The sequence below is a fragment of the Tauraco erythrolophus genome, chromosome 1 (assembly GCF_009769465.1).
Source record: "Tauraco erythrolophus isolate bTauEry1 chromosome 1, bTauEry1.pri, whole genome shotgun sequence".
In the NCBI taxonomy this organism is placed as follows: Eukaryota; Metazoa; Chordata; class Aves; order Musophagiformes; family Musophagidae; genus Tauraco; species Tauraco erythrolophus.
The window spans coordinates 49,694,978-49,983,335 of NC_141465.1; the positions used below are offsets into that span (position 1 = coordinate 49,694,978).

Here is a 288,358-nt window from a genome sequence, read left to right on the forward strand (position 1 = left end):
AAAGAAAATATTTCCTAATTGTACAGCAGTGTTGTGAGACACAGGCAATCTATCTCTTGTGAGATACAGGCAATTGGGCATTCAGATGCTCTGGAAGCGTGAGGGGGCAAATAAACTCAGTGTAGGACTAGCAATAAGGAGACTCTTCCTGACTGACTGTGGAGCAACATCAGGTGTAATGACAGCGACTAATAGGAAATAAGTTGGTGAAATGCAGGATTTGATTACATGGTTCAGAAGTTATTTCAGTTTTCTGTGCAGACAACCAGGCTCCACAATACAGTTAAGTTCAGCGATTTCATGCGGGAACCAGACCAGCTAGCTTGCAAATCAAAGTGATACAGTTGTCCATGCCTAAGCTGGCAAGGTCAGATGAAGGCTGAGGGCAAAGTTAAGTGTCTGGAGCCCAAAGGACCATCTATGAATGGCACTGGGCTGGGCTGTGGTGATATACCAGCTCTTTGGTGCTAGCTACGGGATTCCCAGTGTTGCTCAGCAGTGTCACGTAGACGTGCATCAGGAACAGTTTGCACATGGGAGAAGCTTTGCATGGAGCTTCCCATGGACAAGCATGGAAACACACCACCTACAAGAAGAGATCTAGGTGGAAGAATTATCATCGGCACAGTAAAAAGGAGAGATCAGGTTTTAGAAGCATCTTTCAAATAAAAGAAGTAAAGAGCGTCTCTAAAGCTGCCTGTGTCCTATTTCATCTCCCTCCTTTCAGTGATCCCACTCTTCCCTACCCCGGCTGTGGATGACCCGGGACCTTTCCTATAATCCCTCTCTCATCCTCCTTGTCAGTGACTTACTGTCAGTATCCCCTATCTTCCCTTGCTGGACCTCTCCCCACAAGGTACCTTCCCTCCTCTTCCCTCTCTTGGCAAGTGCTAGAGGACTCTCTTCACTCCACTTCTATCACAGGATAGAGCCCCTTAGATTAGAAAATCCTGCTTCAGTGCCTAAGAGCATCATTTGGAATCTATAGCTGATGCCACCTTTGAATATTCAGTTTTAAATTGCAGCAAATTTGTAACACTGGAGATGAGAAAGGAAAGAAGGAAAGAGAGAGAGAAAGAAAGTGAGAAAGCAAGCAAGCAAGGTCTGCCTGAAAGGATGTATATGCACAGAGGTGCAGGCAGTTTAAGCTCTCTGCCTTTCCTCAGGCCAACTGGACAGGAGGTAGTTGTGAGCAGGAAGCTGCCTAGGTGCACTGATGCAACCATCCTCTTGTCTGCTGTCTCAGCCAGCTCTGAGGACAGCACTGAAGAGCTCACGTCTGCCTGCATGGATCCGCCTGGACATATCCTGTGTCTTCCCTTGGCACGCACCGCTGCAGCACAAAGCCATAGATGCAGCCTTTCCTGTTTACTCCTCTGGGTGTGGTACATCCACCGCTGCTGACCCTAACATTAGAAAAACAATTAAAGCTGGGCCACAGGATGTGTAGCTACTCTCTTGCTCTTGGTCAGTTAGATGTTTTGCAAGTATTTCCTACAACAATGTGCTGATTCTGCTCACAATCGATATTGCAATCCCCGCTGTTCGGGTGCAAGGACACTGCAGTGAAACTCGGAATTAGTGTCTCCTGAAAAAGCAGAGCTAAGAGACAAAAGGTTTTACAAAATATGGCCACTCTAAATTAAAACTCCTAGGGATGTCTGGTGGTTTTGCTTTAACATATGAAGCGACTAAACAGTGTCTGTCTTCTAGCCTTGCGGAAGCAGCAAAGGGATAGCGAAGCCAGAATCCTGGGGTTCCTAGTGAACACATACCCTCTTTTTTTAGCAAGCAGGCAAGCATTTTTGAACAGTTGCACTTCTGAACACTGTAGTTCTTTCCACATAGTTTAAATAATACACATTTGGCAAGTCTTGGCTTCTCTAAAACTATGGGTAGTTTAAGGGAGGAACATTTCCAGTGTGTCTCTTACAATTTAATGAGTGTTCTCACTCAAACTTTAATTGATTTGAAGGAGTAAGAATTGCTCAGGGATGTCCTAGGTTTTTTTTCCTTTCTTTTGTTGCTAATTTATTTTTCTTTTGCTCATTCAGAGTAAGCAAGTAAATTTTTATGAAGTCTGTATCCTAATATAGTTACAGAGGAATGTATTAATTTCTAGAAAAGCTTATCCTATTGGTGTCATATTTATTAACTTGCAATATTGGAATAAAACAGTATGAAAAAGTTCGTAAAGTACGAACATCTACAGTCAAAATCAGAGTATGGCTATAGTGAGTTTTGAGGGTAATTTTACTATGCTTTGTAGCGTAATTGATTCTTTCTTGTGCTAACTCTTGCTACATAAAGACAGTCAGGTAATCCCATACCCTGAGGGCCCAATCTCTTTGTACATGCTTAACTTTAAAATCCATGAACGAATACTGAATCTACACAGGGCTACACACAGTTAAAAAGTCAAGTGTGTGCAGGATAACAGCCTAAAAATTTACTGCAAGATAGATAGCACTGTAAAGATTTTCAATATACGAGCATGCCAGATGAGGCCTGATTTCAAACATTAAAATAAAATTTTCTATTTTAGTGAATTGTCATTGAAGCTTTAATGTAAGAGTGCATCCTGGGCAAGGATCTAAATGAAAGGTCATCACCTAAAAAGTCAAACAACTTTTCCAGTTACAAAAAATGCCATGGAAAGAAAATTAAATACAAAGAAAAGCAAAAGCTAAAAAGAATAGCTAAGCAAGATGAGTGGGTATGAGTTTTGCAAAATCCTTCAAGATTTAAAAAATATGTAGGAATTTAAAAATACGTAGGTATTTTTAAAAAATGTCGGAATTTATCAGCTTTCAGACAAATATATTTCTTCTAAGTTATCCACATTAAAAATATTTCATCAAGGGGAGCAAAGATGCCAGTATTGCATGGTGATATTAGAGATGCTTGAAATTTTCAGTGCAAAACCAATCTCTCTGGGACATTCAGTGAACAGATGTTCAGAGGCAGTCTGCTGCTTGGAGTACTTACAAATCGAAACGGTATGAGAAATGTCATAGCTGCTGATGTTCGGAAGAAGGACAGATTGTCTTTTCTGGATTTTTTTAATGTCAGCTTTAGTAATCCTTGATGATTGTATAGATACAGAAAAATCCTAATAACTTATTCTGAGAAAACTCAGAACAGATATGCAGATGGAAAGTAATTTAGTTTATCAGTAATAATAAATTGAGAGCAGCAGGGTTTCTGAAGTGTGGTTTTCCCACAATTCTCTCTTGTCCAGGTACTTGAAGGCCACAAGGGTGGTGAAGGAACAGGACAGACTGTCCCCAGTGAGAGCACTATTTTGGTCTGTCTCTACCTTCACAACACTGACAGAAAGCCTTAGTCAGAAAGCTTCTTCTCTCCTGGAGGCTTGAAGGCATTGGTGTTACCTTTTACTTGGTGCCGTCACTCAAGCCATCACACAGCAATCTCAAAACATCATTACTGATTTTTTTTTTTCTTCCTTGGTATATCCATCAGTTTCCTCTTGCTTTCTGCAGTCCAGATGAATACTGATGGCCTGTTGATTTCTCTTTCCTTTGCTGAAGTTCTGTCTACAAGCTGGGCAGATGGGTATTGCCCAAATTCAACAAGGATTTTCGTGTAGCTTTTCCTGATAATCTCTGAAATCTAGCGTCATATGTAACGGGGAGAAAAAGCACTATAGCTGCCATAGCTATTAGCAAAATCCTATGTTATCAGCTAAATTAAACCTAAGAATAAACTTCAAGCTCAGGAGAAAGAAATTAGCATCCAATTGGCAAGGCAGCTATATTAAACAAGATACCAATCTCAGCAGCACCAGAATTAATTAGGAGTAATTGCAATCTACTTCTGCACTGAAGAGCATATTTTTTTTTATGATTATGTATTTTCCTATCTTTATGTTGGAATCTTTAAGATTATAATCACATTTTAAAATGTTACTTTGGTTTGATAACTGAAGATGGTATCTGAGGATAGATGCCATTGTATTAGGACTGTTCTAGATAAAGCTTCCTACACAAAAATAGATATTGAGATTAAAAAATTAAGCACCCTAAAATGAGGAGATATCACAAGTAAGATAGCCTACAAAATGTTATTTCTATCCTGTTATGAGCACAAAGGCTGATCAATTAAAGGTAAAAAGGAATTCTTTAACATTCAGTTACATTTGCTAAATAGTGATGGCATGTAGCAGATTACCTGCTATTTAGTAGATGCAACCTTACTCTGTAAAAATACATGTAGGCACAGAGGTGCAGTTTCTTTATGATTAAATGATTATGAGAAAATACTTAGCAATGAAATTGTAAAGAAGAAGAGGTGAACATATAAATCATGGTAATTTGTCTTTTAAACCAGAATTCTCTCCACAAGGTTGAAGAACGTAGTTGGTGAAATAAAGGGCAAAATCTTGCAGTGTGCCTGCTCTCACAAACCTCTAGAGTGCTAAAATAAGTTTAGCAAGCTGCTTACGTGCAGTCTGGTCTGACTTCTAAAGGTATGGTGGTTTTTTAACCATATTTCTAAATATAGATTACTTGTACTTGCACAATAGTGAAGTACCAGCAATTAAATTTTTTTTTTTGCAACACTTTTGCACATCTGTGCAAATTTAAATAACTATGGAGCCAATGAAGCAAGAATAAGGCCCACAGTCGCTGCAGTGAATTACACTCCGTAATTGAATCAGCATATGTGTATCTCGACCCTGAAATTAGATGAAATGCAAAGGCTGTTGTCTTCATGTATAGCCGTGCTGACCATATTGGATTCCTCGTGAGTAAAGATACTGTGCTAATGACGGGGCTGCTCTGTAATGAAAGACGTCACAGCAAAAAAAAAGTCATATGCTAAAGAAAGAGGAATATATAGGGAGAAAATGCTCAGCTGCTCCATGTTTTCAGCAATGCTCAAGACATCAATTGCAGAAAATGAGGCACCTAAAAATATCTGAATATAGATTTCCTCACAGTGCCGATGTTATCAGCTATGCTCGTTTCTCTCCAGCGTATCTGTTTGCCCAGTTCTGTTGGTCTTTCACTTCTGCTGCTCAACAGCAGAAGCTGCGGATGTTACTGTCTCCCAGTGTTAGTTGGTAAACAGATGCTTTTCAAAGCAACAGCTGCACTTTGACAAGAAACTTTAATTTTCTTTTACCATTTGACAATGAGATATAGCAGCTGGAACACTTTGGAGATAAAGGAGCTCATGAATAATTCACTTGACACCTTTATACTGAAGTATGGCTGTCTTCATTAAACAAAATTGCTTCCTGTCAAGGCCAGTGAGAGGCTTTGGGGAAGAAGGCAAAGTTGTTTCCACTTGAGACCCCAGATAATGACAGTTGGTGCCAAAGTGGATAATAATGTCAGTATCATTTTGCAATTTTTTGTTTACCATTATCTTTTAGATCATTTCACAATAAAAATCACTTGGGTTCAATACTTTGGAAAGTGATGCACAGGAAAAAAACTTCAGCAGGTATGTGGATTACAAATGCTTCTGGCCAGTGAAAAAGAACAGACGATGTGTGTTTACACAGATGGCTAAAATCACGTAGTGCAGCGTATGAGGTATTTTATCCATTTTTTAGTACGAAGTGGTGCTGGACACCCTCCCAAGTGCTACTGCAGGATGCCAGAGGAGGCTTTGTGAGTAGCCTGGGGTACCCTCGCCCTGAGCTGGCTTAGCAAGGACAATGCCCTGGGTGGTGCAGCTCCTGAGCTCTGGGTTCCGAGCACCTGCTTGGGCAGGGCTTTGGTAGGATGCAGCCAGATCCTGGGCCTTCCTGTTCCACCCAACTGCAAGTGTTTATTCTCCTTGCTGCTGTCTCACTGGCAGCATTACGAGAGATGCCACTTCGGTTAATTAGTGCAGAGCAGGAGTGCTGATCTGGCCCTTGCTAGCACAGGACGAGGATGGATGGTGTGGAGTCTTTCTCTGGAGGTGGACAAGGCTGCAGGGATCTGAACTGAGACAAGATTCTGCTGCTCTCCTCTGAAATATCTGCCTGGTTTTAGAGCCAGAAACATGTTTCAACTCTTGAGCAAGACCCTAAAGCTCCTATAACGCAGAAAGGTTACTGCTGGCAGGTGTGATAGAACAGGCAAACGTCTTAATCGGATAGCCAATGATGTATTCATTAAATTGCACAGACAGAAAAGCTAAGACAGGGCCTACAGCAAAGAATGGTCCTGAATTTCCAGCAAAAGCAGCACAGCCCTTCAGCCGGGGTCTGCCAAGAGGGAGATACATAGAGGAAGCTATATCAAGGTATTTATGAAGAAATGAAAATTTTTGGGGGGCTGGTTGAGAAGTAACACTGACCTACCTCCCTCCAACCAGGGAATGTGCAAACAAGTCTGGATTAAAACAGGGTGACAATCTGTAAAAGATAAATTAAAGTTTCTTGTCAAAGTGCAGCTGTTGCTTTGAAAAGCATCTGTTTACCAACTAACACTGGGAGACAGTAACATCCGCAGCTTCTGCTGTTGAGCAGCAGAAGTGAAAGACCAACAGAACTGGGCAAACAGATACGCTGGAGAGAAACGAGCATAGCTGATAACATCGGCACTGTGAGGAAATCTATATTCAGATATTTTTAGGTGCCTCATTTTCTGCAATTGATGTCTTGAGCATTGCTGAAAACCAAGTGCAGACTGGTTCTTCAGAAGAACTCCATGTGTGGACAATGACTACTACAGAATTACGAATGCCTTGCTAATGTTATATTCCTCACCAACAGAGTTGAATATATTAATGCAGAAAAAGGCACTCTTATTCCACACATCATTTCAGAATAATCCTCTGTCAATAGAGCCCCCTGGACAGCGCATATAAAATCCTCATTAACAAATAGTTTCTGATTTCCAGTCAACTCTGATGAACGGATGGAGAGCTTGACCACTAAAAGTACGGAGTAAACTAGACTAAGCACCCATACTGCAATCAGTGTGTGACTGCAGCTTGCAGGGACAGTCTGGAATTAAATTCTGGGCAGATGATTTGGAGAAAGATGTTGTAGCAACTTGGCATGGCTGGCTATGGAAACAGTGGTGTTCCTCAGGGGTCAATACTGGGGCCAGTGCTATTTAACATCTTTGTTGGTGACATGGACAGTGGGATTGAGTGCACCCTCAGCAAGTTTGCAGATGACACCAAGTTGTGTGGTGTTGTGGACACACTGGAGGGAAGGGATGCCATCCAGAGGGACCTTGACAGGCTGGAGAGGTGGGCCTGTGAGAACCTCATGCAGTTCAACAAGGCCAAGTGCAAGGGCCTGCACATGGGTCGGAGCAATCCCAAGCACAAGTACAGGCTGGGCAGAGAATGGATTGAGAGCAGCCCTGAGGAAAAGGACTTGGGAGTGCTGGTGGATGAGAAGCTCAACGTGAGCTGGCAATGTGCACTGGCAGCCCAGAAATCCAACCGTATCCTGGGCTGCATCAAAAGAAGCGTGGCCAGTAGGACGAGGGAGGTGATTCTGCCCCTCTACTCAGCTCTTGTGAGACCCCACCTAGAATACTGTGTTCAGCTCTGGAGTCCCCAACATAAGAAGGACATGGAGCTACTGGAACGAGTCCAGAGGAGGGCCACGAAGATGATCAGAGGGCTGGAGCACCTCTGCTATCAAGATAGGCTGAGAGAATTGGGGCTGTTCAGCCTGGAGAAGAGAAGGCTCCAGGGTGATTTTATAGCAGCCTTCCAGTACTTAAAGGGGGCCTACAGGAAAGCTGGAGAGGGAGTTTTTACAAGAGTGTGTAGTGATAGGACAAGGGGCAATAGATTTAAACTGAAAGAGGGCAGATTTAGATTAGATATAAGGAAGAAATTTTTCACTCAGAGGCTGGTGAGGCACTGGAACAGGTTGCCCAGAAAAGTTGTAGATGTCCCATCCCTGGAAGTGTTCAAGGCCAGGTTGGATGAGGCTTTGGGCAACCTGGTGTAGTGGAGGGTTTCCCTGCCCATGGCAGGTGCGTTGGAACTAGATGATCTTTGAGGTCCCTTCCAACTCTAACCGTTCTATGATTCTATGATTCATAAATGAGCTTTGCAGCCTCTACTGACCTATGTGGCAACACCTTCTACAGTCTAACTAGCCTCAAGCTAGCTGCAGTATATCTGCTTAAGTTATGCTTATGTCTTTACCTTCAGGGTAGACACGCCATGAGCTATGTGACCTGATCACGCTCCCACAGATGGTGAAGGAAAGGTGAATACTGTGACTATAGCACCACTAAAAATCTCCCACTGAATATTTTTTCCCATTTGTTTCTTTGTACTTGTGCATATTGCAAATAACTGCAGCCTTCTAGACAAAGCTACTGTGTTGAAAAGAGAACTCTACCCCAGCTAGATACAAGAAGCATAGCTGTTCACACTGGGCAGCTTTTGGCCAGCTTTAATGATATCTCTTCTACTCAGACACTTTTTGATGACAGTGCATCACTGCTATTTTGAGTCCTCTTGAGCGTCTGTAAAGAATTTTGCTCACAGTGATTCAGCTGCACTGTTGGCAGCTTTAGCACGGACAGTGCTGCCAGCAGAAACCTCAGGAGCAAGGATAACTGACACAATGCCGAGAGCAATGCAAAGCTGTTGACAAATACAGCTCTTAGTACCACTGACTGCACTAAGCGAGGATGGAAAACCCTGAAGCTCCCTTGATAGATGCAAAGTCATTCCTTGGGTTTTTAGATTGTCTAGTTGAAGCAAAGAACACTATGGGAGGCTACTGAGCGATGCTCTCTGGAAATGTTCCCATGCTAAAAATACAGTGGAAGGTAACTGCTATTTTTTTTCAGGAGAGTTTTCCTTCACAGTTTTCTGTGGATTTTATGCTGTGCATATATAGTGGTGAATGGGAAGTATAATGCCTCTTTTTCACTCAAGCTCGAAACTTCTCCGGTCTTCTGCTCCTCTTTGTTGGTGAATGTTTTTGCTCCTAGCTACATTTCTGTGAAGGTGTTTTGTGGCCCTAGCATGCTGTGAATTACAATTTATTAAATCTGAGATTCATAGATTCATAGATTCATAGATTTCTAGGTTGGAAAAGACCTTAGAGATCATCCAGTCCAACCGTCCCTAATCCCTCATTAAACCATATCCCTAAGTAGTTCATCCACCCTTTTCTTAAACACATCCAGGGATGGGGACTCAACCACCTCCCTGGGCACCCTATTCCAGTGGCTGACAACCCTTTCAGAGAAGAAATACTTTCTAACATCCAACCTGAATCTCCTCTGACTAAGCTTATACCCATTTCTTCTTGTTCTATCACCCATCACTAATGTAAAGAGCCCTTCCCCCACCTCCCCACCATCCCTTCTCAAGTATTTGTAGGCTGTAATCAGGTCTCCCCTCAGCCTCCTCTTCTCCAGGCTAAACAGCCCCAACTCCCTCAGCCGCTCCCCATAAGTTTTATTTTCCAGCCCCTTGACCAGTTTAGTCGCCCTTCTTGGGACTCGCTCCAGGAGCTCAATATCTCTCTTAAAGCGAGGGACCCAAAACTGGACACAATATTCCAGGTGCGGCCTCACCAGTGCCGAGTACAGGGGCAGGATCACTTCCCTGTTCCTGCTGGTTGCACTATTCTTGATACACGCCAGTATCCCATTGGCCTTTTTGGCCACCTGGGCACACTGCTGGCTCATATCAAGCCAGTAGTCAACCAACACCTCCAGGTCCTTCTCCGCCAGGCAGCTCTCCAGCCACTCTTCCCCGAGCCTATAGCGATGCTTGGGGTTTTTATACCCCAAGTGAAGGACTCTGCACTTGGCCTTATTAAAGCTCATGCCATTGGCCTCAGCCCAACGATCCAGTCTGTTCAAATCCCTCTGAAGGGAGAGGCCTTTACATGTTCTTCTACCTCTCATTGAGAACAATTGACAATTTTGGGGAGAAAAAAATAGCACCTGTTAAATTTTGGAATCAATGAACTTCTAGCCTTGTACTCTTCACACAGACTAACTCAACATTTGAAAAGCTGCATTTCAACCCCAAAATCAAATAGTATCTCCTTTCTGATACAGTGGAAAAGCCAAACTTTTTCTTAAACCATCTCCTGAGTGACTAATGGCCATACTTCTGGAATGAACCTAAGTGAGCAGCCTGTCTATCCTGAACACTCTTATCAGCACTTCCAAGTGATTTGTAAAGGATGACAATTACTGTAATGGCAGACTAGAATTCCAAGGCTTGTGTGCTTTTCCACTTAAGAAACAGTTACAGTGATTTAAGATGTTGCCAAGCCTTACTCCTCTCCCTGCCCACCCCCAGTTATCTTTTCTAAACCTCTTGCAAGTAATGTTTAAGTGTTCCTAAGCCAACATCATACAAAATCTGCAAGGTCAGCATCAACTGTTTCTCACAGTAATTTCAGCTTTCAGAAATCTAAACTAGCAGATTTCACCCCAAACTGGCTGAAGGGCCATTTTCCTTTACTGATTCAAGAGGGGAGGATGTGGAAAATGTGGTTGTGTTCACCTACGGCAGAAAGAGAACAACAAAGAGTTAGTCAATAACAGTTCATATTGTTGCAGCTATTTCTTTACTTCTAAGACCTAAACTACAATTTTGCCATACCAAAGGGAATAAATCCAGAGTTAAACTCTGCCGCTGATCAGCGAGTTAGTTACTGCATCAACATTTTTTTGAGTGCTGTGTAATTTTGATGACTACTAACTGGTTGAAAGCCACTCTGATAAACCTAATCAAATAAACCAATCATTTGTAAAAGTCATAAAAGAAAAACTATTTCCTTTGGCTCCACAGTCCTCCATTACTTGGGTAGATGCATTTGCTGAAGACAGAGCTCTTCTAGACTCATTTAAGCCAGGATGACATATTCCATATTCCAGATGACAAAATATTTTCCGTTAGGCAAAGTACTTTTTTTTTTTTAAAAAGAATTATTATCTTCTATTTACAAAAGATAGATTTCTTCCATATTGGTGAATCTTGTCTTGTGACTGCAATTTGTTGAAATATGAACTGAATATTCTTTATTTTTAGAGTGTTGGTTTAAGCTTGTCAATAACCTGTAATAACTGAAAAAGTGTCAAAAGCTAATGTGCTTAATGTTAGGAGAAAATAATAAAGGATAGATTTTAGAAGGTCATTATCAAAATTTCTTCACGTGTACTATAATTGGACAACTTGGAAAAAGCTATGAAAAGTTTCATTTTATTCTGCAGCCGACCCGACAGTACATCTGCACCTCTGAATATATGCAGCAATGAGAAATAGCTTAGAATACCAAGTACTTGCAAGACTTATGTCAATCATCGTTAAAATGGTTTTGTACCTTGAGTGACCTGCTGAAAGAACTTTGAGCTTGAATTCTTGTCTTCTTTTTTTTTCTTGTTAGCTAATAAAAAGTATTACTTTTTCATATAAGCTTTGTAGCTTCATATAAGCTGTGAGGCATTCTCTTAATTTCTTCTTTGTGATACTGTGAGGAATACTGGTTGGAAAATAGGACTAGTGGCTTTGGGTCAAAGGAAAGTATCCAGGCACATGAAATGATGTTCAGCTGACTTCATTGCAGATTGGTAATTACTTACGCTCAAACTATGTCCTTTGAGGTAACGCACTCGAGAGCATCACTTGCATGCAGCACCAAGATTTCTGGGGCCATACCCCCAGATTCTCAGTACTCTTGTAAGCTGAAATGCACTGTGAGTTTCTTTACAGTGAATGATGAAAAAACTTGTTTGCCATTACAGAGTGTAAAGATATGTAACAAAAATCCTAGAATTGGTCTGGATGGAAATGTGCGTGTGAAAGCATCAGAAGAAAAAATGAAGCAAAGTTGGAAAGCTACATCATGCTCAAAGTGCCGTTCCTTTTCCTGCTATCTCAGCATTAAGACACACCATAATCATAAAGCTATGTGAAATGAAGGAGCAAACAGAACAGGCAGCAACCTCATTGAAGATTCATGGAGGATAAAATAAACAAGGTTCTGAGGCAAAAATATCACTCCATAATAACTGTTGACTCCTAAAGAGTATAAAAAACTGTCGAAACCCAATTTATTGTCACCAGTGAAAAGGAACCCAAGAGATGTAGTGAGGACCTGAAAGCTATTTGCTGTTGCCATCCATATCACATCCAGGTGATCATGGCAAAATTGCTCAGGCATGCACATGTCTTAGTGCTTGCAAGTATGGGGGCATTAGAGTGTGAATGGGTAGAATCAACTTACTTAGTGGATTGTAAACTAAAATCATATTCTGCCTCCCTAAGGTCTTGTATTGTCTTTTGCTGCACTGACAACCTACAAAGATGGTGTATCTCCCAATGTGGAATACTATGTTATGGACTTACTTAATGGGTTTGCCACTTTCTTGAGCAGAATTCATCAGAAGTTCTCATTGTGTTCTCACAATGCTTCATCCAGCAATTTCAAATTTGGATAATTGTGGGAGAATGGAGGTTTTCCGATATATATATAGCAAGACAAACTCAGTTAATGGTTTTGAAAGTGAGATCGGATAAATTTGGATGGAAATGTATGACATGATTGCTTAGGCAAAGTAAGAGCTGGCTCTGGTAACTCGGTTAGTCCCTCGCAAACTCAGTTGGTCCCTCGCAAATCAATATCCTAAATTGCCATGACCAGTTTGGACGATACTATCATATAGCTGTGTATGGCAAAATGGCTGTATGAATAGCTGAGGACAAGAATTCCTGTGAGCTTTATGCTTTGCTTTCTGCTAGGTCAGACCACTTGAGTTAAAAGTTTCAGTACAACTAGAGATAACCACTCTTGTGTGGACAGGGACTTGAAGGCAATATTCAGTAAAGTAAAACGCAGGAGCATCTAGTTAGAGGGGGTACAGCCACTTTGTGTCACTCAGTGGTCCAGAATGGACAGAGCTGACACTGTGACAGTAGTGATTCTGGTGATACTGTTACTGACAAAAGCCATTATAGTCTATATTTAAAAGTTTGCATCTGATTTAGCTCATGGGAAGTATGAATTTCACATTTTTAAGCTAATTCTTCATTTCATTTCTCTTTGCTTTCTCAAAGCAAGGAGTAATTTCATCTGTGTGTCCCTAAGTAAAAGAACACTCCTTAACCTTTAATGAAAGGTGCTGAAGGATAGAGAGTCTCTGGACGTACCTGAAACCCTCTGACAAAATCAGAGAGGGAAGGGTCCTTACTGAAAGGGATGTAGAGAAGAACAAGAGCATGAGACCAAGAGAAAATGAACTAACTGCATCAATTGTTGACAACCCGACAGACAGCATCTGCAGTGGATATCATTTGCTTTAACATCAGACTCCCAGTACTGTTAGTCCCTGTTGCAGGATCAATCACAAAGAAGATAACCTTTGCTGGCCTAAAAGGTACCAGACAAGACACTTGGGACAGCTGTTACATCAGCATCTTGCCCTATTTTTCTGCTACGCTGCTTTCCTCCCTCTGTTTGCTAATCTAAATGTCTAAATGTTGATAGGAAGCATTGCTGTCTTTCATTGTGCAATATTGTGTTATGGACTTACTTAATAGGTTTGTCTTTTTCTTGAGCAAAATGGCACAGAAATTCTCTCACAGTTCACCCTTCAGCAAACAAACAGTAACTTGGCACATCACAAGAGGCGCCATCTTTTAGCTACAGGAACTGTGTTTCTTCCACTCTTGCTTGTTCTTTCCACATCTGCCTCTTTGTGGAGAAATGGACAATTTTGGTGGAAAGCAATGCACACACACACATGCACACAATATTTCATATCCTAAAGCATTCTAGAAATACAGCCAATTGCCCTCTTCCACAGAACTGCACAGCACTTGCTGGTGTAAAGCTTAGTTAGGTATGTCTCCACCCAGTTGCAGGTACAGATATATATATACTCTGAGTGCTCCGAGCCTTTTCTTTCCCATGAGAAAATTAGTTTGCAGCATGCTGTAATCCCTACGTGTATTTCAGCATTATTCTATGCAATAAACAAAACATTAGTTGCTATGAAGCGTATTCACTAACATTTGTAAGGGGTCTCCTCCTCTTCTTCCTTTCTCTTAGCACAGCAGCAACAACTATGCCAAAAAGGGTTTAGATTTTTTCTCTTTTCTTTTACAATAAATTCTTTTTGCGGGTTAGAATTTCTGAAGCAACGGAACATGACCCTGTTAGCCCAAGTCTGTTCCAAGGCTCATTGGAAGCCTGTGCCTTATGCAGAAAGATCACCTAGTAGGCATTACCAAGGTCCTGCTGCATTCCGGACACAAAAATTTAGATTCTGAATAGTATTGCGTCTTCCTGTACAGCAACAACTCCCAAACCAGCTTGCTGCCCAGCACTTGCAAGACTTCAGTGGCAGCAGCTGATTGTTTGCTTTCCTTTGCGACAGTAGCTACTATGGCACTTCTTTGGGCTTCCTGCAAGCTGCTGTTATCCGCGAAAAAAACAGGCAAGGTGATGTCTGAAAAAAAATGGCATCATGGCATACTGCCACATGATGCCCTAACCCACTCAGAACAAGTCTTTAAGCAGACTTAATTTTGTATTGTTGTGTGAACAACACACTTAATGCCATTATCAGTTGCTTAGAAAAATGCTACTCAAATATAATGCATTTTGAGTATTCTAGTCTATTAAAATAGTGTTATTGTCTTCATAGCACATTTCTGAAGTCCCTTTGAGAATAAATCAAGTGTGACCTGACACTTGTAACATATGGTTTAGTATTCCTTTATCCTTTCTTAGGAGGAAGGTTCTGTGCTTTTAATTTTAGCACGACTTTTTTTCCCCCTTGCTATTAAGTGCCTATGTTGCTACTTATTTATGTTGTATTACAAAAGCTTTGCTGAATAAGTGTGCCTGGGATTTGTGGTGACAGGTAGTGAAATTTATTGTCCTTAATTCTTGTAGGAGCTCAGTCTCAATGAAACTGAGATTCTTCCATGACCACCCTCTCTGACCACCATCTCATACATATATAAGCCCTAAGACACAGCACCACGGGAGAGGCTGTGAGTAGCTGTACCAGTCCAAATAAGGTCTGAGGGAAAAAACAGGTTTCACCTCTCTGAGACTCTCCTTTTCCCTGTGGTTGGTTGTAAAAGTGCTACATTACCCCTTAACAACTTGCAGTAAATTCTTCCCTTCCTTCTCCCTGAGTGTATGGAGACAGGGGAATGTTTCCACATTTCTGCTCACCACTTTCTCTCTTTGTGTTCCACATGTTACCAAAATATTTCTCTTCTGAACTCTTCTGTAGGATGTGAAAATGTGCTAGGCCTTAATAAAACACATACCAGATCAACAGTATAGTGCCCCTAGATATTTCCATTGTGGAGCCAAGTAAGTGGGGAGGAGAGACTGATGAATGACTCTATGGCCACACATGGGAAAGAGGGAAAAGTGTTTCCAAATGTTCTGTTAAAACCTGTAGCACGTTTTTTAAAAGTCTCACATTTCAAGTCAAAATCCCCTGAGACAGAATTTCTGACCTTCACTATCTTTAACTGTTTGTTTCCATACATGCCACTGCCAAAATGCTGAGTAGGCATTTGAGATTTACCTTCAATACACCATTTTAGCTTAAAAATGCTTACTGTGAATCTAGAAACTTTGTCCTGAAATAGGTGTGATTTCACTGCAAATACGAAGTATATCATGCTACCTAAGCAAAAGCCACTGAGGCATTACAGATGATAGGATATCAGCATACTTAAGAAATATAAGTAAAAAGCTTACAATTTATGTCCACACTAGCAAGTAGTACCATGCAATAGGATTGATCCGTAGAGTAAAGCAATCGGTTTTGAGAACCTTGACTCCATGCTAAATATATTATTTTTTCTTTTTAAATTATTTTTGATTATCTCTTGTCTGGTTCTGTACGTCTGACCCCCTCATTGGCAGATGGAACATACTTCTGATTTAGTTTCACTCAAAAAGAATCCAATTCATGTGCTCTGTGACCAGTCTGTGGTGTAAACCAATATGCACTAAGTGGGGACAATGAGAAGGTTTGCTTTGAAAGTTCACTCCTGGTCCAAACCAACATGCTGATGTTAACCCCAGAAGATTTACAATCAGAGTTCTGGAGCAACTCTTTTGGGAGGTAACTTAAATTTAAGAAAAAAAAAGCATTATCTGAAAAGTTATCTGTCCCTTTTTTTTCCTACTTGCTTGTTTCACCTGGACACAGCTCTCCCATAAGCATTCACAAAGCCACTTTGTGTCTCTTTCAAATTCATGAATTTGCAAATTCAATTGCAACCATTTCGAGCAGCCATGAGAGCTGCTTATTTTGCCCAATAATTGTCACCTTGCACGGTCTCATCTTCCTGCATCCAACTGTCTTACTCTCAAAATCTAAGAGTAAGACAGATTTTCAGGCCAATAACCGATGTCTTCCTATGGTGTCTGTAGAGCACTGACAGAATCAGGTGCTGACCCGTGACCTGTGCTACGCATATGTAACGATAACATAACTAATACCAAAGCCATCCTGGCATCCAACGTATCACATCTGTGTCACTCTTCCAAAAAAGAAACCAGGTTATTCACATCCTCCTTAACCTCACTTGTGCAATGTGTTTTAAAGTGAGAGAGAGCCAAAAATGACTTCTCACACAGAAATATGCTATCATGTAGTCTGTACTTGTCTCCCTAAGCTTTAGCAAAACACAGGTCTTTCTTAAGAAAGAGGACAGAGGTGTTATGTTAAGTCGTCACCACTCTACTGTTCCCTCAATATACCCCAGAGCAGAGACTAAAGGAAATACACAAAACAATAAAGCCAAACGTTAGCATTCTGGGCATGTGGCTAGAAACTTGAGCTAGGATTAGCAGTCAGCAGTTCTGATTCCCTAAATTACTTTGGCCAAGTTGCTTAGGCTCTGTTTACATTAGATTTCCAGCTGTATGGAGAAATAGCTCAAATATGAAAGCTTAGATTTTTCTAAAGCCCCTAGTGTTAGGGATTTCCTTAGTTGATGGATGCTAAGTCTCAGACACCTTTTAAAGAAGCTCTCTGCAGTATCTGAAATCACAAGATGCTTTTAAAATTCAGGGTTTATTTTAATTTGATCCAGTTGTGCTGCCTTTCAGCAAAGCAGCAATTTTGTTAAAACCTTTTTCCTTTAAAAAAATCTCTTTGAAGAATATTTTAAATGCATGTCAAATAAGGTCTCAATGGTGTCCCACAATACTGGGAGTCCCTGTATTCATATTTAGCTCAGTTGTCTCCCACTGAAGTCCTAGTTATACATCCCATTTACACCAGTAACTAAGTAGAAACTTTAAAGCTATCCTCCCATGCCAGCAAATGAAAGTATGGGAATGGAGTTTTCACCTTCCTTCCCAGTTTCCTCATCTGCAGAAGACAGACAAGTGGCAGAGAGGCAATATTACTAGCTGGCTGTTCAGGGAACTGAACACTCCAGAAACAGCAGTAAACTAGCAATAAAGTGCTAACACTATTGACTCGTGTGGTCTGTGGTGCAATCTCACAGTTGGTGCAAACTGATCTGAAATCAGAGCCTGCATGGAGCCATCCCTGTCCTTGTCCTTGGTCATGTACTGCCCATCACGGCAGGTTTAAGACCAGGAAGACATACAGTCAGTATGCTCAGCTTGATCATCTGGCTGAAAACCAACAATGATAAAAAAAATAAATCACCTAAACTGGGGACCTGATTCAGCTCCTCATCGACCGCGTGAACATTAGTGCTGACACAACGGCAGGGGCAGAAGAGTGGCTACCAAGAGGGGAGATCAGATTTACTCCTTTTAGCATTATTACGGTCTTAGATTGGCTCAAGCTGTTCATAAAAACATACTCTGAAACTTATTGCAAAATGGCATTAACAGCGTGGTGAACTTTGAACTGGCCCACTGGGAATGTAAGACAGATGGCCCATTGCAGAACATGTTCAAGCACAGTTCTGACCTGACAGGGCAGTGCGGCTATCTTTCTTTTCTCCCATTTCTGAACACGTGGCTATGCCCCTTTAGCTGCAAACACCACTAAGAGTGACCAGCATAAAGAGCAGCAAAGTTTATTTGCTGGATACTCCTAAGACGCTTCGTTACCCACCAGTTTTAGAAATGACTGCAGAAATGTGAACAGAGACCAACCTGGTCACAGCAGATCTTCTGCATGCCTGTTCCTTCTTCCCTTATGCGATGTCCCTAACACACTGTGAATCCACAGTTAATCTGGCCCCAGACTGTGCGTTCCAAAGTAAAACACTGTACGGCCATCTGGCATAACACCTACCCATTACTACATACTCTGTGCAGTACTGTGGTTCTCAGTACTCAAAACACTTGGAAAGAAGAGAGGATACAAAATTCAAGATCTCTAGAGCTTCTGAAGACTGCACCTGAGGGTGATCCGCCAGAATGACTAAGCAAATCAAACAGAACCAACAAAACTCTTCATTACCACAGAAACTGATCAGTGAGCTAAAACTGCTTGGCATGGTTCCTCTCTCAGTGGATTCACCTCTGAGATATCCAGAACTGTGAAGATAATGCTGTTATTAATTGCTTCAAGTCTCAAAAGAGTAAGAGTGAAGAACAAAGAAAGAAACCATATGGTGACCTTGGAGAAGTCTCTGAAAAAGAAGGCCAGGCAGCTCAGGTCGGGAGGGACATTTCCAAAGATTAGAAGGCAAGAGCAGAGATCACTTTCCTTCACTGAATACTTGTAGAGGCTTTTAAGCCCTAAAGTGGAAGATGAAGAGGAAGTGAATTATAATAAACATCTCCCTTTTACCTTCCTTGGCACAGAATGCTTAGACTTTCCTGTGCTTCATGATGCTTCAGCACATCGTTGAGAGCAGCAGTTTGCTTCAACTCCTTTCCATATAACTGAAAACAGCAGCTTCTGGATTACAGTCTCCTCTGATTCCTGTGACCTAGACATAGACTTGGAACTACCCCATTCCTCCTCCCCTAGTTCCTCCGAGATCACAAGGAGGAAAGCCAGGGCAATAAGCAATGAGGAACTTCACTGAGCCAAATCCTGGAAGCTTCAGAAGTCAGATGTCTCCTTCCATTTTACTAAAAATTCCCATCAGCACTCATTTAAGCATTTATACTTTTAGGAAAATAGATTGTTTGTTGTACAAGTTTGCACGTCTGTTACTTCTACCAAAAAGCCTAAGTATTTTCTGCCGAGTAAAATATTCTCTGCCATTTCTTTTAATATTCCTACACGTCTGCAAACTCCACATACGGGCCATAATCTGTCTACACCAGTAGCGTGCAGAACTACAGCAGACTATACAGTGAAGGCACATCTGACATCCTCTTGGAGATGTATAGCATGCAAACCAGCACATATTGCAGCACCATTTCATACGACGACCTGTTAAAAACTATTCACATATTCCCCTGCTCCTCAGTAATTCCACCAGTTCCACTACTCAGTGCAAAATTAATAAAAGCATACCAAGCCAGTTAACGTAAATGTTAATATCTACGTCTCAAATAATTTACCTACCATTCTATATGGAATTATTTAAAAAATGCATAGAAAATGTCAAGCAAATGCTGCAGAGCACAGAAATAGCCCAGCAAGCCTGGGTGTTGAGGGAATGCTGCCATGTCCGTGGCAAGCAACAAAAACATGTTCAGCAAGGTTGGATTTATTAGTCTGGGCTTAGTGCAGTGTAAACGTTATTTCGGTAGGGGAAGGAAGGGCTTGTTATATGAGAACAAGCTTAGTTTGTACATTCCAAAGGTAAAAGGACTTATGTACATCAAAGGTAAAACACTGTATATTCCTGAATACTGAAGGAATGCATGAGACTGCTGTAGGATTGCTTCTCATTTGTAGCATGATTCCAATGCAATCTACAGTGGTTAGCAGAAATTGTGACAAACAGTGCTACTTATCCAAAACATGGAGATCATGAGTTCCCACTACAGCATCCCAATAGTGGGAACAATCCCACCTAGAAGGTGCAAAAGGTGTATTTGTCTACAATGCTGGATAGAATCGAAGCGAGTCATGCCTTCCCCTAAGTACTGACATTCCTATAAATGTACTTTATTCGCTGCAAAGCAAAAGCTATCATTTGCACATGGCTATGCAGCATACACATGCTGCATATCGGGATAAAACACAGCCAAGCCTATTTAGAAGTGAACTGCCGGAGACATGCTGTCATTAGGCAAACCCCAAACTGCACGTCACAGAGAACAAGAAAGTACAAAACATTGCTACACTGCTACAGCTCAAGATTTTCTGTGACAGCAGGGTATTGGTCAGGTGTGATTTATACCGGGGAGATAATAATCACCGGGTAAATACAAAGAAATATTGGATGAGCAGTGGGGAAAATAAACACAGTCACATTTCAGGAAATTCTAAATCTATGTTTGCATCAATTAAACTGAGGCGAGCTTTTCTGATCTGCATGTTAGATGAAAATGATGCTTTATTCCAAACAGGTCACTGAGACTATGCAATGACAGAGAATTCTCTATTATTAGAGAATAATAAACGCTGAGGCTGCTACTTTGTTTTTCCAATGGGCAATTCTGAGGTTTTGTGCAAACTTGATTTTCTTTAAACAGTTTTCTGACTGAGATGGTCATTCAGAGGAATACCTACACCCACTTGCTGAGTTGTGCTACTAGCATCCATGAGCTCTGCATAATGTATGAGACACAAGCATCAGCAAGCCAGCTAATTCTTTGCAGAGTAATAAATCAGCATACATGTCTTAACGTTGAAAATTAATAAGTGCATATAATTATTCATAAGTATATCTGGCGATTTGAAGCACGATGCAGCACATACAATTGAGGACGCAGGAGACAGCTTTTTTTTTTTACCGAAATGAAAATGCAATATTTCATGCTTAGGTTTGAAAGAAGTATAGCTTAATAAGATAAAGCTTATGATTCAAGTCACTCTTTTACTTCAAAACTAATTTATTGTACATTTTACCCATGCTGCAAGTGATGAACAATGGCCTTGGATAATTACTTTCCTTACAAAGCGTGGGAATCAAAGGATATGTTTTAGATGTGTGGTCACAGATACGACCATGCTGATGAATTGCAAATAACCAACCTAAGAGCCAATGACGCACCTTCTTTGATAGCTGTACTGTTTATAAATTGTCTCTTCCATGATAATTGCTATGGGAGAAAAGCACTTAATAATGGGATTTTTGGTGCATGGATTTAAATTAAAAGAAAATGTGGCTGTGTGCAAGTATAATTGCTAACAAGAAGAGAACTGTGCTGGTCACTTACCAACTATTTTAAAATACAGGTGTGACAGGTTTTGTTCACCAAAGCTAGTACTGGTCCTGGCAGCCCATTAGAATCCAACTCGATTTGCAGATCCTAAATAGAGTCCACAAAAATCTGCAGAGGGTTGGGGAGCAATTCCTCTCTTCACTTGCAGTTCAGCCAAGTCCTACACGATATCATTGAAGGACAATTTTTACCGTTTTCCAAAACAAATTCACATTTTGCCCATTATATTCCAGGTAAGCTGTGGCAACAAATACTGCTGTTCACAGCAAAAGGCACAAAACAGCATCTTACCCAAATGCTCATACAGGCCTGATCTTTTAAGAGGCCATGTAATCACCCTTCAGAGAGAACTAACGGAGGTCACTTAAAGCCAGGAAGCCTGACAGAGATTTCTTTTATCCAGTACCTGAAGTTTAAGCTATCAATGCTCTGTAACAGACTCTAAAAGGTTCAGTCTTCACTCTTCAAGGTTTCAGGAAGGCCTCAGCACTTTGTAGGAGTAGACACACACATAGCAGGAAACACCAAAATGACTAGTAAGCATTGCCAAAGGCAAGCTGGTAACACATCTTGTATGACCAAGGGTCTGTGTGTGTGTTAACACACTCACTCGTGCACTCCTACGTAGCAGAGTATTTTACAGCTTCCAGTTAATTTAAGAAGATTCCTGTTTTGAATAAGTAAGCCATGCATAGCTTGAATTCTAATTTGCGCAGTTTTGCGGGGAAGATTAATATAGAATTATTTAACCTCTTCACCAAAAGATTTCTATTTTTCAACACTCTGGCCAAAAAAGCAACGGTTCATTAGGGAAGGCTTCCTGTTTGAGGAGCTGGCTGCCTACCTCAGCCTTCTTCCCAGCTTCCTATGCTACAACCTTCAGCTGCTGTTACCAGCCTCTGACTCTCCAGTCTCTCCTAAACATAAACATTTTCCATAACTGGATTCCTTGTCTGAAAAACTGGAGTCCAGGCCATAGAAGGCTCAGCCCGTGAGGAGTGTCCTCACAGAGGCAAATTAAAAAACGCTGGCTCTGATTTGGCCTTGTGTTCCTCTCCCTCCTGCCACTATCTGTAGCTGAGCGCAGTGAAATTCACTACAGAGCTCATTTCTCCCCTTCTGGGACTCAACACATATCAGCCTTAGTGATACAGGATTCATCTCCCTGAGTTTAAGACTGAAGCAAGAATTCATCTTAAGACTCTAAGTCACAACATAGTAAGAAAGCCCATTTGCCATTTGGAGGCAAAAAGTTCCTTCGAATGTTTAGGGGGATTTAGGAAAATCTAACTGCCTCATTTCCATTATTCCCCTGGAAAGTGTTACCAGCTGCCACAAAAATCTACCCTGGTGAAGGATGCTACCTGTGAAAAGCACTGCTTATTCAAGCTGAATAGAAAGCAGTTAAATTAAACGGCCTTTTGGTTAGCGATAGATGAAACACGGAACAAAAAGGCTGGGTGGGCATGGTGACAAAGCCCCGTGTTTGATTTGTATGTGACTGCTTAAACGAAGCTGTGGCACTCGCCACAGCAGTCAGGGATAACAACTGACCCTATCAGACAACAACAGAATTCAAAAGTCTTGTAAGACTGGCTGACATTATGTGACTGAGGATTCAATAATGCAGTTCAGTGTCTTCCATGCCCTAATCGCAAATAGCAAATAGTTCAAACATGCATTTCTTCTAGAAAACTAAGCAACATTCCATTATCTTCAGCACCATTGCTGAAAAATAGTTAACTATTCAGCTGTGGCCTCTGCAACCATTTTTTCTCACAAATGTCTAGTCGTAAAGTGGGATCAGTATCTAAGTTTTTAATATAATTTAGGGCTTATTAGTTAAGACATACTAAATACAGGTCAACTGCCATTCTTTGCTGCTAAAAGTAAGCTTGTTTCAAATACAGACAGGTCGCCCGGTAGCTGTTGGATCTCCAAGAGATCTCTATTTTATGGCCGAAGCCTCAAACCTCCGCGTATCGCGGAGCGTGGATCAGAGAAACACGCCGCCGCGGCAAGAGCCTGCGCAGCCCCTGCGCCGGAGGCCGAGCACGGCCCTGTCCTGTGCGGCTTGTCTGGCAGCCTGGGGCTGGCTGCCCAGCACCGCAGCAGCCCTGCATGGCCGGCTGCAGCACCGTGCATCCCCGCTCCCCCTGCCTCCCTCCGGCCCCTCCGGGTTCCCCAGAGTCTCCTGGATGTAGCTGCCTCTGCTGGTTTCCACAAGGCTACTCTCTAGTGTTCATTTGTGTCAGGATCTTTTTTTAACTCATGTTGAAGATGTGAGCTGTTCTTTCCTCTTTTAATGGCTAAATTCCTGTGATTTCTGACTGGTGAAAAGCGGTATCTTGACTTTTGTATTTTGGATGCTTCTGTAGAAAAAAGTAATTTTGTTCTCATTTCCTTCTCGTTGACTGCACTGTTCTTCCTTTCTGAATGTACCCAGGGTTCTGTTCATTAACACTAATGAATGAATGAAGTAATAATAGAACTACTCCTGTTTCCCAGTTTCTACTTCCAACGTGCAATGATTGATACTGTATTTGGTAAATCTGCCTTAGAGCAGCAGTAACAAGTACAATAGTTTAAAGAGGAGGGCCAGAACATTCTTGTTTTTCACCCACTCCTGGGTGTTTTGAGGATTTAACAACTCTAGAATTCTGAATTATTTTTTTTCCTCTGCAAGGAAGATGAGTGTAAATGATACTCGTGGATAGTGTTTTGCTATTCTGATCTTCCACAGCAGTACTGACGGGAGTGCTTCCCAGTTTGACTCGTGGCTGCACCGTGTTCATGGCATCACTGTCCACGTCATTACCGGGGGGAACGCGGGTGCTCTCTGTGGTGAGCGTGCCCACCCCTGGGGCACCGTGTGACCTGGGGGTACCGTCCCAGCAGAGAAACTAATTCACCCTGCTGTGGTGCCCGTGGCTCCGTACAGCTCACATAGCGGCCTCTCAGCAGCACTGATGCTCTCCCGCTAAACTGCGGTTTTGCAGGAACAGCAAAACTCTGGCGAGCAGATGCCGCTCATTAAACCCACACGTCTAAAGCGTACGCCACGCCTGAGCCTCTGCGGTAGGAGCTGATCTTGCTCCTGGTGCCATGAGGAACTTTCTGGAACGGACGGGCAGGTCGCTGGGCAGCGCCCTCGAACCGGGGTGAAGCAGCACGAAGCCGCTCGCCGGCTCCGCGGCGGCGCCTCGGCGGAGCCGCTTTTCCTACAGCCCCACCTCGCGGCAGCAGCGCGGCCCGCCTGACAACTGCCCGCGGCCGCCCGGCTCCTCTTCGCCCGCCCCGCCCCGCCCCGCCCCGCCCCACGCAGTGATCCCGTGGCGCCCGGCCGTCGCGCCAGCCCCCCCGGGGCCGAGTCTGTCAGGAAAGACGCCGCAGCACCGCCACCAGGGCCCCTCTCCCCCCGCGCCCGCCAGCGCGTTCGGGAGGCTCCTGCGCGCTCCCGGCCGTGAGGGCTGCACCGCCCCGCCCCGCCCCGCCCCGCCCCGCCCCGCGTGGGCTCAGCGCGCGCCAGCGCCTGATTGGAGGGCGCTGGCCGCCCCTCGCGCGGGCGCGCGCGCGCCGTCGCGGCTCTCTCGCCCGCCCCATTGGCTGCCGCTGTGGGCGGTGGTGCCGCGGGCTGGCTGGCGGCGCATGCGCGGTGGGGCGAGGCGCGGGTTGGAAGGCGGCGAGCCCGCGCGCGTGGCGGGGCGGTGGCGGCGCCGCTCGGGCCCTCACCGGCGGCCGTCGCTCCTTCCTTCCCTCCCTCCTTCCCCCCTCCTTCCCCCTCCGGCGCTGTTAGCCGTTGCTTCCCGTTTTGCGTTTCGCCTGTGCGCGGGCATACCCAAATGGCGAGCAAGGAAGGTAGGAGACCCCCCCCCACACACACTTCTCCCCGGCTGGGCGGTGGGGTGAGGACGCGTGTGCCCGGAGAGTGGGAGGCCGCGGGTGGCGTGGAGGAGCTGGGGCGCTCCGGGCTTCCTTTCTAAAGAGCTTCCGACGGCGTGGTGGCAGGGGTGGGGCGGTTGCAGTTGTCCTCCCGCCCGCTGCCCCTGAGGGAGCTTCGAGACCCTCTCTCTTACCTCACTCCCTCCCTGGTGTAGCCCCGGCCCGTGACGGTGCCCCCGCCTCAGTTCAGTGGCGGCAGGCGCCGAGCCCCTGGCTTATCTCTCTCCCATACCGCAGTGCTGGAAGACACGGTGGAGGAGCGCGTCATCAGCGAGGAGTACAAGATCTGGAAAAAAAAACACCCCCTTCTTGTACGACCTGGTGATGACACACGCTCTGGAGTGGCCCAGCCTCACCGTGCAGTGGTTGCCTGATGTGACCAGGTAAGAGAAGGGGAGAGAGGCCTGGAAGGTACCAGGGAGACACAGGGCTCAGCTGCTGATTTGCTTAGTTTGCAAAATTGGAGCCGAGACTGTGTGTGATTGCTTGTTCCGCTGCTCTTTTGATCTCTGTTAACCATGTCTGCTAATTAACTTGAGGACAGAAACCGTGCAAGATGAGAATAATTTCTGTTAGACTCCTCTTTGTGAGCTTGTAAAACTTTATTTTGCTTACAACATTAAAACTCCTTTGGGTATGCGGAAGCTTGAGGAAAAAGTCACAAGTTGATACTTTACAGAATTCTAGCTTAGCCTAGCAGAAGGTGTCATGAGGTGTGAGGAGAGAAATCTCTCTCAATTTATTGATACATAAGAGACCTAACACTTTTTTATAGCTAAATCTGAAATTCTGGTCAGAGACATCTGTGTACTAAATTAGTTTTTTCTTGAAGACTGTTTTTCCTCATGTATGCTACAGATTACTGTTCTGTAGAAGCCATAGTATCTCTCTGATTTGTTTTGGTTTAAGTCTGGATTTATTTAAGAGGATGTTTTTCTAAGACTGGTATTTCACATCCTAGCTTGCTGTTGACTTCACATATTTTAATTTTCCTGTTCTTCCACCTTCTCCTGAAAAATTGTGGTCTCACTAGTTAGTTTCTTAAAGAATTTTGAAGATGGGGATAGATTCTGGTCATCTGCCAGCTACTGTGGAACTTAAATTGTCGCAGTAACCACTCAGGGCTCATTGAGATAGTGGACAAGGACTAGGTCCCTCATGTTGTCTTAAACTGGATATAGCTAGGTTTTAAAATATCATATGTGTAAAGCTCAGTAATCAGAGGGTGGTCTCTTTCATCTTTAAAATTCCGCCCTACATATGTGATGTTATACTTGATGGTTAGATGATCACTTAATTTTGCATACCAGAGTGTTTGGGGAAGATGTTGAGAGGTGTGAGCTAACTAGTCATGGCATGGAGAAGATGAAGTGGGGATTTGAGGGTGTGGAGCCCTTATGAGGAACACTTCTGCTTGCCTCGTATTTTGCAGATTGACTTAATATTCATTTTAAAACCTGGTATTTCCAATTATCCAGTGTCAAAATATATAAGCCATTTAAGGCAAGGACTGTCTCTTTGTATGGCACCTGACATGATGGGACACCTGTTCCTGACGCAAGTAAGTGCGTGTGCATTGTGTGTTTGTTTTGTTTTGTGTTTTTTCTTTCACCCTCAAAATGTATGATGATGCCTTGGAAGTGGTGTGTTAATACCTGTGGTGGTTTATGATTACCCAAATGGTCCTGGTTTGCTTCGATTCAGACAGCGTGATTAGTTTCTTGCTTTCAAGAGTGCAGAAGTTGCTTGATTTCGACTGTCCGAATTTTTCCTTTCAGAGATAAATTGCACTGTCCATCCAGCCTTTCACTTATTGCTAAACGTTGCGATTAACCGCCAGAAGAGAAATTTGATTCTAGTTAGCTAGGATTTGTGCAGTGTTTAAAAACGAGCTTCTGAAATAAAATAATAACTGGTAAAATCTTGTAAGAGAAGTAACTAAAATACGTGACCGCTTGTCCTCAGTATTTGTGTTTTATAGAAAGTAGTACTGATTGTTTACTAAATCGATATTGTGCAATTGTTAGAGGAATGAAAAGACAGAAGTAGGTATTAATGGCACCTTTAACTATTGTGCAAATTGTAATTGTCCCTTTCAGCCCATAGTGGCAATGTTCACTGACTGGAATTGTCACTCTAGCCTTGCTGTCTTTGGTTTACTTATGTCAGACTCTAGTTCACTTTATTGTGTAAGTCTCTTGCAACAAAGGAAAGGATCTCTTACGCGAGTCTCTCTTTTCTAGCTCCCTGAAGAAGTTTGGATCTTGAGTGTTATAGATTCTAGCTATGAAACCTCTGGAACTGAGCACATAATTTTATTCCATGCGTTTGTTGTTCTAAACAGGCCAGAAGGAAAAGATTACGCTCTACACTGGCTGGTTTTGGGAACACACACGTCTGATGAACAGAACCACCTGGTTGTTGCAAGAGTCCAGATTCCCAATGATGATCAGTTTGATGCTTCGCAATATGACAGTGAGAAAGGAGGTGAGCACGCATGCATTCTTAGATTATGTTTTAGCAGCAGCATTACTAAGTGTTCTGTCTAATGGTATTCTAACTTTCTGTTAAATACTAAAGCTGACATATACTTATCAGTTCACACTAATTCTAGATCATTAATTGTGACTTAAAAGAGGAAACTTCTTATTTCGGAAGAACCTAGGTAACATTATTGTATACAATCCTTACTAGCATTTCTACCAGCTCTGTCAGTTGTGGTGAAAACTGATGCTCATCTGCATCGAATAGAGACTAAAGATCTGAAAGAGTTTGTATCATAGAGGATTCAAAATATCTGAAGTGTTCGTGCTATTGTGTCACATGGTGCTAGTCTTTCATAGGCTTTACTGTATTATGACAAGATGCTTACTGTTGTTTCTTGGAGTGGGGGAGATGGCATGAAATGCTGTTTCACCTGTTTAAAATAGTTGATGTGATAAACTGACCTTTTTCTGACAAATGTAGAGTTCGGTGGCTTTGGATCTGTGACTGGCAAAATTGAAACGGAGATTAAAATTAACCATGAAGGTGAAGTAAACCGTGCTCGTTACATGCCGCAGAATCCCTGCATCATTGCTACGAAAACACCGTCTGCTGATGTGTTGGTATTTGACTACACTAAACATCCTTCAAAACCAGGTGGGTCAGACTCCTTGGAAGTTAAGTAAAATGCCTCTTGTCCTTGAGGGGTAAACTTGTGTTTAACTGTAATTGGGAGGAGAGGTGGTGGGCTCTGGAACCTGAATAAGAAGACCCATATGTTCAGTGACTTTTAACTGCCTGGTTATGCTCAACATCGTAAGAGAATCTTGATAAAAGCAGCACTCTCCTAAGAGGCTGATATATAAAATATGCTTATTGCAACAGGAACAAAGCTCTTAGTTGATAATGATGCTCTTATGGATTGATGTGCAATATGAAGCTAAACGGAAGGAATTTCTTCTCTTTCAGACCCAAGTGGAGAGTGTAATCCTGACCTTAGATTAAGAGGGCACCAGAAAGAAGGCTATGGCTTATCATGGAACTCAAATTTGAGTGGACATCTTCTCAGTGCATCAGATGATCATGTAAAAACTACATCTTCTCCCCTATTTAAAAAAAGACAACCAAACAACCCCTCCTAATTTAAGATGTATTAGATAATTTGAGAAAAACTGGGTTAATGTAGCTGTATATTGGTGTGTGGGGAAGCTCTCACATATTGTAATTATGTTTCTAAAGGCTGTGAGTTGATTTTAGGCTGTAATCAACAACCAGTTCTTTGTAACATTCATGATGAATTAGAATGTTTTTATAGTTGTTTGCTGGAAGAAATTGTTGTATTACAACCCTTTCAACTGGCTTGGGTCTGAGACCATAAATTAGTAAGACTATCAAAGATCAGTTGAACTAATAGCTTATAAATGTCTTTCTGGGCTTTAAAAATGTAAATTACTTCTGTGACCTTATAAATAATCCTTGGGCCTTGAATTTGCAGAAAACTGACAACTTAGCTCACTTCTCACTGTGTGTTGAGTGTTCCTTTTCAAAACCAGAACTGTTTCAGGAGTGTCATCTCTCTCTTTATAGGTAGAATGTGATTATTTATTTATTTGAAAGAGAATACAATCAGAGTTTGCATAACAATAGAATATGAGTCTTATTTACAGACGGTGTGTTTATGGGATGTAAGTGCTGGACCAAAAGAAGGCAAAATTGTTGATGCAAAAGCAATCTTCACCGGGCACTCTGCTGTAGTAGAAGATGTAGCATGGCATCTGCTCCATGAATCTCTGTTTGGATCTGTGGCTGATGATCAGAAGCTTATGATGTAAGTTCAGATAAAACAGTGTCTGGATAGTGCCTGCTGTGTGCTGTCAGTGAACCAGTCCAGAGCACTTGGATAAAAAAATCTGAATTCTGGAATTATGTAGCTCTTTAGTGTAATCAACTATAGTAATGCTGCAGAATCACTGAAATCTGCATGTCATTTAATGTGTTCACATCACTCGAAAATAAGATGTAATTAATATGTATGTCAGCTTCTTGGTGTGAACTGCTCATGTGTAACAGACACACAATGCTGAAACGTTATGGAATATAAACTGTAGCTTCAATCTTAGGTTTAGTAATAACGTAGTCTCTTGAACGAACATGTAGTGTAGTGAAAAAGAACCTCCTGTGAAAACTTATGTTTGTGCACTGTTGCTCTCTCCTCCCTGCCCCCGAACCCTTCATTGCGACAGTTGGGACACAAGATCTAATACCACATCCAAGCCAAGTCATTCTGTGGATGCTCATACAGCCGAGGTCAACTGTCTGTCCTTCAATCCATACAGCGAGTTCATTCTGGCAACTGGTTCTGCTGACAAGGTTTTTACCTGTGTATACTTTAAATTCATAAGTGTTCTGGATGATAGTTCTATAGCCATTACAGTAAAATCAATTTCTTGTCACTTCTCCCAGACGGTGGCTCTATGGGATCTTCGAAACTTAAAATTGAAACTCCATTCTTTTGAGTCTCATAAAGATGAAATTTTTCAGGTGGGTAAAGTTTTCTCGCAAGCTGTAGAAAAAAAAAAACCCAAACTAGAAGAGTACTGACTTGGACAAGAACATGTAGATTTTCATATGGTGACCAACCACAATAAATAAGTCTATTAAACATGAAATAGTGAATTTTGGTTCAACAAATACAGACAGTACTATATAGTTTGTTTCTGCCTTTTCCCACTTGACTCTGAAGCAAGTAAACAACTTACTGCTAAAAAGATACTGGAAGCTTGCCAGTACCTTCCATACAGATGGAAGGTTTGTCTAAAATGTCCTGCTGTAGAGAGGACTTGAGCTCAAATCTAATATTGAGAGCTCTGCCCATTTAGTAGGTGCAGGTAACAATGAATTTTAGACAAATTTGATGATATGGTAAATCTGTAAGAGTGAAATAATGTTGGCTGTTCCATTTGAGAAATCTTAAGACTTTAAAGCACTCTGTTTAAGCTATAGGGTGTCCTTTGTGCTGGAAGAAACTGATTTATTGAGTATAGTTGTTAAAATCAGTGGCCAGATGCTGTTGATTCAGGATATGCTTTAGAAATCGGTAACTGCTCCAGTCAAGTTGTTTTCTTTCAATAGGTTCACTGGTCTCCTCATAATGAAACAATTCTTGCTTCGAGTGGTACTGATCGTCGGCTTAATGTATGGGATTTAAGGTGAAGAGCAATTCTTTTCTTTCAGTATATATGAACAGATGGTAAAAGAAAAAAAAAAAGGCTACAGACCCACTTTATTTGGCTGACTTCATTTGTGCTGTTCTCTGGCCTTCCGTTCTTGCTTAACTCGGACCTGGTCTTTCAGGTATACAGTAGAAGCAGCACAGTACTTCTAATGTTACTTCTTCATGAGGGTTTCTTGTTGATAGAACTGCTTTCTGTTGCCTTTGGTAATAAGCAAGTTCCGCCTCTGTGTGCTTCACAAGTGAGATTCTATTTCAGTAATGGTAACGCCAAACAGTTGGTGTTTTATACCTGAGGCTTATAGTTATTTGACAGTGAGAAAAACCAATAGCAAAAGCAAATACTGGAAACAAAGGCTAGGAACTGTTCAGTTGAGACAGGATGCGATTTTCATTATTAATAAGACGTATAAACTACTTTCTTACAGTAAAATTGGAGAAGAGCAGTCTGCAGAGGATGCAGAAGATGGGCCTCCTGAGCTGCTGGTATGCTTTTGTTCAGGTTTCAGTCTGCTGACATGCTGTATGGCAGCACGATGCCCTATGACTGTGCTACTAAAACTGCAGCAGTTCCTAAACCTTTTCAGCTCCCCAGTTTTCAATCCATTGCTCTAACTTGCAGTAGGCTCCCTCTATTCAGTTCTGAAGGTAGTAACTTTTTTCAAAGCTGTCCTGGACATGATTTACACATCTTTGTTGAACGTATTTACAGTTGGGCCGTACACTTGTTGGTACTCTTTTTATAAATGCATGTAAAGCCAAGGCCTGAAAATGTTTATCTTGCATTAGACCAGTTAGGTCCCAGATAGCTACCCTTACTGATGTAGAAAGTACAAAGGCTTGTGATTTGTTTTGCTTCCTTAGGAAACAAACAATTAGAAATGCTTACACTTTGGTTTCCCCATTTCCTGTGTAACCGTGTAAGTGCTCATATAATTAGATGAGGTGATGGATAGAAAATATGTCTGGATTTCACAGCCCAACCTTGCGTAAAGTAGCACTGTTTTGAGGATGGCAGCTGATTGTTGCTATAATAATATATTAATAATGTCATCTTAAATGCTGTCTCAGCAATTGTGTCTGTAAGCAATGAATGGAATGTGCTGTTTCACACACACCTTCTTTATGTCTGTACTGTGAATCTTTAGCAGTGAGTTTTTCTTCTTTATGTAGTCATCAGCATGATGAATTTAACTTCTGAATCTTGGGTCTTAACGGATTTCTCTCTAGAGATGAAATGGCTTACTGAAGCTTGTGGTTTTTTTAACAGTTTATTCATGGAGGACACACTGCCAAAATTTCAGACTTCAGTTGGAATCCTAATGAGCCTTGGGTAATCTGTTCTGTGTCGGAGGACAACATAATGCAGATATGGCAAATGGTGAGTGTCACAACAGCTCTTGAGTTGCTCTGAAGCTTGTTGCATAGATAAAACTGAAATGCTTGTTCTTAGGGCAGCTTGTGCCTTCAGTGACTGAAAGTAGTCTATCCCGTGTACTTCTTTCACTGTTAGATTGAAGAATAAGACTTTCAAAAGAAAACAAAGACTAAAACAACCTCAATAAATGCAGCTGCTAGCTAATTCTTGACTCCAAGTCTTAGGTACTAGTGAAGAATAAATGTGGCAATTGCAAACTTAAATCCAATACTAGCCAAGATTTACTCTTCCCCACCTTCCCTGCGTGTTAACTGCAAAGCGAGATGCCTTTTAACTCACTGGTTAGTTCATAGTATTTTACATTAGAGGAATTTGATCAATTATCTTATAAATGCAGAATAAAATGACTTAGGAATAATTTATTTTAACAGACCGAAATGTGTGTCACAAGTCAGGCTGTTCTTCTTTAACTTGTCTTGTGTGTTCAGATTGAGGTTGAAATAAGTCCAAATAAAAGGTTCATGGTAAGGCTAATGCTTAAATGGCTAACGCTTACGCTGCTGAAACAAAATAATGTGAGAAGACAACTATTGAAGTCTAGCCACTGTGTGCACATTCCTAAATTTGGCTGCCCTTTAAGAAAAGGCAGGGAGAAGGTCCCTTTAAGGAGGGGATGATACCTGTGCCGCCTTGGTATTATCGTGTTTTTTCTATATAAAGTGTAGAAGATTGTTAAAAAACAACTATGTCTACCACTTGTAATGTACTATCTTGTGTCTCCAGGCAGAAAACATTTACAATGATGAAGAACCAGATATAGCAGCCGCCGAACTGGAGGGTCAAGGAACATAAATTTTCTACCTTAAGAAAATCCTGGGTGTGACATAGTAATATAATTTGACTACTGTATACATTAAAAAAAAAAACCAAAAACAAAACGCCCAAAAAACTCCAAAAGACAAGCACTGGGCAGAAGCATTACATCAAAAGGAGAATATTCTTAATAGGGCACGAAGAGCTTGTGTAGTCAAGTTATCATGGGATACCTTTGGTTATTTGGGCACTTTGAGCTATTGTATACTGTACAGCAATTAGCTTTTAGGGAAAATAAGAATGACTTAATACCTATGTCTATATTTTTAAGCAAACTTAGTGGTTTCCTGTAAATAGAAGTCCAATCCTCACACTTCCCACACAGAAAGTGCACGCACACAAAGTAAGTTTTTATTAATATGTAAAAAGAGCTTTTCACTTTTACACAACACTTTTGGATTGGCTTTGCATAAATAAAATTTATTATTAAATAAAACGTTTGGTGTGTTTAATGTCCGTTGGCGTAAGGTGAGTGCCTTCTTGCCTAAATATAATTTAATTGCTGTGTGGTAATAAAGATGTGTAGTTCTTTATAATTTACCCCACAATTAATGGTCTGAGGAGATGAGAGTTGTCTTGGTGTGAAACACTTGCAATAGGTAACTGCAATCCTTCACAAACAGAATGGGTGCAGAAAGAGGGGATGAACATAGGGATGACCAGTCAGACTCCTGTGAAGTTCAAGTATAAATCTCGAGCAGACTTAAGTAACTGTTGAGTTGGGTTTTGGTTTGGGGTGAGTTTTTTTTTGTGTCAGGTTTTTTTGAGTGGTGGTGGAAGCACTGACCTTTTAACATTTTCTTGTTTTAGGTGCTGAGATGACAACATGGTCTCAGTGAATTGGTATTGCCTGCGTTTAGTTAGAGCCCTCCTGTAGCATCTTCTGAGTAAAATGATGTGAGGCAATCGGGCAGGTGTCTAAAATACCTTCCTATCTGAAGAAATACAAGACAAGCACACAGTTTGCTTCTAAACCTCTGGCTGACTGAAAAGCTGGAGAATTTGGACCCTGCAGAAGCAGAGTATCCCCATGTGTATCTTGGTTCTACAGACAGGTTATGGATCACCTTGAGAGCTGTCAGACAAAGCTGTGTGTCTAATTTGAGTTTAAATTAAAGCTTTTAGTTACCTAAGACAGGCCTCAAATGAACTGTTGGCCTGATCTCTCAGCTAAAACTGAAAAAAATAGATGACTGGTGACTGATACAGAATTATTTTTTTTTTTTTACATTGCAAATGTTACTTCCCTTGATACGTATCTTACTTTTGTCTCTTTGAATTTTGTGTTTTGAATTTTAACAAGTTTGTAGGCTACTGGGCTCGAGCTGTGTATCTTAAGGTACCTATACTGGCTCTGGCTGGGATGGGCTTCACTTCAAGAAGTGGATATGGTGCAGTGTTTTGGATTTATGGCTGGAACATTGATAACGTACAAATATTTTGGCTATTGCTGGGCAGTGCTTGCACACCACATTGGCTGGAGGTAGGCATGAGGCAGGGATGGGGACACAGTCAGGAGAGCTGACCTGAATTGGCCAAAGGGGAATATTCCTTATCACGTCATGCTTGGCAATAGAAAATGAGGTAGAGGAAGAAGGGGGCCTTCCATTGTGGCTGTTGCTTGGAGGCTGGCAGGGCATCAGCCTGCTTCTGGGAGAGGGCAAGTGATTTCAGTCTTCCCCCACCCCCTTCTCTCACCCACCTATTAAACTGTCTTTCATCTCTACACACAAGATTCGCTTCCTATTCTCCCTGTCTTGCTGTGGGGAAGTGTGAGCAAGCAGCTGTGTGGGTGTTTAGCTGCTGGCCATGGTCAACCCACGACTTCACCATTCATGAAAGGAAAGCTGCTATTTGAGGTAAGTATTTCAATTTTTTAGGAGTGAGAGTTGAATGAGTAAGAGTTTTAATTAGTTCCTTTTGTGTTCTGTGTGGGAATTCAGTAGGCTGGATGCTCCCTAGGTCTAATAGACCAGCGGAATGTTACATCCCATTCTTAAAAGTGTCGATGCTTGGGAGCGGGGTGGGAACAAACAAAAGATGGCTTTGGCAAGGGCGCTAATTCACTCCCATGAAACTAGTACCATGTGCTAGTTCTGCAGTACGGATTAATGTTCAGGCAAATACAGCCCTTTCCAGCACAGAGGTGGCAGGTGGTAGCTAGAACTTGACTCTAGACATCTATGGTTCAGCTTTTTGTTCCTCAGGAATGTGCTTGCCTGTATGTCACTGAGAGGACCAGCTTCCTTCCAGCATGTTCCTGCTGGTCATCGTCTACAGCAGATTAGCTCTAGGCTGGTGCTGGGGGGAGACGGCAATGAAACTGTAGAGCAAAGGTGCTGCTGACTTGACTGTTTGGCCAATGGTCATTCTGCTAAAAGTCAACATCTGCTGACAAAGTCTTGGTGGGTGTAAGCAGGCCAGCACTTTCCCCTCCTTTGCCTCCTCACAGGAAGGGCTCCACAATGATATCTAAGGGGAACTCTGGCTGCTAATTTATTTCGCAATTGACAGCAACAATAAGCATTAAACATACTGAACTCGGAGGTGGTTTTTGGTCAGGTCCTACTTCCTTTCAACATTCGTTCTGACATACGCAGCTCTTGAAAAGCAGGAAATGAAGAGGTCAATGGCCTGACTTACTGGAAATACAAAAGCACTTCCTGGAGCACGGTGGTGGCTCTTCCATATACTGATATGGCTGTGGGCTATTTACATGACCCTTCTTGTTGTGGGTTTGTTTCAGCCCTGCTTCAAGGAGACCGACTGGCTGCTTTGCACCATATGTACGGTGCACTTCATCCCTATAATTAGCGATTTCAGCTTTGTGCACCTGTGTCAGTCACTGGTGGATACCTTCAATGTCCCTCAAAGTCCTGCCACTTCCCTGTAGAGCATCAAAGAGGCAGCTAGCTGGGGCTTAGGGATGCAGGTAGCACCTGCTCTCATGCAGCTAAAAAGCAGCAGGATGAGATAACTTACCATGGAACAAAACAAAAGCAAAATTTCTTTAGTATACCTGTAGTTCAAAGTCCTGCTGTAAATACAGCCTCTACACTGATTCCTCCCCTCCCCCCCCCCCCCCCCCCCCCCCCCCGCCAAGTCTGAATTGTCTTTCGCAATATATGCCTGCCTTCAACAGTGGCCACCTTGCACAAGCCCTATGTAGGTGGCTGTAGGAGAGCTTGGTCCCACAGCCAGGTCACAGGCTCAGTACTCAATTTAATTAAGTAATTGAAGAGTTAGCCTGTATCTTGTTGACTAAAACATTTTCATTACCAAGTGAGAATGTGCTGCTAAGACCACTATGGTTTTTAATTTGCAAGTCCTGTATGTTTTTTTTTATTATTGCCCAAGTACAATGTTTGGGAAACGGGGAAAGGTCATAACTTTTAAGCCTATTTGTCTATTGATAGAGTACCTCAGTAATTTGATTTTAAAAACTAGTTACCTCCACAGTAAGTAGATCTATCTGCACTGCAGTTAGTAAAAATAATAGAATTTGAAGCTAAAAAAAAAAGTCATAGTCAACCTGAACAAGAGCTACAGCAATATATTTATTTATTTATTTCATTAGACAAGTTACTTTAGTTATACTTGCACAGTACTTATGGAGCATACTCAATTCAGTGTGTTACTCCTGCAGGTTGGTACATGCTGGGGAGAGGAAAAAACAGCATGCTTTCCCTCCCCTGGCCTTGCTTTTCAAGAGAACTGTGTAGAGTTGAGACCTACCTTTTTTGAATTAGTTACTATTTCCAGAAGTGCAGGCTAACAAAAACTACAGAAGATAATTTAAAGTGAAAAATTGCCAGTATAGGGCGACTTCCTCACTTGTTCTTAACACCTATACATTTTATGCAGTTTTTCAGCACAAAGCGTGTCTTCTCCAAAGTTTTTCAGCCTGCACACCAAGGAAAGCTAAATTCTTTCACCTTTGTACTGAAACGAAACATAAACAACAGTGGAACTATAACCAGTGGAACTTTTAACAGACCTGTTTCCATAAATTGAACGATAAAATCTTCAGCCACACTATCTCATCAGACCACCTGAGCACTTCAGCAGAGCACTCGGTAGCCAGAGAGCAGCACTCTTGCACGCCTTCAGCACCACAGAAGCCTTACTAGTAAGGCCAACGCACTTTGCTGGTGCACATCACAGATTTTTGTTCCACTGTTTTCTTCTCTAAGAACCTGATGGTTTGCATGATCATCATCATCTCCTCTGAACAAAAACTTGAAAAACAACTATCTCTGTGAGGAGCTGCAAGTGGTTACAAGTATCTGATACTGAAATGTTTTAGAAGACTGGTACCTATAAAACAGCAGAACTGAAACTGTGTAATTCCTGCATTTTGCCTCACTGAGACAAGAAAGCAATTTCAGGGTTTTTCCTTTACTGGTATGAAGACCTGCATTTGCTTTTATTGTAGCATGCAAGACTCTTAAGAGTGTCAACTGTTGATCCCAGGCAACTTTTGATACATAGCCATGTGTTTTATGCCCCTATCCATACTATACTTTATTATTATTGGTGTGCACACTGTACCTTTTCACTTCAGCACTGAAATAGTTGAACAAAGTGCACATGTTGGCTGTGTAAACTCTCTACAGAGAATGAGAATCACTTAGTCAACACCCACTTTGACCTTTTGCTTTCCAGCCACTAGAAAGTCCAATGTGGAAGATTCTTCTTAATTCTCTCAACATCAGCTCCTGTCCTGTGAATTTCAAACCCAGAGCTTCCCACAGTTCAGGCACTGCCAAACATGCGTAACAAATAGCAACCTGGTGTTTGAGAGCTGTGTAACTACTCTTCCCCTTTAAAAGGCAATTGATTCTCTGCTTTAACCATCAAGCCTGCATAAAAAACCATATCCTGGATAAAAAGGTTAGGAGAAGAGTCAGTAACCTTCCTGGCAGGAAACAGCAGAAGCACAGTCAAAGCCAGCCAAAGCTTTGATGAGCAGGATTTATTAAACAGGCAACACAACCAAGATCAAATGGTTTTATATGGATACTGGCGGTGGGGAGAAAAAGCCCCAACCAAACAACTCCAACCAATTACATGGACTAAATACCAGTAACATACTTGGACTTGGCAGAACTGAGGTAGTTATTCTGACTCTTAACACCAGGACACAAATTCAGTGGAAGTGACAGTGAACTACATCAGTATGGAATACTTATTACTACAGCTGTAGTTAAATTAAGGTTACAAATGAGAGACTTCAATTTATTTTGTCAGCTTGAGCAAGTATCACAAAATGTGACAGTATTTGAGTTTTCAGATGCTGTAAGTGATGACTTTCTTGAAGTAGAGCTTTAGGAGCAGTATTCTCAGCAGTCTTGAATGATGCACAAGACCTGCTTCAAGACTCAACTGTCTCTGTCCATAAGGTAGACATACCCCGGATCCTCGTCTGAACAAGAAATCCAAAATAATCAACTTCAAACCCAGAAGATATCAAACAGTTTAAAAAGAAATTAAAATAAAGTCTTTGCAGGTAGCATAATATTCTTAAATTACTTAAGTTCAGGCTAGATAGGTGCCAGAGTCAGAAAGGTCAATAAAAGCTAGCATAGTTAAATGAGACCGTTAGGCTGCTAGAAGAAAATACATTCTTCTTTCAAGAAGACATGTCTAAACAAGAGGAAGACGACAGATAATCAAAATTTATATTAAAAAAAATAATAATTCAGAAAGGTGCAAGAAGTACTTGTGAGGAATAACTTAGTAAAGGGATAAAACTAAGTATCTTTTTCAAGTACATCAAACACTTCTAGTCTGCCAGGGAGAGATGAAGCCCCAGCAGCTGGACCGAAGGGCTCAGAATGCAGCTGGTGAAAGAGGTTCTCACATCAGAGCTACTCTTCACAAGAAAAGTAGAGTACGGCTCAAATGTACATGTATGTGCGTGCATGCACGTTAACAGAAGAGACTTAGCACCTAACAAAAAAAAGGGCAAAATTCCTCAGCTATTAACTGTGACACATAACCAAATTTATCTCCAGCAAAAGCTTGCAAATTTGACCAGTTTTTATAAGGAATGTAGGAAGACTGCTAACAGTAGATTAGACTTCTCTATCAGTACGCACCATAAGAAAGGGTAGAAATAGTAGAGATGCTTATATAGGGGCAGAGGCAGCACCCTTTGTGGAGACAAGTCTCACCTGTGAGGGAACACTTCGAAGGAGCAAACAAGTACAGCAAAGACAGCAACTGAGACCAGGCAATGTACTCAGATTTCCAAAATACTTGGCACAGCTCCAGAAAAGGCTCAGGAGTAGGACCAACACTGCTCAGTTTTTGTAAAATGGTTATCTTCAAAAAAGTTAACAATTTTTTTTTAAATAAAAAAATTAATAATATCTTTGGAGTCACAGAGCATATCAGAGTATATTGTTGTAAAAAAAAGAATTAAAATCTATGTGCTACCTAGAAAAAAGTATACCTCAAGGAAAACCAAACTCTAATTCTCATAAATTTAGGGAAGTTTCTAAATGTTAGGGAATACGCCAAAGAAAGGCAAACAGAACACTTAACATTATTAGGAAAGAGGGACAGAACCGTATATTAATAATGAATGACTTCGTATCATATGATGGAATGGGGAGCACTCGATGAAGTTACTAGACAACCTGATTTTTAAGAGAAAACTCCACGTTTTTCACACTAAATTTTTGGAGCCAAAAGGCACAAGCAGAATTCAAAGCAGGCACCCACAGGTTCACTGAGAGCTTCTGCTCTCTGTGGCCCGACACGGCCTCCACCTTACGACGCTCCCAATCTGAAGCCTCCTGGGCGAGCGCAGCAGGTACGGCGCTTTCCTTACCGTACTCTGCCTGCGTGGCTGGTACTGGCCACCACCAGTAACATGCAAGTCACCAACATGAGCCTGTAACAGCATCCTCCTTAGGGCATTTCACTTGAACAATACGCTTGAACTCAAATTTCACATCTTTTAATTTTCATTCTTGAGTTTTCAAACAAATACAATGAGCTCAGTAGATCCAGTTAGAAGACAGGAATATGTTAAAGAAAAACTCAGAGTCCAATATATTAAGCATACTTATTTACTTAATCTATACAGAATCGAGTAGATAAAATTTCAGATTCACATTAGTGAAAAATCTCTACAAAATGTTTTTGAAAAGCAAAACAAAGACTGCCTGTTCATTATCATTTTTCCTCATGAAAGCAGACATGGGTTGTAAAAATAAAGCAGTGTGTTTAGCACAAACTAGATTTCTGCATCACTTTTTTCACAGTTATTTCCATCTACAGTCCAAAGAGGTAGATTTTCTGCAACACCTGAGAGTTGAACTGTAACGTAACCAGGTGTAATGAAAGGAAGGACGAAACATTAGAGATACAGCCCTAACTTACTTCTGTACATAGACACATACTTGGGTCTTGCGTCACATGTAATTTAGCTTTTTGCAGCTTAATCATGGTGAAACTGTCAATCAGGCCCCAGAGTTTTGACACTTAGACATACCTGTTTCAGGCTACATCAGCTTACAGCCCAGGTTAAGCAGTTTATGGTAGTGGGACAAAGGCAATCAATGCCTTTAAGTTTACTTAAAAACACTACTGGAGCCGGTTTGGCTGCAGACTGGCAGTGCAATAGCCTGCTGTATGGCAGATCAGTTAGAGTGCTGAGCTTATCCCTTATATGAATTTGTATGTTTGTTTTGGTTTTTGTTTGGTTTTGTTTTTTTGTTTTTAAACACGCTTAAAGCAATGCACGAAACTGTATTGACTGGTTTCAGGAAGCAAAGTGTAGCTCACCTCAGCCAGATAAGTTGATATGATATGAGTATGTTAAGGGTAGGAAAGAGAAAAGATATCCCCATTTTAAAAGCCTTTCAACTTGGGCCCTTCTGCTTCATTTACATAACAAGTCAGTAACAAATATATTTGTATTGCTGTTCCATACATCTGTCATGTCTCTAAAAGCCCTTTAAAATACTCTTACACAGCAGGGTCCAAAAATTCACTCTTGCCTCCATATAGAACAAGCACTATAGAAAGAATTGTTAAAGATACAAATGTCCAAATAATTAATTGTAAAAATAGAAAACTGCATGTCCTTACCTTGCCAAGGGTATGATGCATCAGATACAGAGGTTTTCACTTTTCCTCAGGAAAATTACTTCACGCTTAGTGTTAGCTGAAAACCAGGTCTCGCAACAACTATTTTTTAAACAGTTTGATTCTACAAAGCAAGTCATTTGAAAAGCAAGTCTGAAATACTTCTTTCCAGTATATTTTATACCGTATGGTTAGTATGATTTACATTTCGAAGCTCTGAGTCTAACTTGACTGACTGCTCATCGCTACCTTCTTTTCATTCCTGCATTGTGCTTGGACCAGAAACACAACACACACACAAATCTAGGAGAAAGATGGCCAGCTTCCTACTTGCTCTACCATTTAAGAAATGTCAGTTTTGCACAGTTCTTCTCAGTGGTATGAGCTAAAAACACATTTATCAGGCCTTACAAAACGTTACTCTCTTTCAGAGACAGCTACATTATTTCAATGTACGTTACTACAGGAAAAGAATCAGGAGCTCAGTGCAGCCTGAACATTCAAGTAATTTAGCCACTAAACTGTCAAGGGCAATTAGGGTGGGAAGCTCATTGAGATGTGCTTGATTCAGAAATCCCCTCCCAAATAAGTGCAAAGAACTTTAAGTACCAGAAAAGGCTACACACGTTCATATTTCTTCAAATGACAGCAACGAAAACTAGAAAGTAAATACATGGGAACTAAAGTTAAGGGTAGCTTGCAGTTATTTCATACATCGTCTCGCCAAGAAAAAGAAACATTGGTCCTAGTTTTTCCTCAGGAAAAGAAGTCAAACTGTGGATATCAAATTTTCTAGGAAAAGCTACATGGCTTAAGGTTAACAAGGGAGCTTTGCTTGTGGTATGTTAGTGTAAGAATTTGAAGTACCATCTTTATCAGACAACGTAGCTGGGAAGGCACTCTGCCAACTGCTACAGCTTTGAGGTCGAGTGTCCAAGAAATTCCACGCGGTACTTCAGGAAAAGTATCGGAACATACATGTTCAATTATAACCAGTATACACTTCACTAACACTTAAATACATTGCATACAAAGCCATTAAGGAAAGCCTATATGCCACAGACTCATGTCTTCCACACCTCTAGCAGTAAACGTCTATTTTCCAGCCCTTCAGATAATCCAGAGATTATTGTCTAGACAGTAACGGATTTCTCTAGTCAGGATAACCATGTGATGGACACACTGCAGCTAAGAGGGAAGAACGTGACCAACACCTGTGCAATATGCTACACAACTGCAAAATTCCACTCGGTAACGTTGCTGTACATTTTCTCACACATTTATATTTAACTTGTTCAAAGGTAGGGCAAATAGTCCAAACTAACCTTTACAACACAACCCTGAGAAGTCTGCAAAAAGTTGTACACCCTGTTTCACCAGCTGCAAATTAATGTATTTCAAAGCTGTTTTTTCATACCACAAAGTACATAAAACCCTTTAAACATATCTTTTACTATATTCTGGACCTTTACTTTTTCATTCATTTATAAGAAAACATACTAGAGGGGAAAGCTGACATTTTTTACTGGCCATTAGACATCCTTAATTAGATAAATTTACTGGAAAAATTGGTAATCTTTAGTATACTGAATGGCAAATCAATGAACAAAACCAGAACGCTGTTCTTCAAACCAAAAAAAGTGACATGCTGTCACTATCTTCCCCTGAATGATGTTATGTCTGTACACAGTCTTCCATGACAGTGATTTGTGTTGTGGGGAGGAAACGCACATGCATCCTTTTATGGAAAAATATTTTCTTTTAAAAAATGAGGCAGATGTGCAACACAGTTGTGGAAAATTTATAGTTTAAGCTATTTAAAGCTGCTATGCAGCTTCCTGTACCACGTAAGTCCAGTAGTTCTAAGAAAATACAGATATGGTAGAAAAAGTAAGAAAATTTTCACCACAAAACCAAATAGTTACCACCAACAGAGAAAGTTATACACAAAATATATCTCTCAATACAGTGTTTACACTTCATTTTAGTCTACAGATTCAGTGCCACGAACAGGACTTACTGAAACAGTCTTTTCAGAACTATTTGCCACACATGATTCCACATTGGGTTGGATTCCTGGTTCCATATCAGTGGGAGTTCCCAGCTCCTCATGGGAATTGAGTGTGCAGGACTGCAACACCTGCACAGCTAGATCCACATCTGCTTCTCTGAGAGAAACCTGCTCCTTAAGGACTTCCACCTTCTCATTCAGCTCGTTCCTTTCTGTCTGAAGGGCCCTGCATAGCTTCTCCAAACGCTCCAGTTTAATTTGAAAGCCCTTGTATTCTTTATCTCTTACTGTTTTCTGAAGGAAAAAAGAAAATAAAAGGTTTGTGATCAAACTGATTTTTTTTTCTTAAATTAATAAAAAGAATTACCACTACTTAATCCTGACTATTAAGTCTTAATCTAGTAGGTCAAATTTCAGCTGCACTAGAGCAAATTTGCTCAGCATACTTGACCACTGAACTTCAGATGGTTTGTCTACACTGGAGTGGCAACAGACATCTTTAGAAACAAGCAATGAGAATTATATAACTACAGAATGCTAACTGTAAGTGAGGGCTGAGCATAAGTGAAGATCTTGATATGCAGTTCCATAAAGCGGTCAGTTACAACCCAAACAACAGTAACTATTAGGGAGCGGGAAAGCATACAAGTGGGCAATCTGCAATCCAGCAGCAGAATCCAGGTCAGAAGGTACCATACTCATGGCTCTCCTAACTAGCTCCTTAAAAGAACAGAGAAACACAAGCAGTGCTATAGCAGAACCTATATGACCTAGCATGCTTTAGCAATCATATCTAATATACTTGAACTAGACATTAGACAGCGTAGGCAGAACTGTATGCCTATGGCCCGTGTGAAAACTGCTTTAGCTCCTCTCTTGCTTAATTACAATTAAGTAATGGCACCTTATGACCTCAAAAGCAGCAGAACACAGGAAAGCAGCTGATCCTTTATGCACAGGTTTATCTCCTTCATGTCAGTCTTGTGTATTTAAAATAGACTTCTATTCTGATTGAACTTTGCTCAGCATATTAAAATACAGTCAATTAATTTAGCTTGTATGATTTCATACACGTTATCCCACCAATTAAACAGTAAGCAAGGAAAGATGAGGCTGAATTTTTTTTGCATCACCAGTTTAGACTTAGAGCAGCTTTTTATTTCCCATGTCTGAGAACAGCACCATTTACACAACAGAAAACATAAGGCAGACAATCCAAACAGAGGCTACTGTGTATTATTTCCAACTCTCCAAAACTGAAAAAATGTATGAAGTTCTCTAGTTCATCCATACTGCTGCTTAAACAATAATTACCTCTTCAGCCATTTGCAGAAGAGCCTTGTTGTTGTTTTCCCATTTTGTACGCCACACTATCGTTTCCTTTTCCAGTTTCTTAATCTTCTTCGTCATCTACAAAAGATAAATAAAAGACTTAATTTTGTAGCTTGCATTGCAACGTAAGTAGGTTTACATAAATAATTTCACTACTTAGTGTTACTTTCCAAGTGCGGTTTGAACAAGTTATTTTAGAGATGTCTTTCTGCACAAAATCAACCCCACAAATACAGATTCTGCGCTTAAAGAAAACAAGATTGATTCTTAAAAGAAATAGACCAGCAAGCTTCAAGTACAACTAATAAAAAGCTCCAGGAAAATAAGTTTTGAAACATAAGCACAGCCAAAAAGGCCGAGAAGCACTGTACGTCTTTGATAAAACACTTAAACTGGAATTTAGATGTTATGCACATATGTAAAAACCAAACAAAAAAGCACATTTCTTTCCATAATATGACAAATCCTTATGTCCTATCTTACGATCCAAATTAAATGTCAAAATGCTCCATGTATTTTCAGAACACACATACTGTTATAAAATCTAAAATGCATCCTATTAATAACATGCATTTTTATATTACTTTTTATGAAACTAAGTCACTCTACAAGTACCTTCTCCATTTCTTGCCTGAAGGTTGTAAAGAGTTCATTACTTTTTGCCATGGTGGTCTGGAATTCTTCAAACTTATCCATGTAAAGAGAGAGCTGTTGGGAAAGAGGCAAGAACGTTAGTCTGAACAGCTGTTTACAAATACAAAAATATTAAGGTACAGGGAAACTAAGCTCTAAATAAAAAGAAGTTCATCTTCTATCTTTTTTTACACTATCCTACAATTTCCATTTGAGGAGTGTGCAGAACTTGTCAAAAAACATGCTATTCAAATTATATATGAGAGTTCTGTGTTTATAGAACAGTAATATATAGTAAAGAAAAAGGATATTATTTAATAAAATGTTGGAAGGTATCACAGTTCATCACTACCTCATTTTTCCTTTCTCACTAAAAAAGAAAAAGAAAAAAAGCCTGTAGACTTTAATATACAGGAAATTCAGCACATGGAGACTTACCTTTCACCTTAACCAGCCAAAGCTAACAAACAAGGCTGGGACAAAATAAACATGATTGAATCCAGAAATCAAAATACACATTCGCAACCTATGAAATCTGCCCAGTGAGCAAAAATCATGGAAAGTGAATATTGACAAGGAATTCATTTCATAGTGAAAAACATTGCATTTTAACAAGTGAAGAGCATTAACATTCGATGACAGAAAATTTTCTTGCCCTGCACCACAAGGTCAATCATCAAGAAGGAAATGCATATACGTTAATTAGCGTTTTTTCACAAAAAAAAAGTAGGTTATGTTTCTTATTAAAACAACTCATACTATCAGTGTCACAATTTGATGTTCCGAGAATATATGACCATTTAATAATAACTTCTTACTCCATCTGAAGAGTCATCAGTTCTCTCAGTTCTTACATTGGGGTTTGTCAGACAACACAATTCAAGCACAGAAATAGTGTATTTTCCTCTAATAGTAGAGGAAGTTTCATAACAGGAATTAGCCTACCTTGTCAACAGTAGATCATGACTCTCTGCCATTATTGTCACCAAATTTTCTAGCTCATCTTATTCTACAATAAATCTGTTGGCCCCAGGAAACCACAAACTATACCCATTGTTACTATTAAAACGCATAACAAAAAGGCAATGGGATTTTAAATAAAGGGTAACCAAGCTGAAAAAAACAAAAAACAACAAAACATAAAAGACTGAGTGCAGCAAAAAACTATTGGAGAGAATCTGGATATTAATGAGCCCAAGTCATTAAGCACCCTAAGGAGGAGGGGGCGGTGCGTGTATACGCAGTTACATTCAACTACGAACACCCAGTAAACGTTAACTGCTGGAAAGCCTGGAAAACAATTAGGTACCGTAAGAGTGAAAAAAGGGCGTGAAACAGAGCTTGCAAGGAGACTTAATACAAAACCTCACAAAACTGAAGCAGCCAGGCAGACAACAAAAGGAACAGCTACTGCTGCTCAGATGCTATGAAGTTAGCTGAACCTACCACGGCCCTTCACCTTAACGCTGGGCTCACGTATGGCCAATGACTGCGGGTGATCCAGAAACGCAGCACAAAAACCAGAGACCATCTCTCCACTCTGAGAGGATTTTGCTGTAGCATTTACAGCAAGAAAATAATTTGAAGATAGTCATGGTTTAGTGGACAGAGACATTCAGTTTTAGGTTACTCAACCTAAATAACTGCAAGGATAAACATGACATTGCTTACTCCCAATCTTCCACAACAGGATGGGATGGAAACAGTAAGGAACAAAATGTAAAACCAGTATAGGTAAAAATCCCTACCCAACTCTTTATAGTCACAAGGGCCTCTCTGGTCCTGAACAGCTACAAAAAAAGATTAAAATACCTTTGGAAGAGAGTGTAACAGTTTCAGAAGCCAAGGAATGGTAAAGAAGTAGCCACAATGAATATATCTAGTCCTTGTAATATTAACACTATTATTTTAAACGATACTAACTCCAGCAATTCAACATTTAGCACCTTCCAGTAACAGTACTCTCCAGATGTACTAAACAGCAAGTACAAAGTGTCAAGTCTTTACAATTTATACTTCACACTTCACTATTAAGAGTTGCCTACAGAAAACTAAATTTGAGACTTAATTAAGAAAATATCAAGCACTTCTCACAAGTAGTACGTTGTATCTCATGAATCATAACATGTAGGGTTTTTTTTCATATGTTATGTTCACCACCATCACAAACCTCTTGTTTTTGTTTTTTTTTTTTTCCCAGAACAACTGTTATCAAAGAGCACTCCATTAAAAAAATACCTGCTGCTTCAGCTGAGCTTCCTGTTGCTTCATCTGTTCACATTTGTGTCTGGACTCTGTAGCTTCTTTTAGCAGCTAAAAAAAAAACGCAGAAAGCCACAAAATGAACAAAGTACTCCAAAGACTAGCTTAAAGAACTTGATCTATGATGAAAAATGAACAAAGGTTAACATCACCTAAGGGCCTCTCAACCATGTTTTCTCACATGAGTTTTCGTTACCGTACTATACTTTCATATGCATGATTTAAAGCATATGCTGGCATACAGAAATTATTTTTATTGAGACATTTTTCTAATTGGTAGCATGAGTCAATGTTACTATTTCTGTAGGAAGTTTGAACTGCTAAATTTATGTGAGTAGTCAGTTAGTGAACTGTATGTAATTTGTAATTGTTTTGTAACCGCTCATTTATTTTCCACCTCCATTTCTTCAGTCAGTAATATTACCTTCACAGACTAGTTCAATTCTACTTCAACTCGATGCCATTTTGTAGATTCATCTTTGAAGATATTTTCCTCAGCTTATGATTCCAAAATTATTTTTTAATACTATAGAACAATCCAACACTGGATGATCATTTTAAGATTATACATGAAAAACATGGCTTTTGCCTAGAAGTTACATTAAAAAAAATCTTCACCTAAGTATTATTTTTTTTAATTGGAAGCTAACTTCTTGGGAAGACTGAAAGTAAATTGCTGATTATCAACATACAAATAAAACATCAGGCATAGTTCTGGGGACAGACAGTTCAGAAGAGCATACACGCTTTGTTGGGTGTTTGTTATGTCTTACAGCATAAAACCAGAAATTAAAACTACAAGACAGCAAGAAAGTACCTTTGGCATTTCAGCTCAAGGCGCTTCTCAGTCTAAGAAAAGTCTACATGATACCCAGCACATTTGCTGAGAAAACGCAAACAGTAACATTACTTGTCTGTGAATATGGACATTAATACTGTAGGCATCACACGCAAAATTTAAATCTCAGTCTTGATGTTGAAATCTATCCTAATTTTCAAAAGACAGTCCCCTCAGTTTCCTGTATTTGTTTTAAAGCATGAAAAAAATGGTTTGGTAGGTTTTGCTATTTCTATTAACATAGGTATAGAATTCACTTACAAACTCCCTTTCTCGCTGATGTTTTTCCTCTGCTTCTTTAATAAGTTGGGTAGTTTGCTGAAGTTTGGCATCCACAAGTTGCTGCTGCAGTTCTTTATGTTTGAACACTTTATCGATATGCTAAAGGAAGAAAGAAAATCATATTAGTCAAATACAAACAGCGCTCTGGTGAATTAAGGTAAGTGTACGTGTATGGGGAGATGCATGTTGTTTAAAAGTTTCACGCAAAAGAAAAAGTGGCAAAAGACTGTTCTACATGCTTTTTTCCTCCTGGCCCTGCCATACATTATAGCTACATGTTTTTTGTCTTTCACAGATGCATATTTTATTCAATTGGCATAATATTATCAGTCACTTCACACTAAGTGTTTCAAAAATCCTGTAACAAGTAGTCTACATCCTTTCTTCTAAAGTTGGTGTATCTACCTCTAATCTCAATTGTATTTTGTTGCATTTAAAAGCTCTAGTCTACGTAGTCAAAAAAGCTCAAAATAAGCAAGGTTTGCAACAGTAATTTATTTGGCTGATGAAATGCCACAAATCATTGAATTTTGCAGTCTTACTTCCATCCATAAAGTAGCACATGGCAGCTTCCTAGCTTTTCTCTTTCCCAAATTACCTCACAGTAGATACGAATACTCCACGAGCGCAAGAGGCAGGGAACTAGAGTCTACAGAGAGCTTTCTAACTGATCCAGATTATATAATAAAAAGAATACGAACAGTTGAGAAATTATATTCCAAACCTCCTATTCCAACTAAGAACTAACTAATCTTAGCTGTAGAACTCCTTGAAGCTTAGTTCTCTCTTTGACAAGAAGAATTGGCTGTATTCCATTACTGTGGTTTAGACTGGCTAGCTCACATACTGGTGCCAATTAAAGCTAGCTCCGTTAGCCCTAAAATACAGTCATTTCCATGACACCAGTCCAAATATATTCTTAAAGCATGATAGCTTATTTTGATTCTATGCCAACAAGAGCTACATACACAAAGGAGCTTGCCAAAACCCCCCAACCTTAATGAAACACAACAAGTAAGGAAAGTAATTCTTAGCTTCCCCTCCCATTACAACGTGAAATTATAATTTAGAAGAGTTTCAAATATTAATACATATTTATATTGGAAATAACTTGTGGAAGTCATTTAGTCCACTCAAACCAGAGTCAACTTCAAAGTCTGAACTGGGCAAGGTGTGAGCAACCTGCTAAGTTCTGAATACTTCTAAAGACAGAGATTCCACAATTTCTGGACAACTTATTTCTATTTGACTACTTCCACTGTGAAAGTTTTTCCACTGCAGCTTGAATTTAGATATGCAAAACCAGACAGCAAAAGCACATAGTGGGCCAAACACCTACTTAATTTTTCACAGTAGTGAAGCAAAAAGGTTAATTTAAAATATATATACAATGGCTGTAAAGTATTACTCTTTTTCTCCCCTTTAAATAATTATCTGATCCTTATAGTCAAGCAACTAAGAGAATCCCATGAGAAGCATACTATAAGCACCTCTTCTCGCAATGCATACTGCTCAATGAGTTTCTTCAGTTTTTCCCCCAATTCAATATTTTCCTGACGGAGCTTGGCATTGTGTATATCATGCTGTTCCAGTTGAGCCTGAATTTCATTCAGCGTAATCTGGAAGTGTGCAGTTGCTTCTTTCCGTCTTTCTTCTTCTTCACGCGCTTGCTGCATGTTTTCTTCCTTTTATGAGAGAACATTAACGTGTTCAAGCCAAATCATGCACCTTTTTCACATTTTTTGAGTCAGAAACAATGGTAGTAATTCACTTCTGGACAGTTTCGAGTTCTAGGGTGCTACAGTTAATATAAACCACACTCATAATATGCTATGCTGACTACCTACACGAAGTGCATGGAATGAAGAAACTAGAAATTCCAAAAATTTTAGAGAATCTTGTCCTTACCGCTACTGACATTACTTAGAGGCTGGTATTACAAGATGCTACATGAATACCTTTGCAAGCATAAGAATTACTCAGAGGTTAAAAACAGCATTGATACTATAATGAAGTTTCCTACAGTGATCACAGATCACTATCATCCATTATATTCTGACAGAACTAAGCCTTTTTTGATATCCTGGCATTTCGTGCTGCTGCTATTTCACTTGTGCTATTTTTTCCAGCAGTCATCAGCACTGCTCCCAGAAACAAATATGGCAAGATAACATACTGAAAGTATTATGAGGGGAAAAAAAAAAATCAGCCAGCTGAACTATCTCCATATTCTTTACCTTAAAATCAGGTACACTTACGTCACATGCCATTCACCTTCTACAGGAACAAGCAATGGGCAAAGTGGTAAGTAAAACGCAGCATTTATTCTGAATTTAAGCAGTAATCACTAAGAAAGACTTCCACCACCGCTGGCACTGTAATTTATGTAAATAAACTAACCTTCAAAGTCTTGTTATGACGCTGAAGCTCCCGACAGAGAGATTCCAGTTTGCTACGTGCCAAAATGGCCTTGCTATGCTCACTCTGCAAGTGGACTTTCTCCTTCACCACTTGTGCTTGCTTCTTCTGCAGTATCTTCATCTGCTTTTGAACATTCCGGCTCTCCTCCAACTAACATTAGAGAGCATATTTATCAAATAAACATAGGTGAAACTATTTTTGTGTATCTAGATGAGCAGACTGAACAAACTTTTAAACGTTTCAGATGAAAGAAAGGAAGTCAAATAGTTTCATTAAGACCCCCAAGTTGATCTTAAAGAGAGAAACTCCCATCATCCTACAGAATTCTAAATATTTAAGGACAGAAGACAAAAATATACAAATTCTAACTTAAATATTTGCCTTTGAGGAACAGGGACCACAAACCTGTTCACCATAGGCTATCAGCTTGCATTCAGCCACAGGGGCAGGACTAGCCCTGAGGAAGAAAGATTTTTTTCACTCTCTTATCTGTAAGGTACACATAGCTGTTTATCCAACAGGTCTTGTTTTTACTATCAAAAAGAAAACCCCATTGAACTGCGTAGAGAGTTCTTTCTTGTCGGCAGGAGCTTCTACCAAAGGAAGCAGTAACTGATACAAGTTTGTAAAACACTAAGGTATTTCAGAAATGAGCAGATACAATCAGCAGCCCTGACAAATCAAGTAAAATACTATTAAAGCTGCACAGCCCAGGCAAGAAATCTGTAGTCTCAATTATTTGAAACAAAATTTTTATTATATTCCTTTAGGCTGTTTAGACGGTAGATGACAGCGTTAAACTTTGTATACAGTGCTGACTTCAAAATCTATTCTATGAACACCCAGTGAATGGAAGTTTTTTGTGTTGTCTAGTTGAGAGTAAATTCCATTACACATGACTTTTGGGCTCCCCAAGAAACCATATTATTCAAGGTCTGTTCTATTGCAAAGAAGGTAACAATGTTAAGTGTAACATCCTTATTAGACAGTGCCTCAGCCTCAGGAAGCCACAGGAAAAGAAGGCTGGCAATGAGAAACATCACCATGACAGAGAAGAATACAATGCTGGTTTTCTGAAAGAGCTCAAAATAACACTGAAGCATAGAAGAAAGAATAAAGTCAAGGACCTCCATGACAACTGTACATTAAACATATATTTAATCTAATTTAGAGAAAACGAATGTTAAGGAAACGTTTGGATATCCAAACATAAAAAGCTCTTTCCTTGGGTGGCCAGAAAAAAACACTCTAAGTGGCTGTGCTGTTTGCATACCTATGAAACTTCAGGCCTGTAAAATTATGCCAGTGTGAGACATATCACCAAGGATGGAAACCTTCCTGCATCACAAATTGATCTCCTGATAGATTCCAAATTAGGAAAAAAAAAAAATTGTGGAAGATCTTTTGCCAGGAGAGAGGCATTCCTACCTTTATTGTACAGTCCTTTTCATGAGACACCACTGAAAAACCTGACAGTGAGCTTTAAAGATGATGAATCTTTAAAAAAAGAAAAAAAGCATTGTAGGTGCACTGTCATAAACAGTTCAAACCTCTGCTGGCATTAAAGCTGACACCTATGCCAGTGGTTCACCACCACTATCATGAAGAAAAAAAATGCATCTTAAAAGGAACAGAACCAGATCCAACCCAAACTTTCTGAGGGGAACTGAGTACCTTTAAGACTCATTCAGCTAAAATGGAGCTAATGTTACACCCAGACAAGCTCCCACCCAACTTCCCAGCAGTTCTGAGCATCACAGGGAAAGCAACTCGTTTTCTAGGGTGGTGATTATCTATGGACTGTGAATGCTTATTCTACCTATAGACTACGGATCCTCTCCTGGGAGGGGGGAAAAAAAGTAATGTGAACACGTCTCTCCTGATTGCCAAGCTTCTTGAAGGAAATTACAATTAATTTGGTCTAGTTGTTCCCTAACTGTTTTGAGATCTTTCCTTCAATGAGAAAACTCAAAGTGACGATGGTGCAGACTGTCTTCTTCCTGCAGAAGCGAGGAACTTATGCCAACCTAGCTCCTCATGCAGGCCATCAACATCACCGCTGTAATTTGACATGGGAACTCTTCACTCAAACAGAAAAGGCATCACATGCACAAGCAATTGCTTAAAATAACTACCTCATTTACTGCATTTTTCTCTCACAATATCAAAGCTCAGTTTTAGGTGAGCTTCCCATCCTTGAGTGTCACTATGGAAGTATTATAGTTTCTCGTTTAAATGGAAGTGACTTCTCTAAGAAGCTGCTGGTTTTGAAGGAAATTCACTCATGAGAACAAGAGCGTGCACGTGACAGAGAGCAAGGAAACCAAAGCAAAAGCAAAACCATAACAGACCTCCAAGGAGGACTCAGGATTTCCTAAACAGAACTCATCTAAGTCTATTCTTAAGTAATTACTATTGTCTCTGTGAGTAAAAATACTACCTGCTAGTTCATTCTCAAAGCTCTGGAGACATTATTTATCTCAAAGGAAAAATAACTTTATTTCAGAACAGTAACGTAATGTTGTGCAGCCATTTCAGAGACATTTTCATACATAATACACTTGACATCTACAGAAGGTAAGTCTTACACTTTTTTCAAGCTATCAAGTTCTCAAGTTTTGCATTCATTTGTATCTACAAGTACAGTGGGAAAACATACACACGCGATATTTTCAGTCTTTCCTTCTTGTCTGTCCCTGTCTCAAGATGAACAAGTGAAACATTTTTTCTCTCCAGGCACATTGTGAAAAGTCAATTTATGAGCCTTTTTCCCCCCCAATTTTGCCATCAATTAATTTAGAAAATAAATTATCATTTCTGTTACTTAGAGTGGGAATGCACTTTACAATCAATTACTGCTAAAATTTTGTCTTTTTGGTTTGTTACTGAAGAAATGCGTACTTTTCCATCCATTCCTTCGCATGATCAGAAAGCACAAAGCAAAATTGAATCTAGATCTTTCCAACTTCCTCTAAAAATAATTAGTCCCAAAAGAAACTCTTAGCTTTTCTGTTAATCCTAATGTTATGCTTCCACATTGTTACCAAAAAGTTATCATAACCTATTTTTTCTGTGGATTTAGGCAGTCATGTAGAAGTGAAATGACTACATGCAAGTTTGGCTGAAGCAATACTTGTAATAAGCCTGAGCACGTTTTTTTTTTTTGTTTCCCTATCAACACTGTGAAACATTCAAAATTGTTAACTGTCCTGTATTAGAAGTTCCTGCATTCCACAGTTAATATTATTAATGAATAACTCCCGTTATCTTTACAAATTACTTACCAGATCAGCATACTTCTTGCACAAAGCTGCCAGCTTTTCCTCTGGAGTAGAAAGTGTGTTCAAGGCTTGCATTAATAATAGCACTTCTTTTCCTATGAATTGGATGAAAGGCAAAAAAAGAAAATATTGAGAAAAAAAAGAAAATATTGAGAAAAAAAAGAAAATATTGAGAAAAAAAAGAAAATATTGAGAAAAAAAAGAAAATATTGAGAAAAAAAAGAAAATATTGAGAAAAAAAGAAAATATTGAGAAAAAAAAGAAAATATTGAGAAAAAAAAGAAAATATTGAGAAAAAAAGAAAATATTGAGAAAAAAAGAAAATATTGAGAAAAAAAAGAAAATATTGAGAAAAAAAAGAAAATATTGAGAAAAAAAGAAAATATTGAGAAAAAAGAAAATATTGAGAAAAAAAGAAAATATTGAGAAAAAAAAGAAAATATTGAGAAAAAAAAGAAAATATTGAGAAAAAAAAGAAAATATTGAGAAAAAAAGAAAATATTGAGAAAAAAAGAAAATATTGAGAAAAAAAGAAAATATTGAGAAAAAAAGAAAATATTGAGAAAAAAAGAAAATATTGAGAAAAAAAGAAAATATTGAGAAAAAAAAGAAAATATTGAGAAAAAAAGAAAATATTGAGAAAAAAAGAAAATATTGACAAAAAAAAGAAAATATTGAGAAAAAAAAGAAAATATTGAGAAAAAAAAGAAAATATTGAGAAAAAAAGAAAATATTGAGAAAAAAAAGAAAATATTGAGAAAAAAAAGAAAATATTGAGAAAAAAAGAAAATATTGAGAAAAAAAAGAAAATATTGAGAAAAAAAAAAGAAAATATTGAGAAAAAAACATACCAGAAGAGCAGCCTGTCTTTAGAAGTAAAATACAGAACCATGAGAGATTAGTGTGAGTTAAGTTGCTCTCTGGTTTGATAACTGCATAATCCGAATGGATAACAAATCGGAAGTCATCACACTAAGAATAAATTTGTCTTGCCTATGTGCCTTTACACAACTTGGATAGCAAAAGTTACTTTAAGCTTAAAACCACAAAATATATATTTCTTAATAATTTATAATAGCACAGATAAACAGAGAAATCTGAAAGAGTGAAATATAAAGGGTTAAGTTTTGCTAATAAAGGATATTCACACAAGTGTTTTTAATACGCCTTTGGAATTTAAATATCAGCAGTGCTTTGGTAGCATCAAACACCGCAATCCCAAATTTTAAAAGTTAATCCAACAACCAGAAATTTAAAAAAGCTGATTAGTGACTATCGCATTATTATTGTTATTAAAGTTCCTGTAAAAATAGCATTACCAGTGGAAGGATTCTTACATATGCATTAAGAATTGTCTTTTCCTAAGCAGAAGCACACATATTCTTAGAATATCCTGTTAAAGATGACAAGCTTTGGCTACAAAGTAAACTTGAGACAAAGAGAAAACATATAGCTATTTTACAAAAATATTAAAACCATTTAAAAATCGAAATGCCAAAGAGAACATACCCAAAGTTTTCTCTTTGTGTTTTTCGCTCTCTGGATCTTGTTGGCCATCGGGTGGATCAGTACGGGCTTCTTCTCTCCCAGGAGTCTCCTCACGAGACTCTTGAGAGCAGCACGTGGACCCTGGGTGCTTTCTGTTCTTTGCGATATACTCAGCTTCTTCCAACATGCCCGCGTTTTCCAGGACACAACAGTTGGACTGCGAGTGCTGCAACGCCATATCAGACAATTCACTGCACTTGCTGTTCACCAGCTGAGCCTGGTTACTCATTCCCATCTCCTGAGATCCAGCTTCTTCCATTGCACCACCAACCAACTTCAGAAGGGAAAGGAAGAAGCAGAAGTGAACAGGTTAAGCAACTGTGTTTAAAACGAAAAGTTCCACCTTTCTTTTGCATGGACAAGTAAGAGTAAAATTCCACGGCTATTCAAGTTGACACTCACTGTGGTTAAGACAGGTATACAAATAACTGTACACAGAATGAGTCTAAAGACTGATGAAGAAAACAGCACATACACAGCCCAAAACGCTAATTACTCTTATGAAACAACTTTCATACCTTGTCATTGCAAAAATGTTTATATTCTAGAAATTAAAAGTTCACATGGAAAACTGTTCTTAAAGCTCCAAAAATAACTGGCTATCATCTCAGCTATGAAAACACATAATCTTAAATGAAAACATTTCTCTCTCGTAGTTCTTAAAAACTTATCTCAAATCAACGTAAGTACACTAAACACTCAGCAAGAGTTTATAACTAGCTTTACTTACTGTTATTTCAAGAATAAGGTAAAGAAATTGAGAAAGGAGGACATCATTATTACAAACAATTTTATTATACATTATTTTCTGAAAACTGAAAGATACAAGTTTAAAAATAATTCAAGAGATACACTGCAAGAAAGACGGGGAAAAATTGACCTGCTAAGAAGTCTGAAGAAATCCACAGAAATGTAGAGTTTCAATAACATAGATATGGTAAGAGTTTAAACTACTTCAATCACAATGCCAAATACGATTGTCAGCTCCTGACTGGAGAAAATCTGTTGTTGTTATAACAAGAATGATGAACAGGATCAGGAGCCCATCCGTTTTTGAAATGTTAAAATTCGCATCTACGAAATCATCAAAAAAGTGAGTATAAACTGGCTTTGGATTTGGAGTTCTACTATCAATGATTTTTAACAATACATTCTTTCTGCTCAATTAAGCAGAACTTTCTTGAAAGATTTCTTATACTCCAAAACGTTTAATCATTTAACCAAAAAGTTAAACATCACCAGTTGTATTAACATGCAGTGATATGTCCACGTTTTGGAGCAGAACACCTGACGATACCACTCAATAGTTTATTAAGCAGCTACCAGACTCCCCTCTCAATCGCCAGAACATCATCCTCAGTCTCTAGAAATGTTTAAGGCTGATGAGAACTACAAGGGTGGTTGGGTGGGTGGGTGTTTGTTTTGTTACACTACAGAGGCTGGGACTCAGGACAATACTTGGAGGTGATCTGGTATTTTTTTGCTGTCCATTTGCAATCCTACTATATAACAGGCATACATAGTTAAAAGTACGATAAACGGAGTTGAACTCACTTTACTGCCAAAGTAAAGTGATCACTCTCATTAATTTATTTTAAGTGAAGTATAAGTACATTTCCGTAAAGTGACAAGGAATTAAAAACCCAGGGCTTGTTTAGATGCAGAGTTATGCTGTTTAAGCACAAATTAATTTCAGATTATCTTATGTTTTAACATTAAAAACGTGCGAATTCTTAAAGCCAGGAGTTTGCTCTGGGTTTTATATTCTGCACAGATGGACCATTTTCCTCTTTGAAAGGAATTAGCCAACGTCTAAGGAATGCAGCCAAAACTAATAATATATTGTGAGATATATTTCAACTCCCAATTTATCTAAAAAATCATTAAACAAATATGCATTAATATTGAAAAAAAAAAACGGCTTCGTTGTTGTCTATTCTTAAATCAAGTCTCTTGCTTTAGACCTTATCTCAAGGAAGATAAATTATTGAGAAGATGGAATTCATACAGTATCTTTCACAACGGACAATAAGATTGTTTAACTGCGAAAAATCTGCACGGACATTAAGGAGTGACTTTTGACTTATCAAGGAAGATTCACTTTGTACTGCTCTTTACACATGTGGAAATGATGCACCTGCTTTATGAACAGATACAAACAAACACACTGCAGTTTTATCATTCTCCAATCACATCAGACAACATACTTGATTAATGCCTGCAAAGGTAAAGCAGTAATTGCTACAACAAAAAAACAAACCCAACATTTAACAGTTGATTTTTGTAGGCTGTAAAATGCGTTATTTTCTTCCTTAGTCTTAAACTCTGAGGCTTCCATTGGCACGAGAAAGGCTTATCCCTCCAAATTTAGGGTCAGTTAAACAAACAAGAGATGCTTCTTAAAAAAGGAGAAGAGATGTGAAAACAGCAGAGATCAGCTAACATTTTTGTAGGTACCAATAATGGTTGAAACCACGGCACAGTTCTCTAAAAAACATGATTCCCCCAGAAGCGGAAGATACTGTGTCACATCACATTGACAAGACAGGAAAGATCGGAGGTATCTGAACACAACGTGATACCAGAGTAGAACTGCAGCACCAGCAAAACAGCTGAAAACCGCAGTTTTTTCATCACATAGAACGTGAATTTCTGATTCGGATACTTGTGCCTAAAAAGGCTGGCAAAAGGTAGGGAAAGTCTGCTCTAAACTCAAAGGTTCCGGTTTGACACAGTATTTCCAGACTTTCTGAAATCCATAAACATACTCAAAATTTACGTTTTGAAAGCAGAGCACAAAAGAGCCAGCAACTCCATCCGACAAGCAGCTGAGGCGGCCTGACTGGCTCCAGCTGTGGCTACACACTAAACAGCAGCAGGGCCCAAACGGCTCTCCTGCTATTGTTTCATTCCCCTTTTTTGTACCTGCCTGCTGTGCTGGCAACGATGCTCATGCAACTTGTTCTAACACAGTTTGTAGCCAGATCGGTACCTCAGCCCAGTTCACTGCACAGCAACAGGCAACCCTGCCAGCCAGAAGTGCTAGCACGATGGCTGGAAAGAAGCCAAAGCACAACAGTCACTAAAAAAAAAAAAGTCAGCCTAATCACAGCCAGAGTACAAGGAACTAAATAAAAAATACCTTATCTTAACCACAGGTACGTAGTGAACATTGACTACTGAGGCTCTGCAACATCGTCAGCAAGACAACATCATGAGAAGCACTGCTTCAAAGTTAGACAACCCAGAGATTTTTCACTGGTTTTCATCTGAGAAAATTCTGCCATTTCTGGGGAAAAAAAAATAACAACTACTGGCAGGGGCATATATATAACTTGCAAAATGCCCACCTCTACTGGTGAACCAGCACAGTAAACTAAACATTTGTCAATTCAGAACTGGCAATTAACATGCGTGTTCCAAAGCATCTGGAAGATTCAGGGAGTGAATACCACCACTTCATTAATTCAGCAGAGCTTTTTGTAGAAGTCAAATTAGGTGTCAGTCCAATTCTTTACTGACAATAATAATTTCTCAACTCTGAGTATTCTCTATCCTCCATCAAAAAACCCACAAGGATTTTCAGAACTTCAGACTCATTCTGCAAAGTGGAACAGAGAATGTAGAAATAACCTATCAGAATATTGAACTGAACGAAAAGGTTTGTGTACAAGCATCTTGTACATCTCAAATATATTTGAAAATAATAGCAACTGCAAAAAAAAACCCACAAAACTTGTCAACCTTCTTTTGGTTTCCCAGTGAACATGGAACAAATCCAAGCTCACTGACAAGCAACCATGTTCCCTGAAAAACCAAAGCTCAGTGTGGCAGCAGACAGTTTTTGTAATAATATCCAATTTTCTTAGCTTAAATACAACTAAAAATTGATGACCACAGGCTAGAATGCTGTATTTAAAGAAATGGTTCTACCAGCAGCTAAACCAACCTGATAACATACAAAAAACCCTAAAAATACCCTAGTTAAATTCTATCAAGTTGTAGTCCATAAATCCCAGTAAAACTGACAGCAGTGGCACGACATACTAAAATTCTAATGTATTTAACCTAGATTAGAAAGTGTTTGTTTTTCATTTTAAACAGCAAAGTCTGTTATTGCCTGACAGAGGCCACAGACACTAAGAGCTAGATTAGTTAATCTTGATTATGACTAACAAAGAATTTTCTACATCAGCTGTCACTTTAGATATTAAAAACATAACCAGAAGTTTAAACAGCCTTCTTACACTCTATTTTATTTTATTTCATTTTAACTACAGTTTCAAATTTGATCTGCATCAAGCTTCAAGTTGGAGTACAGCAGTAATAAATGTCACATTGAGAAGGTTTAGTACTAAACTATATTAGTATCACTGAAACTGCCCTCCTTACTGAGACAATGGTCAGAACAACCCCAACTATTACCTCTATCTTTTCAAACGCATGCTCATCAGACGAGTGAACTTCTCAGTTTAACATTCCAGCCAGAACAGAGCATTCCCAACAGCACATTGTATAATAGTGCTGATTCAGTACTGACTGAGTAAAAACAAAACAAAACCACCACACCAAAGACCTTCTACTGAAATCACCACTACCTTTCTAGCTGCTACCATGCTCTCTCAGCTTCCAGCTGGCTTCCAGCCTCCAGGTTCTAACCAGCTTTCATGATAGGTGGCTTATAATCTGACAGATCAGAATTAGATTGTTTCATACCTAGAAAGATTTTCAGAGGCAGACAAAAAGAGTATTGTTGCACAGGTAATGTGCCACTTCATAAGATCACAAAATTATTTATCAAAATTCAAAACCCTACCGTTAAAAAATAAGATACTTGTCACCTACCTACCTAGCTGTGAAACCAGCTATTACAAGATGCTGACATTTCTGAATCAGCATATAATCCTCAAGCTACTTAAGATAAGAGTTACAAGCCAAGCAACTTGAGGATGCTGGCAGGAAAATTACTGGCAACATCGCTCTTGCTCACCCCAAAGTTTTCATTCAGTCTTCTGCTCTGTTCTCTCAACTTGTACCTTGATCAAAAAAGGCACACATCAGGAAGACCCTACCTTACTTCATACCTATGAGAGTACAAGATAGGTGTCCTATTTATGAAATTGGCTATGATCACAAGAGCCTAAGCCAACTTTACTTCAAACAGTACTGTTCCAGCAACATGTGCTGCGCATCAGAACGAAACAGACACCTAGGCAGAACTTATCCTGCCATGCCAAAACGTATCATGAATGGACTTACTTTTTTGATCTAGTACCTACAAGAGTCTGTAGTATACAGCGCTACATAAAGTGTACTGTGCTTGTTATTAGTACTATGTGTTCTAAAGTTCTTGTATTTTACACTCCTGTGCATACACATACTTAATCTTTCCCTAAGACACCTGAAAACACCTCTCTAACTCTTATTAAAAGAAATCATAACTAGTAACTGCATGAACTTCCTTTTCCTCCTATATGTTAGCAAATTACTCTATAAAAATAAGCACTAGCATTATCTACCAAAACATCTTCTACATTCCTCATAGCAGCAGTTGGCCTGTACTGTGCAAAGATCCTCACAATCTTAGCCTTCAGAATTGCCAATACTTTCAAAAAAATATCCTGGAAGCTGTAGAACAAACATATGTACACAAAACAGATTTTCACAACTGTAAGACAACCTAAATATACAAGCAAATACACAACCAGTTGCTCAGCATCAGGCTCCAGAAAAGACCATTTGAGTAACACTGTTTGGCTGACTACATTTTCAAATTCACCGCACTTGCAACTGGACAGAAAAGCCTAATACTCCTTATCCTGACCAATCACACACACAAAAAAATCTCGTGGCAAAAAGTATGTCATATTTATCTTAAGTGTTTATGGTCTATAGCAAATTTTAGGCTTCCTCCATCCCAACAATTTACTTTTACCTGCTAACACAGGAAAAGTTACTTTGAAAACATGTATGTAGTCTAGTTTTCCTCAGCACGGATACTCAAGGAGACCTCATTTAATGTAACTGTATCGTGCTGAAAACCAGTAAATCATTCTTGGTACTAATTTTATTCATGACTCCTCCATAAAAACTAGTATTTTGGGATGTCACAAAATTTGAGTTTGAATTTTACAGCAGGTGCACCTTCATTCACTGGCCTAGACACAGTAATTCAGGTTCTTATTAAGGTTATTTCTCCATGCAATGCTTCTCTATACTGTGCTCACTGACCTAAATGATCATGCAGTCTAATTATACCTTTCTGAAAACTTGATGGCCTCTGAGGTGGCTTCCCCACTGAAGTAAGATCTTTGTTGCGAGATCAGAAACTCATTTCAAACAAACATTTCACTCTGCTCTGTCATTACGTTAAAAATTATGTTCTATGCACCGATTTACCTACTTTCAAAATACTGGACTGAGGCACCTGCAATATTAGTTTCATGGCATTGCAAGGCTAGAAGTCCCAACACAGTAGGAGAACGATTAAGAAATACCTACTTTGGAAATCTGTATTTTGTCTTTACAAAAGTCAATACAGAGTCTACGCTACTAGAATTCCACTATTAATACCGCTGGCCTTACATTCAAGATATGGTCTTCGATATTGGTTCAGACACTTACATTCTCACATGACCCCTATTTATGGTCTTTACTTTTTTCTGTTACCCTTTCCATGCTTCTTGTTCTTTCAGTGGCCTCATGACATGGAAGACATTCCTGCTTTTAAAAATTGTTTTTTATTGACCTCAAACAAACTCAAGGTGGGGGGGGAAGAGTTTGGGTTTGTTTCCTTTTTTCAGAGCACAGAGAAGAAAAATATTAGAAAGATCTCTTCCCTGTTTTAGCTTAAAACATTAAAAATCAATTCTTGTAATTCTAACAAAAATTTCACTGGAGTAACTCAAAGCTTAAACGGAAGCTTTCAGTGCATTTACATGCAGGGCAAAATCCTGCACATTTCACCAGCCCTTTTTTAACACAAGCATCTGAGACAGGTGCTAATTAAGAAAGCATTTAATATAGCATGAATCACTTCGGCCAATGAGGTTTCACTTCCTCTACTATAAACCTAATAGTTTTCTAGTCATCCACAGCACATTTCTGGAAAAAGCAGGGTAGACAAGTTCTGAATTCCCAATGCAAACAGGTCACAAGGAACCTAAAAATAAAGCTCGTGTGTACCCAGGCAGGAGGGGGGAAATCTGCAAGACACTGCTCAAGGATTTTTAACTCACAAAAAGAGTTCAAAGTAAAATTTGCTTAATATTCTCCCACCACATTTCAGCTTCTTAAAAAAATAAATTCCATTTGACTGTGTGTTTATGAAATAACATGGAGATGCTGGTCTGTTTGGTGGGGTTTTTTAAACATCATCATCTGCTTTCACAGTGGACACTGAAGTTAGTTACAAGCCACTTCCTAGTAAAGAACTTCAGAAAACACGTGGCAGAAGAGATGCTTTTTCATCGAGGAAAACTAGCTCCATAGCCTCCTACATCTCTTTGTAACAGCCAAAATAAAAAACCATCACCACAAAGGTACTATTTTTGGGATGTTATTATATTTCATATCACAGAAAAAAGTTACTGCAAAAAAGCCACTTAAATTTATGCAAGGACATAGGATGAGATACTAAAGCAGCACATGCGATTAGATTACCAAGACAGTCCTGCCACATAAAACACCGTATTGGTGATATCACATACAGCAGCTGAATTGCAGCACGTTTTGGGTCTTTGCTGCTTGGTGCCCAAGTGCACGTATTTTAGGCTTTTCCTACATGGACTTGCAAGCAGAATTTACTGTAAAGCCACCGAGGACGCAGCGTTGCTTTCAGCGCCATTTCAGCAGAGGAAGGGAAAAAGAGGAAAAAAAAGGCCGTTTTTACCTATTTCGGAGAATAGGGCAACGCTCCCGCCGCCCCCGCACCTCCGCCGCGCCGCAGGCACGGCAAAGCCTCCGCTCCCGCCAGGCGCGCCTCGCACCTCAGCCACACCGCTCGCACCAAGTGCCGCCCCACGCTGCCGGGCCGCGGCCCCTCCGCCGGGCGGGGATCGCGCGGGGCCGCCCGGCGGAGCCCCGGGGGAAGCCCAGACCCCGGCCCTGGCAGTGGCGGGCGCGGAGATGCCCCCTCCCCGCCCCCCACGCCCTGTTCCGTGCCTCGCCACGTGCCACCGCCCCCAACGGCCCGCCGCGCGCGCGAGGCCAGGACCGCCCCTCGACCCTCGGTGGAGGCGGAGGGAGCCACCCCCGGGCCCCGCCAGGCGGGCACAGCCCCCCGGGGACGACGCCGAGACCCGCTCTGACACACACTCGCGGCTACAGCGAGGGGTCCGGTCCCGGGGGAAGCGGAGCGCAGCCTGGCTTGCCCCACGCGAGCTCCCGAAAGCGCGGGAGGCGGCGGGGGCACTGCCTGCCCCAGCCCCGGGCGCCCGGGCCAGCCGGCCGCGGAGCGCGGAGGCCGCATGGGGACGGGAGAGGCGGGGAACGAGGCGCCACAAGCCGGCGGGGCGGGCAGGGGGAGCGCCCTCCCCTCGGCCCCGGCTGCACGCTGCCTCACCTCCGGGCTGCTGCTCGGGGCCGCCGCCGCCGCCTCCTCCTCCTCCTCGCCGCTTTGGCTCTGGCGCCGGCTCCGTCCCGCCGCCACCGCGCCGCCGCTGCTGCCTCCTCCGCGCGCTGCCTCCGCACCGCGCGTCGCCATGATGTGACGGCAGCATCCAAACAAGCTGCCGAACCGAGGGACACCGGAAGCTCTCTTTCGGCCCCGCCCCTTCTCCGGGCGGCAGCCAGTGGCCGCGCAGCTCCCCGCCCCACGTGAGCGATCTGTGCCCTCCCTGCCCGCCGCTCCCCCGGGCCCCGTCGAGGCGGCGGGGTCGCCCGTGGGCTTCCCGGAGAGTGGCGGACTGCGCTTCCCAGCGTGCTCTGCGCGGGGACACAGCCGCTCGGTCCCAGCATGCACTGCGCGGCACCCCTTGCGTTCAAGCCCGCGCAGGGCGTGCCGGGAGCGGTAGTCGGCTCTGCCGCGGGGTGTGCCGGGAGATGTAGTCCCGCCGGCTCGGGCCCAGGGGCGTGGGGCACGGCGGGCGGTGCAGGAACGGCCACGGGCGTACCGTGCTACCAGCGGCCGGTGACCGAAGGGAGCTTTGTCCTCTCCCTGCCTCCAGCGGTATTCCGCCTCCCTTGTAGCTATTAGCTGCATTTGTCGTCGCTGTGAAGACGCGGCCAGCTCAGCGGCGTGGCCGTGACGGGAGGCCGAGCACGCGGTGGTTCCTGCGGGCCGTCCCGGGCGGCGGCTGCACTCGGCGGAGCGGCTTCTCCTGCCGACAGAGTAGGACGTCTGTCGGTAGACTGCCTTGCGCGAGGCAGATCTGCCACGAATGGCTCTTCCCGCGCAGCCGAGGCCGGGAGTGTGGGTACAGCGTCTGCTTAGGCCGGCGCGGCGGGAGAAGGCGCCGTGAGCCCTTCCTGGGAACGTGGCGGTGCGCTACAGCCCTCGCCTCAGCCGAGCCCTTCTGCTCTTCACGTGGCTCCTGCTGGTGGGAAGGCTGCTATGGGTTTACGGAGTGCTCCTCGAAAGAAAGGATGACGACGTGTGCAGAAGGAAGGAATGAGGCTGCTGAGGCACACGTGCAGTCCTTGGAAGCCACGTGTGGGCCTTGCTCACCTGGTGGGCCGCTGTAGAGTGCTTAAAACTGATGCAGGCACACATCTTGGAAATACATATGTTCCTGGTTTCCAGGGAAATGAACTTAACCTCTTTGTAATATGAGGGCAAGCTCTATATTCTTTTATGTAGTTACCGAATAAAAGTATTACTCTCAACCTTGCTAAACACTTAATACTTCAGGGAATAGGTAGAGTGGATATTTGTGTTGAATAAAGTAGCTTCTGTAAGGCAGTACTTGCTTAAGTTATTTTGTCCTTGCATCCTAAATCTATACTTACCAGAACTATTCAATTGCTGATTTCAAGATGAAAAATAATTTTACGTTTTGGTATATCATCCTGATCTTTACGTCAAGTTTTTCTCCCTCAAAATAATAGTAGTTCTTTTACAAACATGCAAAATACTGGTACAATTCTTGCAAAAAGAAAAAAGGGCCCCTCCTCTCCCCAGCAGAATTTTGATGCTTTAGCATTTCTCCCACACATCCCTTCCATTTGAGAGTAGCAACAGATCCATGCAAATACCCTCTGGTTTATTCCAGAATGGCTCATGCAATCGTTAAATAGGGCTTTAAGATTACTTTTAATTACTCCCAAGCATTATTTGAAAGAAAATATATGGAGCAAAACATAAATTACTCTTGGTCCCTCCTTCCCTTCCCCCAGTTACACACTTTTTGAAATAGAAGGAAGATTAATTACAAGGATGAGCTCTTTGAGAGAGAACTGAATAAAGAACCACAGAGTTGTTCTTGGCTGTAAGCCTTTACTGTAATAAACTTCATTGTAAAGCCTGTTTTGGTCAACTTAGCTGCCAGAGAGGTTGCCGTGCATCATGCAGCAGAAGCAGACATGAAGCCGTTCTGTCAAGGAGGACAAAGTTTTCTTTAAAAAAAAGTATTTGTTACAGAATATATTTGCAGCAGTAATTCTTTTCACAGTTGAGCTGGCAGGTTTTTTTTTTTTTTCTGCTGATACATGACACAGATCAATTATAATCATTTGCAAAGAAAAATACTGCTTCCTAGTGAGTCAGTTTTTACAGAAGTTTAGGGTTTTTTGAGGATAGCTGATGCAGGCGTAGTGAGAGAGGTATCGTCGGCTTCCAAACTCAATCACAGATCTCCAGTGCACGCGTTGCTCGCTGTGCTATTGTCCTCTGAAAAACACAAATGTGAAATTGAACAAAACAACTACTTTTAGTACTTTCAGTTACATTTCTGGTTCTCTCCCTGTGTCTCTATGTGCTTTTGTGAACTGTATTCCTTCAAAAATGCACTTACCAGCAAAGTGCATATCAACAGTACTAGAAATTCATATTCCACTCCTGTAAGTAAATACGTGTACTGACAGGAAGATGATAACGTTATCTGCAGTTGTGCCCTGTTAATGACCCTGCTGGAGATTGCTTCTGCGAGGGAGGAACAGTCGTAGGCTAAATAACTAGGAGCAGCCGAGTAGATGTTCCACCCAAATGGCCATTTCCACGAAGCTGCTTGATTATTTGACACTGAAAGTAGTGGTCTCATGTTTTGACGTGCAGGAAGCTGAAATTTTAGGATAATTAGTTCTTTTTTATTATTATTATTATTTAGGATATAACTAAGGATCCATTGGTAAAAATCATTCCTCATCAACTTTTTATAAGTTTTTAGGGTAATCTGTTTTTACAGACTACATTCAAGTTATGTAGCTATTACCATACTTAAAAGTAGTCTAACTTCATGAACCCTGTACACACAAGTGGTCAGTTTGACACCTCCCTTGCGTACTTTGGTGCCTTCTGTGGGATGGAGACTCCTAGGCAACTTGGTGAAAAATAAGTTACTTCACTAGTTTTTAAAACACATCAGTAGGGTGACAACTAGGACAAGATATTTAAAACTCTAAAAAATGGCAATTGAGAAACTATGAAATAAAGATAGTATTTCTTTTCCTACGTCATTGTTACAACAACTTTAGCTTTGTTCTTTTCATCATAATTACTGTCATGATTGCTTTCAGCAAAATTTTCAAGAAGCTCTGGACTACCAGAATTTTTCCTGGAACGCTTTCCGTCTGCTGCTCATAGAATCATAGAATGGTTCAGGTTGGAAAGGACCTTTAAAGGCCATCTAGTTCAACCCCCTTGCAATGAGCAGGGACATCTTCCACTAGATCAGGTCGTTCAGAGCCCCGTCCAACCTGACTTTGTATGTTTCTAGGGATAGGGCACCCACAGCTCCTCTGGGCGACCTGCTCCAGTGTTTCACCACCCTCATCATAAAAATTTTCCTCCTTATATCTAGTTTGAATTTACCCTCTTTTAGTTTTAAACCATCACCTATTGTCCTATCGCAACAGGCCCTGCTAAAATGCGTGTCCCCATCTTTCCAGTAGGCCTCCTTTAAGTACTGGAAGGCTGCAATAAGATCACCCTGGAGCCTTCTCTTCTCCAGGCTAAACAGCCCCAACTCTCTCAGCCTGTCTTCATAGGAGAGGTGCTCCAGCCCTCGGATCATCTTCGTGGCCCTCCTCCGGACTTGCTCCAGCAGCTCCATGTCCTTCTTGTGTTGAGGTCCCCAGAGCTGAACGCAGTACTGCAGATGGAGTCTCACTAGAGCTGGGTAGAAGGGGAGAATCACCTCCCTTGACCTGCTGGCCATGCTTCTTTGGATGCAGCTCAGGACACATGTGGCTTTCTGGGCTGCAAGTGCACATTGCCGGCTCATGTCCGGCTGTTCACCTATCAGCACCCCCAAGTCCTTCTCTGCAGGGCTGCTCTCAATCCATTCATCCTCCACCCAATATTGATACTGGGGATTGCCCCAACCCATGTGCAGGCCCTTGCACTTGGCCTTGTTGAACCTCATGAGGTTCATGTGGGCCCACTTCTCAAGCTTGTCCAGGTCCCTCTGGATGGTATCCCATCCTTCAGGTGTATCAACTGCACTAGACAGCTGAGTAGGAACTGGAATTCTTCCAATGTTACTTTTCACAGGATGACCGATCAAAACCAAAAATGAAGGCAGGAGGGAAACAGAAAAATACAGACCAACTAAATGAAACAGCCCAAATGGCTACCCTTCTACTTCACAGGATCCTAAAATTAAACGATGGCTACTAGAGAAATAGCCTGGGGCCCAGCGTGGACAATATTGCAAACACGTACTGGCTGAACATACAGCTAAAAAAACCCCAAACCCCAAGATGTCGGAGTACACAAGACACAGGATGAGGAGTAATGCCGAAAATGAAACCAGCATGTGTCAGCTGGGTGGTGCGTTCTCCTGTGTGCTTGTTGCACATGTCACACCTCCCTCCCTGAAAATGAGCTCTGAAGTAAATGAGCTTTAAGGAAAGCTGTCACAAACTATTGGGGTCATGGAAAAACGCTTGTATGACAAGTTTGAAATTGCTCGCTTGGCTCAGGAAAATAACAAGTGAGACATGATGAAAAGAAGGCAGAGTCAGAATCTTCTATTTTCGTGTGTCACACAGAGATAAATGAAATTGAAAAGTGGCACATTTAAAGCTAATGAAAAGATTTTCTCCCTTGACACATTGAGAAATAAATTACCCCACAATACCAACAAAATAATGAACTAGATTAAAAAAGGAACTGGGCATTTGTATCGATAAGAATGATAGCCAGTTACAGGTTTGTGCAAACATACTCTGAAAGGGAATTCAGATGCCAGCCACCAGGATCTGAAGGAGAGCCTTGGCTCACCGTGACGAGGCAGGTGGTGGGTCCGGGGATCTGGTGAACCCGGCACTGCGTGCCCTAACACTGCTCGTGTCCTTGTTTACGTGAGCCAGGACTGGAGGCAGGACACCCAAGCCAGAAGCTATGCTTGCGGTCATGAGTTAAATCTGATGATTGTTCTCTGGCACCCAGACCAAGGGGATGCAGACCATTCCCTACCGTACCCCTTGGCATAGGGCCTCTGAAGCTGGCTTGCTCACCACCTCCACTGGGAATAACCAAGTAGCCAGGAGCGAATGGAGAGATTGCTAGTTGGCTCAGGGTAAACATTTTGTGGAAGTCTTTCTGTTTATAGGCATTCAGTTTTCAACACATGCTCAGACACGTCAGTTGACCAGTATATCCACAGCCAGAAGGACCTGAAGTGCGTCCAATACAATATTCCTCCTCTCGAATGATCCAATGCACCAGTATTTTTGCCTGCTTAGGCAATGGTTTCAGCTCTTTCATTCACATGCCCCTAATTCTTCGTCACCACATCCCACTGAGAGAGATTGTTTTTTCCACATCCACACTAAATGTCTGTGGAGGCTCTGCTCCACCCCAGTAATGCTCTTACAGCAGCCCTTTTCATCCACCCAACACACGATGGGCTGGAAAGTCTCGTTACACATGATACAGGATGCAAGGCGGTGATGATGCAGCAGAAGCAAATCCGTTTGATGTTTAAATGGCAGGCATCAAAGTCACAAAAGGGCACATGGCCAGCATTACAACATTTCTCAAGTAAGTGGGACAAGAAGCTGGGTATAATCAATCTATTCGGTGGCCACGGTGGTAAATTACCGTGAAGTGTAAATTTACTGTGAGGTAAATTGGGCTCATTTCTCTTCAGGAAGGGTAGGAAATGCAGAGAAACAGTAGCTTTATCTGGCCCTGAAACCTTCCCATTTAAGTACGGAAACCATAGCTTAAGAGAAGAAGTAAATAAAAGCAACTGCAGAATTAAGGTTTTGTGCATACATACAATTAAAAAACTCCATACTAAACATGGTTTTCTTTAGAACATCATATATCAAAGCAGGGATCGAATCTTTATTCTTCTAATTTTATATATAACCCTTAACTAACCACATTTTTCTTCTGTCTTTCCCTGCTTTGTCAGGATCACACTGAGATTAAATAACCTTTATGCCCATATAGTTTTGGATTAAACATACCTCCCAAGTGTATCTGGAGAGGTTTGTCATAGCTTCATGAATCCCTGAACTAGCAAAGGAAAACGTTCCTAATCTGTGCCATAATGAAAATCAGGCTTTTATGAAATGAAGCAAGTGATTCATTCTTCAAGATAATGTCTGCAGAGCGCTGTCTCATTAAAAATGACAGAGTGACAAACTAATGATAATTATTTTGGTTGCTTCTCCTCTCTCAATGGTATCTAGTTAAAAGTAACAGCTGAAAAGTACATTGTGGATTTTTGCATATATTTAGACACGCTAATAGATGTGGGCTTGCATTTATATACGTGCACGGTCTTCATATGTATATATAGAGTCAGTGCTGGGCTATACTGAGAAGAAAACAAAGTTGTGCATGTCTTCTGCTGTTTCTGTAGGGATTGTTGTTTTCCAAAATAATTAACCTCAAAATAATACAAAGAAAATACAGGAAGAAATTAAATCCCTGTTGCCATTTTGTTTAAAAAAATTGGAACGCTGATCTAAAAAAATCCCCAAACCCCCTGATGTTCAAAACAAAAGAGAAAAGCATCGAAAATGAGTAGTTTGGAACAAAAATCTACTAATGGATAACATTATTTAAGGCTAGGCTACTGTACTGTTGTTGCTATAGATACGCCGGTCAGCACTGACTAAACATACAGTATCAGGCCAGACGATACATCTCACTTCTAAACTTCTGCTGAATCGAGACCCAGACCATTACCAGCGTGGTTCTCGACACTGCAATTGCACAGCTGGACTAGGCACACGGACCGAGGGCCCAACGTGGCTGCTGCTGCTTGGCCGTGCAGTAACCAAACACACTTTTATGTAATAGCTGTTGCAAAGCAAAAGTCAATAATATCTGAGTGGCCAAGAGTTCAAGGATGCCTCTCACGGTCAGGTGATCTGCTTCTGTACATAGCGTTATTCCTGTAATGCATGAGGTTAAAATTGACATCCTGTGCTTCACTGCTACATACATAACCCCACCAAACAAACACCAAGATAACCAAACAGCAAGGAGAAAAGAAAAATAGTTTCATGACCCAAATGAAGTGAGGAACTAAAGAAATTCCAAGTTTACTGAAATAATTTAGGAATTTAGGAAATTGAAAGCGTTGGTTAACTTTGTTTGGAGGACAGCTGTAAAGGATCTAATAAAAATATAGGAGAACATTTTACTACACTTGTTGTTTATTCCAGGATTTTACAATCTTTCCTCTTCCTCCTCCTCCAAACAAATGACTGAGTCAAAAAATCCCATATGCCTATTAATAGCAACAGGACTAGTAAACTAATAGTTCAGAAGGATGCTTCAATGCACAGAATAACTGGAGATGATGTTGTCTCAGAAGCAACCTGTATCAGTGTTCTAAGCTAATCTAAATGGATCCTGGGCAATCTTTTCCCTGTTTCTCAAAGGTTAGTTTCAAAATCTGCAAGTTTAGCTTCATCTAAAAAAACTCATTAACAATCTTTTTGTTTGTTTCGTTTTCCTCAAGGTTTTAAACTGCAATTTCTGTTATATTGTCTCCACAGGTTGGTATTATTTAGATCCTTTCTTGGTTTCTTTTGTTTTTGTCCTTAATTTCATGCTGCTGCTGCTTTGCCGGATTTTAACATCTGCACCATCCCAGTGCTTGGAATGATGTTGATAAGAAAACGCAGTATACTTTCTTATGAAGTATATTATTAAAACACATTTGGGCTAAAAAGACCTACAAAATTCACTGTGAACATGAAGAGGTCTATCTATGATCATCTTGTGTGACAAGTGGAACTCAGACACTTTCCCTTTTACCATGTACAATAAAAACCACTAAGCTCTTGTAACACTAACCTAAATAAAAGGCATGGGCCAGTCCTGAAAACTCTGCAAGATTACACAAAACTTATTTCAGTCTTCCAGATTAAACCCGGATACGCAGATTTGAAAACCTCAAGATGACTTTTGATAAGAGACTTTAAATATCAGAGCTCAGTCAGATTAAGCCTTGCTACATTATTGCCTTTTTAAGTGCAAACTTAAATAGTGGTTGGTTTTGTGTGTTTTTCTTGTTTTTTTTCCTAGACATACTTGCTTTTCATGAGACATGGAAGGTTTTATATAAGATGGAGTTTTATACCTATAACCAGTATATAGGTTATGCTTACATGAAAAGAAAGATGAGGCTTGATGTACAAACCTCGTGCAAATAAGCCTGTCATATACCTGAAAACATTAGGAATCATCGGGCTGGTTTTTAATAAAGGGGACATTTGGAGCAGTGATTTTGAGCTCTGAGTCATCCAGGGAAGATTTGCCACTGTCAGAATAGAACTACCTGCCTTTTTAGAAGGTGGTGTGTCAAACTGTACAGTAGACAGATCCTAACGTGTCCAGCTTAAATCTGTGAGCAGTTTTATTTGTCAAGAGTAAACATGAAGCTTTGAATAGTCTGATTTTTGTGAGCGGAACAGATTTAACTTTCATGGCCTTTAATTAATCCCAGATATAAAAAGCTCCTAAAGTACCTCTTATTTACCTCTACTTATCTTTCATCTCTTAACTAAAAGTGAAAAACACTAAAAATACAAGTCGTGCTTAAAATGATTAGTACTTGAGAAAATATAAGGAAATAAAGAAACTCCTTTGAGAAGTCAAATGTATGCAGGCTGAAAACAATCCATCTTCCACGAGAAATACAAGAGGGCTTTCTGTCCAAGTTGCTAATAGAGACAATTTTAAATAGTCCTTTCTTACAGTTAACAGCAGTTAAAACTACTTAGCTCTCTTCAGTTCCCATGGATGAATATTGACTGAATAATTACAGTTATGATCTTTTCAGTCTCTTTACAAAAGTTTTCTGCAGAATTATGTTGTTAAGACAGAGCTTACTGTATGTAACATGCTTATAATTCAGTTGTGCTTAATGGCTCCTACCTACTTCATTTTACCATTTTTCCTTCATATTTGGAATTTTATTAATGTTTTGCCGCAGGATTTTACAAAACACATGACAAACAGAACATCAAATTTTCATTTATATACATAAAGATACTGACTTAATGGTAAAGCTACAGGAAACATCCAGATGTCTAAGAAGAATCAAAAATCTTTTAAAGAAAACTATTTTTTATTTAAATTCCATGTCTTAATCACTGTGACAAAGTATATTTTGAAATCTGTATAAGTCTGAAATATGTTTGTCCCTCATTCTGCCCTCCCTCCAAATAAACGAGCCAATTTTATAATATCTACAGTATTTAATAAAGATGTCCAAACCAGCCAAAGTTTTTACAGAAATGTTTCAGCACTTAAAAGAGAAACATTTAATTTTCTCTCACTCAGACAGAAAAATTAAAAGGAAACATAACAGTCTTCTGAAGAAAGAATGCATTAAACCATTTCTCTCTGTGGGGAAAAGCAGTATCTTAATACGATGATTTAACAAAAACAACAGTTTAATTAAAGCAGTTAATAACTCTGTTCTTATTTAAATGCTTAAATGTTTGCCAGTTAATTACATCTGATGAATAATTAATCAGTACTTCTTTTGGAGTCTGAATTAGCATTTTTTAATAACAAATTATTGGAAGTTATTCAATATGGTTTTCTATAAATTCTTTGGCTACATACATGAAGGAAGTTAAATACACATGAAAGTTATAGCTACAAGTATCTTAAAAATAGTACACATTTACAGATTATACAGGGATCAGAGTGCAAATGTGATGAGAGAGTTATTTTCAAGGACTAAGTTACTTACAACATCCATTTTTACATCCCAAACAGAAGGCTGTAGACAAACTGAGATTTTCTTAGATTTAGAAGTCTCTTTGCAGAGCTTCTTGACCACCCAAAAATGCCTCAAACTAAATTGTTGCTTCATGTAATAATGTTATCACTTCTAATTATGGCATATAACCTGCAGTGTCTGTCCTCCTCCTTTTTTTTTTTTCTTTTGAAGAATGCAGAAGTTCAGAAACTGCTCATATAAAGAACAGAAATAATGGTTCTATCCCCATACGGAATTATAATGATTTTAGATTCTTTTATGTCCTTTGAAGATCTTTTGTAAGCAAAATATGAAAGCAGAAATCCATGTCAGTCCTCAGAAAAAGCTTAGGGTTATAGTGATTTGTGAAAATGCTTAATTTTCTTCTTGCAGCATTTCTTCTATTTCTTTATCCCAGTTTTCATCACGCTTTTCTGATTCTGTCACCACCTCATACTCTTGAAGCTCTTGTTGTAATTCCTTTTCCCAATCAGCAGTTTCTTCTACAAGAGATAAATGATGTGTAGGAATTAATTTAATAATAAAGATTGTTCTTATTTACATAAAACTGGATGAATTTGCACTGAATCTCTCATGTCCCCTAAACTTTATGGATAATTCTCCTTAAAAACTACAGAAACTTCAAGATCAGAAATTTAATTTTCTTATTGACCACAGATAGGAATTAGTTAATATACAAGTCTATATTCCTATGTGCATACTATAATAAAGATATAAAAAACAAATACACAGCTTAGTTGTAACAACCATTCCTTTGCAAGCTCATTTCCTACAGTCTTTCAGCCTACTATCAACTGAATCTCCCTTTGTACTTTTAAATCTCCAGAACAAAATGAATGAAGTTCAGAAGTTTGTTGAATATACTGTTATGAGGGAAAAAAAAAAGTAAAAATCAAGATCAAATACTGTGGATAATTTAAAAAAGAAGCAGGTATTCTCCTCACTGACATTTGTAGCTAGGCAAGTTCATTTAATCAGGGTTAAAGGTATTCATATTTCATACTTCAGGGCAAAAAGTGAGTCAGAAGGCATTCCTGTGTTATTAATCTGTTTTAATTAGCTCTACCTGTCATATGCAAGAGTATGGGGGAGGAGATGGGCGTTTGATGTGTTACATGGTGGTTAGTACTTCAGCCTAGATACGAAGGCATGCAATTCCACAGTCCAAGTCAGTAAGGCCAGCTGAGATTTCTCTGAATAAATTACAGATTAAAGGCTTATTGAAACACTTTCATCAAAAAACTAGATGCAAGGAACTGATATTACTTTTAAGAATTCCCCAAGTTTGGCTGTGTATTGGAAAATATAGCAATTTCAGAAAACAAGGATTCAGCAACATCCAAAATACACTGTAAGATGAATTCTGAAAACTGTATTAATAATAAGTGTCTACACATGCAAGTGTCCTCATAGTAAATAGTTCATTGTGTATGGCCAGAGTCACATCATCACGGATTGTTTTAATGCATTTCATACTGATATTAGTCCTGCTGAATTAAGTATAAGCCCCATGTTATTTCTTCTCATCATTCTCAAAGCTATTTGTTGAATTTTAACTGTTCCAAATGCATGTAAACCTTTTACAGCAGAGGCTCACTGTGTGGTGCAAATACTGCATTTTTAGCTGGTATCAGAAGAAGAAAACAGCCTGATTTCCAAACACTGTACTTTACCTGCAAGGATGTAAATTAATACCAGAAAAATTCATACACATAAGAACCTATGAAAGAGAAAGGAGAAAGTAGACAGAAAAAAAATACTCCACTGTCACTTTCATAAAAGAACCACCTAAAAATTGTTAGGTTCTTTGGATTTGAAACTCCTTACAGCTAACATTCTGTATAAGACGTGGTTCAACTATGGTAAGAATTATCATCAATTTCTGCAATATTTCATTGCAGGTCGTTTCATACGCTTTGAAAAATGGTCACAAATCTACTTTCCTAAATTGAATTACAATTTGGTTTTAAATCAACCTGTCTTAGAATTACTGTATTTAAGACACAGAAGGTAGTAATAGCTTTACCTTCTACTACTGAAGTCTCTTCTCTCTTTTTGTCTAGCACCAGTTGTTCCATTTCTTTTCTCAGGTCTTCCTGATTCAGATTACAGGCATCAAAAGCATCACTCACAAATTCTGATACACCTGGACTTGTGGAAATCTCTTCCTCATCCTGCAGTAAGATAGTTTTGTATAAGCTTATCCAGAAAGCAGAAAAAAAATGTAACCAATACATACTTCCACCTGTGTGACTGAGTGCCTTTTAGATAGAGTCAGCGAAAAAACAAACCAAATGCATTACTCTGACAACTATGTTTCTTTATGGGCTATTTTTCTTTAAGAGTATTTTTGTATAGACAAAAATGTTAGATAGTGATACTGAAAATTATCTGCTTTTCATCCTAGGCTCCTTTTTGTGTTCTCTTAACAACTTTAATTCTGTTTTTGTAATCTTCAGAAACAATAATAAACTCATAAGAGGTTTAGAACAGTAGCTAAGACTAATATTAAATTTTGACCACAATTCAGTAACAGTTTTCTACACACAAATAAGATTAAGAGAAGACTGTTCTTTGGAAATCTTTCTAGCTTAATTTAGTTCACTGCATATTATTGGCAAGCGAATACACAGCTCTGCTTCTGCCAAGAGCGTTCTCTGGCACTGATTTTACAACCTAGAAATGAACAAAGGTCATTACGTGTCTAAGTTAAAGGTTCTTCTTGCCATTGCAATAAAGTAATGTTGCTATTGCAATGCATCATTTAGATTTCTGATACGTAAGCCTGACAACTGCTGAAGAGTTGGACATAACAGCACGTGAACTTATTTTTATGAAGGTATCCCTCGTGCCTAAATACAATGCAAACCTTCTACTCTGAACATTTTAAAAATGTCACTCTTCAGAGTAAAAACATGTTCTATTACAACGTGCAGGATACTAATGAAAGTGTTCTTCAGATAAACAACTGTTTTTCCTACTGAAAATTAGTTTAAAGTGTATGCATTAAAAATTAGTATCACAGCAGAACAGCAGCAGGTAGGATTGTCAGATATTATATTCTTATGGTTTCATAGCACAACTTATTCAAAAGGATGCATAATTACCCATAAGTAACAGTTTCACATACTAAATAAAATTACCAGATAAAATACAATAGCATTTTACCTCTTGAGATTTTATTTGAGGCTTTATTGTAACTGGCGGTGTTTTTGGCCGTACTGTTTCTATCAAGAGGGGAAAAAAAAAAGGTAGATTACTTTTAAATATACAAATATTTCATTTAATCTGCATAGCTATTAAATGTACAAAGAAATATGTCTTTTAAGGATTCCTGGTGGTTAAAGGCTGAATTCAGCCACAGGTGAAGCATTTGCAACAACAAAATGGAATAGAAGCAGTTTTCTGTTTTTAATTAAGGCAAACTTAGGAAACCATTTCCTCATTAAGACTCCAAAGTTAAATCACAGGAACTCCTTTGCCCCTTAACACGATCTAAAGAACTATGTAAATAAGAAGGGTTGGGAATCTGAAATAATGTCTTCTATAAAACACTTACAGATTGCACCACATGTCACAAGATCTTTAAAGTTACAAAGGTGTAGACTTGGTCATGAAATCCAGCTACTGCCTATCACGGAAGTTCCCAAACTCCCCTGTTTGGGTACTACTACCGACATAGGCACTAGTTAGCTCTTAGGGATACTGGAGTATATCTGTAAGCACACGAGAAGAGTGCTCCATAGCCTTATCTTCTTTCACACAGGCAAAGGAAGTCACTGGAAAACACAAACCCCAGCAGCTGTTCCAAATTTTCTATGAAAACTCACTGTGCATTCTGTACTTAGTAGCATGGTACTAGAAGGCAATGATTGTTTACAAGAAAGGACAGATCTTTTTTCTTGGCAGGTAAAGGAACACCCCAGATTTCCTCCTCATGCAACTAGCAGGGTAGAGGAGTCACAATAACCAGTCAGGTGGCTGCAAGACCAATTAACATAATGGGCAGGTTGTGGCAGTGATGGAGTGCTTGCTTAGCAGTTCTATTTGTTTAAACACGCAAAGAAGCTTTAAGCTTGTTGCTCTGCTTACTGCAGTGTGTGCAGGTAAACTCTTCCTGCTTACTCAGCAATTTCTGAAGGGGGGATTTTTTCAGGTTTAATTTATAAAATTAAGATCAAGTCTAATTAAAATAATTCCCTAATTGGTAGTTCTCACTGCTTATGCAGCTTATCGACTCAATGCCCACTGCTTTGTCCCATCCTCCCTCTTCCTTCCCCTTCCCAGGCTTCAGAGGATCTGTTACTGCACCCAACGCCACAGCCAAAGAGGCTCCAGCACTTCCTCCTCGGGAGGTTGCAGAACACGCAGTAACTCTGCTGTGTGCCCAAAGCACCGCGGGAGAGAGGTGCCTCAAGCTCCATCTGCTGCTCTCATGCAGAAATGGCACAGCAGCTCTGCACTGGGCCGTGCACCAGTCTGATGTGACTAACACACTGTCAGCGCTGTTCTGGATATACCGGCCTGGCATCATCTCCTCCACGGCTGCTATGTTCTCTGCCCACGAGGCAACTTCATTCCCAAGCAAATAGTTACTAGTACCTGGAGAAGGACTGGAACTTGGCATTTTGTCACAAATCTTACACACTCTCTACACTAGAACGTGGAATGTCTTCCATTTGTCCCTTCTTTTTTCCTGCACATGGATCATGCTAATTTAGCTTTGTGAAAACAGCAGGTGAGGAGGAGACAGGCAATGATAAAAATGGAAGGCAATTAATTCTATTTTACAGACATCAGTCAGCTTTAAGAAGAAACTCTGAACGTTACGAAGAGCTACCAACAGGCAATTACTTCCAGTTTTAGCCTCCAATTAGGGAATCCAACCTTTAAAAAGGTTATTTAAATCAAAAATAACACAGATGATTCAGAGCTTCCCAAACTATGTGATTTTTGAATCAAACAAAACATGTATTTACTATGGTGTGGTAAATGTGTCTTTGCCATTACAGAATATACAGTCATTAGGACAGTAAAACAATCTGCTGATCCAATACTGGTCTTCTGAAACCTGTGAGATCCCCAACAGGCCAAAAGACAGCTTTTTTTTTTTTTTTAATGTTTTGTTTTCAGTCACAATGGTAATTTTACTGGAATAACTCTTTAGGTATTATCCAATGACTTTCTCTTTGACTGGCAATTTCCAAGTGTTTGGATGACTCAAAGATAACAGTTTTGTTGTTCAACAGGGTCAGTTGTCCTGCAGAGCTGAGACATCTCAATTACAACAGCCATAGTTTGGCAAACGTAAGTACTGTAAAAATAAAAAGGAAGTTATGCTGCCCCAGGAACTTACAGTTTAAGACTGCCATTTTAACTACATATTTAGCTTGTATAAAGGAAACTTTCAGCACTGAAATTAACAATAGAGTAACTTCTATTTGACTAGCCAATCAGCCACAACACTAGCAGCTTTCTGTTTTTCTGAAATTGGTTTTACTGAAGCAATTATATGCAGAAACAGAAATCAAATAAAAGCTCAGGGGAAAGGGGAAGCATACTGATAGTAAACAGGCTTCACAGAGAACATGCTTATAAACAACAGCGAAGAAAATATTTTTTGGCAGACATTTATGTTTCTAATCTTTCCAAATGCAACTTTTTCCTCTCTATGAAGGACTAAATGCAGTAGCAAACGAAAGGATCCAATACTCAAAGATCTATTGTGAGGCACTACAGAAGCCAGAGAAGACAGTCACTACTCTTAATAGTCTATAATATAATCCTATCAGTTGGTGTAATACAAAATCCAGAGGAATAGAAATCCAAAATAGAAAAAAAAATAATCACAAGAGTAAAAAAATCCAAGAAAGAAAGAAAGAAAAACGCATTGAGATGTCAGGTGTAAAGGTTTACAAAATCATGAGAATCCCAGTGATTTCCTGAGTTGATGGCACGTGCACAGGGTAACAGTAAGCACAGTTTGCTTATCAAAAGTGACAAAAATGGGAGCTGAATATGGTAGGAGTGTAGATGTGATATGACATGAACAGGTAAGTAGGAAACAGGTCTAAATACAGTCTGTGCTGAAAGGTAAAACCAAAAGCTTTCTGTTATGATGAAAAGAGTTAGTGCAGGACATTTAAGAACAGTTTTTTCACACGAGGAAAAAAAAAATTAAGTCTCAACTTCCACAAAACTGATCAATTGTTTCTCCATATAATCATATTTCCTCTATTGCTCTTCTGTTTCTACGGAGAGAAAAGAACATGCTTACAAAACTATGAAAACAATAGGAAGATTCACTATCATGTAATTCTCAACTTCATTCCTCACCCTGCACATATTTTAAATTAAAGGTACAGAAAAAAACAAACCGAAACACATGTTCTGTACTTCATTGCTTAAAGCAGTCTTTTGAACTATCCTGAGCCAAAGAATTACATCATTATAGTAAAGATGTAGATCATGTTGGGTTATTTCTATACCGTCTTTGTGAATTTTCCCAGGGAGGGAACCCTGGTCCCTACAGCCCGCTGGGGTATGCTGGCAATAGTTACTCTCCTCAAAGGCTAGCATCCTCTGGAGTGCTCATGGCCTGTGGGCACTTTGCATAGATTTGACCTAGATCTCCTCTGTGCTCCATGGAACACGCTCAAGTGTGGCCATGATTTTTATCAAAATTACCAAGCCCAAAATAGCATGAGTAGTGTTTCTGTGATTGACAACATGCTGTTCAACATGGTGACACGCTGCAACGTTTGATTGTACATAGCCCATTGGGGCAACAGATAACTGTCCTGGATAAAAGAAGTCAGAATTGGTGCCTCCTGGTCTAGAGTAGATTCTGAAGTGACCTGTCCTGTCAGCATTGCCTGGATTTTAACTCAGAGAAAACTAGTTTGTTCACTCTAAATGGGGACCTTGCCTATGCTAACATGTGCGCACTCAGAACAGAATCTCTGAGAAACACAATGAGAGAAGCTTGACAGCAAAGGTATACACAAAAAAAATAGCTTGAGGAAACTACTACAGTCCTTTTTGAAACAGTATCTTCTATGCAACATGCAAGCCCAGCTCTGTAATTCCACTTGTAACCTCCCAAGGTTTGGCTGCCCGTGTCCAAGGCGTCAAGGCCTAGCTGAGTAACCTTAGCTCGGACTGCACAAAAAATTACCAAGTTGTGCAAAAGAGCTGTGAGAAAGTCTGTTAAAGATAAGAAAGGTGAAATTAGAAACTCAGGTAAGATTAGAAAGATGAGATCATTAGCAGAGCAAGAACTCATGAGGAAAAAATACCAGTATGAAAAGACACTGCCTCCAAAAGGGAGGAAAAAAGAAGACAACTTGACAGCATCAACAGGATATCAGCATTAATGGATTTCGTGGATGATGACAATTTATTGATGTTGGGGATATGAGAATCTGTTCCAGAGTGCAGCGAAGGCTTTCTCCTTCTGCCTAATGCCTACCCAGCCTGCCAAGATTCTTCAGGTGTCTTACCAGGGGTGGTGAGCGCACGTAGCTCAAGCTAAGATTTGATGAGCTACTAGTTATCTTTTGTGTCTTAGCCAGTAGCTGGTTTATACTCTTCAAGCTGCATATGCTCCTGCTTGCAGAATTTGTTTGCATGCAGATAAAGACAGCCAATGGTTCATAAGAGGGTCAGTAAAAATAATCTGTATAAACTGATCAGTGTAACTGAAGACACCAGCGCTGAAGTGGCTTTTTCATCTCAAGGTTGAATCCCAGGTAGTTTCCTAGTCCCCATCTTCTCCCATTTCTGTAACATATCGTGTGCCTTTCCACATCCTGCACATGTGTCTGCCTCCACCACCACAGTAATTCTACCCCAATATCACTAACTTTGTTTGGCCTGAGGCCTAAGCGAGAGCAAACAATACGCAACCTGGCTGGATTGGCTAGTACCTCTTGTCTTATTGGGTGAGCCAAATGTACCTCCTACACTTCTTTGTGACAAGTCAGAAAAAGCACACCAGAGACCATTAGTGGTCTTGAGCTGTTAGAAGCCAAGTACAGAATTTCATCTCATTAAGATTTTCACTTTTCTGACAGAGTTGGCTGAAATTCGAAAATGGCTTAACAGCACTAGAAGCCCCTTCTTCCCTCATCTGAACAGATCAAGTATGATGAGAGAAGCTCTGATTTCATAGGAAATTCAGGATATAAATTTGATGGCACCTGATACATACAGTCTGTATGCGTGACATTAACTTAACGAGCTGTGCTAAAACTAATCCTTTCCGTACCTTGCAGTTGACAATCCTCTTCTCTGCCTTTGTTCTCTTCTTTTCCTACTGCTTGCTGTTGAGCTGCAAGTGCGGTGAGTTGTGCAGACTGTTTAATTAGGGACACTCTGTAGAAATAATTTCTCCAGAACACTTCCTCCTTTACGCTAGAGAGAACAAACAGATTTTGATTACTACATTTGGAAACATGGTTCCTTTTAGAATCTAGATATGAAATAAAATTAAATATGCAGAGGGAAGGAGCAGATATGACTGCCTTTTAATTAAAACCTTGGAAATTTGTGATATTATCACAATGTAAAAAAAAAAAATTCATCACTGTAGAAGTTCTTGATCTCTTACAAGACAGTTACAATGGACTTGAACATCCAATAACAATGCTGTTTCTTTAGAAAATGCTTAACAGCATGCAGCAATACATAATGTGGAAAAATATGCTTTTCCATCTCTCTTGCCAAATTCTATAAAAAAATTCAACAATAACCCTGTTCTCTTCACTTACTCTCTAAAACCAACATTCTATCATTGTCAAACTGTATTCATCTACATCTTCTCTAGACCTTGGGTGGAACTGGAATATCTTTGATCTATAGGCAGAAGCCATTCCTAGATTGCAGAACTATTTCACTGTCTTCACCTATTTCAGCATGTCCACAGGACCTTCAATAACTAGAAACTATCATCTCGGAAACAACCAGCTCTGATAAGTGGGAGACTATCCCATTTCTTAGGTACTATGTCCCTTTGATAATCCTCCAGCAAGCAAGAAAAGACCCAACTTTAACCCAGAGGAAACAGAAGTCAAAAATGGCAAGGCTTGCGAAGAGGAAGGTGTGTAGGTCAAGAAAGAAAGAGAGAGAATGAAGTTACCTTCTCCCCATTCAGACAAACAGTGACTATGGAGACTAAGAACAGGGAAAAAAAAATAACTATTAAGCAATGGGGTAGGATAGGCAAGGATAGCACGACCAGAGGCTGAGGACAGAGCATCACAGACAGATCTGATGAAGACCTAGAACATGGGTAGAGCTTTAGGACTGACAGTGGCAAAAATGGCAGGGAACGGAGTAAATAAAATAAGGAGCTGGGAAGGCATATAAAAGGAGGTGATTTAAGATAGAAAAGCAGACAACAAAAGGTATTTTCTTTCCTGTTTCAATCCTCAGACAAGAGACTAATGTTGAGAAGTCCTACTTAAGAACGTTGACCTATGAAACAAGCTTAAGGAGGAGAGTTTGGGACTGGGCAAAGAAGGAAACCAGCACTGGAACAAAGCTGAAATCAAGAAGCCATACTGGAACTGCTGGGACAAAGACCTTACAGATCTTTCAGTTAAGTCCACTAGAAGGAAGTCAACAACACAGAGGTCCTCCTATTGCCTATTCAAAACCATTTTTTCTTGCTTGCATTGTTGCTGTCTTGCGATGCATTCTTTTACCATTTCTCCAGGGGGCCTCTGACTATCTCTAATAACCTTTTTGGAGTGTCAGTTACACCAATAGACCTGAATGTTTTCGTTGCTGCATTTACCTTTGTTTGGGAAAGAGATTTTCAATTAGCACACTGGACATGGAAAAATTTAAGGCCTCTCCCATACTTAAATCAACAGGTCCTTATTACTTCTGAATTTCTAACAGATCTACTTCTGTTCTTTCCACTAAGTGGAACCACAAGCCACATGCCATATTCAGTTCATTTGAAATTAGCAGATAGAAAATATATACAGAGGAACTACACAAAGAACGAACTGAAGGAAGTCAGAAGAAAAATGAGTAATTAACAAATATTTACAGACACATTAAAAGTACAACCATATATCGTTACCAGCAGAAATTACTTACTGTTTGGGAACAAGATCAAACCTCATCCTATTGAGAAGTTCATCTTCTTGTAACATCACCATTGCAACAGGGTACATTTGATCAAAGTCAAAATTAAACTGCACACCTGCTGGAGGATCCCGCAGAAAATTTCGTTTATCCTTTGAAGAACATATTTACGGTCATTAACTGATACCAGAAAAAAGATATCATAGATATCACACACAAGATCAGCAACGCAATCCCACTTCCCACATAATTCTACGATACCACAAAGCTGTAAAGCCTTCATAAAAATAAAAAATTACATTGGGGATCTACAAGTTGATATTGAAAGAACTATTTACTCTTGCAGATGATCAGTGCAGTGACAGACACATTAAAACAAGTATATTGAAAACACATAACTCAATATTGCCAGACAAACTTACTTTGATAAAAAAAAAAAACAAACAAGTTTTAACCTGTCCAACAGAAAAATTTCAGATCTTACAGGAAATGAAATACTTACTGCTGATAAGGCCAGTATTTGTTGTTGAATTGTCTCTTCTTCATTGCTGTCTACCCAGGGAGGCACTGCTGCTTCTGTTATTGAAAGGAGGAAAATAATTGCACATGTATTACTTTTTTAAAAAAAAAAATAAAACATCTTACATAAAGTAACATATAATGTCACAAAAATAAGCAGACTTACATCAGTAAGCCAAATCATTGTTCCTTTTTCCTAAACTATGCTCATGGCATAAGAGAGAAACTCTAGGAATGGATCTTTGCCTATCAGAGGTTTAAAAAAAAAAAAATTAAATAGTTGCTGATTTCTGTTATTGTAAAATTAAAACTGTGGGGATTTATTTGCAGTGTGTTCAGTCAGAACTTGTGCCTCTTAATTTAGTTACTGAATTAGTGCTGTATAACTGGTTATGTTGCCTGCAAATAGAAGTTTCTAGATTCCCTTTAAACACGTGAACTTTGTCTAAACTAAGTTTTCAAAATCATTTACTATTGTATTGATTTTCTAACGGTCTAAGATACCAATTTTTCATGATGGAGAAAAATAAGTTACAAATATCTTATAAATTACAACACGTTATACACTGAATAAGCATACTTGAGTTCAGTTGATTTATATTTACACAGATACTTGTAAAATAGTGCTGTAGGCTGTACACAGAGGAAAATAAACTATTTTAGATGTATAGAAGTCTATTAATCTCTTCATTGTCCATGCAAATTCAGCCTATAGAGATAATATGATTCATAGACTCATAGAATGGTTAGAATTGGAAGGGACCTCAAAGGTCATCTAGTTCCAACCCCCCTGCCATGGGCAGGAAAACGCTCCACTACACCAGGTTGCTCAAAGTCTCATCCAACCTGGCCTTGAACACTTCATCTGTAACAGCTAACAAATAATTCTTGTGCACTTAACACTAACAACACTTATTTGCCTATGCACCTGACATAAACAAGATCTTTCACCCACATGGATTCACATCTGATGCTAATGCATCTGTCAGGCCATCTGTCTCTCTCCTTCTTTTGCCAAGCTAGATACCTATTTTCATGAAACTTGTAGAACTATATCAACAGAAATCGAAGTTTACTAACATAAACAAAAAGATAGAAATACAGACAACATGATCACATAAGCAGTCTTGCAAGAAGAAACCAGACTGACATACTAACTACAGACAGTATGAAAATTTTTATCATGATCCATTTAAAACAGCTCATTTTTAAGATTAACAATAGAACCACCAATTATTCAAATTGCCAAAAATTACTGCATTCAGGTAATATATTAAAAGACATAAAAGTCAATGATGAAATGCAATGTAAAAAAAAATTGTCCTTATTTTAAAGTATTTTAAATAGATCCACTGATGTCAATAGTATATGGGTGGATAACTCAAAGGATTTAGGTCACAAATAATTATAAAGCAAATGACTTATGGGAAAGCAAAAGAACAATTATGCCTTTAGTGTAAGCAGAGCAACTCCGACAGCAAAGCTAATTAAATACTATAGTACAAACCCTAACTTAGGTCTTTCATTTCATTATGAAAATGTAACATGATCACTAAAGCTCAAAAGAAAGGTAATCAGCACACCTGTTTTCAATAAATGCACAGGCTTATGATTCAAAACAACAATAAGAGATCAGCTTGCTAGTACAGTGATCTTTTAGTTAATTTCATAAAGCTGAATTTGGTTAAAAAAGCAAATCTAAACCAACTGGACAATGTAACACTAATCTCACTTAAAAACGTCATCTTCCTGTTCCACAATATATGTTAACTTCTGCCATAATGTGTTTCATTAAATAGAGTTTTGATAGATTGGAATCACAGAATGGTTTGGATCGGAAGGGATCTCAAAGATCATCTAGTTCCAACCCCTTTGCCACAGGCAGGGACACTAGGTTGCTCAAAGCCTCACCCAGCCCACCCTTGAACCTCCAGGGGACGGGGGTATCCACAACTACTCTGGACAACCTGTTCCAGTGTTTCACCACTCTCATTGTAAAAAATTTCCTTATATCTAATTTAAATCTGCCCTCTTTCAATTTAAAGCCATTGCCCCTTGTCCTATCATTCCATGCCCTTGTCAGAAGTCCCTCTCCAGCTTTCTGTAGGCCCCCTTTAGGTACTGGAAAGCTGTCTTAAGGCGTCCCTGGAGCTTCCTCTTCTCCAGGCTGAACAATCCCAACTCTCTCAGCCTGTCTTCACAGAAGAGCTGTATCTTCATGGCCTTCCTCTGGACCTGCTCCAACAAGTCCCTGTCCTTCTGTTGGGGGCCCCACAGCTGATTAGGTTTAGATATACTGAATTATCCAGCTTCCAGCAAGTTTTATCTTATGCAATGTTATTCATTATCAAAAAAAGCATACATTACCTGATTTTTTTGTTTGCTGCTCTTGAACAAATTTTTTCTGTTCCTTCTGGAAATCTCCAATAATTGTCTAAAATAAAAATTAGGGAATTACAATAAAAAATATAATTCACTCTTCTTGTTTTGTGTTCACTCAGGAAGTGCTTTCAAATATACTGCAGGATCATATTCTTAGATCCCTGGTGGCCCTTTTGGTAAGTTAACTCAAGATGGTTCATGTAAATCATACATCCCCCTTTACTATAACGTTTGATTTTGCCTTTAAAAGTTTAAACTACTGTGTACGCTTTCAAATTATATTTATAGTTTTATCAATCAAGTTCAGGGGATGAAAAAAAAAGAAAGATGGAAAATCTTAGCTGGGAATTTGAACATCTGCATACCATGCATACACACTTTCTGCCTTACCATATCAAATACAGACAACAGACTGTTTAGACCTATTTAAACATGTTTTTAAACCATTTAACACCTAAAGATACCACTGGCCTTACAATAAGTTTCAAGAGTTGCTTAAGAAATATATGCATTGCAATAAACTGCACTTGTAAAATTCTTAAGTATGATTTTCAGAATGTCCGTTTAGCTGAAATAAAATTATTTCTCCATTTATGTTGTTGACAAATTTTCATCAACAAATTATGTTCTGAAATATGCTATATTGAATTTAGAACTATAATATGGAGAATGGTCTCAGAAGTTGGCATGCCATAATCTAGAAGTAACAATGTGTACATTGTTCTGTAGTTGAAAGCAAAGGCAAAAAATCATGAAGCTAGAAATGAATACTTACCTAAACCACTCACAAAATACAAATTTTATGCGGTGAGGTCTGTGGCTTAAAAAGGTGTCAAAAGCATGCAAGTCTTCAAGCTAAATCCTGATAAATTCCTGTAATTTTTTTTCCTTCAACAACTCAGCATCTCAGTTTAAGATTAACAGCAGTGAGAGAACTACTGTAATGCCTATTATACAAATAGCTCATTGTGGTTCCTCCTGGTTGTAAGTTATGTTAATTTTTGGTATTTATGGAATAAAATAATTTATATAATGTAAGAAAAAAACTTTAGGATGATATAGCTATAATCCTGTTTCTCCCATACGTAAACTTCTTAGTCAAAATAGGGAATTCATATTATTTGAAGGCATTCACAGAAAAAAGAAAATGGTATTTTAGGCATAAAATATGCTGTAGGTACTTAGCTACAGGTTTTTTTTATGAGCATTAATTATTTGTGTAATAAATTACCAAATAACCTTTGTACTCAATTTTTCCTTTTTGATGTGGATCAAAATTATGTTAGACTAATATACTGTAGTAGGAAATATAATTCTACTATTACACATAGACTGTTGTCACTAAAAAGTCAATGAAATCTGGAGACAAAATTCGATCACAAAAGAAATTTAGAAGTGTCACCTGATGAATAATTTGGAAGACAACATGAATGCTAAGTATATAATGAAACTGAATTTCGTTTTATTAGGAAAAAAAAGTTCCCGAGAGGGTGTCTGAGAGACTGGAGCCTGAGGAGGGGTCTGGCTGCATCGTTGACACACGTGAACGCACGGTCCCACTACAGCTATGTTGGTTTTGGCCAGTTCCCTTTCCCTTCCGCTTCCAAGCTGCCCTCGCTAACAAACACAGAACACTACACAGCACTCATTGCTGCTGTTTTTTTCCCCCCCCTCCATTTTCTTGACTTAAAGCAATGGAAGACCACTTGCTGGCAGAAGTTAAGCAACTGGAGCTGGCAGTCAGAAACATGGAGGGCAAGAGATAAGTGGTAGGGTCAGGGTAGGGAAAAGAATAGGACTATAGTAAGCTGTTTCTTTACCTCACTGGGTCTTACGAAACCATATCTGTATAGATGTAGGGTCTTAGTATACAAAATCCACAAAGCTGACCTAATTCTGAATCTTGCTTCAGTGATGCATTTAAGATGCAAGCTATAGCATCACTCTTTCCACCTAAATAAACTGGGGGTAAAAACTCAACCCACGCATCTTCCAAACATCCGCCAACTGCCTGTCTGTGCTAATTCCTCCAGCCTTTCCTCCTATGTCTGCATTTTTCCTATTTTCTTCATGTCTTTCTCCAGTGCATTTATATCCTGAAGGAATGAAACACAGGTGCAGTGCTGAGTAAAGCAGACTGACCATTTTTTGGCATGTCTACCTTGAATAAATATTTCAGTCACATCATTTATGATGACAGGAGATAACCTGCTCTTGAAACACGTAATTCCTAAAACCAGCTTAAAGAAATGTTATCACATGCCAGATTTGTCATATGTCACGAAAACCGTAAGCAAACAGATCTTTCAGATCAAGTATTGAGAAATAAAATACCTTATCAATGATACTGTCGATTTTTCCTTCTTCTACAGACTTCTTTATCGTCTGTGCTGTTTCGGCAACAGATTCTGATATCTTTTTTGTAGCAGCAGTGGCAAAATTGAAGAGGTAACCTTTCACAGATGAGAAGAGAAAGACCTGAAAAAAGATATCTTTACATCCAGTTCTCTTACTAGATTTATTTTTCTTTCTCTTTAGACATTTGGATACCTACTTGAAAGTTTTTTTCAAAATAATTTAACTTGGCTTCTGGCCTACAAAGAACTCCTAAAATCGTATTTATCCCTTTCTAGTTCATACTCTTTAGTGATGATGATCAAACTTCTATACATGAACCTTATCTACGAAATCAAACATTCCTAATGGTCCTTGAAATACTGCTTTCCATGGAATATTCTGAAGCAATGTGTGTTTCTTAATTTCATTTAAATATTTTGGAGACATTAAGCAATAAAGTAACTTCAACAACATCATTAAAAAAGAATTTTTTCTTTTTTTTTAGAAAAAAAATCAACACACACATAAAGTCTCATAAAGTAAGACAGCAAATGCATGAAAAATTTCAGGCAAGTAACACTTGAGATTCCTTCAAAGGTCTTAAGAGAGAAGCTTGCTCCTGATGTTTGCCCCTTTTCAATTTTGCATTGTATTCTTCTTTTTAGCTCCATGAGAAGCACCGTGGCCCTGTTTGGTTATTTTTCTGAATATGTTCAGTGTCACAACAGCAGTAACAAATATTTCCAAAGACTGCTAGCATTTTTCATAGTAGCAGTGCTGAAGTGAAGAAAGGTGGCAGGGAAAGAACGATGCAGCATGGGCAGTTGCCTTTTATAGTTCGTTTCTAACTAAGGAAAACAAACTTGCTAGCAGCAAGATGCATAACACAGACCTTCAGAAACATTAAATATCAGTTTATTGACAAATCAACATTTATCTTAAAACAACATTGGAATTGTTTATTTTTCAGATAGTGACATGATGTTACAAGCACTTCATTATATTTGAACAGTTGTATTATGACTGTCAGTTACAGTGTATACAATGATACCATGTCAGTAGGTACCACAGTAAATGTAATAATATAATAATTGCAGAGGGATCTACATAAATTGGACCATCGGGCAATCATCAACAGCATGAAATTTAACAAGAATAAATGCTGGATTCTGCACCTAGGACAGACTAATGCTGGGCACAAGTATAAATTGTGAGAGGGGTGGCTGGAGAGCAGCCCTGCAGAAAGGGATCTGGGGTGCTGGTTGGCAGCAGGCTCACAGGAGTCAGCAGTGTGTCCTGGCAGCCAAGAGGGCAAACTGCACCCTGGGGTGCATCGAACACAGCACAACCAGCCAGTCAAAAGAGGCGATTATCCCACTGTATTCAGCACCGGTGTGGCCTCACCTCAAGTATTGTGTGCAGTTCTGGGCCTCACGCTTTAAGAAGGATGTGAAGGTACTCGAATGTGTCCATAGGAGGGCAACAAAGCTGGTGCAAGGTCTGGCAGGCATGTCCTGTGAGGAGCAGCTAAGGACTTTGGGCTTGTCTAGATTGGAGAGAAGGAGGCTGAGGGGCGACCCCATTGCTCTCTGCAGCTTCATGAGGAAGGGAAGTGGAGAGGGAGGTGCTGAGCACTTCTCCCTCCCTTCTCACTGATAAGACACATGGGAATGGTTCAAAGCTGCACCAGGGGAAGTACAGACTGGAAATTAAGAAGCATTTCTTTACTGAGAGGGTGGTCAAAGACTGGAACAGGCTTCCCAGAATGCTGGTTGATGCCCCAAGCCTGCTGTCAGTGTTTAAGAGGCATTTGTACAATGTTCTTAACTTAATAACATGCTTTAAATTTTGGTCAGCCCTGAAGAGGTCAGGCAGTTGGACTAGATGATTGTTGTGGGTCCCTTCCAACTGAAATAGTCCATTCTATTCTAATTCTAGGGTTAGAAGTAGCAATGGTGGATCTAAACTGTATAGTACTATCAAAGATATATTTGAGGCATTAGTAAGAATGCAAAGCATGTGGGATGGTAAGAATATTTTAGTTATTCCAGAAGACGATCTCTGAGGTCCCTTCCAACTCCAACCATTCTATGATTCTATGAAAATCAACTTTTACTTTTATACAGAGGACTTTCAAAAAAACCCCAGCACTTCTGTTTAAAACAAACAAAAAACCACCTTCCTTCTCAAGATCTCACAAAAATTCCAGTTTCCTTGTGGGTTAGAAATGTAAGAAACAACCTCACCATACAAAAAAAATGTGAGTTGTTTTAACATACAGTTATTAGCCACTGACTAAGTTATGTTGGAACAGTCACATCACCTTTTGGAAAGCTGACTGTTCTTTGTGACGTATAAAACATTCTCTCTTTATGATATCACCAAATCAATCCTGAAATATGCAGAGGTCCTAGCCAGACCTCAAGCAAGCCAGTTCTTTATATGTAACTTCCATTTATAACCCATAGAACGGTGACAACCAAACTTCCTCCAAGTACTCACAAGCATCTTTTCTATCTGTTATCGGGCTTTGCAACATATCACATGCTTCGCATTGTATAAAAAAAAAGCCTATCTTCTACACTTTAAATATAGTCACATATACTGTCCCCCTTATGACAGCAGAGGAAGCAGTAGCCTACTGGATTGTTTCCTCCCTACCAGTTTTTATCGGTTGTTTTATGTATCCCTGGAAACTTCCTCGCATGCAATTGTTTTAAGTGCAAAAGGTGCCAAAACATTTGCTGTCCAGCAATGTTTTGGTATTGTTGGGCAAAGTAGTTTCGGCCAGTTCTGGAACTAGTCTGAAGAGCAAAATGCTTTTTATGTCCATTAAGGGCAAATATTTTTCTGAAGCAAGATACTTATAAACCCCAGTAAGAGGTGGTACTTAGCCTTAGAAAAATAGAATCAGCAGTGGAAAAGCAACATTTCCAGTTTCAAATAATCAAGAAACTTTCCCTCCCTCTTACAAATCTACGCCTGTACTAAGACTATGTATCTAGCAATATTTCTATCATTAGTTCACATTGACAAACTCTCCTAACCTTTGCAATGATGTGGTAACGAGCAAAAAATACTGTATTTAAGGCTTCAGTTTTACCAGTAAAATTCTTTATGTGTTAGGGCAGTCTTTCCACACAGATACCCTGGTTGTTAGTCATGCAGACGTTTCTAGAGTAATTATGTGTAAAAACAGTGATGTCCAAATCCTTACAAAAAAAAAACCCTTCCACCACAACCTTCTCTGGTGTCACAGAAAATGAATCCATGCATCACCAAAACAAATTATCACTTCTAGAGCAAATTATATCTGTAACTAACTTCCTCTGAAAATTCAAATTCTTTCCTTCCTGAACAGTAATTACCAGATTAGGATCAATTTACAACATCCTGACAAGTGTCTGACCAAACTACACAGACAATCTGCTGCAGCTCAGATAGCCCAGGACAAAGCACAGTAACAAACGCTCTCAGACTAACCTTTCAACTGATACTGATCCAGCATTTCAGAGCACCAGGAAGAAAACACTTTAGCAAGGAGTATGGAGTTGCACTTTGGATTAATTTTATGTAAGAATCTACTACAGTTAAGCAGAATTCTTACCTATTGCAAATTACAGTCTTGCCTCATTACAGATGTGTTCAACAAAATAATCAAAACCCATCACTTTCCTATGGAAAATCACAGAAACTCCACACCAATTCCTGAAGTAAGTTATTCTCTATGTATACATCACTTCTCCCACAGTGACAACAGAATAGATACTTAAAGAAATGCCATTCATTTAGTAACAATTCTGAAGAAGATGACAACAGAAAGGAACATTTGCAGCCATTTTCTTGGTTCGCATTTTAAATAGTCAAGTATTTTAAAATGTGGGGGTTTTTTTTATGTCCAGTGAGGCAACATCCTTAACAGTGCACAGAATTGTTAGCAACTTAATCAAATATTCCTCACTGTCAGTAACTGCTATTTAAAAAGAATCTCAGAAATGCAGAAAAACAAAGATGAAATTAGAGAATTAGGTTTCTTCCAAACTTCCAGCTTTATCAATTGTATAGGATTGTTTTAGAAGCGTGGAAGAGACCAGGTGAGCTGCATGAAAAATCACATGGTAGTGATGCATGCTATAGACTGCAGTTAACAAACATAATTTAAAAGATATGCAGAACAAAGATATGTGAAAACATAAAAATAAAAAAATGTAGGGAAGAATGTCTTAGTATTTCTTTGCTGAGATCATTTTCCATACTAGCTAAACCGACCTGAATTACCATTTACATCTGGAAAGATATGCTTTGGAGCTGTTTTGTTTTTTCAAGAGTATTCCTGTCACCTCAAACTTGTGTTCCCCATTTTGCATCACTATGCAAGCTACATTGGATTTGTCGCTATCTAGATGAAAAGTGATTCATCAGTTGTTGAGCTGAGAATAAACATGCTTAACTCATCTTAAAACCTATCTATAACTGTTTAGTTCAACTGAAGCTTTGGTTCACGTGTCAACGATAACTACTGGTAACTCCTAAACGTGCATTAAACCGGTCTACCTTCACCTCTCCAGTTGCTACCCTGTTCTCACCACACTACGGGAATTTTGCTGCTAAGACTACCAGTTTATTTTTTTTACAACAGGCCTATAGCAACACTCCCTGCGTGAAGATGCCCGAACACGACACACCCCTCCAAGATGTGAAGCTATCCTTTTTCTCGAGCCTTTTCCTGGCACGAAAGCCCCCAGCAGCGACGTGTGCGGGAGAGGGAGGAGCCCCACACCCCTCCGCTGCGGCCCGGGGTACCGCAGGGGAGCGGAGCGGAGGCGGCGGGGGCGCTTCGGCCGCGGGGAGCCGCCGGCGCAGCGCCAGGGGCCCTATCTGGCCGAGCGCGGGTGCGCCCCGGAGCTGGCGGTGCCGGCCCGCCCGCGCCCCGCTCTCCCCGGCAGCCCCGGCGTGCGAGAGGAGGACACTCACTGCCGAGTCCCTTGGCCTGGCCGAGGAGCGCCTCCGAGTCCACCGGCTCCGCGCCCTGCACGGCCGGCTCCGCGCCTGCAGTGGCCGCCGCCTCCTCCTCCTCCTCCGCGGAGCTGCTCCTCTCCTCAGGCGACAGCAGCTTCTCCTCGCCCGCCCGCTCCAGCCCCAACCAGCTGCCCAGGCCGCGCAACATGGCGCAGGGGCGGCGGCGGCCGCGCTCGGCCGCGAAGGGGCACACTCAACGCCAAAGGGGCGAGCAGCGCCGTATGCGGAAGCCCGGGCTGCCCGCTCCTTCCGCATACGCTACTTCCGCCGTGGCGGGGAAGGGCGGCGCTCTAGCCTCCGTCTCGCGCGCCGCTGCCGGGGGCGGGGAATAGGCGGGGCAGTGGAGCCGGCGCGCGCGGTGGTACAGAGCGCCGCTGGCGGAGGGGCGGGGGGTGCCCGGGGCCGCCCCGGCGCACCTGTCCCGCGGCACCGGCACCGCCGGGGCCTGCGCGGGAGGCGCGCGGCGGGTGGCTCCGCGCGGCTGCCGGCGCCGCGCTCGGGCTTTGGCTTTTCCCACCCTGGCGGGAAAGCAGCGAGCTGCGCTCCCGGGCGTCCTGCCTGCGGCTCCGGGACGGGCGGCGGCTCGCGGCGCTGCCGCGGGGCTTCGCCTTCGCCTTCCCCGCGGAGGTGCCGCCTTCTCCCCTGAGGGTTCGCTTCGGTTCGGCCGTCCCCGGCGGTGACCCCGCGGCGGTCACCGCGCAGCGGGCGCACCTCACCTTCGCTCTGGGGCTGCGGGTTGGAGCGTCCGCCCTTAAAGACGAAGCGGCGGCGCGGGGCGGTAAGTCGCAGGCCGGCGGTCGCGGCCCGCCCCCCCGTCCCCCCTTCCGTGCTCCGCCGTCCTGCCGCCGGCCCGGCCTCGGCACCTGGGCCGCGACCGGGCCCCCCGCCGCCGCCCGGGGGTGATGGCCGCCCGGCCGCTGGGGCGGAGCGGAGCGGGGCGGGGGAGCCCCTGTCCTGGCCTCGGCCGCAGCTGGCTGTAGCGCAGCACGGTTGGGGCCGGGCGCTCCGAAATCCCTGCTGGAGGCGGCAAACTCCTGTTGATAAGGCTGTGCAGAGTTAATTCGTGTTCCTCTGCTTGGGCTGATTCCCAGTTCCCAGCTAAACCTTTACTTCCAGTATTCTCTTTTTGCTTTTTCCTCTCCTGACTCTTTCCTCCTTCTTTTACAAGTGGCTTCCCGAACCACCTGTAGTTCTTTGTTTCTGTTGCAAGTAAACATGGTGTGTACTTAAGCTGCTGGGAAATTGCTGTTCTCGCCAAAATCACAGCGAGCTTGTCGTTTTGGTTCCTCTAAGCAAGATGACAGGGTTTAAGGGGTTTCAAAGTGGTGCATACTCCGAATTTATACCTGTTGAATCAATTTCTCCTCCCCGCCCCCTTCTTTTTCTGGAATTAGCTTTGAAAACTGCTTAGATGAGTATGAAATGTTAATGTTGACAACTACATTAGGTTGTTTTTTTTTTTTTTTATGAAATAAGAGTCTGAAACAGAGGAGATAGGCTTCAAATGTTAAAATCTATGCTGTTAAAAAAAAAAAGTTACACATTAAAATTAAATAGCAGGAAAAAGTTAATTCCTGATGATGCTTTCTCCCGATTTAAATACTTTTGATGGTTGTAGTCTTCCTTTTGCCTGTATTCACAAGGAAATAATAGTTTATTAATTCCTATTATGAGTCGTAAGTGCGTTGATAACAAGCATTGTTACATTCTTGAACTGTGTTTCCTGAAAATCCAGGCCTTATTTATGTTACTACAGTATAGTAAGCAAAAGAGCCACAATGTTCGTCTACGAGCTGCTGCTTGCCTCTGGTGGTTGAAGAACCATACTGCTTTGGTTTATCCTGAGTGCTGTTAGATCATGTGCTTGTTTTGAACGAAGTAGGTACTTAAATAAGGAAAGATTTTCTTGACCCTAGAATTTTTGCGCTGTGGTAAGCCGCAATGTCATTGTTCAAAAATTATTCCAGTGATTAGCCTCCACAGCTGCCTGAACTGTGGATGTGAATGCAATTATGGATGACATGCAAAACATCATCCTGTTTCATTTAGGGTGGAGAAATGGTGGCAAAATCTATGCTTGTGTGAAAGCCAGGTGAAGTGGGAGAATTGCAGCGACAACGTCAACAGGAGTCAGTGAGAACAGCAGATAATAGCAGTAAGAAGGATGATGAAGAATTTTTGATTAGGATAGTAATTATCAGATTTTTTTAGGGGGTGGGAGTGTCTCCTCATCATCTGTTTTAATAGTTCTGGATCCCTTACCATTCACACTCAAACACAGTGCAAAGTGACACAGATATAGTGGCATCTATTAGATTGCTTGCCACCTCCATCATATGATTTGCCTAGTGTGATATTAGAATCTCTTAGTTCATAGCAGGCCCTTTTTTCAGTTTTAATTATCCAGGCTTCTTATAAACAATTCAGTTTTCAAGAGAAGAACTTTCTGTGTCAGAATAGCCATTGTTGCTCATGCTAGTAGTATGAAAGAGCACTGTGAAATTACGGTGGTGTATCTGATAAAGGCTTCAGCACCATAATATTCATTAACATGTTTATGTCTTCAGGATATAGTGTTTGTGAGCACTCATAGTTACAGTTCCTTCTTGGAAAGAGTCATTTATTTCGCATTCTAGACAAGTAAGCAGAGATTCTGAGAAGTTGAAGGGCACATGCCACAGCTCTCAGGGCCGCTCTACCCGGGGTTGCTGTTCTGAATTTACGATGCTGATGTGTGTCATAACATCAGACAATTCTCTAAATCTGAAACTTGAGTGTTGTTTTCTAGAACAGCATCAACTCTTACGCTGCATCATAGTCCAGAAATACTAGGTGATTCTGATTTTTTGCTCAGTAATTATTTGGGGAGGGAGAATGGGTAAGCATGTGAAGAAAGGGCTCTAGGCTCTTGATCAGTAAATACTCTAATATAAATATGGATGTCGTGGTTCAGTTTTTCTTTCCTGGTCTCATGTTCTATTGATCTGTAGTATATTGTAAGACTTTTGTGAAATACTTGACACAATGTGAACTGGAGAAGTGAAAGCTTCTGAAAAATGGAGTGGATGGTATAACATTCTCATTTTAATGGATGTTTGAAGCTACAGTCACTATTTTTGAAGGTGAAACTACTGGGTGGAGAATGTGGGTGTTCTGGCTAAGGTAGCAATGAACAATCTTTGAGCTAACTTCTCAAAACATGTGTGAAATGATTAACTTCTGTAATTTAGAAAGAATCCAGAGTGAGATTCATCTTGCCGAACTTGTGCTTCTGAAAGTTATCTCCCTTTTCCTGTCACAGAAGAGGAACAGTTCATATGAAATGTGCCTCTTCGGACTCTCCACAGGGCAGTGTATCAAAATAGTCCTTGTTTTTCTACTGACTGTGGAGTGGACTTAGGCTCTCAGCTTAGGTATCAGTGTATAAGCTGGGACAGATGAATCCTACTCCCAGATTCCAAAGTGGTGATTTTGTTGTCTGTTTCTGAAGGTCGTTTCAGCGTAGATTCTTTGCATACTGAGGCTGTGTTCTTCCCTGGCATGAATTTGCATTCATCAGATGTACATCTGTGTCATTGTAGATTTCTGTCTCGAGATCAGCGTGTTTGTGCTGATTTTCCAATGAAGTACATCCTGGTAACTGGTGGTGTCATCTCAGGCATTGGCAAAGGGATCATTGCAAGCAGCATTGGCACCATACTGAAATCATGTGGTCTACGTGTCACTGCAATCAAAATCGATCCTTACATAAACATAGATGCTGGAACCTTTTCACCGTATGAACATGGTATGAAGGGCAGTGTTGTTTCCTTTTGCATAAATATTTGTATTCATAGTAATGTGGTGGATTTTTTTTTTTTTAAGCAATAGTATGAAAGTTATTAGTCCCTTTATAATCTATGTGGCAATGCAAGTTTGTTCCTTACTGTGTTTTCTCAGGGTGCTTTTCTGCTCTAAGTAAAGAGAGGAGAAGCCTGTTTGGTGAGGATGTTTTTATGAGTAGATACTTCCTTCCTATAAAGTACCACTTTGTTGGGAAAATCCTAGCTCTAGGCCTTGTTCAGTCAATACTATCCTCAAGTCAACTTGATTAAAAAAAATAAAATTAAAAAGGAATAATACCATAAAACTTTTTTGGAACTGAACTCCTCGACTGGTACTTGTGAATGCCGTTACCTGGGGATGTTGGTTGTCTTCATGAGAGTTAGATTAAGTTCCCATTTTAGACCACGAGGATCTAGTCAAAACCATCAGTGAAGCTTAGGAGAGCCAACTAGTGATATCATCTTAAAGTAGATGCTTAATTTGATTGGTTAGTTCTCTAAGCTACATTGGTTGTATTGACTACATTGCTGATGAGCTACAAGACAGTCTGACATGCATTTATAATTGTGAATGTTTCTTCAGCTCTCTGACTTGTTCCTTGTGCATTTAGTGAAAACAGTCATTTTCAAAGTTCCAAAGTATCTTCAGCCAATAGACTTTTCTAATTCTTTTTATTTTTTTTATTTTTGTCTGCTTACTTTTAGCCTAGACTCAGTGCCTCACAGGATCAGGCATAAATCTTCCACTCTGTTGTACATATTGTGGCGTTTTTGTTAAACTGTTCATTGAAGAGGAATGTCGTATCTTGGTGGGATATGTATTTCTGTAGTCCATGCTATACCTTCAGGGGCATTCCTTCTTTTTTCTTCTTGTGCGTTGGTCCCATAACTTTTTTAGCCATTGATTCATTGGGTCCTGGCAAAATATTTTACGTTTTTTCTGAAGAGCTTTCCAGCCTTACCTCAAGATCTAGCAACTTTAGTTCCTCCAGAAGCTGGCTAGATTCAGAATTTAGAGATTCTTCAGAGGTCTAAGAAAAGTCTAAACCTGAAGGTTATTTTAATGAGATTTTTCAGGGTCAGAAATAACCCTCGCTGTGGACAAAGTGAACCAAATATACAAGATGAAACAACTGAATAAGAAACGGTGATCACGTTTGAAGAAGCATTTATGTTCATCCTAACTTTGCTCCTGATCCAAGCCTTAATCATTAAGATCCAAACAACACGAATTTTTAGTGAAACACTTTGAACATGCATAATAATTCATGCTTATGAAAGCACAGTTTTTGGCTGCCATATGTAAAGCAATGTTTTATTTATTGCTGATTTATGATTCCTGGGGATTGTTTTCTTCCAATCAAGGATTGTAGCATGCTGTTGAAATTCTGGTTAAATATATTAAAGTCACTTAAATATTTTGGCCATGTAACATAAATTTATTTGCAAAGCTATGTGACTGAAGTATAGATGTTTGATGCAAAAATAATGACGTGGCTATTGAGTCACACAGAATGACAATGCAGATTGAGTTGCAGCATGTGCTTTGTTGATAATGTCATTGTGATATGTCATTTAAAAAAAAATTTTCAATGTTAAGATAAGTTTGCAGCATTCCTGCTGTCTGTTTAATATTTTCTGATTATTGCTTTTCCGTCTGTTTTCACTTTCTTTTTTCAGGTGAAGTTTTTGTGTTGAATGATGGTGGAGAAGTTGACTTGGATTTGGGAAATTATGAGAGATTTTTGGACATCAATCTCTATAAAGATAACAACATCACCACTGGAAAGATATATCAGCATGTCATTAATAAAGAAAGACATGGTGATTACCTGGGAAAAACAGTTCAAGGTGATTTTTTTTTAATTCTGTGGGATACTAGTCCATTCAGTCTTCACAAAAGAGTGATCAGCTAGAACAAGCTGCTCCTTACTGCCTCATCTTGTTCCTTTCAACTTCCCAAGAGATATGAGCATATTCCTGTAATGCTGGGCTTCTGGAGGAATAGAAAAAGGAGCTAGTAGTTTCCTTTTGACCTTCTTCTCATTTTTCCCCGTTTGCATGCAAAAACTGGTATATGGGCCCAAAGTAAGATATGCCTACCTTCTTTGGCTTTGTCTTGTAGTTGTTCCTCACATCACTGATGCAGTTCAGGAATGGGTGATGAATCAGGCAAAAGTTCCGGTGGATGATGACAGAAAAGAGCCACAAATTTGTGTGATTGAGGCAAGTATGGAACCTTTTAGGATATATATCATCAGTGAACACAAAGAACTAGCTTGCCTTCTTTTTGCTAATTACTATAAAAAGGTCAGACTGATGTTTCATGGAGATCAGCAGTGCGAAGACACATTTGATGCTCTTCGATTTGTTTTGAGAATGATAGACATGGTCTTATCCCTACAGCTTCTGTTTCCTTGACTAAATGCCTTCTAGAATACTTCTGAAACTGAGCTGCCTAAGAGTTTATTAATTTACAAGATTAAAGCAGCCAGTTACTGTAATGTGAAGTATCAATTTCAGGATACAGACATTTGGCTGAAGCTTTATGCTGTTAATAGTATTAGAAAACTTGTTTGATGCCTGAAATCTCCTATGGTCAGTAGGAGAGCCTATAACACTCTAGCTTTCCATATGGCTTCAAATGTCCATCTTGTGGACATTGTGGTCATGTTTAAAGGAGTATGTTTAAATGCTGTAAGGTTAATTTTCCACTTTTTGCTGTTTTTTTTAAGATCTTTGGAGGCAACTTTGTTAATCACTTAACCTGCTGATGTTCTGCACAATGGAAATAATATTTCTACCCATCCTTAGTAGGGCTTTGTGACAACTGGTGGAAAGGCAGTCAGTAATCGCTAGTATTACTATTACAGTGGAAAATACAGAAGATTATACCTGAGAATTCAACAGAAGTATATGTCATAGGTTTAATGCCAGAAACAGCCACTGTAATCAATAGTGTGATAAACTTTGTGACCCAGATCACAGAATTGCTCAGTATTTCTTATGCAGAAGAATCCTCCTTGATTAAAATATACTCATTGGTATAGTTGTAGATCTTTTTTATGATGTGTGCAGTCAGAGTCAAACATTTCATTTAAAACAAATGTAAAAACAGTAAATACAGAAGTTGCAGAAAAGCATTAATAAGTGATGGGCTTGTCAGTTCTTTAACATCAAAAAATTTTCTCTTTCCTCCGTGTAAGGGTTTTTTTTGTTATAGTTTCAGCCTGCTATTTTCCTTCAGGACTTTAACGATAATTGCCATGTTTTTTTCATGGCAAAATCCTGAAGGAGTTAGACCGAATATGTGTGTGTCATACAAATGTAGTCGTAAGAAGGTTTTTTGGTACTGAGGGAACACAAGTATGCAGTTCTGTCAAAAGCTACTTGGTGGCACAGAAAGATCATTCTGAAATACAACTACTTCATAAGGCTTATGTGCTAAACACTGCTTTATTCAGTGCTTAGTCTACAGCTTTTTGTGTCTTTGAAAGACATGTAATTTCTGTCTTTATGAATGAAGTTTTGTCATGGACTTAGTCTTGGGTTTTGGTCAGTACATTTAAAATGTTTTATAATGTGAAATATTATTCATGTCAATATGGCATTTATCGATGTTGGAAAGCTATGATAATGTTGCTAAATGTCTGTATTTTGTTGGTCACAACTGTTCATTAATTTGACAGACAGGAAAGCAAAGTTTTTCTGTACAAAAACACTCCCCTCATCTTAGCTACTAATTGCACTTTTTCACCACTTTGAAAGCGGTGTGAAAGCGTGTATTATTCAATAACACCACACATCTTCCCATAGAAGCTTATGTGTTTGGTGTAAAGTAAATGTAACAAAACTGGAAAATTGTTTTATGTTTTCCACAGGAAAGAAAATGTGCTGAATAGATGAGGGTTCTTTGCATAATATGCCTGCAAATTTCAATTGTCAGATTTTTTTAAGATAAAAATTACAGAAAACTTGTTGCATATGTAAGAGGTAGACTTTTTTTTCCTCTTTTGTTTTTGTGTTCTGCCACTCTGACTTATCCAAGCTTTCTTTTTCAGCTGGGTGGAACCATTGGAGATATTGAAGGAATGCCATTTGTTGAAGCCTTTAGACAGTTTCAGTTCAAAGCAAAAAGAGAGAACTTCTGTAATATCCATGTTAGCCTAGTACCACAGGTAAGTTATTAAGACTAATAAAATGTATTTTACTCTGTAGTGGGCTTCATATTTGTTTACTTCTCCCATTAACCCTTTCATGCTACATGGTTTTAGAGGCAGAGATATGAAGCCCAGCCACGTTGGGGTAAATAAAGGCCTTGATAATTACTTTATTGGTGTGAGAATCTGTTTTAATATTTTAAGTTGTCAAAAAAACCTCTTACCAACACTAATTTATCTAGAAGGCTACAAATAGTTGTGCTTTGCACTGGAAGGTGCTGGTACATCATGAACCCAGTAAGAAAGGCAGTCGGACTCTCTACAGTATTGTTTAAAATTTCATTTGTTAGCGCTCACACTATAAGGACGGAACAATATAAGTGACCTTACGTCCCTCTCGGTGGTGGGAACCGCGGATGGTGTAGCATGGAACGGCGCTGATGGGCAGCGTGTGGGCAGACCACATCTGGCTGGAGAAGAGGCACTCCCCTTTCCTTGCAGCTAATAGATACATTTCTTACAAGGAAGCAGCTGTATCATTTTTACTGTCAAGCAGAAAGGATGTTCGCAGGAGAACCTCTTGCCGCATCCCTAGGAAAAGGCAAGGCCAGGCAGGTGATGTACATGCTGAGCGGGAGTTGCCTGCGCGCTCCTCTGTGACAAGGGGCTGGATGAGTTTGTCGTGCGGCCCAGGGATTTGTGTGACAGAGGACCGGGCTGGGCCACTGCGGTGCGGATCACCGACTCGGTGTGCAATGTCTTCCGGTCAAGACCACTACAACTTTTTGTGCAGGGCTAAAAGTATTTTTCCATTCGAACTCTAAATTTTACTTCACAAATAGGTTTTCTTAAGAGGTAAGTGTTCACGAGGGAGGTGTTGGTAAGCGACAGTTGGTAATGATGCTGTGATTGCACCTTGTACAGATAAAAAGAGAGTTGTTAACCAATGCAGCTATGGATTAGAGGATTGATCAGCAGTTGTTAGGATTGGTTCTGTGTATTTATTTATATAACAGAATTATTTACTATATCTGATTATTTCCAAGGACAGTCACTGAAGGCTTTGTGCTATGTTGGACATTCTCCGTTTCTTAGCAAAATCCAACTTTTGGGATATTCTTCTTCTTCTTCTACCTTAGTCAATTATATTTAAACTTCTTCTCTGAAAAAAAAAAAAACCAAACCAAAATCAACCTGAACTGAATTAAGACCATGTGATTTCTTCACGGAATGTCTTATGTAAATAATAACAGTGGTGCCATTTCTGTTTCTGGCATGTTGTGACTGTTTGGATATGTTTAGTTCCTGCAAATATTGTTACTTGCAATGACTTTTCTCTTTAAACCTGTAACTGCTCTGTTAGTAGATGTTAGTTGCCATTTGAGCTTTCAAAATATGTCTTTCCAGCCTAACGCCACTGGCGAACAGAAGACAAAACCAACACAGAACAGTGTTCGCGCACTGAGGGGTCTAGGCTTGTCTCCAGATTTGGTGAGTCAATAAATACAGATTTTTATTTATAGATGATCTAGAAGTGTCCTTGCATAACCTGTGTTCAAAGAATAAGCCTTAGTCTCCCATGAGAGACAAGAATTTTAGAAAAAAAAGAAAAATATATGCTGCACTGCTTCACTAAAGGAAATAGAATTACTTAAATTCACTCTAAGTTAACTTAATTCAGCTAATTCCAGGTAATATCTTGGGAATGTAACTATGTTCTTCTGAAGAGATCTTTGCAGAAAAACTATTCTGCACTGCTAAAAATAATCTAAAGTCTCAGTTCACTTCATGGGAAGACCTAGAATGCTTCTGACTCTAACATTCTCTCACAAATTTCTTTTTATGCATGATTAAGAAGAAGCAATTCTACCTTTGAAGTACAGCCTTTAAAAATAATCCTATTTGGAAATACAAAATGTGAGGGTGAATCTTCAAAGTTCCTCAATTTCTTTTATAGAATCATAGAACAGTTTGGGTTGAAAGGGACCTTTAAAGGTTATCTAGTCCAACCTCCCTGCAACGAGCGGGGATATCTTCAATTAGATCAGGTTGCTCAGAGCCCTGTCCAACCTGACTTTGTATGTTTCTAGGGATAGGACACCTACAACTCCTCTGGGCAACCTGTTCCAGTGTTTCACTATCCTCATCGTAAAAAATTTCCTCCTCGATATCTAGTCTGAATCTACCCTCTTTTAGTTTTAAACCATTACCCCTTGTCCTATCGCAACAGGCCCTACTAAAAAGTTTGTCCCTATCTTTACTGTAGGCTCCCTTTAGGTACTGGAAAGCTACTATAAGATCACTGAGACGCCCTCTCTTCTCCAGGCTGAACAGCCCCAACTCTCTCAGCCTGTCTTCATAGGAGAGGTGCTCCAGTCCTATGATCATCTTTGTGGCCTTTCTTTGGACTCTTTCCAACAGGTCCATGTCCTTTTTGTGCTGGAGGCGCCAGAGCCGGACACAGTATTCCAGTTGGGGTCTCATGAAAGCAGAGTAGAGGGGCCTGACCTGCTGGCCACACTTCTTTTGGTGCAGCCCAGTGTACGGTTGGCTTTCTGGGCTGCAAGCGCACATTGCCGGGTCATGTCCGACTGTTCATCCACCAGTACCCCCAAGTCATTTTCTGCAGGGCTGCTCTCAGTCCCTTTTTACACCACATATTATAGTGAACCTAAAGCAGCCAGCAAGTTTCACCTTGTGCCAGTTGGCAAATGATGACAAATGCCCAACTCCTTCCATTCTTTTTCCCCAGTGGTCTAGTAATGAGTATGTGCTTATTCCCTGGATGCAGTGTTTGGCCTCCCTGGCACTCTTCCTTGGAAGCAGACAGGAGACATAGGTAGATTGCATCTCCCTGTTGTGATACCTGCCTGACATTGATGTTAATCTGCTTGGTCAAGTGTTGGTAGCAGTGAAGCCAGGGCAGCACAGCTTCAAAAGCCATTACAACCCTAGTTCAAACTTATGGATGTCTTCCTGAGCAGCAGCTGAAACTCAATTTCTAGGTCTGCTTCAGGAACAGAAAAGGACAGTTTTGCTCTTTCATGTAAGGCTGCTTGTTAAGTCAAAGAATATTTTCCTTACTTTATTCTGGAAGTTATTGAGCACTTTCCATTCCCATAAAGTCCACTGGGGGGAAAAGCTTCCTAGCCCTTCTCAGAAATGAGAGAGTAGTGAGAATAATCACTGCTTCTGTATAATATTTATATCTTTAAAAAGGAAAAATGATTCTTAAAAGGATAGTCACACAACTAAATTTTGTGTTGTGCTGCTTTCTGATTTTTCTGATTTTTTAACTCTTGCATTTTACATTTATCAAAAATTGTGTTTATAACTACAAAACCAATGGCTTTATAAATAGGATATGTGAAAGGTGTATTAGGTAGCTTCAAATTGTTGTGACCTGGTAAATGTAATCAGCTTGTGGAGGGAAAAGACTTTTATTAACGCAGCGCTGCTCTATATTCCAAGCCTCAGGGCCTAAATTTCAAAATCCCTCTTGAGGTACTAATTGCATATGGAAAATGGCATGTGATTTTTGAAGGCCTTTAAGATAATTGCTAGTGCCTGACTTAATTTTTTTTCCCTCTCTCCCAAATTAATTTTTAAAAACCTGTTAAGTGTGTGTGCAGTAAAAGGAAAACAGACTAGTCTAGTCACTTTATCACATCTTGAGTTCTTGCCTGGGGCAGTTCTGGGACTGGCAGAAGCTCAGTTCCTCTTTTTTTTTTAAAAAAAAACCAAACCCAAAACAACCTGCTGCTGTTGACCACTAAAGCATAGAGAGGTTACACTCTGAGCACAGCCTCTTGCCACTGTTATAAAGTTGCTTGGGCACTGCTTCAAGAAAATCTTTGAATGGTTGCTCTCTTGGACAGAGACCCAAGGCCAAGACAGCACATGGGAAGCTCCTAGAACAGCAGTCAGGAGGGCTTCCTTCATAACCTGTGCTGCCAAGCTTCCTGATCTAAACTTGGCTGGACTTGTTCTTAATACCTACTGCCTCACTGTCTGGTTCCAGGCTTCCCCGAGGTGACATGCTGGACTGGTCTCAGCTGTGTATGTACGGAAGCCTTTCTTTTCTCCGTGGGGTGTTCTAAGCAGTTAATGAATATGTTGTATCTGCAGATTTAATGGACTCTGTTATACAGCATTTGGAAAAGTGATTATATGCTTGTCAGTGCTGCCCTATTCAATTGAGTTGTTCCTCATCTTCTTTGTATTATATTTCTTTGAGATGCATCTCCGCCACTGTTGTTGTAGTTTCATGTTTTCATGCTGATTCTGGTGTTTTTGATTTCTGTGACTGCATTAACTTGAAGTTTGTCTCAGCGAGAGGGAGGGTAGATTTCAAAGTGGATTTAATCATATGCTCATGCTATCAAGGCTTATGAATTATATCTTCAGACAGTACTCAATTTTTAAGTATAAGTTGCGCTTAATTGACGAGAATGTACAAACTGTTTCATAATTCTTTTCGATTATTAGGATGTGTGCTGATTTTTCTTTGTACTTGGCATTGTTTTTCTGTTTGTAGAATTTCTTATAAAGGTAGAGGAAGTCAATTAGACTTTATCAATATCAGTATAGCTAAGCTACATACTGGCAAGGTGATTAAAGATCAGCTGCAAGTTTCTGAGCAAAAAAGGGCTTAATGCATTAAGTAGTTACATTTGCTAGAAAGATGGGGAAAATAATGAATTAATCTTTTAATAGGATCATCTTGCTTTCTGTTATGCTTTCAGGATTCAAAATAACTTAAGTTAGTAGACTAAGTAATCAATAGGCACATTGATAGAGCAGTTCTGCATTTTGAGCTAGTTGCCTGAAGTTGCATAATACAAAAAACCCCTTTCCAACAGACACCAAAACACATGCTTATTTTCTTTTTGGTAAAAGTTATCAATATTTTCTAAAATTCCCAAGTTTTACATGTATCAGCAGAATAATTGCACCCCAAAAAAACCCCCACAAAATTATGAAATAGCTTTCTCATCTTCAGCTTCCTCCTTTTTATCATGATGTGCAAATTATGAATTGTGAAAAGGTGCTTAATTACTGAAAGACTAGAATACATGCATGTAAGCTAAGTATTACTGCTCTAAATTTAGCTGATGAGATCACAATATTTCTTTTCATTCATCATATTATTCATACCAACAGAGCTGCTAGACTTTAGGTAAAGAGTATTTCACTAGTAGCTACAAGAGAGGAGAACATGAGGAAGCAGTATTACAGAGAATGCCAAAGAAAGATTAATACAAGTGGGTCAGTATGGTCGACTGACTGATTTACTTCTGCCTTGCTAGCAGATATTTGTGAGCTATGCTGTATGGTGGAACTCCAAAAGAGAGGAAGAGGAAAAAGAGGCACATTTGTTTGTGTTTTGCTTCCAAAGGAGAATAATTTCTCCATGAACAATATTGAGGATCTCCTATTGGTTTACCTAGTAAATATTTAAGATTTTTCCTTCTGTTGTGACAGATTGTCTGCAGAAGTGCAAAACCTATAGAAATGGCAGTGAAGGAAAAGATTTCCATGTTTTGCCATGTGGAACCCGAACAGGTTGGTACTTTAATATTTATCCGTTGTTACTTAAACATGTGGGAAAGCATGCAAATATTTCTGTGCATTTCTGTTTTCAACTTCAAGCTGTTTCGTTAATATGTAATTGTTTTTGCAATTTTTATCTTGCTGTCATATACACTATAACACTTTATAAATATCAGGAGTTTATATGTTAAATTTTATGTCAAACGGTCATTAACAATTTAAATGCATATTATGTAAAAAGTTAATAAAAGGAATAGATTTTGAGTGCATGGTTAATTGCTGTACATAGTTGTGAAAACTGCGGTTTCAAGCTATGGTTGGTTGTTGTTCATAAATCATCTCAGGTGGTTATAATAATGGATGAACGAAGTGTGGTTAGAATTAGGGGTTTTGCTTATGTTGGTAGATCATCACAGCCATATGAGAACGCTCTTACTGTGATAATATATAAAGGACTATTCATGCCCTTTAACATGCTTAGAACATCTAGTGTGTAGTTACATATCCTTTTATAATTCATGTGTGATTTTGACCTTAATAGTTTGTGGCTAATTGCTATTCAAATACTAATTTTGATAAATCAAATGCTCTTTAGTTTTTTGGCAAGTGAGAGCACTTTACTCTTCAATGTAATGGGCAATATTAAAGGGATAATGGAAGCCTACGGTTACACTGTATTTCAAATATGTATCAGTGTTGACTTCGCTCTCTGCAGGTGTGTAAAAAAAAAACTATAAAAAAAGCTTTTTTTGTAGTAAGATTCCAGATGAAGACTTAGAGGGCAGTGTGGCCTTTACTCCCCCTCTGCCCACCCCCTTCCATGTTACTGTCTGTGGAAGAAAACACCCTTGAGGTAGCTTCTGGAAAATCCTTCAGAAATGCCTCTGTTGTTTCTCTCCAGCTGGAGAGAGACAACTGGAAGTTCAATCAGACAAAAATGGTGTGTGCTTTTCTGGCAGTGTGTAAGCATGTACACACTCAGATTCCAACAGCAGTTATTACGCCAGTCTAACTGGTCCAAGAGTCTCATGTGTAACTGAACTTCCCTAAGAACTGTCTTCATGGCACTGTTTTTTTTCCAAAGTTCTGCCTTTTAGGGTAGAAGCTCAATAATTATACTAGTCACAACTTTCATGGGAAGCTGAGCATATGATCCTGAGCAGTGGTGCACTCTGTGTGGTGTTCTAGCTATGTCAAATGTCTAACCACAGTGCTGCATTGTGTAATATAGGTGTGTGCCTGGCGGTTGAACCCAGTGGACTGAACTGGGATGCTGCTAGGTACCATACTGTGTTGCAGCCTTATTTGTAGGTTGTTTTTTTTTTCTTTTTCATAACTGTATTCATCAGAATTCTGCAAAGCCATTCTTAAGTCCCCTGTGTGTCTTAAAATTAATGACCCACTTCTGGATTTCAGAAGACACTGGCCACACTTCTATATATTCCCTGGAATGGTCCTGGATTTCTTGTGAACTGGAGGATTGAACGCATCATCACTCTTCTTCCTGGAACTATGTGCGATGCCAGTAGAGAAGAATCTACAGTTTAGTTTATGTCCAGAACAGCAGTTTACAATCTCAAGGGGATCAGTCTTTTCAGTCCAAATTTTTCATTTATTTGCTGTTGTAGAATCACAGAATAGTTGAGGTTGGCAGGGGAGTCATCTGGTCCAACTTCCCTGCTCAAGCAGGGCTGCCTAAAGCCAGTTGCCCAGGACCGTTATTCAGGCAGCTTTTGAATATCTTCAAGACGGGAGACTCTACAGCCTCCCTGGGCAACTTGTGCCAGGGTTTGTTCACCTTCACAGTGAAAAAGTGTTTCCTGATGTTCACAGGGAACCTCTTGTGTTTCAGTTTGTGCTCATTGCCTCTTGTCCTGTCACTGGGCACCACTGAAGAGAGCCTGGCTCCATCTTCTTTGCACCTTTCTCTCAGGCATTTCTATACATTGATGAACTTTTCCACCCCCACCCTTGGGCCTTCTCTTCTCCAGGCTGAACAGTCCCAGTTCTCTCAGCTCCTCTTTGGAGAGATGTTCCAGTCCCTTAATCACCTTTCCAGTATGTCCATGTCTCTCTTGTACTGGGGAGCCCAGAACTGGACCCAGTACTCCAGGTGTGGCCTCACCAGTGCTGGGTAGAGGGAAAGGGTCACCCTCCTTGGCCTGCTGGCAACACTCCTCCTGATGCAGCTCAGGATAATGTCAGCTGGCCCATGTTCAACTTTCTGCCAAGCTGCTCTCCAGCTGAGTGGCCCCCAGCATGTACTGGTGCTTGGGGTTATTCCTCCCCAGGTGCAGGACTTTGCACTTCCCCTTGTTGAACTTCATCAGGTTCCTGTCGGCCCATTTCTCCTGCCTATTGGCAGGATGGCAGCACAACCCTCTGGTGTATCAATCACTCCTGCCTCTTTGGTGTCACCTGAAAACTTGCTGAAGGTATGCTCTGCCCCATCATCCAGATCATTAATGAAGATGTTAAACAGGACTGGACCCAATACTGACCCCTGGGGTACTCTACTAGTTCAACTAGACTTTTTGCTGCTAATCACCCTCTGGGCCCGGCTATTCTGCCAGTTTTCCTCACTGTCTGCTCATCCTGCCCATACATGAACAGGTGGTCTGTGGGGATCTTACTGGATACAGTGTTAAAAGCCTTCCTGAAGTCTAGGTAGACAATATCCACTGCTCTCTTCTCATCTGCCAGGCCATTCACTTTATCATAGAAGTTCATCAAGTTGGTCAAGTGTGACCTCCCCTTGGTGAATCCATGCTGACTACTCCTGATGATTTTGTTGTCTTTTGTGTGCCTGGAAATGGTTTCCAGGATTGTCATGATTAGTCCATGAAGACCACGTGCTATTTTGTCCACAGACTTCCTCTAAGTGGATTTTTTTTAAAAAAATTTGCTTTTATCAAGTGAGTCTTCCCTCCTTTCTTCTATGTATGTATCACCAGAACAAAAGCAGCGTCTTCACTTGTTTCAGGATTATAATAGTCTCCATAGTCAGCACGGCTGCAACCTAGAGCAGCTAGTGATTCTTTCTTAATGTTATACCCTTAGGGTGGTGGATGCCAAGTTTGGTATAACAGTTGGATAAGCCTTATTCCTACTGTAGGAGGGCTGTGGTTACCCTGTTCTTTTTGCTATTAAATGGGCACATAGAGAGGCACGGGGCAGCATGCATGTGTACATACTTATGTGATGAACAGAAGTAACTCAAGGGTAACTAAGCGAGTATCCTTTACTTCTCATGTGTATCAGGGAAGAAAACGCTTGTGCTCAGAATTCTGAACTCTGTGGTCTCATGTAAGCCAAGTGCAATGAACTTAACAGCCAGCAGCTTGGATGTGGTTTATAAATGTGTTCTTAACTAAATGGTCCTTGAATGGTCTATACTCACTAATTAATCACATAACCTAATTCGCTAACAAAATTATTTTAGGAGACTTTATTGCAACCTAATTTGGTCTGTTTTGTTAAGTTCCGTTTGTGTTCTTTCTTTCCCAGTTAGTATTTTTCAAGTTTGTGAGAGAGGGAGAAAGAAGCATTAGCAAGCATGACAGCTTGTGGGGCCAGATGTTTGTATTAAAACCGATGCATTGATAGTCTTGACAAGCTATTTTTGTAAGATAGTGTGATGAAGAAGTGAAACACAGTTTTACCTCTTGGGTAGCTTTTCTTGATTTAGTGGAACCTTAAATGTTAGCTGTGCTGCCTTTCTTCTTCAAAAGAAAAGTAATTAAAAATTAGAATGTATGTAGAACACGAAAAATAGAATGTATGTGTCCTATGAAAAATTTGTAGGGTAATCTTTTATGTTATGCTTTTTTTTTTTTGTTAGGTGATATTTATCCATGATGTTTCTTCCACTTACCGAGTACCGATCCTGTTGGAGGAGCAAGGCATCATTAAGTATTTTAAACAGAGGTTAAATTTACCTATTGATGACCATCCAAGTGATCTTCTAATGAAATGGAAGAAAATGGCTGACAGGTATTCTAGCTCCTGCTGCTTTTTGTGGAAGTGTTTTAATTCAAGTTAGTTTTTTAGCTGCTGTGAAGTCACCAAACTGGACTGGGGTCAGTAGCGTCCTGCTGATCAACACATCGAATGGTCTGGGTTTAAAAACATTATCTGTTTTGAGATTTTAGAAGGTGTTTTGTGAAGTTAAAGAAAAAGAAAATACTGTTGAAATGTTTTCTTTGTGAAAATGGGCTTAATAACCAAAAAACTTGTTTTTGTCAGGTATGAAAGGTTGCTGAAGGTGTGTTCCATAGCTCTCGTTGGCAAGTACACAAAACTAAGTGATTGCTATGCATCTGTTTTCAAGGCTCTGGAACACTCCGCGCTGGCAATTAATCACAAACTGGATTTAATGGTGAGGATATTTCTGGATTTTGCTTTCAGGAATACTTTGAATATACTCTACTAGTTCCCATCATGTGAGGCAGTTTTAATTCCTGTGGAAATCAGAAAATGAATCATGTAGATAAATACAGATTGCCCAACCATCTCTTTTTAAAAAAAATGTTTACAGATTTAATTATTTTATTTGAAACTAAACTTACCTGAAAGGAACGCTGCAATTACCCAAAAACCGGATCTGGTGAAAAGCCTATGTTTACCTACAAGTCTATATTTACTATCAAAGGTAAGTTTCACTTATTCTCATGAGACTGCTTATCATGATAATGAGATTAGCTTAAAGACAGGAGAGAATAGGTAAATTGAAAAGCAGTGTGGTTTCTTTTTAAAATCTGGTGGCAGAAACTATTGCTTTTCATTTCAGTTAATGTTCTAAGAGTCCATTTTATCTTCAGCAGGATTCTAATGATACCAGAACTGAGCCATAAACTTAGTTTCTCCAAGATAATAGTTCCTCAAATGAAGGACTTATTTAGAGATCTAATTTGTCTCAATTTAATGAAAATAGAAAGCTGATCTACATGGGAAAAAACTGTTACCAGTTTGCTCACTGGTGGAACAGTCAGTTTCCATTGCTGAGTTTTGTTGCTAGGGATGGCAAGTCTGGGGCAGAGAAGCAGTGTGGAAGTATGTATTATTATCACTTAATGGGTACAGAGGACATTTTAGCAAGTTGCAGTAGCAAAACAGTAATAATTGGTTGCAAAGAATTCGCAATGACATGCTGCTTTGAAGTGATTCGTTAAATGATAGATAAATCGATCAAAGCGGGCAGTTGCAGGCTGTACTGCATTCAGTAGGTTTTGGTCTCTGCCTGTCTCTGAAGCAAGTTCATGCAATTTGGTAACTGCTGAAAATGACTGAACCCTGTGACCTTTGTGAACATTGCTTTTTTTTTTGTGATCTAAAAAATAGAAGATATTAGAGTGAAGAAGAAGATACTAGAGTGAAAGTTTCAGTGTGTCAAAAACTATGCATAGGTTGCTTAGATAATGCTTGTGCAAGGAAAGCAGGCTGTTTCCACTCAGCTCTAGAAAGTTTCTCACTGGAACTTCACCACTTTTTGATGAGGAAGGCGATTAATATCCAGGATGGCTTAACAGGTTGCTGAAGGCAGCAGGCCAAAGACATAGCCGCTATTCTGTTGTCTCAGTCCATCTACCCCAGAAAGATGGAGCACGTAGGACAACCGGAGGTGCATATGTACTTCTTTAATGAAGCAGAGTGAGGAACACATGGGAGTCCTGTTTACAGTGATATTTCCAGTATCTTTTGGGAGCAGATGACAAGTCCCCTAAACCATAAACACTGAGCACTAAAGAAGGAGTTTCTCATATCAGAAACCTGGTAACAAACTTCTCTTTGCTTGAGAACACAAGGCAAATGTCACATGAATCTTCCAAAAAAAACCAAAAAGGAGGATCTGGGGAAATGGTGGGTGGTCAGCCTCACCTTATTTCCTGGTAAGATTATGGAGCAAATACTTCAGAAAGTTGTTCTGTGTGCATGAAAAACAAGAAAGTGAGAACAGCCAGAATTAATCCCTGGAGATTTTCAGATCCTGACTGGGAAATGACCCTGAGCTACCTGCTCTAATTTGACCAGCTTTGAGCAGGAGGTTGGGCTAGAGACCTCCCAAGGCCCTTTCTGACCTACGTGATTCTGTTGCTCTAAATAGTGTTTTATACTGGCAACTGCATAGTGGGAGATTTTTATATGTAAAATAACTTTACTTTTAGCAAAAAAGTAAAAGATGCCAAGCCTGCAAATGTGTGGTTAGCTTTGTGTGCAGCTGAAGTTCAGTGGGGCTTTTGCATTAACAAACTTGTGAATCAGTGATTGCTGAAATGTTAACAGACGAGGGCTCCTACTGTACTTACCTGCACGTGCTAACCTCCTTTTTAGTGTTTTTTGTCCAAAGGCTCTCTGTATAATCTTGTATTCTGAAGGAGTGACTTAATATTGTATATGGCATCCAGCTCATAGCCTATCATCCACACATCTGAATGATGAAACATTGATGCTGCTTGGAGTGCTAAATATTCTGGCTCAGTATGTTTAGCAAGGAAACCACAATTCACTTCAACCGTAATTAGTTTCTCTTTCTAACCTCCCAGCATGATAAAGTGTTCTTTTACTTGATCCTATAGTATTCTACTAATATAGTATAACAACATTCTTAAGTAGTTATTTTTCTGTTGTATTTTTGATGCCTTCTGGAGTGTGGAAGAAGTAGAAAATGATTGCTAGAAGGAAATCTATCCGGAAAACTTTCAGCGTTCTTGTCGGTTTAATTTCTCTGCTCACAAATGAGTTCTGTCATTTCAGATGATCTGGTTTTTATGGGAGATGGACTCTACAGCAGGGTGCTATTAAATATGTTATTCTGAGAAAAAGATTGACAAAACCAAGAATCAAACTCTGATCTTTTATGTCCCCAGTGCAGTACATAGCTGCCTCACTTATTTGCTCTAGTGGTACCTCAGGAGCCATGCTTATTAATGGCAGTATAGATTCTAATGCAATATTTCTAGTAGGGCATAGGCAATGAGTCAGCCTCCCTCGCTACAGTTGATGCTTTCATGACAGTCCCCAGGAATGCCTTTCTCACAGGCTAGACAACGCAGATTTATTCAGTCTTATGATAAGACTAGGTAAACTGTGGCACCCAGTATCCAGGAAAGTGAACACCCTGGCCACATCTTGTTTGGGTGTCAGGATAAGGTCAGTGCCACCCCTTGATTGATGCCCTGATTTCCATAGGAAGAAAACCCGAGTTCACAGTTATGAAGCGTTCTAGCAAGTCCGCTTACCTGCATGGTAGCAAAATGAGGACTTGAGGCAGGCAGAACCTTGGAGCTACGTGCAAAGCAAGGGTCATGGATTACTGCAACTAGAACAAATACTGGGTCTTCAGAGCAAATAGTGGATCTTCAGTGAAGTTTTTACAGGTTTATTGGGAAATTCACTTGAAACTCTAATAGTTTGTCTTAATGCTATTAAAAAGTTAGTTATATAGTGTATGCTGCTCTTTCTGTGGAAAAGACTATTTTATTGCATATTTTTCTTTGTTAGTACATAGATTCAACAGAACTTGAACGTTCTACAGAAGCAGAGAACTCAGTGAAATATCACCAGGCGTGGCACAAACTGTGCAAAGCGGAGTAAGTGGCATCGGGTATTCTGTATCCCACTATGTGGGATATAGACCATGATATTTTTTCCATATGATGAAAAATGCTTCAGTAAATGATTTCTCATTGCATCCGAGCTTCTGTTACTTACATAAAGGGGTGGAGGTACATGGTTGGTGACAAGCTTCAGATGTAGCAAATTATAGTATCAACCTGAATCATCAAACTGTGCTTTAATCTCTTCAGACAAGTTGCAGTTGTTTAGTTGTTGATTTTCGGTTTGTTTGTTTCTTGGTTTTTTTTTTTTTTTTTTGATAGCTATATTTTCTTTACAGTGCAGGTCAGTTGTCAAAGATTTTTCTTTGTTCAACATGCATCATATTGAAAGGTAGTGAAATAAAAGCTTAGTAAATGCTGGTGACACTGCAGACATCTCTGTTGAGAATCATTTCTGGGCTTTCACTTTGTATTTGTAAAGGGATGTTGTTTGTTGTCAAAATGCATTTCATTTCTTCAGTATTACTTAGTAGGCAAAGTTTTGGTGTTAAGATCCTAGTAGTGAATATGTAGTTAGGCTTTTTAAGCAATACCTATTTAAGCAGTGGGAATTTCACCATGAAGCGTGAGGTTGGTCAGATGAGAATTGGGGTGGGTAGATGAGACATTCTCCACATTTAGAGTTAAACTTTGTGTATTCTGAATGGTCATACAAAACATGCCTTTCATGCATTGTGCTTGCTTTGTTATAAACTCAAAAGTCTGTCTTCAATTTATATGGACTTACTTTCCTGGCTTGTTTCTACATGTTGATCTCTTTATATATGGCTGTCATTACAGTGGCATTCTGGTCCCAGGAGGGTTTGGAATTAGGGGAACAGAAGGCAAACTCCAAGCTATCTCCTGGGCAAGAACAAAGAAAAAACCTTTTCTTGGTAAGATCATTAGAGTCAGAAATTACTGTGTTTTGGAGGTGTATAGCAAGCTATTGATTTGATTAAAAACCCTCAAAACAAATGTGCACTAGAGAACGATCCTATCTTAGGGAAGTACGTGCGCTGTTGCAAATATTTGCCTTGTAAATAATGCCGAGGGTCATAGTCATATACTACATCTGCTGTATAAGGAAAGAAGAAAAAGACTATCCCCACTCCAAAGGTTTTATTTGGTATGTTTGCATTTTATGTGGAGAGACTTTACTTCTCATTGTAATTAGCATCATTATAGATATTAATCAGTGTGCAGAAAACATTGGACACATTTGCAGTATTAAATATTTTTTATTGATTTACTAGTATATTTTATTATATTAAAGTCTAAGGATGCCATCTGGCAAGCTAAGTGCAGCTTGTGTAAGCGCCTCTGAAGCTTTGGTTCCTACTCCACATTTCTTACAATTTTACAAGTTACTACTGTAACTAGTTGCCAAAGCAAATTCGAATCTGCATATACCCAGGCTTTCGGCTTCTGGTTGTCTTTACAATAATTATTGGTAAAATGAATGGGAGAGAAAAAATATTTTTGAAAAGGCTTAAAGCACATAATTGTGTCACGTGTTCATAGTGTGCCAAGTTTGAAGACTGAGTTTTGTACTGAGCAGCCATTTTTGTTTTGGCTTTTTGGTAAGTCTGGGTACCAAGATTCCTAAGCAGTCAAGTTTAAGACAGAACAGCAAGTACTTTGTCAGTCCTAGTTTTTGTCCTGTTAGATTCTGGAGTTTTTGTTTTGTCTTCTAGGAGTTTGCCTGGGAATGCAATTGGCAGTTGTGGAATTTGCAAGAAACTGTTTAAATTGGAAAGGTGAGCTCAGTATACCAGTGTGAATATGATTTGCTTAGAAGAAAATTTATTCTGTATGTGAAATGTATATCTATTATTAGAACTATTAGATAGATCCTATTATCATTAGGTGCTTAGCTGTTGCCACATGATCATTTTCAGGCAAGGACCCTATGCTAACCTTCTGTATGAGGGAGCAGGAACTCTTACTATTCAGATTGCTTGAAACCTGCTTCTGGATCTAATGAGTGTAGGAGAAAGTGTGCTTACAGTTGGCCTCCATAGCCTCTTTCTGGACTATGCAGGTGGTGAGGAGTAAAAGTGAGAAGTGGTTTTCTCATTTGCTTTCATTAATTGGAGTAGCCAAATCATAGCCATTGCAGTAGTAGTACAAAGTGATTTAGCTCACCAATTAATTTCTACCACTAAGAGCTGAGAGGAAAAAGTTTTGGGAAATAGGAAAGGTAGTGTGTGTGACTGAGGTCATATGCTTCCTGTGGTTGCTTCAAAAGTGGTGCAGTAGTAGTACAAACAAGCCTTAAAATGCCACAGAACTGTTGTGATGAGTTTGTAGTGCATGTGCAACAATTGAATATACTGTGTTTGTTTTGAACTTCTGTTTCAGATGCAAATTCTACAGAATTTGACCCAGACACAAAAAACCCCGTTGTAAGTACTGATTTTTTTCTTTTTCCCAGCATATGTTTTCTGATCATGCATATTTTGTTAAAAAGGGAATTACCTGTGTGTAATTTATTTAAGATCTATCTATATTTTGACATGGTAGGACATGAAGAAGTGTCCACTGTCCCTATTCTGTATTATCCCTTGCCTTCACCTCCTCGCTTCTCTGATTTGCCTTAGCTTTATTTTTGTAATTTTTCCAATAGTTTCCTTGGCTGTAGACACATGCTGGGAGCGGACAATAACGATTAGGTTGGCTTTGCTGGAGAGTAAGCTATAAAGGCAAGCTGGAAAGTCTAGCACAAAGTTATTATCAGAATACAAATTTATATAAAAAGATAAGGACTATATGGAAAGCTATTGAAAAATTTGTGTCTTTCCTTTATATAAATAGTATAAATAACCACTACACCCCTCCTCCCTCATGCATCTCTCAGTCCTCTTGAAAAAAATTTCAATGCTGTAGGTATGACAGAACTCTCTGTATCACATGCCAATGGCATAATTTTAGAGTGGAGTTCTTCCAGATATCTTCTAGTTCAGGAAAGTATGGTATCACATTGTCATAACAGTTAAAACTTAACGACTCTCTCTTATTGATAATTTTTGAGAAAATGAAAAAGAATATAAGTACATGTGAGAAATAAAGTAGTATCTTGTTGTTAGATGTAAACATCTGTTCTAGTGATAATTCGTGTTGCTCATAGTAACCTACTCTTTCTGTATCAGTTTCCTTCAAAAGAATTTTGTTGAAATTTGTAAGTAAACTATATTTTTTCCACATCTGCTTAGTCTGAAACATGCAAATAGGAGGTTTTTGAAGAATTTGACCTGTTTGTCAAGGTTGTTATACATGCGTATGAAAGATAATATAGTCTGAGCTTTCAAAGGTACATTAGAGACCGTGAGAGTTTCAGTGTGAGAATTGCTGCTGAAACTTGGTGGCATTTGGAAATGTCCTCAGGTGAACAAAGGTAAACTTTGCATTTGGCATCAAATTTGTGGGCTTGCCATCACAAGAGGTCTTTTTCTTTACCCTTCTTGAATGTATGGGAAGACATATTGTTTTACTGGAGGGATCAATTACATAATAGCAATATGTTGTAAAAAGTGGAAGATGTTGAAAGCTTACTGTAAATTTTTGGGGAAGCAAGAGGGGTAGTATGGAAGAACGATTCTGGGGCATCTTTGTTTCTAGGGCTTTTTAATGCCAGTTTTATTTGATTTCTCATGACTGCATTTTGACTAGTCACCTCAGGTGCCTTTTCTGGATGCAGTGAGATCATCAGGAGGGGTTGAATCACCCTTTGGAACTGCTGGTTTCTCTCCGTTATTCTAAGGGTTGTTCACAGTAGCTGGCTCCATTGCAGAGCTCCACACTTAACTGAAGTCAGGAACACGGATGTTTGTCTGCTGCAGCCCTACCAGCAGTTTCTTCTATTACAGAAATTGTAGTGTGTATTTGTACAATATATCTAGGGCAAAATTTTATTCCACAAGTAATTAACGGAGTGATTTGCGGTTTGCATTCAAGGGCAACTAAGGTATATATTTCAAAGAGAAAATTATGTGGACATAAAATTAAGAAAATAATGTGTGTGTCGTAAAAGATTAATACAGTGTTTACAATTGAAGCAGTATGCTTGCAGTATGTATAATGGATGTTCTTTTGTTCTGAGCTACAGTAAGGTTCTGAAATTGGTTATTACCAGTCATATTTCAGCATCTTAATCTGATCTTTGACGTCTTGGTTCTGGGTGAGAAACAGATATAAATCATTCTGCGAGGGAAATTTGCACTGTCAATAATTGTAACTGCTAAATAATCTGTTTTAGTAGAGTTCATCTTGTGCTAAAAACTGTTTCCATATTCTGTATAATAACAAATCAATAAAAATGATTGGAAGAGAAGCAGATTAGTGAAGCTTGTGAACTACTGAACTGATGCAGATGTTTCATTATCCAAGAAAGTTAATTGGAAACACCCTATCAGCACCAATGATATCTTGCGATGCCACTGGATGGTTCAGCTGTGCTAAGTTAGGACCAAAGCAGAGTACTTTTCTTTTGCTTCCTGCTCCTTTGGAAACTGAAGAGGGAAAAGAAAGGCACTGGTGAGGCAGTAGTTCTATTTCCTTTTATTTTTAATAAAAAGGAAAAAAGACAAAAGTTCCAATACATAGTTTGGCAGGGGGACCCAGGGGCAACCATAAAATATGCAGCTACTTATATCCTTTCTTAATTTGCTAAACATTGAAATATTCAGAACTGTACTCACCAAAGTTGATAGTTTCTTCTAAAATACACATAAAATATCTTGGTCTGTTTTGCTTCCCTTTTGTCTGCATCTATGGAAATTTGAATCTCTTTTTATTAGAAATAAAACCTGAGATTGTTAAGTGATCATGTAACTCAGACTTAGGCTTCCAAAGGAAAATGGGTGGCTGAAATAATAAGAAATGATATTACTGGCAACTCTCAGTTAAAGTAACACAAGTTGTTGTACTATAGAAGAGCATTGTCTGCATTAATAAAAAGTTTTGAGCATCGTAAAAGGCTTTTTTTTAATGTGGTGAGGCAGTTGTGACTTGTTCTGTTTTGACCAATGATGAATGCACAACTGAATGTACAAATACAGAGTTGTCTGCAATGCTGAATATCCGTTTCATTTTAGCTGTTCATCTGTTTCTACTGTCATTACAGTAATGTTGCTCAACCTGGTTTCTGCAAAAGCATCCATGAGTAACTTTACGTAGGAGGGAAACCCTGTATAATCTTGTATTGCTTCTTTTGGGGAATGTTGGTAGCAATCATATTGACATGTAAATGACTGCAAGTATTGTAGAGTTAAAATTTCAAATACCTTGGAGAAAGTAGTAGTCTATGCATGGAAAAAATGGAAGTTAATGATGTAGTGATGTAAACCAGCCAAAATTGTGCTTTTAAAATACTGTAGAGGAAAAAAAAGAATTCCTAAAGCTGAAAATCTGTGTGATGAAAACTTAAAGGAAATGAGACCTAGAATTAAAAAATATTAATAAGCTGTGATTTATGAGCTGTGTTTGAGAGATTTGAAATTGCTATTAGATATTTTCATTTAGTCTTAAATTAAAAATGTATACTCTGAAGAAAAAAAAAAGACCTCTGATATGCCAGTTGCCTGTATTCATAGAATCATAGAATGGTTAGGGTTGGAAGGGACCTTAAAGATTATCTAGTTCCAGCCCCCCTGCCATGGGCAGGGACACCCTCCATTACACCAGGTTGCCCAAACCAGACTGTGCCATTTACGCTATCAAATACCACCTTAAGGTTTAGACTTCAGTTCCTCTTTAACACACATCTGGTTTCAGTGGGGAAAATGAGGGAGCTACATGAGCACTGATCACGGCCCCTCAAATTCTTGATCTCATCTTGGTTGATTTTTTGTGGGTCATGTTCCCATTATGTATTCTTAAGCTTTCTGCTTTGTTTTCTAGCCTTTCGGATAATGATAGGTAAATTGTTACTGTTCTTTGCAGGAAGATAAGTATTCAGGAAAGTAATGCATTTGCTTGAGAGTAGTGCTTAGTTTGAGTTTTCTGCTGCGAATGATAATTATAGAATTAACGCCTTTAAAGGGACTATACGGTCTGAGAACTGCTAATGAACAGGATTCACTGGACGGCAAAAGAGTTATTTGTTTTGTTCCATTTCCCTTGTCTTTCTCTACTATTAAACTTAGATTTATTTTTTTGGATGAGCCTTTTAATTATGTTCTTTGTTAGGTTTTAACTGCATCTAATGCTGTTCTAGAAAAAAAAGACTCCAGAAATAATTCTAATGTACTTTTTTTTTTAATTAAAAATATCTAATTTTAATTGTGACCATTGTTTTTCATGTCCTATTGCATCTTCTGTAGAATCATGAAACTTTGGATATTGCACTGGGTAAAATAAGTGCATTTGCTACAAACTCAAGAAATTGTGCAGAAATAGATTTTGCCAGTAGGTGACACTGTTAAAACATGTTATATTTCTTGATGCCCGCTCTTCCTATTCAGGAGGTCAGTACCCTGATTGAATTAAAAAATTTCTAAAGTTGTTGAAGAGATGAAAAAGAAAGTATCTTCCACTCATGCAAAAGTACCTCTTAAAATTCCGTGATTTTACTTATGCGTGTAAAGTAGCTAACGTAGCTTAGTAAGCGAATATGTGTGTGGTATATTTAGCTTTGAAATCAAAGTGTATTGTTAGAATCATAGAATCATAGAATCGTTAGGGCTGGAAGGGACCTTCAGAGGTCATCTAGTCCAACCCCCCTGCAAGGAACAGGGATATCTCCAACTAGATCAGGTTGCTCAGGGCCTCGTCCAACCTGGCCTTGAACGTCTCCAGGGATGGAGCATCCACCACCTCTCTGGGCAACCTGTTCCAGTGTTCTACAACTCTCATGGTAAAAAATTTTTTCCTAATATCCAACCTGAATCTACCTCCCTCTATTTTAAAACCATTACCCCTTGTCCTATCACAACTGGCCCTCCTGAACAGCCTCTCCCCATCTTTCTTGTAGGCCCCCTTGAGGTACTGGAAGACCGCTATGAGGTCACCCCGGAGCCTCCTCTTCTCCAGGCTGAACAGCCCCAACTCTTTCAGCCTGTCCTCATAGGAAAGGTGCTCCAGCCCTCTTATCATCTTCGTGGCCCTCCTCTGGACCCCTCCAACTGGTCCATGTCCTTCTTATGTTGGGGACTCCAGAACTGGACGCAATACTCCAAGTGAGGTCTCACGAGGGCAGAGTAGAGGGGAAGAATCACCTCACTTGACCTGCTGGCCACGCTCCTCTTGATGCAGCCCAGGACGCGGTTGGCCTTCTGGGCCGCAAGAGCACATTGCCGGCTCATATTGAGCTTTTCGTCCACCAGTACTCCCAAGTCCTTCTTCTCAGGGCTGCTCTCGATCCATTCTCTGCCCAGTCTGTATTTGTGCCTGGGATTGCCACGACCCAGATGTAGGACCTTGCACTTGGCCTTGTTAAACTTCATGAGGTTGGTATGGGCCCACCTCTCCAGCCTGTCAAGGTCCCTCTGGATGGCATCCCTCCCTTCCAGCGTGTCGACGGCACCACACAGCTTGGTGTCATCGGCGAACTTGCTGAGGGTGCACTCCATGCCACTGTCCACGTCACCGACAAAGATGTTGAAGAGGGCCGGGCCCAACACGGACCCCTGAGGGACGCCACTCGTGACCGGTCTCCACTTGGACATCGAGCCGTTGACCACTACTCTCTGAGTGCGGCCATTGAGCCAATTCCTTATCCACCGAGTGGTCCATCCATCAAACACATGCCTCTCTAGTTTAGAGAGAAGAATGTCGTGCGGGACAGTGTCAAAAGCTTTGCACAAGTCCAGGTAGATGACATCTGTTGGTCGACCCTTGTCCACCGATGCTGTCACCTCATCATAAAAGGCCACCAAGTTGGTCAGGCACGATCTGCCTTTGGTGAAGCCATGTTGGCTGTCACCCACCACCTCCTTGCTCTCCATGTGCCTTAGCATGGTTCCTAGGAGAATCTGCTCCATGACCTTGCCAGGCACAGAGGTGAGGCTGACTGGCCTGTAGTTGCCCGGGTCCTCCTTGTTCCCCTTTTTAAAAATGGGGGTTATGTTCCCTCTCTTCCAGTCATCGGGGACCTCGCCAGACTGCCACGACTTCTCAAATACAATGGCCAGTGGCTTGGCAACTTCATCCGCCAGTTCCTTCAGGACCCGCGGATAGATCTCATCAGGTCCCATGGACTTGTGCACCTTCAAGTTCCTCAGATGTTCTCGAACCTGCTCTTCAAGTACAGTGGGCGGTGGTTCATCTGTACTTGAAGAGCAGGAATAGTTGTTAATTTGGAATAATTTTTTTTCACAAAACAGAAAAAAAGTAATAAATATTATGATTTTCTTTTCTTCCAAGAAACATAACACATTTTAACTGAGAGGTTCGTGTAAAAGAATGGCCCAGGAGTCTGTTAGAACATTCATATCATGTTTAAATATCATAATTTTTGAGGCTTCTATTTGTGCATCACTGATGTGGAGTACTTCGTTCCTTATTTCATGGAAGGGAAATTCAGGAATAGGGACCACTATAGTATAAATGCACTTGATAACTTTTGAATTTAAGTTGAGTCTTTAAGTCATCATAGTTGTTAAGTAACATCTTTAAGTTCTTAAGTAACTCTGAGATCTAACTGATTTATCAGGATAATGGATGATGTTGGTGTTAAAATTCAGTCCAAAATTCCAAGTCCTCTAGTAGGATGAGTGCCTGATCCACTGAATTACGTGTCTTCAAAATTTCCATTCTTTTCATTTCTCTTCTTTTTCTTTAATTTCCTCTTAAAGTAAATAATAATGCCCATGAATTACATGTGTAAAAACACATGTCACAGGAAATCGTGCAATGAAAAGGTTGAAACTGCACCAAATAAATGTAACGAATATTTCATTGCAACAGCAATCACTCAGTTCCTATATATGCTTATGTATTCCTGTTTACAAGAGTTGTAACAAAACAAGTATGTCCTTATGTAAATATAATTTAAAATGAACTTGTAATGTTACAGTCATCATACTTAGCATTGTTACATTGTTATTGAAAATAAGTAATTTATGTTTTAAAAATTTGAACTATTTACTGTATGGAAGTGTTGTCTTACGTGACTGATGAAACTAAACTGGGAGGATTACTGGATAGTATACACTAGGGGACGCTCCTCAAATAGAATGATACATCTTTCATTTTGTGTTTTTTTGAACCCATTTGATTTGAATTGCTCTAGAGGTCCAAATAATAGCTCAGGTAAAGCAGAGTTTGTTAAACAACACTTTCTTAAATGTAGTGTGAAATAGAACCAGGTAGTTCTGAACTAATTGTGAGGCAGCTTACCTGGAAAGTGTGGCTAGTGAATGTGAAGGAAACACAATACAAGACATACTCTGTTATATGTCAAATCTTTATTTTGTACATTTTAAACTCGTAACAAATCTATGAGTTTAGGCGTACGTATAATGTACACGGACACCAAGCTCTTCTCCTTCAAAGCAGTGATATTCATTCTTGCAGATGTCTTACTGTCCTGTAATCTTTTTTACAAGCATCACAAACTCATCAAAGCTGACACTTCCATCATTATTTTTGTCCAACGATTTAATTAGATTATCAAGTGAGAATGAATCCTGTTTTTATAGGAAAATAATTAAAAAAAAAAAAAGAAAAATAAGAGAATGAAATAAATAAATTGCCATGACTATTTTCCTATGAGGAATATTGCCAAGAAGCAATGAAGTTAACAACAGTCAGTGTTACTTGAAGGTGTTACTGGTAGTGTTGTATTGACCAGTTTTACTGGTTAAACTAGAAATTCAATACCTGCAATTGCCTGCCAAAAATGTTAGCAAAGATACGATAACCATGTGAGAAGTACCAAGTATTATTCAGACAGGTTACTTCAGTCTCGTGGGTAAATTTGGAATTTAGGAAACGGAGCAGGTGGAACAGCTGCAGCATGTACATAGTGACCAATAAAAATTGATATGCATACCACCTACTTCTTTATTAGCTACTGATTTGGACCCTGCATACGCTATTTGAAAACGTTTTGCTACTTTCAGTAGGCTTTGGACCAGGACCAGTGAATCTGTTTCCCTTCTTTTTTCTCTTCTTTACTATGAATGCTATATTCACTGTTGAAAAATTATTGCTGATGTATTAAATCCAGTTTAATTATTAGCTCCTTTCATTTATTGTGTCTGGTAAGAGCGCATGTAACATCCTGACTCAGTGAATATTCTAATAAAATCCCTGATCAGGCTAGTTAAATAATATGAAACAGTTTTGATTTATAATTTTAATTTTTAAAATGTTTTCTTTCTTCATACTTTATGCGTATTTTGTAATGTTCTGTCCTGCTTTTATATTGTTTTTTTATGGTGCCATATATTTCTGCAAACAGAGCAGATGCTTGAAAACGTCTGATATCCAGACAGGAAACATCAGTATTGCTTTTCCTGAACACTTCCATTTCCACATGTCTGGGAAAATGGGTATGGTGCTAAATTGTCTACAGCTAATATTAAAAAGCATTATGTGTCTGAATTTGCAATCACATTTCCTATTAATTTTTTTGGCAATTAATTTCCGACATGTTTTTGAAGGGAAAAAACCTTTGTGTTTTATTAGTTGTTTGTTTGTTTGTTTTTAAATTAGCCACTTCCTCAAATGGAGTGACTAAATTGAATTACTGTAGTTCTCAAAATACTGGATTTTTCTATTTAAGTGCAACTTCTTTCAGACCTTTAGCAAAAATTGCTTTTGTTAGCTATCCAAAACACAGCATTTAAAAATTTGACTAGCAGAGGAATCTAAATTGAGTCCTAATGCAGTTCAGGAAAGGTCTGGCAGAGTTTATATATGAAATCAAAACCTAGATTTTTTTCCAGCTACAGGAAACGGGTATTAATCTCTCTAGCTTGGTGGCATCTCTTTTCTTTACTTGGCATCTTTCTGGAATGGCAAACCTTATTTTATTTTGTGATGGTGGGAACTTAATCTAGATACAAATTGGCTTTGTAAGATAATTATATATCTTAATTTTAAAATTGTCCTACTGACTTAACTTGGTTTATAGATTTTTCTATGTATTTTCTAGATTGAAGACTTAATATTTAGATTGAAACAGAAAATATTTTATAAGACAGATGCAATACTCTAGGTGAAATTTGGCTTACATAATAAACCCTAAACAAAACAATTTCTTAGATTTTTCCGTTTTATTTCATAGGGCTTTGTTATAAACTCTTTACTCAGATATCTGTTTGGAGCTACTGTTCATTAATCTGAAGTTTATAAGCCAACCCTTATTTAGGGTTTATTTATAGAGTTAGTGAAACCATTTGGTCACAATGATCTGCCTTGCAACATCATTACCTGTATCCTTTTTCCTATCCGCTTCATAGGACGCACATTAAATATAATAAGAGTGAAACTTACCTTCAAGTATTGTGCAAATTGATTCTGAAGTAAGTTTTTCAGCCCACCAATGGACAGTGCGCTGGTGCTACCCTCCATTAAAGCATACTGGGTAAAATACTTCAGAAGATTATCATTGAGTAAATGTTCCATATTTCTCAGATGTTTTCTTGAAGAATAACTGCAAACAAAGCAGACAGTAACAATTCTGTGCATCAGAATTTGAAATACATCTGACACCTTGTTCATTGGTTTATTAACCATGTGAAATGATTAATACTTAACCTAGATGAAAAGAGGTGTTTTTTTTTTTTCTGTAAAACTGGATCAAGTCTCCCAAGAAAAAAAAAAAATCTCAGGTTCAAAGATTTGAAACACTTAGTATGTTTAGGTTATGCTTACCTTGCTCAAAATCCAGAACTTTCAAATGTATCCAGCAGAAGTGAGAGTCTCAGACTGGGACAACCTTTATAGTTGTTTGCATGCTCCACCCTAATTATGAAACTAGCATTCGTCATTGAGTCAGTGCACTAGTTTTATTGTGTTTTTAATAGTCAAAGGAATAGGATACTTTAGCAGTAGAAATGAGTAATATTTTTTTTTATCTCTGAAATGGGTCAACATCAGCATCCACTACTGCACTTGATGTGATTTTACTTGGTCTTTATAGGCCATCCTGGAGAAGTTTTCTCAAATTTGTGTATTTTACACTTCAAGATGTACCATACCCAAAGAAGCCTGAAAAAGGCTCCTATGGGAATATGTATAGCGTTTGTTCTTGTAATGGACTTTTGGAAAATGGTAAATATAAATTTATTTTAGAAGGTCCAGATAAATAAATAAAATATGAAGAAGCTACTTGCTCTTTGCGTGAGTTGATAATCACCAATGCCAAAGCCACTTCTCCAAATTTTGTGCTATTTCTTAGCACAGGAGAGTGATGAATTTCCTCTGGGGTAAAATTTTGGTTGCTGCTATTAACAGTCAAAATACGCCATGACGTGAATGGAAGACAACCAATACATTCTAAATGGGAAAGGTGAATCTAAGGTTCTGAAAAACGGTTCCTTCTTGGGAACGGGTTCATAACTGAGTATCTTGTTCTGCAGGTTCTGAAATCATGTTCCATTGATGGTCTATGGGGCATTTTTGAGTGATATTCAGTCTGTGGTTGATGCTTCATGACCCAACTCTGCTGGTTTTGTAAGTGCTGAGTTGCTGGCTCTGGCTGTGGTTTCTACAAGTGGTTTCTAATCTGCCTGATGTCTGCTGTTGTCATTTTTTGGTGATTAACTCCAAGCTCACTTACTAGCTCTTTTACACTGTGCATCACCACTTCTTGAGAATCAGTCATCGTCACATCACTTATAACTCTTGAGCCAAGAGCTTTGTGGGTGTGTAGGAAATGGATGGATTGGAAGGGATGTTTTTGGAACTGCAGGTGTATGGGTCTAGGGTTCCATGGCAGATAAGTAGGAGGCTTCCTGAGAAGACTAGGCAAGCTTTGCTACATGAATGATGTAGATATACACCTTGCATTAGTAGCCTGCTTGTATGTGCTTATACTCACTTTCCAAAGTGTTACAGAGAAAAGTATTAGAAGAGTCTTCCAGAGATCATATAATTCATTCTTCTTTTGCCCTGGAGTGGGATCATCAGTATTTATGTCGGATGTCTGCTTAACATAGTCTTAAGTGCCTTAAATAATGGTGACTCGACAACCTCCTTACCTGGTCCATTCCTTGTGGTTTCTTATCTTACTATTAGACAGTATTACTAATGTCCATATGCCTTGCTGTCCTGAAGCCATTTGCTTCTCCTGTCTCCACAGATAGGGAGAATGGACCTATCGTCTTCTTTCTTAAAAGGGCCTTTAACATATCGGAGAAATCCTCTATCCTCCTTTTTTGGTTCAGAAGTCCTTGCTAGTTTAGTCTTTGGGGGTTCTGCTTCTTGGATCTACTCATCTTTTCTTGATTCTTCTCCAGCTGGTTCCCATCCTGAGATACCATGTCCAAAGCCATACAGGTTGTTCACCGCTCTGGGCTTTCTTAGTGTTGCAAATTTAAATAATGCCTGAACCACTTGGTTGATGAGGAAGACCTGTATGTCATTGTACATGGAAGTGGCAGGCTACAGGTCTTTAATAGTGGAAGACTTTGTGGAGTTTCTTGACACTTTATTTGAAGCTTGTTGTGGGGAGGACAAATACCCCGATTTCAAATTCAGTGCAAAACCCTGGCATTAGCTTGAGGGTCAAAGAACTCAGGTCAGGCATCCCCCAATCTTTGTCCAATCCAAATGAGAGATGAAGCTGGAAACGCACTTTCTTCTGTGTTTGCTTTTTGGCTCAACAGAAAGTCAAGAGCTGCTGCTGTCATCACTAGCAGAACCTCTACTGCTGCTACAGTAGATGGTGGTAGCAGTGCAAGCAAGTCTAGGAGTCCTGATCTAGAGTGCATTGTATGGGTTTAGGGCAGGTCCCATACACGAAACTAAGGCATGAACTCTATGGTTGTTCATGACAATAAGGTACTCTTAAATCCTTTTCTCTTCCTCTTCTTTCTGCAAACAAAATGAAAACCAAACGTCTTTCTCCTTCCATCTTGTTTTCCACCATTGGTAGATGAGGAAATTTTATTAGTAGTGCATGACCAGGTGATCTGCTAAGTCTGCTGCTCCCTGCTAAGTCTACTTGCCTGCAGCTCCTGCCTGTGGTAGCCTTACCACACTTACTGCTTTATCGCTTTTGGAAGCAGTGTCAGGAAGCTGGTGTGCCTGATGTATATTGTTGGCACTACAGTATTTGTAAAACTTTTTTTTAAGTATTCAAATGACTTGTCTTTACTTGTACCCCTGTCTTGAAGATGTAGTAGTAAGAGGCTTAGTAGTATAGAAGGATTGTATTTCGAGGTATCACAACTCAAGGAATTCAGCACATTCATCTTGTTAATTTGTTAAGGGTTCATTAAAGAACACCACCTAATTGCAGAATAGCATAACCAGTTTTACTGAAACATCTTCCCATGGAAGTGAGATACCAATGTCTAGAAATTTAGGTGACCTGCTCAAGTGTTACGCAAGAGTTGCATGCCAAATCTGGGGATGAATCCAGTCTCCTCAGGTCAGCTTTATTCACAAAGCACTGTAAACTGTAAGAGGTTATCTGAACAAGATAGTGGCAGAGTTGAGATTTGTAGTTTGATTTCCCCACTCTTTGTCGTCTTCTCTTTCATTCAGACTGCAATGCCCTCCTCCAATAATTTGTGTGTCATCTCTGAACTCTGTATCAGAATCTGTGACAGAGCTCAGTTTGACAGGCCCCAGTACGCAGTCTTTGGCAGGAGACCCCTTTGTAGGACATAAATGCTCTTCTGAAATACGTACAGTTTCTCTAGCACAACCCAGCAATGGCAGAATGATATCTGGGGGTAAGGAATGCTGGTCACTGACGAAGAATTGAAACAAAAGTAGGGAAAGATAATACCTTACTGTTGCCACTATTAGATAATGTGTGACTTGCAGTTAGCAGCGTTTATCTATACTGAAGAACAGGACTTGGTATCAAGCTTTGATGTCTGTACAAGCTGACTCCCAGTGTAGAAGCAGGAGTTCAGATTTGGTTACAGTGCTTTGCTGCTCTTTCTTGGATGTATGAATATATATCATTCCTGTACTTTATGGCATAATTCAATTGAGTTTGCCCTGGGCTAGAGAAATCATGTTAGTAAGCACCATATCCTTTTGGAATTGACATTTTTATTGTATCTTAGATACAAAGCCATTAGCAAAAAAAGAACTAAGCTGATGATGTGCTGTAAGTCTGGTTAGGGATGCACATCACACACATATCCCTGTGACGATTGTGTGTCATTTTCTTTCAGTGATGGTGTCTGCAGATTTAATATTCATTCAAAACTGGATTTTGCTGTGTATTGCCCTAGTAAACTGGTTTGCTGGCATATTTGGAGCAAGCAATTCCAATCACATTGGAGAGTAAGAGAATACAACTTGCAGGGATGACTGAAGTTTGGGCACCACTGCTAATGGTAGGAGTGGTGAAGCTTATGGCATCGTGGTCACCAGGCCTTTGTGCACGTTTAAAGATGATTTAAGTGGGACGGTATCTCAGGTGCTATCTCTTTCACCTTTGTCACATCCTTCTGCCACCATTGATGGCTGAGTGGTATGTGGATTTGTGCTCCTTGTTTACCTCAATGTGCTGGACTATAAATTGGATTGGTCTACAAGTGGATTTCTATGCCGTTTACTGACACTGTTGGAAGGGACGAGGCATCTTCCACAGGGGTGGGGCCGTCACTTGAGGGCAGCAACTATCTCAGTCATCCTGTTTAATCCTCTGCTGATGGGTTAACGCCCTAACCCTCCAGTATTTTTCCACCTTCTCTGGTGTATTTTACTGTAGCAGCACGACTATTACTGGTATGTGAGCCCAACTATTTTAAAGCTAGTTGAGGAATCTCTGTGAGGCTTACGTTAGAGCCTGACCACAGTATAGAAACGTCTGCTGTCAAGGTGGAGTTGGCTATAATTGAGAACGTATATTTGTGAATGTTGTGCATTTGGAAAGGAAGAGCAGGAGGTGGTTTTATACTTGATATTCACTTACTTCTGCTTGTATACTGCTTGTGCTTTATCTCTGGCTTCCAGACATCAGTCACTAGACCAAATCCCTTCGTTAGCTTTGATTACTTTCTGGAGCAGAAGTGGAGAAAAATGATGGGGCAATTTAAGTAAGTTAGGCTGGATTAGGGACTCTGTGGAACATACTATTCCTTATCTGATTTGCAAAGAAATCTTGCACAGGTGTCAAATAAACTTGATTTCTTATTGAGTAAAGCAGCAGAACAGTATCTGTATAGAACCAGTGCTAGTATAAAGAATGTACATGTGTCTATACCAGTTGTAAAATACCAATCCCCATGCTGCATCTGAAGTTAAATATGAGATATGTACAATAATAGATCAATAGGAATACATTTTTTGAAAGAGCTCTACTGCAGATAATTTGCAAATAATAAAAGGAAAGCCATGGAGATGCGGATATCTGCTGCTGCCACCATGTATGTTCATTTTGGCTCTAAGGGCTTTGGTGAGTCCTGCAACTGCAGTCATCTTCAGACGTTCTTGCACTGTCTTCAAAAAGAAAAAGGCTTTAAAGTTGAGATACTGGTAGTTAGTCTACTACATGGGACCTTTTTCAAGGTGTATGTGGCAGATGTGGGAACTAACTCTCTAGTGCAAATAGAGGAGTTGTGATAGAACTTTTCAACGTTGCCAGTGCCATGAGTTCTTACTGTCAGGCTAGCAGGAAACAAAGGACAGGTTAAGAGAGAAGGAACATCCACTTAACAAGTTTTCTGAAAAAGACCAAATATGGGTGAGAAGTTCAGCAAATTGCACTACAGTCATTGTAGAGAACCTGGCATTGCTTTGAAGTATGGAACTGTTAGATGGAAGTTGAGGATGGGTTGTAAAATCCTTTGTGTGTCACAGGTGATGCATTCCTTATGTTAAAATTGCCATTGTTTGTAAAACTTCCAATGGTGACAATTAAATGTGTCTCATTGCACAAATTAAACTTGAACTATATGGGTTACTCTGACAAGAGTTTCTTCCAGGCCCTTCCTTGTTATACTATGACATATACCTAATGAGACATTGAAGGTATCTCCCTAAACAGGACTGGGTGCGGCTGCTACGGGGATGAATGATTTAGTATGATGCATTGTTTGTAGTCAGCTTTAAATTGTTGATGTGTTGTTCATTGCAGCTATGTGTGTCGGCTTTTGCTGTCATACGGACACGTCTGGCAGACAAACTTATATCGCTGACAGTCCCTGTGATGTAGATATTGTATCTTACATGAGACAGTTTTGAAGGAGGATGTGTTTCAGGAAGAGGTTTCATCCTTCCACTTTCTGAACCTTGACTTATGCAGCAGTGCAATAAGATCGTTACTGCCACAGCTGAAATTTACAGTTGCTAAAAATCCTAAAAATTGATGAAATTCTAAAACTTTTCTTTCTTCCTGAACTCGGATTTGTTTTTTTTAATTCTTAATAGTGTTCAAAAATGCATAAATCTCCATTCCAGCAAGGCGCATATTGATTTATGGAGGAGTGACATTTTACCGAGTTTCATGTAGGGCAAAGTAAGTATAAGTAAGGTAATGCTGTACAAGGGGCACTAGCAAGTTCGTTATTTCCCTGGTGAGATTAAGTCTTTCCTCAGCTGTCCTCTGACCTTGGAGATGCCTGGACTCTCTAGATGTCTCAGCTGTATCTAAGAACCCTTCTTCATCCTGGAAACAAAATCAATGAGGAGAGAGAGAATTGAGTTCTGTAGTTTGTTTTCAAAGCACTGTTGTTGCTCTCAACAATGCAAACCTGATGGACTCTTCAAAAGAGATCTAGAGGTACACCTAGTAAACCTGGGCACATAATGTAGGAATTACTTGTCACTGAAATGCCTAAATCCCAAAGTGTGAAAATACTAGTAAGAAACTTCTTTGCCCGGCATTCTTCTTGCTATAATCTGTTTTCGTGCAATTCCAGGATTACTGTCAATGTAATAATCCCGCAGAATCCTACTAATGAGTCAGAAATGACACATCTGGTTGTCTTGATCCTGGAGGAGCCTATTCGTATTAGGTATTCTTACAATATATTTAAGGGGCCTGATATAATGTGAGTTAGTGATGCTTTCTTTTAAAGCAAGCTTACAACTTGAGATGGTATGGTGATATGATAGGATACTCTTGATTCTCTTTGTATGCGTGTAGGGAAGATGGGGAATCTGGGTTCCAGCTTTTCTATCTAAAACAATTTTGCCATTTACATTTAACAGCATGTTAATGGGAGCTGGGAGAATGAGTATTCTGAATTTTTGACCACATGGGCCAGCGTACATTCTTGTGTGGATGTCTTTGTACACTGGGTGGGAACCGTGGGCCCTCAGCACCGTTACGATGTTCAAGCCCCTAGAAATTGGGCACTGAGGTCTTTTATTAGAGTTGTGCTGCAGTGACTGTCTAGGTCACTGTGACTCTGGTGCAGCTGTGCTGGCCTTGCTTCTGAAGTGGAAGAGGATTATTGAGACAGTGCCACGATACTGAGTAAAGAAAGGTGCTTGTTCTAGGAAATGAACCCACCTGCTTTCCTCCAAGAACAGGTAAGTTTGGAGAAAACAGCAGCAACCGTAAGAGGTGCTCTTAGGGAGAAAGAAATGGAGGTAATTTTGCAAGGCTTCTTTGGTAGCAACCTCTGAATCTCTCTGTTCAATTTCTTTACCTTCAGCACTCTGGAAGAACAACTAGATCAGCCTTGCTGGTCTGGTCAGACTCAGTAGCACAAAATGTGGAGGCAGAGAAAAATAGCTTAGTGGTAAGAACCTTGGAGCTCTCTCTTGGATTCAGAGGAGGTGCTTGTATGCACTGGTTGAGCTCCAATAGTTGCTAATTCTCAGAAGTCTGCAAATATGCTATGCCATGTAAAATCAGATTATTAGTGCTATTCTGGGATATGTTTAATTATCAATGTGAAACATAAGAAAAATTACATTATGAAGTAACAGCTTTACCTTTGGCATACAAATCCCTCACTTTTTAAGCACTTTAATGTGTTTGTTGATTTGTAGATATAATAGGTATTTGCTGAATTGTTTCCAAAGGAAAACTGTCAAAGTGTTCTTCAAGTAAATTACCATGAATAACTCTGTTTCAGTTCTCTCTGACAGGAGAATTTGAGACAATGGAAACAAAAGGCTGCTAGAGAAGTCTACCCCTCGGCTCTTTTGACCAAGTCAGGAGTTACCCTGGGATATGAGGGAAAACCAAAGATTAAATCATGGGGAACTAATGAGGCTTATGAGAAGGGCAGCCGTTGTCTAACAAACAGTATAGAGCAACTAGTTATCTCAGTGTTTTATATGTGATTATAGCCCATTGAAAGGCATTAACCTATTGCCACTTAACAAAAACTATAGTCAAGAAAGGATAGTGCTTGTGTACCTGGCTTAATTTTAGATTTTCTAATTACTTAATGTGATTTCCAAATCAAAGCCAAATTATAATAAATTCAATAAGTAACAGCAGTAGTAGTTTGAAAGTTCTCAGTTTACACAAATACATCAAATGAGCAGTTTATAAATAACTGTAAAACAGAACTTCAAAGAAGTAGATTTGCATTTTTTTATAAACTGAAATTAACAAATTATCCCTGTCAGTCATAACTCATTTCTCAGTTGTGTTAGTGAGGAACCTGACGGTCAATTAAGTTGAATTTAAGATTCAACCTTAGAGCCAGTTTCGTTTATTTTAGATTGGTGACTAGTCTTGTCTTCAACACAGAAAGGCTTTGCTGTTTGCTCTCCTGTAATACACAGAAGTTCACAGTTTTCCTGTAACAAATTGCAGCTTTAAAAAGTTTATTAGCATTTAGAACCAAGAGTGGAGAGGATTTTATAAGAAAGTTTTAAGTGTCTTTAGCTTGTAAGAGTGTGCACCAGGTGCCATGTGGATCTTGGTCTTAAGACTAGCATCAGTTTGGAACAGACCTATGTAACCCCAAGATACCTGTGCATGCTTTGTGGCCTTTGTATGTCAGAACTGCCAAAACATCAAAAAAGGAGGAACACTGATTTTCCTCTGAGGCATTACTACAGTTTATTTTTCCCAACACATCTACACACTCACCTTCTATTGTCCATCGTATCCTTGGATTAAAAAGCCCTCATATCTAGCTATGAAGAATCTGGAATTATACATTTGCAAATAATGAGAATACATGTATAAAAACACTTGGTGAATATTGCATTGTGGCTAAAAGATAATATAGATTTAATTAGCTGTGGCTTCCATTAAGATTATCATTTGACCTGGCTAATTACAGAGAGCCTGTGTAGGGATCAGAGACGTAACTTGCCGTGAAACTGTTAACATTGGTCTTCACTGATGAGAAGGAAGCCCAGCAGTTGCCCAAGAGCCTGGCAAAAATACCAAAGCCTCAGAATTGCTCAATCTGTAAACTGAAAAATAAGTTTTGACAAATCACAGTAGGCATGCTGTGTCTGCAAACAATACAGATAGGCAACCATTGCTTTCTTGCACAGCTTGACTTTGTGCAAAACTTTTTTGCCTTGTGGCGGAAGAATATTCTAAACTTTCTCAAAATAATCCATGTTAAATAGAGATAAACAGAATTCTTGCAAGGTGTGTGTTGTCCTGCTGTTTCTCTGAGTGTGAATGTGGAACTGCAAGTGATGGTATACAGAAACAATATGTAACACCAAATAAATTACTGGTTTTGAAATTCAGTATCATTAGCAACGTTATATGGTAAACAGATTTATATTAGCACCTTCTCACCCAACTCAGCTGCTTTTTACCTGTGTTTTCTGAGCTGGAGCTCAAGTGACAAGACACATTTAATCATCTGTTGTCTTCTTGGGGGCATTAAAGAGCCAGTACTTAAGCAAACTACTGAAAAAGTTTCTAAAAGTTCTTTTGTCAGTGCATTTATTTAATTTCTTCTTCATTTCACCACATCCTTGCAAATTCAGCAAAACCTGAAGTTTGAGAGACAAGTAGCACTGGGAGGACCTTTATTTGAGATAACAAATTAAAAGGAAGGAACGCTGCTTTCCTCTTAGAACCCAGATTGAACTGATGAAATATATTTGTGAGCTATGCACACCTGTGGTTATATCACAGGTTGGCAATGCGTTTGGTGTTCTTCGGTGCATTTTATGGTATTGCCTTTACGTAAGAAAAGCATGCTGGTCAGACCACAGCCAGTTTGGCCCATCACATGTCTCCATTGTCATCTATGAGTGATTATCTGTGGCAAAAACATAGTAGAGCAGGTGTACAGTCATGCTTCCCCTATGTATTTTCTCGTTTTCTACAACTTACAGCTCAGATGTTTTCAAGACAGAGAAGACTGGAAGACCTAAACTGCACAGTATAAACTGTGGCCAGCGCAGACATAAGAAGTGTTACAATGATCTCCTCTGTTGTGATCTGTCTTCCTTTTGTAATTGCTTATAATGTTGAATAGCTTTTGATTGTTACTGGGTGTTGAACTGACATCTTCATGGAATTATCTATTGTAGTCTCAAGGTCGTGTTCCCAAGGGGCGGTGATCAGCTCAAAGCCTGTAACTGTGAAGTGAAATTAAGCTTGTTTTATCCGCTGTGCATGGCTTTATATTTGCTTCTGCTCAATTTCACCTGGCATTTTGATCACTAAGTTTCCGAAGGTCCTTTTGTGATTCTTTGTAGTAAGCCCTCATCTTTATTACCCTTAGTAAATTAGGTGTCATCAGCAGGCTGTCACCTACTGTTCATTCTTTTCTCTTTTTATCAAATAAGTTGAATGTACTGTTCCTAGAGCTGTGTTCAACTCTACTAGTGACCTTCCTCCACTGTGAAAAATTGCATTTTCTTCTACCCTTGTACTTTTAACTGTATTTTTTTGTGTGTGTGTTAATCTCATAGCTGCTTAGTTTTTTATGAGTCTTTGACATGCCTACATGTCTTGCTAACATCTGTTAGAAATCAAAGTGGACTTTGACTATTAACCGAATCTCCCTTATCCATGTGTTTTTCCTCTAAAGATCTTCAGTAGCTAGGTGACAGACAACCTGCCTTTACCAAATCTTTGTTGGCAATGTCCCAACCTGTTATAGCTGCCTAGGTGCCCCCGTACTTCTACATCTTTGTTAAAAGTTCTGACAGGTTGCCTGGCATGGACATCAGGTATTTCAGACTATAGGTCTCTGTATCTCCTCTGAAGCATTTGCCACTTCAGAGTCTATGGGTGACAAGGCTGATGAGAGGTTATTCACCACAGTTACTAGACCAGCTATTTCACCCTTCAGTTGCTTCAAAATTGAGTGAGTACAATCCATTTGCAGTGATTTCTTAGTGTCTATTTTGTCTATTTGTTTTGTAACCACTTCTTTTAACACTTCAATTTGAGATGGGCACATCAGAGTCTCCCATGAAAAAGGTTTTTTTTTTAGCTTGGGAATGTCTTTCAAACTCCTTGTCAGTGCACACAATCAAAATGGTATTTTTTTTTTATACCATGGTCATAGCTTCTTTGAGTATGAGTTTTATTTTCGTTTTTTTTAATCCTGATAGTTGATCAGCTTCATAATGCCAGATTTTTCTCCTTAAATGAAAATGAATGAAAAATTGTTTCATCTTAGTTACTGATGCATTTTATAAGTGGCTTCTCAAATATTTGGGGGGGGAAATAATGGTTTGGTACTTAAATATTTAACTTAAAAGTATCTGTGTTTCTTTATCTTCATTTGGACATAGATTTAGTTTTTGTGAAGGATGCCTTCTTGCTGATAATAACCTCCCACTTTTTTTCCTTTCTTAAGGTTTTCTTCATAAGAAGAATTTTTCTAAATAGAATTTCATGTTACTTTTTCAGAAAGTCTTTGACCTTTCCAGTACTAACATAAGGAATTATGTGTGACTAATTGTAAAATGAATAGGGAAATTTATGCTATGTACAAAACAATTTTCTGGATGAAGTGGACATAGGTGAGTATCTGTGTCAGTGTCTGATTTAACAAGCAGAGAACATTTATTTTATGGAAGGCTGTATGCCCAAGTCTGGTAATGCTGCAATATACTTGAATAGTGCGTCACTTCAGTATGAACTATGGGTGCTCCAGGGGTGGTATATATAGAGTTGACAAAATATGGATGTGGAAGGGCCATTCCCAAATCCATTTTTTGCAGGCAGGTTGTATGTGTTAGTGCAGAACAGCACTGCCTGCCTTATGGCTTACATGAGGATTTCAGGCTGCCACATGTTTTGGTGTGATTCTCTGGCTGGAATGTGTTGGCCTTTGGGTGTGCTCTGTTCCCTAAAGAGAGGAGAACTCAGGTGGCTCCCTTAAATTATCTAGCTGAAACTTATGCAGCCAAAGTTATGTGAGGTGATTCCCACACACAGGGGCTAATTTGTAAGCACTGTGGTAAACTAGTTCCTCACAGTTGTCCTGTTTGGCAAGTTAAAAATGCAATGCTGATCAAAGAAATAAAGTAAATCTGGAAGGGGGTTGGCTAGATCTCTTAATACTGTAATTATATCACTGAATATAATGCCTCCAAAACAGCTCCTTCCCCTCCCTGGCTGCAAAAATCCACCCACACAAACACGCTTGCAGAAGTTTTGTATTAAAAAAAAAGAAAAACAGAACAGGAAACATGAAATAGATTACCTGTATACTGCAGTTCATATGTTGAAAACGATGTGAAATCACCTCCAATATTATGAATGCTGTTTCCATAGAAGTTCCTCCTACCTAGATAACTGACTAAATTGCGTTAAGACACTGGCCTTGTTAGAAGCTCACCTGGGAATACGTGAGTTTCTGTATCATTAGCTGCCTTGTTTCTAAAGTGTAGGAACAAGATGAGGTGTCACAGAAAGCCTGGTTCTGCTAGGTTAAACAAATCACTTCGTCTGCCTTTTTTTTCTCATACCAAATCGGGTAATGAAACACACTTGCCTTTGTAAAGTGGTTTAAAAAGGTCTTTGCAGCAGCTGAGGACTTCCACCATTGTTGTTAACAGCCCCATAGACATCCAGGAGTGAGAACTGGCCTTGAATGTGTGCCTGAGAGTGCATGAGCAAGGAAAACCTGAGGAATTCCAATCAGTTGCATAGTTGTATTGAAGGGTGGATTTAATGACATGACATTTTCGTTATGTTCTGAACTATGCAATTTTAATTAAAAATAAAGAAATACTATTAGCCCAAGTTTTATTTTTAATAAATACTCTGCCCCCCTATCAAATTATCTGTTGGAAGTGAGGTAGAAGAATGATACAAAAGTTTCCCCCAAAGCAAAACTTTTTTATTAAAGGAGGTTTTCTGGTTTTTTGATTATGTATTTATTTGCCTCTCATTCTTGACTTATATGTGATGGTAAGATATTCCGTACTGTGCAGTTAGGCGCTGAACAATAGAACTGCATTTGCAATGTATTTGACAGTGATTCGCTGTAGACCTGTGCTTTTTGACTAAAAATTGTTTCTCCAGCTCTCTGATTCTTCATTCTGCCATTGGAAGCAAAAACTATTAGAGATGCAGGTGAAGGATAAAAATTATTTTTATATGGGCACCGTTAAATAACTGATTACTTTGCCTTTGTGAGGTTGTAGCTGTTCTGTGTTGCTTTGTATGAGAGCTAGCTGCTGTTCTAGCTGCATGTTGTGTGATACTGTGATGGTTGGTGACACAGCCTAGAACTTCTGCTGTGTAGCAATATCTTTCGCTGGTTGCTTGGTAAACATTTGTAGCATCTGAGTGGATCACTGCATTATCTGTTGAATTGATCTGTACCTGGCCACCTACACTTTTCACAGAGGATGTCTGAATTATGCTGGGTGTGCTCGTCTGATGTCATGCTAATTAAATGCCTACTTGATTTGTGGTAGTATAAAGGTGACATTATTCTGTAGATGTTACTTTCTTAGAAACAATATTGGTCAAATATTTCCTGTAGGCTTTCACCGTCTTGTTGCTAAATGAGAAATGATCTGAAGATCCATTTCTCCTCCTCTTTGCTTGTTTTGCTAATGGTCCTCCAAATGCATGCATACGTCCTCTCTGCTTCTCTTTTCTTACTTCCTTGTACGTATCTCCTCCTATCTGATTATATTTTAAAAGTGTGCACCACATTCATCTCTAAAAATGAATATGTAGATTTACAATTCTGGTTTTGTGATCTGTTAGCAAGCAAGAACTGCACAGACATGTCTGTACTGTAGTCATGTTAATTCTGGACCTTATAGTTGAATCTAAGCATCCCAGTGGTGCTTGCTAAAGGAGGAAGTATTTAACATTTGAGCTCTGCTGGTGAGGTGACATGAATTCAACTGGTCAAGCTGCTTGTCTTTTTACATGCAATTTGAACTTGACCTCTGATACCTCTATAAACATAATTAAGGAAAGCAAATTGCAAAGAACTCTTGTCATTTGATGTTGAGGGGGATAGAGTTAATGTGCCAGGGGGAGGATCACAAGGAGTGCAGAATTAAATTAAGATCTGGACAGTGATGTTTATCAGGTTTTTGGAGGAGGCAGAACAGACAAAGTGAGACAAGAAGGATCCTGCTCAGAAGGCAGATGTGGTTTCTGCTTGAAATAAAAAAGATTTGGATTGTAGGTCGTAAATCTTTTATCACAGTTAAGATTCTTCCAGTCAAGATGATCTTTGTCCAGCTGAAGCTTTTCTGAGAGGAAGCAGGAAACTGAAATGTAATGTAGAGCATGTGGCTCAAAGCATCCCTGAAATGGCTGGCAAAGGTAATTAAGGTACTTAATCTCTGCCATGATATTAATATATATAATTCCTTTTGGTTTTCTAAAGCTGATTAGATGTATACTGTTGTTGGATAGACAGTAATGAAAATGCCAAGGCACTTTTTGCAAGATAATGTAGCTGGTTAAAGTTGTATTATTGTAATTATCTCCCTATGCTGTCTTCCTTTTTTGTTCTCATATATTTTACAGTATTCTTAGGAAATCTTAGAATTAAAAGTCAATGCCTTGATTACCATTGTGTGATATCCAGCGCTTGGTTTAGTTCTTCTACTTCTTCAACTGGAGTAAGAAATGTTAGGATGTATGTCTGGGAGTGAGGATAACAACTCGTGGAAGTAATCTCTGCTACTGCTATTCACTTCATGGGGGAAATAAAATCCCATTATTTGTTGCTGGAGAGCTTTCCGGAGGACTAGGTGTCCATTTTGTATGCCTAATGAGATATCCAGCATTCAGATTGTTCTCTGTAGTTTAGGAAAAGTTACAGGCATGAAAGACCGGATAGGCTGGGGTACTTTTATTGTCTTGGACATGCCATGGAAGACAAATAGTAGTAGTTGAAATTACAGTGATTGTGCCAGAGGCTTTCTGTCTAGAAATTCCATGTTACGGAATGTCTGTTCTGTTATTAGTCTGTAAGATTATTGTTACTCTCTCAAATGAGTAAATTAAGTGAACGCACCACTAAGTAATGGGATGATCAACTTCAATTCTATAGATCCTTTAATTTTGTATGCTTTTGTCATAGGCAACAGAGTGTTACCAGGTAGTAGAGGTGAGGGAACTGGCGTGATATTTAAACAGGAGTTAAACCAAACCAGAAGCTTCTGAAGAGGAAGAAAGATGGAGGGCAATAGAAAAATGCATATAAAATATTCCAAGATATCTACGTAGTAGATAATGAATCTCTGTTTAAACAGTAAAAGTGGTCCTGCTTGCCTTCCAAAAACAGTTATTTTAGCTTGCACAATGTTGTTTCTGGTTGCGATCCTTTGTGAGATGCCATTTCAAAATGCAAAAACAGAGAAAAGAAGGGGATGGAAGGTAGGAAGAACGACTGTATTGTAAATTAGTATAAAAACTACTCTAGCCTTGATTATCTACATTTCTTCATTATCTACATCGATCTTCATTTCTACAAAGTTACAGCTTATATGTGAAAGAAGGAAAGAGAATAGACTTGCTCATCGGAACAAATTGCTTCAATTAAAGGTTACAGTGGTTGGCATGAGCTGGTTGTTTTGTGTGGTTTTGCAGAGTGGACTCAGCTGAGCTGCTTGTTAAATGAATTAGATTGGCACAGGATTTTGGCACTGGGAATAGAGTAACATTTACTTTCACAGCTTTCCGCATGTGTCTACAACTTCAGTAGATTTGTTGTGGGTTTTTTTTGCAAAGATATACAGCCTGCAAAATACCTTGTAGCAGTTCAGCATGTTTGCTCAGCAGTGTCTTTAAAATATTTAAAGATATTTTCTCACTACTTTGCCTTTACTTGGGATCTTGGATCATATTGGATCTAGCTTGGATCTAGTCCAACCCCCCCATATGGGGGGGTTGGACTAGATGACCTTTGAAGGTCCCTTCCAGCCCTAACCATTCTATGATATTGTGGTTTTTTTGTTCTTAGAAGTTAAGAGTTAAACAGAGAATTTTTTCTGAGTAGGTGTATTCTTTTCCTTCTATTCAGCTGTCCCTTTTGAAAGGTGATCAATCATTAAAGCTCATGGTCTGCCACTGATCTTTAGGCATGATATCCTAATTGGAAAGAGTGGTATTAGGCTGCTTCCTACATATCTGTAGCACAGAAATCCTTATGGAGCTAGAATCCTTTATTTCTGTTTCATTCTCTTACTCCAAATTCTAAATAAGACATTTAACTAAGACATTTTATTGTGCAGTATCAAGCAATGTGATAGTGTATTTTCTTCCGTCAGTTTAAAATGTCAATTTAATGATACATTAATCAAATGTACAGTAACTAAAGCTAGTTGGTGAAATAATCTTAAACTGCATGAAGTTGTTAATCTCAGTCAAGCATGTGTTGTCAGATAACATAAAAATGATTTATCGGGCTGAATCACAGACAGAATAAAGCCATTTCTCTTAAAACAGAAGTTAAACTGCAAAAAATATAGATATGTTTAGGTTTGTATTCTTACTGACATGGATTTCAACGTGATACAGTATCGTACCAATACTTTTTTTTATGTTCAAATAGCTGTCCTTTCAATAGGATGCTTTTCTGTCTCCAATAAGTAAAGAAATAATCCACAGGTTTATTTTATTTTGTTTGCAACAACTGTTACATTTTAGCATGCACACACACAACTTCAATAAATGTGTGGCAAACATGCATCTGTACCTGTCTTAGAAGGCCTGAAAAAGGAAGAGGGCTTACAAAAAATAATTAGAAACAAATCGCTGTAGCTTGCTGTTCTGATTAGCATTTGAGAGAGATTACTCAAAAGAAATCTTTCAACTGATCTAGGACCTTTCCAGGGATTTTTTCTTAACTCTGAAGTTACCTGGGAAGTTTTATACCACAACAAAAGAACCTTCCAACTGGAATAAAAAATAAAATAGAGCAATCTGTAAGTTTTTTACTTGCTGCCCACTCACTTCCTTTCTAAAAGAAATGACTCAGTTTCTGCGTCGCTGATCATCAAGTACCAAATCACCACCGGGCAGATCTGGAAGATGGACAGAATATCAGGATGATTAGTGACACCATTCTGTAAGAAGAATCAGTGATTGGAATCCAAGCAGTCTTACTTCCTCCCAAGTCTGGAAGTGGCCTGATTACATTAGGGAAATGAGATGGAAAATGGTTGCTAGTTCTCCTCATGTTCCCCAGGAGGATATTGATTTTTATGGTGGATGAACAGCATTTTTTCAAGAAATACTAGAATAGTGCAGGTAATGGTACTGAGCATTGCCTGGAATCTGATACCAGAAATTCTTCTCAGTGAAGGTCTGGAATAGTGAGCACTTGAAGTAAGTGATTTTCCTGCTTACTTTCCTTGAAGTAAGCAATTTTCCTTCTGCTTTGCTTGCTGAAGGCAGAGATAACTGATGATGAAGTGATTGTAACTAATGCTAGCTTGTTAATGAATGAGAAACAAGTGGAATGGATGCTTGCTATGCATGATAACTCAGAGTAGAGGAAGTACAGAACACAGTGGACAGTTTTGAGGGTAAAACGTGCTGTTCTTTGTCTCTGCTAAGGACAATCTCACATCTCCTTGTCTACTTTGCAAGGCTTAGCTTGTGGGGCTTATCCGTGGCCAAGTCTTCCATAGGAGTTACCTTTAAGATAGAATAATTCTCCAAATCAGAGACCATCAAACATACTACCGTTGAAACAATCTTGGTCTGTAAGTGTTTGATTGTCCCTGACTCATCTTTGTGGCTGGGGTGTTTGATGAAGAGACTATCAGGCTCTGTCTCCCTCTTTAGGTTCTTCCCTCTGCTTTAGAATGCTCAGAGACAGGCTTGCTTCATGCCTTCCTCCTTCTGATATAGCTCATGTGGATTTAAGTGAATTTGGTAAGGGCAAAATTTCACCTACTAGCAATTTGAATTTGAGAAGTCTCCCTCAAAGGCAGTGACAGAATTCTGATTTTTTTGATAGATGTATGTTGTGGGAAGGGAAGGATTTCTCCTAGCTACAGACATGCTGATCTTTCTGAAATTAAATTAGTGAGTGTTTGGTTGTTAATTGTAATGTGACCTGAACCAGTCCAAAGCCTGAGAACGCTCTTCCACTTTCTTTCAGTTATTCAAGTCTGTGGCAAATCCTGCACTTCCTGACATGGCATGACTGTCGCTCACGTGTGTTTCTGTAGCCAGCACTGCCTGACCCTGTTTCTTTTGCTAACATTAACAGTCTGAAAATTCCTGCTTGATTAATTCTTTAAGCTGACTCTGGAACATGTGGTTGGAATAACTAGAATGAGTACGAAAATGCTGTTAAGCAATATCTACATGGGCTTTGCATATCAACATCTCCATTAACTTTCTCAGCTTATGAGTGAGTAAGCACTGTTTGAAAAAGGAGATACACCCTTCATGAGTTTTTCTGAAGAAAATGTTACAAAACATTCTGTACTAGAATTTCCCTCTCATTCAGATAGAATCCTTCTTAGAGAGTTTTTAGGCTTTAATTCAATAAATGCTCTAGGGCAATTACATAATTCTAAAATAGGAAACAACAAATCTCTGGAAAAGATGATTTCCTAACTGGAAAACGTTTGACAGTAACATGCTATGGGATTTTGAGTTTTAAGAAATTTAAAAATATATGGATACTGTGCTGTAGTTTAGTGAAGAGAGTAGAGGACAGGATTTTTCAAGCTGATTACTCCTATCACTGTGTGGCTGCATGAATCAGCTATGGATGATTTCTGCTTTCATCTTATACTTGATGGCGGGCATCTTTTTGAAAATGAACATTACTTCAGACAGAATAACAGAGCACTGAGTAGTCTGAAATCTGCAAGTGGCTTTATGGCAACTAGTCACATCGTAGAGGGCTTTAGATAGGTGGGCAGTGATGAGGTTTGCTTGGAACTTGGGTATCTTTGGAGAATGAGGGAGTAAGGTATTCTGGCAGGTGTGTGATCCTCGCACCTTCTTTCAGTAATTGAAAATGTTAAATCTCTGGTTTTGAATGAATGGGGAAAGAGTCTTTTTGGTTTACTTGCCAAGTTGGAAGCTGTCAGTAACAATCTTAGTGCTGCATTTGTCAATTTTTTCATTAGAATGCTTGTACTATTGTTTCTAAAATGCTGGTGTAAACATCCTGGGTCTAGGTTGCTAGACCTGTGTACTGGTGAACTTGTTATTGAAGCAGATCAGACTGAATCTAGCAAGTACTGACTAATCCTGCAGAAAAATGATGCAAGAGTCAATAAAAGAATGGGTTCCTCTAGTCTGGATTGAGTCCTTGCCAGTTAATGTTGTTGGGTTTTTCCCATAGCTATATTCAGCAGGGATTGATATTCATCAGTACCTGTCATTATATTCCCTGCTCCTGTCTGCTTTCCCTCTGCACATCTTTTGTGTGCTGAGTGTCTCAGAGCCTCTTTTCAGTGTTCAATTAATCTTCAGGGTCGGGGCTTCTCCTGATGCTGTCATCATTGCTTACATGTATAGCAATATCTTTAGCAGTGACAAATCGCCAGACGAGGTGAGAGTAAAAAGGCAAAAGACCTAAAAAAACTGCTTCCAAAGGTGACTTACCAATGAGTTGTTCCAATCAAGTAATGCTCCCTGCCTTTTCCTCCCTTCCTCCCCAAAGGCCCAAACAGAACACTGCCCGCCCCCCCCCTTCCTTCCCGAAGGTAACCACAGTAGATGTATTTCTCAAAATGTCATTGCAGGACGTGAGACAAGACAAAGACAAAACTTAATGGTCCCTGGGTGATTACTAAAATGATAGGTCTTGGTTTCTCAGGGCATGGGTTGCTCTATGTCGAGTGTCTGAGCTTGAGAGGTTTTCTCATTAGCTTTTATATGTTTCCTAACAACAATGAAACAATCCAAGCAGTAGATTTCTGAAAGAAGATTGCAGTTCATGGGTAGCTGAAGTCAGTATTCATCAGTAGCATGATTTAATACTGCTAAGACTTTTATATCTAGATTATGCTTTATGTTATGTCAGAGTGATTCATTATTTATTTCATATTGGCTGTCTGGTGTGTAATTTGCGATCTCTAGAAAGTCCCTGTAGTGTTGGCAGTTTTCAGAGATTTGGGTAAGAAAGACCTAATTAATGCCTTATCTCTTCTTGCACACTCCCTGCTACTGCTTTTTTGTTGCTTGTGGTGCCTGTTGTTTGATGCCGTTCTTTGCTCTTCAAAGAAATAATACATAGTAAGAGCTGAATTATTCTGTGGCAGGAAGCATAAGCTCTTTGAAGAATCTATTCAGTTGCACAGTTGTTCAAAATAACCACTACTCAAAGGTTTGTCTTTTATCTGATCAAATAAATTCTGTAAAATACGGCAAAATTTTCCATAATCTGAGTTGCTTTTCTGATGCTTATTACTATCCTTTGGCTGTAGGGCAGCAGTGCCACTTTGCTTTAGAAAGCTTCTTGCACAGACTTTGTTGCAGAGAAACTCATGTAATATATGAATGTTGACAGTTGTGCTGTGGGAGTTGCTGAAGTTGAGCACAGAGCATATCAAAAAGGAAGATCCAGAGTCAGGGTAGCTCTGAGATATTACTTCATAAGTAGCTCCTCTCCTCACCTGACTGAAAAAATTAACTGAAGCCTTGTCTGTTTTCTTACTATCATAAACCTAAAAATCTTGGGGAAGATGGAGAGTATAATGCACATACCACTAACAAAACACGAACACGCACAGTAAGCAGCTTGACGTTGAAACTCAATACAGCTGTCATATTGGCAGAAAATCTGCTGCAGATAGAAATGGCATTGAAGAGTTGTATCATGCAACGTTTCTTTAAAAGACACTTCAGTTAAGACGTAGCAGACATTAGTGATAGTTTTAAGGGTTGGATCCCCTTCCAAATACATGTCCCTAACCACACTACTGTAACTGTTGAGACAAGGAAGCAGGCCTTTCAGAAGACAAAGATTAATTGGGGAAAAATGACTGAATCTTCCCTGTGAGGCCTTTTCTCCAGTGAATTTTTGTTGGGCTTCCAGCCCCATGTCGGGTTCCGACAGAAACCCTCAGCGAGCAGATGAAGCTGTGCTTTCAGAGCCTGGCTTTGTTCCAGGCTATTATCTAGAGCTTTAGTGGGACTCATGAGCGTCCAGTGTTTGTTTTTTGTCTGCTGAAAGAAGGAAGAGCTGAGAGCATGGTCATAACCTGTTTGAACTGATAAACTCTGTTTAGTGAACAGAAGACCATATATTTGCTAAAGGATGTTTTTGCGTCTTCCTGGAGAGCACATTTAAGCACAGTCAATTAGTGAAATCTGCTATAGACTGTATAGGCAGGCTCACTTCATTTGGAGCCAGTGTTTTAATTGAGGAGTGTGAGCTGAGCAATGTCCTTCTAGAAGTTACCATTCCACTCATTGACTCCCCATTCTTCCATCTATTTATGGCATTACACTGAAAATGTTTTCATAGAGAGAATATTTTAGTACAGCAAATACTGAAAGGTGAAAATAGTGAAATCTAATATTTTCAGGGGGATGGAGGAAAAGTCACAAACCCCAAACACCTGGTTATTACCATAATTCAGTTAGCAAAGTTAGACCAAAACATCCTGCCCCTAATTTTTAGGAAGAAAAATCTAAAGCTGGGGTTAGGGAACAGTATTTAGGTGCTTGATAAAATTTTGAGAATGAAGGAATATCTAATCTTGACTTTAGCCTCCAAACTTAAACACAAAACAAACAAAAAGCAGCTCATTGTTTTTCTTCTCAACTGCAAATATTTGTTAAACAGGTGTTGAAATGAAATTTTTGTAATTGGAAGAGAAGCATATACTTGAAGTATTTGATAGCTGCTTGTTACCACTTCATCTCCATCTGACAAGAGTTGGGAGCAACTAACAACTTTAAGATTATCTGTAGTATGGGTGTAGGCAAGTAAATAAAACCTTATGGAAAACTTTATTTCGGTGGGTCAGTTTGTTTGACATACACACACAGTCTGCTGTATGCATTCTAACAACTTCTGATGTCCTGTGGGTTTTTTGTGGCCACTACTTCAGAAAAAAAGTGAAAGTAAATGGAAGGAAATAAAGTAAAAGCAGTCAATCTCATCTTTTTTTAAGCAATAAGAATTCAATTAATGATTTTAATCTTTTTTTTTTTTTTTACTTTGTGGGGTTTTTTTTCGCTGAATGTGCTGCACAGTCCTCATGTTGTGATTTGAGAGGTAATTAGAGGATTGGTAATATCCCAATAATTTGATCACAACTTCTGCTTGTGACATTTTATAATGAGTATATAGCTTATAAATAACGTTTTGATGGTATAAGGTTATATGGAGATAATTGCGCAGCTGAAATGCATTGGCACAAGGCCAAAGGCTAAACACTTTCCACTATCTCTTCTAAATTGAATAACTTCACTTTATGAAGTGTATCATCAGAAATTGTTTTCATTACTCCCAGAGGGCAAATTAGGGTTAATAAAAATCTAATTCCAGATTACCTATATGTGTGAATATTAGTATTTTTAGAACCTTTCTTTGTCAATTACATTCCTTACTGTCTGTGTATACGTGAATACAAATACATAGGTCATGGTTTCAGCTCATGTGTTTCTACAGTTTTGAACTGCTTTACCTCCCTGAGACAGACTTTCTCTAAACATGATTGTGAGACCCAGCAGGAGTTTTCAAACAGAAAAAATAAGTGCACTCCTTCCACTAAGCCATGGTTTCTCACATCCCCTGAATCCCACCATCCTGGATTCCAGTTGACCTGCATAGCAGCCATTTGACCCATCTGCTTCAGTCCTCAAAACCAGTGTATATATATTCTTTTCTTTAAATGTTGTGTTAAATAGCATATTCTTCATACAAAGCAACCCAGTATTTCGTGGATTCTTGGGCAATCTAAGAAACCCTTTAGTAAAGGTGAATTAGGGAGGAAGGCTTTTCTGTTTTCTCCCTGTGATAAATTCATTACGTTATGTAATCTGAAATAGCACACAAATGTTGGGGTCACCTCTTTTAGTACTCTGCTTTTACAACATTAGATTATAGTCTTGTTACAAGTGCCCTCTTTTCCCTTCACTCTGCTGCTCCATGCCCTCCTCCCCACTTCCCGAAAAAGTGGACTTTTACTGTCATGATAAGACAGCTGTTTCTTCCTCTTAGCGTAAGAAAGAACATTGTGTATAAAGAACAATATAAGAAGGGACCTAGTGTTCAGGAATATTTACCCAGGATAATCTTTCAGTCTCCATCACTGTGTGGTTCAGAGACTTGCTTTTTCAGAGGTGGTGTCTTTATTACTTGGTGGATTTTTTTTTTTTTTGTCTGTGAATTTATCAGTTTTTAAAAATCGACTTACACCAAGAATAGTTTCTGGCAGAATTATCCTATTGCTAACATTTTGATATCTTTTTTAAAAGAAAGGTTTTTTCCACCCCAAAAATTAAATTAAGGAGTTAATAAATTGCTTTTGTTGATCTTAACATTAAATGAAAAAATTTCACACCGGTTAGTTAATATCCTCAGTCTTTTACAGACCCAAAACTGAGAACAAAGCATTAGGAAAACCAAGGAGAAGTCATAATTTGGAATGCTTGGAGGAAAAATAAATAATGTTATTATGATTTATGAGTCTATGTAGCCTGTTATGCAATTGTTTCATATTTTTTATTCTCTGTTGAATGAAACAGTGTTTCATTTTTTCTCTACAGGTTATTGACATGCCAGAACACAATCCTGGAGATATGGGTGGAACAATGAGACTGGGGAAGAGGAGAACTGTTTTCAAAACACAAAATTCCATTTTAAGTAAGTTACGTTTCTGCTCTTATGACTTTTCTTTTGTAACATGAGAAAGCAAAAATGCCAAAGCACATTTTGTTCAAGGACTACAACCTCAAGCAAGCGGTTGGGTGACAGCTTCCCCAGGCTGATTCACTCTGATCCTGTTCCCATATACGTTTACCCAAGATTGGAATGTAAAGAGAGAAATGAGAGACATCTGGAAGTCCCAGTGAAAAGGTTAGTTAGGATCTAACACTTTAAATAAACAATGAGGAGACTGTTCAGATAAATGAAATGCATTTTATGGTAGTTTAATTGATTATTTTCTTGGGGATATCAGAGTGTTTTCTTCCTCTTTTCTTTATAAATTGAAAAGAGGTGTGAACCAGGGCTTCTTGTTCTACCCCTGAAGCTTTTTGGTAGAACTAACCCAAACTCCTACTTTTTATGGTAGAACTACCCGAACTTTTATGCTCTTGCCAGACCTAAACATTGCTTGTTGTTCCCTAGAGTTGTCAGTACACCTCAGCATTGAACATCATCTGGCCTCACTGCCTTAGTCCTCACCTTGTCTTGACAATGTTTGCTAGTTTGTATCCTAATTATAGCTGAAAATGTGTAAAAAGTGGTTTCTTGTCTGTTGATAAATATGGTCGTATTTCTTGTATTGCCCTGCCCTTGACATTGATCTGAACTATTACTACATTTGGCTATATTGAACTTATGGAATGTATCCTTCCGAGCTTTTAAAAATGACCACTACTTCAGCAGGAAACCAAAGTGTACTGTGTGTGCACGTTTTATGAAAAACCTGCCTTTATAGAGAATGTCTGTGCTGGTGATCTGACTGACCTGGGTGATACTTTGCCTAGGTGTGATGTAAATATACATATAACAATACAAGTTGTTCTGTAGCCTACACATTTCTTGGAAAAGTTAAAAATTACCATGTGTTTTAACTCAGTATTGTGAATTGTTTAGATGACCATATTTGTCAAAGACTAATAGAAATAGAAGGCTTTGGTAGTCTACTTAGGAAATCTGTTCCTGTTTCTAATGCTTTACAACTTGAATGGAAATAATGGTTTTGAAAAGGTGGTTCCTTAAAATTAACACGTATACCACTTTTTGTAAAATTGCAGTGCTATCACTCAACAGTTTTTGGAGATCATCTTGGCAGTCTAGTTCTTGTACCAGCCTCTAAGCAAGACAGTAATTCTAATGCCACTGGGATAAATTGAGAGCAAAGTTTGAGCCGTTACTCTAAGTGAGAGATATGATTAAATTCTAGTTTACTGCATAACTCTAACTTAGTCCTTGTTGCTCTGCAATGTAGAGTGTTCCAGATTAGGCTCAGAGGTCTGCGAGTCATTGAGGTAATGAGATGAAGAAAACAGAGAAAAACAGTGTTCTCTGTCATTGGAGGTATTATGCCAGCTGCCATGCATAATCTATTAAAATGGAACAGATGCTACTAAAAGGCTATGAAGCTTCCTTCGTTGCACCTTTTGTGTACAATTGTTGTAAAACACTGAAGAGATTTTATGTTGCTTGTTCACGCAAACATTTTTTATTTTATTTTGGGCTTTACAATTTAAATTAGTTTAAATGTGGCCTTCAGACTCTAGTCTACCTAAACTATTTCTGGTCAAGGAATGTTGAATATGAATCTTGAATACACTGAGGTAACAGTAAATTAAAAGAAACTAGTCATCACTCAGAAAAAACAGAAAGCTGGAATGAGATGAATAGCATCCTGTTAATGTTTCACATGTGAATTTTTTTTTGAGATTTAAATTACAAGAAATAGTTGTAACAACTATTAAACCAACACATTAGCATTAATTTCTTTTTTGTTGTATATTCAGGGAAACTTTATGGTGATGAAATGTTTGTAGAGGAACGACACAGGCATCGATATGAGGTAAGAACTGCTATTGCACTTTGTGCTCAAAAGTTAAAGCTTAAGCAAATTGTATTTCTCTTGGTAGGCGTGACTCTTCTTGGAGACAATTAGGAGATTTCTTACATAAACATTAACCTAGCCCAAAATTTAGTAAAGGCTAGATGGTATAATTTAGATTGAAAAGCACTGCTGTAAGTCTTCTGATGCAATTCTTTGTTTGAAGCTGAGCTAGCTTCAAAATTAGATCAGGCTACTCAAGGTTTTGTCCCATGTAGTTTTGAATCTTTCTGAAGAGAGATATTCCACAACATTTTCTGACGGTCTGACCCAGTGCTTAACCACTTCATTCTGAACTTTTTTTCCCCTTACATCTAATAGGAGATTTCCTTGGGCAGTTTGTCTTTTATCTCTGGCTTGTGCTATGCATTTCTGAGCAGAGTCTGGCTCAGTCTTCTTTGTACTGTCCCATTAAAGATAGCTGAAGTCAACAACAAGATCCACCCTGTGCCTTCTCTTCTCCAGGCTGAACAAATCCAGCTCATCCAGTCTCTCCTCCTATGTTGCATGTGGTCCACCCCACTAACCATCCTGGTTGTAACTCCTATGGACTTACAACATTTAGTCAATATCTTTCCTGTACTGAGGGGCCTGAAACTAGACACAGTATTGCAGAGGTGTTCTTGCAAGTGTTCGATAGAGAGGTATAATGTAGTGTATTGTTTCTATGGTAGGGACAGTGCAGTCAGCGTCTTAGCAAAATAGTCTTGGCAAGTGATGTTGGAGATTACCTGACTTGACTTCCTGTGAAGTATTTGAAAGGTAAAGGCTTATAATCCTTACATGCATTGCTTCTTGGCCAATTTGGTGTGTTTAAAGGCTTAGATTACGTTTAGGTAGTGTGTGTTCTTTTGTAGTCTAAATGTAGGCAGACTTCAGGCATCTACAACTTGGAGGCTAATTCAGATCACTTGCTTCTACCGTCAAGCTCTGTAGGCCCCTTGTATAGGCCCACTTCTCTGTTGGAGAACATCTGAGCAAAGGTGTCTGTGTATATTCAAAATACTGTCATTCAAGGAGACAGGCAAGAGCTGGACTCCTAGAGTTACCTCTGAGATAGTTCAGAAGAGACTTGACTTCATCAGCATCTCCAGAGAGGCCTGAGCTGTGAGATGTGTGCATGCTACCAAACTGATTCCGACAATACCTTAAAAAGCTGGGAGGAGACTGTGGTGGGGGCAAAGGTGCTCAGACTTTGAATATTAACCGAGTGGTTAGAACATGACCAAGGAAACGAAACAGCTCACTGCAGAGCTCTTCAGTTTGAAGTAGGAGCTGAACCACAGCTTGTGTCATAACCACTGAAAGGCCATGTTCAAAGAGGAGGTCAGTCTTTATGCCTACTGTAGTGGGCCATTTGAAAAATGAGGGATGCAAACTGCTCAGAATCAGGAGGACAGCAAGCAGAAGGGACCCTGGCTTTAATCTTTTGAATGTTATGTAGTAAGTTTTAAAATTGCTGATTTATCTTTTATTAAATAAGCATGCCCACTTTTACAAATTTATACCAAAGAGTTATTAAAACAAGAAAGCAAAAGTTCCAAACTCTTTTCTCAATTCTTTTCATTCTTGTATGCATACTAAAAACATTATAATTAACTGCTACTGCTTGTTAAATCTAAAAATAAATGGAACTACAATTATTATTACTTTCAACATTTCAGGTGAACCCAGAATTGACTCACTGCTTTGAAGAGAAAGGTTTGAAATTTGTTGGCCATGATACGGAAGGGAACAGAATGGAAATTGTTGAACTGGAGAGTGAGTGTCTTACTTGTCTGTAGTACTTTCTGCATCTGTTAAAACCATGTAAACTATAGGTTGTTAAATGGCATGTAGGCACAATATTTTGCTGTCATAACAGCCAAGATCATGTTGGGGGATACTGCTGACTCCATTTGTGTATTACAATGGGTGAAGATTCACAGGATATTAGAAGTCCTAACTTCTCAAGGATTGTGCATGTCTAGAGAGATATGCCCTTTTTCCAAAAGGTCATAATTCTAGCTCAGTGGTATTTGACGATGTAGAATCATAGAGTGATTTGGGAGGTCATCTAGCCCAACCCTCTGCTTCAACACAGTGTTACCTTCAAATATAAATCAGGTTGTTAAGAGCTGTATCAAGTTTTGAGTATCTCCAAGTATGCTATTGGTTGGTCTTCAAACCACTCACCGCTACTCTTTGAACCCAGCAATCCAGCTGTTTTTTAACACGCTTTGTAGTCTAACCCCAGTTCATAGCTCCCAACTTGGATGCTAGGATACCATATCAAAAGCCTTGCTAAAGTCAGGATAAAGGAAGGCTACTGCTCTTCCTACATCCAAACTTGTTGTGCCCAATTGTCTTCCTGTTTTTCATGTGTCTGGAAGTGCCTTGGAGGAGGATTTGTTTCATAATTTTGCCATAGGCTGAGGTTAGGCTGACTGTCCTGTAGTTCCTTGGATACTTCTTTTTGTCTTTCTTGAAGAAGGCCATGGCGACTGCCTTTTTTCAGTCATCAGGGACCTCTCATGGTTGCCTTGATCTTGTAAAGGTAACAACCAGCTTCATTATGACATGGGCCTGCTTCCTCAACACCCTCAAATATTCTTAGTCAAGTCCCAGTAATTAATATATGTTCAGTTCACTTAACGTGAAATATGTATATGTGCAATATAGCTGAAGTATAAACCATCACTGGAATGTATTACCTAGAGAAGCTGTGAAATCTCCATCCTTGCAGATAGAGACCTTCAAACCTTGACTAGATAAAGCTGTCAGCAACCTGATTTAACTTTGAACTTGACCCTGCTCTGAGCAGGAATGAGACTGGAGACCTCCGAAGATGCATTCCAATCAGTTTGTGTCTCCTTTAGTTGCCTTCTGTTTAGAATCATAGAAAAAAATATGAAAATCAAATAGAAAGCAAGCTCCTTTCTTTCACAGAAGTGATGCAGATAGATGAGGGTTTGATAGTGTGGAAATCTGCTAGATTTAGACTACTTTACCAAGTAAGACTTGATGTCTTTTCTAAAAGGTTCTGAAATAAAAAGGAGCTACACTGCATATGTTTGTTGAATGCTACACAGAACAGCTCTTAGAAACAATCTCTGATTTTGCTTGATTCTTTGATTAACCCCTGCTGTTAAATCACTGTTGGCTAGATGCCAGGCACCTGAAGATGCAGGCTACCTTACAAGTTGTTTTTTTTTCTTTTCTTATGTGGTCTCTAATTGCCATTGGTTAAGATAAACTCCATGCACAGAAACATAAATTTATTGTAAGAATACATTACCATCCTATGGGGTGCTGTTTGTAACGTGATGCTCCTGAGAATTCATTTTTTACTCTGTGGTATGTTTAAAAACTGTGCTGGAAGTTTGAACTAAGATTTATAAGTAGGTGTCTATGTTCAGCGTTAAGCAAGTGCAGCATAGAGAGTAATAATCTAAGAGCAAAAGATACATGTGAATTCATAAACTACTAATTGTCGTGGTGTTCTTTGCTTAGTTTCTTCCTGATAGACTAACTCTGTTATGCGTGCTGGTGTTGGGAGGCTGTTTTGTCTGCCCTGCATGAAACAACTTCTGTAGAAAGCATCGTGAAGTAAATCAGGCAGGATTTTTAAATTGCATGTTGCTGTGAAAAGAATAAAAGCAGCAGTAAAACCTGGAATTATTTCACAATGGGCTGCAAAGAGACTCTGATTACTGAAGAAAAACAATCATCATAGGGAGGAGGGTGGGTTAGAGTGGAAGCACAGAAATAACAGTACAGCAGATATCTTAGGCAAAGCTTTTAAGCAAAATATCTGCACAGGAAATATTTGATGCTTTGTCATTGTCTTGTTTTACAGCTTTAAATAACTAAATTGCGTGGTAGACAAAAAGAAGTTATGGCATAAATTTAGGATCCAGGTTCTCTTTAAGACATAGCGGCAGAGAGAAATGCAGTATACTAAATCATATAGTTAATCTTCATAGAAGAAAACTCCAGCTTTCTTGTTATCCCTTACTCCGTACTGCAGAGAAATTCCTTGAATATTTGGGATGGTTTTGGAAATTGTTGAACCAGAAGAGATCTGTGGTTAATTTTGTCCAGCGTGCTGGCACTAGAAATGGTTAATGTTAGCCCCTTTAAAACACTGTTTGAAGAAGGAACAGGTGCACAGCATGGAAGAGGACGAAAATGTTCCTTCCTTATCCTTTCGAAGAAGACAGATAGGGAGCAGAAGCAGTAGTAAAGAAGTGCTTTGATTGGGAAACAGAGAGCTGAAGATTTAAAACAAGATGAAGCAGCATGGCTTGTTTAGCTTAGCAGGAGGAGTCAAACGATGGTGATACTGTCATCCTTAATCACACACGACAAACAGCGGGAAAGAAGAGCACCATAAGAAAGGGATATAAGGTGGCTGTGACAAAGATGGCCTAAGAATTAGGAAAAGGTTTCTAAGCAAAAAGGAGAGAGTATCAGCAGAGCTTTCTAGTGGGAGCAAAAAAACCTAGGGGGTGTTACGCAGAGCCTTGACCCTTTGTGCATGAGACTACAGGACGTAGTTGCATTCAATAACAGGAGACTGGACTTAGAGTCCCAGGAGATCCCTTCCAGGCTTAATTATTTGAAGTTTGTTTTCCCCAATTTTCTCTGTATGTTGCTTTCATATCTTTAGTGTGTAAATAGTTGCTGTATGGTAATGCTTGGTCTTATAGGAGCTGTTTTATTTTTCCCTCAGATATATATGGGTGCATGTTCTGAATATACGTGCATAAATATATATTGGAAACCTAAGTACTATGAAAATAACATGATAAATGTAGACTTTCTGGTTGTTCCTCATACCTCACGTGTCAGTACAGGTTTATTATTCAGCTTTTAATTACATCACTGTGCACGTTAAGGTTGAATCACAGGATAATTTTTCCTTAATTTGCCTTACTAACCTTCAGCCTCTGTTGTCAGTTGCTTTTTGTGGAAAAAGTTAAGGTTCCTGCTGCCTCACCCTTAAATTCACATGTGCTGATCTGGCTTCTGGAGTCCTGTGTGAAGTCCTCAATAAACTTTTTTTCCTAACAGTTGTTCTGCTATCTTCTTCCTACATCTTATAATTTTCTTTGACATCTATCTTGTAGATCATCCATATTTTGTGGGAGTTCAGTTCCACCCAGAGTTTTCCTCAAGACCTATGAAACCTTCACCTCCGTACCTTGGACTGTTGCTAGCAGCAACTGGGACACTCAATGCATACCTGCAACGTGGATGTAAATTGTCTCCAAGGTAATCATTCTTTCTTACTTGCCTGCAGTTTGACAGTCACATTTTTGGAGGGCCCATCCTGTCCTTCAGTTCAGAAGTTCAGAAGAGGAAAAGGAGTTTTTCATGTATTGATTTACTTGTTCCTGTGAATGCCTAACATAAACCCTGGTGTAAAAATATCTGTAAGCAGTAAGCACAGTTCCTGACTTCCTCCTTTTTGGAGGCTATTGGGGCTGAAGCCGGATCCATACATTATAACCAGAAAGAAGTAAAAAAACCCTGTAATAAATTCACTTGAAGGTAGTGGCCTCCTGTGTTAACATTCATTAATGGTAGTTTCAGAGGGAAAGAGATTGCCTAGAGGATCAAGCAATAAAGTGAAATTCTTAAGTAGTTGTATTTGAATGATGATAGTAACAAAAAAGAAAACGGATTTTATTTTGCAGTACCTGAGTAATAAATACCATCTAGCAGAGACAGGCCTGAAACAAAGTGATTCAGATATCTTTAGACTTATGGAGGGGTTTGGATCTAGATCAAAACTGCATGGTTCAGCCAAACTAAAATGCTTCATCCTAGTTGCCTTGGACACAGAGTTTCTGATTTGTTGAATGTAGCAGTAGTATTTAGCCAGTGTTAACTCATTCTTGTTTATTTGGATGATATTAATAACAGTTACAATTTCATTACAGTAACAATAATGAAGAGGTCAGAGGGCAGCCTACAATACAATAACAAAAATGAAAAAAAATATTTTAAAAAATAATAATCACAGAATGACTGAATAATAGCACGGAACAGATCTAACCCTGGCTTACTGGCTTTTCCTCTAAACAAGGCACCAAACTTACTAGTTTCCTTTTTGGGTTTTGGTGGGGTTTTTTGAGCGTTGCTTCTATTCGTAAAATGATATCCTGTTCTTAAGTGAGCAATAGGAATTTTATTCAGGTTTCATTAATGGAAAATAGCCAAGCCAGACCAGATCAATCTGTTTGGGTACCCTGCTCCTATGGGTCTTAGTCGTCTTTCATAAACGCAGTCTATCTTTGCTCACCCTGGCCAATTGCGCAATGACGTACGTACAGAGAGAATTTCTTTCTGATTGGCAAGCTATGGCTTTATTGAAATACTCCTGTTACCTTAGCCTGTCATTTTTATTAGCAGTCATAATGTTATCTACCTTTTAAAATTTGTGCCAGTGCATTGCACGGGTCAAATTTTTGTGATGCTTGACAGGAGGGGAATCTTCAAGCACAATGATCTTCAGTCTTTTCCTCTTGTTAGACTCTCTGCCTCACAGTTCGTCTTGTTTTCCAAGTCCCAACATCCTCTTTTACTGCTTCCTCTCAAAAGTATACTTATTTGTGTGTCTGAGATAAAGAAAAATTACTTTTTTTGATGAGTAATCTGCATGTGTCCTGCTAATTTAAATTTAAATCCCTTAGCATTACAGCGAATACATTACCTAACCTTGACTTTAAGTTACAGCGATTACTGAATGTGCTGCATTTACACTTATTTGAATTAATAGATAATCAATAAAAAGCATACCCAGCTCTTTTTCTTCATGTTCATACAATAAACTCCAAATGACACTTAAATATTTAGCAAAGATTCATTCTCCAAAACTTTATATATAAAAATACAAATTTTACCATTTACCTGGTTACACAGCAATCAAGCAAACCCCTCTGTCTTGATAAAGAGCACTGGAATAGAAAAACATTTTGAGGCTAAAAGAAGAGCATTTTGTAGGGAAGAATGTTCAGGAGGGAATTTCAGTGCTAGTTACAGCACACCCACTCATATTAATATATCCACTTGCTGAGTGGAAAGGATTTCCAATTTAAACCTTTGAACCCCAGGATGCTGGTGATTTCATTGAACAGTAAAGCTAAGGCATGTCATAACAAGACTGAAACAAATCTGAGGAGAGGATTTTCTGCACACCTCATCCAGAACTGCCTACGTGAATTGTAGTCATGCTGTTGACTAGAGCAAAGATGTGAATTCGTGGAGGCCTCCAAGTTGAGCAGATTGCCTAAACTAGACTATTAAAAACACTAAAAAGAGAGTTAATTATGAAGTCCTGAGACAAAAGGAAATACATATTTCAGCATGAGATTCTTAACAGGAAATCATTACCCCAGAACATTTAACAGCCCCATAATTAGGACGCAGTTTTAGAACATCTGACACCTGGACAGAAGCCCTAGCTTCTAAGCAAAGCAAACAGTATATTTAAAGATGCATCACACCTCCTAGGAGAGTGTCCTGAATAAATAAAAGTGAATAAACCTTCTCTTAAATTTTTATAAGGCCTAGTCTGGTGGACAGTCTGGGAATGCTTAAGCATAGGCATGAGTATACCTAGCTTGAGACTGGAATGCGTCCTCTGGGGTATACTTAGTTCCCAGGAGCTTTGTGTGCAGAGGCAGTCAAGAACTGAGCAAAGCATTGGAGTAACTCAGTGATGAGTTATTACTTAGTTACCTGAAGTGGTAGTTGGGCATCTTAAGTTGCCTTTGCGGTTTCAGCCTCTCATGCTTTATGGCATGAGTGCCTAACTGTCAAAGCCATGCACTTCAGTTCCTTGTGAATGCTTTTAAATCATGACCTTTTCTCAATCTTTCCATGGAAATACTGAAGTCACCATTTCATAAAGAGCTGAGGAAGGTGAGAGGCTGCCAGTTTACGTGATTCATTTTAAAGGACAGAGAGCGATAGAACCACAGGAGACACTCAGAAAGTGTACAATACCCACAAATATGCTGTTTTTTAAGAGAAACCAAAAGGTTTTAATAGAAAACTAGTGGATGAAAAGGGGAGCTTTAGATATAATGTTGGCTTTTACTGAGTCTTAACAGAATTTCACTTGGGAAAAGTAAAAAAAAAATGGGCTTATCTTTGAGAACAGTGCTGTATGGATTGCAAAACCACTGATGTACAATAAAGCCATGCTGCTGTGTTTTGGTTTTTTTTTCTCCCATAGCAAGTTTAGCATCAGCAGGCTTTATTCTTCTTTCCCTTCAACCAGTGTCTTTATTAATGGGCTGCAAGAGTAGGCCACAAGACATTAATGATGTTTGCAAATAATATAATTTAAAGAAGAGCAGAAAGCGCTATTCAGAATGAAGAAATAACATTAAAAGATACAGAGAATTTAGAAACCTGAGCTAAAAATAATGGAATTACGTGTTTCTTTGGAGGAAGAGAGGCTAAAGGTAAATGATTTAAACACAAATGTCCAGTAGATGGGAGGAAATGCAGGAAGTGAGAAATGTTGCTAGGTGGGAAAGTGAGGGCAACTAGGACTGCTGCCAAAATAAATTTTTGCAGGTCATCAGTGGATATGCTAATGGAAGGCACCAGTCCAATGCCGTCTAGTCACAGAATAATCTGTTAAGTTCTGGGCAGCTTATTAATAAAAGATGACTTAAGAGTTCCATTCAGAGACAAGGACTTACTGCGCTAACTTGGTCCAGCTGTCTCTCAAACCAGCTGTGTACGGAGGTTTGAGTAAGCACCTATAAGCAGAACAGGAGACCGCCTGTATGACATGTTCTGATTTATAAGGGACAAAGGAGATATGGGCAGGGCTGTCTTTGATGTTCCCTGTACGTTGTTCCCAACCAGTAACTGTCAAGAGACCAGCAAGAGAGGGGCTGCTCCACAAAAGAAGGCAATGCAGGAGCCAGGAGTGGCAGCTGTACTGTTAGGAGTAGTGTCCTCACCAGCAGGAGTCAGTGCCACAGTTGCTAAAGAAGGCAGGTGGACTGGCTCCAGTGACAGTCACCATGTCCTGCAGACAGGCCAGTGCAGAAGTGCAAAGTGATGAGTCAGGTCTGAGGTCAATCTAGGAAGTCCAGTCAACAAGTGACTACAGAACTGCAGAGATGGGTACAGGCATGCCTGTGACATAGCTCAGGCAAGGATTGGGGGCCAAAGCTCCTGGGCCTGTTGGTGGAGACCCCCAGGTGAGGATGGTCAGGGCAGCCAAGACCTGTCGGTGCCCTTAGAGCTCTTACAGAAGACAGCAAAAAAAGTTCTAAAGGAAATCTCTTCTCAACCATAGTGGTATTTAGTGATGAACTTAGTAATGGTTAGTTATGGCAGTTACTTTGTCATTTGAATGTTAGGTGTTTACAGTGAAGACATTTCTGACTAGTCACCCCAAGTCTTTTTCTGTAGTTGCTATAGTGAATATGCACTTTAAAGGAGTCAAATAGCTCATCATAATGGTTGAGTGGGTCAGAAGCACTCTACAAGTGCTTGTTTTCTCTCCAGTGACTGTAAAAAGCTGGTGGTAACTATTTCAGATGAAGATATCTAAAGCTGTATGAATTGAATCCCATGCGTGAGACTCAGGTGAGAGCTTTTATAACACCCAGATATGTTCTGGTACCTCAGTTGTGATTTTTGAAATGCTGGTGCCTAATAAAACTGTTAGCCTACGTCCAGTTATGCGAGTGCAGGTGTCTGGCAGGTTGGAACTGAGGAGTCTTAGTTATGTGCCAAGGGATTCTTTAATGATGTTTCATGGAAGCATAGGATCATATAATGATGATGATCATAATAAATGATATATGATCACATAATGAATATTATGATCTAATAATGATCATAAAAATACACACTGAGTAATATAGGTGGCTGCAGTTATAACCATTGCACGATCAAATACGCATTTATTTTAAATAATATTTTAATAACTATAGTAATTTTAATCATATAGCTTTTTTGGTGGGGAGAATAAATAATAATTGGCAAATTTCATTTTGGTAAGTTCTTGACAGCTATAACAATTGTTTGTTTTAAACAGTCACAGCCTGTATTAATTGTAATTACATTTATCTTTAATTTGCATTGAGGAAGAAATGCACTTAACTTGATTCCTGCCTTTGCAGAGAATAGAATTACTGTAACAATTGTTTAAATTGCTTACATTTCTGGAAAATGACTTTTTGTCAATTATACATTAAAAAAGGATTAAAAAAGCCCCTCTGAAACTGTGTGAAATACTTAAAGAATGTTGATCTGGATTTTCCAAATGAAACAAACAGAACATTCAAGGAGTATCCATTTTAGAGTTGCCTGTGTTTCTTAGTAAAAACATTGAAAGCAGTCAGTTTGGTGCATTTGAGCAGCTGTTTGAGAAATATAGGTTTAAAATTAATCTTGAGTCTTAATTCTAGTGGTTTTGCAGCTGAGATTGGTTGCTGAGGTGATGCATTCCAGCTTCCTGTGTGGCCCCAGCTGTCGGCTGCCTCTGTACTGTACCGATAGGCAGTCTTCTCATCTTGCCTCCTTATGGGCTTTAGACTCATGCATAGCAGAGGTATAATGATATCTCTGTCAGCAGAACAGAGAGATCTGAAACGGGTGAGAATTTAGTAATAATGGAAGCTCTTTTTGTTGCTTACGTCTTGAGAATACAGTGACCTGAGGATGAGTGAATTTTAAAACAGAGCAAAACCTCGTAATGTAATTTCGCAACAGAGGATGTTTTCCTTGCTCCAGTTGGGAAATATGTTGCAGTTATCTGCAAAATGAAATACCAGCTGGGCACTGGTCGATATTTTACTTTGCTGTGAATGTATTTCCATTCACTACAGGTAGATTAGGTGTAAGAATCAAAGTGGTCAAAATTCTTCATCTTGAAGACTGAAGTGTCTGACTACATGCGATGACACTGCATACTCTGAGTTTGTTTCTGTTTTTCTCTTGGCCGCATATTTATACTCCAGATGCCATGAAAAAAAAAAGGTGGAATAGAACCACTGTGATGGCATTAGATCTGTTCATGAGCTCCTTTCTATTGGAGTGAGTCCACTGTTGTGGGAATGGTTACAAACAAGATGAAGCGGTTGTCAGGTTCCTGCCCAAGATAATTGCTAATTAATTTGTACACGAACTGAAAGAAAACTTGCTGAAGGAAATGTAAACGTATTTTATCAGTTGAGGGCTCGGTGTGGAAAAGAATTTCTTAAAGGAAAAGATGGGCTTATTTGATTTCCTACCACCACCACTTTCACAGCCAGCACGTTTAAGTAAGATTACATAAGATTAGCAACTGTGAGCACAAATATCCATTTGGTTTTTGTGTTTAATATCTGTATAGCAATTCAGTGTAATTTGGAAGTGCGTACGCGTTTATTCCTAAGAGAGATGATGACTCATTTGTGGTTAATACCACCTGGAGTTTTTCTTCAGATTACTTATCAGTTGAACACAGTTCATATCACAATAAATCTTACAAACTGGACATCAGCACTGTTTTGAAGCTGTAGCAATCAGGTGCAGAAATGCCAACATTCATAAGTCCCTGTTTGCTTTCAAGTCCACTGGCAGCTTAACTCTTGAAGAAGTTCAGGTTTCCTTGGAGCCCAAGTTGTTCTTTGTTAACGTGATACCGCAGCTTCTGGGGGTGATTAGAGATATCATTGAAGCAGCTGAAACTGCGAGGCTGACAGTTACCTGAATGTGAAGCCTTACCTGGATATTTCCTTTCCCTTTTTTGCCACTGTGGCCTGCCTGTTAGAGACAAAACTGACTGACACTCAGCAGGACAGCCCTAAAGTAGGGGAGACAGTGCAGTGCTACTGCAAAAGTCAAGAATGTGAAAAGTCAAGAGCCCTTCTCTGGGATGTGGAGTCAAACCTTGTACTGAAGTGGGAGTGTGGAACAGGAACAAAATTGTCATCAGCTGAGTGAGTGTTTTAGCCTTGAGCTAGTGGCCAGCCAAGTCACCCTCAGCTTTTGCAAACTGGAAACACGTCTGAGAAGTTGGGATGATAAGTCAGTGAAATGACGGAAGCATTCAGCGTTGTGTGACTGCTTCTATGGGCAAATGCCTCTAAAACCCACATAATTGGGTGGGGGAGGACTGATCATGAGAATGCTGGGTAGGGAGCAGCACCCAACTGTCTTTAAGTGATGAAGCTGGGCAGTTCTCCACTCACCTCATTGGTCCCTGAGCATTTTTACTTAAGCGTCTGTCTCCCATACTGTGTTATATACAGAGCTCTGGCATATATTTTTGGGCTGTGACTGCCACTGGGCAGCAGAGCCCATTAAAAAAAAAAAAGTTATCTGAAGAGTTTGGGCTTAAACCAGGGCTATCGTGAGATTATGCAGCGCTCTGCAATCACAGTTTTACCCTCTGTTCTGTGGACATTTTTTGCTATTTTGCTGTGATGTGAAAATACAAAACTGTTTTAATAATACTGAATTTTTATTCCATGTTTCCGGGGGTGCTTTCAGAAAGAAGTAAGTACAATGTCAGTGGTGTTGTGTTTGTCTGTGTGCATCTGGCATGCTTGATCATACTGTTAACAACACTTTCCTCACTTGAACTGTGTAATTGTTTGCCAGCTGGTGAAATGATCAAATTGAGTATTTCTCACTAGCCTGATATGACACACTCCTTATAAGAACCACATCAACAACATGCATGTCATGCAAAGGAAGGGCATAATGCTGTAGGCGAAGTTTTAATAATTGTTAGAACAGTCAAAATATCTACTGTGTCTTGTGCAGAATTTGGTACAGTGATTTGCTGTAACTGTGGTAGGTTTTCCTAACAATCAGAGGTAGAAATTAAATGAGATGACTGTTGGTGCCACTCCTCCTGTCCCACTCTATTAAAGTGGCTGTGTTTTTACCTAATCTTTGATTTTAGTTATTTATTTATTTTATTTTTGCAAAGAAGAGAGGGTGAAATTCAGGCTACAAAGCAGTGCTCAGTAACAAGCACTGGAATAGCTGAGTGCAGTTTGTTCACTGTTCCACGTTGCAGTCTAGATCAAAGATCTCCAGCTGAGGAGTTATGGTTCCCCTTGAAACGTTACACAGCAGGCAGTCACTGCAGATCACCTGATAAGACTGTGTCTAGGTGGGTCATGGGCTGATGATGTGCTTGATGTCTCAGTGGGAGATCATGCCCAGGGGTGGGGAGCATGAAGTGACTGAGGTTCTGTTGACTGGAGGATGAAGGAGTATGTGTTGAGAGTGAGATGTGGCAAGACAGGTATGCAGTGGCTGGAGTAGAGTTGATACCCAAGGCTGACACTGGTGTAACCATACAAATGAGGTCTGAGATCCCCACCTGTACTGTGTTAACCATAACCTGCTCTCTGAAGTATCATGGAACTGACCGGAATTATTGCTGCTCAGATGTACTTGTCAGTTCCCTGGGCTCCCTTTGCTGGCTTCCGATCTTGGGAAATTCAAGTATCTGGAAAACAGATCGTAGAAGTGAAGCATAGTAGGGGGAGGTTGAGGCTGGAGGTTCTTCTGAGGAGGTGTAGTTTGTGCACTTAGAGTCAAGATAAACCTGGAAACCCCATAGATGTCGCAGCTGACTGAAAATGTGGTTTGTGGGCACTTCTTTCTCTCAGTTGCTGTGGTGGTTCCTGTCCTTCACTGTTTACTTGTTCTGGCCACCTATAAAACAATCACTCGCATGACACTTTGTTCTGTGAAAACCAGTCTAATTTTCTCAGGAAACAGCAGAAGGGGCTAAAACCTCAAGAAAAACTGTCAGGATATTGCTTGGTGCGATGAAAATTATTTATTTTCTGACTGGAAGAGCAAAAAATGTAATTTAAGTATAAATTGAAGCATTCTGAGTAAATAAAGTTGTCTTAAGTTTTTCTTTGGTCAAAACAATAGTTTTTGTACATCATAAAGGAGATATTCCCGTTAGTCTTTTTCTGAATACCTGTTATTCTCCACGTTGTTAATCATGGTCTCAGGCACACAGCACCAGCAAACTATAGAATAAATTTACGGGAGCCAAGCAAAAAAGAAATGGAACATACTGTTTATATGGTGGAGTATTTTTTTCTCATCAGTTCTTAGACTCCAAGCTTAAGCCTGTTCCTGTGGAGGAAGGCATTCTAAAATACCAAAATTGAGCATGAGCTTAAAGTAGTTTCTCTGGAAATGGGTTACATTTGAGGAAAGTGTTTGTCCTAGGCACCATCTGGGTTGGAGGGTTTGAAGTACAATGTTTGTTTTAGATCCTTCTGACTGTGTATTGCTTTTAACAGCGACAGCTACAGTGACCTCAGTGATGACAGCTCTCCAGAGAAAGAGTTTCCTAATTCAGAAACAAGCTGAAATGATTGTATGAGGTCACAGAAATGGATGATGCTATTGAGGTAAACTGAATCGTTTTGGTACTGCTGTATGACATTTATATCTTCTAGACTTAAAGCAGGAGACAAAGTTATCTTGATTCTCCCTTTTGTTTCAAATCCCATCTGAGAGCTTATGTTTTCTTTCTTGCCTGCAGCACTGAATTGTTTTCCTCTTCTGCTGCTTAACTCTGCAATTGAGTTATTAAAGTCTGCTAAGTGTACAAAATCAAGTTGTGTTAGTGTTTGAAGATACAATGAAAATACATTTTAAAATTATGTTTTCTTTTTTTGTTACTTCAGTTTGCAAGTTTGGATCACTTCGAGTACACCATGTTGACATGACTTTGTTTTCTATTAATATTCACCTGTAATTGCATTTGATGCATTGATACAACAAAAGCATCCTAAGATAAATACTTGGATTTAATCTGCAGAGTGATAGAGATACAAAGAAGTTTTAGAAAATCGTAGCTTTGTTTGCCATAGGCTTTGCTAAAGTGATGTTAAGTTGGTTGTTTTTTCACCTGTAAATATGGTAGCCATAGATTTCCTTTCAGTTTGGAGATCATATTTTCTGTGGGCCAGCTGACCTCTGCAGGATCTGGGGCTCGAATCTTAGTCTTACTTTATTCTCCCTACACAGGTGCATCAGAGTTGTGGTGGTGTGGTACTCCGATACATGAGTACATTCATGCTTTTCAGTATTTCTGAGCACTTCTGTAAGCAGGATATAACTTTCCCCTCTGATTTGATTTGCCTCACGTGGTGTAGTCACTAAGCAGCTGTGCCAAACAAATGATTAAGGCTGTGTATGAATGATGCATTTCTGCTTGATTGTCTCATGAATAAAACACTGACATGAGATGCTGGAAACTGGGATTTAGTCCTTAGCTGCAGTATGAATTTCTTCTGTGATTTTTGATTTATTTCTTTTTCCCTCTCATGTATCATGTGTTAAAGATAATAATACATCCCCAAATCATGAGAGTGGAGAACAGAATGTTAAATGATTCCATGATCTGGTGCATACAGGTACAGTATTGATGCATGGCCCAGAGTGGCAAAGTGTTCCTTTTCACTCTTGCCCTTCCCACCTCCAGGCATCACTGTGGCTCTGTTTCTTGAGACCAACACATAGTAGAGGACAGCCCCGTTAGCTTTGACCTTGCGTTCCCCAGTGGAGTTTACGAATGGTGATTCTCTGTTTACCATTGCAGTTGTGACTTTTTTCAGTGCTTGGATGAATGTGCTTTTGTGATGCTTTTAAGTAGTTATCAATAGTCAAGCTGATTTTGTTTGAACATGTCACTAGTGGATACTAATTGTATTCAACAGAATTACTCTAAAAAGGATTAAGTAACTAATTCCAGATGTAAAAGAAGGATAGAAGCATCGACTCATTTACTTTTATCTCAGGGTTAATTCTACACATTCATCAGAGATGAATACCCATGTAGACTATGTTTAGCTTTGTGGGTTTGCTTTATGTTTGATCTAGATGAAATGCCTGTACTTGTAGTATTTACTGTGGGACTGCTTTGAAGTCAGTCAACGGATTTGAGAGAAACTGGCATAAGCATGAAATAGACTGAGAGAAGACATAATTTTAATAATTAATTTTTTAATACTTATTCTTCCTTCCCCTCCCTCTTTTTTTTTTGTTTTTACAGAAAGTTGGGAACAGGACAGTATTGAATAGAGGAAAGGAGAAGAATAAGCTGCTTATGATCCTTGTAGTGTCTCCTCCTATACCGTTTTCAATAATTCTCTTTACAGAAGAGTTTTACTGTCCTGTAGCAAAACCTGTTCTATATAAATGCTGTTTCTCTTTAAAAATTATAAAATGATTGTGCACCTTAGCTGTTGATCATTACTGATCTTGTCCTGTATTTCAGAATGATCTCAGGTGGATATGTGTTAATTCACTAGTTCACAACTCTTCTTAATTTGAAGGAAGATTTTATTGTTTTCAGTTTGCCTTAGAACAGGAAGATAAAATGCATTAGTTCTTGTGAATGAGAGGAAATGCACTAAGAAATTTAAGGGAAAGTTGTCTTGTCCATGAGCAGTAGAGAATTGTTTCAGGTTTGTTTTTCTATTAAGCTTGTTGTATATACATATTTTTTTACTTTTTCCTGTTCAATATGTACAAATGAGAAATTGTTACTATATTTCAGCTCTTTGTGATTATAATAATTGATGTTGGATACACGTCTTTTCACATTGCTTTTATAAGTGATTTCACTTTAAAAAGTTCAAGTTTATTTGCTGTTTCTCCTGAAAGGCAAAGTTAATTTCAATAAATAGGTATAAAGGTGAATTAATGTTCACTCTTGTTTTCCCTCATCCAGTGACCACTCCATGGTCATGATGCTCATTTCCCAATAGGATAGAACAGTGTGTTTTAATTTAGAAATCACAAGTTGTTCCACTGCATGGCAATTGCAGGCAGCTCTGCAAAGCCAGGACTGCAGCCTCAATTGCTGAGGTGGAAGGGGAAGGTGAGAGGTGTTATATTGTGTTTAAGGCTGGATCCCATTGGCGGCAATGTGACATCATCAGACCTGTCACAGAAGCTGGACCTGAGCTGCATAACTGAAGGACTCCAAATGACTGAGGCACCCTTTCCTATAAAGAAAACCTCTGAATTTTGAGCTTTGTGTTACATTTTGGTTTTGGGCAAAGTGACTTTTTTAATTCATCAAAACGTAAATATCTGTACAAAAATAAAAAGCACCATACCCCTTATTATAGCTGTCTAAAACAGTCAATTTGAGAGCTTTGCACTGCTTTAAAGAATCTCATGTCACACAGCCAATTTATCTCTTCGCTAGAAGAAGCTTTAATGGTGATGAAATATAAAATATATTCGTATGGCAGTGTTTTTCTAAAGCGATTTGCAAACGCGTGCCTTAGAAATAGCAGGTATTGACAGAATTGGTGTCACTGTGTGTCTTCTCCAATGAGAGACACTGGCCACTGGTTTGTGAAAGAGGAAACATTTCCTAAGATTGTCTGTAATGTGCAAATGTATTTTCAAATATATTAAATTGTGTTATTCAGAAGTGTTCAGCAACTGTGTTAAAGAATCATGGTGCCAATTGTGAACTGTGATGGGAGTTTTCATTTAGTCATGTGTGGAGGGAATTTTTCATTTAGTCATGTCACAGTTATGTTGTCTGTGTGATTTATCCAAAAAACTGAGGGGACAAAAAGACATGCAACCTGGGGTGAAGCTGGAAACAGCACCTTGATCTTCCAGTGCCCTTACTAACCCTCTTCCTGCCACCTGTGCTACACAAAACGGTATCCTCAAGACAAGCACATCATTGTCACAAGAGATCCATCTCCTTCTTGGGCTGACAGAAGCAGCAGCATGCTATTTCCAAAATGGAAGAAGGCAAACGAGCCTTTTCCAGCCAAATCATGGACTGCATTAGGAGTGTTGCCTGCAGGTTGAGAGAAATGATCTCTATACAGTCCTGGTGAGGCCACACCTGGAGTGCTGTGTCCAGTTCTGGGCTCCGCGGTACGAGAGAGACATGGGCGTACTGGACGGTGTCCAGCGAAGGGCCACTTAAGGTGATTAAAGGACTGGAGCATCCCTCCTGTGAGGAAAGGCTGAGAGTGTGCTGGTTTTGGCTGGGATAGAGTTAATTTTTGTCATAGTAGCTAGTATGGGTCTATGTTTGGATTCGTGCTGAAAACAGTGTTGGTAACACAGGGATGTTTTAGTTACTGCTGAGCAGCACTTAGAGTCTCAAGGCTTTTTCTGCTTCTCATGCTGCCTCGCCATTGAGTAGACTGGGGGTACACAAGAAGTTGGGAGAGGACCCCAGCTGACCAAAGGGATATTCCATACCATATGACATCATGCTCAGCAATAAAAGCTGGAGAAAGTAGGAGGGACGTTTGGAGATAAGATGCTTGTCTTCCGAAGTCACTGTTACATATGATGGAGCCCTGCTTTCCTGGAGATGGCAAAATATCTGCCTGCCAGAGTTGGGACTGTACAGCCTAGAGAAGAGAAGGCTTGAGGGGGGAAATCTCATCCATGTGTATAAATGCCTGAAGGGACAGTGGAAAGAGGATGGAGCTGGGCTCTTCTCAGGGGTGTCCAATGATGGAACCAGAGGCAATGGGCACGAGCTGAAACAGGAGGCTCCATCTGAACATCAGGAAACACTTTTTCCACTGTGAGGGTGACCATGTGGTAGCACGTTGCCCAGGGAGGTTGTGGAGTCTCCATCCTTAGAAATACTCAAAAGCTGTCTGGACGATGGTCCTAGTCAACTGGCTCTAGGTGACTGTGCATGAACCGCAGAGGTTGACCAGATGACCTAGAGAGGTCCCTTCCAACCTCAACCATTCTGTGAAATGAAGCATGATTGTCACAAGCAACCTATCGCTAGGCTAAAAGAGAGAGGAGATGTGAAAAAGCCAAACCTTACACACACAGTCCAAAGTCTGAACAAACAGTTCCTAAGCATGGAGAGAGGGCTAAGTTTGAAGGTTGACTTTTATCCTTCTGAAGCAAAATGTTTGCAAAGCGTGCTTTTGCTTTCAGACCTTTCGTCCTGTTCAAGGACCTTCAGTGGAAACGTATTAGTTTTCCATTTTTATATTTGCACCTGATACAACAATCTAGCAGAGAACAGTATTTTGTTAGTGCTGTGGCAGGACAAGAAAGCCTGCTAATACAGCAATACTCGCCAAATTTTAACAAAGTGAGGTTGCTGATGTCTTTTTTCATTTGCATGTGAATAACGGAATTTGGATTCTTGTAAGGGATAACAATGAAATAAAGCAGTTTGTTTTGGTGTTTTCATTCCAAAATGGGGTATGTAGTGAAAGAGGTGTAGAAAGAAAGATATATTTACTCTGAGAGAATTATCTGCTTCTGTACGTTGCGTGATCATGTCTTGATAGACTTGGATCCATTCTTCCTCCTTGAGAACCATGAACTCTTGAGCAGGTAACCTAATCGACTAAACTGTCTACATCAGTACAACTGGTTAAAACTCTTGTTTAGCATATATTAGAGCACAGCAAGATCTGAAATCTATATTTTCCATCCTATGTTGGCTCAGTTGACTGATGCTTAGGCTCAAGGGCTGTATGCGTGATAGTAAATTAAGGCAGGGACAGTAGTTTCTTTTGAGCCCAACTGTAGTGGCTGAGATTGCTTCTGTACAGCTGAACTTTCATGGACGTACTGGAGTGAGTCCAGTGAAGGACAATGGAGATGATGCATCCATCATATGATAAGAGGCTGAGAGAGCTGGTGTCATTTAGTCTGGAGAAGTGATGGCTAGAGGGGGATCTTATCAATGTTTATAAATACCTGATGTGAGGTATTTATTAAAGATTGAGGGTGGTGAGGCAGTGGAACAGATTGCCCAGAGAAGTTGTGGATGCCCCATCCCTGGAAGTGTTCAAGGCCAGGTTAGATGAGGCTTTGGGCAGCATGGTGTGGTGGAGGATTTCTCTGCCCATGGCAGGGGGTTTGGAACTAGATGATCTTTAAGGTCCCTTCCAACCCCAACCATTCTATGATTCTATGATGGATCAAGACTTTCCAGTGGTGCCCAGTGACAGAGAAGAGGCAATGGACAGGAACTGAAACACAGGAAATTCTACTTAAAGAGAGAACTTTTTTATGGTGCAGGTGGTTGAACAATGAAACGGGTTGCCTAGAGAGGTGATGGAGTCTCCATCATTGGAGGTGCTCAAAACCCAACTGGATGCAGCCCTGAATAACTTGCTGTAGCTGGCCCTGCTCTCAGCCAGGGATTGGACTGGACAATCTCCAGACGTCCTGCCAACCTCAACTGTTCTGTGATTCTATGAAACTTGCTTGTGTCCAAAGAAGGGGGCCACATTCAGGCTGCCTGCTGGGAAAGGTCCCTAGTGCATGCTAATTCTCAGAAGGGTGCCTGGGGGAGAGTGCTAGATACCCTGGGACAAAGCTGTCCTGTATTTTGCCAGAGTGGATGATCGTGTACCCGTTCCTGCATGTGTTCTGTGAGCCCATATAGTTTACTAGCCTAAAGACAGCTAAACTATTCTGTCTGGGAAAATGTGTCTGAAGACCTGTTGGGTGTTAGGAAGACCTGGTGAGTGTGTTGGAGGATGACACTTAAAATCTATGCCTATCTCATCCAGAAAGCGATCCTGTGCTGATACGCCACCTACACTCAGGTTTTCCCTCACAGAAGGTTTGATAGCTTGGTTGAGTTGGACCAGAGTCTGTGCTTGTTTGTAAACGAGGGGAGCAGCATCCAAGTTTGGATGTGACTGTAGGGTAGGTATTGCACTTAACTGATACTGTGGACAGAGGTGTATCTTGCTGAGTATCTCTAGTCAAGTATTACATCTCAGCAGCATAGGTTCCTGTCTCACTATAATCTTTACATGTGAAGTCCTTTAGTCCTTTAGGATCTGCTTGACATACTTTAACATGTACTGCCTTGAAGCTGAGGTTTCTTTCCTAGTTTATTTAGCAGCTTGGAGAGATAACCTTCATGTGCTAATGTAATGCCTGCAGAGGTTGAGTCTAATGGAGAGGCTTATATCTAAGTTTTCCTGTGACAATGAGGAAGATTTGCCTGGCCAACCAGACTACTCCTCATTAAGGAGTACTTGTGGAAGGGTGGGCCGGATCCTGCACTCACTTGCTGTTCTTCTGAAGCCACTGAAGTGGTCTTATATTCATATCACACAAAGTGTGACTTTGTTGATTCCAGGGTGGTACCAAAGAGGGCTTCCTGTCACCTGGGATTCATGGGACTCAGGCATGGTTCTCCTAAATTCCTCTGCAGCCATCCAAGCCCTAGTTTGCCAGGAGGACACTGGAGGTGTTGAGTAACAGCTTGAAAGCAGAGAAGACAGGTCTGTGTAAGAGCCTGTGTAAGCATGAGTTGCAGTCCCAAGAAAAAGGAAGTTTTCAGGAAAGGCAGGTTGAAAATGACCCCAAGGGCAGGGGCTTGCTGCCCAAAAGGGTGCGGAGGAGGTTAAGGGAGGATTAAGCGTAAGAGCTGCAAGTGACTTACCAACCTGAGCTAAGCTCCTCATGGGAGCAATGTTATGGTTACCATAGCAATGCAAATGAGAGGTTCTCCCCAAGCTCTGTGTGTGTCTTGATGACAATAGGGAGTATAATTACAGCATATAGGACTTCTGAGTCAGCTTGGCTACAGCTGGCAGTGAAGACAGATCAGCACGGAGCTGAACAGGGGCTGTGGAAACATCTGTGGGACTGGCTTCAGCTCATTTTCCCCAGCTTCACTGTTTGCATATGTGAGGTGACTAAAGTTTGCCGAGAAAGGAAGTAAGGTGGATCAAGGAGGGATTGAGAATAATGTTGCCCATGGGAGAACATGTAGCCTCCTCCAGCATCCTGGGGAAACTCACTGCAACGTGACAGGGAAGCAAACAAATGATAGAATCCCTTCTGAACCTAGGACTGAATAACACCTCACCTTTGTGTACAGGCAGGAGTAGGCTTCTTCACTTGGGCATCTGCATGAGAGTTGTGATACGTTTCTGTGCCTCAGCATTTTATCCCACATAGTGCTTAGTTTTTCCCTGCTAGCATAGTGAATTGGTAGCTGTTAGCTCTGTGATAACTTCCAGACAAATTCTTCCTCTTACCAGTCCACCCTGTCCCCACCATGTTGACATGGTCAGAGCTTTTTTCAAGGGTTTCACTCATTTTGCCAGTGAGCAGCCTTTATATTTTTGATGGCAATGAACTTAATGTCTCCCTGTATCAGGTTCTCAGTACTGTGTAGATTTTTCAGGTATTTAACTGTATCTGAATTGTTAACCACCGTGTGCTGACAGGGTGAAATGAATTAAGGACTCATCTAAAACAAGGATATGAAAAGAATCTACATACTTTCTGTTATATAGGAGATTCATATTTGTGTAATTCCCCTAAAATGTCCCGCACGACATTCTTCTCTCTAAACTAGAGAGGCATGGGTTTGATGGATGGACCACTCGGTGGATAAGGAATTGGCTCAATGGCCGCACTCAGAGAGTAGTGGTCAACGGCTCGATGTCCAAGTGGAGACCGGTCACGAGTGGCGTCCCTCAGGGGTCCGTGTTGGGCCCGGCCCTCTTCAACATCTTTGTCGGTGACGTGGACAGTGGCATGGAGTGCACCCTCAGCAAGTTCGCCGATGACACCAAGCTGTGTGGTGCTGTCGACACGCTGGAAGGGAGGGATGCCATCCAGAGGGACCTCGACAGGCTGGAGAGGTGGGCCCGCGTCAACCAGGCCGAATGCAAGGTCCTACATCTGGGTCGTGGCAATCCCAGGCACAAATACAGACTGGGTGGTGATTGGATCGAGAGCAGCCCTGAGGAGAAGGACTTGGGAGTACTGGTGGACGAGAATCATAGAATCATAGAATCATAGAATGGTTAGGGCTGGAAGGGACCTTCGAAGGTCATCTAGTCCAACCCCCCTGCAAGGAACAGGGATATCTCCAACTAGATCAGGTTGCTCAGGGCCTTGTCCAACCTGGCCTTGAACGTCTCCAGGGATGGAGCATCCACCACCTCTCTGGGCAACCTGTTCCAGTGTTCTACCACTCTCATAGTAAAAAATTTTTTCCTAATATCCAACCTGAACCTACCTCCCTCTATTTTAAAACCATTACCCCTTGTCCTATCATAACTGGCCCTCCTGAACAGCCTCTCCCCATCTTTCCTGTAGGCCCCCTTGAGGTACTGGAAGACCGCTATAAGGTCACCCCGGAGCCTCCTCTTCTCCAGGCTGAACAGCCCCAACTCTTTCAGCCTGTCCTCATAGGAAAGGTGCTCCAGCCCTCTTATCATCTTCGTGGCCCTCCTCTGGACCCTCTCCAACTGGTCCATGTCCTTCTTATGTTGGGGGCTCCAGAACTGGACGCAGTACTCCAAGTGAGGTCTCACAAGGGCAGAGTAGAGGGGGAGAATCACCTCCCTCGACCTGCTGGCCACACTCCTCTTGATGCAGCCCAGGACGCGGTTGGCCTTCTGGGCCGCAAGAGCACATTGCCGGCTCATACTGAGCTTCTCGTCCACCAGTACTCCCAAGTCCTTCTCCTCAGGGCTGCTCTCGATCCAATCACCACCCAGTCTGTATTTATGCCTGGGATTGCCACGACCCAGATGTAGGACCTTGCATTTGGCCTGGTTAAACTTCATGAGGTTGGTACGGGCCCACCTCTCCAGCCTGTCAAGGTCCCTCTGGATGGCATCCCTCCCTTCCAGCGTGTCAACGGCACCACACAGCTTGGTGTCATCGGCGAACTTGCTGAGGGTGCACTCCATGCCACTGTCCACGTCACCGACAAAGATGTTGAAGAGGGCCGGGCCCAACAGGGACCCCTGAGGGACGCCACTCAGAGAAGCTCAATATGAGCCGGCAATGTGCTCTTGCGGCCCAGAAGGCCAACCGCATCCTGGGCTGCATCAAGAGGAGTGTGGCCAGCAGGTCGAGAGAGGTGATTCTTCCCCTCTACTCTGCCCTCGTGAGACCTCACCTGGAGTACTGCGTCCAGTTCTGGAGTCCCCAACATAAGAAGGACATGGACCAGTTGGAGAGGGTCCAGAGGAGGGCCACGAAGATGATAAGAGGGCTGGAGCACCTTTCCTATGAGGACAGGCTGAAAGAGTTGGGGCTGTTCAGCCTGGAGAAGAGGAGGCTCCGGGGTGACCTGATAGCGGTCTTCCAGTACCTCAAGGGGGCCTACAGGAAAGATGGGGAGAGGCTGTTCAGGAGGGCCTGTTGTGATAGGACAAGGGGTAATGGTTTTAAAATAGAGGGAGGTAGATTCAGATTGGATATTAGGAAAAAATTTTTTACCATGAGAGTTGTAGAACACTGGAACAGGTTGCCCAGAGAGGTGGTAGATGCTCCATCCCTGGAGACGTTCAAGGCCAGGTTGGACGAGGCCCTGAGCAACCTGATCTAGTTGGAGATATCCCTGTTCCTTGCAGGGGGGTTGGACTAGATGACCTTTGAAGGTCCCTTCCAGCCTTAACCATTCTATGATTCTATGATTCTATGATTAAAATGGCTCCGAATGTTTACATAAGCGTCAATGAAATATCCAAAGAAAATGTCTGTATTGTCTCAGTTGGAAGTTCATACTGAAGAGCGATTCCAGAAATATTGATTCTCTTGCTTTTATCTGTAAGCTTTTTTTTTTGGTAAAGTATGGGTTTTTTTTTTAAGTGAATTAACTTTTCATGGAGCACAGAGGTGGACCAGTTCTGTTGTTCTTTCTTTGTATACAAGTGAGTCATCTTCAGTACTGTCTTGTTCCTTGCTCCTTAAAATTCCTCATGAATTGCAGGATCTAGCATCCTGCAGCTGACCTGCTGCTAGAATAATGTCTGTTCAACTGTCTTTCATCTTGTAAAAGCCGTGTACTTTAATCTTTACACTTTGATGGTTTGTTTGTATATGAAATACTTTCCCTGCTCGTAACATCCTAGTTCAGTTGAAATTGGTTGCCTTATTGGACTTCTCGTAACATGCTCTCATAGATTTGGATCAGAGCCTAGAAATCCAGCTTTGCCTGAAACGTAGACAACATTCTGTGTTTCAGGAGTTCTCCTGGAAAGGTAAGTCTATCTTTTCTACCTCTATGATCTGTGTGGTTAATAATTTAAGAAACTTAACAGTTGGAAACCTGTAGTGAAGTTAACAGTAATATAGTTTGGATAACCTAAGAACTGACTCAAGTCTTTGGATAAAGCATAATCCAGACCTCCCTATATTTAAAGGAGTAATTAGGATAGTCTGCTCTGAGCTTCTGCATAACATAACCTCACCCAATAACAGCTTCAATAAACTCCTGATTTCACGGAATCAATTTGAGAATTAAAAATATGGCCTCGAGTGTCTTTTAGTTTGAATACCACTTTTGCTGCTTATGGAACATGTAGTTTTGAAGCAAACCCTCTTCATTTACTACATATGATTGGTTTCTCACAGCAGTTGTTGTGCACCGGACCTCAGTTTCTTTTGGAGGAAACAAAAGTGAAGATCCATTCCAAATACCAGTGTTGTTCAGTTCTGAAACCATCTGGGGAAGGACACTGCTGTGGGGCCTCCAACATGCATCTTATGTGTGTGTGCCAATAGAAGGCTCTCAAACCATCGAGTGTTCCTGTGACGCCCAAAAATGGTTCCTGTGCTATATGGGCGTTGTGTTAACCATGCTATCGGCCAATTTTTTCCTTAAAGCTTCCTCAGACTTCCACACAGACATGCTGCTTTGGGTTGCTGGGTCTGTATTCTCACGTGAGACTAGAAACCAGGCAGCACAGTGCTCGAGTCACCCTGGATGGCCTGATCTGGGTCCTCTTTGAGCTTGGTAAGTGTCCTACTTGAGTGGTGGGACATTGTGCAAAATGCCGCATCACAGTCCTGGTTTTAAAATGGGTGAACTGTGCTCATCTAAGCACCTGCACAGTATCAGTTTAGCTAAATTTCAATGTCTGTATGTAAACTACTCACCACTGGCTCCTTTTATGATTAGCAGAGAAAACCAGTTGCTTTTCAGTCATCATCAGATGAGATGAATCACCCATGGATATTGCTTTGTTCTTGTCATGAACCTTAAAGAAGAGCCTGACCCAAGTGGCTCAGTTATCTACATTTGGTCAGATGATCCTTCTCCTGATGTGTAGGTGCTGAAATGAGGATTAGTCACTACTATCGGCTCATCATTTCTGATCAGCTGGATTTAACTGGATCCCTTGTTTTGGGGGATCAGGTAAGCAAACTCACCGCTGGGGAGCCTAAGCTTCTGCAGAGCAACATTCACCCTTCCCGTGGGCCTCAAACCATCTCTGTGTTAGTCAAGACCTCAAATTTAGCAACTCTCTCTTGCCTAAGCCCAGCCGTGATCCTGTGCCAGTGTCTCCCCGGTGTGGGTGCCCAGGTAAGCGTTTGTTAAGCAGCATCTGCCTTTGTGGGTGACCTTATCGTGTAGCGTGCCTCCCTCCCTCGCCAAATAATAATTTGTTTCCTAGAGTGCTCCCCCACCATGTAGGAGACATGCCAATTGGCCACCAGCAACCTGGTGTAGTGGAGGGTGTCCCTGCCCATGGCAGGGGGGTTGGAACTAGATGATCTTTGAGGTCCCTTCCAACCCTAATCATTCTATGAATTTCCTCCTGAGTTTAAGATGCAGCCATCCCCCCCGGCCTCTCCTTTGGGGGCTGTCCACTCAACAGGGTTAAAATCAGTTCTCAGTGCCAATGTTCATTGCTGTTATAACAACGTTAGGACAATCCGCAAAATAACCCACAGGTCCTATGTAGGAGAAACAGTGGTTCTGCAGGTGAGGTAACAGGAGATTCCTTGGGAGGGAGGCAGGGAGAGAACCTGAGCCCACGTCTTTAGACTGTGTATTTATTTTTAAGTAGTTACTGAATGAAAGACAGAAACAGCCATTAGCAAAGGAGCCAGTGCACAGGAGTCCCATTTGCTAAAGCAATGCCATAATAAATAGGTAAAAGAACCCCTCTTGCTTTCTCTTTTTTGGCCAAGCAAGCCTTGAATCCTCTTCTCTGAGGTGGCACAGATTTAACAAGAAGAAGTGACAGCACCCCTTTTTTCTCTCTAATGGCTGGAACTTGCTGCGTCACTGCTTTGTCCATCCAGTTATTATCCCTGCTGGTTCGTAAGAGCCTGTGCCAGCTTCTGCTTCTGCTAGCACCAGCCTCAGCCTGAGGAATGCCTATTATCCGTTCCACTGCTGGATGTGCTACTCATTCATCTGTCCTACCCAGAATCTTAATTTCGTTTATTCTGAAGGGATAGAAGGAAGCTGGTAAACATAAAAGAAAACACTTCTCAGCAAAGTTCCAATGCAGGCACTATCTGGAAGAGCTTGAGCTCCTGCTAACATACCTGCCTAATAACATGCCTTGGTTGAGTCTCAAGGTTTGAGAAACTGAACAGGCATCCAAAATTTTGAACAGTCAAAACATTAACTTCTAAGGCTTGTGGCTGGCTGATGTACTTTCCCCGTGTTTAGCCTTGGGAGCATAATGTGACATCTTTTACAAAGTTTGGTCAGTGCTATTTTATAGTTGAGTATAAAGCAGGTTCCCCATTTAGAGTGATTTCTGTGTGTGCAGTCTTACTGCTAACATCATTGTTATTGCCAGACTTGTATATACAGACTTAAAAGCATACCACTCTTGAGAGCATCTCCTTTCAGTTCTACATAAACTTTAAGAAAGAAAGATTTTGATCAATACACATTTCTCTCCAGCCAATTGAAGGCACAAAACTTTCCTGGCTATGTGAAGTTGGGTGGCAGCACCGTATTGTGAGCAGGAGAGAGTCAGACCTTCTGAGGGGCATGAATTAGGAGATTTGCTACTTACATAACTAAGTGAATTAGGGATGAGGTTATACATGTAACGATCTGCTTTTTACTCGGGGTAATGCAGCTCTGAGTTCACTGGGGAACAAAGACGTGGTTGCTTGTTAAATTGTGAAGCGTTTAGAAGAAGTCCTGGGATTATTTTAGTTGAAAGTTGGTCGTCACATCGTGTGAGGTAGAGGAATATGTGGGCGTGAAAGGGGTAAACGACTTTTACCCAGTCTGCTTGCTTGATTACTTGCTTTGTTCTTTAACAGTAAAAAGCCTTAATTTACAAGGGTGCTAAATCATGTCATTCTCGTTTCTACTGTACACACATTAAAATTCTGGTAATATTTACTGCAGTGTTTGGCAGCATGAGCTTGATAAAAGAACAGGTGCCTACTGCTGTCCAAACTAATACCCTGTGCTTTGCTGCCTCTTCGTCGCATTGGTTAATGCTTTGACTGTGAAGTTAGAGAGGAGAAGCAAACTTGAAGGCAGATCTAACAGTCTTCATGAAATGAAAAGATTTATCTGGAAGAGTTTTGATAAGCTTTTGGATCATCTGAAGGAGAGCTCGTGTACCTGAAATTTAGTTTGTTTTTCCCAAATATATAACTTGATCTAATAAAAATACTACTCCCTCAAATCATGCCTCACCCTCAGTCCATCATTGCTGTGACAACAATCATGTAACAATTTAGCAGTATTTTTCTGCTATGTTTCTCTCTCTCTAGGCTCGTCTGTGATGCTCTGTTACCTTCTTTTTATTCTTTAAAGAAGTAATCAGGTTTTTAAAAGTTTTCAGGTATTTCAGTATAAAAACCATAAATAAATCCATCATCAATTTCTCATTCATGTTTCTGTGACACTCCCTTAGTAAGCTAAATATTTGCACTTGTTATCCCTCTGGCAGTTGAAAATTACAGTTTTTTGGCCAGAAAATGATTTGCCTTATAATTGCCACAAAATTGTCACTGAAGTTTAATCCTTAGTTCATCGACTTCTAAGTCTCTGCCAGTAAATGTTGTCCATAATTATTTTTGACAGTATGGATGTTCTGGGTTGAGGACAACAAGGTGAAATTATTCTTTATATTGAAAGGTAATGACATTTTTCGTGTCTGAAACTGAAAAATTTTGCCTGGTAATAAACCTGATTTTTTTGCTGTTGCTTAGGTCGGATGTGAAGTCAAATGATCCAAAGTCCAACACTATAGGTGCTTTTTTCATCCTGAGACTTTCTGTGCTCTTTCTTTGTCTTTCGACTCACAGCCTAATGATGAAGGACACCCTATATAGTCTCCTGGGATACCTCACATGATCGTGAAAAATATCCCAGTATTAGAAAAAACATTCTTTCACTTGATCTTCTTCCCCACAGAGTTTTCAAATATTTGACTTAGAGGATCTTTACTTCCCAAAAAATTGCATTGTAACATAGCCTATTATGCCATCTTATTCTTATTTTATCTTATGTCATGCACTTCAGTATCTCGGCTCTCACCATCACTGAATAAATGAGATTCTTGAAGAGAATCTCTTCTTTCTTCTTATCGTTCCTACCCTCTTCTAATCCTTCCTTAACGGCAGAAGCTTTTGAGTTTGGACCAATAAACCTGGCAAAATGATCTTGCTGGGTTTCCTGCTTTCTCACTCCTTGTTGCAGAGTTTTAAGCAGCTCAGTCTGAGAGCTTACTTATTTCTATGTTGTTTTTAATTTCTCTTATCCAGGGTTTTTTAGCTATAATTCCCTCTAAAATGAGTTTGAAGTCCTCTTTGATGAATCAGCAACTGCATGTCTAGTATGCTTTGTCCCATGTTTCTCAGATGGACCCTGTCTCTTCTTAGCTGTATTACTTGTAACACTGCAACCTACAGTGAAGAAAATGACACCTTTTTGTCCATAGTATCTGTGAAACTGGTCATTCATTACCAATATCACTGTATGTCCCACTCCTTATTGCCATGCAGTTTCTGAGATACTTTTTTTAAAGGTAACTTTAGTATCTCTGACCTGTATTGTAGTTTGCAGGACAGATATATGGTCATATATTATCATATCTGGTTTACGGTCTGCAGATGCCTTCTTGCTAGAGTCCAGAAGTGAGGATTGAGAGATGAGATTTTATTCCTTACAGTACGACCTTAGGTGAATGAATTTATTAGTGCGTGCCTCAGTTTACCCAGGTGGATGTCCTTTGGAAAGCCTTGTGGATGAAAAGTACTACGTAAGTATTTGGTGAGATGAAAAAATCATTTAAGAAGGATTATGGTTTCATACATTATGACCTAAGCTGAGATACATTTTAGATAACAGCTTCAGAGTCAGATATAGCTCTTCTGGATTCGCATGAGAATTTATAACTTCAAATACCAAATGAAGTTCATTCATCTGTCTGTGTAACTTACATTAATGTGCCCAAAGGCAACATTTGGCCCTCTCCTTTCAGCTAAGCTGAAAACGGTAGGGAAAATTTATGTTACTTTGGCATGAAGAACTTAATTGCTTTAACGCTAAATTACCACAAAGGATCTTCGACTGCTGACCCACAATTAAAGATCTGAGCATTACGATGAATCTGACAATGAAAGCCCGACTTTGGAGAATGACCTTCTATTGGTTTATTCCATTTATTTAATGAACTGAAGCACTACCACAGGATAACTGTTTTAGTTGCCTGAACGAATAGCTATTCAATAATGATTTTGTTTATTAAGAATCCAATTCCAGAACATAATCCAGAATTTGCCCTCCTCTCATGAAATTAAATTTCACTGTTTTCTTCCTAGTTTTAATTTCTTCTACTAAATCAAAAACCATGTTATTACAAATAAGCTTTTTAAAAACAATGTGTGCTAGTCATATTATTTGTAGGGAAATTCCTTATTAGGGGTGATCTGGAATATTCTTGCTTTTACACAGTCTGACTTTCTTTATTACTGATTTTTTTTTCTCTGCCATTTATTTGTAGGAGACTCCAGTCCAAAAGTAAAATATATGCTGCTTCTCTTTTAGATGCTGTTTAGTCATCTAGAGATGGGCGATATCATAATGACTTATTCTTCTGAATTTCAGTTCGATTTCAGCTGCTGCCTGTGAGCCATATATTTTCACTTCAGATTACTTCTCATAGCCAAGGAGACTAGAATCTCATTCTGATTTAATTGAAATAAAAATGCCACGGAAAATGTGAAAAAGCATTTACTAGATGTAAAATCCTAGCCTTGTTGAATCCTAATACTGGATAAACCTGCTTCGCCTTGGTCTGCTTCTGGTGTAAGCATCATTAAATACTGTGTCTATACCGAGTGTCTTCCACATGCAATCAGTGGGGATTCTGCCATGGTAAAGATCTTCCTGTCCCCTCTGTTTTAAGCTTAGAAAGCTGCGAGCTGTCCATTTCAGATCAGACACATATCTCGTGTTAGGATGTGATGGTTGGCTACAGGTACTCCCTTGGACATGGCTAGGCCTTTTTAGGGGGTGACCTGAAAAAATGAGTCTTTGTAAGCTGGTATGGCTTATTAGTATGGTGCAGTGTTACCTAATCACATGTTTCTGTGGAAGAATAGAGCAAGAATAAAAGTTGCATAAAAATAATTTGTCATGCAGTAAGTACCAGGGAAAGCAAAGGAGGAGCAGGAAGGTATAACCTGGGACAGTACCTCACTGGTGTATTTTCTTCTGCTGCTTAAGCAGAACATGTCTAATAAACATTGCAACAGCTGAGGTACTATTTCCATTTGTCCTAAGTGTTCTAGACAGCTGTGGAAGACGTGTATTTTGGAGCAAGATGTGCCCTGTTTGCGCACTCTCGTTACCAACAGAGAGGAGGGAATAAGCCCCAGAACAGTTGCCTGTGACTCCAGGCCAGAAGAGCTCCTGCCGCATCTTACCTTGGCAACGGTGCAGGTCAGCCCAGCCTGCGCCTGTCCAGTGCACTTGCCTGGCTCCCTGGTGCTTTTTGGCAATAGTAACTGCCTTTTACCTAGTTATTTCTCACCTGTTTCCACAAAGTTTGGAGGAACTCAAAATTTCAGATGCTCCTGTTTCTTTGTGGCACTTGATTGAAAGTTTCCCAGAAGTTATGAGCAGCTCACTGACAGACTGAGGCACAGATGGGGAGAAAATGGTGCCGTCACACAAGTCTCTTTTTCTCATGGAGCGGGACAAAGATTATTATTATCATTGGATTTTTTTAGCATCCCAAATCTCTTATTAGGATCACAGCTTTATGGCATGTTGATGTGACAGAGCTCTTACCAGAAAGAGCTTATAATCTGTTTTAACAAGATATACAACTGAGACAAGCAATTCCAAAGTGTTTAATATATCACTTTAGAAACAATTACATTTTCAGAATTGGAGTCCAGAAGCTGCCTGCTGTCGTGTATGCTCATAGTCATTTCCATTTAGTGCAGATTTAAAAATCCAAATATTTAACTTGGTTACATGTAACGTATCTGGTGAAATGGGACATTAAAAAAAGTCTGCAAGTGCCATGTCTACGCTATGTAAAACTATATTCCAAAACCCAAATTACACTGTAATGTTACTTAACAATGCAATGAGCTGTAAAATAGACAATTTTTGTGCAGCTGAGCCCTCAAGCTTATTCTTACTTCTAAGGCACTGTTTTCTTACTGTGGAAAGAAACAAGTGAATAATATACATTGCTTTCTTTAGCGTTCATTATAGCACTATCATTTTTGACCAGGGAGGAGAGTGAGATAATCTAAATTATATAGATCACTTGTTTTCTTCCCTAATAGGAAAGATAAGGAATGACTTTGTTTTGATGGCTTTATTGCCTGCAAGATAATGAAATATCCCAGCATGGATTTCATTAGACTTTCTCTAGTCTCACCATGATACACTCATTAAGAGGGCAGATCTCCTTGTTGATGTAAATAGAACCAGATATTTCAAAGAGTTTAGCCCGCTGTGAAAATCTAGGCACGGATGTCACCAGAACTGTCTCTGGCTCTTAGATCAAGGCTGGCTTTGGCCATGAGAGAAGCTGAAGCACTAATGCAGCTATCAAAGTGAAATAGTTCATGATGCCATAGGTATGAGGATATGGGAGCTTTGGCATTTAAATTTTCTCATTATTTGCAGGGTTCAGGGTTACAGAGCGTGTGCTGCTTAAATGTCCAAATACTCGCACTAATTTTGGCTTCCAGGGGAAGGTGAAGAGCCCAGGGCTGTCTTCTCACCAGCAAGCCAGTCCTATGGAAAGAGTCAGCATCAAGACAGCTGCAAGAAAGGACTTCTTCAGGTGTAAACTGGGAATAAGTTTAACAACCCGGAGTTCGAAAAGAGAAGGTTGTAATGTCCTCAAAATGCCCAAATTGTCTATATTCTCATCCCAAGAATGAAAGGAGCCTAGGACTAGGTGAACCAGAGAAATATGAGCCCCCTGACCTATTTTTCTGCTAAAACATCATGTTCATTTTGTTATGAACAGCTGCATGTTTTATTTCTGCAAGGATGACAACAAATGCATGTTGGAATGTAACCAGGAAGACACAGTGTATGGAAATGAGAATATTATCTGTTTGATCCTTACATGAATAGGAGAAGTTTGGGGTGGCAAGTATGAGAGGCCAGAGGGTAAGGTCATGCACTGACTTAAAAAAATTGGCCGTTTGTTCTATTTCTCTTTTTTGGCAATTGTTCCTGGGGGAAAAAGCCTAACACAGTTCTGAGGTTAAATATATACCTTTTGGATGCAAGGAAGCAGGAACCATAGAAGGCCACACAGACATGAGTTGCAGCAACTAAAATAAAAAGAAGCCTGAGGAGAATTTTAGCACCAGAATATATCGAGGTAAAGGGCTGTGCCATAGCCAGCGTTTTAATATTTCTTTCTTTTCTTCTTGTCATCTCTGCAATACGTAATATCAGTGATTATTTTCTTGTACCAAAGTACTATAACAATGTCCCAAATAAAAAATTGGCAGCAATTCCCTAATCAATTAGTGCAGGGGAAGAAGAGTTAATAACTCTTAAAACATCTTTCTATAGTCACCTTAGGGAGGCCTATACACTCTCTAAAGCAAGATGTGCCTGCCAGGGGAAGAGAATTGCAGGTATGATGCCTGCCTGGGCTTTTAGCTTCTGAGTTTCCTTCTTCTCCATGGAACAACTGATGTGGGGAGTTCCTGGCCAGACTTGACCACTGCTCTGCTGACACCATTAAACGCTGCGGTTTGAGATGAAGAGAGGAAAGTGGGTTTCTCTTCTTCTCTCCCTGTCTTTATAGTTGTCTGAAATGGGATTAGTCCTTTGCTGTCACTGGAACCACAGCAACAGCTCTCTAAAGGTGGCTGCGGAATGGTCCTTGCACTGAGGTTTTCCCACAAAATGTGAGTCAATTCGAAAGCTGCCCTGAAAGAATCAGAATATCTGATAGCTGGCATAGATTGAAAAAAGATTTCAGGTTTTCAGCTTATTTCATGAAGAAAGAATTGGAATTGTAAGAGTTAAGAATGTTTTTACAGCTGTTTCATAGCTCCTTTCCCACCACTGTGGATAGGAAAGTTGAATGGAGATGATGTGAAACTTACACAGCCTCCCTGCCTGTCTCCATGACTCCTACAGACAGGTAGCAGTCATGTTGGCGGCTCTGTCTGATGCAGCAAAATAGCAAAAATGCCAGGTGGGACTGCTGACTGATCTCATCAGTCACAACTCTGCATGTGTGACTCAGTGTTGTACAAGGACACCCGCTTGTTAAGAATACTGAAACCAAATTATTTTGAGATGAAAATCAAAGAGAGATTTGCCCATCTGTGTGCCACATTCAGATGCTTTCCCAGTGTTCGGCCTTTTTTGTCAAAACCATGCAAATTTTTGTTATTCTTTACAAAGTATGACCTAATGCATATTTGAATTGCCTTTGTTTTTCTTCATGCATTTTCAGAATTCAGATTCCCAGGAGAGGAGATAGAGGGAACAGGCCAGCCTTCTCCCACGAAGATAGACACTATAGGAAACCCTAATATGAGTAAAGAATGGACATATTTTGCTCATCTACAGGTGTTTGTACACCACACTGCCAACATCTCCAACCCAAATGTTTTGTCAGCTGCTGAAATACAGCAGCATCTAGGTTGCCCTCACTTTTTTTTCAGCATGATGTGGGCTAAATTGTGGAAGTATACAGATGCTCTGGTACATAAACCTTGCGCTAAGCATTGGTACAACTCAAGTTTGGATTGGAAGCAGAGGATTCCTGCTGGAATACCTGTGGTGATTTCAGAGGGGATTGCTCCCCCAGCTGGAGGACACACGAGGTCTCTTTGTCCTCCTCAGGCCAAAATAAGCCAGGGTAGGTTAAACTGCCTTCTAGTGAATATTAGATCAACCTAGCAGTTGATACAGGACCGATTAAGGAGAACTTCGACAATCTGTTCTCCTGATTCAGGTGGAGAAGTGTTCACCTCCAGCAGGGAAGCCATAACATATGGATCAACAGTCATTTCTGCAGAGCACATCTCACCATGGTTAGATTAGCCTCTGAAGCCTCAATCCAAGTAAGTGAGTACAAAGTTTTTAAAGGTTGGATTTTTCAGATAAGAAATAAAAAAGACCTGAGCCCAAACCCACAGCGAGTCAGATAATAAAACATTCAATTTTATTTCTTCCCCAGTGGCCTGAAAAGATAATTAGAATAGATCATCAAAATCTGCTCTGACAGCTACTCCCAAGCTCATCGGGATTTAAACAGGTTAGGAGAGAATTCCCTTAGGCATCCTGGCAACAGAGTTATTGATGGCTCTGTTGCATGGCTGGATAATGCGTTACCTCTTGTGTTGTGGGCCAGCAAGAGTCAGCACACCTGCTAGGAGAGCAAGAGGATTAATAACAATTAATGTGTTAAATTTCCCTTACTGTCTTTTTAATATTGATTCATTAGAACTTTGATTTTATAAGAAATATTAGTCTTTTTTTTTGTCACTCACAGCAGTATTGTCTCCTGCCTGGTGATATGCTGTATCCTCTGCTTCCTTCCAGTCATCCTTCTTCCCGTTGTCATGACTTTCCTTACCACACTGAGTTGGCAGCTCTTGGACTGCAGTGAAGTATCTGTCTGGCTTTCGCCCAGGGAGCTTCTTCCCCATGGAAACTACTTTGGAGACAATGCTGATGTGTGCCAGGGCCTCCATATATGGGATGGGCTTGTCTCAAGTGGTCCTCTTGCTCCCCTGGTGACAGGCTCCTTTTCTTCCTGTCTCAGGCCTAGGTCCTCTGAATCTGCTGTACCTGGCCAGTCTTTTCCTTTCTTCTTATTTTGATTTGCATTCCTTCTTTATTCAAAGTGGGACTGGTCTCTCCCTCGGGTTGCTTGGATGCCGTCAAACATACAATTAAGTACAAATTCTTTTTTCATCCCAGGTAGATCTGGAATGGCTGAAAACAGCTGTTTAAGCGAGTTTCCCACTGCTCCTGCATGTTGAGAGGTCCTCTTGGGTTCTGCCAGTGAGGGAGCTGGGTGCAGTGCCCTCAGGGAGGGCTGGACCTCTGAGTACCACAGCTGTCAAACTCTCCAGTGCATCTATGGAGTGTCTGAGGACTGCGAAGCTTAGCTGAGTTTGGCTAGACCCTATGGAGAGGCACAATTCTGCTTTCTGATGCTAGCTTCCACTTTCTACTGCATTTCAAATCCCTCCTCCAAGGCAAAGGGTAAGAAGGTGAAAAGGACAGACCTGGAAAGTAACAAGGCCGGGCAGTATCCACTATTTTCATTCTTGGAAACAGTTGAACTCTTCTTGTTAATATTTTCCAGAAGGACCAGTTAAAATCAGATACCACATATGGAAAATTTCAGTTCAGACAGATGAAGTTTTGCAAACAATAATTAGCTCAAAAGCAAGGCTTCTAATAGGAAACGTCCAGCCACCTTCACGACAGGCAACACTACTAAATTTGTTATGACTAATTCTTGATATTGATTTTGGTGGCTGGTTGTGGAAATGCAGTTTCTCTGACTCCTGTAATTTAATTCAGATAATTAGAATAAATGACTATGCCATCTGCTAGGACCACTGCCTACTTGCCTGTTTTCTTTTTTTTGTGCGCAGCTTCACTTACACTGCCCCAAGGACCATTAAACCACGGAATAAAGTTCCCACAAACTAATATTGTCTTTTTATATCTGAATGCTATCTCTTTGCGGTAGCTAAGCCAAATGTTTAAGTAACCCCACTGCATGATTCCCAAGACTCCCAATGTGAACTGCTTCCCAAGATATATTTATTGCCTTGCAGGCATATGCTACCCCTACCCAATTAGGGTATTTTAGGCATGGTACTACTAGTGCTGAGGGTCACAGAGCACTAGGTTCTCACTTTAGAAAGACAATCTAGCTGCAGTGGGTATTTACAGCTACTTAGTGAGTCACAGGCTATGGAGATAACTTTAGAGCAAATGAGATGGAGGAGTCTAGGTTTTGTAACTTTGTCACACTGCATCTTAAGTCATTCACTGCCTGGACATGCCTCCGTTCTGATGCTGGGTTTAAGAGCTGTCAGTCAAAGGGCATTTTAAAGCAGTGACAGCACAGTTTTTACACTACTCTTGATTGTCCTCTTTTTCAGTTCTGGAGGCAGCGAGCTGAATTTGTTTCTAAGTATTGTAGATAATGCTGCACTAAGTGACTCTTAGTGTAGGGGCAGAGATGGAAGAAGGTCTTTCTCCCTCTGCCTCTCCCCAGGGAGGAAATTCAATCAAGGTGTGATTTTGTCGAATCTAGAAAATGGGAAACTTCCTGCATTGCTCACAAAGAGTGATGCTGATTAGGAGAGAATTGGTACATTGAGTGCTTGGCTGGAGCAGGAACAAAGGAGAGGTGACGAGCCTGGGATGTGTTTCCACAGCGAATATTGCTAGTCAAGGTCATACAAGGAGTTCTCCTGTCTCAGCCCTTCACTCCAGCGTAATCTTTTCCCTCTTCTCCTCCTCCTCCTCCTCCTTCTCCTCCAGGGATTCAGAGACCCTCCACTATGCCCCACTGAAACATTACTCCTCTCTAAGGCAAGGCTGGGAGCCAGGAGAGATGCCTTTAGGGGCAGGTGGGGAAAACACAGCTCGCCTTCTGCCCTTCTCTGCTGCTGAGCGCTAGGAGTTGCTCGTGGAGTCAGGAATTAAGAAGTTCTGGGGCTGGTCTGTGCTGAGCTGGGTACTGTGACGCAAGGCAGGGCGTGATGCCTCTGTTCTGAACGCTCTGCATTTTCTTTCTGCATACGTGCCTGAACAACGTTGGGACTGTTGGTATTATGTTTGCATAACACTGTAATGCGCTCACGATGGCAGACTGCCGGCCAGCAGGCTGAACCTGTTCCTGTCCCCATTCTATGTGATGGCAGAGTACTTCAAAGCCTGAGATGTGCTGGGAAGTGCGCTAAGTGTTCTCACAGAAACCTAGGTAAGACACGCTCAAGTAATGTTAACCCTTTGCTGGGGTGCATTTTATTGATGAAAATATAGCCCATGAGATCATTCTGGTCTTAACTTTACTTATGGGTCTAGCAGGTCTTTTGGCTCTGTCCGTATGGGCCTCAGACAAAGCACATCTCCAACTTTCCTTAATGAAGATTTTACTTAAAAAAAGTTGTTTGATGTCAAATGCAACATGTCCTCAGAGCTTTCTGCATCAATCAACAGGATAATTAGTGACTAGCCATGAAAAACAAAGCAAAGACTAGAATGAGTGGCACAATCTGAGAAGGAAAGGAGTGCTTTACAGAGCACTCATGGAAACCAAGATTTGTTTCTCACTCCCTGTGGTGTGGCATGAATCTGTAGCAATCAGCATTCAGAGAGCTACCTGGATACTGCTGAATGAAATCTAGCTTCACATACTGCTAGGTTCCCCTAGGCCCTGTGGATCCCCAGAGGACCCTGGAGAGTGCAGTAGATAGCTGCTATGGTATGGTGGGTGTAATCCAGCAAAAGAAGGACCTTCCCAAGCAGGAGAAAACTCTCCAGTGGCATGCAAAGTTGACTAGTGCATACGCGACTGTAATCCTTCTTGAGGGCAATCCAAAAGAAGAGCTGTAGCAGAAGCGTAGGCAGGCTTCAGCCAGGCTGTGCCCGGTCAGACTGATCCTCATCTGGGAAAGTCAGAGCAGTCTAGAAGAACCATAGAGCAGGGAAGGCTCATCCTCATCACAGCTCCCTCAGAACTCACACTTTCTTTGCACCAGTTTGTCAGCCCTATTGCTTGGGTTTAGTTTGCCCTCTCCGACAGGGCGCTGTCCCGCAGGGTCTGAGCAGGAGCAGGTCGGTGACAGTAGCAGGATCCACCAGTACTCCCAGATGAAGCAAGGTAGCGAGTCAGGTCAGAAGTCCAGCTGACAGCAGCAGAGACACTGCTGTGATGTGGGTTTGAGGTTCACACAAGAGTCAGGGCCGGGCAGGACTGAGGACACGATGATGACCAGGATGCCCAGTCAGAGAGGGTTGTCGCAGGAGAAAGGGACTTGTGGTGTAGCCCAGGCAGGGACAGGGGCCAGGGAAGCTCCTGGTTTACACATTTCAAATCTTAACACTTGGCTTTCTCTGAGGAGTTTTTACAGTGTGCTGTAAACATTTGGTTTTGTTCAGAAACTGATAAGGTGAAACGTGCATCAATACAGACTTAAAAAGTAGATTTGCTTTTCTGGAACTCTTTAGCACTACCATGAAGTCCGTTATGAAATATTAAGAGTCTACTCAAATGATGCCATTCTGGGAATAGTACTGAAACATCTTGACAATCCAATTAACTTCCTCAAACCAAGATCACCTCATTCTTTTTTTTTTTTTATGACATAGAATATTTGGTTTGATAAGGAATAAAGAACAAAATGAACTGAAAGAAATGTTGAACACAGCATCTTGTATTTTCCATCGTCTATAGCTGACATTCTCAAGACCTGTGCATATGCACTTATTGCAGCGTGTGGGCCCAGGAAACAGCCCTGGGGTGGTTTGAGTGTGGTGGAGAGCATTACGTGAGCAAATTCCTGTAACCCTGGCAACATCCTGCCTTGAAAACCTCCAGCTTCTTCCTTTGTCTGTCTTGTTTCTCTTAAATCATACAATAGAATCATAGAATGGTTTGGGTTAGAAGGGACCTTAAAGATCATCTAGTTCCAATCCCCCTGCCATGGGCAGGGATACCCTCCACTACACCAGGTTGCTCAAAGCCTCATCCAACCTGGCCTTGAACACTTCCAGGGATGGGGCATCCACTACTTCTCTGGGCAACCTGTTCCAGTGCCTTGCCACCCTCAATGTAAAAAATTTCTGGTTTAGATCTAATCGAAATCTCCTCTCTTTCAGTTTAAAATCATTGCCCCTTGTCTTATCACTACATGTCCTTGTCAAAAGTCCCTCTCCAGCTTTCCTATAGACCCCATTTAAGTACTGGAAGGCTGCTACAAGATCACCCCGGAGCCTTCTCTTCTCCAGGCTCAACAGCCCCAGCTCTCTCAGCCTGTCTTCATAGGAGAGGTGCTCCAGTCCTCTGATCATCTTTGTGGCCCTCTCCTGGACCTGCTCCAACCGCTCCATGTCCCAGAGCTGAATGCAGTATTCCAGGTGAGGTCTCACAAGAGCAGAGTAGAGGGGCAGAATCACCTTCCTGGGCCTGCTGGCATCTAGGTCAAATTCTCTAGTTCTCTTAGTACACCATAAATAAGTGTGAAGCTAAATGCTTCAGGTGACTATAGCGATGGTAGTAAGAATGGCAGTGAGAAGGGCTTTTTTGACTAGTTTTACTAAAGCAAATGTACTGCTGTAGTGTGTGTTGCAGAATTATGTCACGCACATCTTTGACTTTTTTTTTCAGTGTTTATCTCTGTGCTTGCTTGTCTGAATGCATTTGAGTACATTAATATCTGAGTACTTCTTCAAGTTAAAAACATGTTAAGAATTACAATATGTTTGAGGAAACTGCCTTCTCAGGTGTAGAATGAAGAACCATGGTAATAATACTGAGGCACAGTTTTCTTGCATGTGGTTAGTGACAAGCTTTCTCATTAATTACCTACAAAAAATCCAACGGGACCATTAGCATCCTGTGCATGATTTTCTGAATCCAGGCCTCAGAGCCTTGTATCATGTGTCAAGTCTCTAAGTCCTGAGTTAGTTACAGTGTATTTTGAAAGACTCCCAGGCTGATTTTCATTTTTCCTGATTTCCAGACATCTGCAGTGCTAATGAAGGCTGGCTACGTTTGAGCCACTGAGAGTCTCTTTAGGATCTCTATAGACAGACAAGCGCTTGTCAGACTGATGAGCAAAAAAGAAGGGATAAATCAACAAAAAAAAAAAGACAATTTGGAAGATAAGAAGATTATGACTGAAGGTAGAACTGCAGAAAAACAGTGCTTATTTAGACTTTGTAATACACTTTAAAACAAGTCAGAAACGTTTCTTTGGCAGTACAGGTGACCAAATAGAGATATTGTATAATAGCCTTACAAATAATGAAGTGTTACCTTATCTTCAACTGAACTCAGTAATTCTGAGATTGATAGTAAAATATGCTGATTCTCATAACCAAGTTCAAATTCGAAATATTGGATGCAGTCAAACTAGAAAGCTAGGTAATATTCATCCCAGAAGTCTGAAAGAATAATTAAATGCAGGGAAATAGATGGGGAATAGGATAAAACACAAGATAGATTTACAATCTCCCGACAGTAGATTGTGCCAGCCTAACCTGATACTTATCTCTCATGAGTCAATTAATTTTTGATACAGGGAAGTGAAATAGCTCCAATCTGTCTGAACTTCAATAAAACGTTTCCTCATTGGAAATGATTAATTGGTCTGGAGATTTGTGTGTCAGTTAGTATATGATAGCTAAGGAAATGGCCAATAGACAGATGGCAAGAGGCTTGCAGTGGAGGGGAACCAATCAATAGGAGGAGAGAGAAGATCTGAATTCCTCAGGGATTGGATGTGGGACTTAAAAATGTCTTAGAGTTTGGAATAAAAAGTAGGAACATGCTGATGAACTCTTGATGGTAACAGCTGGGAGGTAGGAACAATATAGGAACAACAGGATGACCTTAAGTCTGGAGAAATAAAGAAATTGTAAATGTCAAAATTACAATGTTGCTAAGTAGCAAAAATTCCTGCTGTAAGCTGGAATTCATCAGCTGGAAACAAAAGAGGAAGGAAAAAGACCTTGTGATACCGAGCAGCTGTGGGGTGAACAGGTTGAGATGCAACTGCAGGAAGGGCAACAAGGGGCCTTTGGCTGTATCAGGCAGAGTACTTCCAGCAGAGACTGCAAAAGTCTTACTTACCCTGTGTGAACCACTCGTATGTTCCAACCCAAAACACCTTGCACAGTTGTGATGATCTGTCCTTTCTGAAAAGAAAAAAATACAATGCAAAAAGGTGATGAGGATCAGAAGAAAGAAAAACCCATTTTCTTGCAGTTAGCTGAGGGACCTCACTGCGTTTAAGTGACCTAAATGCTGATACAAGTAAGACTGGAAATAAACAGGGACAAAAATAATTTCAAAGTGGAAATGAACCCAATGCTCCTAACCAGTAGCTGATTTCCAATACGAGTAAAAAAAAAAAAAGTTATGTGCTTGTCTCTTTATGGAAAAGTGCGTATGACACTGATAAGAGATAACAGAAGACTAGATCTGACGATCCAAGATCTTCTTTTCTTCATCAGTCTCCTCTCATAGTCTTTCCCTCAGGAAAAGGAGAAGAATTTGGGTAAAAATACGCCTAGTTCTCCTGCCCTTTAAATTAATGTGAAATGGGAATGGAAAAGGGGACATAGTTAATATCTGTCTAAGTATTGATCTCATTGAATATCCAGTATGGTGCTTTATTCTGAAAAACTTTCCAACTAAAATAAACCAGAACAGTATGTACAGAATACAGGTTCTCAGTAAGAAATAGTAAGTAATGAAGAAATGTTCTTTATATCCTTATGTAATCATTCACTGTTCTTAACATATTTGATATTACTAGTCTAAAAATCTAACTTGTAAAGCATGGATGAGGCTATAGAGAGGTGTGTTATAATATATAGACATGTGTAGGGATATTCAGTGCAATTACAGAATAGGAACAGATTGTGTAAGAATGCAGCAATTATTTAGATCATCTTAACTATGAGTGCTAAGTAAAGGGAGAGTCTATAAATGTCTATTAACTTGTGTGACTCCCTTTTTAGATATCTTGTGATACTCTATATCAAACACAGGAAATCCAGTATGGAGCATACAGAGTTGATTGATAGAACCAAAGTGTAAGAGGGATGCTAACAGGAACGTTTGCCTACTACAAAAGGTAGGCTGAAAAAGGAGAGATGCTGCAGGACACAGATGGCAAGTTTACACTTGACAAAATTATCCTTGAAATCCAGCTCGTTTATGAATTTGCTGCTTGTGTTTTAAAAGACCTCCTGTGAACAGCTGTGTCATTTGCTAAGTGAGAAATTGGCATGATGAAATGAAAGGAAAGGACATTTTATTTATTGAGATTTACAAGTAGCACCAACTTCTCTTCGGTGCCTGGTGTTGCTGCAGTTTTCAGAGACTCGACCGCATATTTGGGGTAATTTTTTCCATGAGAATGGAAAATGAAAGCTGCATTATATAACTGTACATAATAACTGAAATAACTGGCCTTTTGTATTTATTTCTTGCTCTTGTCAGTAGAAAATTTTGCCAAATCACTGATGCAATTATTTCATTCCTTTGTATGTCTTCTACCTGACTATCACGGGGTCGTTATGGTAAATACTTTTTGTTTACAAGAAGCAGCGAAACTATGATGTTACATCCGGGAACAATGATAAAATTATTCCATTAGGGAGGCTGTATGTGCTGGTAATTACTTTTATATTTAGAATCGGAAATGACAATCTGAAATCAGAATATCTCATTAGTGATAATGAATTTTAATTTCTGACAATTGAAGTATTCCCAAGGAAACTACAGATGTTAGAACTATTGTGAATGACGTGGTTTAAGATGCTTCAGTAACAGAAAGCCAGGAATTTTAAAAGTGTGAAAATGTGATGCTACTTCTTTAATTGCCTAGAGTAACAGTATGAATCAGTTTTTCCTAATATCCCAGATCTTTACGAAGTGAGAAGAGATTCAAAGACTCTGGGTGAATGTTAAAGCAACTCAGTTTTAGCATGTGTTTTGGTCTCTTCTTGCCTAACAGTAGCTGTCAACAAACTCTTCGTTTGTTCCATTGTTTTTTTAAATTCAAGGAGCATAATATATGTTTTAAATTCAAGATATTAATGACCATTTCAGTTCATATCCAGGTAGATACAGTGACACGTGTCTGTATCTGAACAGGCCTTTTTCTTCTAGGAGAGTTCAAAACCAGCCTTATGAATAGCTTACACGTAACTAGTTGGTCTGAAGTCCCAACTCAGGAGAAAAGCAAAGTTTGGCTTAATCTGAAACTGCAATTATTTTTGAAACAAAGCTGAGCTGGAAACAAATCTAAGCGATTACAGTGCCTGCACCTTCTGGGACATTATCTGTGTATGAACATGAAGGAATAATGTATTACCTATTTTAGGTGACTGAAATGAAGTTGACTGGATTGCAAAGAGAGAAACTGGATCTCCAGACAAAGGCTGGACAAGAAGAACTTTGATGGCACCTACAATCACATTTTCTGCTAAGCTCTCTGAAGTGATGAGGTTATAACCTGAAACTTCTCTCAGGCTCTCTGCTTTTATCCCAGACGTGGGGCAATGAGGAAACAGTTTCCAAAAACCTCCCCACAGAATTGACTGCCAAAAAATCTAGACAACAGCAAGGTATAGCCCCATGTTCTAGAGAGCATTTTGTAGAATCATAGAATCATCTGGTTGGAAGAGACCTTCAAGATCATTGAGTTCAACCATTCACCCCTGCACTGTCAGGGTCCGTAAACCATGTTCCTCATCACCAAATCCACACGTTTTTTAAACACCTTCAGGGATGGGGACTCCACCACCTCCCTAGGCAGCCTGTTCCAATACTTCACAACCCTCTCTGTAAAGAAATTCTTCCTGATATCTAACCTAAATTTCCCCTGGTGCAACTTGAGGCCATTCCCTCTCATCCTGTCATTCATAAAGTGGGAGAAGAGACCAACCCCCATCTCCCTACAACTTCCTTTCAGGTAATTGTAGAGAGCGATAAGGTCCCCCCTGAGCCTCCTCTTCTCCAGACTAAACAGTCCCAGCTTCCTCAGCCGCTCCTCATAGGACAAGTTCTCTAAACACTTCACTAGTTTTGTTGCTCTTCTCTGAACCCGCTCCAGCACCTCAATGTCCTTCTTGAAGTGAGGGGCCCAAAACTGGACACAGTACTCCAGGTGTGGCCTCACCAGTGCTGAGTATAGGGGCACAATCACTTCCCTGCTCCTGCTGGCCACACTGTTTCTGATACATGCCAGGATTCCATTGGCTTTCTCGGCTGCTTGGGCACACTGCTGGCTCATGTTCAATCAGCTGTTGACCAGCACCCCCAGGTCCTTCTCTGCTGTGCAGCTTTCCAGCCACACTTCCCCAAGCCTGTAACACTGCAGGGGGTTGTTGTGGCTGAAGTGCAGGACCCGGCACTTGGTCTTGTTGAATTTCATACAGTTAATAATTTCATACATATTTCATACAGTTAATAGTTTCATACAGTTAATAATTTCATACAGTTAATTCACTGGCCATACTCCTTGCTGGCAAGACTGTTGTCCCATCCGATCCTCTCACTTCCTCTCCTATCCTGCATTTAGCCCCATTTCTCCCTCCTTTCAGGGAATTTGGAGTGTTCTATCTCTATACAAGGGCTTTTGGATATTTTTCCTCAAGGATTAAGAGGCATATGCCATAGCTTGCCATGCCTGCAACCATCAGTGGTCTTCTGGAGAAGAAGTTGTGGATGCCACCTCTGGATTTGAGCGAGAAGTGTCTCTGCAGGCCTCAGCAGTGAGTAGTGCTGAATTATTCTCTTTTCCCTCACCGAGACCATCCCACACTTGAATCATCACACTCAAGATCTTTTTGCTCCTGCCTAGCTTCAGAAAGTTCCATCTGTTGTGTTTCCCCAGCCCTACTAGCAATGGCTCATCCTGAAAGAGATGGAGTAAGGCGAAGCAGATCTGTAGAACTGAGGAATAAACACTCTCTGCTCTCTCATGGAGAAAAACACATCTCTGTTGCCAGAAAGACATCTAAGAATAAATAGCAGCGAGTAAGTTGAAACAGTATGAAACGCTATAACAAAACTCTTCAAGAAAACCAAGGGGGAGATGTTACTTTTGTGCCTGTGTTCAAGATGGATGTTCCGAGAGGAATGCTCTTAAAGACAGCTGCTTTGGTTTGAAATAAACCAGGTCCACTGACCCTCTGGGTGTGCTGCAAAAGGTATCTGGTGAAGGCTGTGCACAGACAGAGATCAAACCTCTGTTCTCACGACGACAGAGAGGGGAAAGGAGCTCTTGAGAGTGTTTGTGGCAGAGTCCTGTTTCTGTTTCAACTGCTATTTTGTCTATATTTGTGATGCTGTTGTTCTTGGGAGTGCAGCAGGATTCCTGCATGCCGGGTGCTGGCCAAAGCCCACCCTTCCCACCCCCTGGACAAAATAATTAGCTGAGAATCTTCCATGGGCAAATGCAGATGGATGGGCAGGGTGCTAGACAGCAGTTGCAGAAACAGCAGGTGCCTTTGCCGTGTCAAGGTTCCTGCAGCCACACAGCAAAAGGGGACGTGGGGAGGAGGGTGAAGTAGGCAGTGGATGAAGGAGCTGAAGAAGAGTTTTTGTAGACATAGTTATGCACCAGAATGCCTAGAGGTGCTTCAACAATCGTAACAAAACAGTGTTACCTGACTTCTGCAGGATGGCAGAAGATGAAACATTCAGTGGAGACAGCTCAGGCATGGCAGAAACCAGGGACAGAGAAGCCTGACTGCTTGCCAGCGTGACTCCTGGGACCTGAGGCTTAGAAGCTACCCAGCAGATGCTGTGCAGGAACTCTTGGATTTCTCTGTCATGCAGCATCATAGAAAAATTCTTCTTGCTTGAAATCCAATACAAAATTTTAAGGCTACAATCACATCCCACCTTGCCCCTAAGTTAGCCTTTTTTACTCAGACATCTATTTTTCTAGGCAGTCAGTTTGGAAATAAAGCTGTATTTTAAACAAAGTTCAGACTCTAGGTGTGATTGGTGACAGAAACACACAGAAACACAGAAACAACCATTCCCTGTCATTGCTTCCTGAATGCTACCACTATCTGGGAAGCTACCAGTGGTGGTTTAAAAGTGTTTTTTTCCATTAGGAAAAGACTATTTCAAATGAGGAAAAAAATGTTAAATCCAGCAAACTGACAGATTTAGAGTGTGTGTGTGCAGGCAAAAAGCAATCACTGCACAAGGGAAAGAGACAATACCTTAACCTTGCAGCAATGTTCTGAGAGCTGTAGAGAACTTCGTATTTAATTATGCTTTGCCTGCGCAAATGCTTTATCCCCATATAATCAAATAAACCATTTAATTTTTTCTTAAAATGTCTAGCCACTCTACCAGCAGTGCCATTTATTATGAAAAATACTGTTTGCAGATGGAGTAGAAACTATTTTTGAAAAATAGATCACAGTCAATTGCAAGATTGTTTTGTGGCCATGCTCCCCCTTCTTTTCCTCGCTCAGTAGACCCCCTTTTTTCTCCTTCCTGCCTTTATTAGCTCTCTAAAAGCTAGGGCAACTGCCTACAGGGAAAGTAATTTATAGCTTATTTTAACATGGTTTGGCAAATTAGCAGGGTTGGCGCTGCATGCCGACAGCTCATGGACGGTGGTCACTGGATTAGTCTGTGACCAAATTAGCAATACTTTGCCTATTGCACAATGTCACTTTCCTGTGCCATAAACCAAATATTTTCACCTCTTGAGCATGAACAAGAGCTATCACAGGAGTAGATGGGAAAGCCACTGGAAAGCCATTTAATAAGAGCCTTCTTTCTCACCAGATCTTGTGCTAACACTTCTTCATCCATTCACGAGGTGCTCTTCCTTGACTGCTGTCCTTCATGCATGCAGCTTTGACACTCACCTTCTGCAAACCTACACTCTAACAAGACCCTTTCCCTCCCTTGTCCACAACAAGTAAATACAAAAATACTGTGAAAAAAAGTAAAAAAAAAAAATAAAATCCAGTCTTGCTGCTGCAGGCAACAACATCACACAGTCCTTTTCAGGAACACACTAGGTTCCAGCTTAAGGACAACTTATTTTTTTGTCCCTGCAACTCTGACAAGAAGGTTGTTCTAAAACCTCATTGCTTTGATGTCTTGAAGCCTTTATCAGACCCTGATTACACAGTTACATGCCATCAAGGATGTGATGATCTATCTATATCCTGCGGTCAATTCATTCTCAAGTGTATACTGTGAAAATCTTATCATTCCCTGATTGCCCCCACCTCAGGCTTCTTCTATCATCAATTATTTCAGCTGTAAGCTTGTTAGAGGACAGATTATTGTTGCATTTGTTGAAAGTACTATGCGTACCTCAGGGACTGAATGAATAATGTGTTGCACTAGTAAAGACTCAATATGGACTTTGAAAGGTCAAGCAAAATGAAATAAAATTATTAAGTAGCACAACTTGTGAATAAAATGAAGACATTTTAGTTACTAAAGCTTAGTAAAAACATGGGTGATTATGTATTTACATAAAAAACACCACAACAGAAGAGAGAGAAAATAAGGTGTTTCAGATAGGGAGTCTAACAGAGTAAATAGGCACAGAAAGATCTTCAAAAAAGAGTAAATGCTATGTAAACAAATGTGGTGAGCTTACCTTGGCTGGCTGCCAGGTGCCCACCAATCCCCTCCATCAACAGCACAGGGGGAGAAAATATGAAGAAAACTCACTGGTTGAGAGAAGGACAGGGAAATCACTTACCAATTGACGTTAGGGGCAAAACAGGCACTGCTTGGGGAAATAAATTTAATTTATTGCCAATTAATAGTAACAGACTAGGATAGTGAGAAATAAAACAAAACTAAAGCCATCTTTCCCCCTACACCTTCTTCCTAAGTTCAACTTCACTCCTCACTCTCCTGCCTCCTGAGTGGTTCAGGGGAACTGGGAAAGCGGATTGTGATAGAGACCATGTGTAAGGAACTGACGTTCCTCCCTGGCTCCAGTGTGGGGTCCCTCCCATGGGATATGGGCCTTCATGAACTTCTCCAGCATGAGTCTTTTCCATTGGGTTGCAGTCCTTCAGGAAAGGACTACTCCAGTATGGGTCACCTGTGTCCACCATAGGTTGACAGGTGCTGTCACAAAAGCTGCTCCTGTATGGGCTTCTCTCCATGAGCTGGAGCTCATGCCAGGAGCCTTCTCCAGTGTGGGCTCTCCACAGGCTGCAGCTTCCTTCTGGGCACATTCACCTGCTCTGGTATGGGGTCCTCTGTGGGCTGCAGAGTGGATATCTGCTCCACTGTGGACCTCTGTCCTAGTTTTAGCTGGGACAGAGTTTTTTTTAACAGCTAGAAGAGCTCCGTGTTTTGGTTTTACTCAGAGGCTCACTCTGAGAAGAACACTGATAACAAGCTGCCAAGGACTTTTCAGTGTGCCAGAGTGCAGAAGCACGGCAGGATAAGGGGGGAGCATAGCTGGGACAAGGGGGACACGATTCCCCTTGTGATTTGTGGTGGAACTTAAGACTGAGGGCCAAACTGGCCAATTAGTATTCCATATCGTGCAGCGTCATGCCCAGTATAAAAGTGAGGGTCAGCCGGGAAGAAGGGCTTTTGCGCTTTGGCTCTTTCGCCGCTTTTGCTCTTTTGCGCTTGCTGCGCTGTTGCTCTGCTGTTTCTCTCTCTCTCTCTGCCCCTCTCTATTTCGGGGTCTCGCGTTCGTCTGGGATTGCAGCTTCGGGACGAGATGGGCTTCGCATACGAGGGGGTGGTGAGCACCTATACTGTATTAAATCATCTATATTAAATCACTCTTATCTCAACCCACGGGTTTCCCGTTTATCCTTTAATTCTCTCCCTCATTCCTGGGGGTGGGGGAGGGGGAGTGACCGGCTGTGTGTGGGGGGGAAGTTTTCAACCTAACCCACGACAACCTCCATGGGCTTTACAAGGTTAGATAAGGTAAAATTAACAAAGGATTGAAAAAAAAAAACTTATCTGAAGTTGCAAACTTGAGAAATGGCGGTTCAATCTGTATGCTTCTGTATGTGCAACAGGGCAACAATGGCAAATTAGCCAGATTAGCTGTTCCTATTACTGCATCTAGTGGTATAGAGAATAAAATGAAATGCATTAGAAACACTTTACTTAATGATCAACGTTAGTTTGGATAGGAGGCTCTACAATAACAATTCCCCTCCTTCCAGCTGCAAAACAAAGGAAACCCTTTTTAGGACTTCACAAAGAGCAATAAGGGACAAAATTTCACACACCTCTGGGATTTGTGAAGTATTTATTAGCAGTTAGTTATCTAGCCAATATTTTGTAAACGGAATCAAAGTAGCTTTGAGTGCCTTCTCAGTCTTTGAAGAAGCCTCTTCATAGTCTTTTGAAAGTGGGAATAAAGACTGAAACAATTATGTTTTGAAATAATTACATTTTGAAAAGTGCTGAGGTGAGTTCAACATCACTGAAGCAGTAGCTGCTTGCTCCACCTCCAAGCACGAGGAGAAGGAGTCTCTGTGACCTCCTGCTCCCAGGCTACACTGTGAACACTGGCCACATACACAGAGCTATGTTTTCTTTGACTATTTCGGCACATGAGTAAAGTGATCTCTTAACATTGTACCTGCCAACGGCATCTTGTCCTGATGTCAGTCACTCCTTTTGCACATCGAGTTGGAGCAGTTTTTCATGTGAAAAGTTATCTGATAATTTAGAGAGTAGAAGGCTACTTCTCTAGTGTTTGTCCATTGAGAAGAAATACAGGCCTGTATTAAAGGCCTGGACCTCCAAAGACAGAGAGATTGAGACTTTTATGGAAAGGCTGTCAGCTTGGTGACACTATTATCAGCTAGCTCTGGGAACCAGAAAGGTGACAATAGTGAAAGCATATCTCTTTATTAGCCTGGTTTCTGAAGAAACTAAGCTCATTCTCCATTGCTGCATAGATGTGTCCACCATCAACTCCATTCTCAATTACTTTCAAAGTTGTGGTTCACTTTTGGCGAGATTTGACAGACTGCTGAAGGCCTCAAGGGCACTGCATTTTCCACTCATTTCCTTACTGAGGGAAAGATATTCCAGCCTAAGCTCAGATCCTACTAGTTGCCAGAGGATCCATACTGACACTGAAAGGGTGCTCTGGCTGTCTTCAAGGCCTCCAGTGATTTGTGTTTCATGGCTGACTTTGAGCTGCACAACGCACAGGGTCAGTAACAAGTGAAGAGTCCTCTCCTTCGTCAACGGTTGGCTCCTAAGGAAGTTATCTGACATCTACTACTAATAAAAATACCCGCCTAGCTAATTGCAGTTTTTCTCAAAATTCATATTATTTCTTTCTCCTCAGAGGGTTCTCTCATGCCTACTGACATGGCGAGTTCACACTGCAGCCTTCATGCAATTCAGCTACCCAGAGACAGAAATCCATTGGAAACTGGGCTCCACCTCTTCTGGAACTAATTCTTGAATTCTTTTGTCAAAGTAATACTTTCTTGACAGCCGTTAGAAAGCACAACTTTAGCGTATACTATACATCACAGCTCTTCATCTCTCCCACTGCTGTTTTATCTGATGGGCAATTTGTCCACTGCAGCCCAGCAGAAACGTCTTCCATTTCTATGGCACAATTTGCTCATGAAAGGGAAAAAACAAACAAACAAAAAAACCCAAACCAAAACCTGACAGCAGAATTCATTGCTATAATTTAGGGAGGTTTCAGCAAAATTAATGAGATGCCATTACCAAGGGAACATGGGCTGTTTTCTGCATAATGACTACTATTTATATAACCATCAGATCCAATGTATTATTTTCACATGCTCGAAGCAAGTATGAGGCTCCTTTGTGTTGGTGTGCATGCATAATACATTTTGGTGTCCAGGCACATCCCATAGGAAATGAATAGGGACCAGTTTTAAAGTCACAGAGCAGCTGCCTGTTGGTTTTGTTGAGAGTGAGGCGTGAAAATAAACCAGGATATGAACTAATAGGCTATTCATTTTATTATAATATCCCGTTGTTACTAATTGACAACAGCTGTGTGGCAAGTTGTGTGACACCCACTGCTGGAATGAAACAGCTCCAAGTGAACCAAGTGTACAGATCCTAAAAAGAGGCAGATATCCCACAGAAAGAAAATCACATCTCTGTCTGCTCCCACAAGGAGTTAGTTTCTTGCTCAGCTGTTTACAGTGTCAGTGCCTGTTCTTCTGTAATGCCAGTACAGGTATTTTTACGTTCATTTCTCTGTATTACATACCGCATATCGATGCCCTCAGGGATTAACTGCTTATAGGCTCAGGGGCAAAATGTTCTAATATGCTTTGAATTAAGCAGACCAAATTTTGTGGGCAGGGATTTCTGTGCCTGTGTATGTGTGTGCATATGTCAGTATATGTTTTAACTCTTCAGAATGAATCTTGCTACAGATAAAAATTAAACCATCTACTTCCTCTCACTGATACAACCCCCTCAAATCAAAGCCAAGTCATTGTTGGAGTTTGTTCCTATGCTGCTGACAAAATGTATTCACGCTTTCCACACCGACATTAGCGCAAACAACTCCCAGATGTTTCGCTCTGCTAGTGGAAGTAAGAGAAATGTAACATCATCTTCAAGATGAGTAACCACAGGAGGCTTTCTACTGACTTTTGGCTCTTAGGGGTCAGGGCAGGGTGGAAGCAAACACTGATTGGAGAGGACAGAGCACGTGGAGACCAGTGAAGCTGAATGAATGTGGATCTGATCCATGACACCATGAAATCACCAGTTCCCAGTGACCTTAATGGACATTCCCTGGACTAATATAGAGCAATTGCTTTAAATGGCGCTAGTCAGGCCAACTGAACCAACAAGGGTAAGGTAGAGCTTTCTCTTCCCCTTAATGCTCTCTTTGCCCTTGCCAAGAAATGTGATCAACTCTTAAGTGGTGTGGAGTGTCGTACGTGATTTTCCCTCATCCCATTTGATTCAGCTCGAATCTGTTTCTCTCTGAAAGGGCTGCACTCGGCCTGTGTCCCACCCAGCTATGCACCCGGGGTGTGGGAAAAGAAGCTGTGCCTTTTTCTCTGTATGGCTACTGACAACAGGGCTTAAGTGTAAATAAAAAAAAATCAGTTCGCAGCTGTGATGGAGAGTCTGTATGTTGCTCTGTAATTGCTAAATTTCAGGCTCTGTAGGAGAGAAACTGACAGAGGAATTGAAAAGAGGTTTGCTGATGTTAGAAAATGTTTCTAATGCTCTAGCTAAAGGTCTTTTCAGTACAACTTGAATCCATGGTCATGGCCCAGATTTCCACAAGAGAGATCTTGCAGTACACACAGAAATTTCACCTTATTTCCCCTTCTAGCCCATCCAGGAGCGCACTGTTTATTCTGTGGCATGTTACATGACAGCAAATACAGTCAGGATTTGCCAGTGGAAAAATACTTGCCTTTAGGGCCTTGGCTGGTGACTTTGGAAATGTCTCAGGTGGGTTAGTTCTGTCTTCCTGCTCATAAATGCTCAGAAATGGGAAGGATAGAGAAATTTTGGCTGGTGGTGAGAACTGTCACCACTAGGCAAGCCCATCAAGTCCTCCACCCACGTGAAGCCCAGCGATCTGGCAACTCGGAGCATCCCTGCCCTGTCCTGCTGTCCTGAGGCCAGTGCTGCAGGAGCAGCAGCCACAAGCTGGACCTGCAAACACTCAGCCATTCCTTGGCTGCGCCGGAGAGGCCGGAGGGCATGCACCTGCTTTTGCTGCACGTTGAAGGGTGTGAGAGTCAGGAGACATCGAAACCTCCTCAGACACTGTCTCTGTCCCCACCCTCTTCCATTGTCACTGCAGCTATGTCTGGATTTCAAACTATGGGGGAGGTGGGGAGAGCTTGGGAGAGTGGAAGGAAGAGGTAGGAAGAGATGATTTTTTTCTCTGTTCTTTTCCATCTCTCTCCTTTTGAGGATAAAAACCTGGGAGACTTCATGCCTTTTAAGATTGCAAGAAAAGGTCAAGGCCTTCAGGAGTTTTTGAAAAGAAAGTTTGGAAGAAGCCTTAGGCATGAGGCTGGGCAACGAATTCAATAAATGTAACAAAGCCCAACCCCTTTCTTAAAAATGGAAACCAGAGATTACTTTTTGTGATTTTGTAAAATTCACAGCTGGAACAATGTAATTCGCTGCAAGCTGTTGAAGATCAGCACCTGCAGAAACTGCACCATGTTAAAAGCTGGAAACGAAGAGGACTTGCAGCCGCTACAGGCAATACATTGTTGTCTGGTCAGTGGACCAAGGAAGATACAGCGTTGATGGGCAATAGCTCGTCACACACTTTTGTGACGTTTCCTTAAAAACCTCTTCAGTCAGACTGGAGTAGCTTGGGCCAGCTGTTTGACTCAAAGGCATCCGCAACGCTGAGCTCATCAATTATATATTAAAGCATTATTCAAATCCATTCCCTTTGGCTGCTTATAAGTTAATGAATTAATTGGTATGAGGTGGCAAGATTTGATGATAATGAATGGTATTTTGAAGATGTAGAAAATAAATCAATTTCTGTATTTGTTTTGAACGAATGATGTGTATTAAGATGTTTACTTTCCATTTACCAGAAGAAATGAAAAAAAAAACGCATTTGGTAAATAAAATCACTCATTTATTCTCTCCCATGGATGTATGATGATTTGAGAAATCTGCATAATATGAGTTACTACATACGGATATACACCATAAAATATCCATATCTGCTGTTTATGTAATTGAAGTTCCTGTGCATATGGATTTTCTGTGTGGCCTCTGAATAAACTTCATTGAAAATTATAGTGTATGAAAAGGATTTTGAAGCCAATTTATCTCTTAAAAGAAGGACAAACTGTAACTATAGAATTCCGGGGGATAAGTTTTAAGACTATAGGGAAAATAAAATTCAACAAAAATTACCATGGAGAATTTAACAGAGTGCAAAAAATGTTCCCTAGGTCTCTTTTAACTTCCTTCCAGTGAAAGGCCTATTTTATCAAGGTGATACCTGCTGTCATTGTGATTTTTCATATCTGGAAGATACTTTAGCAAACCCATTGGCTCTCAGATGCTCCTGTTCTTGAACTTCTCCCCTCCCCTGGGGCACAGCATTGTGCCAGCGTTCCCTCCCCAACCCAGAGCTGTGGGCAGTCCTTTCCCACAGACTGGTCCTGTTTCTCTCCACAGATTTGGGATGTTTAAAGTAATACCCTCTTTCCCGGGATGAAGTCTCTATAAAAAACAGCCAAATGGTTTTTCTGACCCAGACCTCCTCAAGTGTGGGATTCCTGGTCATCCTTGCAGTGGTTGTCCTCCTTCAGTGAGGCTGCCTCAAGCCCATCTCTCCCCACATTGCCAGCTCAAGATCTGGTCCTCCACTGTTCCAAGGCTCCCGCTCTCTTTCCCCTTGCTCCTCTGACAGAGGCCCTGTGCCTGCCGGGCTTGGGGAGAATGGGCGACAAACCACTGGCATGAGCTGTGTTTGCTTGGTGGGGACAGCTACAGCGCAACAAAGTGCTTTGCTGAGCAAGAGTGAGTGAACTGCAGAGCAAAGGTAATTTCATTAAGTTTGTGGGCAGTCAGGAACGACTGTTGAGATCGGAAAAGCAGCTGGTGGAGTAAGAAAGGCTTTTCTCTTGTTGACCCAAAGACTGTTACTTCTTCTGAACAATCTCCCAGAAGTTGTCCATTCCTATTTCACTTCTAAACTGTGTATCCAGATACCTTCATATCCTGAAGCCTCCAAGGGGCTCTCTGTACTCTTTTTGGAATCGTGGGGAAATCTGTAATTGTCAAAGCCAAAGTTTGCTATAAAAAGGGTGAATTAGGGCCAAAAAAGTGGCAGAATCAAACAGACATTGCTATAGATTAGTTGGTTGACAACCCTAGGGAAGGGGATAAGGCAAAGTGGGAACTTGCTCCTTTCCCCCTCCTGAGGCATTGCAAAGTCCCGCAGGACACAGGTACAGTTTGGAAAGCCCACGTCATTCTTCTGACTTTGTTCTTCTGCTGTACCTTGCTCCCTCTTCAGCCACAGGTCCTAGCTTCTTCAGCTAGATCAAGTTTTCTTCCTAGATCTGTATAGACCTGGAAGGTTACAGGTGCTCCTGTTCAGGGAGTAGACACTTTTGCATTTGAAAGCAGGAATGGGTAAACTATACACATAACTTGCTTGACAAAAGGTTGTTTCAGTGGTCATCTCTGAGGGGCCAAGTTTCTCTTGACAACTTTCTAGTCATCTCTCAGCTCGTGAGAGCTGGAGTTCATGACCTCCAGAGAGCTGTAGCTCACTGTAATTCCAAGCTTTTTTGTCTTCAAGTATTTCAGGTTCTCTGTCACCCTACTCTGCAGGGCACAGGAGGTTCTTCCCTGCACCTTACACACTGGCAGCAGTTGCTTGGCAAGGGGCAGCTCCTCTTCCTCTCCTGATACAAAAGATCATTTGGGCAACAATGCTTTACCAGAAAGAGCTGAAAGTACCTTTAAGCATTGCATGTAAGTGCTTGGGCCAGGCTCTATCACTTCTCAGAGTTCATTTGGGAGAATGCCTTAGTCTCACCATGAAAGCCTTGGCAGAGAAGCAGCACACAGCATGGCGAGGCGCAGCAGGAGTACGATGCCCAGCGTGTCTTGGTCTCAGATGATGATCTCACTTCACAACAGCTCTGCTCCTTGGTGCCCAAAGCAGCCCTCCTCGGGAGTACTGATATTTGCAGTCCTGCAGAACATGGGCTGCTTGTTTGCCTGCACTCCTTGCAGAAGCTTCTCTAGAAGAAGTCCTGAGACTTCTGGAGGAAACCGGTTGAAACACAGAAGAGCACTTGGTTAACTTCACCTATAAAGAAAGGAAGACCCATGTGTCACCCGCAGGAGCAAGTTCCCTTTGACCAGCATTTCTTCTCTGCCTAAAAAATTGTTCCACTGTGCAGCTACAGCAGATGAACAGACAAACCTGCAGCAAGGTCAGCCCTTCCTGAGTTTTGTTTTGGAGTAGTCTTTATGGAAGATGTTTAGAAAACCAACTTCCCTTGCTTTTCATGCTGAATGTATTCCAATTCATAAATACGCAGCAGTACATAGAGATAAAAAACAGGCAAGAATGTCCCAGTAAGTAGAGCTAGCAAAGTAAGCAGAGTTTATTTTCAGCACGTATTTGTGTTTGGACTTTGAAAGAATGCATGAGACACAGTATTCTGCTGATAAACTTGGAACACTGTGAACTATAAATAAGGTTATTTATGTCTGTTAAAAAGGGTTTGGAAAACTGCATGTATAGTGCCCTGCTTGAGCACAGGATTCATATACTTGGAAAAGAAAACTGAACATGTTTCGAATCCATAGTATTCAAGCCTCATCTTTCATAGACATGCTGTATGAATTTAAGCCTCTGAACAGCAAAACTTCTCTTTTTCTGAACTGTACACTAAATATTAATTCTTTCAGCACTGTAAGGACTTAGCATGTCTGCTGGGGGAGACCAAATTTCACTGCTGAAACCAGTAAAGTGAATTACAGATATCTTCACCTGTTCATGAACGTTTACACTGTTACTGGATTGCTGTATAGCCCAGAGAACATTTTAACTAAAAAAGTTGCTCACTCCTTATTTCCAGCTCTTATGTTCAACAACTGATTTCCAAGCTGAAGTTAAAATAAGTTGCTCGAAGAGCAAACTAATTTCCTGCAATTAAAGTTCTGCTTTGATGTCTCACAAGGAGCTCGTGGAACTCCGGTGAACTGAGAGCAAGGAGCCTTGAGCGGAGCCCGGTGATGGGGACGCTCGGGAGAAGGCAGTGCTGCGAGGGAGGTGGCAGCTCGTTTTTAGCAGAGGTCCTGTGACCTCCCCAGAGACAGGCGAGAGCTCAGGAGGTCCTGACAGCCTCTGACACTGTTGGGCAGCTGTGCACACTGAGTTCAGCTTCAAAGATAATATCATCTTTTTCTTTTCTTTCTGGAATTTCATAGAATCATAGAATGGTTAGGGTTGGAAGGGACCTTAAAATCATCTAGTTCCCATTTAATTTCATTTAATTTCTTAAATTAATGCCTATTCTTTCAGTATGGTAGTGTCTGCGAACTCCATCGGGACTGAGGCTCATCTTTGCACCCTCAGGAGCACACAGACGTGTGTCAGAGACCTCTCTAGTCTGCATTTTATTTTCAGTTTTGAGAGGAAGGAATATCACCTGTTGAGAGTAAGTGTGTATTGACCCCTGAAGGTTTTCCTAGAAAATTGCTTGATGGACAGGCAGTCTGATGGAGTTTGATACCCGTTCACGCGACAACTGTTTTTATGGCTCCTATTAACTAGTGTAACTAGTTAGTTATATTTACATAACTATAAATAGCTATATAACAAGTAACAGTAGAGAGTGAACAGCACTCCAGTGTTTAAGAATCCTCAGTAGTAATCATTCATAGTAATTATTTTCTTGATCATTTTCTACGAAATAGCAACTTTGCCTTTTTCTGGTTTGCTTACATCATGCTCTGAATGTATATGAATTTAAAGTACATATATGTTAAAAATAACTTAAGAAGAGAAAGTCAGAAAAACGGCTGTGCAGTCAATGGGATGAGGGTAAGAAGTTACTGGGTTTGTCCCCTCACAAACTCTTATTTCCATGTATTTTGTGGGTAGTTCCAACACAGCACAAAAATAGGGGCTTGCCGGGTAAAGAAGGATAAAGTGAACTGAATTCCCATCTAGAAATGAGAAGTAAGGAGAATAGGAATCACATGTCATACCTTGTTTCAGTACATAATCTCATATTACAGCCCCTTTCTCTTGAAATACACTTGCCCTGCATTATTTTGATTTTGTACCTACATTTGTCTGTAACTGCAGAATAAATGCTGTATTTAATTTTCTCCTGCTTGCCAGTTCCTGCTTCAGATGGACTTTCGGAGCAAAACTCCATGCTTTGCAGCATTACCTCAGTGGTTGAACACCAGCTGGGACTTGGCTAGCGGCTCTGGGCAGCAGGCGCAGTGCTAGTGACACCTCAAGCCAACCTCGAGGGACATGTCTGCACAGACTGGCAGAGAGGAAAAAAGAAATGAAGCTGATATAGGTGCAAACTCTGACATTAATAGCTGAAAAGGGGAATACTGCAGACATGGCTTAAATATTCAGAAGGTTCATTACTATTCAGAGGTTTGGTTTTTATTTTTTAAGAAAGCATATAAACAGGGACTGTGAGTAGAGGAAGAGGTAGGGTCTCCAAATATCCCAAAATAACACTGAGGAGTATTTGCTTGTGAGAATTTATCCATGGCCATCTGCTCAGCAACATCTGCAAGCAATTGCCTTATAGAGCTGATGAAGATAGAGTGAAGTACTTCAGGTGGCTGTTATCATTAGGTTTTCTTTTTTCTTTTCTTTTCTTTCTTTTCTTCTTTCTTTCTTTCTTTTCTTTTCTTTTCTTTCTTTTCTTTTCTTTTCTTTTCTTTTCTTTTCTTTTCTTTTCTTTTCTTTTCTTTTCTTTTCTTTTCTTTTCTTCTCTTCTGGAATAGCAAATCTGGTTCAGGCTGGGCTGCAGTACTCAGAGAATGCGGGCTGGCCACCGATTGAAGCAATGGGGGCATGTTCTTCATGCCTCAGCCAGGGCACTGGTGATGTATAGAGGCCATGTCAAGATTTGACACACTGAATCTCCTGGGGTTCCCTCCAGGGTAAAGCAAAATACGGATGCCCCACGCTATGCTCGGGCCACAGTTTAGATGTAATTTCATACAGGCACATTGACTTTGAGACCTGAGGCAAACTGTTTAACTCACCAGGAGTTATGATTGACTTCACTGAGCCACATTTTTTGCACCATGCTTGCCCTCACCATGTGTGTATAGATATATATGTATGGACGCAATGATATGAAGACAGGGAGCAGAGATATATTAGCACGGTGGAGGCTTTTTGCAGGAAAGCAGTTAGCAGCTCTGCGTGCTGGTTCTCACATTAGCGGGGTGGCTGGTAGCTTTTCTTAGCTCTGAGTCATGCTGGAGAGTTTCAGCCCTGCTGCTTTTTGTTTTCTGCAGATAACATAGAAAGGCAAATGATATAAAAAAGAGAGCTCATCTTTTCACACGAAAGCATAAGCAGCAAGCTTATGTGTCTGAGTGCAAATCAGAAGAGCCTGGCTCAGTTGCAATAATTGTTAACTACAGTTGTACCCTACTTGTTTGTCGAAGTGGCTTGCTAATGGGTGTACGCTTTGTATCTAAAAAACATCAGTAAATAACAGCCCACTATGGGGCTGAACATTGCTAGTATCACAAACCATATTTCCCGTTCCAGCAATATACTTGTATCAATGCCAGTTTTCGATTAAAAGCTGTAATTTAATACATTGCAATTTCTGCATGTTAATAAGTGTTTTTCACCATACAGATTATCAGAAACATTTTGGGTTATTTACTGAGAGAAATTATATGGTTTTCTTTCAATATGAACTGCTACAGAACACCGACAGAATTATTCTCCCTGTTCCCCTCATAATTTATATTGAAGTGTCTTAAAGGGTTGGCCCGTGGGAGTTCCCATTATAAGTATAATGAGGATTTTCTTGCCCTTGCCCTGCCTGGAGGGATTCTCTGTGACTCAGTTTTATGAGGACAGGGGAAGGAAAGGGAAAACCCATGTGGTCTATAACCTTCCCCTAACTCCTTTGGAGGGGATCCACAAATCCATGCTACAGTCACTATTACCCAGCAACATATGACTTTCAGTTAGGGCTTTTTTTGGGTCCACAGCGCCACCTAAACTAAAGACTTTGTTGTCCTAAGCTGTCTTTAGTAGGGGAGAGGACAACCTTCCAATTACAAGGCCAGGTATGGGATTTCCCTGGCTGCATGGCCAGCTGGTGCGGACTGGCTCATGCCTGTATTATCCCATCATTAGTGCAGATTGGTGAGTCTAAACTGCACGGCACTTGGCCTTGGGTTCGGCTGGGCCCATGTGGACGTTCTCTGCCCCAAAGCTGGGTTTGCTTCTGCTGTTCTTTCGCTTCCCATGCCTAAAACAACAGGAGGGCTGGTTTTAGACTGTCAAAGCGATTTCCATAGAGTGAGATGGAAGATACACGTCCTGAAGTGGAACATCTGTTTGAGGGAGCTATTCTGCTGAATTCTGGCCTAAACATGCATAATATCTTACAGAGATTTAGTTAAGGCAATCAAAAACATATCAAGGAATAAGGTAAAGTTAGGATGCTCAAAGATTCAGTGTGTAAACTTCCTTCCTTGCCCTTTATATTTGTCAATGTTTACAATCCTGAGTCTGGAGGGTCTATCTTTTTTGTTAACTACAGAAGGAGGATAGGAAGGCTGTGCATACATCCTTACATAGTTACATAAATGACAAGGTAGCTGCGGCAGAAGCATACTTGGAAGAACAGATGATAATCAGATGTTGGTTCAAATGAAGAGCAAAGTCTCAGTTTTACACTGAGTTCCTCCAGTAAAACTCTCAGGGAATTTGGTTTTGGATTTGATTATCCTCTTTGACACAATTAACTATACTTGGAGCTTATGGAATGTTTTATAAAAAGTGAAGGTACTTAAGCTGGGTAGTGACTCAAAGGTGAATATACAGGTTAAGTTAATAGTGAACTTTATAATCAACAAGGACAGGAATATACTTCTTGCAACTGCGGATCCTCAGGAAGTTAAAACTACGTAATGTGAGGCATTAGAAATCTTGTCCGGCATAAGGGTGTCTAAATTTAATGAACTAAACTGACATTAATTCAGATTAGTAGGATTTTTTTTTTTTGTCCAGCTCTGAAAGGAGATGACATACAGAGATTGATTAAGTTGCCTGAACATGGTGTCATTTTTGCTGCTTTTGATAGCTGAGACATCTGCATGGAACTGGAGAATATTCAGCCATGGGAGGGCTGTACCCTTGTGGAGCAGATCTGTCAGCTGCGGCGATCGGAGATGTAGGACATTTCGAATGACACTAGATGCCTCTGTGTTGTGTGACTGACTGAACTGTGTCTTTCAGGGGCACTGGTTCTGCACAGGGAGCTTCCAAGGCAAAGTGCTGGATGAAAGAGGGAGCATGCACAGGGCTAAGCAGGTTTCCAGGGGCTCCTGGAATTCCTTTTGCCTTCCTGCCTGGAGGCAGCACTGACACCGGGAGTCATCCGGGACCACTAGTGGAGGGGAGGGGAAGGGGCAGATGGCAGGGATACAGCAGCACTCGGGATACTGGGTGAAGGTGATTTTCCTTTGGGCCATCTCTCACCTTCAGCTATACCGGCTAGAGAAGGGCTGAACAATCACCTTTCAAAGGTGCAGAGCATGTCAAAAGCTGGAAGGACACGTTAATAAGACAAACAACTCAAAGATGTCACCTCTGACAGGCAGGTTGAAAGAAGTGCCTTTCACTGGTCTTAGGAGGAGAGGACGGAGGTGGAGAATACTGTAACGGGTTTCTAATATGAAAAGATTGTGAAGAGCATAAAAACTATTTGCTTTCCATGTCCAGTTGTTTTCCACAGCTGGCAAGAAGTAATGATTTAAATTGCAGAAAAGAAGACGTAAGTCAGATTTTGGGAAAAAAAATCAACTCTAAATGTATGTAGCAACAAAGACAGGGGAGGCTTTGAAATACCCTTTGTCGGAAAATTTCAAGAAGTGAGCAGGCACTGATCTGTCAGGGCCATCTCTCCATCAGCGTGGGGCAGGGACCAAACGGCTCTTGAATTTCTTTTGCTGGTGATTACTTCTCCAGTTGCTCCATATCAGTATTCCCAAGCGGTTTCCTGAGAGAGCAGCACGATTCTTTACAATAGCAAAGCAAAATAGGGAAAACAAATTGAAGACAATGGCACTCCAAAGTAAAAATGGACAAACTCTTAACTCAAGGACTGTGAATAGACCCTGTGCAATCTTGAACAGTTTTGATTGACTTGAACAGTTTTTTGTAAGCAAAAAGAAAAGTTAATAAGCAATTTTAAATGCTGGCCTTCGCGTCATACCAGAGGAGAGATAAGGGACTGCACACACAGAGCTGTGCATGTGCTGCCATACTCAAAGCCACAGAGATACTCTAATTTTCTTTGATACAAGATCAAGTTTGCAAGTTTTAATATCTCATTTAGCTTTTAGAGAAGGTAGTTTTCTTGCTAGCTTTTCATGTGGATGCTGAATGGCTCATACAGAATGGGCTGTGCATGTCTATGCAGGGACTGTTGAATGATTTCATACCAATTATTAGGAGTGGGAGAAATCATCAATATAGGTTGACATCTGTGTCTAAAAAAAATGTTCATCTTATATAGGCAGGGTGCAATAATGAGATAGAGTTCCAAAAATGCTAATATAGTACTCTATCTGAACATAAATTGGGATCTGGTATTTATTAGATGACATAGCCTGAAAATGGATTTCAAATGGGCAAAAAAATTCAATTCTGCAGAGGAATTCTCTTATATTTGAATGCACAGCTTATATTTCATAAAATACTAGCTGACAAAGGCCAGATTGTTGCTGCAGGGGAAAAGGAATTGCTGAATCTAATATAATTTTAACATATATATGTTGAAATTCCTGCGGTAGGTAATTTTGATGCTCTTGGTACGTTTGGGAGACCAGGTATAGCCTAGAACTATACCAGAATGAAGGCAATTACGTTTCCCTACTGCCAGTAAAAATTAACCACCAAGGAGAAGGGAATCAAACATTACCAGCTGCTTAGTGAGAGAGATGGCTTGAAGGGATATGAAATCAATTCCTTTTCTCTATCACCATACTGTAAATGAAGGAGATGTAATGGAACATGAATGTGCCTGAAGATATTCCCATTGCAGTGAGTGGAATACTTTCCGACAACTTCACTGACATTTTTGCTCAGCCTACACAAATCCTTTGCACTAGCCACAGATGCTTTCTGAAGAAAAATAAAAAGAAGTAAAGCCACATCGGCTGACTTCTGAGTGCAATAGTCAGTCCTTTCAAAAAAAAAAAAAAAAACCCAAAAACTATTTGAAGAATGAGATGATTATATTACTTGTGAAAGTTGTAATTGTGTAATGTGGTGGCCTGTGAAATATTGTTAAAAATTTATGAAAGGTAAAGGTTATTAGTGAACCTTGACATACATCATGAATACCAAGAGACAGGGACTCTCTAATAACCAAGGTAATAATTACTTTTTTACCAAAACAATGTATTCTGTAGTCGCCTTTTGCTTATGACTATGACTTTTCCACCTATATTTATTTGTTATTATTCTGTCATGAGAAAAAACATGTCAAACACTACTCCTGATCTTCTCAGCCATTATAGCTATGGCCTCATGCTAGAGCTGCATCTTCTCAGAGGCAGCCGGATTGCAGCATGACTGCAGAGATATAACTGGTTGACACCTGCTCAGTCCCTCTATGCTGCAAGCCATGGAAAATCTCCTTCCGCACTTCTGAAACTCTCCCTCTGGATGGTCACTGTGGCAAGAGAAGTGTCCTTGCCTACTCTGGTCACTTCAGAAAGGTGACAGCATCCTTGGCCAGCATCCTCAGAAAGCCTGGACTGTGCCCAGAGGAGCTCCTGGCACAGATGAGAGAGGCTGTTGTATGAGTGTGGCAGCTGCCCCCAACTCCTGCGAGGTCCATGAGACTGGAGAGTCTCTCAGGTGGACAGTTCCCATTGTCCAAGCTAAGGTGTCATTGCCTATGGAGAAGATCCTAACTTGGTCACCTCTGTGAAGTACCTGAAGATAAAGGATAATTGATCAATTGTTTCAATATATATCAATAGCTTTAGACTTTGACTCTTTTTAAAAAATCTGAGGTACTATAATTGAAGCCTTTCCTTTCTCTCCAGTGCTTCTTCCAGAAGCACTAGCACGGTTTAGTATTTCTGGGGAGTGACTATCTGAACACTACATTACTTCAACGAGAGTGAGACTGAGGAATGTGTCTTAGTTACAAGAGAAATAAGTTTAGAGAAACAAGCAAGAAACAAATATTCGTAAAATATCCAAATGAAATGCTTGATTTAAACCAGTCCACTGTGAGGAGGAGCAAGGTATTCCTTTTGACAGTCTGACTTTGCATCTGATTTGCAATGGCATACCTCCAAGGTTCGCATGGGACAAGGGAAACGTTTCTAACTCAACTCCTAACTTCAGCTTCTTGAAGTAACTTGTGCCACCTTCACTGTCTGAGTGCAGGTGGCATTATGGTTTGTCTTGCCACAAAGCTTGTTACTGTGACGCTTCTCTGAGCAACCTGATCTAGTTGATGATGTCCCTGCTCATTGCAGGGAGGGTAGACTCAGTGATCTTTAAAGGTCTCTTCCAACCCAAACTATTCTATAATTCTATAACTCTATGATTCTCTGCCAAATAACATTACTGGTTACCATCTTCTGAGCAGATGGGACTATGACTCATGTAGGACCTGAGATCATATGTTATCATGGAGTATGAACGTGTTGAACAGCTTTATAAACAACATTAAATCACATTGAAGTTCATAATTATTTAGATACTAAAGATGTTCCAGCACAGATTTCAAGTTTGGGTCTGTGCTAGTATGGACATGCTTATGAAGCAGGATGGTGCATGCAGTGAGTTACATGTGCCCCTTTCTACTCCATGTCTTTACTCGGTCCTTCATTAAGGATATTTTGAAGACTCTAGGGGGATGTTGCAAGGCACACTGAATGGCAGAATGGGAGGGTGTCTAACTCTCACTGTGATTTAACATGCTCTTCAAATCTTCTGTTTTCCATTGGTGGTAGAGGATGGTGGAGAGGTTTTGTTGGAAAATGGAGGCAAAACCCTGGATTTTTCACTGAGCAATTGTCTTCTGCTCTATTAGATTCGCTCTGAGGGTGGTGAAGGACTGGAATGGGTTGTCCAGAGAAGTTGTGGATGCCCCATCCTGGAAGCGTTCAAGGCCATGTTGGATGGGCTTTGAGCAACCTGATTAGTGGAGGGTGTCCCTGCCCATGGCAGGGGGGTGGAACTCGATGATCTTTAAGGTGTCTTCCAACCCAAACCATTCTATGACTCTGTGATTCTATGCTGCTCAGATTTGGTTCTCTCAATGCAAAAAAATTCACAAAAAACAACTGCCTTCCCAACAACCACCCCCCTTCCCCCTTCCAAACTCTCACATCTGAGAAAACTATAGTGAAGATGCTTAAAAGAAACGGTTTATATTTTTTATTTCTGAAAACTTCATGATATATGTAGAGAGAACATCAAAGTAGAAACAGTCTAAGATGTAACAATAATTCTTTTTTTTTCCTTCAAAATGGTTACTCCTGGTGAAAAAGTTATTTCCTACATAGTTTGTGCTTAATTTTATTTCTCAAATATCAGAATAAATTGCTCATTTTCATACAGTGTGTCTGTGCTTGATCTCAGGTGAATTAGTGGTGTAACAGGCAGCAGGCTGAATTTTCAAGAAAATCCTATTTTTACGTTTACATCGGATAGAAAAAAAAAATACATTCTGCACTTACGCATTTTCTCACTGATGTGAGAAAGAAAAATTTTCAATACATGTATACTGAGCAGAAATTAAGAGCAGAGGGCCGCCTGAAATGTCTTGATCATTGTAATATTACAGGTGCTTGAAAGGAAGATTACAGATGAAAGAACACAATTCTTCCTCCCCCAGTCTTCACAATGCAATTAATTCCTTTTATTTGAATTTTCCTTCATGGGAACACATGAGAACGTACCATCGGTTAAATGGAGATGACTGCAGTAGAGAGAGGATTATAATGGTAAGGGTTTGCTTCACTTTGCCATATGACATCCCAATGAGAGGCTGCAGAATAGGGTCTTTCTCTGGCTTATAGTAACGTCTTTAGCTTGTCTCTCACAAATCTGTATTCCCAGGGGAAGAAAGCACCCAGAGTAAGGGGCAGCATGAAGAACCAGAGAGTGATTATCAAGGCTGAGCAGGCAATAAAAGAAAGATCACATCAGTTATCTCTTCATACTGTGGGGTGGCACACCAGTGGACAAACTGAATTGTCTGCAGCTGTGAGGTGAAGCTTTTCATGATGCCAGAAAAAAGCTGTCATTATTCAATGGATAAATGTGCTTGGCTGTTAGACCAGCAATACATCTTCCTACAGACCTCAATGCCTTCCTCAGGTTGGTCATATAGGCTGGAAGAGAGCAGCAAAGGCATGATCGCCTTCACCAGGGTGAATGCTCATGCATGTTGAATCCGTGCTAATGCCTTTCTATAGCTGTTGCCAGAACCATTTAGAAGTAGTTTGCAAATTTGAATTTAATCTGTTAGGTTATGTAGTAAAAGCTGGGTGCACACCCATAGAGGAACATGGAGAGACAACAGCAAAGGGGAACTCAGTTCCTACCTTGTCCTGGCTACTCGCAGGCCCATCCCAGAAGCCATCATCTCATCAAAGGTCCTTCTCCATGTGCCCAGAAGAGCCCAGGGGCACAAAGGCAGGTGAGAACCCAAATTAAGGACTCAGAGGAACAAACACCCTGTCGGGGCCCCTTCCAGGGCTGCCTCAGCAGGGCTCAGCTGCAGTATCCAGGTGTGAAACTCATCATGAAGAGCCACTGGGAGCAGCTCTCCAGATCACCTTTAAGACATGGGGAGGGACACGTTATGGATGCATGGGAATAGCAGTTTGGGATGCACAGGATTTATTATGTGATATTTAGAGGATGACACCCTGCCTCCTGACACCCTGCCACTGACTGATACAGCAGTTAGGCAGGACTGCTGACATCTCCCCTCCTTCCCCCTCCAGTGACATGGGCAGTGTAGGCAGGATGCCGTCAAAACGATTTATCTAAGTTAGGATTCTGTCAAGTCACACGAACTTGGTGGAGCCAAGGGGGCGCGGCTCTTGTCCATGTTCAAAAGCATTTGCACGATGGGTGTTGCTGCTGGATGACCTTGGACGTTCAGTGTCCCTGACAGTCTGCTGGAGACATGGCATCTGTGCTGGCAAGGTCATGGAGCAGATTCTCCTGGGAGCCATGCTAAGGCACATGGAGAGCAAGGAGAGGTGGTGGGTGACAGCCAAACATGGCTTCACCAAAGGCAGACGTGCCTGACCAACTTGGTGGCCTTTTATGATGGGGTGACAGCATCGGTGGCAAGATGACACTGTCCCGCGAGCGACTTCTTCTCTCTATTTAACTGTATCTGAATTGTTAACCACTGTGTGCTGACAGGGTGAAATGAATTAAGGACTCATCTAAAACAAGGATATGAAAAGAATCTACATACTTTCTGTTATATAGGAGATTCATATTTGTGTAATTCCCCTAAAATGTCCCGCACGACATTCTTCTCTCTAAACTAGAGAGGCATGGGTTTGATGGATGGACCACTCGGTGGATAAGGAATTGGCTCAATGGCCGCACTCAGAGAGTAGTGGTCAACGGCTCGATGTCCAAGTGGAGACTGGTCATGAGTGGCGTCCCTCAGGGGTCCGTGTTGGGCCCGGCCCTCTTCAACATCTTTGTCGGTGACGTGGACAGTGGCATGGAGTGCACCCTCAGCAAGTTCGCCGATGACACCAAGCTGTGTGGTGCTGTCGACACGCTGGAAGGGAGGGATGCCATCCAGAGGGACCTCGACAGGCTGGAGAGGTGGGCCCGTGTCAACCTCATGAAGTTCAACCAGGCCAAATGCAAGGTCCTACATCTGGGTTGTGGCAATCCCAGGCACAAATACAGACTGGGTGGTGAATGGATCGAGAGCAGCCCTGAGGAGAAGGACTTGGGAGTACTGGTGGACGAGAAGCTCAATATGAGCCGGCAATGTGCTCTTGCGGCCCAGAAGGCCAACCGCATCCTGGACTGCATCAAGAGGAGCGTGGCCAGCAGGTCAAGAGAGGTGATTCCCCCTCTACTCTGCCCTCGTGAGACCTCACCTGGAGTACTGCGTCCAGTTCTGGAGCCCCAACATAAGAAGGACATGGACCAGTTGGAGAGGGTCCAGAGGAGGGCCACGAAGATGATAAGAGGGCTGGAGCACCTTTCCTATGAGGACAGGCTGAAAGAGTTGGGGCTGTTCAGCCTGGAGAAGAGGAGGCTCCGGGGTGACCTCATAGCGGTCTTCCAGTACCTCAAGGGAGCCTACAGGAAAGATGGGGAGAGGCTGTTCAGGAGGGCCTGTTGTGATAGGACAAGGGGTAATGGTTTTAAAACAGAGGGAGGTAGATTCAGACTGGATATTAGGAAAAAGTTTTTTACCATGAGAGTTGTAGAACACTGGAACAGGTTGCCCAGAGAGGTGGTGGATGCTCCATCCCTGGAGACGTTCAAGGCCAGGTTGGACGAGGCCCTGAGCAACCTGATCTAGTTGGAGATATCCCTGTTCCTTGCAGGGGGGTTGGACTAGATGACCTTTGAAGGTCCCTTCCAGCTCTAACCATTCTATGATTCTATGATTCTATATATGATCCTGTGCTCATTACAGGTGATTGGATGAGTCGCCATATGGGCATGTTATTGCTCATATTCCTTACTGCCTCAATAAAGCTTTGGTTTGTAACATGTTTTCAGACTCCATCACTTTTTGGTCCACTCCGTTTAAGAAACCAGAATAACTGAGTATCATGGAATCAGATGAGAATTATCTGTAGATATGTTTTGTGTGTGTTTTGGACTTGTGACTGAAATAGTGTTGATAACACACAATCTTTTGGCTATTACTGACCAGTGCATGCAGAGTGTCAAGGCTTTCTCTTTTCCCACCATGTCCCCACAGTATGTAGGCTGAGGGTGAGCAAGAAGTTTGGGGAACGCAGCCAGGACAGCTGACCCAAACTGACCAAAATGGTACTCCATACTGAATGTTATTGTGCTCAGGTACATTTATGGTTATGGGTTTGTCTTCCCAAGAAGCCACGAGTGTTAAGGCTGTGCTTTCCAGGAAGCAGCTGGACAACTGCCTGCTGATGGGAAGTAAAGAACAAACAACATATTTTGCTTTGCTTCTGTATGCAGCTTTTGTTTCTGCTGTCATTATCTCAATCCATGAGTCTTCTCATCTTCCTTTTGTTTTCTACCTGCCCTGCAAGACAGTGGAGCGAGTGAGAAGCTGAGGGGTGTTTGATTGTTGGCTGGGGTCAACCCACCACAGGGTGGTTTGAGAATTTAAATGTATCTGTGTACATATATGTACATTACCTAGATAAACACACAACTGTGTCACGCGACTGTGTTCTTCAAGCTGGAAATGGTATATGAATATCCAGTTCTTAGTAGTTTGACTGGAAATGGAGATTTGACTGTTTGGAACACATTAAAAGCAACAGCCTTTGGAAAATTGTGTTAATCCATATAATAACGTGCAGCATATGTACTAAGTAGAATCATAAAGCTTTGATCCCATCACTTATTCTTTGCTCAGTATTTCAACTCAGTCAAATTTTTGTAAGATTACCCAACTTCTCCAAGGTTGCAAAACTCTTGTCCAAATACTTTGCCAACTAGGGATCTGCCAGACGGGAGGCTAACCTGGCTTTTCCTTCACATGCCTGGGCAGGTCTAATAGAGATAGGGCCAACAGCTGGATCCTTGTTGCCTTTTCTAAAGGCAGTCATCTCTTGCCCCTCTTGTGTCTGTACAGAGAGCTGGAGTCTCTAAGTACTGGACAATAAGTGCTCTGAATTGCTTGTTACATTCCTGAATAAAACTATTATGTTAGGACATAATGGATGCCATCTAATCCTATTCCTCCAGTCTATGTGCTTGAATTAGGGACCAAAGGACCTCTGAGGAGCTTCGAATGACCTTGGGGAGGAGGGGGAGGGGGAGGGGGTGGTGGTGGTGGCCTCATTACCCATTCATGCCCTTCATGTCCCTAATGGGACTTCATGGCCCTACTACCACCCACTAGTCTGACTAAGCCATCCTATTAAGTGGGCTGAACACAGCCTTCAATTATCCGTTTTCACCAACTCCTTTTTCAGTGCCCCCTGAAAACTACAAGAATGACGTTACAGAGACCTTGAAAGTGCAGGGACAGGATGACAACAGCAGCTCCACGTCTATAAATGTAAGTCCAAAGTGGTTGATTACTGATGACTGAAGGAGTTCAGACAGGCTTGGGACCTAGGTAAAACAGGTTTTAGGCATAACACAGGAGAAATAAGCATCCAACATACATAAAACATATCACACATAGGGAAAATAGATATAAGGAGGAATGAAGACCAATGAAGGGAGGGTAAATAAGCAGTCTGTGTTAGCTAACATGTAACCATAACACTCATTATCAAAATCAGATTCCTTCCCAGGGAAGAAGGTGAGATCCTGAGGGCATGTCATGACCACTATTCCTCTTGGGGAGGGCTGGTGCCACTGACCTTAGGAGCCAGAGGGCAGGGGAAAGGTCAGCAATACACTACGGGAAGGGTGAATACAGGGTTCATGCAGCACAATTTTAACTGTGTTATTAATTAGGTTTTTCCTGTAATAACTATATAATTTGGACAATAACTGTAAGTATTATCATAACTGGGCTAGTAATTATTCTTTGATTAGACTTTAATTAGACTAATAGCACATCTTGGGTTTGCATATAAGGTGCATTGCTGTAGCCCACTGAAGTTGTGGGGGGTACCCACTGAAGTTGTAGAGGGTATTTTGTCTGGAGGTTTTGGATGCGGTGTATCCATACCTTCCATGTACAGCCATTTGAAAGGCATTAGAATCCAGTGCCCATTGGTATTGATCAACCCTTTCATAGTAGCTTCTATGAAACAGTGTTTTTAGCTAACAGAAATTTTCTATCATGACAAATGTGTCAGATTTGATATTCACACATCGGTTGTGGCGTTGTGAAAAAAGGAGTGCCTTTTCCTCTTGGGAGAGAGAACATATTGCTGCTCCCTTCACTCCCTGCATGCTGCTAGTCACATTGCAAATAAAAATATATTCCCTGATGCTTTGGAACTGTTGGAGTGACTGATTTTTCTCACACTGTTGCACTTTTTCTGTTTCCCCATGTTTGTTATCAATCAGTCTGCCTTCCATTGGAAGACCCAACGTGAAAAATGCCATGCTGTATTTGTCTGAAGGCCATACAGCCTCCTGTAAATGAAATGGGGGGAGGGGGGGGAAAGCATTTGGGCTTCGCAAACTTTCAGTCAGATATAGAGATTTCTGCAAAGAAAAGCAAAGAAATTCAATCCAGAGGAGACTGAGTTTCTCACAAAAGATCATAATGTTATGCATATCGGGCAAATTTCTACTCTGTCTATTCAAAGAATATGAAAGACATAGACTGGAAGAAAAGAGATGAAAAAGCTCTATAAATAGCAGTTCAAAATCTTATCAGCACAGTGCTGGGAGCGGGGTGATACTACAATAGGATGCTGCTGTCTCCAGCTGTGAAAGGCAGGGCGCCAGGTGAAATCCTCGCCTGGCCTGCAGATAGCAGCAGAAAAAATGGAAGTGGGAGCCAAGGTTCTGCATCTGGGGCTTATGCTTGGGCTTGAGACCTGCCAAGGACAGCACACAATGCTCTGGCTTCTCTTTCCAATCACTGCACAGGTTGCAAGGTACTCTCACAGGTTACCACTATCCCAGAGAGAGCCTGTAAAATCCATCCCAAGAGGAATACTGAGAGCTTGTACCATGCTCTTTTATTTTTTCCCAGTGAATATTTGAAATTGAATGAAATGATCTGAAGCATTTCACTGAAGCATTTTAACCTTTGCATATCAAAAGTTGTGTTTTGTTATGAGAAAATAAGACAGAAAATGGCAAAACAAAATATCTTTCAAGTCAGTGTGTTTCTACTGAATGTTTTTTGGTTCTTCAGATCTTCTTCATGAAAAATTTTTCTGTAAGAAAAATATCAACCACTTCATTCGCAGAAAAAGCAGCAGAAAGATGAACTATATTCCTTAAGTTATCTGAATTAAATTTTTCCTAGTTTTCCTTAGCTCAGCATAACTACAGAATTCTGACAGTTTTCGGTTCACATAATGTCATTTGTGTTTAAAAAGTTGTATTTTATTTCCCTCTGTCAATCACATGCATATGAAAGTACCTGGAATTTGGGACTGAATGACTGTTTCCTAGGAGAACAACTGAAAACAGAAAAGGAGCATAGCTTTACATAAGAATAGAATAATTAAAAAAAATGTCAAAAACATCCTTTATTATTGCCCTCCAATAGTCAAGATAAAGGTTCTCACTTTATCTGCAAGTGTTGATAACAATTCGTGTTTCAACCCTTCTGTCTGCAAACCAGAAGAAGCAGGAAAATATCTTTGTCATGTTCTCTAAAAGTGGAGCCTGGAGAAAACCTTAAAAGGGGACCTCCTTGCCTATTGAGCAGAGGCTCCTTTTCTGTTCCCTCCTTGGTGACAGATTAAAGAAAGAGAGCTGGGAAATACTATGTCGCTGCTGTTGGCTTTCTGCTGCTCATTAGGATGGTGTGAGTGTGCGGCAATTCCATCTTCAGTTGAATTGTTGCTGTGCAAGTATTCTGTTATTTGATCTCTGCAGATTAAAAGATTTATCTCAGTGAGAAAATGTATTCAATTTGATGCTACTTAGGTTAAATCTCGGGCCTTATGGAGTTTGTACGAGAGGCAAAGTGGATAACTGAAGGTGAGTTTGCCAAATAATGCAAATATCAGCACTGTCTGAAAGTTTAAATAACATCAGGAGTAAATTAATTGACAGCAGTCTGTCTAAAGGATGGCAAAGACTTTTATCCTGAGCAGCGCAAAACAAAGGTAAGTTTGGATGCCCAACATGGCAGCATTGACAGACGTCTCAGATCCCCATAGCCCTTCTGACATGTGGCTGCTGGCATCAGAGATGAGAGGAACGTGCAGAGATGCCCTCACGGGGCTGAGCTCCTGGTTTGCAGGGCGATGGCACAGCTCCCCCACATGCGGCATCCTCCAGGCTCATCACTTAATCCCCTAGAATCGTAATGATCAGTTAAAAGATCTGATGAACAGGATGAAAGCTGTTCAGATAAGTGCAGTTTCTAAACTCCTGCACTCAGAAGTATTTTTTTGGACCATGTTCAGAGACTGCGTGAGTACTTAGCGCATTACTGCAGACAATAGATTTAATGAGATCTTTCTGCTGGTTAGTGGAAAATGGAAAGTCTGGACATGTGTGAATTTGTCTTCAGTCAGAAAAGGAAAAGAGGCTATAAATCCAAGCAGTCAGAGGTAGACTACACAATAGAAGTTGAACATAGGTACCAAATACATTTCCGTAGTAAATGGAATTAAGGCAATGATTGGTTCAGTTTTGCAACAAGCTACTCACAACAGGCACGGGGAACGTGCAGCTTGTGGCTTGCTGGTATTTCAACAACTCCTTAAAATCCCTGGGCTACTACTGGGAGCTCTATGTGAGTTTAGATGAGGCAGGCTCAGACACCCACAGGTTGTCCATGACTCTCTTGAACAACCAGCAGTACTGGAGCAATTCAGCAACCTGTTGCAGCCTTACCTTAACCTGTTTGGACAAACACAGAGTTGGATGTCACTGGATGCTTTCTCTCATGCATGCCACAAGGGTAAAGCAGGGAGGACCTGGGGCTGCAGGTCCTGGGAGGCTTGGGCGCTGCTTCTCATGGGCACAAGGACTCGGGTGTCACCCTTATCCTCCTGATCAGGGAGAGCCACGGGTGACGGCAGCTGGGAACCGTATTCTCTCACCTGGGCACATCTTGCAGAAACCAGCAGATCCTCACTCTGAGAGAGGTGAGGTCTTTTCTTGCTTCTGGTAAGGTCAAAGTTTTCAGCCTTTACATCATCTTGCAGTTCATTCTTCTCCGTACCCCACAGCTGCTGTCCCTTATAGAATTTTCCATATTTCCACATAAATAAAAGCTGTTGCTTCAGAATGTAAGATGTTCAAAACCATCATTTATCTCTTTCTCACTGTTTTTCACATGCTACGATAAGAGAGGAGCTCTTTCCTCTCTGGATGGCAGCATCTGCCAGTGCCAGCTCAGACCAGAGCACAGGAGGAGCTACAAGCGAAGGGCTCCTACTCTGACAGAGCTACTGGGGTGGCCACCGGCAAACTGGCAGTGCCTTGCTTCGAGGAGAAGCCTGGGTTCCCACATTCCCCAGCAATTCAGAGAGATCACAGCACGTGAAAACACAGACTGCAGGGCTTTGTCCAGTAGAAACTATGGCCACTCGACGGTCTGCCCCGCAGTCTTCTGCTTCATATCATGATTGCACATCCTCACTGAGAACCCTACCTTGGGAATTGTTGTTAAAGGAGAGCTGAACGCTTATTAATTCACATTAGAGGAAAATAAGAACCTATGATCTTCTTTAGGTATTAAAACTACTGGTTGAAAGTGTCGTGGGTTAGGCCGATCCGGCAACTAGACCCCATGCAGCTCTCCCACCCCAGTAAAATGGAGAGGAGAAAAATGTAATAAAAGAGCTGAGGATCGAGACAGGAACAAAGAAGCACCCACCAACCAGGGTCCCGGGCAAAAGAGGCTGTTTTCTTAAGGCAAAACTATTTATTAACAGCTACCTACAAAGAGAAAAGCAAACAAAAACGGTTACTTGAGAGGATAACAAGAAAACAAGGCCAGGTCTTAAAAACAACACCACTCCCCCACTTTGCCTCTTCTTCCCGGCTCTACGTCCTCCCCCAGCGGCGCAGGGGGCAGGGAATTGGGGAGTGCAGGTCAGTTCATTCCATGTTGTTACTGCCGCTTCTCTTAAAGGAGAAGGAGTCCTTACACCATTGTCCCTTGCTCCAGTGGATCCCCTACTCACGGCGAAAGTGTGAATCCTACCCGCTGGGGGGCAAATCCTTACCCCATCGGATTTGCCCAAGTGCGGGCTTTACCAGTCCTGGACTCTTAAGGAGTTGTAGCCACTCACTCTGGCGTGGGTCATCAACAAACTTTAAATGCGCTCCGGCGTGGGTCGTCATATCAACCTTAAATGCGCCTCCGTACAGACTTATATGCGTAAATGCAAAATGCGTCTTGACCTGTGCCCAGGATTCACAATAGTCTCAGGCTCAGGTGTCTCCTTTAACAAAGCACCTCCCCATCGGCGGGGGTCATCCCACGGACTCTAGATGCGTACCGTACTCAGGCTCTGGCATCTCTTCTCGACGTGGGTCCTCCACGGGCTGCGAGTGGGTCTCTGCTTGCTCCACCGAGGACTTGTTACAAGGGGCTGCTCGCAAGGGGGACTCAGCCGCGGCACACGTTGTTCCGTTCCATCTTCACTGACCTCTTATCTGTGTGGCCGTTTCTCTTAGATTTCAGTCCTTTCTGGGTGAACTCGGCCCGGTGGGCACCCCGGCAGTGGGGCTCTCCCTGAGTTCCCCAAGCGGCTCCGCCGCCGCCATCCTCGATGGGGGGGCACCAGCCCGGGCCGCCGGCCCGGCCGGGAGCCGGGAGCGGGGGCCGTGCCCCCCTCCCGTCTCCTTGCCCATGGGCAAAGGCACACACCTTTCCGGTTCCTTTGTCCGACGTAAATAGGGCAATTCGCAGAGGCGTCGATTGCCTCAAGCCCCGAGGGGGACGGGAGTCTGGTCTGATGGGCAGCTTCTGCCACCCGGACCTCCCCCTCACTTCAAACCATCACATTCCACTCCTCGCCTCTGCGGATTCCCTATTGAGGCACAACTTCAGTTACATCAACAAGAACACAGATTTTGCAAACAATATTGAACAAGAACAGGCTTTTCATAAACAATCCACCCCTGTTACCTTCACCAGTCACAACAAGCTGAGCTTTCCAAGGTCCTTCTTTTTTCACCACTATGCAGTCCATGTTTTGCCCGTTACCTTTCCCAGTCTCCATCCTTATCTCGAATTCCTCAGCCCCAGGTTGGACGCCAATTAAGACTGGTGGGTTAGGCTGCTCCGGCAACTATACCCTACACAGTCCCCTCTCACCCTCCCACACCTCAGGGATGAGGGAGAGAATCAAAGAGGAAAAAGAAAAGAGACCCGAGGGTTGAGATAAGAACAATTTACTACTACCGCTACCAATATATGTATATACAGATATGTACAAGGATAAACATATGCAAACGAGTGATGTACGGTGTAATTGCTCGCCACCCCCTGACCGAGGCCCGTCTCGTCCCGAAACTGCAATCCCGAAACAGATAAAACTCAATACCGCGATCCCGGACGAACGGGAGGCCCCGAGACAGAGAGCGAGAGAGAGAGAAAACACTCCGAGAACCCGAAAGTGAGAGTCCCGGAAGGGCAAAAGCCCTTCTTTCCGGCTGACCCTCACTCTTATACTGGGCATGACGCTGCATGATATGGAATACTAATTGGCCAATTTGGCCCTCAGTCTTAAGTTCAGGCACAAATCATAAGGAGAGTCGTGGACCCCTTGTCCCAGCTATGCTCCCCCCTTATCCTGTTGTACTCCTGCACACTGGCAAGAACCCGGCAGACTGAAAAGTCTTTGAGACCTCAGTGCCAACTATAAACATCAAAGCACTATCAGCGTTCTTCTCAGAGTGAGCCTCTGAGTAAAACCAAAACACGGAGCTCTTCTAGCTGCTAAAAAGAAGAGCTAATCCTGGTCCCAGCTAAAACCAGGACAGAAAGTAATTGAGCATTTAGGGAATTTCTTATTTTCAAGGCAAGTGCATCTATGCATCTGTCTTCTGCTTTAATTCTCTACAGCTATTTTTAAAGACATTTTTGGGTTTCAGAGAAAAAAAAGGTTTTTATTATCCCTATATGATGTGCAGCTTTCAGAAATACTGTTCACAATCAAACATCATTTCTTCTAATGGAAAATTTGGACGATTTATTTGTCTCTGATATCATATCAAGACTATTTCTTGTTGATTTTCACGTATGTCCTGAAGTATAAATTTTAGTTTCTAAAATGTACAATGGTCATCACAAATACAGATCTCTTCCCCTTTTCACTCCCACTTGCCTCGCCAGCAATGATATTCGTCTGTGCTTTTTCTTCAGAAACACAGGTATTTTACTCAAGCTGTAACTGAAACATTTCTCACCTTGCAAAATATCTTTTTGTTGTGCATCAAACCAATCATATCATCAAGTTGTTCTCACGCCTCAGAGAAAAGAAAGGATACTCTGATTTTTAGATTGTTATACTTCTAGTTTTGCAGAACTTGCTGTTTCTTGATTTCTGTAGGATGTTTATTCCTGCTTCCTTCTTCGTTTTCCTTGATGTTCCAGGACCAAACGCTACCTCTTTTGTTTCCTTTGTTTTTTTTCTCAGTCTTTTCTTTCTTTCTCTGTAACTCGCATTTTCTTGCTTATAGCTGAGTTACCAAATGACCAGGCTCCTCTTAAATTTCACCTCTTACCATTGTCTATCATTTCATTGACCTTAGCACTTTCTTTCAGCTTCTCAGCTCTCAAGCATAATTTGCTTTTTGTTGCCATTTCAAAATATGCCTTTCTTTTGCCAGTTACATTTCTGCGGGCATTCTTCATCTAGCTATTATCATGTCCTCCCAGAACGTACTCTTATTCATGTTTTGTCTTTTCCTTTTCTTACAGGTCCAATATGATACTTTCACCTGTAACCTCCACACTTTGACTAATATTATTTTTAATGGAATTGCTGTGCCTGTTTCTACCACCTATGTAGCTCTTGGATCTGAGGTGCTTCAGAGATGGTTGCTACTGCTCCAGCTAAACACAATTACCAAAGTTGTAGTTCAGATAACGGAGAGTAGATACTTTTTTTGTGAAAGCACACACAGTAGGAACAACTGTGTAATGCTCTTGGAGACCAGGGTTTTCTTTCCATTCTCTATTAGCAAAATATAACAAAACTAGATCCCCCCTGTTGTATGTGCTTGTGGGAAAATAACCCAAATTGGGGAAATGGAAAAATGCTGCTTTGCAAAGTTCAGCTCAAAAGCTGCAATATTAAAGGTAGCTCTGAGGCAAGGCGTGGCTGCTGCTCCCAGGAACACGATGCGGTTGGCATGGCCAAGGCCTGCCCTAGCCGAATGGAACATGCAATGTCCTTGAAATGGGGAGCAGAGCGGTACGAAGTTATCATGGCTCGTCCCTGTTCTCAGGGATGGAATAATGGCTGGCAAAAGTAACCGCACAACTGTCAAGGAAGACGGATCACGGCCCTCGCCTCAACAATGGTGAACCTAGCCAAGCATTCACCTAGGCCATTTGGGCCTGTTAATATTTAACAAGTTGCCAAATGGCTGGCCTTTGGGTGAACTTTGCTCATTATACTGTCATTATAATACCAAAACACACCTCCACCTTGAAAGCTACCCACTTCCGGGCTGCAACCACCCCTCACTAAGCAGGCGCCCTGAATTTCCTGTACCTTTAAATTGAAGCGAGGAAAATTTACACCAATCATAACAAAGGTATGTATGACTAGAGTCACTCAAGCTCCACCTGAAAGTAATGAAATAGTATAAAATGTCAAAAGAGAAAGGGGATGTTAGGGAGAAGACCCCCCATCGGAATGTCTGGGATCAGTCGACGGGCTGAACCTCTCTTCTTCTCTTCTCCCCCCGCTAGGGACGCCTCTTGGGTAAGAACTCTGTGTTATGTGCACTTAGTTATTAACACCTTGCTAGCTATTTAGTATTATCACTGCAGTATTTTAATCTAAGTTGTTTTGTAGTCAGTCACTATCACCGGCTGTCTACGAATCTATATTCTGTCATGAAAAAATCAATATATGTGTTTCCATAAACATTTGAATAACTGTAAGGAGTTTGGGCCGTAGTACTACTGGTGTTACCCTATAAGTGGGCGAATCACCCTCCAACTCACTGAGGCTGCCAAGGGAAGGTAGGGGCAGTCGGACCCAAGTGTCTCGTCAGGCTTGGGAACCTGGTATACTAGCCAAAATTATCTCCTGTTCGTCTATTGGTGATTGGGTCCCACGCCAAGGATCTTGCCTGACTTGGGACACTGATAGACCGATCTTTTGACCTCAAAACGTGACAGTGCTAATACACATGGAGAAAGGGGTAATAATGCCAGTTACCTCATTTCATTAGTTGGGCACTAATTCAAAGCCACTTGCTGTGGGTTTTCTTTCACACCCCTATCCTTCTAGTTGGTTCATATGTCCATATGTTTTGCATAATGCATACGACAAGCTATCAAACCAACAGCAGTACAATCCCATCTGCTTTGGTGCAATAAGAACCTGTTGCTGTGTTCTGCCAGTTGTAGTGGCTCCAGGTCAAGACTAGGAATGTGTACAAATTAAAATGATGTTTGTCACTGTCCTAGAAATGATCTTTTCAACACCTGCTAAGGCAACGATCTTGTAAAAAGAGTGCTTGCCTTTGTGGTGCTGTAACCTTAGGCTCCACACCAAGACTTGAAGAGAAATGTGGTCTTCGGCAAGGGAAGAATTTGTGATACTTAATACATATTATGGTAATAGATGTAATTATGTCCGTCTGTAATTTAGAAAGAGTAAAGTGACATTTAGGCTCATGAACAGTGCTGGAATGACATTTCTGGAAAATGAGCTACCCACTGAACAGAAAGAGCAGCCAAAGCGGGTACACAAGCAGCCCTGACATGCCAGAAACAGCAGGAGCAAGTGGGAGAGAAGAACTCAGCAGCCACATCAGTCACAGCTGGACCCACTGGATTGCAATGTCAGCAGTGAAATCGGCACTGACTCTGGGAATGGTCCCATCTCCTGCAAGTGCCTCCCAATGACCCTGCACTGTCTCTACCTGTGCTTCCAGCCCCCCCCCCCGTGCCCTAGGGCCAGCCTCAGCCTGCTTGAGAGGGACATGAAGCTCCTGGGGCAGGGGGAGGCCAGACCCTGGTCAGCATCAGGGCAGGACAGGCAGGGCTTGGGGAGGGCAGAGGAGGAAAACGCTGTGGGAACTCTGGGGAGGAGGTCTTGGGGAGAATATGGGGCATTTCACCTCTGCTCCCGCTTCCTGGTGAATGACCCTGCATGCTCGACCAAAGAACTAGGAAAAGGAGGCTTGGGAGCAGTTGGCGGCCACAGCAGAGCAGTGTGTGCTCGTGAGGTGGGCTCTGGTACAACCTGCCATCCCCACAGCTTCACTGTTTATTGTAACGCAGGCCAAAACATGAGCAAAATGAGAAAAAAAGACAGACAAAACCCAAACTTCACTATCAAAAGATTCATGGATTTATCCAGAAGAAAAATGAGTTTGAAGCGAACTAAGTAAGAAAAGAGTTATTACATACAATGATAAGTATGTGACCTCTAGTTCAAAAACTCCATAAAATGTTAGTTTCTAGAGGCTGGGAGGATCTGTAAGGGCAGAGGAGTGTTTTTTATACTCTATCCTTAAGCATCTTTCAGAAAGAGGCTGTTAGACTAAAAGACTCTTACTCAGAGCCTGGATGCCTTTATATTCTTAAAAACCCTCATAGAAGTTGCCTGTAGCACTGTGGTGTATCCCCGATCCCAAGTTTATAGCTCCCTTGAGCCACTAACTCGGAGCAGAGGCTGTGTAGGAACTGCCCTGTGGTTGATTTGCGAAAGTTTCAGCCATGCAGAGGGTTTTACAGGGCTGTAAGGTGCGCAGGGTGACAGCTCCATGCAGACACTATCTCCTGGCTGGGGGAAGAGCTGTGGGGAGGTAACGCAGAGCCTCTCAAGAGACAAGTCCCGAAGATGAGAAAAGCAAAGAGCAACCAGGCAGGACAAATTCAGAAACCTCCACAGTGGACATAGCTGACATGAAGCAGTCAGCTGTGGCTGACCTCTCCCAGAGGCAAAGGTGCTATTTCTGGAGTGAGGGGAGCTGCAATTTGGGCCACAGCATGCTGCAGCCACGAGATGAGTGGCAGTGTCACCCTGTGGGAAAACAGCTCCATGGACAGGCACGAAGCGCATGCACAAGCCATCAGTGCACCGTACGGCACGGGAAGGAAAGGGGCATGGAAGTGCAGATACACGTCTTTTTGCTGTTCGGAACCTGCCTTCTCCAGGCAGGTGCAGCACTGTTTCAGAAATGAGTGGATGGGGGATTCCTTCATTTTGTAAAATACTCTGAACTGGGATAATTCCTGGGGTGCCAAAATTAAAATCTGACAGCTGAGCTTCTTCTGAAATCAGTCTTAAATTCCTCACCCAGCAAAACCACCTCTTGACATGAGGTGGCATAGGGACTCGTGATGTGTAGTTTGTAAAGTGGATGTAATTTGTGGAGTATCAATTCTGCCAAACCCATTCGTGATGGGCTCAAAGGTGATTGTGTTTCACAGCCTACCTACCAGCAGCCTGTAGTGAGGGTGGGAGACACTGTGTTCAAAATGGCTAATGGCAACAGTTAGCTAATTCTCTTATATGACGTGTTTTATTAAAGAAGAAAGGAAATGTGAACAGAAGTACCTTCCTCTGCACCATTATGTAAGGTGTAATCAGGAAATACACTCTTATTTCATTCTAGTTTAGAGAGAAATTTCTTCAGTTTTGGGAGAAGGCAGTGTAACAGAATCAGTTAATGATTAGCTCACCTGCCTTACAGTTGTTTAATAATATTCTGTTTCCCTGCTCTATAAACTGCATTTTAATTGCTGCCTAATGAAAGAACTTGAATTTTCCTTACCTCCTGCAACAAGGACGTGTTTTCACTCCATACGTCTCAATTTCGTGCCTCCTTCCACTGAATGTTTTGCTATATTTTGTTTTGAACTGTACTAGAATGGTCTGGAATATGTTAAAGTGATTAGCAAGAGATGTCAATGCATTAGTCATGACATCACATAACTTGTGCTCATCAGTTATATAGGGCTCAGTTGCATTATCAGTGTTCGGTCCTGAGTCAGAGGTGGAGAAAATCTTCCCCTGTCTCTGAGAAGTGTGAAGGTATCATTTGATGAAGTGCCACCAGCACTCTGCCCACCATGTTGCCCACTGGGTGCCTGGACCGTTTGCATCCCTCCTCCCTGATGAGAGGCAGGGCAGACATGACTGGGCTTGCTGCGCACAGGCTAGTACTGCTCCCCAGGAACATGTGCCAAAGCGAACAGTGATGGGACATGACTCATCTCTCAGCGTCTTTGCTAGATCCCAGATTCCCTCTCTGGGTCTTTCTGTGTGAGGAGAATAGCTCAGACCCATGGCAGTCACTCTTCTCCAGAAGTAAGACTCCAGTTGTCTTTGGCCAGTCTAGAGCCATACTAATGACATGTATCAAAGGGTTTACAGGTCCCAGGTGGCCTGGAAATCTCTGTCCCTCCTTGCAGCCACCATCAGTTAATATGAAAAGCACTCAGGTAAGGAGTGGGCACATAGAGTGAGTTTGTAGTCATGGTGCCCCAGTAAGCTTTCACTCACTGCCTGCAGCTTTGGGACCTCTTCAATTAGAAGGTGTGAGTTTATGTTACAAGGCCCTTTCCTTCTATGAGTTTATCTACTGATTGTTACATTTTGCATCCATAATTTTATGCAGCAATGAGCTCAATAGTTTAATTATATTGGGTAATTTGGCCTTGTGATTGTTTCAAATCTGCCTGCTATGTGTTTAGGGCTCTCAGTTCTCCAATTATTCCATTACCACCATTTCTCCCATTCTATTCTAATTCTCTTTTGCTATGTATGTTTCTACTTGAAAGATCTTGGTCGCTTTCCTTATGGTCCTCTTCTCTCTCCAGGATCCTGTTCTCTTTCCAGAGCAATGATCATCCTTGCTGCTCCTCTCTGTACCTTTTACAGTTCTTCAGTGGCCTTTTTAAGATGTTCTGGCCTTCATGAGCAGTGATAAAGAAGAATATCATGCCAGCTATGTGACGTGATGTGGCTCTTCAGAAGAGCTACACAACCTACTGGCCACAGAAAACTGATTGGCTATGAAATGTGGCAAAGAGCAGAGAATAAAGACTTGATGGCACCAGCTGAAACAACAGTCAGATCTGTCTATGAAGTTTTGTCAGATGCATTCCCATGTCACTTACTTTCTCTCCTCTATTTCTGTTTCTTGCCTTGTTACTCTTTAAAACCTGTATTGTCTCCAGATGTCAGAGGTCATGAAACAATCCCTGAAACAGTGTGCTGCACATCATCTTCAGTGGATGAACTGAACGTTAATACTTTCTTGAGGACAAACAAAGCAATAGGAATTTGCTGCTGAGCTCCTCGCTGAGCACCCCTGCTGCTGTAGGGCTGTGGAGGCCTCCCTGGGAGGAGACCAGGCCAACACTGTGCTCGACAGCCCAGCTGATGCTCTGGTCTTTCAGTAAGTGCCCTGAGTGGGATGGAATGCAACTCCAGAGGAAAAGCAGCTCCTCCTGTACTCACTGCTTCTCACAAGAAGCCGCTTTTGCTGGGGCTAATCTTGTGTCTTTTTTGCAATGCTGATCACAGAGGTCAGAAAGTGGATAAAAGCAGATGGTGGGGATGACTGTAAGACAGGATCAGTCTCCAGAGGCATTTGAGCTGTTGTGGAGGATTTGGCCTGTGCTGCAGACCAATGTGCCAGCAGTGCTGACCAGGACCCACACCAGAGGTGCCTATGGGCAGGGAAAAGCAGCAGATGGCATCGCCCTGGGCAGAACTTCTTGCTCGATGTCATCCCAGCATGGACAGTTCTGGGGCAGGGCCTGTCAGTTCCCTGCTGCAGGCAGGAGTCAAAGCACAAGCAGAGGGTGTTTCTTTCCAACCCTCCCAAGATGAGACAGGTTTAGAAGCACAAAATTATCTCAATATCTTTTGGGCCATAACTGCAGCGTACTGCCAACTGTACAAGTCTGGGAGCTAACTGACTTCCCAAGAAGGCTTTAAATGCCTTAAAAGTCTTAAATGCAGAAGCACGTAGAGGCTGTCCCTGGGTGCTGTCCATGGGAGCCTGCTGTCATCACTGGAGCTCTGCACCCAAGCCCTGCTGCTGGAGGCGGTGGGCGCTGCATGTGCAGGGAGGAGTGGACCAAGCAATGGTGGTTTGCCGAATTCTGTCCAATACCTGAACCTTAAATTATACTGGTACCTCACTGCCATTAGCAGCTGAATTACCTCTCATTACTGAATTGTACATTTTGTTAATAACATTTGAGACACATGGTCATTGGCAGTTATCTTTTATTGTTAGTGTAAGTGATAAAGTTATCCATTATCATCCTGTTCATTGAAACAATACTTTTAGCTCAGTGATGGTAATGAAGGAGATTTTAATTATGTCAGGTTTTAAGGCAATAACTGTCTTAAAACTCTGTTCTTGCCCAGTCCTTTCTGAGGAGGAAGAAAACAAGAGGTGGAGTGCACAGGTGGAGGAAAAATAGCAGACACTCAGGAAAGTACTTGACCATGGAGTACCTCCCTCTCACATCTGCTCTCCCAGGTGAAAAAAACCCAACTCATTTCACTCCAAAAGTGGTGGATGGAGTGATAAATAAGGGTGAAAATGCAGCTATATTGTATGCTGTATACTCAGTGGAGGCAGGAGCCTCCAGTAGACACCTGGCTTCCCTGCTGTTCTGCAAGGCACTGTTCGGACACCTTTTCCAGCAGGTACAACCTCACTGAGTAGGGTGGGCCAGTTAGAGAAAGGTACTTCGGGATGGTGAATGTGACAGGGGCTGGGGGAATAAGGCAGATGAGATGAGCAGAGGGGAGTGATGTGTGAATTAAAAAACCCGACAGAATCAATAAAAGATGCATCTTTGGCCTATTAGCGTATGACCCCTCTCCCCTGCTGGCTGACTGGCAGCAGACTGGAGAAAAGAGATGTCCGTTCTCTTGAGAGCTGCATGGCTGTCTGCAGACTTGGGACCTCTCCCGCACGCTTTCCCCCAGGCACCTGGCTGTGCAGGTCTCACCACGATGGTGCACTGGGACTCACTGCTTTGTAAAAGTGACTCAGCACATCCTAATCTTCTGATGTCCCACTAAACCTATAGCATTTCTAACGCATCGTCCCACACAAGCACTTCAAGACACTTCTGACATTAAGCTCCTAGCCTTTGTAGCTCAAATGGGTGAAATAATCAAGCCTTTGAGAAGTCAAACGTAAATTTAACATTCCCAAGAAAGAAATGACTGCCCAAAAGGTCATTTCTGTGGCAACAGGGCCTTGGGAAGGCTGTAGTTTGATAAAATGTGGGGAAATTTAATTTCACACACCTATTTCTTACATATTCACTTCCATCAGCTGATTGCTTTCGTATTTATGAATTATTAATGTGTTAGGTTTTGTTTTCTTTAAAGAAAAGCTTCTTGGCGTTGTTCTGACCTTTGTGACCTAGAAATACAAACAGCAAATATGGTTTTCCTCACTGAAAGTTGCTTGAAATGCCTCCCCAAGGGTGTCTGCATGCTGCAAGGTTGCTTTTCTACCTGCCCCTCTTGGCCCTTCTCCTTGGGTCCATCTCTTTAAACATGCCCTACATTGCTGTTAGCTTTCTATCCTCTTTCTTGATCAGCATATTGAGAAAAGAGTTTGAATATTCAACTAAACTTTCTGAGAAATGAAAAATGGAAGTAAAAAATGATCTCGTCAAGAGAAAAAAAAAGACTCACTTTGAAATATAAGAAGAAGTTAATGTGAAGGGGGGATGTAAAGGGGGCCTACAGGAAAGCTGTAGAGGGACTTTTACAAGGGGTGTAGTGACAGGACAAGGGGCAATGGCTTTAAACTGAAAGAGGGCAGATTTCGATTAGATATAAGGAAGAAATTTTTTACATTGAGATGATGAGGCAGTGGAACAGGTTGCCCAGAGAAGTTGTGGATGCCCCATCCCTGGAAGTGTTCAAGGTCAGGTTAGATGAGGCTTTGGGCAACCTGGTGTAGTGGAGGATTTCTCTGCCCATGGCAAGGGGGGTTGGAACTAGATGATCTTTAAGGTCCCTTCCAACCCTAACCGTTCTATGATTCTATGATTCTATGAGAAGACTTCGAGAGTGGCTTTTGGAAGGTCACATACAGGAGCAGTCTGCAGTAGGCTTTAGGCAAAACTATGTCTGTGATGCATAGGAATAGAACACATATGACACTCGTTACTCATGCAAGCAAACACCAGCTTACTTTTGGGCTTTGTTTTTTTTTGTGGGCTTGTTTTTTTCTTAGAAAGTGTGAGAGTAAAGTAAGTAGATATAATAATGCAATCCTACCCTATTGATTTAACTAAGTTTGTTTTGCTCCTCCATTCTATTGGGATTATATGAGGAGTCTACTCAGTGTTTTATTGGATTGCTCAGTCAAGTGTGTGATAGCCGTGACAAATGAAATACGGTTGCCATTTATCTTGTATTTTGGCTCTAGAATAATTATTTTGAGGTTTCCCTTCTTTTCATTAGCCTAGTTTGTTCCTTCGAATAACCTCGGTGTTTTTGAGAAATTAGGAACCTATTAGGTAAGTTTATACCTATCGATTTAAGAATCAAATTGTGAAGAAAAGCATGTGGCAGAAGCAAGATGAGGAGCTTTTTCAGTGGCCCTGGGAAATGGCCTCCCTCCTTTCCTCTGAAGCTGTGTGGTGGTGGCTGGCACTTGCCTGACACACAGTCCCAACAGTGTCAGCTGGAAAGGACTATATTTGCACTTGAATAGGTCTCCCAGGCCCACAAAGGCACAAAATAGTTTGGATCTGTACGCAGAGTGAAACCCAAACCTTTCCCCTATTTTCCTTGCACTGTTACTTAGGAATGAACATCCACCCACGACTGAGAGCTTCATTTGCAGCATGAAATATGAATCAGGAAAACATCCTGACAGTAACCACAGGGCTGATGGCAGAATGTGGACCTGCCCCAGAAAAAGGCTAAAATCCCTTTCCAGTATTTCTACTGAGTGAATGTACAAGCAAAGAGAAGTCAATCTTTTGGCAATTGCACAAAGTCCTCAACCAAACAACATGGAGATCAGCTTGAAATATCGTAAAAGGTGCTCCAGCGCTGATCTTAGTACGTGTTGGTGATCTTGCAGAAAGCCTCATAGCATAACATACTGCCAAGGGAAAATGTTTTTGGAGTGTATATCATCTAGCCACTGAGCGATCTGTGTTTTCCTGCCTAAGACATCCCCCAAACAAATAAATTGACACAAATTAATTATTCTAAGTATGAAAAATTAGCATTAATCCTGCGTAATTCTAACTCTGGAATGAACCAGTAAAAGGAATTAAATTATTCTTGCACATAATTGCATGAATTTAATGCAATTACATAGTACAGTTGACAGTTTTCACTTGGTTTATTGTTATTTAAAATGATTGTGTGTGTTCCTCTAATTCTTTGGAGAGTATGAAAAAGAGAAATACTTGGAATTGGAGCCTACTTGGCAACATGTTTTTGGAAGAGAGCTGCCCAAGCTGCTGCAAGTTCAACAAATGTATTGTGCACAGGACAGAAAGATCTATAAGATGCTGGAAGGAAAGAAACCTTCATTGCAGTTCTGCTGAACTTGGCTTCAAGTTTGAGCCCTTTGACCTTATTTATTTTTCTATTCTTTTCTTTGGTCATGAGACACAGGCAGATGTGCCTGCATTCCTTGCGGAAGCCCAGTAGTTGTCACCCAGATCAGGAGTGAACCCAACTCCAAGTGTTGCTGCAAAGAGTTGAAATAACAGGCACTGCTGACAAAGCTGCCTCGGCCAGCTCGTGTCATGTGGGACACGCTTTAATCACATCTTGCAAGTTAAACCAACTGATTTGTGTTGGCAAATGGAAAAAAAGTAGTTCTCTGACCGCCATAATGTTTTGTGTAATTTTTCCAGGTTCCTGAGCAGAGCTTCTAGGTAATGTTTCAGTGGACAGTCCTTTAAATTGGATACCAGCCCTCCCTGCTGCTGATCAGTTCGTGGAGAAAGGGTAACACTTGGGACTGACTTTTTGGACTGGATTCTCCTGTCTGCTGGGGAGGTGACACCAAAAGAAGCTGATGTCTGAATATAACTTACTTTAATCCCGCCCTTCCTAACTCCTTGGCTCTACTCAAGCTGCAGTTTTGCACTCCATCGTCAGTGCCAATAAGATGGTTTGGGAAGCTGTGCTGTAATCCAAATCACTAAAGTGACACTGAGAATCTGCCGGACACTCAACCCTGCAAATAGCTGCACAAGAAGAACCTGGAGATCTAGCTTACAGCTTCTGTACAATATGTTCCTCAATGTTTTCTAGATATTAAAAAAGCCCAAAACTCTGGAAAAAGAGCTTGAGAATTGACACAGTCAAAATTAGTGCAGTGACCTCCCAAGATATCTCTTACTTTGTAGATAAAATGTAAATTAAAAAGGCAATATCTATACTTGGAGAGAAATTCTACATCTCCAAAATTTACAGGAGTTAATATGTTGTGTCAGGGCTGCGCTGCAAAATCTGCAACCATATTGAATGCTGTTCAAATGTCAGTGCAAAACTTTCATTAATCTCACTGACATCAAAACATGTAGGTTTAGGTGCCCAGAGAGTATCTAGGGACACGATCCCGTTTGAGAAACAGCCTATAAAGCCAATGATCTAACTTGGTGATAAGTAGGTGCTGCTCTGTCTTTAATGCAAGGACATACCAAAAAAACTGTGAAGGGTTTATGATTTAATATCAGGCTCAGAGTTTTAAACATCTCAGTCAAATTTTCTTGTTCTCTAGCCATTAAAATAATAATTTTAATGTTTTGCTTGTATTATTTATCTTGCCCTTTGTGCTCCAGTGAGAATGTCTGGGAACTGGAGGGCGGGGAAAGTAGGAAGGCACAATGCTCTCTGCAGTATAACAGCATAAGGAAGAACACACTTGTTTCTGTGCTATCTATATGCACAAAGGGTTGAAAAGCTGTAGTGCAACAGCTATTTCAGCATCCTTTAAAACGTAGATGGCATTACTGGGAAGATCTCTGTGTGTAAAAAATTTATGACCTGCCTTGGCACTCTTAACTGGAAATCAGATATAAAAAGAATTTAGTGGATTCACAAGCAGATCAGAAAGATTATTTTTGCTTATAATATTCTGTAGTTTATAGTATTTGGAGATTTTTCATCTTTTCGCCTAAATTTCTATTAACTTCTACATACAATGTTTTTTCTGGTAGATCATCTAATTTTAATGCTAGGGGAGATAAGTCTATTGGATGCTTACTGAAGTTTACAGAATTAATCAATTCATCATTTTTTCTACAGTACTTTAGTGTGCAATATACTTAGGCATTCTTGATTGCCTAAACAATCTTGACTGATATTTCTGCATTATGATAGTGGGGAAATGGCAAGAAATGTTACGCTTCAATAGGAAACATTGTCCTGTAATCCAAAATTTGAGAGAAACCTTTAAAAATATATTTTGCAAGTTGTACAAAGTAAGGACTAACTGTGCTTTGTTGCTGACTGCGTGATGTATTAAATAGCTAATGTGTCTGAGTGAAATGGAAAGACAGGTGCATTTTAGATGTGTCTGGTTATTGACGGCATTTGTTTAAAGCCATGCACATTAGTGCTAATATGGTCTTTTCTGGTAGCCTGTTCAGTTAATTATCACTTTAATATCTACTTCATCCAAAGGGAAAATGCACTCAAAATAGTTTTTTAGAGGATGGAATGGCTTAGAATTAATTTGATATATGGAGACATTTGTTCATTACCTGTACATAATCAGAATGACTTTTTTTTTTTTTTCCCTCAATATACAGGATTTTACTTTTAACATTAGATAAAGCTCAAGATGTTATTGACAATCTTCAGTTACCCGACAGGAAGAGATACAACGGACTGCATGCTTATGTGAATTCAAAAAAGTAGATAGGTGCGAGGATGCCCTTTACTTTGATTTGGACTGCTACCTGCCCTCTAGATGAACAAAATCTTTCCAATGCATATAGAACACATTTTTAAATCTTTTCCATAAAATTATAGTAACACATCACATTTGACAGACACAGCTCTAATACCCACTGCCAATGCAAAGAGACTATCCTGGGTACATACTTACTAAATGCTGTGTAGTTTTCCTACTGGTTAAATAGGTAAAAAATAACCAAAGCAAAATAAAATCCCAATCTCCAAACATCTTCAGTTGGCATTGAAAGGGAGTTGTGACACCTTTGATATGTGTCACATATGAGATATGACAGAGGTGTGGCAGGCATCTGAGGATTCGGAATAGTTTTAGCTATCCTCTTGTACAGTGTATGGCTTAAGAGCCTGGGAGAAAAACAGGTTCTGGTAGGTCTTCAGACATCTGAAGAGTTGGGATAGACATCCAACGCCTTAAATTCTGTTTAGTCCCTGTAAAGAGGTAAGCAGGCAGGCAGTGACCTTTTCAGAGGTCCTACCACACTGACTTAGAGTTGATGTCAAAGAATACTCGTTTCTACATGTCTCTGAAATTCATTTGGATGATTCTCAGCCTCTTTAAAGATTAAATTCTTAAGAAAATGCACACCTGAATGCTCAATTAGAGATGCTTAAAAGTGACCTATCCAAGAGTCACTGTTTTACCAGCTGTTCCTATGATGTGCCAGATCTACTTTGGTGCAAAACTGACTACAGTTTGTGTAATTAGTTTGCAAATCTTCCTTTCTGTATCATTAAAACTTCTCTTTGGTCTTCAAATAAAGCACTAAGTGGGTAAGTCAAATTCAACTCATCAGCAAAGAAGCTCAGTTACCATAAGAGCACCTGCTTTCTGCAGGTGCTGATTATCTATCTCTGTCCCACAGAGACTAATGACGTTACAGCTTGTTTCTTTTGCTTGCCTCTAGCTCTGCTCCACTGGGATAACTGGTCTTTTCCTCTCAAACTGTTGAATGGATTAATATAATCATGTGAAACTCCAGCAATTTCTTCTCACCCAGACTGAGCTTCAAATTTGTTGTATTATAAAAAAACCCACAAGATTTCTGGGCACATCAGCTGTTCAAAAATGCAACAGTTAAGCAATAACATGTATTTCAGCTCCTACTACACTTGCCTTTCTTTTACCTTTACACCATTACGAAAGTAGCAAGTGCCAAGTCTTTTATTGCATGCTATATACCTCTTGACTCAAACTCCCTGTTCTGAGCTCAATTATGCTTAAACTTTTGGTTTGTTATAAACATTGAAAACTATCTTTGTTAAGAGTATGCCTTGAGTCCTTTATTAAGGAACTCTGATCTTGTGCGTACTTACTACATTGTAGCACCTTACAGTTTCTGTGATAGATTTTTCACCATTCACACCACTACGGTCCTTGAGGAAGGATATCTTCTCTTCCTTATTTCTGGTCTTACTGTCATCCACAGATATCTCACCTTGCCGTCTTTCAAAAACTGTTTTCCAGGCTCTGGGCTTGTCATACGTACTGTACACACAGTTGCTGTTTTTCCTCTTCTTGTACTATTCAGTCATACTGCAATGAGGTTCAGAGGAAAAATTTTGTTAATTTCTTCCCATTGTCCTGAACCGATGCAAATCCTGGCATCGTCTCAGTGCACCTTCTTTATCAGAAATTTGTGTGTCATGTACAAATTAAACAGATGGGTGAGACATTTGTAAACAAAGAGTACAGAAGGAAGGCTTGCACTTAGTGAGTTTGCACTGACTTTTCAGAGCACTGCAAATGTCTGTATCCAAATCATGGTAGTGCTTAAAATGATCATTTTCTAAGATAAAGAAAATCAGTAAGAACAGTAAAAATAAAAGGTAAAAAAAAAGGGTGAAAATTTTATAAATTTTATCAGCAGAGTAAGGTAAATAATTAGTCTCAGTTTTGAGGACCTGGGCTCCTGATGAGGTCCCAAACCAAGACCACTTTCTGCTTGTGCTGTGCTGGCCCCTGCATCTGTCTCGCACCCATCTTGCACCCATCTCGCGGGCTGTGCAGTGGGGAATAGGCTGCTCTCAGGATGGGGTGGCTAAAGGGAAAGGGTAAGATCAGGAAAGAGCCAACCATGCTTTTCTTCTCTGCTTTGTAGAGAGGGAAAATAGCAATCTCAATGATTACAGCCCACAACTCTTGTGTTACTTCTGACTCACCTGCGTATTGGCCACCAGGGAAAAGAAACGCAATTTTCTTCCAAATATGGGTTATTCTTCTTACTGTCAGTGGCAGCATATCGGAATAAAAGGAACTTTCAGGCAATCAATATTTTTGTGGGTGTTTGAAATACAGGAACACAATCATGCAACAGCAACTGCTGCTGACGTTGTGGTGGAGGGGTGTTTTCTGATTCTGCCTTACACCCTAAAAACAGACAAAGAGCAAAATGGGAGCATAAGTTCTTCTTATAAATTTGATTTTGTGCAAGTTGGTGACCATGATATCCATTCATTGTAGAAAAGAGTGAGAAGAAGTTTTGGAGTTTGATCTGCTGGCCAGTGAAGTTAGCAAGAATTTATTTGCTGACTACAACACTGTTGGCATCAGGACCTCTGTGTGCATCCACATCATGCAGTGTGAGCTGGGCTATACTCAGTACTTTTCCTCCTAAAACATATGATATTGTTGCTGATTTGGCTAGAGGAGCATTACAGGAATTGTTTCTTCACCCACGCAACCTCCTCACTGCACACAGCCACTTCCAGGTTGGAGTTAATTGCTACAACAATCTTAATGCTCTCAACAGTCCCATTTTTCTAAAATAAAAATGTTCTTAGTTTAGCTGAATTATAAACTCCCCTGCAATAGACTCTACTTGCCTAATCTGTAGCCTTTGACATTTGCATAGGAGGGACAAACGCTTACCAAGGAAAGTTAGCAATGCTCTAATTCATTGACAGCAACAGAGAGAGGCCATAAACCACATGAAAGATCTTTAAAGCACCAGAAAAAAAATATTTAAGCTGTGTTTTTGCGGAGAAGGTGTATAAACACTCTGGCTATTTCAGCAACTAGTGATAAGGCACCTTCACAGTGTTCAGAATTAATTTTAATATCAGTCTTTTTGTTAAAAGGCACAGGTGTTTAAAAAGTGAATGCTGTGCTGATAGAAATAAACCTGGGTCTCACTGTGCTCCTTGCCAATTGCATAAAACATGTAGAAGCAGTTGTGTCAAAGGTTTGAGGCACATCAGCATTAATTAAGGCACGGTGGAGTTTTACACTAATTAATTTGTCTTGTCAGATTCTGACAAAGTACTTTTCATTGAAAGTTGCCGAGTCACAACCCCTGATAAGCAACCAGACAGCAATTAACAAGATCTTTCAATGATTTTACTGTAATTCCTCATCAGTAACTTCAATGTAAAAGCCTGCAGTATCAGAATACACCAGCTAACGTAGAAGAAAAGTAGACTTTGAAACTAGTTAGGGATGTCTTAACAATTCAGTAAATAATAATAATAATAATAATAATAATAATAATAATAATAATAATAATAATAATAATAATAATAATAATAATAAAAAAAAAAAATCTTAAATAAAAAGAGTAGTAAATTTTGTAAAATATCTTACTTTTCAAACAGTGCCTATCTTGGTGCAAGGGAAGAAATAAAACAATAGACCTGGCAAATGGATTTAGAACTCCAAACATTGAAGACAAAAACCAGAAATGTATCTTTCTTTACTGTGTACTTCATTACCTGTTTCTTTTACTTGGTGATACTAAGAAATCACAAGTGTTATTTGCTAGAGTTCTTTCTATAAATGTCTAGTATTTTCTGTCTCATTATTTTCCTTCCGGAACTTCTGGTCTGGAAAGTCAACGATATTCATCTCATGCTTTGTCTGGAAGGATATTCTTGGAGGATGAAATGTGATTATTTCGAAGTTCAGATACAGAACCATGCAGCTCTTAATTTCCATTACCTTATCCTATTCTCCACTATTCAAGCTATTCTCCTACAGACAGCTTTTCGTCTTTTGTGCACAATGACTTTTTTTTTTTAAGGAAAATTTGCAGCCTTTTCAAAGGGAGCACAGGATTTGCTTCCTGTAAGTTTCAGGCACAGATCACAAAGAATTGATCTGCAGAAGCTGCTGCTGACCTTGTGTATTCAAACAACGCACAGTTCAGTAGCCATAGGGAGCTCTTCATAATGCTAATGCATAAATCAATATGTTAAATTTAAAGATTGACCAGATGTCAAAACACGTATTAAGATATGAGCCCCCAAGGCTGCCTGCGCTAATGCGTTCAGCATTGGTCTGATATTTTGCAGTATCTTATGGGTAATAAAAAGACAAAGAGTAAAGCAGGATATTATCACAAATACTTCGGTCACAAACCACTCAGGCCAACAAGACTAATTATCCTGCATCATCTACATTTTATTTGATGAGAGGTAGACGGAAGTTGAAGTTGAAAATAAACTTTTTTCCCCCCTTTTAATTAAAACATCTCCCCAGAGACAATTACATGTACTGCATCAGAGTAATGATATTATCTCAAACCAGAGCCATCTCAGTCTTTACAACCCTTTCACTGTGCTGTTACTGATGTGATCTCAGTCAAGCTGTTTGTCCTCCAAAGGATCAGAAAGCAACTGGCCAAGTATATTGCTATTCAAGCAAGCTCTTGCATATGTGCTCAATTTTCAGTCACCTCTGGGATTAAGAACATGCTTAAAATACAGAAGATGCTTATGATAGGAAAGGAGGAAAGGTATGTTTCCCTAACTGAGATCTGAAAAGTGGAGCTGGGAAAATTTACAGCTCGTATGAATGAGGGGCAGGTTATGTCCAGATCATCCTGGAAGACGACGCATGGCTATGTTAAGGTGTCTGCAGTCCTATGCCAGATCTTGTTCTCTGGCTGGTCCTGTGTTGGGTTGCTGAGCTATGGGTTGGGTTGCTGCCCTTTGCAAAGTCCCCAAGGCTTGGTCCCCAAGGCAGTATCTCAGGCACTCCATACAAATCCATACAGTCATATGACCCTGAGGGCCTCTAAAGATGTGGCTGACATGTAACTGGCTGTGAAGTACACCCACAGGCTACACCTCTACATCTTGGCAGTTTCAAAATCTGTGCAGCAAGCTTGTACCTGTGTGACTGGTAAGATGCTGACTTGGTTCACCCGCTTTGTGTCATGCTGCCGCTTGTGGGCTGAAAATATTTCAAAAGGGGCATGGTCAGGAGAGGACTTGTGCACTGCTTGCTGTGAAAGTGCCCACAACATGGAAAGATATGTAAAAAGAGCACTCAAAAGAGTGAATATTCAAATAATTGTACTCTTGGATGACATCTCTTCTAAAGGACTGATATCGTCCATCCTCTGAGTTTCCACACATGAGTATGGTTCTGGACAGGAGTTTGCATATTTATGTTGTACAAAGATACTTAACGCAGTTTCTGTTGGCCCTGATTCTCTGTTTGTGTGTAATTTTGTTAGTCCTGTGAGCCGATGCTGGGAGAGTGTAAATGCTGCAATGGCTCCTTGGAGCCGTGATGGGAAATTCCCCACCCATGGGCAGCGTGGCTCTTGCACAGTCTTGCTGGGCTGCCATGGTGCCGTGGGGCTCTCTCAACAGCGGAGGAAGGATGTGCATCCTCCTCTTTCCACGCCCTCTTGCACTGAGGCAATGGAGAGAGGGAAGAGCCAGTAGAGTCAGGAAATCGCTTCATGTGCTTGAACTCACTTTTGGTCCTGGCCACCTCACTTTTCATTCACATCTCCAAATAGAGTGGTAGATGCTTGGTGTGTCAATGGAAAAGATCACTAGCAAAAAGAAGCAAATAATTGTTCAAAGGCTACATATGCATCAAAATAAACTAAAAATGCATTAACAGCCTGATTACTTGAAAAAATCAGGTATTCACTCCCAAAGCTACTGCCAGAGTCTGTTTTAACCCATGAGACACAGCTCACTACTCTACGGTGGCTGATACTGCTTATCTTCAAGATGCCAGAGGCTGTCAGTTATTTTCCAGACTGGGTTATGTACAGCAGGATGCCATGGAACCGAAAATCATCTGAAAACTTCCATTCATCACAAAGCATTTCAGACGTTGCTTACACTGGCAGAGACTGCAAATGTTTATCAAGTTATTCTTTTTTCAGGCATGAGCAAGCCTGTGAAATGAAAGGTAATTGAGTTTGTTCAAAGCATTGTCCAAACCAAGGAATCTTAACACACACAGCTGTTCTACATAAGAGATTTAGATCTTTGCTGCTTGAGAAAACAGATACATACTAACCAGAGCCACGTTTCAAATCTTTTTGTTAGGCAAAACTTAGAGACTTACATTAGCAAAAAGAACCAAGAAAATGACTTAGGAAATAGGGACTAATTTACAAATAAGTTGCATGGAAAATCAGATAAGGGAAGAAAAGGCATAACAACAGCTAATGATCAGGTATCAAAATAAATAGGCTTTGTGTGCTGAAAGGCAAACAAACGCCCAAAGCTATCGCATCAGTTGAATTTAATGGGTGTACAACCTCTGCACTTCCCTGCCAGAATTTCACAGGAAAGAGATCTTACTTTTTAAGGTGCAACACTGTCTTGGCCACAGACTTCTCAAAAGTATGTTGGAGGCTCAGATTTTTAAAGGAAATGTCAATCAAAGCAAACCCACTCATTGGAGAGCAGCTCTTGTACTTTCAACCAAGACCTGAGCTCAGTCAAAAACAATCCCAAACATCTTCCTTTTCTTTCTTCTTCTTTTACTTGTCTCTTCTTTTTTCTAACTCTCCTCTTGCCACAAACGCATATCTTTTCTTCAGAGGATCTCCATCTCACTTTGATGTGCTCCACTGAAACTGCTGCAAATATGTTTATGTAGCTACCAGCTTAGACTGCCATGCTGGCTCTAATCTCTTGCTCCTGCTAACCTGACCTTGTTGTCTGACTCAGCCCAGCTTCTCTGAGGGGGTTCTGCGACTCCCGCATGGAGGGGATAGAGGGCCATCACAAACAGCTGAGATGTGCTGCCAGGCGGTCTTACAAATGAGTGTTTCAGTGGAGATCACAAACGTGCTTGAGGAAGTTCCAGCTAAATTTTCAATCCTGTTATCAAAGCAACTGCGGTTTGTATCACACAATTGGGGAAAGAATTACAAGTAATGTCTCTCTTGTTGTTTATCTGCTTTCAGAGCATTTTAGAGACATTAAAATTCAATATAACAAGTGCTCTGTGACTTTCAGTCTTTCTTGACTCTTATTTTAGCAGATATTCCATCAGGAACCCTACATGACGTATTTTTCACTGCTTGTTTGTAAAGCGTATCACTAAAGCATATTTCTTGTGTATTTTTTCTGAAGATGCCAATAGAATACCTTTCTCAGTGGTTACTCTCAGTATACTGATAGCACTTACACCGGTGCTCAGACAGCAATTTTTCACAAGCACATTAACTTTAGATCAATGTAAGTTTATGGGCATATTTTTTCTGCAGCAAATCTTTCATTATGCTTAGATAGAAGGATGCCCTGTGGATAGGCTGCGAGATTGGATGTCAGTAGCATTGGTCAGTCCATTCTTCTTGTCTAGTCCTTGAGTGAATGTTTTTTCAGGCTACCTGCCCTACAGACATCTAACCAGCTGGTTTATTCCCAACTTAGCTTGTTATGTGATGTTGTGACAATGCACTTGATTTCCCCGTGGTACAAATCCCTTCTGAAGCCTCACATCTTTGAAGAACTGAAATCTGGATGTTGAGTCTAAAGTACTTATTTCCTTATAAAATTTGTTGGTCATTTCTTTCCATGCCTGTTGTGCCTCTACAGCCTGTTGGGTTAGTGATTTTGCCGAGCTGGCCTCAATTGCCTTTGCAGGCTCTTACACATTCTGTGTTGTAGGTCCGTTCTATTTAGACTATCAAATACTGGTAGAGAAGGAACACAATTTTTCTAGAAATTCAGAGGATGAATCTAAGGTGACAGAGGGGGCTACTCAGGAGACATAGATGGCCCATCTGTGAGATAGATGGTTAAAATGGACTGCATTCAAGGGGGCTCCACATATAAGCCCCTTGTTCAGATTGCAACCACCTCTTTCCCTAAAACATCCCCAGCTATGCCCAGATAGTAATGCAATGTAAGTCTGTGGTGTCTTGCATTGGCTTGCAGAAGCAAGGAAGACATTGTCCAGTAGTTTTGCACAGAGACCATGAAATGAATTTCTCACACATATAGATATCACTGTAACAACAGGTAGGCAAACATAACATATTTAGCACACAGTGTATGGTACTCCCCAATGTCTTGTACATGAAGAGTATCACAACACCTTTGTACATATAGAAGCACGCTGGGGGAAGAGGCAAGAGAGCTGATTGCTACACCCAGAAGTGATGGTTCAAAGCTGGAGCCCCAGCAGCCATGGCTTTTGACTACAGCTTAGTCCACCACCTCGTACAATAGATTTTATTTCTCAGGACTCCAGAAGGTTGTATGTTCTCCATCCTTGACAGTTTCAAGCCTTGACTGAACTAAGCTCTGAGCAGCCTGGTCTGACTTGAGAGTTGATCCTGCGTTGGTCAGAGGGTTGGAGTAGAGACCTCCTGAGATCCCTCTCAGTCTAAATGACTGTCCTCTGTGACTCTCTCCCCAGACTGTAACCCCTGCAGCATGCGCCTCCTGCCCAGCTCTCTGGGCTATTGATCCCCAGCCTGCAGCAACCCTGTCTCTGGCTGGAGGCCTCTTGTGTCAGCTCACTACCCCTGCACAGGCAACAGATGATCTATGTTCATGAAATCAGACGTGTGGGTTGGCAGGGAGCTCTAGAGGTCCTGTAGTCCTCTCTCCTGCTCTAGATGGGACTATCCTCAATGCTGGATTGGGCTTTATCTCATGTTGTATAGACTGTCATGTCTGAGGAAGGGTACATTGGTTATGTTTTAGGTAGTACTAGATGAACATGATGAGCATTCATCACCCAGCTGACACCTGCTTCTGGTGAAGCCAGGACTGTTGCTGGCAGGAGCGGTTCTGGTTTGAAATGAATGTGTATGTGCAAGTTAGCGCCACTGAATTTGAAACCAGCATGAGCAGAATGAAATCCAGGAAGTGGTGGGTGTCACTGGGTGTGAGACAAGAAACCCTTGGCTTAGCATCAAACAGTGCTACATCCGTGGGTCGTTGGACCAAGCAGTACCACCCAGCAAGAACAGATGACCCGGGAAAGATTTCCACTGCTTTTGGTACTCAGCAGATATCATCCATACTTCTGGCTCTGCCCATGGGAGTGGGGACCAGCACTTTCACCCAAGTGGTCTCTCAGCAGGCTATCAGAGATGAGGACTGAAAACTCACCATCTCTTCCCTAGTGCTCTGCTTGCTTCTTCACTCCAAACCTTCCAACGTTTTTGCACCAGTGTTTCCAGCCATAGGGCTGGGAATCCCACTACCAAGACCAGAAATTTGAGTGTTACCAGCCCTCTAATGTGGTGTCAATGTCTCTCTTAGTAACGTGCTGCCTTGGCTTTGCAGCCCACACCGTGCCCTGTGCCCCAGGGACTTCCCTGGTTAGACCCATACAGTGTGGTTGTTCCAGGTGCCTCTGCCCCTACAACAGTTAAGCTTCTTGACCCTTCCAGAGCTGACAGGCTTCCCCATGGCTCTGGGTCAGCCTGAAGGTGATGTGCAAAAGGACATATAGCTGCTGTGGCTTGATTTTGCTTCTTGGATTGTGGATGTTTACACCTGACTCCTCCAGCTCTGTAGAGCAAGGCTATAGCACCCTCCAAGCAAAGCCTGACCTTATAACCCACCTGCTTTTCCCCAACCCTCACCAACTCTTCATTGGGAGTGCAGAGAGTAACGAAGGAAAAGAGCAATTTTGCAAGCTGGGACATTTGCTTCAGAAGGCCAGGGCACCCTGCTGTCATCTGTACCCTACTATGGAGATGGGGGCAAGGCTACAGCACATGAGAAGCTGCTTTGCAAAACCCCAATGCTGTCCTTTAAGTTTGTCACCTGTCCAGGTTTACAAAGAGATATTTAAAAAAACCCAAACCAACAAACAAGCAAAAAGCAACTGAGAAAGAAACATAAGAGTGATGAGACAATGACATAGTTTTGCATAAAAACAAATGCAAACCAATAGCTACAGGCTAGGCAAGCAGCACTGGCAGGCCTGACTAGGAGATTTTCCTGAGGAGAGGGAAAACCTGTCCTGCTTACTGCTGCTTAATGTGGTTTCTGAGCAGCGTTTGCTTTCATGGCTTCTTTTGCAGTGCACCCGTGACACAATCGACTCCCGACGCTCGTGCTTCTGCTCTGCACACCACTCGCTGTCAGCCAGGTGCCTTTTGCAGTGCCTTCTCTATAAACCTGGAAGAAGAAACCTCATTCAGCATTTGTCAGTCACTCTGGAGGTTCTCCAAGGTCTGTTAACCATTTTACTGTGCAGCCCACCGCAATCTCTGTAACAATGTTTTCTTCATTGTAGATGGAAAAACTGATTGCATTTAGTAACCTGCCTGGGCAACTTGGAATTTAGTGATGTACCGTGACTATTGAACCCACTCTTTAGTCCAACTGCGTATTCTATGGAAATGAGTAGAAATATCCCTTCTCTTCTTGGACTTTTGTGTTGGCTGCTGGAATGTGGACACATGGTTCATGTGATTTAAGAATTACTCTGTGCTATAGCGTTCCGTCGACATTTTCAACTCCATCTCATGTGGAAAACTAGGATTTTTACTGAGAGCAAAAAAAATTGACAACCTCTTCAGCCAGAACTGGAAGCTAGAATTTCTCTCAGGGTGGGAAAACTGAGCTCTTCAGTCAAGGTAGGAAAGTGTTAAAAACACAATTAAATCTAATAAATCTGCAAATAGCATTTGGATTTATGCAGCTTGCTAGAGGTCTGAAAAGAAGGTTCTTTAGTGAAAAAAATTCACTGTTTATGTAGGAAATTGTTATAATCTTCTTATCTCTTGAATGTTATCAAGCATTTCTTTAAAACCTGAAAATTCTACCAAATTCCCCTGTAGAGACATCAGATTTAAGTAAGCCAGAATGCTAAATGAGCCTTAATATGACTGTAATATCACAGAGCCTTAATATTACTATTTCTGCTTATTGATATGGTTCAGTTCTGGTAAATTCCAACCTATTCCTACAGAGTAAAGTTATGAGTCAGGTCGGCTTTGATTGAATGGTGCCAATGCACGCTAGCAAAATGTATGTGAACACATCACAACATATCCTACTTATTTGAAACCAGAATTCTTGGGAATGTGCTGTGAAGTACCATAAAATAAGCACGACATGCAGCAGAGAGAGCTGCACCCAGCATTAGTCTCAGTGCTGGGTTGCCTTTAGGCTGTGCAAAGGGTCAGCTGCTCAGTCTCGTGGGTGGTCACTGACGAATGTCCGCATACCCCCATGACGGTGCAGCGAGGGCTTCAAAGAGACATTGCTGAGATAAAGATCTTGAAAACAATCCCTCTCAGGAAGATTTTCCTCATTAGCTGCTACAGAATAATTGCACTTTTTCAGACTTGCTTGTTTCTGATGAATCACTGTGGTGATGTTCCAAGACATAAGGCATATTTTATTTCTAGAAATGTAATGTATTCTTTAACATCCCGGGAGTACTTTGCATGCTTACTGCTGTCTTTGCTGAAATACAGCAGCAGCAAGTGACTTCTACTCCACAAATACCAGTAAACCAGAAAAACAATCTCAGGGAGAATATTCCAGATGTTGGAAGGTGCAAGCTTCAAAAGCGTTTTGGCCTCAGAGTGGCATTTTCCTCCTTGCGATCAGCATTCTTCTCACAGCAAGCCTCAGACTAAAAACCAAACACGTGAGCTCTTCTGGCTGCTAAAAAGAAGAGCTAACTCTGTCTCGGCTGAAACCAGGACATATCCTCTCTTGCACTGAAGGATCCTTCAAAGGTTTTAGGACGGTGAAGGTGATGGCTGTTACTGATGTCTCGAGACTGGCTTATGGCTGGCTGCCACTTCTTTCTCCACCAGCCACTGAGAGGAACAGAAGTTTTTCCTGCTGCTCCTTACTTTCTCACCCCAAACAGTTCAGTCCACCTGGTCCAGGAAAGGGACTGGTACATTCAGATGAGTGTAATCAGTAACAGCCCTCAAGGAGGAGGCTCCTGAAGCAAGTGTCTTGGGAATAGGTCATTAGATGAAAACTGTTCTAAATTTTGGCTTACTCTTCAAGACAACAATTTCTCTGACAAACCAGGATCCATTTCTGGCTGATTCACAAAAGGAAGATTAAATTCATCAGACCATGTATTTATAATTAATAGTTTCGGCATGGTCCCTGGCTGAAAACGTATCACTCCACTAATAAGTTTGTGCAAAAGATTAATACAGGATGACTGTCATATGTAAGTTCAGAAAGTTCATGAATGTTTCAGGATAATGGCTCTCATTTCCCTGTGAGACAGCCTGCATATTCACAAAGCCTCTTTCAGCTCCTGATTTCTTTTCAAGATCATTGTGTCCTGAGGAATGTATCACCATTCTCAAATTGAAGATGGCTCTCCCATGATCTGCTGTATTTCAGTCACATGAATGTTCCCTGTATTTTAATATCTTATAACTGCAGCTAAAGTAATATAATTCTATGATTTTGACATAATTCTCAATTTCATTTTTCATAGTAGCAGTTCTTCTGTTTTCCTGCTACGGTTGAAGGCTGTGGCTGTTGCAGGAAAGCGGTTATGTTCACCGTGTTCCACCACAGAAGTAAATATATTTACGCTGTTAAGTAAGTAGATCATATTTTCAGACCTCAGGATTTCGTGGGGTAATTTTAGGCTTTGGGCAAGGAATGTTTTAATTAGGTTTACTTTCTGTTAAAATGTAGCTTGAGACAACTGCTGGAGAGTTTCAAAGCAGGGTGTCTGTCAGCGCAGGAGCTGCCTTGTGTTGCTACAGTCAGTCAGTTCCTTGTGGTCAGTTCGCATTGACCGACACTGAGCTGAGGCCCGATCGCTCTCAAAAGCAGTGTTCAGCACAGTTTTAGGCAGGAAAAAGGTTCCAACAAGGAAAGCCTCTGTGGTTTGCAGTGAATTCAGCCGGTAGCTGCCGCTCAAACGACTGAAATTTGTGAGTTAGTGAGTAAATGAATGAAAGAGCAAACGACGAGGTGTAAAGCAACTCTAATGCTCCTCGTTCATTAACTGGTCCAGACTAGTAAGGTTTTAGGTCAGGATGATAAACCAAATGATTGATATACCTGTCATCTGCTGTAAAAAAAATGAAGAACATGACCTCTCTCAGTGCTTATCTGAGATTTCATAAGGTGTACTGTTTTATCAGCTTAGTTTGGCTTCCGCGATCCACTGTCGTGAGCAAATATATTGGAATATATTTGCAGTGGCTATGAGTGTCAGTAGCATCCAAAACTACCTGCAAAGCATCAAACTTTCAGTCGTATATTTATGAATCTTTTTCAAACATAACGATGCTGATATGTTTGTGTCAGATACAAGTGACCCAACCTGAACTATTATGTGCTGGGCTTTCCCATCCAACCACCATTAAAAAACTATGACACTTATCAGTAGGTGGAAAAAGGGAAAAAAAATCCTGGATAAATTAAGATTATTAGTACAAGCCATTCATAGTTACAATTCAATATAAAGAGCAAGTTGTAGATTATAAATCAACTTATGCCTTTTACATGTAGTTTTGGTAATGTCTGTATGTTCTACATAACTATATTGCAACTTCATGGTTATGCTTAGGCCTTTAATCATACTCTTACATAGCCCTCAGTGCTTTACTTTTTGTATAAACTCAAAGAATTTTGAAACATCATGCATATATTTAAACCTTATTGAGTATAACTGTTACTTTTGTGATATACCACCCAAGCCAATTTTCATAAAACATCTCTGAATTAAATTCCCATTTACCATTCCCCTGAAATATCATGTGTGCAGATGTAGGCTCTGAAAAAGAGAGAAGAGGAAAGGAAAGCAATTTCTCAATATAAGACTCCACTTATCATTTCATGGCAAAATAGGAGAAAGTTTAAAACCAAAGTAGGAAAAAACTTAAGCTTAAAGGCAGGAGTTTTCTTCTCCTCTCTCTCAGGAGTCCATTCCCTGGGAGCCTTGTCTCAGCAAGAGGGGCACCTCCTTCACCACCTCCCTTCCCAAAACAAGAAGAGAAAATATAGCCAGTGGCAGCATCCTGCAGTGGGGCTGTGCATGACATAAAGCCTAACATGATTCCCTCCAGTGCTTTACTAAGCACTTTCCCTTGGCTGAATTTTCCCCCCCTTTATTAGTAGTGTCCTCTCAGTTGCTTTGTGACTCCTGGAGAGCACTCACATCCAAATCAATCTAAGTGAATTTAGAACACAATATTTAGTGACATGCTATCAAATGTCTTGCCATAATTTGAGTATGTCACCTACCACTTTTTGTTACCCTCTAACTTTGTTAATCCATCCAGAAACCAATCAAGGTGGTGTGACAAGCAGTATCATGGGCTGTTCATCACTCACATTTTCATTACCTAGCAAAGGTCTAGTGATTTTTGTTGTCACATTTATTCTAATCATTTACAAGGAATGGAAGTTGAGTTGATCATGAGTGTCAATTCATCTCTGTCATAGAGTCAGGCTTTATAGCATATGAAAACATTGCTGTCATGCACTGTTTGCAACAGCAGTGATAACATTAATTGGAAGAGAATTCTTCACCAACAACTTTCTGTCACCTCTAAAGTAAACAGTGAAATACATAACAGTATAGTAATAATGAAATACATTCTCAGTGTTTGATCGTAGGCAGGAGAACAAAAACATATGTCATTAATATTTCACTAAGAAGGTCAATTCAAACAAATAGAAAAGTGATTAATACTAAGAGTTTCCAGTTGGTGTGAAAGGACACCTAGATCTCTTAATAAACTGTATTTAACTTTCTTTTAATGGTAGTTCATCCTGTTCAGCCCTAAGGGGAGGAGGCAGGTCAGCCGGGATGGCATTTGGATGCTCAGTTGCTTCCAGAGAGAAGGTTTTGGTATAATCACCCCGAGGTGGAGAGGCTTGCAGGTGGACTTGCACAGGAGCCTGTAGGGACCAAACATGAAAAATATTGGAGTCTGAGAGTAGCAGGGATCTTTTTTTCATATATTATTTTCTTTTTTCTGGCAATCCCATGATAAAGAGCTGTAATGCAGTGTCCTGGTTTTAGCTGGGACAGAGTTAGCTCTTCTTTTTTGGGACAGAAGAGCTCCATGTTTTGGTTTTACTCAGAGACTCGCTCTGAGAAGAATGCTGATAGCGCACTGTTGTTTATAGTTGGCACTGAGGTCTCAGGACTTTTCAGCTTGCCATGTTCTTGCCAGTGTGCAGGAGCACAACAGTGACAGGGGGGAGCATAGCCGGGACAAGGGGTCCATGACTCTCCTTATGATTTGTACCTGAACTTAAGATTGAGGGTCAAACTGGACAATAGTATTCCATATCACGCAGCATCATGCCCAGTATAAAAGTGAGGGACAGCTGGAAAGAAGGCTTTTGCCCTTCTGGGACTCTCACTTTCAGGCTCTCAAAGTGTTTTTTCTCTCTCTCGCTCTCTCTGTCTCGGGCCTCCCGTTCATACCGGGACTGCGGTATCGGGATTTATCTGTTTCGGATTGCAGCTTTGGGACGAGACGGGCCTCGGTCAAGGGGTGGTGAGCAATTACACTGTACATCACCTGTTTGCATATGTTTATCCTTGTACATATCTGTATATACATATATTGGTAGCGGTAGTAGTAAATTGTTCTTATCTCAACACACAGGTCTCTTTTCTTTTTCCTCTTGATTCTCTCCCTCATCCCTGAGGTTGTGGGAGGGTGAGAGGGACTATGTAGGGTATAGTTGCCGGATCGGCCTAACCCACCACATGCAGGAAGCTGAAGAAAGGAATGCAGAAAGGAAAAGCATGTGAAGGCTTCTCCAAACTGCCCTGCCCACTAGGGTCACAAAGTCTGGTGCACTTCCAATGACTTGGACTTCTCCACACTGGAACAGTCCTGATGGCTGGCTGGGCTGAAGAGGACTGGCAAGGCGATTCGCTCTGGGCTATAGAGGAAGCTACTGAGGGTGTCCGTTAATGTGCTTTAAAGGAGGATGTGGGATGAATGGATGTGGGGATTTCAAGGACAGCTTTGCATTGCCTGAGATAGCTGACTGTAGCAGACAGCCTCCTGAAAGCCTTCAGCATTTTCCCTCCAAGGGCTGATGCGATGCTGAACAGATGTGGCCACTGCCTGCTGGCACATCTCCTCATGGCTAGAAGTGGGCAGGTGTGACTCACCACATTACTTCATGGTTTACCAGCTTTGGAATGGACTCATGAATTTTTTCAAACAAATAACCAGTCCTGTGATGTTTGTATGGACCTGGTTACCTATGGCGTGCTCAGTTTGTGCCATTTTCAATGAAACATTGTACTGTGTACACACTTTTCTATTCTCCCTCCCACAGCACTCTGCCCTTCCAGTCATATTGCCTTCCTTAAAAGCATCTATTTCCCTCTGTGTAAGAAGCAGGTGGCGTGTGGGATCTGTCAGCTCTGCTGCTGTGAGAGCTCCTCTTCCCCAGCGCAGATGTCTTCACCTTCTTGCTCCATTTTTCCAGCCCAAACAGAAGGATTGGTGTACAAACCCCAGCATGATCTTGGGTTTGATTCCACAATAGTTCCTATTGGTGTCAGCTTCTTACTACAAGCCCTGAAGCTTTACTCCCCTCCCTTGCTGTGCCTGTGGCTCTAGTTTCACCACTAAAGTCTCTGTGTCCGACCTTTGGTTTGTATCTGTCTTCCAACAACTAAGTGCTTCCCTTTGCTTCAGGCTGAAGGTTTTCCCTGGGTTGTTGTAGCTCTGTCTGTAAGCAGTTCCTCTGAGCCAGCCCCACTGCCTGTTTGCATCCATCCTGTATATGATAGACCATCATCCACATCATCCATTGACATGTGATATGCACGCATCCAAGTTGGACGGGTGAAGTTTACTCAGTTAAAGAAATCACAGCCCTTCTGTCCACAGCCATTCTGGATTCTTATCTGTACAGGGAATCAGGTTGAAATCCTTTGGTATTTCTTCTCATCTAGTCTGGTATCTCTGTTGGTCTCTCTCCTCAGAGCACTTATTCCTCTTTCTGGTTCTGACTCTTTACATCCCACTATCCATCTCAGTAGTCAGTTTTGTGCCTCCCCTCAGCTCACCACTTCATTTTCAACACTCCCACTATGCAGGCTTCACTCTGTTTTAAAATTATTCAACTCATTCTCTCTAGGATTTGAATAATATTTTTAATCTCTTTAGTATTTTAACTCTCACTTGCTCCCCATTTTCTGGCATTCACCTCTCTATTAAGCTTCATGATCTTTCTAAAAACCTTCCCCTTCTCTGCAGAAGGATGCCTAAAGGGTCCTTCTAGTTTTTCCTTCCTGTGTATGCATTTTCCTCTCCCTTTTTTCTCTTAGAGATCAGCAACAGTAGGGGCACATGAACATAAAGCTGGCTTCACTTCCCAAACAAGATTTCTCAGTTCCAGAAAATGGCAAACCCCAGTACATCATAACTACAGTACTTGGATTAATCTTTCTGGACAATGGGACATTCTTAGTATGTCTTCTGTTGGTGTGTGTGATCCACCACTACACCTTTTGTTTCAAAACTATGCAAACCCAATTACATTCAACTGCATTGAAGAGGATGGAACCAGAAAATTGCTCTCAGTCCTTCCAGGGCATAGAGGAGTTCTGATTTCATGGGAAACTGTAAATATTCCTGTTAAGGAGAGACCATAATTGAAATGACGGAAATAGGGAATTTAAATGGCTTATTGTGATGGTTTGATGTCTGTGGGGGGTGGTTCTGGTGGCAGGAGAGGGTTTGCTCCCTGTGACCTCCTGGGTTCTGGCCACCAGATTGGACTCCCATCCCCCTCGGGATTTGAGCCAATCGGCGCCTCTGCAAATTGCCCTGTTTAAGCTGGGACAAAGGAACTGGAAAAGGTGCTTTGCCCAGGAGCGAAGAGAGGGGAGGAGGGCACTGCCCCCGCTCCCTGGCTCCCAGATGGGCACCGGCGCCACCCGCTGAGGATGGCCGCGGTGGAGCCGCTTTGGGAACTTGGGGAGTGCCCCACTCCCGGGGTGCCACCAGGCCGAGTTCACCCAGAGACGACTGAGATCTGAGAGAAACGGCCACACAGACATCAGGTCAGTGAAGATGGAACGGGAGGAGGTGTGCCGGAGCTGAGTTTTCCCCTGCAACCGGTGGCGAGACGGCAGGCGGCCCCCCTGCAGCCAGGATGGTCTTGGTGGAGCAGAGACCCACTCGCAGCCCGTGGAGAAGCCCACGTTGGAGAACAGATGCCTGGACCTGAGAGAGATCGTGAAGCATGGGACGCACGACAAGGTAGAGACGCTTCTAGAGTCTGTGTGACAACCCACACCGGAGCAAGTGGCAACGACACCCTAAGAATCTGAGACTGTGGTAAAGCCCACACTGGAGCAATCCAACGGGGAAGGATTGCATCCTGCAGGTAGGACTCACGCTGGAGAAGTTTGTGGATTTTCCTCGTGAGTAGGGGATCCACTGGAGCAAGGGAAAAGGGTGTAAGGACTTCCTCCTCCTTTGAGAAAAGGAGTGGCAGTAACAGCATGGGATGAACTGACCTGCACTCCCCCACTCCCTGCCCCCTGCGCCGCTGGGGGAGGAGGTAGAGCCGGGAAGAAAAGGAAAGGGAGTGGGGGTGTTGTTTTTAAGATCTGGCCTTGTGTTCTTTTATCCTCTCGATTAACTGGTTTCTTTGTCTCTATCTTTTCAAAGTAACTGTTGATAAAATGAATTGTTTTATTCCCAAGCTGAGTCTGTTTTGCCCGGAACCACGGTTGGGTGGGTGCTCCCTCTGTTTTGTCTCAATCCTCAGTCCCTTTATTACATTTTTTTTCCTTTCCACTTTACTGGAGGAGTGAGAGAGCGGCTGTGTGGAGTTTAGTTGCTGGATCGGCCTAAACCACGACACTTATGTAATTGTGAGTTACTGAAAAGCAGTTAAGAAAGACAATGAATCTCGAAAGAAATAACAAAATTGCTCTATACATGTATATATGTGTATGATGAACTTGAGCACTGAATATCCCCTAACTGGAAATAAATGAGATTTGAATATTGCAATGTCCTGGAGAACTTCTCCCAAATTTGAATTAGAAATATTCACACAATCTGCAAAAAATGAATTCCTGCCATTGTGAATTAAGGCATTATGTATACAGTCCTGCTCCTACTTAAATTTTCCATTCAGTTGCCCAGCATAAAATATAGTTAAAGGAGTCAGATGTGGTTCTGAGTAGCTCTCAGTGAGTTTCCTCTTCTAAATTCTTGTCCGGGTGTCTCCTGAGCCTTTTTACACCGGAAACATCCTTTGGCAAGGAGCTCCACAGAGTGTACTGCCTGCTGCTCAGAGAACCGCCTCCTTGGCATCTATCTGCACAGATGATCTGTCATTTCACATCCCATTCACCTTGACAGAACCTTCTGCAGTTCTGTCGTCATCTTTACTACCTTGAAGAAATTCTTGTTATTGACTCACTTCATTGCTTACTTCCTCGTCCAGGGTGCTTCATGGATTTGTGGAACACCACAGGTCACAACAGAGGCCCTGTAGAAGTTCTCCGACAACCTCCTTCTGACACGTGAACCAACCGTATATTTCTCTCACTTCAGTTTCAGAGATCTTTGCTGAATCTCTGAAAAGGAGTGGAGCATGAGAATCACCTCAGTTTCTTCCAGTGTGAAGAATTCATCTCTCTGCTGTGCAGCCAACTTACCCTCTCTGAGAGGTTAAGTTTGAGCACCAGTTGGCACTGTGAATTCTTTCTTTTGATATGTTTGAGAAAGGATTTAGTCTATTTTTTGCTTTCTTCTTCTTGTGGACCTCAGATGCTTTTTCAGCTTGCCCCAGTTGCATTTTCTCACTTAGTTTTCCAGACTTTCTGATCTTTTCTATTTTCTCGATTTGAACTGACCTTGCTGTTTGGCCACATGGGCTTACTCATTGCTTTAACTTGTGGTGTGCATGGCACTGCTTCTAACGTAGTAATCCTTCACTGAAAGGATTCAAGGTGCCCAGCAGATAGGAAGGATCTTGAATTCAAATGAAATATAGGCTGTAGCCTTCAAATATAGTCTGAAAACAAACATTGCCTTCTGAAGTGACTACAACACTTAATAAAAAGGCACCTGATGTTTCAGCCAGTAAAACCCAGATGTCAAACCTGATCACGGCTTTTAACTTGAGATCTCACAACTGAACCAAAAGCAAATAAAGGACTATAATAACCAGCAGACACAGTGGGTGGATGAGGCTGTGGGATAATGGACATGCATTTTTAAAGGCCATGGAATGGCACAGACATGTAGCCATAGCCATGCCACTACATTTAAGGCTGTAAAACAGTCTATCAGTGCTCTTCCTGACATTTTACCAATCTTCCAGCCGCTCTCAGGTCTTGGGCTGAGCGCCACAGCAGTTTTTCCTCCAACCATTTTTTTTACCTGCTGTCACACAGATTTTTCCAGTGAGCTGTCCAAAATGATGCTTACCATTTGTAGGCTCTTACTATGCATCAAAGCATTTCTTCCAATTTTCTCGCTTTTTTCCCTGCTTGAAATAATTTGTCACTGCTGAAAAATCATTACTACTGCCGCTTACTCACCTAGTTTTATTTGGCTTCCTCTGAGGTCTCTGGGATGCTCCGGTCCCCAGAAACTCCACTTCGAAATAAATATGAGCCACGAGATTCTGGTAACAGCAATGACTGAAAGAGCACATCCTCTGAGATCCCTCATTTTTGCCCGACACCATGTGATAGAGGTGGTTTTGCACCTGGCTCACTAGCAAGGCTTTCAAACCCAAGGAAATTAGATCTCATTTGTCTCTCTCTGCCACTGATTTGTGTCTCCTGTTTTTTTTATTTCTGCTGTGCCCCTCTCCAGACAGGGGCAGCTGACAGAGAGGGAGGTTAATGCCAGCAGTGAACTGCTTGTGCTTGGTGCTCGGTTTAAGGGTGATCTTTCTTGACTCGCATATCTTAGTTGTGAAACAAACAGCAGCAAAGCAGCTGCTCTCCCTTTCAGCAAAGTCTGCAACTGCCCATGGTCTGTGCAGCTCTGGCTGTAGTAAGGCTGTGCCAGCATTTCCACTGCCGTGGCAGAAAACATCCCACCTCTCCCAGACCTTGCACTGGCATGGTGTCCTAGCATGTGGACTGTGCTCCGCAGCTCTGCATGGTCACCACGCAGAGGAAACAGCCATCACAGGCTGGAATCTACAGTCACCACTTTGATACAGGGGGAAAACCCCATGGCCCATGGACACCTTCCTTTCAAAGCAGTCACTTCATCTCTAATCTCTCAGCTCTGCTCCTCAAAGGAAACATATAAGTACTTTTGAAAGGCAGGTCCAGGAATGAAAATTAATAGTAGTAATGAGAAAAATGTGATTATAACAGAGATGTTGGTTTTGTGATTGGTTTTGTAACCTCTCCCTATAGGTTACAAATTACTTTTCTACCTGATTCCCCTAGGAGATAGCTAGCTGGTCATCTCACCCCCTCTCTCCTTTTGCTGCATGAGTGCAAGCTACCAGCTTTCAACTTGTGGAGCTTGTATACACCCAGTTAAACTCTGAACAGTTTTCTCAACTTGTGTTTAGCTTTGGGCACTTAACAACTTGTCCATTTTCTTAGTTAATCTAATAAAATACGTGTCTGCTAACGCAACACTTGTCTGGACTATGTCTTTAGATAGCTGTGGCTGCAGCAAAGCACTGCAGGTTTCCTAATGACACCATGGTCTTCTCCGGGCATGGCCAGCCCACAGGACCAGGTCTCTGGCATTGCACCAGCCTCTCTCAGCCCAACTCTGCCCTGGGGAAAAGAAGACATGCATGCATGGAGTCAACAGGTAGGGTCGTTTTTATTCTTCGGGAGCTTCTCTTGGTTGGAAAATAGAGTTAGTCTACAGTTTCTAACATCATGCAACACATAATGCGCAGTTCACATTATGAAGTGACTGCCCTGTCACAAACCCGAAGCCATCACAGAGGCTGTAGTTTGCTAGGGAACAAGTTAGTTGTGGAAAGTGTAGTGAAGCAGGAGGAAAATGGATGTGGACAGGACATAAGTCATAAAGTCATACTGGATATAAAGGTAGCTTGAATTCAAATGACAGGTGAAAAAACATATAGTGGGGGAGATAAGTTATAGGTAATTGCGTGAAGATTTACAATAATTCATGACGTTCTCTTGCAGCTCTTCCTTTGGTTATTAGAGTTAGTGAAAAAAACCACAAAAAATCAAAAAACCCACCCAGAAAAAGATTCAAATATCTTTAGAGTTTTTATTTTAACTTTAATTTCCAAAACTACTGTAATCATAAGTCTTATTGAAATCCTGGGGAGCATCTGCTTTGAAAAGCTTGACTGCTAAAGATATTTTGACATCTAAGATGAAAACATGAAAAGAGGAATTCTCAAAAGTTGCTACACCTCATATACATTTAAAATGCAAGAATGAGATCTAAGGGATCACTGTGTCTTTACTTCCAATATTGTCCTTTCAGAAAAAAGAAATTATTAATCTTTTGAAATTCCAGCATACTTGCAGGTACATCATAAACAAATCTATAATTGTAATATATTATTTTAGTTTTATTGAGTTCCTACCTGAAGTGCTGGACATTCATTTCTTATGTTGCATGTACAATTCAGTTAAATCTGTTTCTGATTGGACTTTGAAAATGCAGGCATTTATAGCAGATTTGGTTTATTAGAAAGCTGAAGAACAATTGTTAAATTCTAGGTATTGATGAAAAGCTTCTTTAGTAGTGGACCCTTGCTGATAAAGTTTGATATCCCTCTATATCTAAAATTATATTTAACTAAAGCTATTTTGAACAATGTTGAGGAAGATGAGAGCCGTGTCTTTTAAATCATGCTATATTTTACCATGGTTTTATAGCTACTGTCAATTGGTCTAAAAGCAAGAAAAACTGCCTGGTAGATGAGAACATTAAGTTCCTGTTTTCTGGTTTGTTACTGAATGCAAGCAATGATCCTTCATCCTGTTACTGGAATAGAAAATTGAAATGTAGGACTATAGATTAGCTGCAATGTGAAGAGCGGCCCCTTTTTTTTTCTGTAAACACCAGCGGTATATACTTTTGGTCCACCCTATCGGGATTGCAGTGGATTGCAGACCAGTCAATTAGCCACATTAACAGCTAATTTGGGGTGGAATGAGTCGGTGGAGAGAACTGACATATTTGTCATCTCTATTTCAAATGCTCTGTCTGTGTGGGTTTAATGTGATAGTTCAATTAACACAGGAATAGGCTTATTTGGCAACCACTTTGTTCTGCATTTATAGTAATGATTTGGAGTTAAAAATGTATCCATGTAGACATACCTCTACGTTAACAGACAGCGTAGGCTGACTCTCCAGCTGGAACAACATTAGTGGTGAATCAACCCTGTGCTTTATTAAGAAGGATGGCTTGAAGTATTCTCGGTAGAAAACAGGAGCATCGTTTCCTATTCCGCTACAAACATGACTAGGAACAAAAATAGCTTTGTTATGAAATGAGCTATTTGGTTCTCTCTAGATAGGTACTAACAGGTTGAAATTTATCCTAGACTCAGCACAGCAGAAATAAGGTTTTTAAAAAAAATAGGCAGTGTTATTAGAAATAACAAATTTCTGCACTGATTGAAGAAGAATCACACACAGGAACACTCTTTCATCCTGCACAAAGAAATTTCAGAAACTCAATCCGTAAAGCTATTAAAATAATTGAAATCAACAGCTGAATTTAAGCGGAAAAAATTACTTTCTTTGACAGTTTTAAAATGGAAGGCTGCTGTCTGGTACAACTCTGAGTGAACAGAAGAGAGTTTTATACAAACATTCATTCATGGCACTGAGGAAGCTGAAGCAAAAAGTGTCCTACTGCAAACTCAGGTTCATTCTTTATCCTTTCTTTACAGGTAGGATGTGTGTTTGTTCAGTGCTGTCTGCATTTCTCATCCACGTAAAAGTTTGTGCTGTTAGAATGACAATATGGATTTTGTTTTGAAAAAGAGACTGAAATTTGTGTCGTAGTCCTCAAACTTAATCAAGAGTCTATAAAAAGCTGAATAAAGCATTGCTCAAATGACAGAATGAGGATATGCAAAAAGTGCCAAGTTTTCTAGAAGTTTTATTTAAAATGCTAAAAAGAAAAACAATAATCACTTCTGCTTTGTTTAACAGCAGACGGCTCACAACACTGTGGTTCGAAATGATGAAGCAGTGTGTTGGGCTCTCACTCCTGCAATGCAGTCTTCCAGAAATCCAGCCAGCTGCTGCAGAAGCACTTCCACCATATAGGCAATTGCAGTGACATCTGCTGCGCAGCCAGCTCTCTTCCCAGCTCTTTGGTGGCCATCTCTGCGAGGGAGCGATGCGGTTGAGAGCAGTATCCTGCTCGCTGTGCCTCAGAGGTGCGGCCAGGTTCACATTGCAGGAGCTCTAGTGAGAGGCTTTATCTGCCACATCTTGTGCTGCTTTCCTATTCTGACGCCTTTGTTTACAGAATTTCATAAGAATTCATGCTTTTCCTAATGCTACTTGACATTGACGTAAAGGTACACATTTGTTATTAACAGAGAGATCTGGTCTGAAAATCCTTTTGCTGGTAAACCTCTAATTCAATATTTTCTTTCTTCTGGATGTTTTAATAAAAGCCAAGCGACCAGCAGCCTGGACACCAGCTAAAAGTCCTGCTTCGTTTCAGCCAGCAGGATACCAGGCTCTTCACATCAAAAGGTGCAGGCTCAGGGCACTGCCATCACCACCTGGTTGGCTTTCCACTGGCTTTTCAAAATTATTTTACACCCTTGGCTACTTTGTAAGAAGGTGATCGAGAATTTCTACCATCGGCATAAGTAAGGACTCAGGCAGGTCTTTGAGGCCCAGTGTGATTCCTCTTGGGACACAATCGCTCCTCAGAAAGCCACTGCTACAAATGACAACCCGACCCTGGCAGCCCCTCTGTGAATTTAGGGAGCGGCTGGGTGCAGGTGGTGGGGGAGCTGCAGTCAAAGCCTTGCCCTTTCCCGCAGACAACCGCGTGTCTCTGTGAGTGCCCTTGCCGAGCCGCACACGCCTGACCGAAGAGGCCAGACTTTCCCTCCTGAACTGAACCCTTCGCTTGGTTATAAATCAGCCAGTGATTTATCCCCAAGGGGAGAACCCGCCCGGCGGCGATGAGCCCATCCACCCCGCGTCGCGCACTCATTGCACGGCCGCTCCCCGTGGCGCCAACTACCCGCGTCCCCCGGCACTTGTATTTCTCCCTCGCACAGCTACTCGGTGGGACTCTGTTGTGCTTTCCTCGGCTCGGAAATCTGTTCAACAACATTTGCTTTGGAATCTTCTGCCATAGACTTTCCTGCCATGTGATGCAGGCGAGGCTTCTAATGGTACCTGGGATTTGTTGATGCCCTCGCTTTTACAGGAGCTCTGTTTTTGCCCGCGGTCCTGACACCTGCATTTGGCTGCCCCATGGTACTTCAAGAAATCACTGGAGGGATAGAAACAGGGAGACTCACAATCTGCTTGTGAATGATTTGTGAGCAGGGGAAGCAGTGAAATCATCGGACAAATTATCTGCAATGAATTATGAGTCCTGCTCTAATTCGAAGTCTGAGTTGGGAAACACATAGCAGATTTCATGAAGGCTTTCCTCTAGCATTCATCCTGATGAGCGGTTTACAAACACATACCATTTTTCATAGAGCAGCAAAGTAGCTGCTAAGTAACTTCATTCACAACTCGAACTTTCTCATACACATCCCTCCCCACTTCTCCTACTCTGGTGAAAAAGTGCCAGCAATCTTTCTAGTTATTCATGCATTTTGCTAATCTACGCATGCCTGTTAAGTCATGATGATACATGGATGTGGAGATGGGAGCAGCATTTACCGCAGCTGAACTTTCCCTCTGCTGGGGTTGGATACACACAACTCTAGAGCTAGGCTTTGAGAATAGTTCATGCTGGTAAACTTCTGACTTTGCTGTTGTTCCTGCAGGGAGGTGCACTTACACTGAAAATGGAGGCTGTCAGTGAAAACAGAAACCTTGAGAATCACTCTGACCCACTTGAATCCAAGGAGAGGGTTTGTTATGCCTCTGCCTGACTTTCTTGTATGAATCAAATTTATTTAGGTTGCATTTCTGAGAAGTGATGGTTCTCTAAAATGATTTTATTTTTCTGGCAGCCCTATTTGCCAGGCTGGACAATCTTGTACTTTTTTTTTTTTTTTTTAAAGCAAAAACTGGAACTGGACTTTTTTGGCATCTTCTCTTGCAAGTTTATTTCTTAGTTACAGCCCCAGTTCCATTTCTGACCCTTGTGTTGCATCCAGTCTGTGTGGCTGCTGCAGGAAAAGATGCTCTGAGTGTATTTGTTTCAATCTATTTCATGGGAAGCTGAGTTTTTCTCATTCTTTTAAAATTTATAGACTGTGTAATAGTTCCTCTGAGCTAGACTGGCAGTGAGAACACTGAAAGATTAATGCTAGCAGAATGTGTGTCTTCTACACACAGTAAAACAGTTCCTCAGAAGAGATGCTGTATCTTCATGTCCGAAGCCAGATGGTCATAGGTAGGCAAGGTTGGCTCACCAGCCCCAAGGCAGGCTCCCGGCCACTGCCTTTTCCCAGGGCCTGCCTAGTGTCCCCAGCAGGCACTATGGCTGTTTCAGCATTAGTGTCCAGGTGCCTGGTCATGGGATCCTGGCCTGAAAAATCCAAACCTGCAGTGGCTCCCACCTGGATGGTGAGCTGGGATTTCTTTGGCGTGACAATTAAGTCCACTTGATTTTGCTCTGCAGAGGGGTTAGTATATTACTGGGATGTGTTCCCAGTTTTCATGGCTCAGAGGGAGCCTACAAGTCTTTCCTTTACCTTCAATAGCCATTTGATTAGGCTGGAGAGATGGAGATAAACATGCAGGTCTTGTTGCAGAAAACTCAATCTCTGAACTTTTTGTTCCAGTACTTGTTCTCTCCCAGCTCGTTAACCTGCAAGCAGCCAGGATGAGCTGTATTGCTGGCTCAGGCAGGCAAGAGTCCTCCCAGGACATTCGCTAAGTAATTTCTTACTTGTATCACTTGTATCATTTCCATGTCATGTTCCTTACCTGGCTTCACACTGTCTTGGAGAAGGCTGTGGGACTCATGGGAAGGAGCCCCTGCTTGGTACAGGAGTACTGTGCCCTCTGCCTAGGAACATATTTCTCAAATTTTAGATCTTCTTAAAAGCACATTTGTTCTCATTTAGTCCTATTTAGAAATATTTCTAAGAGCAGGGTTTTCTCTGTCATTCCTATCTGAGGACCACTGCTGCCATGAAGACCTTAGCTTTTAATGTCTCTATGATACTGCGGAATGAGCTAGAGGGATACACAACATGAATGATGGCTGCAGACAAACAGGAGTGGGTCTGAAAAGAGAATGTGAGCCTTCTTTCTGTTTTCTACTCAGAACTCTTTAGGATTTTTCTCAGGCAACATGAAAGCCATGATCTCACCTGCCCTTTACCAAGTGCCATAAAATGTTATCCTCAGCCAGTCATCAAGAGCTGAAACTATGAAATGAATTTCCACATTTTGATTATTTCCAACATTATTACGACAGTAGATTAAATGTCAAGGACCCTAGGTGTTTTATTAGTATCTATAATGAGTTGAAAGAAATGTAGTCACTTTACAGCATGTGACTGGGTTGTCTATAGATAGTGTAAGGTTGAACTGCTCTTGTGATGGAAACCAGAAGCCTTCTAAGAAGGCTTGAAATGTCACTTTTTGCAAGGGCAGGATAGATTTGTACACTGCCTGAACACTGACAACCATCAGAAAACGTTCAGGTTGGCTGCAGGACAGCTAGGAAATGCCTGGACCTCACAGTGCAGGCATATAGCATTGATGTATTTGTCCATGTAGACTGTTACAAGGGTACTCTCTCAAGCTGACCGCTACAGGAAAGCTCTGCCTCATGAGCAGGAGAAAGATGAGACAAGAGAGTTAGGAAGAATAATGTGGAAATGGGAACAGAACAAAGGAGTATAGTAACAGCATGAAAAGCATAAAAATGTGCCTAGGACATCTGGCAGACTGATGTGACTGGATCCAGATTTGGACTCTGCCAGAAGGCTGAGGGGAGCTGGCATTCAGATTTCTTAGTCTATGTGAAGAATGACCCTATTATTGAAACTGACTCAGCGCCTTGCAGCTGTAGACTGAGTTAGAAATCATTTCTAGTCCTAGAGAGGAAAGCTTGAGGAACAGGCTAAGGGCAAGTTTGAGTCCCAGCTTCTATTCTACCTTTATGTTCCCTCTGGTTTCTAACTCATCTCTGCTACATCTCTGCCTTCCCCGCCCCCGAGTTTTGTAGGTACTTTTTGAAAAAGTCCTTTTTCCATGCACTATACCATTACTCCTTTGAAAAACAACATACAGCACCACCATGTTACCCATCGTTGGGGAACTCAGTTGAAAACAAGACTAAATAATCATTGCAAGTGTTTTTTTAGCTGGAAGTTTGCTTTTCCTTTCACCTAATCCCACGACAATCTTCCTTCCAAATCATCCCGGGGACCTCGTCATGCCCTGGCTCAGGCCCTGTCTGGTCTCTCCTCATCTGGTATGAGTGGTCAAAGCCCTCGCACACCTCCTTCCAGAGTGAAGGGAGCCTTATTTTAAAAGCCTACCAATGTAGTTCTGTTGTTTTACCAGTGGGAGGCCCTTAGAGACCATTAAGTTGTCACAGTCAATGTGCAAATGACACTTGGGATTCGTGTAGCCCTCTTTATCTGCAGACCTGCAAGTTCTTCAGAGATTTTGAGGAACACCTCTGGTCCCGAATTTTCAGACTAGTGACACAGATAGAGAGGAGAGGGGACTTTCCAGATATTGTAAAATAAGTAAATGACAATAATTTGTGAGATTTTACAGAATATAAAAAAGGGTAATGTCCTTTCTGTCACGAACAGTAGCATTATGTTCATACACTTTAATTGTTGTTTTCCTAAACATTTGGTTTGCCCTAGGAGTTGCTTAAGAAAATTAACCTTTACAGCAATTTCTTTCATTTAACCTCATGCAATCTGTTAAGTTGAAAAAAAACCCCAAATCCCAAACTGTGATTAATCTCGTTCCTTTCTGACTCCAGACAACCAAATATCCAATAGAAGTATTTTGCCTTTTTCCTTTGAACAGCTGCTTCAAACACTGAGCTATTGTTGTAACTTTCTGGATCACCTCCTCCGTTTTCTATTTGTTTTATTGATATAGGTTTGAAACAGAAACTCCTGTCTGAGGCAGTCCTCTTAGCGGTTGTGATTTAACCTGGAAATGTCTCTGCAGCCTTTTGGGCCAATTCATCTTCTAGTAAGGAATGAAAACCTGCTGGGAGTTATCATCTTTCATGAATGGGCTGAACTTTGGTCTCAGTTGCATCCAAAAAACTTTCCTGTGATGGTATCAGTCTCCCCAAGAGCTAGAAGCTACAAACTACGTCAAGCAAGGAAGACTCCGTAGGCTGAATTCCAGCTTTTCTGCTAGGCAAAACATCCATATTTCAACTCTTGCAGAAATATCTGTTTATCAAGATGACGGTAATGTTCACATTGATCTGCTTGCCAAGCTTGAAATGCTGCTTTTTTATATTATTAGATAAATGGAAAATGCACAGGAACAGCATTACACAGTATGAAAAAATATACCTTGAGCGGCATAACAAAAAAGCATTGTAATGTTCCAAGTCTCCCTCTGAAGTTATGTGAAATAATTTGTGTTAGGCAAGAATAATTTTTTCTTATACGTTCAGGTTATGATAAAAGCATGCAAACTGGTTGTAAATGTGCAGCAATGGACTGAAATTTTAATTCCTTACAATCTTTACAGTCTCTGTTTGTGGAAACACCCTGTAGCTTTTGAACTGCAATACTTACTGCTCCTGTTGGCAGCCTCAGTTTGACCCTGATTCAGTGGCGTGTTGAATCTTCAAAATTCAGTAGCAGAAGCAAAATGAGTGTTGCATACATATTAGCTAAAGCAACTAGGTTGGAATGATCACTCTGGAAAACAGAGATCTCTTTTTATATGTTTTTTACCAACCATGTTTCACTCTTCCCCAACTTTTCCCATTCTGAGACCAGAGACGTTCAGAGCTTTTCAAGCGGAGGCATCGTGCAGAGATGGTGGCTGGAGAGGGGAGACAGGCCAGAAGGTTTTGCAGATCTTTTTGCCACTGTCAAGACAATTCTTGAAAAATTATAGGATTTGACCTACTGAATAGGAAAAAAACAAAGCATTTCAGTTCTAGCACTGTCAACCAGCTTCACATAGAGGGCCAGCTTTCAGACTGGGCTGCCCAGAGGCCAACTGAACACCTTTTGCAAATGGCAAATGTCTAATCATCTAACTATGAATGTTGGTAGCCAGCTCCAGATCACAACTTTCGAAAACTTAATGGGCAAGAGTTACTGTGAACAGCCATGCAGGGACCACAGCAAGAGATGGCATGGCTGCACAGGCTAAAAGGAGGGGAGTCACCCTGCAGCCACCTCTGATCTTGAGGAACGCAGTCAAGGTTTGCAAGTGCTAACTCTTATGCATATCATAGCTTCAAAGAAAAAAGTGAATACACCAACAGTTTCTGCTTTAAGGCTGCCCAGGTGTCAAAGTGCATCACATAAAAGCCAGCAATTTAACAGCTTGGTTAGAGGTTGTAAAATGACACAGAGATGAAGAAAAAAAAAAAGCCAAGCATGCAGCATCTCATCAGTTTAACCTGGTTCCTGTAGAGAAAATGGATGCTGACGTTTGCTGTGAGGTTGCTTTTCATTTCACACCAGGCCCCTGCGAGGAGGTGGATTTATTCTGAATGAAGCAACGGGGCAGCAGCCTGTGAAGGCCACAGCAGGGATGAAAGGCAGGGGAAGATCAAGACAAGACAGCATGCCACAAAAGGAGGGGAGCAGAGAGAAGAAAGCGCTTCCCTTGCCTTGGGCTTCCCAGGATGATGGGAGAGAAGTACTTGAAAAAGGAAAGTACAACAGTGGGAACTGTAGCACTGAGCAAGAGCGGTTAATATTGTTGCATTTTATTCTTACATTGAAATAATGGAAAAATAGGGCATTTTGAATAGACTTCAAGAGATTATTTCATTCATTCCTCTGTCTGAGACAGGATCAGCTACACTTAACACCCTTTCTAACCAATATTTGCCTAAATTAATGTCAAGAAGAACCTTCAGTGTTGTATTAGAAAATGCTGATGAAGTCTGTATCAAAGTTAAGTACAGCAGAGGGTTTATTCTGAGTGTTTTGCAGCATCTTTCTATTTTGACAACCCTGTGTTACATCTGGCATTTTTTGGCCACAGACTAACATTGCCAATGGCTCAGTGTTTGTCTCACAACCACCACTCGATCTCATTTTGAAGAAAAACAGTTCAGCCAGGTGCCCTTTGTCCTGCCTATGTGATTATTTCTGCCTATGTAGCAAGTTAGCCTGTTCCACTAAATTTTGTCTCAGTTTTTCCAGGCTGTTTCCCCAATTGGTCATGGCAATTCAGAAGTCCAATCCTGCCCTCAAATGTGCCTTCAGCCTTGCCTAAAGTAGTGTGCCCTGCAGACCTCTTAAGTGCAGACTGTCTTATCAGCTCAGTTATTATGGAAAGTACTGGGCAAAACCATGTTGAAAAGAGACTCCTGCTGAACTATGGTTGTTCTTTGACCATGAACTGTTCATAGCATCTTTCTGAGTATTGTTTTCCAACCAGTTTTTCATCCACACAGTCCCTAGCTACCACAAAAATCTTTTCGAAAGTGAAGTCATGCGCGGCATCTAGTGCTTCCTCCCCTCCTCCTCTGCAAAGTCTGTTACCCTATCATAGAAGGTAATTAGATTGGGATTGGTTTGATACAATTTGTTCTTGACAAATCATATTTAGTTGCTGAATCATTACGAACTTGCTTGTGCATTAAAAAACAATAGCAATTGCTTTCGTACATGCCTGGAGATTACAAACTCTTTACTTACATTTTGTTTTTAGATACTTATTTTATTAACTGAGAGGTTAACCAAAGGAGTTACAGAAGGTTTCTGTTTTCTCTCATCCGCAAGCCAACCTCAAGAGTTAAAAAGAGTGATGCCCTTGGCCTTTGAATACCTACTGTGCTTCTTTAGCCTTCCTACCTTCTAGTTTGCTTTACCGCCTGGGCTTTTATGAGCTTGGTTCGGAAAACGTGAGCCTTTGCAAGCAATATTTTAATAGAAATCTTTTAAGACATGTTCTGAGGTTTTCCCGGTTTACATACATTGCAACGAATCCTTCTTCAAAAATCTAAGACCTCAAAACCAATGCTGCTTAAACATGCAAACTTGTGATTTAGATACTTTATCAGATTTCTACAGATGTGCTCAGTGCACATTAACAATTGCTTTGTCTGTAAGAGTTACCACTTGTCTCCCATCTCCTCCTGGGTGTTACTGGGTTGCTGGGGATGTTGTACGTGGCAGGCCAGCTGGAAGCAGCACCTACGGCTCCTCTGGCAGAACATTGGACACAAACTGCTTTCTCAAAGGGCAAATAAGCAGCAATCACCTTACAGAAACGGACACCCTTTCTCAAATAGATAAGGAGCTGGCACAGAAAAGGATGAAGTTTTATCCCCAGAAAAAAAATCACTTGGCTAGGAAAAAATTGCCTGTGAGAAAAATGTTAGGGTGTTTTAAAACCAATATAAACTCTGTTTTAAAGATTGATCTTTTTTACCTCTCTTCTGCTTTTCTTCTAGCTTTTACTTTAAATAGCTTTTCGGTATATATTTTCTCTAAAGCATTCAAATCTTACAGATTGGAAAATGTTCTAAAGGAAATGTTAAGCCTCTTTTTCTAACTGTCATTTCATGTCAACGAGATAAGCTTTGGTGGTTCTTTGAAATATATTTCTTTTGATAGATTTATACTAGATCTCTTTAAATAATGTTTTATTTAATTACCTCCTGATATCTTTTTTAATGTGATAGCAGAAAGAGTAACATGTGAAGAAGTCAGCTGAATTCTCCAGTCAATATAATTGTTACTTGGCAATGCTTTAGCAAATACCTCACCAAACTTAGCCACAATAATTGCTTCCCTGAGGTTTTAAAGAAGAAATTCTATTGACTGGAAGAGAGAATGGGCTATTAAACGCTATAGATTCTGTTCAAGATCTAATCCGATTCTGAGTTTCTATTCAAACGCCGAAGCTTAAAACCACTTTTTTCAGAAAATAGTTGAATAAAAGAAAGTTATAGCTCTAAATATATCAGATAATTTCCTGAGAGCCCTTGGGCAATTTCCAGCTTTACATACTGCAGGATGTATAACCAGGAGCCAGAGATATGATTAACATCAGCCCAGAAAAATGTGGATTGGATGAGAAAACTGCCCCAGGAAACCCTTCTCAGTGGAAAAAGCAGAGCTGAAAGGTTCCTCCAAACCAAGCAAAAAGTGTTTTCTTCATCTGCCTCACATGGACAGTGCTCATCCAGTCTCCTAGTCTCACCTCTGCAAGTGAGTGGAAGAGGTGCTCTTCAGAGGGGAAAGGAAAGCAGCCCCAGTGCCTGTGATGGAATCTGGGATGTCCCTGCAGGGACGAGGTGGAGGGGACCAGTGCTTCCACAGAGGAGAGGCTGTCTGGAGTGCAGGGGAATGGAGAGAGAGGAGGTATAGGTACATGAGGGGAAATAACTAGATTAGAATCTTTCAATGATTACCCTGTGGCCTCACAGCTCCTTGAATGGCTTATGATAACTGTTTTACTTTTTTTTTTTTTTTTAAATTCCATAAGGTTTGTCTATACACAGACATGTTTAGATTACCTCAAAACCAAGCAGATACTCCTTGCCTTGCCTTACCTTGCCTTGCCTTGCCTTACCTTGCCTTGCCTTGCCTTGCCTTGGCATCTTGCTTCAACAGTCTCCCTGATATTGAATTCAAGGTAAGACAGGAAGACAGTAGTTTGTTTCTGGAGGTTACAGTCCTGAAGTGACTGTGTTTGTCTAATCTCTAGTTGCATCTGCAATTTCCAAATTTGAAAATGATGTAACTGCCTCATGTCTTAAAAAATACCCAGGAAAGAGTGACTGCAGGCTGAGCTACTGCATAATTCTGAAAATATTTCTTAAAAATAATCAGGCTTAATCAGATTTATAAAGCTGAGTACGTCAGACATTCATCTATCAACACACGCAGATTTGATTACCCTGGGTGAAAACACCTACTGGAAAAGAATTTACATTACAGCGTATTCTTGCTCTGTGGTCGGTGTGTGTAATTGTCAGAGGGAAATTAGAGTGCAACTATTTACTGAGGCTAGCCATGTTACCCCCTAGAAGAGATTATTCTCAGTGTTTATGTAAAAGCAAAGGCAAGATATTACATCAGCACTTCACTGAAGTAACTGTCTGCATCATATTGCAATTAAGATTATTTTTTTAATCTCCTATTATGCCTAAATAAAAACATTCTAGTCTGTTATTTTTTGCAGCACAAGCCTGCTAGCTATTCATCTGATGCATTTATTTTCTGCTTATCAAGAAAAATGTTGCTATACCACCAATTCTGTTTTCAAATAAGTAAGGCTGAAAAATAGCTGATCGGTATCAGCTGCTTTGTCTGAGTTATTCATCACTTTTTACTTGTTCTTGTGAGGGTAAAATTTTCTTGGGAGTCAGTACAACTCTCATTTTCAGAATTTATGCCTGTGTGCCGAGACTCAGTGTGTGACCGAGACGGCTCTTGTAGCCTCTAGAAACCTGCCCAGCTTTGGACCTGCCACTGGACCCGCAGCAGGTACAGGTCATTTTTCCATAAAAAAAGTGCTCCTCACAGGGACATCTCTGAACACAGAGCTCTGGCTGGGGCATTTTTCAGCAGCTGCACTTGGAGCTGTGCTTACCCCTTTGCAGGGTTATACCACTGCCAAAATGCCCTTTCCCATGGCTCCAACTGCTTTGAATGGGGCCTCCTGTTGTGCTCTCTCTACCACTGCATCCAGAGGGTTTTGGTCTTTCTGCTGTAGGTGGATGAAAGTCTTTCCTCTTCCCTCCCAGGGCCCCAGCTCGCCCTGCTCCATGTCCAAAGGGGTTCAGGCCCTGGGGTTTCTTGGATGCCCAAATGTTGTCACCACAGCTGCCCATAAGCTGCGAAGACAGAAGATAGTGTGGAAGAGAATCCTGGAGGAGACGCTTGGTAGCTTTGGGGCAGGATTATGGGGTTCATGGAGTGCCTGGCTGGGAGGAGACTGGCTAGCTGGCCATGGGGCATGCAGCCAGACCAGGGAAAGTGCTTTCTTTCCTGTAGATGAGCAGGTGTGAGGCTCGCGCGCTGGCCTGCAATTAACCTATTCGCACAGTGGAAGGGTAATTTCAGCCAAATATTTATTCATATGACAATGGATGCAGATTAGGATGATGCTGGGCTTCCCAGGGGGTGAGCCAGGTGACAAGATGAAACACTGCATGGAGAACATCGTGTTCGTGACCTTCCCACCCGCTGCTCTTGCTGCTCGGTTTACAACCAGACGCTTTGCCAGTATTTCTGCCACTCCGAATGGCACCCTGTGCTGCAGGAAGCCAAGAAGTTTTGTTTTCCTGGAGCTGTTCCTCTCCGGAGCCACCCCCAGCAGCCTCAACCGGCTCTTTTCTTTACTGAAGTGAAGATCAGCCCTGGCTCACGGATTAACACACACCTCAGCTACACCAGTCGCGCTCCCCTTCACTACTCACTCCCGCTCTGCTCTACCCTGTCCTCTGTGTTGCAAACCTTATAGTCGTATTTGGCAGATATTTGCCCTGAAACTTAATCACACCTCATACATCATGTATATTTTCTGTTATTAGGCTTGCAATTTGCTGCTGTCTGGCTGTGTCCCAACAGATGATTTATATCCCAGCAGTGTTACTATCCTTGTCGAGAACTGACATTTCGTACTGTTTAGCACCAGCTCATTCAGCTTTAGCTCATCACCATGCCCCAGGCTGAGCAGTGAGGGTGTAGAGCTGTGTCAGGTGCAAGCCTGCAAATGCCACAGTGGGGTCACCTCCAAACCTGTGGCTGCAGGGACCCACTATCACAGGCTGCTCCCTCCTTCCCACTTCTTCAGCCTTGGCTCAAGCGCTCTAATTTGCAGTTTGGAGCCATGCAGAGCTCCCCTGCTCAATTTCTTATTTCTGCAGAAAAGTTTAGATGTTGACCTAATGCCAAAAGTTAGCTGTCAAAAGTATTCTTACAGTGCACTGGACAGGAGGTGAATTTATGGAGGAGCTTTGTCGCTTGAGAGCGTTTTGGGAGTCTGGAAGCCAAAGAAAACAATTCTTTTGTTTGAGGCAATAGGTATTTAAAAAACAAACAAACAGGTCCCTGTAGGGCCTTGTAGACTCACACTGTCCATGGCAGGGTATGAGCCCCATAGCAATGAGGCCATCAGCGAGCCAGGTGTCTGAGCTTTTGGTGGGAGTTTGGGCTCAAATGCAGTAGTCAGGGACCCTTCAGCCCCAGCCCTTCTGCCCTGAGCTGGTCAAGCGCTCATGGCACACAGAAGGACACAGAGAGATCTCACCCTGTATCCTTCTCCCTTTCTCTTTGCAAGCTTTTCCCTCAAATGTTTTTTGGCTTGTCTGTGCCCATATTATAGATTCATCTCAGTCATAAATGCCAACAAAGACATTTTCCTTAATGAATCTCTAGGAACGCTACATTCACTCAAGTGAGGATGGCCTTTGCAGCATCCTTACAGAGCCACTGAAGCCTGGTGGTGCCCACTCAGGCTAATTATTTCCAGCACCTGCTCAGTGGTCACACTGATGGCCACTCCTTGCTCTAAGAATACAGACTTTTGACCACAGAAGCAAACTTGCTGGTGAACTAGGTGCAGCTCTATGCTACTGCAAAGCCTCTGATTTGGTATCAAACCAGAAAGAAAAGAAATACCACATTAACCGTAGTTGCTTGGATCTCAGAAAATATTTGCCTTCAGTTCACTTATGCTGCTTAGCAGAAAGGTAAGCCCAGGCTCTCTCCTACCTGATGACTCATCACTAATCCATACCATGAATTGATTTCCCAGTGAATTCTCTCCATTAAACATACTGTGATGAGCCTGATGACCACATACTAGTGCTTTGAACTCATGGGTGCTCAAACCCTGCCAGCACACCACTTACATGGTTGCTCTACATGCGCTTGTTTTAGACTCAGGGCATGAAACCAGGATACTGATCCACATTTACAAATTTGTTTCTAGACCTCTACAAAAGCCATTGGTTTCATTGAAAGTTGGGTTTGAGGCACACAATTCAGAGTGCCTCAGTTGGCTTTTCCTGAAGTTGATCAGGACATATTTTTATCCCAGGCTTGTCAAATTTGAGATTAAAAACTCAAATAATGTAAGAATTCATTATTTCTGTCCAAAAAAGAGAAAAAAACAAACTATGGTACTTCTCAAGGAGAGACAATCCATCCTTTTCCTTCCACCAAAATGTTCAAATGATTCATCATTCAAATAATTTGATATCAGAGATTTTGCTTTTGATTTAGAATAGTAAATTCAGACTTTAAATGGAAAACTTTGGAATTATATTAAACCCCTTAGTTCAGAGAATGATGAAATGAGGTATGTGGGCAGTTTCATAATTCTGTAATGTTATCCAAACGGGAAATTCCATCTTCCTGCTGAAAACCTTGTTTTCATGGTAGCAGTTTTCTATGGGAAAACATTAATCACATTCAAAAGGTTTTGTGCTACAGTATTTTCTCATATACAATTAGGATAGGTAAGAGGAATAAGCTGTGTTTATATTGACTATGAAACAAATTATCATGTCCGATCTTGGGGCATATTTATGTTTTTATTTTTCTAAGCATTTCACTATGTGTAAGTGTCACATCTATAAATATACTTGATTAGTTTTCTGGCAGGAGGACACGCTACACTACGACCCTGTGTAGGGGGAAAAAAAAAGTAATTAAGGATATTACTATAGCTACAGATGTGGTCTGAGCTTTGTGGAAACATTTTTTGCCTCATAAATCTGCTAAATAACAAATATCAGACTCCACAAAAAGTGTCATAAACTTTACTTTCTGGTATCATCTAACATCCACTCAACAAATCTACACTTCTATAGGACTCTGCTAAATTACTTTCTGGTTTTCATGTATTTTCCCAGAGCAAAAATTCATCAACATAAACCAGATGACAGCATTAGAAGAGTGAAATTTACCAGGGATGACTTATTATGTCTTGATCTTTATAATAAAATAATTCTGAAGCTAAAGGAGAATGGGTTTGTTTGACATGTTAATTCCTTCATAACGGTAAGTCAGTTCATAGACTGGGCTGGAACATCCTTGTCATGAGTATGATGTATTTTAGAAACGTAGTGAATGTGTCCCTGCTTACTTGTTTACAGGTCAAAAGCCAAGAAAAGCACAGATCTGCAGAGGGTTTCCCTTGGCCTGTCACCTGGTACCTTACAGGTATCAGGAGTGTCAGGTTTGGCTCCTCTCCTTTTGCCAGTGACTCCCCAGAAACCTGTGAGACATCTACTTGTGTGCACAACCCTTCAATTGCCCTATCTCCCTTCGGTGAAAATACAGTTAAGTCTCTGATGTTGTCACCTATACACAAACTTCACAACTTTTTGGTATTTATATTTATTGCACCAGTATTCTGTAATCAAGGTTGTTACATGCTAAAACATGTTTTACAAAAATCAAGAAACATTTAGGAAAACAAAAGTGATATGCCCCCTTCATGTCTTAAGGCACATGTTTGCGCTAGTTATCTGTGTGTTTGTGGAAAAGGAGATTATGAGAAGACCACCTTAAGCCCCCCTTCCTGCTGCATTTCTGTCCCATAACCCATGGAGGCTCAGCTTTCCTGTGAAGGAAAAGAGCTGGGGTACGGGTGAAGCCTGGACAAGACCTGTAGCATAACTTCTTGTGCTCTGCACAGGCAAGGAGACCTCTTGGTATCACTGTTTACTCCCTACCTAGGAAGCAGGTGCTATTGGGTGCTGTTGGGTGAAGAAAAGCTCAAGGTTAGAGCACGACTGAATCTGGGAAGAGCATCAGACTAGTCATTGTTCTGGGGCTGAGAGAAAAAAATTTGTCCTGATCACCAGATCAGTCCACACAATTTTTCTTGCTTTCTGCCATCAGTCCTGAGATCCAGCATCAGTAATTATAACAGTCATATATATATTTATTATAATAGTATATGTAAAATATGCTATTATAGTATATATTATATGTAGTTATATGTATGGGTATGTAGTTACATATATATATAGTATAATGAATTAAAAAATACGCATCATCCAGTGGCAAAGTTTCAACCTGATTTTGACATTTATGGTTGAGAGAAAACATCTTCAGATCAACTGACCATGAGGGGGTAATTTTCCCCTTTTTCTTCTCTCATTCTCCACTGAGAGAGAATACATAAAACAGTGAGTCTGATACTCAAGTAAACTGTACAAGAAAGCAGAGGCAGAAAATAAAGCTGGGGGTTCCCAAGAGAAGTTCAATCAGGTGACTCCTGTACCTCTGCCATGTGTAACATAGCTGTCAAACATAATCTGATTCGGTGCTCCTGGACATAACTCACACACAAAAAAACATGTCTCCACTGGGAGACACTAACATCAAAGTTAAGGGCAAATTTAAGACAAATGTCACTACAATAATAGTATAAAAAAGGATGTTGACATAATTGTGAAGATTTATGGTCTTTTTCCACTTGTCCTTGGTAATTTCCTGAGTCACACTGGGAACATGGACTAGGATGTAGTGACAGAAATCTGCCAAAGACAGAATCAGGTTTGGTTTTTATATTTCCCATAATATGACAATAGTCAAAGCTGTTAACAAGGCAGCCCCTCTTCAGTAAACCCATGGAGAGATGAAGTTAGATTTTACAGTTGTTTGGAGAAAAACAAAATGGCAGTTCCCTGAAGTGTTTCAAATCATCCTCTGCCTATTTAATATGCAATAAGGATCTCTTCCTCATGAAAAAAGCAAGAAGCACCCTCCTCCCTTCCTACCCTCCCGCCATCTCCATCAGTGGGATTCATGGTGAATGCTTTCCAGGTGATCCTGTAAACACCCTGGGGAAGAAGAGATGATCTGCCACCATCACGGTCTTCATAGTGTGTTTAAAGAACAATACTAAGTTCCTTTAGCAGGTACGATGTCTGTTTCCTCCTTCCTGCTCACTTTCTAGTTGAGATAGCAGACTGCTTTCAAAGCCAGGCATACTTCCAGTCCTACTTCCCCCTTTTCCCAGTCTCTGCAGCTTGCGTCATATTTTCTTCGAGATACAGTTATCTTCCTCCAAATCAGTTGGGGAGAGGCAAAAACCAACTCTAGCTGTGTTCCTCTGGTGCTGTTCCTCTTCTTTACACCTGATGTGAACTGTGACTCTCCCATGAAGTCACTGTTAAAACGTTCAAGCTTTCCCCTTTTTCTAAGTTTAAGTGAAATAAGCAGATCTGTTCTTCCCAGCAATAAGAAAACACAAAGGGAAATGAAGCAAGTAAACTCATCTTCTCCCAAAATGTGCTTCTAAGCTCTCTGTGCCGGTGTCGCTGACATCTCTTCATGAAAGACTGGTACTGATGCCTGCCCTTGGGCAGTTGTCTTGTACCTTTGGCAGTGAACTGAGCAACCTTGCGATACTTTATAGAGTTTTTACAGGAGGAGGAAAATCTCACATAGAGGTAACTCTGCTTTTCAGTCTCAAAGTATTGAAAGCAACTGTTTCACACAACTTTTTGCCAATTTTTTTTTTTTTCCTCAATGCTCTTCTCCCGTAGCTCAACAGTTTTCAGATATTTAAACAATGTATACAATGAGCAGGACAAATATAAGGCTTGCCCTTAGCAGTGATCTGTGTTAAACTGAAAAATGGTATGTTGGCTAAAATGAAAATTGCTAGTTAGAGGTCATGGCTCAAATACTTCTTAGCGGGGAGCATTTGGCATCCTTGTTTAGCTCAGCTGTATGTAAACACTAATGCACTCCTTTCTGCTTTCATATTCCCTGCAGTGCAGTCAATAACCCGTATCATTCTCCCACGTGACTTTTGTTTTCACATCAATCTGATGCTCAAAAGCAATATGGACCCCAGTTACAAAACCTCCACTGAGAAAAATGAGTAGTGGCTTCACATACTTTAGACTCTAGCAATTAAACAGATCTCAAACTGCTACAATCTAGTTAAATCCTCTTTGAGTCACTTAAGCTTCTGGGCTGAAGTGTGAATTTGGTAAAACTGAGGCAAGTATTGGTCTTTGATTGCTCTGCAAAATTTTAGCTTCCTAGGGAAAGGCTCTGTTGTGGTTAAAGAGATTCAAACATTTAATTGACAAACAATACAATGTATAACGTATTGTCACAACTGACATCGAAAGAGCAGATGATGTTAAGCTTTTAAATTTCTCGCAAAAGGAATAGGAAAGAAATTTCTCTCTTGGATCAGAAGAGTGGTTGAAGAAGTCTTAGAAAAAAAAAATTAGAAGGAATAGTAATAAACAAACAGGACTAGATAGCATTTTTCTCGGTATTCTCAAAGAATTCAGATATGAAAATCTCCAACTATTGTTTGTGATGTGTATCTCTCTTAAACCCATCTTGCTACAATGAGAACAGAAGGGTCCAAACATGACAACAAATTCTAAAAGAAGACCAAGTGAAAGACGCTCTGAGGATCATGTCTTCTATGTCTTCTCTACCAAGAAAATTGGAAGAAATTAGTAAACTCCTGGATAAATATAATGAAATTGAAAGTCAGCATTTCCCAAATTTCCAAATTTTCCAAAAAGAAAATTTATTTTCATTATTAGAATTTTGTAAATAGTCAGTAATTAAATGATATACACTGATTTGCGAAAAGGTTTTAAGAAGTTCTCTCACCAAAGCTTCTGTAAATGATTATAAAAGGAAAGTTTCATTCCAGGATTAAAATCTTATTAAAGGGCAGGAACCAAAGGTTAAGAATAAAAAGTCAGTCTTTAAAATGGAAAGGTTACAGATGGAGCACAAAAGAGAGTTGTATTTATAAATTATACGGAAAGAAGAATGAATAGTACAGTGACAATGTTTGCTGCAGATCAGAAATTAGACAGGAAAAAAGAAAGTCTGACAAGGAGGCTCTTAGAGGATTTTACATTATTGAGAAACTGGATAGTAAAATAGCAAACGAAATCCAGTGCTGATAGGATGCAAAGTAGGACACATAAGGAAAACCGACTTTAACTATATTTACACAGTTATGAGCTCAAAATTAACCATTATTGTTCAGAACAGAGATTGTCCCCGTTCATTTTTTTGTAAAGAATAGTTCAGTCTTGGCAGTGGTGAAAAAAACAAATAGGATGTTAGGAATGATTACAAAAGGAGTAGAGAACAAACCAGAAAACCTTATTATACTGTGTATAAATCCATGGCGTGTCTACATTTTTAATATTGAATACAATTTTGGTCTTAACTCTCAGTATATGGTAGGAAGAAAAGAAGCTGTAGAGAAGGGAAATGAAGATGATCAACAGCCCCTCAGTCTCCCTATGAAGAAATTAAACAGGCTGGGACAGAAAGGAAATGTCTGAGGGCATATAGACTATAATATAAAGGTTAGGACGCAGAAGTGGTTAAAGAAGGTTCATGTATTGTTTTTTGTAACACAAACTTTAAAAGGTACCCAAAGAGATTGTTAGACAGAAGTATAACACAAAGAAGTACTTTTTCACCAAATGCTTAATGAAGTAGTGAAACGAATGGTTACCAGATATGAGGAGGCAAAAACTATAAATGGGTTAAAAGAAGATTATACGAAGTGTGAAAATCCACCAGTTCCAATTAAACACACACAAAGCCATGAGCCCAGTACATCTCTAAGTCACAAATTGCTAGGAGGATACATGAGGAGAAAAAGCACAATAAATCATCTCTGTTTCTTACATGGTTTCTGAAAGCCTTTGATATCAGTCTGCAGTGCAGACTGGACAATGGAGGAGGATGGACCTGTACAAATGTTCTTATGCTCATAACGTAAATCTTGAAATATGTTGTCAATAAATGTAAAAAAAAACCACCCAAAACCAAGAAAAAGAGTATGTGGTGTGTTGATTTGTACAACTCTGTCAACAAATTTGTGATATTGTGCTCCGAAGAGGTTGCAGATGCTGCCAGCGCTTATTCAAATAAATAATCTTACTGATACATGCAATTTGACAGATATCAAGGAATGATCGCTCCACTGATGCTGACTATTCTGCATCAGATGGCTACCAGGATGCTCGGCAGAGAGTTTCTGTGATATTTTTTCCTTATAGTGCAGTAATGAATTGGCCACTCAGAGTCAATTCATTGAAAGAGAGGCCAAGTGATTTCTAATGAGGCTGAAAGACAAAGCTAATGTTGCAGAAAAGAATGAAAATGGGAACCCTTTAAGTAGATGTTCAAGTCCAGTGAAGTTCAGAGGGAGCTCTAAATCCAAACTGACATTCACTTTGCATCCATGAATTGCTAGTTTCAGTATACTGGGAGGACTGGGAAGACTGAAGCTCAGAAGTAGACACATGCGACTCCGATGGTCGCTTAGTCAGCATATGTGTTCAAAGGGAGGTCATGACATTACTCACAGAAGGCCGAATCCCAATGTGCTGCCTCCATCAGTTTCTTCCTGACTCCCTATGCAAGAAGATTTTGAGAAACCTCCATCACTTTGCAGACAGCATTAGAGAGGTGTAGGGCAGGGAAACAACAGTACCGGTTAGGTAGTAGGGCCAAGAGAGGTGCAGGCACTATGTGTGCTGGTCAGGAGGTGTGAGCTGAGCTCCCTGCAAGAATGGGACAGCAGATGAGCAGCTGGGCAGCTGCCCTCCTGAGCAGAAGTGTTTTCCTGGGGGGTCTGTTCACAGATAACAGTTAAGCACTACAGTCTGATTTCACTCTCTCCCTTTGATTCAGCTCAAATCCACTGAGTAAGGTCAGGGTCAAGTTTCCATAAGGATTTCAAAACCCTCCTACTGTTGAAACATCTTGGAAAGGCTGACATAGTGAGCTGGGAAAGGTGGCAGAAGTTTGAGACAGACAAATGTTGCGTTGCGTGCTAGGGTTCCTTGAGCATAGGCTATAAGAGATGGAGACAAGCCCTGAAAATGTAAAGCAAATTCATGGAGCTTGAAGCAGATCAAACTAATCACAGAAGAAACAGCTACCAAGACAGTACTTCAGTATAACAAATGGAAACATTTGAGAAACATTTCTGAGTGGAAGAGGTTGGAAACAACAGCTGTATTATTGTGTGAGTGTTATTTTTGATGATCAAGATACAAATGTTCATCGTGCTGAATGTCACTTAATTCTGATCAAATCAGTATCTTAAAATAACCTGTTGCATCTTATGGTGCATCAATTGCTCCTAATGGGGATTTCTAGGTCCAAAAGCCAGGCTGAGGTCTCTATCAGCTGTGAGACATTTCAGGTTACCAGATTGCCTAACGCATGGGGCAATTGACACTGAAGTAATTATGTTATGTATGAAATGAATGCTTTTTCCACTAATTCCAAATACCCATCAACATTGCTGCAAATTCCCAGACGGAACTGCAGTCTGACTGGGTGGCCATACAGCCCAGTGGCTCAGG

The 288,358-nt window shown here is 40.9% G+C and overlaps 4 protein-coding genes across 6 annotated transcripts; 2 read left to right on the forward strand and 2 right to left on the reverse strand.

Annotated features, from left to right (window-relative positions):
• Positions 1–25,009: 25,009 nt before the first annotated feature.
• On the forward strand, positions 25,010–33,542 carry RBBP7 (RB binding protein 7, chromatin remodeling factor). Its single transcript, XM_086609194.1, has 12 exons — positions 25,010–25,093; positions 25,415–25,560; positions 27,522–27,664; positions 28,145–28,318; positions 28,631–28,746; positions 29,329–29,489; positions 29,905–30,031; positions 30,125–30,202; positions 30,794–30,870; positions 31,322–31,379; positions 32,164–32,274; positions 33,055–33,542. The coding sequence occupies exons 2-12, from the start codon at positions 25,502–25,504 to the stop codon at positions 33,121–33,123; spliced, it is 1,173 nt and encodes a 390-aa protein (XP_086465320.1). The 5' UTR covers positions 25,010–25,093; positions 25,415–25,501; the 3' UTR covers positions 33,124–33,542.
• Positions 33,543–40,095: 6,553 nt separating this feature from the next.
• Positions 40,096–64,571, reverse strand: TXLNG (taxilin gamma). 2 transcript variants are annotated; one of them, XM_086618880.1, is made up of 10 exons: positions 64,416–64,571; positions 55,814–56,126; positions 54,308–54,399; positions 51,003–51,173; positions 50,093–50,287; positions 48,582–48,701; positions 47,459–47,533; positions 45,203–45,295; positions 44,570–44,665; positions 40,096–43,549 (listed from the first exon to the last, which is right to left on the reverse strand). In XM_086618880.1, exons 1-10 carry the CDS (start codon positions 64,554–64,556, stop codon positions 43,229–43,231), a joined length of 1,617 nt encoding a protein of 538 aa, XP_086475006.1. In that variant the 5' UTR covers positions 64,557–64,571; the 3' UTR covers positions 40,096–43,228. The 2 variants fall into 2 exon arrangements, with proteins under 2 accessions (XP_086475006.1, XP_086474996.1); XM_086618870.1 differs by lacking the exon at positions 64,416–64,571 and adding an exon at positions 58,995–59,023.
• An 8,996-nt stretch (positions 64,572–73,567) lies between these two features.
• Positions 73,568–94,717, reverse strand: SYAP1 (synapse associated protein 1). Its single transcript, XM_086618891.1, has 9 exons — positions 94,525–94,717; positions 89,548–89,666; positions 87,199–87,265; positions 84,815–84,888; positions 84,325–84,464; positions 82,484–82,629; positions 77,383–77,441; positions 76,241–76,388; positions 73,568–74,696 (listed from the first exon to the last, which is right to left on the reverse strand). The coding sequence occupies exons 1-9, from the start codon at positions 94,715–94,717 to the stop codon at positions 74,569–74,571; spliced, it is 1,074 nt and encodes a 357-aa protein (XP_086475017.1). The 3' UTR covers positions 73,568–74,568.
• A 599-nt stretch (positions 94,718–95,316) lies between these two features.
• On the forward strand, positions 95,317–169,349 carry CTPS2 (CTP synthase 2). 2 transcript variants are annotated; one of them, XM_086609203.1, is made up of 20 exons: positions 95,317–95,347; positions 98,151–98,356; positions 100,074–100,244; positions 100,519–100,619; positions 102,455–102,571; positions 103,961–104,044; positions 108,038–108,118; positions 111,948–112,099; positions 112,352–112,484; positions 115,607–115,695; positions 116,503–116,597; positions 117,399–117,461; positions 118,066–118,109; positions 150,863–150,959; positions 152,804–152,859; positions 154,563–154,659; positions 158,010–158,154; positions 166,890–166,970; positions 167,187–167,297; positions 168,947–169,349. In XM_086609203.1, the coding sequence occupies exons 2-19, from the start codon at positions 98,191–98,193 to the stop codon at positions 167,254–167,256; spliced, it is 1,842 nt and encodes a 613-aa protein (XP_086465329.1). In that variant the 5' UTR covers positions 95,317–95,347; positions 98,151–98,190; the 3' UTR covers positions 167,257–167,297; positions 168,947–169,349. The 2 variants fall into 2 exon arrangements, with proteins under 2 accessions (XP_086465329.1, XP_086465339.1); XM_086609213.1 differs by lacking the exon at positions 166,890–166,970.
• The last annotated feature ends 119,009 nt before the right edge of the window (positions 169,350–288,358 follow it).

Bases quoted from the DNA above. Each gene is read 5' to 3' on its own strand.
- CTPS2 (XM_086609203.1), top strand. From the start codon at position 98,191: ATGAAGTACATCCTGGTAACTGGTGGTGTCATCTCAGGCATTGGCAAA. The intron at 150,960-152,803 runs GTAAGTTACGTT...TTGTATATTCAG, and splicing joins AACACAAAATTCCATTTTAA to GGAAACTTTATGGTGATGAA. The intron at 158,155-166,889 runs GTAATCATTCTT...TCATGGTCTCAG, and splicing joins GGATGTAAATTGTCTCCAAG to GCACACAGCACCAGCAAACT.
- TXLNG (XM_086618880.1), bottom strand. From the start codon at position 64,556: ATGGCGACGCGCGGTGCGGAGGCAGCGCGCGGAGGAGGCAGCAGCGGC. The intron at 51,174-54,307 runs GTAAGTAATTTG...CTCTAATGTTAG, and splicing joins GCAAGAAGTATGCTGATCTG to TTGGAGGAGAGCCGGAATGT. The intron at 47,534-48,581 runs GTAAGTGAATTC...TTTTTTTTTTAG, and splicing joins ATCAGCGAGAAAGGGAGTTT to CTGCTAAAAGAAGCTACAGA.
- SYAP1 (XM_086618891.1), bottom strand. From the start codon at position 94,717: ATGTTGCGCGGCCTGGGCAGCTGGTTGGGGCTGGAGCGGGCGGGCGAG. The intron at 89,667-94,524 runs GTGAGTGTCCTC...CATCTGTGAAAG, and splicing joins CCAGGCCAAGGGACTCGGCA to GTTACCTCTTCAATTTTGCC. The intron at 74,697-76,240 runs GTAAAGCTATTA...TATCTCTTGTAG, and splicing joins AGAGACTTCAGTAGTAGAAG to AAGAAACTGCTGATTGGGAA.
- RBBP7 (XM_086609194.1), top strand. From the start codon at position 25,502: ATGACACACGCTCTGGAGTGGCCCAGCCTCACCGTGCAGTGGTTGCCT. The intron at 30,032-30,124 runs GTTTTTACCTGT...CACTTCTCCCAG, and splicing joins CAACTGGTTCTGCTGACAAG to ACGGTGGCTCTATGGGATCT. The intron at 30,871-31,321 runs GTGAAGAGCAAT...ACTTTCTTACAG, and splicing joins CTTAATGTATGGGATTTAAG to TAAAATTGGAGAAGAGCAGT.